This window comes from Sorex araneus, chromosome 6, assembly GCF_027595985.1.
Source record: "Sorex araneus isolate mSorAra2 chromosome 6, mSorAra2.pri, whole genome shotgun sequence".
Lineage (NCBI taxonomy): Eukaryota > Metazoa > Chordata > Mammalia > Eulipotyphla > Soricidae > Sorex > Sorex araneus.
The window spans coordinates 60,083,761-60,335,301 of NC_073307.1; the positions used below are offsets into that span (position 1 = coordinate 60,083,761).

Sequence of the window (251,541 nt, forward strand, 5' to 3'; positions counted from 1 at the left end):
GCATCGTGGGTTAGACTGGACTGAAGTATCCTGGGCCACCAGGGGCTCTTGGTCACCCCACACAAGGACAACTAAGGGTCCAGAGAGATGTGTCTTTCTAGAAATCTGAGCAGGAAGCTCCTTCAGTGTTACCATTAAGAGCCGGTTCTAGGTGCCCTGATTTTCTGGGGGCAAGTTCCAGAGACGCTGGTGCTGGACTGTCGAGGTGGGCGCGTGGGCCTGCGGTGGATGTACTTGAGCTCTTTGAACCCATGTGGTGTTCAGGACCCTGGATTCCTGGGGCCAGGAAGCCCAGGGAGCTGGGTCCCTCCTGGAGACATCCTGGGGCCTCCCGGGCCTGCTGTTCCCGCCCCAGGGACACTGATGCTCTTTCTGGGTTCCCTGGCGCGCGCGAGGTCGCCACTGTGGGAGGCCTTTCCCGGCCCTTCCTTTCCCCAAACCTCACGGGGGATGACGTTGTCGCCAGTGGGCTGGGCGACGTCGCCCCAAGGCCCCAAGGACGCCAGCGGTGGCGGCGACGCCGCACCACCGCATCCCGCATCCCGGCATCCCTGCATCCCCCCGCGGTTCGTTGTGCCCGCTCCCGCCGCTCGGGGGCACCCCGTGGCCCTCGGTCTCACGCAACAATGCGGCGCGCGGGCGCTCGGGCGACCTTATTTGCATCGCACCGCGCCGAACCAATGGGCTTCGCCGGTCTCGCGCGCCGGGCCAATGGGCTTCGCCGACCGCACCGAGCCGGGCCAATTGGCTTCGCTGGCAGCGCGCGCCTGGTCCTCTGCGTGCGCGGGTGCGCGGTGACAGCGGCGCTGGGAGGCCGGCGCGGAGCCCAGCGGCGCGCGGGGACCGGCCGCGGCGGGCCCGGCCCCGGCCCAGCCCAGCAGCCCAGCGCGGGCGGGCGGCGGCTCCGCGATGTCGGTGGCGGGGCTGAAGAAGCAGTTTCACAAAGCCAGCCAGGTGCGCGCGGGCGCGGCGGGGGCAGCGGGCCTGGGCAGGGCGCCCATCCACCCACGCACCCGCCCGCCTGTCCCTCCCTCCATCCGTCCGTCGGTCCCTCCATTCACCCGCCCGTCCCTCCGTCCTCCTGCCTGTCCCTCCATCCATCCATCCGTCTCTCCATCCATCCACCCCGCCCCCAGGACGGGTTCCCGCATAGGTACGCGGCTCCCTGCGCGCCCCCCCCCCCGGAATGGACCCGGCGGGTTCGTGCCCTGCGCACCCACCCTGGGCTCGGCTGCTTAGCACCCAGGGCTGCGGGTCTGCAGTAGAGCTGCAGACTGAGGCGTAAACAAGCTGTGCCTGGCTTGCCTCTGGCGCACCGAGGGTCCTGGGTCGCGGGTCTTCAGGCGGGGGCGTCCTGGAAAGCTTCCTGGAGAAAGGAGTACACCTGGGAAGGTTGTAGTGTGAGGAGGGGGAAGGAGGTTTGGGAGGTGAGAGGATTGGGGCCCAGAAAACAGGAAAAGAGGAAGACATGAAGCACGTATAAAGCATGAAGTGTATATATGTGCGTGCGCATGTGTGTGGAAAGCATAAGACATGCATTATCTGTGTGCCTGTGTGTGCACGCATGTGTGTGGAAAGCATGAAACGTGTGCATGTCTGTGTGTGAAATTCCAGGATTGCTTCCAGTCCTGCAGAGCCACCCCACGCCCACACCAATGTCTCCCTCCCTCCCTTCCTCCCCAGCACCCCCACTTTTGCCAGAATCAAAGTAGCTCAATTTTGGATGTCTCCACCCCCACCCCCGCTTTGAGTGCAACTGGGACATGAGACTTCCCTTGGTCCCTCGACAAGGATGATGGACTTTGGGATCCTTCTCACCCCTCTTCCCAGAGGAAATGGGATAGAAGGTGGGCAGAGGTGCTGTTCCTGGTGGCAGAGAGCCAGGAGGTGGTGGCTGCTGCTGTGACAGTCTGGTCTGTGGAAGGTCAGGTGCAATTGGCCCCAGTCAGACCCCAGGGGCTCAGGGTGTCAGATGTGCTCTGAATGTTTGGGATGTCCAGCCTAAATACAGGTTTGGGAGTAGAAGAGCAAAGTGGGGGTGGGGGATACCCTGGGCTTAATATGGACTTCTGTGGGGGAGGGATGACATATTGAGGGACAGTCTTTTTGGGAAGGTTCTCAACAAAGGTTCTCAGGACTTAAGAACTGTGTGGAAGGCAAGCACATTGCCCAGTGGTTGTGTTTAACCTGCTGTTTTAAAATGTCAAGAAGTGGAACTTGGGGGGATCCCAGGTGGGAAGAAGAGGGATGGGAGTTCAGGAGAGAGTTGTGGAAGCCCCAGGGGGAGCAGCTGTCAGCTAAGAATGGGGGCACCTCTGCCCTCCCGCTGGGTCAGGAGTGCTGAGCATAGCCTGTGTTTGGTGACAGAGATCACAGACGCACATTTCACTGGTGCACCTGCTGAGGAATGTAGTCCCCTACTTCCCACATGGATCACAGCTGGTGTCAGCCTTGGGGAACCTGCCTGGTCAGTCTTGCCAGAGCATCCTGGCATTTCTGCTCCCTGCAAAGCTTGTATCTGTGCCCTCTCGAGCTGTGCCCACTCAGCTTCTTAGAAACTTCACGCGGCATTATGTGAACCAGATGGTACCCTTTGGCGTTGCTAGACATGCATATTTTAAAGAAATAGGGTGTGTTCACTCTCCTTGTGGAACTTGGGAGGGTCCTGGGGAAGGGAACATTAGCAGAAATTTCTACCCCCCATCCCCCACTCATGCAAACCCTTTTGGAGCCAGACTTCCGGTGTGGAGTGTGACATCAGAGATGCACAGCAAAGGTGCTAGCACTGCTGGGTTTATTTCATTTAGTCCCCGCAATGTAAAAAGCCCCAAAGACTCGAGTGGGTAAAATTAAACCCTCAAGAGACCTATTCTTTGATGAGGAAATGGGTTTGCTGGCTTTGGAAGCCCTATGGGGCTTGAGAGTGGGAGGGTGGTCCTCGGGTGGGGTTTCTTGGCTAGAGGCGGGACAGGGAGGGACCTGTAGTTCCCTGTATGCCATGGGATTGGCCCAGTCTCTGCATGAGGCAAAACTGCCTCCCCAGGCCCAGTGCTTAGGAAACTGACAGCTCTGGGGTCTCTGGCCTGCAGTGAGGTAGGAGGAGGAGAAATGAGACCCCAACAGGTCAGCAGGTATAGTCACAGCCATATAGCTAGAAGGCCTGGTCATGAAGCCACAGCTCATCAGGTCCACACCTGGCTCAGGGGGTGTGGTCATACAGCCATGGCTCAGTGAGATCGGGTGTTGTCTCGGGTCTGAGAAGCCTGTCCTGTCAGCCTTAGTCTCCCCAGGGCTAGGTGAGGGGGGCCAGGGCTTCAGAGAGGGGAGCTGGAGTGGCAGGGCAGTGGGGGTGCTTGTGCCTGTTCATGTGTGTGCTGTCACCCCCATCTCCAGCTCAGTACAGCCATTCCGTCAGGCGGCTGCGCCTGGAGCTGAAGGCCTCCTTCCATATAGAAGTGCAGAATAGTTTCACATATGAATAAAACGGCTTTGTTTATGGAGGAGAGAAGCGCCTCCTTGTTCTTTGGCCATGTGAATTTTAAATTAAGCGGTGGCCCGAGAGGGTGCATCTCTCAGGGAGAAACTTTGCTGTCTGGCCAATGGTTTGAGCTGCTGCTGATCTGCTGGCCAGCACCGCCAGGGCCCTACCGCTCGGTGATGAAGCAAGAGACGCCTGGGGGTACCAATACCAGCGCCACACAGCCTGTCATACAGTTCTTACCATACTCATTTTCCTTTTTGGATAGGTTACATGCGGCGGTGCTCAGGGCTTACTCCTGACTCTGTGCTCAGGTGCCAGGGATCAAACCCAGATCGGCCACATGCGTGGCAAGCACTTTACCTGTGATACCATTTCTCCAGCCCTGGTTTTATGAGTTCTGATTGTTTAGATTCTTCTGTCCCTTCTAGGGCTTGAAACTGTTTACAAGAAATTTTTGAAACTAGAATGTCAACCAGACACATGGGTCGTGATCAGGGATGATAGAAATAGGTCATAAAGTGAAGGCTGGAGGTCTGTGAGGGTTTTTGTACATGAGAATATATGTGGCAGCTGCAGAAGCTGCAGAGCTGCCGGGCCCTTGAGAGTCAGTAACCTTCTGGCTGACTTGAGGCTGGAGTCAGTCAGCCTTGGGACCCGAGTCATGCTCACCACCCATGGAATCTGTGTTTGTCTCTGCTTGTCTCTGCAGCTGTTCAGTGAGAAGATAACCGGCATCGAAGGAACCAAGCTAGATGATGAATTTCTTGATATGGAAAGGGTAAGAGCATGTTTCTGTGTCAGTTTTCATGGCAAAGCTGTGAAACTCTGGGGAGCAAATATGGGCTCCTGGAGGGTTCCCATCTCCAGCCCTCACCCAGATCCCGGGCTGTAGCACCGCCATGGTCCAGTTGAACCTTCACCCCGCCCCTAGATAGATGACTTTTTATTGCATAAAATATTATTGACACTCTTGACTAGATTGCATTCCTCAAATTGAGAATCTGGTTCTGGATGTTTTGTAGTTAAAGAATATATAAAAATAAATCTTAGACGAAGAAATTCAAAGGAAAGCTTATATATCACTTAGGCATAAGAGAATTTCCTCTGTCTAAACCTGTGAGATGGGGCTGGATCTCAAATACATTTAGTGAAAGAATAATTCTGGTGGAAAAGGAAGAACTTCTTCAAGTGAGGAAGCTGGGAAAAGAGCGAGTGAAATCCCAAGGTAGAAATAGGGAATCAATACAGATGAGGGTAGGTTTAATAAAATAGAATATAATGAAAAGCAGAATGAAATAAAACCAATAGAATTGTTTCTTTGTAAAGCTCCCCTCTACCACAGTTAACAGAGAGAAAGAGGGAGACAGAGACAGAAAGAGACAGTGAGACACATAGAGAGATACACAGAAAGAGAAAGAGAGAAAGGGTGAGGCAGGTGGCAGCTGAGCCACCAGGTTCTTTGTGTCAGTGTGAAAGAGCCACATGTGACTTTTGGTTGCTGTTATAGGGGCTCAGGCTTTGGGGGCTCAGGGGCATGTGCCAGCATTAGGGGAAGCAGTTTCATCAGTGAAACAGCAGTCTTGTAATAAGTTGACTACACAACAGCTTTCCCTCCTCTTTCTCCTTTGCTCTGATGGTTTGCTGAGAAGTGTGCATTGCATTTATTGACAGAAACACTCATACACCCCCCACACATGCACACACCCACATTCCCTCACACACACATATGCACCGACCCACACACATACTCACACGCACACACATATATACACACATACTTACATATACACTCACCTATACACACTAATACTCATACATGCACATACACTCACATTCATTCATGTAGATACATTCACACTAGTATACATAACTTACCCCACACACTCATACATGTACACACACATTCATACATGCACACACACGTTCACACTTATATACATAACTTGCCCCCTCACACTCACTCATATTCATACATGTGCGTACACATCCTCTCACATCCACTTATAAATGCACAGCAGGAATGGCAAGTTTTGGGTTTGAACCACAAAAGTTGTGTAGTCTGCCATATACTAAAACTGCCTGCCTGGGGCCTGTGCGTCCACTTTAATTTGGAAAGGGGATCCTGAGCTGTCACAGGGCCTGGGAGGTTGTGAATGTCCCTCTCTTGGACGTTTTACCCTCCAGAGATCTAGAAGGGTCTAAAGCAGCCAGCAGCCTCCCCTGGTCCTCAACCTTCAGAGGTGACTCTGAGCAGGAGAGGCCAAGACTGGTCCAGGATTTGTGTGGTCCAGTGGTCCAGCAGCTTGGAATGAGGTGTCTGGGTTCACTGAATAGCACCTTCATGCATATCTTGATGGGGAAATCAGTCGAGTCCTACTTGGGTAGGGGGTGATGCTCCCAAATAAAAAAAGTGGTAAGGATGCTTCCCCCATGTGGGGAAATTCCTTCACGTTAACACCATTCCAGCAGTGCTAGCAGTCCACAATTAGGAATACTATTTCTGCAAATTCACAGCATTTGTGACTGCTCGACATTTCTGTGTGTTTCTCTTTAAGAAAATAGATGTCACCAATAAAGCTGTCACAGAACTGATTTCAAAAGCCACAGAATATCTCCAGCCAAATCCAGGTAAAGTCACAGAATGTCCCTCAAAACCATGCTCACTGTCTACCAGAGACCCGACACCCTAAGTTTACGTGGCTGGGCTCTGCTCCATTTAGAGACTGCAACCTCGGGGACCCAGATTCGGAAATTTCCTTGTCCTTGCCTGGGGCTTCTGACCTGGCGGAGGAACTGCCGAGGTTCCTTGCTCAGCCCCGCCCTCTCTCTCTGCTTACTGTCAAGTTTTTGCTCCTTGTGTGAGCCTGGAAGGGCTTTCACCCAGCCCAAGCGGTGCTGAGGATATGAAGGGAAGGGAAGTCAAACAAAGCAGAGGCCTGTTCCAACCCCTTAACCAGGGTCCCCCATGAGTGGTCCTGCCTTGTACGATGATTAGCACCAGGGGGCGCCCAAGCCTGAAGCTGGTTGGCGTCAGAGTCTGCCTTTGCTCTCAGAATTTTTGGTCTGCCTATTGTCACTGTCACCCTGCAAATGTCCAGAGCAAAAACCCCAAACTGAGACTCTCCTGAGAGAGTACAAGCAGGGAGGTTTGGGTGAGAGCACTGTAGAGTAGGGCAGAAGAGTCAGAAGAAATAAAGAGCTCTGGGGGCTGGAAATAGCATAGCGGGTAGGGCGTTTGCCTTGCACACGGCCGACCGGGTTCGATTCCCAGCATCCCACATGGTCCCCCAAGCTAGGCCAGGAGTAATTCCTGAGTGCAGAGTCAGGAGTAACCCCTGTGCATCGCCAGGTGTGACCCCACCCCCACCAAAAAAAAAAGAAATAAAGAGCTCTGGCTCACTCTTCAAGCCCACGGTCTCCCTCCGGCACAGATCTCACTGCTTGTCTGCTTTGCTTTGCATGTTTATCTCCACACTGAGAAGCCTGTGTTCTCTCTTGAACATGGGCTTCTTCCTTCACATCTTTTGAATAAGTCTCAATAAAAACTTTTTTAAAAAGAGAGTTTGGGGCCTGGAGAGTTTTGGGCTGGTGTGCCTCCCCCCCAATACAGTTCTGTGTCTTTTGTTGTTCACTTGGTTTGGGGAGACCTCACCTGGCAGTGTTCAGGGGTCACTCCTGGGATCCATATAGGATGCTGGGGATCGAACCTGGGTCGGCCATGTGCATTGGATCTTAGATAGTCCAATAGGGAAAGCACTTGTCTGCTCCAGGGGCCCAGGGAGGCAGCTCTGATCTCCTGCGGATCCCCAGACTGGGTGAACTTGGAGAATGGGGGTAGCTTCCCTTCTGGGAGTGGGGGGGGGGGGTCCTGCAGTCCTGAAGCTAATGACTATTTTTTCCCGGCCTCTTGTCCTGCCCCACTGGGCCACTGGACAGTTTCCCTTGGTCCTGACACCCTGTCTGCGGTTCTGGTGCTAGGCCTGGGCAAGAGGAAGCCCAAGTGTGCCATCCTGTCCATTCCATCATGACACCCCAGTGCCTGGCTGGCACCACCCTGAGAAAGGGTCTGGAACCTGGGACTAGCACTCATGGTGGAGCCCAGGTTGGCATGAGCAACACCCTGACTTTGATCCTAGCACCACATGTGTGACCTGGGAGGCTCCCTGACACTGGCAGGGCCCCGGGCCCCAAACTGTCATGTCTGTGCACTGTCCGGCTGTGTCACAGGAGGGGCCCCTGTGGGAGTCCAGGGCCAGAGACAGTGCGGGGATGAAGGTGGCACCTCACACATGTAGCCCAGGTTCAATACCTGGCACCGCCTGGCGGGGAGGAGCCACATTTGCGGGCGTGCAGGCTTCTGAGTGTCCGTGTCCTTAGCTTACAGAGCGAAGCTGGGCATGCTCAGCACCGTGTCGAAGTTCCGGGGGCAGGTGAAGAGCACCGGCTACCCGCAGACCGAGGGACTCCTGGGCGACTGTATGCTCAAGTACGGCCATGAGCTTGGGGACGACTCCTCCTTTGGTGAGTGCCAGGGATGGAAGCGGAAGTGAGGCGTCCCTTCTGGAGGAAGTTCAAGTGACTCCCCCTATACTAGTGTTACCCCCAGATTCCACCCTTCATGGAGGGCCCTGCAGGAGGCCTAGGTGTAGGGGGTGGGAGGCTATCCCCAGAGGTTTGTGTGAACCACCAGAATAGAACGGCCCATGGCCTGTTTCACAGAACTGGTCCCTCTGTGATGTGGGGCCTTGTGGCCTCTCCATGACACATGGCCCTCTGTGACACATAGCTGTGTTGCCCCACTGTGGCATATGGCTGTGTGACCCCTTCATACTCGTGGTTGTGTGGCCACTCAATGACTCGTGGCTGTGTGGCCCCTTCCCTACACATGGCTTCAAGACCCCTTTATGACCCATGGCCATGTGGGCCCTCGATGACTCATGGCTAGGTGACCACGCATCAGGAAATGGCTTGTTCAGCCCTGCAGGAATGACTCTGTCAGCCCATGGGGGTGACAGTGTGGTCTTTGGGGTACCTTGAGGAACCAGAGTAGGAATGTCTCTGCCAGGATTCCATTTACTGGCCCCCTGGAGTGCAGGCCGAGCTGGCCACAGGAGTAGCCTGCTCTTACTGGTGCTTTTCTCTGGCCACTCTGCCAGGCTCCCTTTGACGCCTGCAGGGAGGGAGCTGAGGGCCAGCTAAGGGGTTTGGGCGTGGCCTGCACAGATGTGGTGGCTGCTCGCTGAGAAGAGGTTTTGTTCCTTTGCTGCAGTCCTCACTGTTACTGCTCAGCTCCTGGCACATGTCCTTCTGTTGTTTACGCTGTTGTTTACAAACAACAGGGTTCTTCTGTTTACAAGAAGGCGTGTTGTTTTCCCCTCTCCAAGAGGCTCCGTGCCTGGCCCCATTTCTGGAAAAGAGCTTTACCTCCATCTGGTAGTAGCTTGGGCCACTGTGTACCCTGACTGCTTTTTCTTTGAGTCCGAAAGTGCAGAACCCGGAGGTGCAGGTGAAGCCGACATTCCTCTAGGCTTTTGAAAAATGGAGTGAGGAGTTGAAGGTTTTGGAGTGAGGGCCTGCCTTCTTCCACTCTCCACTGAATACAACATTTTGGAAAAGAATCCAGTAATGATTTTTGTTAACCTAGCGCTCTTAGGCCAAGAACCCATTTCATTAACATTTTCTGTTTAAGGCAACGCCTTGATAGATGTTGGGGAATCTCTGAAGCTCATGGCTGATGTGAAGGACTCTCTAGATATCACCGTAAAGCAAACGTTTATTGATCCACTTCAGTTACTGCAGGACAAAGATTTAAAAGAGATTGGGGTAAGCCCTTACCTCTGCCTGCCTCTCCTTATGGTGATGTCAGTACTTAAGACCACTGGATTGTGTCATGCAGATGTGGGGAAAGCTGGGGCCCCACAGGACCCAGTGAGGACCCCAGCTCACTGGAAAGGAGACACGGGAGCAGTTCTTCTGATATATTATTAGTTATGCATTCAGTTCTGTTCTCACTGAAGCCAGCTAGAATCCAAACGTGCACTTGACCTGGCCAGTGGAGTAGCTAGCGACAAAAACAAATGTGGATACTGGTGATGAATGTGAGAAATGTATGAAATCCCTCCACTCTTTATGCACATGCATTTATTTCCTGTATATCATTGTGCCTCAGTTGCTGTTGCGCACAGGCTACCAGCCTATATATGTAAACTGTGTCTGCATGCAGCTTAGTAAATCCATCTCTGCCACCCACCCACTAGCCACTCGTCTGTCCATCTACCTCTGTTATCATTGATCATCTCATTCATCATCTACTTGGATGTCCAGGCACCAACACACCCACCTGCTTATCCATTCATCTGCAACCCATCCATACACATCTACATGTGTATCCAGATACCTGCCACCCGTGCACTTTTATACCTCAGCATTCATCATCCATCCATCTACCCATTCATCCATCCACACATTCATCTATTCATCCATCCTTCCACCCATTTATCAATCCATCCATACACCCATCCATCTATACATACACCCATCCATCCACCCCCCATACACATATCCATCAATCCATCCATCCATGTACCCACACATCTATTCATCTACCCATCCATTCACCCACCCAGACACCATCCACCCATACATCCATCCATCAATCCATTCATCCATGTACCCACACATCTATTCATCTACCCATCCATTCACCCACCCAGACACCATCCACCCATCCATCCATCCATCAATCCATTCATCCATCTACCCACACATATATCTATCCACCCATCCATTCACCCACCCAGATACCCATCCATCCATCCATCCATCCATCCATCCATCCATCCATCCATCCATCCATCCATCCACCCATTCATCTACTCACCCATATACCCATCTATCTACCCATCCATCCATCCAACCACCTATTCGTTCTCCCACCCAGACATCCATCTATCAATCCATCCATCCATTCACCCACCTATACACCCATCCATCTATCCACCCATCTGTCCACCCACCCTTCCACCCGTCCATCTGTTCATCTACCTGTCCATCATCTACCAATCCATCCATCCATTCTTCCATCTACCCACCCTTCCACCTGTCCATACATCATTCACTTGTCTACCATCTACCAGTCCACCCACCCATACACCCATCTATCCATCTATCCTGTAACCATCCATCCACCCACCCTCCCACCCATCCCATGATATTCCTTGAGGATTGGCAGAGAAGGGAACTTGTAACAAATGTTAAGATACCAAAGCCATGTAAAATGGACACCTGTCCACTGGATTTAAACTGTGAGGAAGCATTGGTTGTTTGTATGGTGACTACAGGATTCTTGGTGTTTTTCCAATGTGACACTCTGTCATTTTTTAGCACCACCTGAGAAAGCTGGAAGGCCGCCGCCTGGATTATGATTATAAAAAGAAGCGGGTAGGTAAGATACCAGATGAAGAAATCAGACAAGCAGTAGAAAAATTTGAAGAGTCAAAGGAGTTGGCTGAAAGAAGCATGTTTAATTTTTTAGAAAACGATGTAAGTATTTTGACCTTACAGAGATTTTAATGTGAATAAAAAATTTGACTTCCTTCCTAGAAATAGCTTGTTGGGAAGCTCTTGAGCCACAGTCATGACTGGAGTTTCCAGAACTTTCTGTACTCAATGTCTCCTGTCTAGGGATGGCCTCATGCTAGGCAGATTCTGGGAATGGCAGCAGGACCCAGGGGGTTCTTCAGAGCTGCTCGTGTCGGGGTGCTTGGGGGAAAGGGGAAGGGGAGGAGTCTTAGGGAAATGATGGCAGCTGAGGCCTTGGAGTAGGAAGTCAATGTCCATGATGTAGAAGACGGAAGACCTGTGGCCATTTGTGTTTCCATCAGGAGTGTGGAAAATGCTCAACCAGAAGCCTCTGTCTTGGTGTTTGAGCCTCCTGCCTTGGCTGCAAGGCCTCCCTCCGACGAGGAAGCGTGGGGCTCGGACACGACCTCAGAAAGGCCAGTTGTGCTGGGGTCTCTGCTACTAGCCTGTGTTTTCTTTGTCCGAGGGGAATCAGATTCTGAGGTGCTGCAGCAGGGATGGAGACTCCCTTTGGGTCCTGGGAAGGCTGAAGGAGTCTCTTCTGTTTCAGGAATGAGCAGCCTTAGGCCTATCCCACAGCCCGTGTGTAAGAGCCGAACACTCTGAGGCACCCTCCCTGCCCCCTCTTCCCTGGTGCTGCTGCCAGCACTGACACGACTCTGCCCTTGCTCTGACCCCATGATGGACCCGTTTCCATCTGTGCCCCAGGTAGAACAAGTCAGCCAGCTGGCCGTGTTCATCGAGGCTGCACTCGACTACCATAGGCAGACGTCAGAGGTGCTGCAGGAGCTCCAGGATAAGCTGCAGCTCCGGTGAGCCCCACCTCAGCCTTTGCCTCACCCCTGCCACCCCTGCATCGCCCCCTTCTCTTCTGGAATTTCTCAAGCTGGCTCTCTCGACTGGGTGGGATTGCACTGTAAGAGTAAAGACATGGCTTTGGTCGATGGAGCAGATCCGGGATCTGGCAGTGTCTCCTTCGCTGTGATTGGTCTTCAGCGTTCCCCGGTGGAGATGCTCCCTCCCTGGAGAAGCAGCTGGACTTCTCATTTGCAGACTTGGGCTGATAATGGGTTGTGCCTGCCATGGGTTTAAACTGTGAGGAAGGGCGCAAGGATGATCAGGAAGTGAGCCGGGATCTAGACGTGTTGGGGGGGCTGGGTTCCTCCTCCTCGGCAGAGCCCATCCTGCTGTGGCCTCAGATTCTGCCTGAGGAGGGGAGGAGGGAGATGCTCACATGCCTGAGACCTGGCGCCCTCCTGCCTTGTGCTGGTGACTAGGAGAGGCCCCAGTTGTCAGAGAGCAGGAGCCCCCAAGTTCCCTGCTCCCTCCCTGCCCAGACAGCTCCTCCTGCATGCAGGGCCGCTGGTGCTGGACCATCTCCCTGTCCTGACCATTTCCCTCTCCTGCAGGATACTGGCTGCCTCGAACGTCCCCCGTCGGGAGTACAAGCCCCAGCCCATCAAGAGGACATTGAGTGAGCTCAACGGGCTTCCCATGTCATCTTCTACCAAGACCACAGGTGAGACAGAGCCCCTCTTGCCCTCTGGCCCTGGGCTGCGCCTCCCCCGCCCCCGCCAGTGCCCCCTTCCCTGAGGCCTGCTTTATGCACCCGTGGCCCATGCTGGAAATGGAATTGAAAGAATCCCCCACCGCTCCTCGGCCATTCCTGCCGCTCGTGTGCAAAACCGTATGGGACAAAGCGGGAAATCTGCCGAGATTTGGCTCTATCAGAAGGTCTCACCATCTCCCCCACGGTTTCCCAGTGGTGGCATCCTGAGTTCCTTTGTTGGGATCTGCCCCCTCTGGCTGGTCTAGCCCCAGGGGGTAGCTGCTTGCAGGACAGTCATCAGAGGTACAGGATCTACATACAGTGCTCGGGACAGTGGCTCTGGCCTCATACTCAACTCCACATGACTGTGAGCCCTGTGGGGCCTTCCCTGTTTCTGGGGCCCCATCCGTAGACAGGGCCTCTGGGTGTGGGTGAGGAAGTGTGGGTTCTGGGTTGATGCCCTGTGAATCCATGGCCCAGTCTCAGTCCTTTCAAGCCGGCATTCAGGGGAAACGACGCCCCAGTGGGTGTGAATGGCTCGCACAGCTTGTTTAAAAAGTCCAGGAAAAATGTCAAGCATTTCACTAACAATTTAAAGCAAAGATCTCTGGTCGCTGCCAGCAACAGATTCCAAGAACATTTTCCTCATCATTTCTTGTCCCGAAAGGAAGCAAACAGGGGAGATGAGGGAGGTGGGAAGAGCTGGAACATGAACAGCCGGCCTCCTTGGTCCTGGATGGGACGCCAGGGACCGGGGCCAGGGCTGGGGTGTCGTGCCTTGAAATGATGGCTGCACACAGCTCTGAGGGTCAGTCCTGGCTGGAACCGTGGCCACCTGGCCAAGTGCCGAGTGGGGGCTGCCTTGCCTGAGCCCATGTCCCTGGAGAGCAAAGGCAGCCAGGAACGTCCTTGGACCAAGAGCCTGCCTGGGCAGTTCCCAGAAGAAAGAGTAGAGCAGTTTGTGGTCCACGAGCGCAGACCTTCCGGTGAGTCCGACACTGGCAGAAAGCAGACACTGCCTGGTTCACAAAGCCTGGCATTAGCAGACCTGTTCCCCCTGGGCATCTCAGGGAGGACGCCTCTTTGTATTATCCCTGCCAAGAGCAGCTTTGCAGGGTGAGGCTGAGGTCAGTGGCTGAAGCCGTGTGGCCCCCGGATGTGGTCAGGCTGTAGGCTTCGCCCTGGACTCCACCACCCCTTCTGTGCAAGAGGTTTACGCTGCCTCCCGCCGCTGTGGTGTCTGAGCCGACTGTTTCGGCTGACTCACGCATATGCCTTTACCTGGATGGAGTGCGGCATTTGGAGTGGATGAGCACAGGGCAAGCAGAAACCCACACATTAGAGCCTGCGTTTCCAGCGGGCATGCAGCTGTGATGGGCGCGAGGGGGGCTCTCTCGGCAGGCTGCTACCTCCTTCCTTCCTGCTCCTTGGCACCCAGTCCGCCTCACCTCCACTCTTTCGAAAGAGGAAACTCTAGGACTGGAGACTCCCAGTGGCCCTTGATGCCGGCACCTGTGTGCGGAGTGGCCCAGTCCAGGCTGTGTTTCCGAACCCTCTGGACTGACTGGACTCGGTGCTGAAATGAAGTGATTGGATGTGGCCCATGGCAGGTTGTGTCCCAGCCACTGTGGCCCACTCATCCCTCAGAGACACAGGCACAGGTGGTATGTTTCCGATCTCCTGCATATAGAACTATTGTTTTCTGAGAAGGGCTCTGAAGCCTGCATGCAGATGGTGGGTGGGGGATGGGCAGAAAAGGGTCCCTCTCAACTTCCCAGTGGAGGGAGCTTTCAAGGGTACAGGGGGTGGACTCCAGTCACTGCCCTGAAAAGCTGCCAGAGGGGACTTTTTGGTTGGTGACAGTGTGGCTAGAGCACTCAGATCTCAGCCCTGCAGTGGGGAATGTTGACACACACTCCACCCTGGAGGTGTTGTCTTGGCGCCGACTGCGTTGTGCCTCATTGCTGCTGAACCATTGCATATTCCAGGACAGAGACCTGAGTCCTTATTTCCGAGGATAATGCCTGGGACATCCCACAATTGTTCACGGGGTGTGTCCTCAGGTGCCCCGGCAGGAAGCCCAGAGGGAGTGTTGGGGCAGACCAGGGCTGGTGCTGAAAGCCTCGAGTGAGCATGAATGAGCTCACACCCAACAGGAGTCACCAGAGATGGGATTAATTCCAGTGCGAGTTACCTGGAGGTGGGGGTCACCTGCAGCCTTCCTCTCGGGGCACCCCTGGATCTCAGGCTCCTCCCCAGGAGGGAGCCCTGGGGCCGGTCCTTGGCCCCCGTGGCCTTGTGGCCCCTTGGCAGGGCCTGGTTAACGCTGCCCCTTGGTTGATCCCCAGCCTACAGCAGACTACAGGCCTCAGACTAGGAGGCCAGGAGCCGGCCTTGCCCGCAGGGAGGCAGAATCGAGCTAGACAGCAGGAGCGAACGCACGGGCGCAGCTGGGGAGTGTAGGGAGACGAGACCGTCCGCAGGTTAGTGCCCCCGGGACTCAGAGCTGGGACCCCAAGATGCGTGGACGCAGCCCCCTGTCCCACAGGTGCCTCTCCAGCTCCTTCCGCCCCCAGGACTTAGTGTGTGTATTGCTCGGGGGGGATTTCCGAAGGATGCTCTGATCGAGTGCTTCCAGGGACTGAGATACCCATGTTGGAGCCTGCAGAGAGGGAGGCTCCCTGGGGGCTTAGGATCAGCTTGTCTGCCCTGCTGTGCTCTGGGGCTACCCCACTGACCACATCCCCCCAGGATTGGACACACACCCTCTCCTGCTCCCCTCCCCCATTCCCCGCCCCCCAAACCCACTCTGGGCTCCAGCACCTGCACGTCACCCATTTGTTTTATTTATTAATTTTTTTAATTTATTCTTTTATTGAATCACCATGTGGAAAGTTACAAAGCTTTCAGGTTTAAGTCTCAGTTATACAATGCTTGAACACCCATCCCTTCACCAGTGCACATATTTCACCACCAAGAATCACAGTATACCTCCCCTCTCCCCCTCACCCATTTGTTTTAGATATTTAATATTTTTGTTGTTGTTGAGCTTTGAAGCGGGAGCTCAGGGCAGCGAGGCCTGGGGTTCGGGCATGGTAAAGGGAACTCAGGATCGGGGATTAGCCCCCAGAGGGAGTCGTGTCCGGTGCGGGCTCTCAACCCTGTATCACCCTACCCCTTGACTGACACTAGCTCAAAAATTAGGGGCCTCCACCCTGAGCTGGCAGGCTTTAGGGCATGCACAGGCTCAACTAGATGGACTGTGAGTCTTGGCATTGTTGCTTGATTGCTCTGAACCATGTCCCCTGCCATCAGGAAGAAACATTTAGCCACTCCCCTGAAGATGGCAGAAGGGAGGGGATGCAGACTTGGGGCGGGGGGATGTTCATCGTAGAAGGAGCCTCCCAGAGGCTTGACTCTCAAGCGGGTGCTGAGATGTGGGTACAGGGTCTGGGCTGGTTCGGAAATGATGTTTCCTTTTGCTGGTGCCGCAAGTGGCCAGGGATTGGAAGCTGCGTGGAAAGTGTCTAGTATTATGGTACAGGAAGATGCGTTCCTAAGAGGGTGGCCTCGACCCCTGGGGAAATTCCCTTGGGACACCTGGAAATGGACCTTTTTTAAGGGAGATATAGGAAGTTCCCAGCCCCTTTCCACTTGACCCTGAGGCAGCTGCTGCTGAGCTGGATCCTTGTAGCGCCCTCCTCCCACCCCAGGGGTAAACTCCAATTTAGGGAGCACTGAGAAAAATCAGCCTCAGTTTCCCCATGCGCCAGCCTATGACAACTGTAGTGTCACGAGTTCTCTGGGTCCCTACCTCCTGCCACCCTGCTCATCTTTCCCGTTCATTGTCTCAGTGTCACTGTGAAAAACAGCAATTTAGAAATGTTATCCTGACACCCTCCTGGTCCAGTAGGTCCCGCAGGGCCTTCCAAGGGTCACTCACCTGGAAAGGCACCCCTACCCACAGGACTGCAGTGTCCACATGGTGCCCACCTGCTCACCGCTCACCTGACCCCCTTCTCAATGTGCCAGCACTGTGTCTGTGGGCACAAACAGGGCCGGGATTGAGCTCATGACTCCTCATTTGGGGGCTCCGGGCAGAGTTGAGTAGGGACAGGGTGGGGAGGGCAGAGCCCCCATGCAGGCAGCTGCCCTATGCTGTCTCCCCTCAACCCCCACCGCTCATGTCTCTGCTCCTTGGCTCACTATCTCTATGGTCTCTGTCTCCATGTGACCTGGCAGGTTTGAGCGCTGCCCCGGACCAACCCTGCTGTCGGGGCCTCTATGACTTCGAGCCCGAGAACCAAGGCGAGTTGGGCTTCAAGGAAGGGGATGTGATCACCTTGACCAGTCAGATTGATGAGAATTGGTATGAGGGTGTCATCCGAGGGGAGTCCGGCTTCTTCCCCATTAACTATGTGCAAGTGATTGTGCCTTTACCTCAGTAAACAAACCTGTGACTCAGCCCACGCCTCCCGATGCCGTGAGTCCCTTTGCTCTGTCCCATACCCCTGTGCCCCCGCACCTCTGCTCTCCGCCCGCCGTGACTTTTTGTACGTGCTCTCTCTCTCTTTATAACGGATTTTGTATCCACTTACTTTGTATACACGATCTTCCTGTCATAGCCACCTCAAAGTAGTTTTCTGTGTTTTGCTGGCTGTTCAGCACATCCTCGATGGAGTGCCTGCAGTGGCCAGGTGGGACGCACTGGGCCTGCTCCTGGACCTTGCCGTGGGCCTCTGCTCCATGTTATTTCTTGAGCTTCTGCCAGCCCGAGAGCGCTTAATAAACGTGAGCACTGTGTTGGCAAGAGGTCATTGTGGTTCTTTCTGTCCATATGACTCTCAGGTTGCACCCCTCTCCCATGGCTGTGACCCCATGGGAACTTGTCTGTGGTGCCTCAGACCTGTGCTGGCTTCCCTCCTGTCCAGCGTCAAACCCCCTCCCCCGCACTTGGAGGTACCCCAGGGGGACCCAGTTCTGCTGCTACCTGTGTGCTGGGTCTTTCTAGCAGACCCTGCTGTGGGCTCTGGACAGGGCATGTGGGGGAGCTAGGGAAACTGCCCGCCCTGGAACGGGGTTGGCAGGTTTGCTGCCCCCTCTGGGTCACTCATGTGTACCTTTCTGCACTGGGCAGCCCAGAACATCCTGATGGGGTGGCGGGACATGGCACTTTGGGCTCCCCGTGCCCCTGCCAGCCCCCACTGTCAGCTCATGTGGGCCTTGTGCTGCCCGCTCCCACGGGACATGGCCCACGGTCCAGAGGCTGATGGGAGCGTTTGATTCTGGGCAACGGAGGTAGCTGAGCTGCGTCCTCATGTGCCCACTGGGCCTCTCTGAAGCTGATGCTTCTGCTCCCATCTCTCACCACTGGCCCCGCGGCTAAGCGGCTTGTTCATTGGTCTCCTTGGACACCTTCTTGGCACTCATGCATGGGAACTTGGTGTGAGCTGCAACCTCACCGGAAAGGCCCTGGAGTTGGTGCGGGAGGGGCAGCTGGAGGCTCAGAGCTCTTTGTCCTCCCTCACATACACATATCCAGTCCTCACCGGGACTTCCTGCTCCCCAAAGCTGTGTCTGAGCTGCCCCTAACGCCCCCTCCCACTGGCCACTGCCTGCACTCGCTCTTCCTAGTTCCAGTCTTTCCTCCTCAGGCCATGGCACATGATTTCTCTGGTGACATCTGGGCCGTGAGAGGAAGTCCCACTCTGAAGGCAGAGGGACAGCCTGCAAGCTCATGCTGCCTGGGATCTGTCCCTGTCTTTCTCCAGAGGCTCTGTTGGCTTTGCAGACGTCCCAGACACATTCACTGCACACAGCTATGTCTTCTCCCTGACATGCTAGACCCTTGGCCTCTTCTATGGCTCCATTGTGGGACTGGCTCCTTCCCCGGCTCCAGCACTGATACTGAGTTTCCTATCCTCACCACTGGCCATGTTCCATGGGGATGGGCATTTTCAGTAAAATATCACCTTCTGGAATGAGATGGGTCTTATCTGGCCTGAGTTTTCATATCAGTAAGTTGGGTTTACTTCTTTGTAAGTTCCTTTTCCAGCTTCATTATTTTTCTTTTTTCTTTTTCTTTTTTTTTTTTTTTTTTTTTTTTGCTTTTTGGGTCACACCCCGGCAATGCACAGGGGTTACCTCCTGGCTTTGCACTCAGGAGTTACTCCTGGCGGTGCTCAGGGGACCATATGGGATGCTGGGAATCGAACCCGGGTCTGCCACGTGCAAGGCAAACGCCCTACCCACTGTGCTATCGCTCCAGCCCTCCAGCTTCATTATTTTTGCTTTGCAGAACATTGAACATTTTGTTCTCAAATCCCGGCCCCTAACCCAATCCATGAATTTGGGGCTCTTTGCTGCCTGGAGTTTTTCAGTTTCCCTTTTAGTTTCAACATCAAGAAGACACAGCCTAGCTCCAGGACAAGGAAGTGGTATCCACGTCGCCCCTGCTCTACTCTGTGGGTAAACTGAGCTTGGGCTTCAACTGAGGTGGTACTGACCTGGCCCACCTGGAGAGGCACTCAAGGGACATTGAAAATGGCTCCTGGCAGGTGCCAGTTTTGTTGTGACTTTTCCACGTGTGGGGAACAGGGCAAGGAGCTTATGCCGATAATATGCCTTGGTCACGTCAGGCTGGGCTGTCTGTGTGGATGGTGGGTGAGGAGGCCATGTTCCCCCTGGCTGTCAACTCACGTGGCCTCGAGCGCTGACCACAGGCCAAGATGTCCTGGTCCCAGCTTGACTTATCTTCTTCCTTGAGGTAACCCCTCTCTGTAGGGGGACACTCCAAGCTCTCCCGCCTCTCCTCACCCCTGATCTCCATACCCTGACACCTGTGTCCTGACCACCTGTTTGCTTAGTCCCTCATTCCCCCAAGCTGTCTCTCTCCTTGTGCCTGGAATCTCCCCAACCAGGGGCTCAGCGTGGCAGAGGGGGCTTTCCCAGGCCACTGATCTGTCCAGGGCTCCGGGAGGCACTCAGTGTGCCTTGGAGGAGTGCAGCCCCCCAGCCTGGCTGCCTGCACCCCTCCCCACAGCCACTTCCATGTCTCACCATGCTCCAGACATATCAGCCGTTCAGTTGAAGTAGTGAAGTCAAGTTCAGGACGAATAACAGATGCCTGCTGTCCAGAAAGCAGAACTTGGGGAGGCTGTGGTTCTGACAGCAGGAAGGTTCTGATTGGGGTTCCATCTGGCAATCCATAAGAGTCCCACCAAGAGTGATCCCCAAACACAGAGCCAGAAGTAAGCTCTAAGCTCCAGTGTGGACCCAAAACAAAAGAAAGCAGGGCTTGGAGGAGTCTCCAGGTCCTGGGCGGGGGATGGGGTGAGGAAAGGAGGCACTAAAATCCTCTGGTGTTCACATATAGCTCTAGGAGCTGCTTGGGGCAGAGGGAGAAGGGGCAGCCCCTATGTCATCAGCTGGAGGGGGCTGATGAGAAGGTGGGTGAAGCAGCCCCCCAAGGACCCACAGGAGGCAGAGTCAAAGTTTGGCAGAGGTGGTGCTGTCTGCTGGATGCTGAAAGATGTGGGTTGCTGAATTGGAACCTTCATCTCTGGCCTTCACACGTTTTCCGCTTTGTCTGGAATGCTGACTTCACACCCAGACCTGCTCATGAATAATTCCTGCCCAGAACTATTTCTGTGGAGGAATGTGTGGGAATGCCAGGCTAGATAGAATCTCTTCCTCAGGGTTATGAAAGCTGGAGTGATCCCCAGAAATTGCCTTTTCCACTGTCACCTATGAGTGAGAGGTAATTTGTGTTGTCCTAGATCTGATTTTCCGTTATAAGACAGACATGTTTACATACACAGAGTGTCACATCTGTCTGTGGGAAGCCAACATGTTCAGATGGTTCTTAATTTCTGAAACTGAACTGTTTTCCAACCTATTTCTCACAGTGAGAGCATTCTGGGAAAGATAAAGATCTGGACAAGAAACAGATGACCTATCAGTTAGTGCTTTTCTGTAGAAGTCACACTTTTCATTGTCTCATCACATAACAACCAGTGACTCAGGGCCAGACATGACACCTGCTGGCTGTCTCATGGTCCAAAAATGGCTGACCAGTACCCTCCACTTTAGGGCTTTCTTGGGAGGGGCCCAAGTCAGGTGGGGCTATTGGGGAGGGGGTCTCTGTGCAAGCTCATGTGGTCATTGGTGAATACCAGCTCTTGCTGGTTGCCAGATAGCCCCCAAGCCACGCGACACAGCCTCTCTGACTTCAGCCTGCAAGGGACAGACCCAAAACTGCTGCCATCTCAGGGAGTTACAGCCATACATACAGCCACACATATCCACATATTCATCCCTATACTTACACGTTACATTCACACTCATATACATAATATTTTTGTACATGTACATGCATATATACATACACTCACATAGAACATGCATATGCACACTTATGTCTACACTTGCACACACACATGTATACATATACACACACGTGAACATGATAGTGTAATCAGATAGCATGTTCTTGAATTTGTGATGAATTTACTCTTTCCTAACTCCCGTTGCTCCCCCATTTTCTTTCACAGCTGTGCTCATATCTGAGCTAATTTTCCCTGGGATTCCACTGCTCCCTGACATCCCAGGCAGCCCCGGGACTGCTTTGCTGCCTCTGTAGTCACTACTCTGCGACCATCACCAGCTCCTCAGAGGAAAGAGCTCTGAGCTCCCCTCATGTCTTGACCCCCTCCCCACAAACACACACACACACACACACACACACAGTAGGTTGTCAGTTACAGTGCATTTCACTTTGTTGACCTGAGTGGCTCTTTCTTTGGACCCTACTTTGGCCAGAAGAGGAAGGAGGGATTGGAAGGAAACAAACTGGTTCTTCCCGCTCACCACAGGATGTTCTTGCTTCATGTCTGGGTGAAGACGGGACATGTGTGCATAATTGCTTATCAAAAACTCCCCAAGTGCAGTGTTCTTTACAGAGCGTAATACATGAAAATGTTTTTATTGAACTTATATTTGCGAAGGGACTTTAAAGCATTTCTTTGTGGGGCTTCCAACCCAAATACTGACAGCCAGGAGGATAAGGTACTCACAGGAGGCAGACTAAACAGGCGGGGCTGGGGTGGGAGTAGTGTGGGGAGGGGGAACCAGGATACACAGTCCCCCCAAAAAAAACACCCCAATCTACTGTATGGACTGCAGAGAACTGGTTGTTAACAAGAGAGTGGCTGGAGCTGGAGAGTCCCCCACTCTCTACTGGGCCAGTTTTGCTGATTCTCACCTCAGAACCATGATTATCTGGTCAGGGGGCTGCGAGAGTACAACTACACAGCAGATGTTTCTGGACTTTGTCCTCTCCTTTCGTCACTGCCTGTGAGCGACAGTTTCTGAATGGCTGCATATCCTGCTATCTCTGGGAATTCCCGCACACTTCCCCCCACACCCCCTGGGACCCCATGTGCTTGGCTGTCCAGGTCAGCAGGCACTGCTGGAGTTGGGGAGGGACCTCAGAAACTCATACAGGCAAGAAACAGCAACTCGTTCTGCCAGCAAAGGAGCACCTGAAGACCTTGGACTCCTGAAAGAGTGCAGGGGGCAGGAGACTCGCCTTGCCCATAGCCAAACCCAGTTCCATCCTGGCACACCCCCATTTGATCCCCCAAGCACCAGCAGGAGTGACCCCTAAGCCACTTAGAGTCTGGGAACTAGAGGTACAGGAGAGAATGAGTCCCCCAATCGATCTGGGTCATGCTGGTGACTAGACGTGTCCACCTTGGGGGTTCAGGCCCCTCCCAGCTAACTCTGGACACCCTGTCCCAGGCGAACCTCAGTATCTGGGATCTAGGATGGAGCTGGAGCTGGAGAGATCTGAGAACTGAACACTGAGATGGGGGAGGGTGGCAGGGAACCTTCCCCATCTTCTCTGGGCTAAGAATAACACCTCCCAGTCGGCTAACAGTGTGTGAGGATGCTACCAGGCAGTGCGGGTACTTCCCCATGGCCTTCCTGCAGCTCCCCCAAAGCGGGGCACTCAGAAGTCATCTTGCACTGTGTCTGCCTCCTGATCACCTTGAGGGTCACACCCTTGGCCCTGCTTGCAGCAGTCCAGAGAGGCTGCCTAGCTCACCTGTCACCTGTCCCCTGTCCCTAGCCAGCCTTACTGACAAGGTGAGACTCTCCTGGGCGAGTAGCTTCCGCCTGCGAACACGTGTCAAAGCCCATCAGGCCACGCCCCTCTCCCACCAATCCATTGGCTGAGGAACCACAAGTGCTTCCTGCTGCTTTAGGTGCGGCTGTGCAGGCGCACGCGGTCGGACACGTGTTTCCGCTCATCAAGGGCCATTAGAGGGTTCTGTCAAAGCAACTAAGCCTTGAAGCCTCGAAGCCTCACAGGAAGCTACAGTTTGGAGAACTGGGCGGTTGTGCCGGCTCCTCAGAAATGGGGGACTTGGCCGGGCGTAGCCTGAGAAACCCTGGGTGGGGTGAGGAGAGGGTGGGACGAGGAGAGATCCCCGCGGGCCTTCCAGGCTGCTGCGCTGTCGGGCCCCGTGCCCGCGGCACGCGTGTGGGGGCGCGTGTGGGACGACACATGGGTGGCGGTGCGTGTGGGGGCAGCGCGTGGGGGACGACGTGTGTGGGGCGGCGCGTGTGAGAGTGCGTGTCGGGGTGGCGCGTGTGGGGCGGCGCGTGGAAGGACGACGCGTGTCGGGGGGAGCGTGTGGGGGGAGGTCCGTGTGGGGCTGCGCCTGGAGGGACTACGCGTGGGGGGCGGCGCGCGTGGCGGCGGCGCGTGGAGGGGCGACGCGTGGCGGGCGGCGCGTGTGGGGCCGGCGCGCGCGTGGGGGCGGCAGGGCTCCGGGCTGCGGCGAGGCGGCGGCGGGCGCGGGGCCGACTTGGCGGCGCGGCGGGCGGGGCGGGGCGGTGGGGGGGCCCGCACCCCAGCCGGGCGGGCGGGGGCGGGGCGCCGGGCTGGCTTCCCCAGCGCGGGGCGGCGGCGGTGGCGGCGCGGCAGCCCCGGCTCGTAGCCCGGCGCCTGGCGCCGCCCGCCCGGACCCCGCCCGGCCCCGCGCCCGCCGCCCGGACCCCGCCCCGCGCCCGCCGCCCCGACCGCGTTGCACTTGCCGGCAGCGGGGCAGGTGGAGGCGCGGCGCGCGGGGCTACGGGCGGCTCCCCGCCAGGTGGGTGCCTGGGTGCGTGCGCGCGTGCGTGTCTGCGAGCTGGCGCGCGACCCTGGGGCTCCGCAGACGGCCCCGGCCGGCGGAGGGGCAGAGCAGGGGCGGGGGCGCCTTGGCCGACGCGACGCGCGCCTTTGGAAGGCTCGGAGAAACTTCCAAGGACCTCCACCCCGGGGGCGCGTGTGACGGGATCAGCGCCCCGGCGGCGGCCGCTGTTTGGCGGGGAGGGCTCCTGGGGGTCGCGGGTCGCGGTGGGGGCGGTAGGGCCGTGTGGGCGGCGCGGGGTCCCCTCCGGCCCTCCCGCCCTGGCCGGCGGTCGCGGGTGGGAAGCGGCACATTTGCGGATCGCATTAGGCGGTAATGCCTTCTCCAGATGGACCCGAGCCCGGCCGCCCGGACCCCGCCCGCCCGGCGCCCGCCAGGCGGCCCCGACCTGGGCTTTTCCAGCTCCTGGGTGCGTGCGTGCGGGGGGCCTCCGGGCCAGGCACAGTGCGCCGAGCAGCTAAGGCCTAGCGGCTTCCCCCTCTGCCCTTGGGGAAGGAAAACGCTGCCCTATAGCCTGCTGCGCGTCTCCAGCCCAGCACTCCGTCCAGCCCTCAGACCTGGTGCCATGGCCTTGGGATGGGCTGGTCCTGCTGTGTGACCTGAGGCGTCTCCTCTTCCCCTTGGGGCCAGCCCAACAGCACTGAGACTTGGTGCAGAGTAGCAGAAGCTGGCAGGACCGCCCCTTGGGAGCAGATGCCAGCAGCTCCCAGTTGCTGACACAAGGCTGGGTGCCCCCAGGCAGCGGGGCCGGGAGGCTTTTAGCTCCAGGGGGCTGAGGTGCTGGAGGCTGGGCCTGCCCTCCCCAGGGGGTTATCTTCCAGAGAGCACCAGATAGCCCCATCTCGATCTGGGTGGGATTTCGGCACAGCCCCCCAGCCAGAGCTGGCTGGACAACAGCACATCCTCTTGCAGGCCGGTGTCCCTGGAGCAGCCCCATGGCAGCCTGGAGGAACCCCCAGTGTCTGCGGGTGTGGATGGTCTTTCTGCACACGGCATTCCTGCAGGTATGGAATATGGGGTTGGCGTGGTAAGTGCCCTCAGACCCCTGCAGGCTGGGGTGCCGTTTGTGTTCATCTCACTGCAAAGAGAGTCTGTCTCACCTCAGAAAACTGGGTTTTCTGGCTGAGCTGTGGGAGGGATCCAGGGTCCTGGTTTGATTGCCCACTGGGTACAGGACCCAGCAGGGATTGGGAGGAGATGGAGGCAGGACTGCATGGGGCTGAGCTCTGGGCCTTAGTTCTGCTGGCAGTCCTGGGCCAGATTGGACCTACCTGGCCAGGGAAGACCCCCTGAAGCACAGCATCTTCATACTCAGGCTGGAGTGACAACAGGCATGGCGGGTGGTCCACACACCCTTTGCCCGACTCTAGATGATGTTGCCAACAGGAACCAAATCCAGGAGGGATGGAGATTGCCCAATTCTACAGCATGGACACTGTCACACAACTTGTGGTGGTTTCTGTTCAGCCAGACAGTTGGAGCCCCACACCCAAAGGGCTGCATCCTGGGGGCCTGTTGGCTCAGATGGTAGAACAAGGATAGAGCAGTTTGTCAGGAACATGCATGCTGGAGAGAGCATTCTGGAGCATGCCGTGCCTAGGTAGATCAAATTGTGTGGGCTGCACAGCATCCAATGTGGACAGCACATGCTGGTCTGCTCAACCTGAGTGAATTAGAACACACTGGACATGCCCTTAGGATGGGCATGCACTGTTTAACGTACCCATGTATGTTGGCCCACATGGGTCCACATGTTTGGGTACGTGAGCACACATCAGGTTCATGTACTTGAGTACATGGGCATATGTTGGTATATGTGTCCAGGTACATGGATGCGCGTGGACCCATGTGCCTGGATAAGTGGATGCATATGGATCCACATGCCCAGGTATGTGGATGCACTTGGGTTCGTGTGCCTGGTACTTGGATGCATTCCTCTGCAGAGGCACATGCTGATCTCCTCACCATAATTTCCACTCATGAGAACCAGACAGCCTTTCTTTGTGGATATCTCTTCTAGGCACAAGAGTCGTACCTGTGGCCCCTCAGTCTGGCCAAGGGCCTGTTCTTACTGGGAGCAGCTCTCCAATTGTTGGGGTGTGCCCTTACCCTTGATATTGGCCAACTGCTCCCTGGCAGTTGAGCAGTGGACCTTCTGAGTAAGGCCTCCTTATTGGTCCCCACTGAAACCAAGCCCATGACAGCCTGTCCCCTTCCCATAAAGGGGTATCTCTTGCTCAGTGAGGTGTGGTATCAATGGGGTGCAGTTGTAACCCTGTGGGGAAGCTCCCCAGGCATGATGTGATCATCTTCTCTGCCCTGGACAGGGGAACATGCTTGCAGACCTGCTTTGGACATTGAGCCAAGGATAGGCTCCTCCAGCTGGAATCCCCCTCGACCTCTTTTGGCTTTTTCCACACAACACCTCTGGCCATCTTGTCCATGTAGGGGGAGGGAGTGAGGAGCTTGTAAAAGCTGGATGTTGTGGACCACATTGCCCCATGCTCCTGGCCCGTGCTGGGAGCTCCAGCCAGAGGCCTCTCCCGATGCCCATCACACTATCACCTGTATCAGCCTGGTCCGGGAGCACTATGGGGAGAATTAGCCAGAAGGTAGGCTGGTCACTGGGCCTCCTAGTCAGGAGTGAGTTGTGCTTCTTGCTGTGGCCTATGAGGAGCACTCAGGGAGTACCCCCAGCACTGATGCTGTGTAGCTCTGGTGATTCCTGCTGGTGTGTCCAGATGGGCTTAGCAGAATACTGTAGTGAAGGGAAGAATCTGGGGCCACCCTCCAGCCCATCCCTGAGCTTGGACCGGGTGGGAGTCACAGCTGCCTGGTGAGTGTGAGGGATGTTGGGGATTTGTCTTTGGAAACTTGTCCTGGCCCCCAGGGCTGGAGAAAACTGAATTTGCATTCAGGGCCTGAGCTCAGGCATATTGGAGCACCTTTGATCAGAGGGACTCGGGCCAGACTGTTCGCCCAGAGACCTGGAATCCAGGGGCACCTGGGTAGAGATGTGGGTGCAAACAAAGCACATAAGCACGGAAACACTTGTAGAAGCCAGGAGATAGTGCCTGAGGAGCGAGTCTGGGGTTGGGAACAAGGGGGAGACAGAAGTTTCCTTAGGTTTGGGGATGCATGGAGATGCCACTTGCTGGGCTTATTCCCTCTGAGGCATCAGACACATAAGCACCAAATGCAGGAGATTGGGTGTGCTCCCACAGAAAGATGGAAGTAAGGGTGAGCAACAATGTAGGCACAGGAGAGGAAAATCAATTCCATATAATCATTTCACAGCAGACAAAGGACTATGTACCCCTGCTTTTGCCCATGGAGGCGCAGTACTGGGGCACTCACAGCTTATAGAAACCACATTTCCCCACTTCAGGGCTCATGATTGTGATTGCTCTTAGTTTATTTTTACAAGATGCTCATTTCCATAAATAGCAGGGAAGTATAAATCCAGCTCCTCTCCAAGTATTTTATGCACTTACCTTCTGGGATTTGTCAGTGCTGAACCACCCAGACCCATGTGAGAAATTATCATCGTCAAACTCTTAGAAATGTGTTTCTTCTCCAAGGCTTTGCTTATATGCTAAATGCACTTTTGTTCAAAAATCACGGAAGAACTAGGCTGAATAGCACTCATTTTATTAGTAAAAGCTCATTTGCAATATGATGGGACCCTTTATATTCTCTTCACTTTCCTGAAATTAGGGCTGCTTTTTTCTTTTCCTTCCTTATTACAACACATAAAACATCAGTATAGAAATGTGGAAGACCCAGAAAAACGCAAAGATGGACAGTGGCATTTTGAGTGCATCCACAGTGAGGCCTTTGCTTGTGTATTTCTGTCCCCCCCCCCGTAGAAGGATGTGCATCCTATGGGAGCTGCTTTAGGTTCCTTGGGCCGAGTTCTGGGGTGAGACCCATGCCCCACCACCAGCATACTGTGTAACTGATAGAAGTTGGTATTGTCTCCTGAGAGGTCAAGCTGAGACCCTGGTAGCCAGGGACAGGGCTGTGGAGTGGAAGGGGTTGATGGTGATGTCCATCACCCAGGAATCCAGCCTGGGGAGGCCCCCCACACTTCTCCCACATTGTGTCTCTGGTCTCAGAGGTCATTAGGGTCGAGGGTGCCCTTCTGCTCCAAGGCAGCTGTCCGGGTCAGTGGTGCCCTCCTACTCTGGAACAGCCATTGGGATCAGAAGTGCCTCGCCTGCTTAAAGATAGAGTAGGCTCTATAGGGATGTCCCTAGCCCTTGGAGTATTCAAGTGTACACCTTCCAGGACATGTGTGCATGCTGATGTTTGCACATGTCTGTACATACACATGCATACACAGATGACTGTGGACACATACCTATGTCATGTACATGTGTATACGTGTGCCTGATTGTATGTGTGCACATGTACCTGTGTGTATGCCAGTATATGTTTAAATGTATGCCTATGCACGTGTGTGCATTCCTGTACACGTGTGATTATATGCATACATGAGCATGTCCGTGTGTGCACTTGTATGCTTGTGTGATTGCCTGTGTGTCTGCATGTATGCATGCACATGAGTGTGTGCATGCACATGAGTGCATGCCTGTGTGTGCATATATTAGTGTGCATGTGTGTATACATGAGTGTACTTTTGTGCCTGTGCATACAGAAGCATGTCTGCATGCACATGCCTCTGTGCCATGTGTACCCATGCCTGTGCACCTGTGTTTGTGTGTATGCATGTGCAAATGCAGCAGTGTGTGTTGTTTTGGAATAATTATCTAATCTTTCCTGCTGGGCAAAGCCAGGCTTTTCTTAAGATCAGATGGCCACAACAGCGCCTGGAGTGACTGTCACTGTGGTCATCTTTAGTCGGCCTCTGAGTTTGGGGGGAGCAGGGAGGGGCACAGTGGAGGAGAGTTACCCCTGTGGAGGGGCAGTTCTGCATCCTGAAATAGATGTTTGTATGGGGTGGGAAGCCTGTGACCCCCCACACACCTTACCTGTACCCAAGGCCCATGTTTATAGTGAGCCTAAATGCAGACAGTGGTCATTCTCACCTGCTGGATTAGTGGCACTTAGACACTCCACTCTGGCATGGAGACCCCACGCCTCCCACCTTCCATGCATCCATGTGGTGGGGACCACAGCTTCTCTTTCCTGCAAGTGTGTCATGTCTGTTTGTTTTAGAAAACAAGCCACTCCTTTGCAGTTGCTTCTGTTTTCAAAGGGCCCTGAGGAAGTCAGTTTACTACTGGGCCCGTGAATGGGCTGTTGGTAATTTGAGGCTGTTCTCTGCCTGCTTCTGGGGAAGCTGGTCACACACTCAGTACGGCTCCCAACCAGGTAACCATGCTCACCTCTATCACCCTTACTTTTGCCTGTTGTGAGCCCCAAATTGTCTACCACTATCATTTCTCTAGTTTGGAGCCTGTACTTTGTAATTCCACAAAGCCAGCTTGTTAATCAGACTGGCCAGACAGTCATGTTCTTCTCTTCCTGCCTTGACATGACAAATCACATTAATAGTTTTCTTAAATCTGAATCATCCTGGTGTTCCTGGCAAAAACTGCTTGGTGACAATCTACAGTCTTTTTTAATATTTAGCTGTATTTGGTTTGCAAATGTTTTGCCAAAAAGTTCTTCAGCTGCACCCATAAGTCATATTCATTAGTACTATCATTTTCAGGTTTTTATATCAAGCTTTTTGTTATCTTCCTAAAAGGGACTGGAACATCTCCAGTCACTTCTTTTCTGGCTCTGTTCAAATGGCTCAGGAATAGATATTCCTAGAAGGTTTCAAAGAAAACAATGGTAGAGTAAACAGGACCTTGGAGCCATGTGGGGGATAAACACTTTCTTTATCTGGTGATTGGATTATTCTGCTTTCCTCCTACTCGGTTGATTTTGGTCATTTGTCCTTCACGGAAAACTTGCATTTTGTCAAAAGTTTAAGATGTAAGGGAGGGGCCAGAGCAATAGTACAGTGGGTAGGGCATTTGCCTTGCACGCAGCTGACTGGTTTGATTCCCGGCATCCCTCGAGCACCACCAGTAATAATTCTTGAGTGAAGAGCCAGGAGTAATCCTTTAGCATTGCAGGTGTGGCCCAAAAACAAACCAAAGAATAAAAAGAATAAAAATGCTGTAGGACAGCAAATGGAAGTGTCTTGTAAATATAGATAGATAGATAGATAGATAGATAGATAGCACTTATGTATATATTAAATATATGTAAATGTAAATATAAATATATATATTGTGTAAATAAGATTTTTTGCCCATCTCTGAAATTTTTTCCTCGGAGACTGAAGCTGGAAGCAGTTAAGTTCTCAGCAAAGGCTCAATTTGACAGGCTTGGTCTCAGGCCATGGGGCCATGGGCTGTAACAGAGACTGTTACTGTCACCAGGAAATGTGCCGTGGTCCTTGGGGTCTGGCCTTTGGGGTCTGGCCTTTCTCCTTTGCCCTTTTCTTCCCACTCACACCCCCCATGTTTGCCTCCCCCATTAGCGCTAACCTGTCCTTGGGGGTCTTCTGTTCTTGGCCCCAGGAGTGGTTTCAGGGTCACAGAGTGACCCTTCCCTCATGAGGCAGTGCTACAGGGGCAGATCTGTGCCCCAGGGACTACCTGCTATGAAAGCCTCTTCCACTTTCCTACCCAGTGCCAGGGAGGGGTCCTTTCTCCCTGTTCTCTCCTGCTGTGGCCTGGAAACATCCTCTGGCCTTTGCCACAGGTCCTTTGGGCAATCCCTTGCAGTCCACATCTGTAACTGCCCTTTTTGTTGTTTGTGCTCTGGCTGAACAGCTCTCTGGGCCAAGGGGTGCAGGGTGAGGAAGTATTTGCCACATAGGGGTGAGCACTGGTGTTTCCAGGCAGGGACTCCAAGCTTGTTCATTGAGGACACTGTAGTGCACACCCACCAAGACAGGACTTGGTGGCCTTTCCCAGGCTCAGCCGCATTGCTTTTTCCAGAACTTTCCGTGAACAAGTGGTTATTGCCTGCTGGCCGGTAGGCACATGCTGCCTTGTTGGGCCTGAGCTGTGTTTCTTTTACCAACTACAAGAATATGTTGTTTATAATTTGGGAAGAAATAGGAATTGTGGGTTCTTATTTGCTTCCCTTCCATTTTGCTCCCTCTGCTTCCCAGATGATTTTTAGTTATGGGGTCCCAGGTGAGTGCACACCTGGGGTAGAGGTACTCTAGCAGGCCTCTTGCTAGACCAGTCAGCAAACCTGGGCCAAGGAGAGAAAGTGGGGAGTAGGGGTCCTTGGTCAGGCCAGGGTGGGAAGAGGTCATGATGGGCCTCTATGATCTCATGCTGCATTCCTGGGGGCTCTGCTGGGGTCTGCGTCCACCCCATGCCAGCTGGGCCATGCTGCTCTGGTCTCCTCCCTCTCCACCCCTCCTTTCTCCTAGCACTACTAGCCCCGTTCTGCCTTGGAGTGGAGTAACTTCTTGAGAAATTTTTAAAATGTGGATTTTTGGCAGGGACTTTGTTTCATCAGTCAGTACGAGCATCATTCCCACCGCCCAAGTTCTGGGCCTCCCAGCCCAATCCCTCATACCACACCACCACTACCACCACCACCACCACCACCATTAGTGCTGAGGGTCTAGAAGTATGGGCGTAGGACTGCACATGTTGGCGCCTGTGATTCCTGCTCCTTTTTGAGGGAGGCTGTCAGGACCTTGTCTCTCAACTCCTGGCTAATTCCACCATCGGACTCCACCCCAGTTCCACCCATTTGACCCTCAGGGCATTAGAGAAGGGGACTCTGTGCTATCTCTTTGGGGTCCACCAGATCCTTCCCCCTCAACCCTGAGTTTGGCCACCTTCCCTTGGGCCCACTCCCTGGACAGCTAAGGGCTCCTGAGTATACCTGCTCTTGGCCAGGAGCATGGACAGGGCCCTCCAGCGTGGGAGGAAAGTGAGCACCTCTCAGGAGAAGAAAGAAGGCATGAGATGGAATCAGGGATAGGACCCAGAGTCTTTGCTCTGCAAGACAGGTGCTCTGATCACTTAGCCTCCTTCCCAGTGCCCCTCCTGGGATCTTGTGCCAATGGGCTATAGCACCTGTGGAAAATTGGCCCCTTTCTCACATTCATGTCTATCCCCAACTGTGTCCAGGGTATGGGATCCCTGAGTGTCTTTAGTGTGTGAACCAAGCAACCAAGCCAAGTCCTTCCCTGGAGGGCATGGGGGTCACAGCTGTGTCCAGGATCTCAGACCTGAGGTTCCTAACTGTTGGATAACATTGAGTTGTCTTTGCTTCCAATGAGCTTTCCATAGGAAGTTTAAAGTTTATTGAGCCACTCCCACAACAGTGCAGTTGAGGCACATCCAATTCTATCAGGAACTAATAATTCTATATTGCTTTTCTCTTTTATGTCATTTGCGTGGTTTATTTAGCTATGTCCTTTTTGTAAGACACAGGAAGACAGCTCATGCTAAGCTTTGTAACATGGGAGTTAATTGCCTCCAAAATAATATTTATTCCTTGGCATCCATATTTATTTGACTTAAGCCTCAGTTGCCCTTTGTTCCTAGCACTCTAAGAGGAGGGTCCCGATGAGGGACTGGATGGACCAGGGCAAGCTGTGAGCTACCCTGGCATCAAAATGGGCCAGGCCAAGTGCCATAATACTTAACTGTAAGTTAAGAGCACGGTCATGGACAAACTCTGTCATGACCCAAAAATAAGTAACTGAGTAAGGACCCTGCTGGGGTTAGGAAAGACTAACCTGGCCTAAGGACTGTGGTCCAGAATATATAGCGAGATGTCCCCAGGAAGAGCCAACCTTTAAGCTTAACATATCTCTTACTGTGTTCATACAAAATGACATTGCTAGAAATATTATAAGAAGTAAATTTACATGACTGTTTAAATGGATTACAAGCTGAGGAAAAGAAAAAGCAATATACCCTGGATGGAATCCCGCCCTTGAGTGGATCTCCTAATAATCTGGAATGCTGAAGCCTCGGATGAGATTTTGTCCTTGAGTTAATCTCCTGAAGGAGAGGCTTTACATCTCTTTGTTGTTATGATAATGTTCAACCCCACCTTTGTATCCCCACCCTTCATGGTTTCTATATAACTATGCTGTAAGGGGTAAGAAGGAAGGAGATGTTGAAGATGTTGGGGATAAGATATTGAAGACTAGATGTTGAAAACTAGATGCCAAAGACTAGACATTGGGGACTAGAAAGTTGACAAGACTTTGAAGACGAGGAGAACTGAGACTTTGGGACCTTTGAGGTGTTCGAGGACTAGAAGGAGAACCAGATGATGATGATGACTGGACGTAGAGGACTATGAGACTATGATGCAACAAGGAAGAGATATAATGAAGGAAAGGACCTTGAGGTCTATGAGGAGACTAGGATGATAGAACTCTGATAACCGGGACTACGACCAAAATGACGACTAAGACTGCATCGAAAGGGAGAGATTGGACTATGCTGGGGAGGAGAGAGAAATAAATCAGCTACGGACCAGCCTGGGGCCCCGTTTCTGTTTCTCCGTTCCCCTGATCCTCACTCGTCGTCCAACTTGGGGAGGTGGGTCTCGGCCACCAAACGCTAGAGTCCCCTGCGTGGGACCACTGCAACCCTTGTCTTTGGAAACTTAGACCTAATGAGCTGTCTGGATTCAGCCCCCTGACTGGGCAGCTGCAGACCAAAGCCGGTGGATTCATGTTCTGGCAGCTTCTCTCCTGGCCCTGGCCCTGGGCCCTGGGAAGATTACACTTTCTGGTCTGCCTTTCTCTTCCTCTACTCCTTCCACTCTGTCTCAGGCTGGGGACAGGCATCCCGGGGTCATAATGGGCATCTCAGGACCATGGTCTTCGATGGGAATAGAAGGGATCATGAATATACATCTCAGGGTCATGGATGGGCATCTCGGGGTCATGGGGGGATCTTAGGCCATAGATCTTGGGGTCAAGGATGGCTGTCTCGGGGCTTTGGTGGGTGTCTCACAGCTGTGATGGCCATCTCAGGGTTGTGATGGGTGTCTCATGGATATGATGGGTGTCGTGGGGCCATGGATGAGCATCTTAGGGCCCTGGATAGCTTTGAGGACGTGGCTTTCTGACCTGGAGCATCAGCTTGTTGACGCCCCATGCCTCAGTAGTGGGAAGGCTAGGTGGGGGTGGGGAGGCAAGATTCGTGCACCTGAGGGACCAGCATGGCTTCTGGCTTGCCCAACTCAGGGCACCTGTGTGGCTCAACTTGGCTCTGCACTGATGCTCTGCTCTTTGGGGTCTAGCCGGGTGGAATTCCTGGCTTGTATCTAATGGGCCCTTTTCTTGCAGACCACAGCAGAGAAATCCCCTGGAGCATACTTCCTGCCTGAGTTTGCACTCTCCCCACAGGGGAGTTTTCTGGAAGATACCACAGGGGAGGAGTTCCTCACTTACCGCTATGACGACCAGGTAAGCAGCTTCGAGAGCATTGGCTGTGCCTCTATTGGGCTGAGAATACACACCAGCATTTCATGGAGTTCTTCCAACCCTTCCACTTCCTGCACACATCTGGTGCAGTAGGCCTGACCAGAGGCTCTTGGACTTCCAGGCAGCCCTGCCTCTCCCAATACTCCTGCCAGGCTGGGGCGCCGGCCTGATTCCCCTTTCTCTGCCCCATCAGGATTTATGACTCATGTTCATTTTAGCCGCCACCCGCCTTAGACTTGATTCTAGAATTACCAGAAAGCTCTTTTCTGAGTAAGCATTGCTTTCTTGGCTCTGTTAGCTTTTAGTTTGCTGCATTTACCCGCTCTGCAAATCCTGCCCAAGCCCATTTTCCAGAAAGGTACATGTGTGAGCCTGTGTAGGCATATATGTGTGTGTATGGGTGGGTGCTGATCCCTATATGGTACACTAGCATGCATAAATGCAGTTCATGTGTCTCTCCATGTGTGCATGCATGGCCAAGTAAGAGTGCACCTGACTGTCCCTGCATATGTGCATGTGGTCTGTGCAACTTATGTATTTGCCCCATGTGTGTACACACATGTGGGGTGTGTACATATCTCTGTGTGTGGGTATGTGCACACATCTATGTTTGTACATATCTTTATGTGTGGGTGTGTGCACACATCTGTGTGTATGTACATATTTCTGTGGGCGTGTGTACACATCTGTGCATGCATGTACATTGTTCTGGGTGTATGCACAAATTTGTATGTTTGCATATCTTTGTGTCTGGGTGTGTGTACACATTTGTGTGTGTACATATCACTATGGGTGTGTGAACACATCTTTGTGTGCACATATCGTTTGTGGTGTGTGTACACACATGTGTGTACATATCTGCATCTGGGATGTGCACACTTCTGTATGTACATCTCTTTGTGAGCATGTGTGTGTCAGTCCCTGTAGAACTGTTAACTAGGGAACAAGGCCAGCTGAGCTGAGAGCCAGAGATGAGCTTTCGAGCATGACATCCTTCTATCCTTAATTCCCATTGATGTCTTTAATGGTTTGAAATCATGATGGACTTCTGTGAAATAGAAAGTGGGAAGTTGACCTGAGCTGATGGGGGTCCAGGTGGGGAGGACCTCAATGGATTGGCTGGCCTTGGCACCTGTAGGCCAGGACAAGCTCAAGTGGGTCACTCTGGTCAAAGGCCCTTACCCTGGGAGCCGAGTTTGCCAACATGGATGCCAGATGGGAGAGGAGGAGAGGGTATGGAACATCCCCTGTGTATCATTGATAGTGTCATAGTTGACATTACCCACGGTGTCATTACTGATATTCCCAGTGGCATCATGGTCACAGCCTGGTTGATGGGACACCTGTGATCACTGACTTCACTGAAGGCCTTATAACTGACTCTCCTTTTCCCTCCTCGGGTGCACTCTGTTCATATGATTGCTCCTCTAAAATGTCTTTTCTGTCAGTCTGCCCACTGCCACTGCCACTGCATGTCACCCAGTGCACATGACCCCAGAGTGGCAAAGCCACGTGCCTGTCTTTGTCTTAAATCTGATCTGTGGTAAGGAAAAGTATGAGAGAAAAGTTTGAATGGATTTTTGGTCATAGCCGAACAAGAATGCATTCAGTGACAAGAATACAAATTTATCGTTAGATCAACTTTTTCGTGTCTGTCTGGCACTAGCTGACAGACTCCATCCCCCTGCAGCTACTGATGTGTGCCACCTTCCAGAAGGAGGCCACGTCTGCTGAGCTTGGTGCTCTCCAAAGGAGCTTCCTCAGGACTTTCCACAACTGGTTTGGTGGGGAGCTTGGTTGTGGTTGGAGTGCTGGCAGCCTCACAAGGAGCTTTGCATGTCTTCAAGTCATTTATGATATAGCTTGTACCTGGGGGCGCAGAGACTGCTTCTAACATTTGGGGGGGGTTGGCGGGAAGGTGGCCATGCCCTTGGGGCTGTGACACTTTGTCTACCCAGATGGGAACAAGCCAGTCTTGCATCTTCATGTGGCGTCCCAGACAGAATGGCAGCGTGTGGTCTGGCACAGCTACTTCTTTGTCAGGTAGCATTCATGTTTGGGTGCCAGTAACCTTCTTGGCTCTCCCAGGGGTTCAGAGACCAGGTGCTGCACATGTTGCTCTCAAAACAGTAGAGAGAAACTACATTTAAGAATGTAGGAAAGGTGGGGGGACATGAGACAGAGAAGCCAAAATAGTCCACAGTCTCTGAGACTCAGTAATCTAAATAAAAACTAAGAAATAAATGTCTTAAGGAAGACACTGGAAATGAAAATTATAACTGCACAGTTGTAAATAACAAAAGGTATAATAGGTATACATACATGTTATCAAAAGGTGTAGTGCATAATACGTAGCTGCATCAGTATATAGGTATGTAAAGTCCTATCTCCATTGAGAGGTAGACCTATAATCCTAAATATTTTTAGTAAGTTTAAACATTGAATGCAATCAACAAGTGGTATTGGAACAATTGGTTGGATATTTAGAATAAGGCAACTTAAATTTTACCATATGCTAAAATGAATTACAGATGTTTGAAGAGTTAAAATGAAACCCCCCCAAATACGAAAAGACTATAAAATTAGATATTTCTCAAATTTCTAATGGAGATGCTTACAACAAAGAGAAAGTGAAACGTACTAATAGACTAAGCTATTTAGAAAATTTGAAATGTTTATATATTGAGAAACATTCATGTTGGTTCCCAGTGCACAAGGCTTCCCCAGATAGTGCTCACTCATGGCAGGCTCCCTGAGATAGTACTCACCCACTGAAGGCTCCCCAAGACAGTCCTTACCCACTGGATGCAAGTTCCCAGGGACAGTGCTCATCCCCTATCGAACATCAACTTCTTTGACAACATGTGCAACAAAGTCCATTTATAACCAGTTGCTGCCCACAGAGAGCCCTGTGAGCTGCTGCTGGGGGCTGGTTAGAGGTGTGGGACAGTGGAGATGAGGGTATGTGGGGTGAGAAGCCTCCATTTGGTGTCTTCATGCTGGGCTCTGACCCATAAGGCCCAGCATGGATGTGTCATTGAAACCCTGGAGCTGGGGCTCCATTCCCCTTTGTGTGGCATTCCTGTGGGCTGGAGTGAACAATGTTCTGTTCACCACCATAACGAGCTTGTGGGTGGAGGGGCTGGGAAGGGCCTCCCCCTGTGGTGCACTGTGTCTGATGGGGACCTTCCCAATATCGGGCCTTACTCATTAAGCCTCATCTGGTGGAAGCAGTCTCACTGTCTGGAGAAAACAGTGCTGATAAAATGAACAGGGGCGTCTTTATAGAAAATGCTCGAGCATGCCCACACTGATCAGACTTCATAAAGTAGGGGGTGCCATCCTGACTCTCGTGCAAGTGAAAGCTTATTTTGACATCAATTGTAATACTTTCGATCATTGATTTGGCTTGGTGCTGGGGAAAAGCAGGAAGGTGACTTGGACATAACCACAAGCCAGCCCTGGGACCCTCCACCCCCCCTCCACTGGAATTAGCATCTAGAATGTTCCACAGGGATGAGACAGGCAGGTGGGTGTTTGCAGACCTGAGAACATGTGCTGCCGCTCCCCTTCGAGTGAATTGTAGATCTCTGGGAGAGAAATGGTTGATCTGTTGTGTAATAACTTTGACACTGTCTCATGAGAAAATAGACTGTGAATTCCTAACAATGTCACATCCCAGAAGTGACTTTGATGATGGCAACTTCTAAAACTTCTGTGTGAGTTCTTTGAAGCAGAGTGACTCATTCACTTGTAGTTTGCAGTTTGTCTGCAGAGAAAGTTGTCCTATGTTGTAGAGATCTAAGCAAGTTCATTGATGTTGATGGCAGGGGTCTCTCTGAGTCATCTGTTATGCCAATCTGGACTTGTAGACATTATTTCAGATTCACAACATTGGCAAGAGCCATGAGCTAAAACATTAACATTCCGCCAGTTTAAGAAAATATTTGTCCTCAGGCCTTTGAGTTGTATGGGCACAGACTGGGCACTGCCAGGGAAGCAGTGATCACAGTCCGGGTTTCTCTTTCTGGGCTGAAGCCCAAAGATTTCAGAACTATTTTGGAGTAAAGAACATTGCAGAAATGAAGGAGACAGGATCCCCCTCTTCAGAGCCAGCAGCAAGGTCTTGGGCATGAGCTTGGTGTGCTGGCGTCAGCAGTGGTGGTAGTGGTGGTGGTATCTGTTCTCAGCTCATCTTTTGTGGGCCACGAGTAGGACAGGTCCCCTCTTTGGGCTGCATCTCTGGGAGGTGGCCCTCCTGCTGTGGCATCTCGAGGTGGGGGGCCCAGAGTGGGGTTAGGGTCCCACAGAACCGTTTCCCTAACCACCTCTTCCTGGGTAGAGGGACCTCTTTGGGCAAATGTCCCAGAATAAGGAACTTTTAAAAAAAAAGTTTGAATCTAGTTTTAAATGTTCAGATGTGCAGAGATGAACAAACCAATACAAAATAAACCCCAAAGGAGAAGCAAGAAAAGGTAAGAATGGAGGCAGAGGATGAACCAGGAATAAGAGTACAATGCAGGTGAGCACCAAGGATTCTGCTGGATGCGAGAACATGCAGCATTGATGCGGGGCCTCCTTACTCACCCACTCACCCACTCTCTGCACACCTGTTCCCTGCTCACCCACTCACCTGCTCCCTGATTACCCACTCACCTGCTCACCCACTCACCTGCTCACCCACTCACCCACTCTGTTTGCTCGCTCGTTCATTTGCTCAGCTACTCTCAGCTTACCCGTTTCGTGTCCTGGGGCTAGGCAGCAAGGCTCTGAGTGTGGCTTTGGTGTCTCTGGAGACGAAGCATGTTGTGTAGCGGAGTCATGAGAGTTTATCAGCATGGGGGTGGGGTGTGCAGTCAGGGTCGAGGAGGCTGATTCAGCAGTAGTGTTCTGTGGCTGGGTGGCAGGGCAAAGCAGGGCAGGGCTGGACTGTGGGCATGCACCGACAGCTCTTTCCGGCCAAGGCTGGGAGAGCAGGAGGGAAGTTGGGGGCCCAGGGCAGCTCTTGGCTGACTGAGACTCACCCATCCTGGTGGGAGGGTCCCCTCATCCCTGGACCAGCTTGGCGACTTTACTTTTGGGGGTTGGGGTACTAGAGCGCAAACGCAGGGTTATATGTATGAGGCTGGCCCACATTTGTTGGCAACTGCCTGATGCCCATCTTGTGTCTACCCTCGATTTGTGCCTGCATTGTGGACCTTGGAGTTGGCTAAACATGGCCCTGGCGTCCTTGCGGCTGTGCTGACCCATGCTTCTCCACCGTGTGGGAAGCAGCATCCCCGTGGACGGGCTGTACTCTCGGTTGTTTTTGACGTGGAGCCGTTAATATCACATTTCCAGTAAGTGACCTTCTACGTGGAGTCTGGCTTTAATTACTAGCGTTTGTGCAAGCCTGGTAGAGCCGTGCTATTCATTATAAGTCACAGGTTTTAGAACTTGTCAGGAAAATATTTTATGATTTGATTTATGCCTGGGGACCCCAGAAAGGCCAGGGAGGCCTCTGGTGTGGATGAGGGTTGAGTTGACGGTTCCTGCAGGATCCTTGGCGCAGGCCAGCCCCATTATTTAATAAGGAAACAATATCTTTTTTGAGTTTTTCATCCAAAATATTCCCCAGCTAAAACTTTTACTTAGGAAACTATGATTTCCTAAGAGCTCTTCCAGCTCGATCATCTTAAGCAAACAGGACAAGGCCCAGTTTGCTGCTTGGGATGTGTTCTCATGGTGTCCATCCAGGCTTTCATAGTCACCTTCTGGAAAAGAACCTTTGGGGTTTTTTGTTTTGTTTTGTTTTGTTCTGTTTTTGCTTTTTGGGTCACACCTGGCTATGCACAGGGGTTACTCCTGGCTCTGCACTCAGGAATTACTCCTGGTAGTCCTTGGGGAACCATATGGGATGCTGGGAATCGAACCCGAGTCAGCCATGTGCAAGGCAAATGCCCTACCCGCTATGTTATTTCTCTAGCCCCCGGAAAAGAACCTTTTTATTGGGTGTTTTATTGCATCAACTATACACAGTCATTTTCCTCTATGGGGAAGTGGAGGTGAGCAAAAAGGAGGAAGTGCAAAAGGCGGAAAAGACATGCAGTAGGCAGTCTGCTCCTGGAGAGGCAACAGGTTCCCCCTACTCGGGAAGGAGGTGGAATTTCCATTCAGGGGTCTTGGGGTCCCAGCGCTGAGCCCCTGCCCTACCCTGCCTCTGGTTTAGATCCGGGTGAGAAAACCTGAATAAAGTGTCCTCGTGGATGGCTTGGGTACAGAACAGGGATTTCTCCCACATCTGCCCACATCACCATACTTCACAGGGATGGAATGTAGAGAAGCACTAGGTAGGGAAGGGTGGATAGGCTGGGGGCAGCAGCAGGCCCGGCTTCCTGGTACATGAAGTCTGGGCCAGGGACACGGACTTGGCCTTGGTACTCTGCCACGCTTTTGAGCATGTGCTCCCTGAGGCCACAGTCATTTCCTTTCTCGGTGGGATCCCACCTCCAAGCAGCCCATACGTGTGTCAGGCTCTGCTGTTGGCCCAGGATAGTGTGGCTGTGAGCTCCTCCTGTCATGGCCCTAGACAGTACCACTGAGCAGGAGGGAGGGAGCCGAAGCAGGTTCCATGAGCGAAGAGGGTGGTGGGGCTATGAGGGGAAGCCATGTGGTGCTGGAGCAGGAGGTGCCTCCAAGAGATGGCACCTCAGATGCAAGTACCAGCCACCACTTTCCTCTGCTCCATGGAGCATCTATCTGCAGATGTGGTTTCACCACATGCTGGGCTTTGACCCTGGAGAGGATAGGTGAGCTGCGATCCAGGTGTGTCATTGCTGCTCTGGGGACAGAGGCGACACTAGGAGAAGACAGCTGAGCTGGGGGTGGGAGACATTTATTTCTAGGAAGATGCAACAGTAGGACCCTTTGCAGGTGCCACTTTACCATTTTCGTAGGGGGCAAGGCCTGCCTTACACAGCTAGAGGAAATGAGTGTTCTGGCTATGAGCAGTCCCATTTAGTCATATCAGAATTGAGGGCTCTAGTTTTCTTTCTTTTCCTAAGTAAAGGTGGAAAAGTTATGGATAGAATCCTCTGTCCCAGTCAAAAACAAACATGTAATCTGGGAGTGAAGACAAATGAAAGCAGTACCGTGAAGAATGCTTAGTTTTTATTTCAAAATACATATAATGATGTGTATCAACTTTCCATAGTCAGCCTGTTCACATATTGGATGACAAAAGGGAAAATTGGTTTTGTTCATGTGTATCTCCCAAAGTTGGCTTCTGTTACCCATCACCCAGGCTTAGAGTGTGGGGGGATGAATCTGGCTCACGTAGCATGCAGGAGAACGAATCTAGCATACAGGGAGTGTGGGAATGAATCCGTGAGATGAATCCGGCTGCGCCTGTGAGCCACGTATGGCCAAAACCAGGTCAGTCACAGCCTGGGAGTTCCTACCTGGGGGCAGAGCCGATGCAGTCTCATCAGTGCTTTGCCACATAACAGGATCTCATGTTTCCCTAGTCTTCTGTGGCTCAGTGCTCTTGTATTCACCTCTAACATGCCAGAGTCCATGTGGCTGTGCTTGGTGGCTAAGTCATTGGTGATTAGAAAAGCAACATTCTGTGCCGGCCGACATTTAAGCACAGAGCCATGTGGGGACGCTCCTTTCCAGCCCCTCGCGAGATCGACCCCGGAGGCAACTGAACCACTTTGGACACGAGTGGCGCCCCCAAAATGCCTCCACATTGTGTGCTCGGAGCTACTGGCCCAGGCGCTGCCAGTGAGTGATGCAACTACCAAAAGAATTTTCCCTGGACTTCATATAGAAATCCAAAACCGCGCGGCTGCGATAGCAGCCGTGCAACCTAATATCTCTTGATTGTCAGCAACGTGTAAATGTTCCTTTTTGGCAGGGCTTACCATTGGGGGGAAACTCCAAACAATAGTACTGAGTACTATTGAAGTAGTATATTGAAGGCTACCAAAGTAGCCATCTCTATAGACTTAACTAAGCCATATCCCCACGCCGGCTGAGAAGAAATATCCTTCTTTCTCGGGAAGAAACGCGGCGTGGCATTAACCATAGTATGATGTCCATTAAGCTGACACGGACCTGGTGGCGTGGGAATGGGATACAAGGGAATAAATTATTATGTACTTGGAACAGCGGGACGCTGGTGGAATCTCGAGCCGGGGCCGATACCAGCGTATTACTTTTGGTTCCAGAAACTGCTTGCAGACATTCTACCAGACTATCAACTAAGCCAGAGCCCCACGCCGGCTGATGACAGGAAATAACCATCTTTTTTGGTTTGTTTTCCCTTTGTCAGGCAGCGTGGTGACTACTAAACAGGCGTGAACTCGGTGGCGCGGGACGAGGGGAGAAAAAAATAGAAAAGTTATATAACAAACAGGGGGACTTAACATCTCTACATTCTCAGCAATGGAGAGCCATCAAATGCTTCCTTGACAGTGGGACTGTCTTTTCTTTTTTGGGGGGAAACCCTAGCAACAATAGTGAGTTATGTGTTGAAACATGGACTGTAACCAAGATAAAGCGTAAACGAAGTGAAACTTATCACTTACAAGGGCGGGGACTGGGGGGGCGGGAGGGGGTGGGAGGTATAATGGGGTGGTTGATGATGGAATATGGGCACAGGTGAAGGGAAGGGTGTTTGAGTATTGTATAACTGACATAATCCTGAGAACTATGTAACCCTCCACATGGTGATTCAATAAAATTTAAATTAAAAAAAAAAAGAAAGAAAAGCAACATTCATGGCACTGGTGAGTGGCCCCATGTGCATCCTAGTGCTTGATGCTGGCTCTGGATGTGTCTTGTTTGGAATTTGATGGGCCCACCTGCATCTTCCAGTGCCAGGTTTGTGCTTTTCCAGTTGAGGCCTTTTTGAAACCGCTCACTTCCCTCCTTCTGCAGCTTTTCCCCTGACTCTTGGCAGAGCTCACCCCACCAGTTGGACTTTAGAACCATTTGGACAAGTGCCAGAATAGTTTCCTCTGGAGTTCTGATTAGGTTCTGGAGAAAATGAACATTTTACAGGGTCGAGTCTGTAGACTCAGGAGGGCTGCTGCATTTATTCAAGATGCATCTGCTTTGCTTGGGCAGCCACTTCCCTGTCCTGAGTCACCCTGGCTCAAGGCAGGGATGGCAGGCTGAGATGAGTGACACCAAGCTGCACAGACCATAGGCACTCTTTTCTTTTCTCAGATCCCAGAGCTTATCTGCTATGTTTCCTTCAGATAGAGCCACTCTGAGGAGGCTCTTTCCGGCCCTACGTAGACAGCTCCTTGCCATGATGGGAGTTCCTCGGCTTTGGGCAGAGCTGCTGCTCAGGAGAGTCACAGAGCTGCCCCGCTGTGTAGCTGAACCCCTGGGGAGCTGAGTCACTGTCAGATAAGACAGCTTCACATTCCCAAGTCAACTTCAGAGTCGTCTGAACAAAACTTTAGGGAGGTGGAAATACATTTGCCACCACCTCTAAGCCCATCATGTGCATGGTGTGTGTACTTGTGTACATGCAAGCAAGTGTAGTCATGTTGGTATATGTGTATACATGTGTGTAGTGCTCAGTACTTGTGTCTTCATATGTATATGCAGGTGTCTAGACATGTTGGTATGCACATATATATAGATGTGTAATGTGAATTACTTTCTATGTACATGCAAGTGTGTAGGTGTGCATCTATATACATGTGTGTAGTACTTGTATGTACATGTGTATATTCAGGTGTGTGTTATGTGTAGGCATGTTGTTATATGTATATATGTGGCTGTGTCAGTGTACCTGGTGTTGGTGCAGAGGAAGTCCTTGTGCATGGGTGAGTTTGTCCGTGTGTGCATGCTCTATTTTAACCATTCCCAGTCACAGCACTTCTAGGCAACTTGGATCTCTCTGAACAACTTCGGGTAAACTCTGGAGAAGGTGGGGCTGCTTTGGGGATATTCCTGCCACATTTTTCTCTGGTTTATGCGTTCCCTTCCTTTTAGACCTCCAGAAATGCTCATTCTGAAGAAGACACAGATGGCAGCTGGGATGCCTGGGGGGACTGGAGCGACTGTTCCCGCACCTGTGGGGGAGGGGCCTCGTACTCACTACGCAGGTGTTTGACCGGGAGGTGAGTGGTGTCCCAACTTCTTGGTTTGGAATGTGCTGAAACGTGGGGTTCCACTGTTCAGCACAGGAGCTAGCACCACACTCCCAGATTTGGTAGTGATGCTATTTCCAAGGTGTGACTGTGGCCTCCACAGGAAGTCCCCCATAGCCAGTGTGCTATGGGATGCAGGTAAGGCAGGTTCTAGGCTCTGCTGGGCATGGTGATCTGGTTCATGTCCCCTTCTGTGTCCTGAGTGTCTCTGCGTGGGAAGCGGGGGTGCTGTGGACATGTGCGTGGCTCCGTTCATTAGCCTAGAGAGCACTGTAGTGCACATGTTTCAGCAGCCTCTTGCAGAAGCTGCTGGTGAACCTGCCCTTCCTGTGCATCTGGGACTCCTGAAGGGGCTTGCAGCTGCTGCCAGCTGGTATGAGGAACCATTGCATCATTCAGGGGAGAGTTTAGGGACAAGCGAGCTTCAATACTGCATTTATTATTAAAAGTTTTTCATGATGGTTGCAACCTGAATCTCTGCAGAAGATAAATGAATTGGCGTCAGATGTGCAGTGATTCCGTGGTGAAATGTGGGAGCCCTTGAATGGGTGTGTGGACCACTGGAGAGGAGATGCATTGAAAGCTGGGTGTTGGTGGCTTGCTTTTATTTGGAGATGACTTTGCACTTCACCTGTTTCACCCTTTCAAAATTGTTCAGCCTTACAGCCACTGAGGATTTCCCAAGGACCCCCACTAGGATTGTTGTGCTGCATCCAGGGTTTGGGGTCAGTGATAAAATTGCTTCTTTGGGTGTCTCCCACAGCCCAGGAATGCCTCTGTTAGTTTCATTATTCCCGACCACCACCCCTTGTGGGGTTAGCTGCTGGAATTCTGGGTTTTATATCTTCTCTTAATTTTGTTGCTTTTGTCATCCTGTGTCAGGTCACCATGTGTATGTCGCTTCAGGCTTCGAACCTCCCTCTCTCCTTTGGAAGCACCATTGGGAGAGGGAGCTTCTGGGGGCTCAGCACCCAGCACCCGTTTAAGGTAGAACTTGGGTCTGATTGTGGGGGCAGCAGCTTTTGCTCCTCACAGATTCCCTGGGACAGTTTCTAGGGGATTGGGCTGGTGGGGGCAGTTTCACAGACAGACTTGTGGCCCCAAGAGCCCCAGGAAACTCCTTTTCCAGCAGCAGCTTCTTTGACTTTATACAGACTTCTGTGGTCCTTCTGTTCACCTACTTCCTTGTGGCTAATGTCATTGCAGAACTGAGTTCCACTTAAATCCATGGGCAGTGTGGTAGTGCCACATCCCAGCGCCTGCCCAGCACCTCTCTCTATTGCAAAAAACTGGCAACTCGATACTGCCGGCAGGTGCCAGTCATGGGAAACACAGGTCTGAGTTAGCTCCTATTTTAAAAAAATCAATATATTTTTATTCCTCAAAACACATGTCTCTCAGTCTTTCAGACCCCAGTATTTGAGTCAATATATCACCAAATGAAGGTAATAAATTACAGAACTGCACACTCCAGGGAAACTTTATTAATGTTTTTCATGTACCCTTATGTGCAGTCAACATATGTTTTTTATATATTTCTAAATTTATGGCTTCAAAACCCTTCCACTTCAGGGTGTTATGAATGTTGTAATGGCTAGAAAATACATAATTGTGAAATGATGTTCTTGAATTTTCCTGTGCTCTTGCATATCACCAATTAATGAAAGTTTTATTTCTGTGGTTCAGTTGCTTCAGGCCAAAGAACCCATTTCCAGAACAAACAGGCAGGTTCCTACTCAGAGAAGCACAACTCCAGCATCCTCAGCACATTGGATTAACTTGCCTCTCTGCTCCCTGCGAAGCCTCCTCCCACTCAGCCTAGCTCAGAGCCTTAGAGGCCTCGTTTTGGTGGAGCCCCCAGGTTGAATCTGCTCTTGCCTTTGAGCCTCTTTGTTCCATTCAAGCCCACCAGTTGGTCCCCTCATCTCAGGCCGTGACCCTCACTGAAACCATTTTTAACTGTGGCCCCTTGGAATATGCTGGACCCATGGGGAGGGGCTCAGATGACCCCTGATTGAGGAACTGTAAGGCCAGTATGAGTTTAGATCCAGACCGCCAGTGTGCTCAGGGGTTGAGTCACTTGTACCTTTTGGCTGACATCCTGGCACAGTGGCAGCCACGGTGGGGAAAATCTGGAGAAGGAAAGAGGACAGGGAGCAGCTGTGTCTTGGGAGAATTCACAAAAGCCGACACTTTCAATTGCAACTGTCAGGGGCTTCCTCCTGGAGAAAGACGAGGTTTAGGCTGAGGTTTTCAGGCTCAGTACTCAGGAGGAAGACACAGCCAGTAGTGCAGGGGTGTAGACAGGTTATACTGCAGGCTTATGACACAACCATAACTGGGTTTCTTCTCATTTTAAATCTGAGTTTCTTCTTACAAAAGTGGTTTTGTTTTCTCATTTGACTCACAGAAATTAAACAGTGATCAGAAGAAAGCATCTGAAAAAAGTTGTTTGACGTTCTTGTCCGCTTAAAAATGTCATTCTCTGAACTCGCACTGGTTTGGGGGTTCCCAATATTTATACTAATTCAAGCACTCTCTCAACACCCCTGGAAATTGGAATCAAAGCTTTCCCAGGTCCTGGACCAGCATGACTCGATGTGGGCATTATTGCTATTAGCCTCCCTGGAGAGCAGGCAAGGGCTAAGCACTGTTCCTCCCACTCGTGTCCCCGTGTTTGACTGACCCTCCCGTTCTCCCCACTCTTCCCATAAGCCTCTGTTGTACGTCTTTAATATTTGCAGCACGGTAGGCCTTAGGACATCTCAGGGCTTTCACATGGGGCACAGTGCTCAGGCCTGCGTGCGCCTCCTGGGAAGGGACTCCATTCTCACAGGCCATCACTTCTGTGAAATCTTCATTTTCATTCCTCCTTCAGGAACTGTGAAGGGCAGAATATTCGGTACAAGACATGCAGCAATCAGGTAAGCTCTGCCACAGAAACACTCACTCTGGAGGAGACATTTTCTGTTGTCATGCAATGGCCTGTGGGAACAGAGACTTTTGGTTTAAGTGACAGTGGCCAATTCCTTCCATCTCCACCCCCTTTTCAAGCCATTTTGCATTTGTTCATCAATTGGCAAATATTTGCTCACATCTCTATTTACGGGAACAGTTGGTCCGAGGAAGTTGGGAGTCCCTGCAGAATGCCAGGTGCCACAGTCGTACCTCTCTGCTGTCTGTCTCTGGGCTTAGGGCTCCACAGACCTTGGGCAGGGCCAGAGAATTGAAGGCAGGGAAAATAAGCCAGTGTTGGCATTTCTATGTGCACAATTAAGTTACATGGGGAAGAAACACCTGGATGGAGAGGGAGTGCACCAGTGCGGCAACTCCCAGGTGGAGATTATTGTGGGGGGTCCTGTAAGGTCCTTCTGCTGTGGACAGGGCCAAGTGGCCTAGGCTTGCTCAGCTCCCCAATCCCCAGCTGTCTGGACTGTAACCTTCTTCCTGTCAGGACTGTCCTGCTGACGCTGAAGACTTCCGAGCCCAGCAGTGCTCAGCCTACAACGATGTCCAGTATCAGGGTCACTACCACGAGTGGCTGCCCCGGTACCATGACCCTACTGCCCCCTGTGCTCTCAAGTGCCAGGCACGGGGCAGGAGCCTGGTGGTGGAGTTGGCACCCAAAGTGCTGGATGGGACCCGCTGCAACACAGACTCTCTGGATATGTGCATCAGCGGGACCTGCCAGGTGAGTCACACCTGGCCTCCTCATGGCACCTCCCAGACAAGACACCCCTCGTAGGTGAGGGGCCAGCCTCACTAGTGTCAACCTGGGTGTGGTCCCCTGAGCTTTGCCATCTGCAGCCTTGAAGGCTCCCTGACCCTCCACAGTGGCCCAGGCCTCCCCAGCACCGCAGGGCCTGAGCAGCACCATATCCTTTGGCCTGGGCACTGAACCCATGGTCCAGCACGCACACACACACACACACACACACACACACACACACACACACACTGAAAGGGTGGCCATGTCTTACATGAGTCCTCTCTGTACAGTCAAGCTTGTGTTCACACAGCTCCAAGGCCCTAGTAGCCAGTTTGTGGAAAGAGAGGGACAGACCGAGAGGATAGGAATGTCTGTGCCGATGAGAGTGAAGCGCCCTCTGAGCCATGGGAATGTGGGGGAGGATGAGCAGGGAGAGCCAGCGCCATCTGCCTGGTCCCTGGAGGGAGGCAGGGGAAGACATACACTGGGCTCTGTGTCAGAGCATCCAGGAGCTGAGCCGTGGCCCCAAGGCTGCGTGGGGGCCAGTGGTGACTCACAGTGGGATCCAGCTCAGTCCACTCTAAGTGGTCCTTTCTGTCTGCAGGTGGTGGGCTGCGATCATCAGCTGGGAAGCCGGGCCAAGGAGGACAGCTGTGGCGTGTGCGCTGGGGATGGCTCTACCTGCAGACTCGTGCGGGGCCAATCCCATGTCTCACCAGAAAAGAGTAGGTTTGAGTCTTTACTGTTCCTTCCCCGGCACAGCCGAATCACCCTGAGGTCCTGTTGTGATCAGGGATGGTGTGAGAACTTTGGAGGTGGGTGGGCAGCGAGGGCTGTCCCAGGTCTGGTGGGTGATAAGGGCTGTCCCAAGTCTAGGTGGGTGACAAATTTGCCTCACAGCTGGACAGACAGCAGGCCAGCAGAGTGAAAGGCTCTGTCCCTGCTCCCCACTGTGCCCTCTATGCCTGGATCTTTTGTAAACCTTCTGCACTGGTCCAGTTCCCCTCAAATTCACGACTAGCACCGTGAGATGAGAGTACTCCAGTCCCCAGAGTCCTGATCGTGCCCTTGGTCAGACCTCTCTGCGACCTCTGATGGTTCCTCTGCCCTTAGGTTCTTCACTGAGAGTCCCTTGTAGTGCAGGTGCACCGCCAGGAGAAAAGCAAGGTGACTCCATGTGTCTGTACAAGCCCCCAGAGACAGGCGAGTTGCAGGAGGAAGGGGAAGGAGTGTCAGTGCTTTTCAAACAGGCTGTCAGCCAGGAGCAAGCAGGAGGGCCTGGGCTTGGGCCAGGAAGGGCCACAAAACTTCTGTTTTGTCTCAGTGCTCTGGCCTGGGGGACACATGTCACCCTGCTGTGGGTGGGGGACACTGTCCCCCTGATTCTGCTGGCTCTCAGGGCCTTTCCCTTCACAGTCGCTAGTTTATCCTATGGCACATTTTGGGGTGGTACATTCTGAATCCCTTTATCCATTGCAGAGGCAGAGGGCAAAAGGTCACTTCCTGTCTGGCAGGCTTCAGGATGTTTGGTGCTGAGCACAGAACAGGATGTAGGAGTGCTGGGGATGACAATATCGTGTGTGTCCCCTCAGTCCCACACACACTGCTCACAGTCTGCCCGGGGTCGGTGGGGAGTGGGGGATGTACCCAGCCAGCCTCTAAGGGGAGAGGTCACGGTGGAGATGGGAATAGGTGTATGTACGTGGACCCCAGCTGCTACAGAGGACACCCCTTGGCAGGGTTGGGGCAGGAGGTTCATCCAAGGGTGCTGGCACATGGTGTCTCCCCTTGACCTGGAGAGCTGCCAGCACACCTCTGTGCTCCAGCATGTCCCCACAGTGTTCAGGGGCAGAAGCTCCTAGCCGGTGTGGCTGGTTGTGACTGATTTGGGGGTTATGGCAGCGGTCATGTGTGTATATGTGAGAAGTGTGTATGTGTGAGTGTGGTGTGACAGTGTGTGAGTGTGGCATGACCGTGTGAGTGTATGGTGTGACGATGTGTGTAAATGTGTGTGTGGTACCTGTGAGTGTATGTATGTGTGAAATGTGACTGAGCATGTGTGTTGTGTATTGGTGTGACTATGTATGGTGTCTGTGAGAGTGTGTGTGTGTGAGTGTGAGCAAGTGTGTGCGTGCCCATGCATCTCATTGCATCTCTCCTGCCTCCTGTCTAGGAGAGGAGAATGTCATTGCTGTTCCTCTGGGGAGCCGGAGTGTGAGAATCACAGTGAAGGGGCCTGCACATCTCTGTGAGTAAATGTCACCCAATTTGTATGGGTGAATATTTCTGACTGAATATTTCTGACAAAGAGAAATGTCTTTGTTCTGTGAGCACAGTATGGTGGACTCACCTCTCTCAGGTTGGTCCATGTCTCTGCATTGGCTCTCAGTGGGGAAAGATTTGCTCGGGGTCCTTCTCTCCTCAGCCTGTGCCAGGTACACCAGCATGGCAATCAACTGCTCCCGGGAGAAGAAACCGAGTTCTGTGTGAACTAAACTGTGTGGAATTAACCAGGATTTGAGGGTGCAGAGTCTTCCTGATGTGTTGCTATTTGGAACAAAACTAAAGAAAGATGTCAAACCCAGCTATCAAAAGAGATAGCCCCTCTGCTGCAATGTGTGCTGCGTGGTTTGTCTATGTCTCTGTTTGTTTATCTGTCTCTGTCTCTGTGTTTCTGTGTCTGTCTCTCAGTTTGTCTGTGTCTAAGCCTGTGTCTCTGTGTATGTCTGTGATATGTCTGTGTGTTTCTGTGTTTCTGTCAGTATTCATTGGTATATGAGTCTATGTCTCTATGTCTATGTGTGTCTGTGTTGTGTCTGTGTGTGTGAATCTGTGTATCTGTGTGTCTGTGTTTGTGTCTATGTACCTGTGTCTCAGTCTGTGTGTGTCTTTATGGGTTTGTGTGTGTGTGCATGCGTACACACATGCACAGGGAGCATGTGTGGCGTGGTGTGGTGTGTCTGACCCTACTTAAGCCTGTGGATGCTTGCTTTCCCGGAATACCAAGGGAGCAGGGAGGGTCGCAGCTGGATCATTTTCTTGGCCAAAGTCCCATGTCATCTCCTCCGTGATCATTTTTTTGGCCTCTCAGGACCTACAGGAACTGGAAAAAACAAAGTTTTCCTCTTTTTTTCCTGAGTTTCCTAAGCCAAAATGAGTCTCTGCCAAGACTGGCCCCTCAGCCTTGACGAGGCTTCCTGTGTTCAGCGTGCTCTTTCCAGAAACAGTGCAAAATGCTATTAGAACAATTTTAAAGCCACACAAATTAACGCCTGCTGGATCAAAGTGCTACATTTTTTGGCAAAGGTTTTTTTTTCTTTTTTTGGTAAGCCACCATCAGATTTTTAAGTCATTACAATTTCTCAGGGTTAGAACTATTTTATGTTTTTGGTAGCTTTTGAATATGTGTGTTTGTATATTTTGGATGCAAAACTAATATTCCAGACAGTAATGTCCTCTGAGAAAAGCTTCTATCAAGATGTTTCAATAAAAATGTTTAAGGTCACTAGTAATACAGACTGAAATCTTGAGGGAAGGAAGAAATTTTCAAGCGCAGGGACTGAGCAGGACGCTGCAGAATGCCTTTCTGACAGTGTGGAGGAATTGTAACTGCTGGCCCTCCTCTGCCATGAATTACAGCTGAAAGAATGTGGCTGGTTCTATCCAACCCAGATGCAGAAGCATGTGCAGCCAAGTCAGGATCATTCATTCTGAGGTTTGAAAACACTGTGACACAGACCCTCCTTGGGCACTGCTACCCAATAAAGCCTCCTCCTGCCTATACCTTCAGATTCTAAGGCTCTTATGTGCCAGGATGTTGAGGAAGCTCCTTTGTAAAGGGCACAAGTCCCTATTACTTGACAAGAGTAATCTTCATCCCATGGGCCTTCCAGACAGGTCCTCATTACTCAGTTCTGAACTGCGCCTCTCTTCTTCACCTTTAAAAGGCCGCTTTGGGCCGCTCTGCTGCTGATCGACCACGATGCGGAGGCCAGCTAGACTACTTTTGGTCCCAGCAACTGCTTGGAGCCATGTCTCTAGACTGTGAACTAAGACATAGCCCCACACTGGTCGAGGAGGGGAAAGATCCTTCTTTCTCTTTTTTTTCCCTTTCGGGGAGAAGTGGCGTAGCGTCCACCATATTATGAGGACTCTTAAGCAGGTACGAACTTGGTGGCGAGGGAAGGAGGAAAAAAAAAAAGAGTTATGAACTTGAAACAGCGGGACATGTGGGCAGTCTCGGGCCGGGGGCGATACTGGTGCACGCTCTGCCGAGATTCGACCCAAGTGGCCACACTTTTGTGCCGCCGCTCTGCTGCTGATCGACCACGATCCCGAGGCCAGCTAGACTACTTTTGGTCCCAGCAACTGCTTGGAGCCATGTCTCTAGACTGTGAACTAAGCTATTGCCCCATGCTGCCCAGGAAGGGAAATGATGCAATTTCTAACATAAATCTCCCTGGACTTAATTACTAAAATACTAAAATACAGAAATCCTAAACCGCAGTAGCACTGCGTGACTTCATATCTCTTCATTCTCAGCAATGGAAAACTAATTATTAAATGCTTCCTTGTCAGTAGGGCTGTTTTTTGGAGGGGAAACTCCAACAACAATAGTGAGTTTTGTGTTGAAATATGGAATGTAATCAAGGTAAAGAGAAAATGAAGTGAAATTTATCAGCTACGCAGGCGGGGTGGGGGGTGGGAGGTATACTGGGGTTTTTGGTGGTGGAATATGGGCACTGGTGAAGGGACAGGTGTTCGAGCTGAGACATAAGCCTGAGAACTTTATAACTTTCCACATGGTGATTCAATAAAATAAATAATTTTTTAAAAATAAATAAATAAAAGGCCGCTTTTGGACTCAGATAGAAAGCACCGAGGCTTGCTAGTAATCTGAGGCATCTATGGTAATAGTGGGGAAGGCGGCAGCCATGTGCCCATCAGCTAATGTCTATGCAGTCTCACATGCTCATGCTCATGGTCCCTGCAGTGCCTGAGAGCCAGGCACCCAAATACAGTGGTGCACCTAGAACACCCTAAGCACAAGGGGACAGCCACCCCTCACACTGTCTCACTGCATCCTCCACATCCAAAGGAGACACTCCCTTGGGGACAGATGGCAGATTGTGGGGATTTGATTTTGGGGAGCCTGGGGAAGAATGGGCCTGTGCTTCTTTGAGGGCTGACATAAATGTCCAAAAGGTCGAGCTTAGAGACCTTTCACAAACTCTGACTATACTGAAGATGTACAGCTTTTGAAACTGGCAGATTTTATGATTGACCACAAAGATGTTTCCAGAACACTTCAGTGATTTGGGCCTGATTTTCTCATTATACAAAAGGCCATTCCCCCAGTTTCAGCTTCCAAAATAGTTCCTTAAGTTCTGAAAATGGAGCAGGGTGGACCTGAACAGATGGGGCGCTGGGAGGTGTGTGCAGACTTCATGCCTTCCATGGCAGGCTGTGGCTAAAAGTGACTAGCTCTGCACTCTCTACCCAGTGCAGCATGTCTGGTGGCCACAAGGTCCCAGGTCCCACCCCTGAGACCTGCTAATTCCTGGGTCTGATCAAGCTTTCCTCTTGTGCACTGGAAGCTGGCGTTTGGGTTTTGTTGTGATGTTGGCTCAGGATGATGGAAGAGCCAGGGCGGTGCTTGGGAACCAAGACATGGGCACCCAACCTGTCTCCAGTCCTGGTCTCCAGCTTTAGACCAGGCTTATGCAGGCCAGGACAAAGGGAGGGAAGGAAAGGAAAGGGGGAAATCACATTCTTCTTGAATCAGTGACAGTTTTAAGGAGAGATCTGAATGCCCTTGGGTTTCTGTACAGGCAGATTGGCCCCAGGGCTAGGTGTGTAGGGCCCCAACTGAGTTAGCAGTCTGTTCTTATGGGGCTGAGAAACTGTCATCCTTAAAGGCCCCCAACTTAAGGTATTCACACGGGGCTTGGGAGGCAGCTTAGAGGGCAGGGGCATAGACTCATTTGAGAATCCCTGTGTGCTCCGCACCGCAGTGTCCCTGAGCACTGAACCAGAAGTCAAACCCACACTGCCGATTGTAGCCCAAACTAAGCAAAAACAAGATGTTTGAGCAGGCAATAAGGCCCAGAGCAGGGCTTTCCATGGGGGGTGAACTGCATCATGGAAAAAAACAAAGATGCCTCTGTCCTTCCCCATCGGGTAGACCTGTGCCTCCCCCCTTTAGTGTTTGTGGGCAGCAATGCTGCTTCTGTGTGCTTCCTTTGCTGGTGGTGGCCTGAGCCAAAGAGCATTAGAAATAAGATGCTCTCCCAAGGTTGTGGTCTCACTGATTCTTTCTCCTTAAATCCTAGTCATTGAGTCCAAAACCCTGCATGGCAGTCGTGGCGAGTACAGCTTCCCTCGCGCCGGAACGTTTATGGTGGAGAACAGCACAGTGGAGTTCCAGCGCGGCCCCGAGAGGCAGACGTTCAGGGTTCCAGGACCACTCAATGCTGACTTCATCTTTAAGGCAGGGCATGCGCCTAAGTGAAACATGTTGGGAGTTCCACAGGCCACCTCCATGTTCAGCACTGCTCCCTCGGTCCCTGCTGTAAAGGTGGTGCCTGACATGTCCTTCTCACTCACCCCCTGCTGAGAAGGGGCTTGGTCCTTCCAGCAGGCCCATGGTGGCTATGACTGGGGCCCTTCCCGCTCTCCACTGGCATCTCTCCCACACTTCCTTGGTCTTCTGCTCCCTTCCCAGAAAAAGCTTTTCAACACCCCTTGAAATGACCATTCTTTATTTATTTTTTTTTTGCTTTTTGAGTCACACCTGGCAATGCACAGGAGTTACTCCTGGCTCTGCACTCAGGAATTAACCCTGGCGGTGCTCAGGGGACCATATGGGATACTGGGAATCGAACCTGGGTCGGTCACGTGCAAGGCAAATGCCCTACCTGCTGTGCTATCGCTCCAGTCCCCAGAAATTACCATTCTTTAAGAGGACTAAAGATGAAAGACTAAAGCCCCTTGCCCCTAATCACAACCAGGGTGCCACTGCCCCGGGTTCCCCTAAAGGGCCATGTGTCAGGAGAGTGTCTGGACACAGACATCAGGGTCAAATATTGTGTGTCCTGTAACAGTCCCAGCAGTACCCAGGAGAATAGCAGCCACCTACTCCTCAGGGCCTTACCGTCCAGGGATGATGTAGCACTGCCTTGTAGGGCAGGGGTGATGCAGATGGGTAAAATGACAAATACCTGAGAAAAGAAAAACGGTTTTTCACTGGGTGATTTTGTGCTGTTTTTTTTTTTTGTTTTTTTTTTTGCTTTTTTTGGGTCACACCCAGCGATGCTCAGGGGTTACTCCTGGCTTTGCACTCAGGAATTACTCCTGGCGGTGCTTGGGGGATCATATGGGATGCCGAGGATCGAACCCGGGTCGGCCACGTGCAAGGCAAACGCCCTACCCGCTGTGCTATCGCTCCGGCCCCATTTTTGTGCTGTTTCTGTTTAGAGATACTCCATTTCAGGTTTGCTTTTTGAAAGTGTGTCATTCCTCCCCTCCCCATACTACTAACCTGTGTTGATTTGCCATCAGTGTATGAATTTCAGGAGTTTCCTGTCTCTTTGTGTGTCTGTGACATGTGTTCCCCAGAACCCCCTCAAGACCTCTGATGATTCCCAGCCCTCCCCCATCTTTCCTGCAGCCTTGAGTTTTCACAGGGTGCAGGAATTTCTTGCTTTTGCTAGTTTGTGTGTCAGTTGTTTGCATTCTGCATGTGATTGGGACTGTGAGAAACTGTCTTTCATGCCTTGAGTCATTCATTTAGCATGGGCACTGTCCCATGTCCAGAGAACATCTCTGCATACCCTGTTGGGCTCTACCCCATGCGTGACCCAGCTGCTCTGCTTCTGTGGACAGAAGGTGCAGGCTGACGCCTGACTCAGAGTTTCCCGTCCAGATAGTTGTTTATAATGGGGTTTTCTGTATATTTCTGTATAATATGGAATTCCACTTTTCAGACTTTCACAAATTTATCTCTTATTTTGGGGCCCACACCTGGTGGTATTCAGGGGCTACTCCTGCAGGGCTTTATGCTAAGTGAAATAAGTCACTGAGAAAGACAAAAACTCTTGGACTCGTGTCTGTGTAAGTCAGAATAAGTCCAAAACACTGGCTTATAGGGACAGGACAAGTGGTGCTGCCTATGTGTGGGAAGGAAGGGGAAGGTTCTGAGCCCATAGCTGACCAGTCTCCTGATTGGCTGTCCCATCCAGGTCCACTATTGTCCTTGTCTGTTGACTGGGACCTCTGAGGTCTGCAGATAGGGGTTCGGGGACTGCGCGGAGATCAACACTGGTTGTCCTGTGAAGCTCTGTCCTGGCTCACCCTCTGCAGGCCCGACACGTGGCAGCCCGGGACAGCGTTGTCCAGTTCTTCTTCTACCAGCCTATCAGCCATCAGTGGCGGCAGACCGACTTCTTCCCCTGCACAGCCACATGTGGTGGAGGTAAGTGGGTATGGAAGCGACATGGACAGGAAGCACTGTACTGCTGGGGGACAGCAGGGCAGGTGCTGGCCCAGAACATCTTAGCATTGTATGGTGCACAGGGTGCTGGCCAAAGGCCACTTCCCTTCCTTCTTGAAATTTCACTGGAGACTTAGAAAGTGCTGGCCTGCCACAGGTGGATGTGCAGGGGGTGGGTGGGGTGTTTGGTGGCAGAAAGTGGGTATGGGGGGGGGGGCTCAAGAATGCTGCATAGGGGAATAGACACAGAAGGATCAAGAGCTGCAGCCAGGAGATTGGGGACAGAAGGGGACTCAAGACTCTGAGGACAGACAGCGGGGGCTAGAACTGGGCATGAAGGAGGGAGGGAGGGTTTAGGACCCTGAGGATGGGCAGCAAGGGTTGGGGGTGGAGATATGGGCGCACCAGACAGTGACCCTTGAGAGGGTGGGTCAGAGTCAGGACAAACCCAGCCAGGCTTCGACCTCGTGGCATCTTGCAGGTCTCAGAGAAGGCATTTCTGGAGTGGGCAGAGTTGAAAGAGGGGTAAGGCTGGGAACCTGGCAGGGCTGTACTGCAGGGAAGCATGGCAGGTGGCCTCTGCAGGGGGACAGTACACAGCTGCATTCACCGTCTGTGATTGTACCCCAGGCTACCAGCTCAACTCCGCAGAGTGCGTGGACATGCGCCTGGGACGGGTGGTCCCCGATCACTACTGCCACTACTATCCGGAGAATGTGAAGCCCAAGCCCAAGCTGAGGGAGTGCAGCATGGAGCCATGCCCATCCAGGTGGGGGGCCTGGGTGGAGGTGGTGGCTATGGGGCCCCTCCACCCTCTGCAATGCCCAGCAGCAGGGGGCAGCGCTGCCTGGAGCTCACTTCCTGCCTCCTTCCCCGACAGTGACGGCTTTAAAGAGATCAGGCCTTATGACCACTTTCAGCCCCTGCCCCGGTGAGTCTTGGCACCCCCTTAGCTCTGCTGTGGGCCAGGAGACTGGTGTAAGAGCTTGCAGGAGGGTCCGGCCACTGAAGCCACAGGACCCCTCTCTACCTGGGGTAGATTTGGCACCTGCCAATCACACAGCATTCCTGGAGATCCCAGAGTCTCACAGTGAGGGCTGGGGAATGCCATGAACCCTGGCTGAGAGGAGGTCCCCAGCAAGCAGTGATGCCCTCTCCATGTCCTCTCAAGCTGGGAGCACAACCCCTGGACCGCGTGCTCGGTCTCCTGTGGCGGCGGCATCCAGAGGCGCAGCTTCGTGTGCGTGGAGGAGTCGGTGCAGGGCACTGTCCTGCAGGTGGAGGAGTGGAAGTGCATGTACGCACCCCGGCCCCATGTGCTGCAGACCTGCAACCTCTTCCACTGTCCCCGATGGGCTGCCATGGACTGGTCACAGGTGAGGTGAGCCACCATACAGCCCAATGGTCCGGAGCAGCAGGTGTGGCTAAGAACCTCTTCCTGGCCCCAAACTTGGGCAGGCAGCAGGGGATAAGGGGGAACCCTGGCATCGACACACATGGGGTGCTTAGGGTCAGGGAACACCATGAGGCCAAGATTAGCCAGAAGTTTCTCCACTTTTGTTTCCTCTATAGCTGTTTCTTGGCAGGGGGCTACCATATGGTACTCAGGGGGTTTTGGGGACCACTCCTGGTGGCACTGAGACAACCTGGCTATAGAGTTGGTGGCTCAATCCCAACAGTTTAGGGATCAGGGACCATGCAGTGCGAGGGATGGAACTTGGGGCCTTGAGCTGCAAGGCAAGTGCTTCAGCCCACTGAGTGTCCCCACCCCATGACCCTTTTCTGCTCCCGTTGATTTTCTAGAATGGTATAAGCCAGGACCACAGGGCACATTCCTGTAGGTAACCAGGCAGAGATACCAAGCAGGGAGTTGTGCTGTTCCCTAGACAGGGGTCACAGGGGCAGGGGCTTGTTCATCTGAAGGGATCAGGGAAGAGCAGATGGAGCTCTGAAGGGGGATTTGTGTAAGCCCTAAGGGAACTACTGTCTGCCTCATATCTCCTATGCTGGGAAGTGTGGGAGACAACATATCCCTGAAGGGCCTTTGGCCCATTGCTACCTTTCCTTTTATATGTATGCTGGAACATTTAAATTTTCTAATCAGAAGTTTAAATGAGTGGTATCAAAAGATGTTATTCCTAACAAGTGGTGAACACTGACGATTCTTCTGAATCACAGGGTTGGAGCCTTTTATAGAACGTGTCTAAGGGAGTGGAAGTATCACTGTGACTTGTGTCCTTTGCCTTGGTTCCTTTATTTTAATTTATCTTTTGGGGGGGGAACTCACTTGTCAGTGCCTTACTCCTGGTTCTGTGCTCAGGGATTACTCCTGGCTGCGCTTGGGGAACCATATGGTGCCAGAGATTGAACCCAGACCAGCTGTATACAGGACCAGATACCTGCCCACTATCTCTCCAGTTCCTGCTGTTTTTCCTTTAAAAAAAAGAGCTCACAAACAAGGTCTTCTGAAGCATTGTTCAATTTTTTTTCTCTCTCATTTTGTTTTGAGCCACATCCAGCAGTGCTCAGGGTTTGCTCCTGGATATATACTCAGGGGTCAGTTGTGGAGGTACCCAAGTTGAGTACCCAAGTCAGCTGCATGCAATACTACCTGCTGTATAGTTCAACCTCTTCTCCCCATAAACATAGTTTGTGGGCCCTGCATAGTTCAACCTCTTCTCCCTACAAACATTCATCCTTCAAGATAATGCAGTTTCTATGTCCTAACATCTTTTATAGAATTATAGAATTCTATAGAATTCTATAGATTTTTTTATATATTATAGAATTCTACCTTTCTCCAAAAAATACCTAAAGTATTGAAATGAATATGTAATTCCCTGTGGCCACAAGGCTCTAATCATGAAAAATGCTCCTTGATATGGTTGTGATTAAATTTCTCAGTACACAATCAAAACAACCCAAATATTTTTTCAGATTTCAGTGGCTTATTATTACCTGTGAGAGGTCAATGTTTGTTTAAACCAGTTTTTCTAGAAGCTGACTGAATGCTTCCTTGTGTGGTGAGTCTCGGGGGTCTCCAGCACCCTTATCTTCTTTTCCTACTAACACCTTGGCCAGCACATCCAGGCTGGCAGAGCTGGCTCCCACAGCGATAGACAGGAGGGTTTGTCCAAGTGAGGCCTCTTGGTTCTGTGAACTCTAAACAACTCACAGGATCCAATCCCACTGCCAGACCCAGTGCTGGAGTTGAGCCTGGGACATGGGACCTTTCCCATTTGTCTCTGCCCACTTGGTCACCACAGTCACCGAGATGTTTCATGCATGTCTTTGTAATAAGTCATTTGAACCACGTTCATATTGGGACGGGAACATTGTAATGAACAACATCCTTGCCTCATCAGCATCTCACATTCATTGTCATGGTGGTAAGTAGTTTGTCTACTTTATGATGTCACAGTCCCATCATTACTCTTGTCATTGCATAGCTCAGCCACTCACCACACTGTTCAGACCATCTCCCGAACTGCGTCTGCCTGGCCTCTGACATTGCCCATCTCTGGGGATGAATAGGATTGTTTGGCGTGGCTGCGCCCAGAAGTGCTTAGGGCTGTTCACAGGCTCTTTCCTAGGGGTGCTTGGGGAATGTGCTAAGCATGGAACCTGGGGCCTGCCATGTTCCAGGCAGATGCTCTTCCCTGAGCCCCCAGAACATCAGCCTGGTCCTCGTCTGATGACAGAGTGACTGTGTGTTCTCCTCCGCAGGGATAGTGATGCCTAAGCAGGGTGCAGGGATACACTCACAGGTCTCCTTCCCTCCCACTAGTGCACGGTGACCTGCGGCCGTGGGCTCCGCTACAGAGTGGTCCTGTGCCTTGACCACCGGGGCGAGCATGTGGGCGGCTGCAATCCACAACTGAAGTTGCACATCAAGGAGGAGTGTGTGGTCCCTGTTCCGTGCCACAAGCCCAGAGGTACGTGCCTGAGGTCCAGTCCCTCCTGTCATATGACCATTCCCCAGCTGAACCCGCCTTCTGAGCCCCTTTCTCCATAGAGAAAGGCCCGGTGGAAGCGAGCTTGCCGTGGCTGAAACAGGCTCATGAGCTGGAGGAGAGGGGACGAGTGTCTGAGGAACCCACGTGAGTCATTCTGAGCACCTGGTCGAGGTTGGTCTTGTCCTCCTCAGGGTCCAGCAGTGCCTTTCACATCCAGATTACTTGCTAGCTCATGTCTTTATGGCAGAGTCCCTGGTCCCTGGTCCTGCATGGACAGAACCCATGAGAAGCACGGGAAGGAAGGAGGCTGTTAGTATGGGGAAATGGGGGGGGGGGGGTCCTAGGTCCTGATTGACATGGGGCATAATCTCACATGTTCCTTGAAGCCTGTTCACCTGAGACCTGCTAGGGTGGGGAGCCAGCCAGAGGGCAGCTGCAGTCCAGGGATAGAGAGACAGGGTCACTGGGACCCAGAGCCACTGCCTGAGTGCAGAAGACTTTCAGTTCTGAGCCTTGGGGCTGAAGCCTTCAGCAAGGACAGCACTTGCCTTGTATCCATCCGACTGGCACTGCATAGGGTCCCTCAAGGACAGAGCTGGGAGTGATCCTAGAGCACAGAGCCAGGAGTAATCCCTGAGCACAAAGCCACTAGTGAGCCCTGAGCACTGAGCTAGGAGGGATCCCTGAGCACAGAGCCAGTAGTGAGCCCTGAGCACAGAGCCAGTAGTGAGCCCTGAGCATTGCTGGTTGTGGCCCACAAACCAGAGCAGAACCCCAGTGTCTGTGCCTTGCTCCAGTGGTCACGTGCATCCACCCTGCCCCGCAGGCTCATCGCCGAGCCCTGGTCCCCTTGCAGCACCACGTGTGGGCCAGGCATCCAGCTCCGGGAGGTGCGGTGCCTCGTGTTCCTTACCTTCACACAGACAGAGACGGAGCTGCCTGCCAATGAGTGCCAGGGCCCCACGCTACCCACCCAGCGGTCCTGCCTCCTTCGAGCCTGTGCGCAGAGCCCCATCGCCCACCAGCCACCCTCGCCGCTCATCCCTGATGGCCAGACAGCCTACGACTGGGAGTACGCCGGCTTCACCCCCTGCACCGCCACCTGTTGGGGAGGTAGCTGACCATGTGGAGGGCTGGCAGGGTTGCCCACATGAGCATGAGTGTCTCAAGGGCCTCATTCTGCCGAAGCGAGTGGTAACACTGTGGCTTCTTTCCCGGGTGGCCGCCCAGGCCCGGTGCTTGTGCTTGCCCTTCCCACAGTGCACAGCTCTCAGTCCCTGGGGTGTTCTCCCCACCCACCCCCAGGCCACCAGGAAGCCATCGCCGTGTGCCTGCATGTCCAGACGCAGAGGGTTGTCAACGAGTCCCTGTGTGACAGAACCCACCGGCCCCCAGCCATGAGCCAGACGTGCAACACTAAGCCCTGTCCACCCAGGTGGGTGCTCACTCATGCCAGCACATGCACGCTGGGGAGCCTGCTGGGAAGGGCATTTGTGCAAGACACGCCCTAGAAGAGACCTGTCTGGGGTCAGGCCAGGAGGAGCCATATGTTGTTCTCAGCAGCCTCATTGTTCCTTCCTCCCCTTTTCCCTTCCCCTCCCCTCTTATCCTCTTCCCTCCTCTCCCTATTCCTCCCTTCCCATCCCTTCCCTACCCCTCCTCACCCAACACCTCCTTACTTCTCCCCTCCTGTCCTCACCCCTCTTCTCCCCTCCTCTCCTCTTCCGGTCCCTCCTCTTCCCCTTCTCTCCACCCTTCCTCTCCTGTCCCCTCCTTGCCTCTACTTTCCTCTCCTCTTCCCATCCCTCTTCTCATCTCCTCTCCTCTTCCTGTTCCTCCTCTCCTTTCCTCTTCCCACCCCTCTTGTCCCCTCCTCTCCCCACCCCTCCTCTCCTTTCCTCTTCCCACCCCTCTTGTCCCTTCCTCTCCCCACCCCTCCTCTCCTTTCCTCTTCCCAACCCTCCCCTTCTTTCCTCTTCTTTCTTCTCTTTCCGTCCCTCCCCTCCCTACCTCTTCTCTTTCCTTCTCCCTCCTCCCCTCCCCTACTCTCTCTGTCACAGGTGGCAGACAGGCCCATGGGGACCCTGCTCAGCTAGCTGTGGGGTGGGCATCCAGACCCGAGAGGTTCAGTGCCTGCACCCTGGGGAGTCCTCAGCCCCACTCCAGGACTGCCCTGAGGAGAAGCCTCATGGCTTGCAAGCCTGCAGCCAGTTCCCCTGCCCCCCCACCTGGCATGTCGAGGACTGGCAGCAGGTAGGCCAGCCAACACCCCACACAGCAGACGGTGGCAGGGCCCGCACCCCTGCGGCCTCACCGTGGCCTTGCCCCTCTCAGTGCTCTAGGACATGCGGGGGTGGCACCCAGTGGCGGAGGGTCACCTGCAGGCAGCTGCTCACAGACGGTAGCTTCCGGAGTCTCTCAGATGAGCTGTGCCCAGTGCCCAAGGCCTCGTCCCACAAGTCCTGTGCCAGAATTGACTGTCCGCCTCAGCTCACCACAGGCCACTGGTCACAGGTGAGGCCCTTGCAGCAGCTGCTCCTTCAGGTCAGCCTCTGAAGCCTGCCTGCAGAGGGCAGGGGCACAGGAGGACTGTAGGGTTCCTCACTTGTTCTGGGAAGGGTAGGAAAGTGGACCACAGCCCACTCTCTCCTGATTCCATGGGACCCCTCTTGGCTCGTGCACCCCAGACTCATCCACTGCAGCCCTGGCTGCTGCCCTTCTGAGGCACCCCCTTTGCAGTGCTCTGTGAGCTGTGGCCGGGGGACTCAACGCAGGAAGCAGGTGTGCCACAGGCTGACAGCTGGGGGCCGGCGTGTGCCTGCCAGCAAGCAGATGTGTGAGCCCAATGCAGAACTCCCACTTGTGCGGACCTGCTGGATGCCAGCCTGCCCTGGTAAGCACCCCCACGTACCACCTGTCCACACACCCCCAGGTGACACCCAGAGCAGATCATGTGGGATCCAGGATGACGACGTTGATTGGGTGTGGAGGGAACCCATGCATGTTCTGTCCTGGGGGTGTTGTGTTGTAACCTCACGGGGTTCAGCTGCCAGGGTGCCTGAGAGCTGGGCCATGTCCAAGCTAGGGGCCCTGGTTTGTGCAGGACCCCGTGTAATGCCCGAGCACTGAGCATGCTCTGTCTCCGCGTTTCCACAGCGGACGGAGCCCAGAAGCACGTGGTGGCTCGGCCTCGGAAGCTGCCACCCGCTGCGCCGGTCACTGACCTCCTCCTCCCTCCTCCCCGCAGCGGTGCAGGCGGAGCTCGGGGGGCAGCGCCCTGAGATCCTCGGCGTGCGCAGGGTTTACATTCAGACCCGGGCACAGCTGCGCGTCACCCTGACGGTGGGCAGCAGAGCCTACCTGTGGCCCAACACTTCCGTGGTCATCCGGTGCCCCGTGCGCCACTTCCAGAGACTGCAGGTCCGGTGGGAGAAGGACGGCCACTGTCTGCACAGCTCCCCACGCCTGGCCATCACCAAGTCAGGTGCCCTGAAACTGCGCCGCCTCGCCGCTCCCGATATCGGCACCTACCACTGCATCGCAGGCTCTGCTCGGGACTCTGTCCTCCTCAAGCTCATTGGGACAGACAACCGGCTCCTCCTGCCCCCAGCAGTCAGAGAGCAGAGTGGAGTCTCTCCCACTCTGGAGAGCCTGGACCATCAGGCCGACCCCCTCGGAGCCACACGCCATAAAATGAGAGCCAGCCAGAAGGTGCTTCAGTCAGTCAAGGGCCAGGCTGCCCAGCAGCCTTCCTGGGACGCACTGTTGGGCCCCTGTGGGGGCACTGGCAGCTTCTGGGAGCTGCAGCAGCTGGAAGGGGCTGCACAACTCGGAGCATACAGTATGGACGTGGGCCAGTTCGAGGAGCTAATTCGGAACATGAGCCAGCTGGTGGGCACAGGGGAAGCGGGTGATGACCTGGCATCTCAGCTCATCTACCAGCTGGTGGCCAGCCTTGCAGCTGTGCCCCAGCAGAGAGAGGTACCCCCATACCCAGACATGGAAGGCACAGGCAAACCCACCCTCCAACCTCAGGGACCCACTCTTGTGCGTTCCAACCAGGCACCCTCTGTGTCACTGAACCAGACAGTCAACATCAGGATTGGAGACACAGCATATGTGACACCCAGGACCACAGTTGTCAACATCTTGTGTGAGCTGCTCACCCCCATGGAGGCCACATTCATGTGGACCAAGAATGGGGCTCCTGTCCAGCCCTCTGACAGGTGAGCAGGCCCCCATGCGCCCTGGAACACCTCCAGCAAGTGGAATTTTGTACGTTCTGGAACACCTTCCACTGCCTCTCAGGCTCCCCACAGCATCTTCCGCTGCTCCAGGGAAGGTGGCGCAGAAACATGGGACAGTCTTCTCCCCTCACTGCATACCCATGGGCCCAAGGTGGGCACAGCCCTCAGAAGTCCTTCCTACAGGGCATGTAGCATTTAGAAATGAAATCAGTGACAGGCCATTCATGACAGAATCAGCTGCAGTGACCCCACAGGGATACTCAGCAGGGTGAGCGGGGGCACAGCTGTGGGGTGGAGTTGTGCAGTCACAAGATACAGGGACACATTCCCTGAGTCCACTGTTAGTGGCCCTGGAAGAAGCAGATATGTTATGTGAATGTGTTTTCTGACTGTTCTAGAATAATCTGGGATGGAATGGGGAAAATGCAGATACGGAACCCAACGAAGAAAGAAGAAGGGCTTTATGGATGCTTGGTGTCCAGCCATCTGGGTTCCGACACAGAACGTTCTCTGGTGTTGTTCGCAGGTACCCCGGAGTGATGCAGAAAGCCTGCTGGGTGTGGGGTTCCACATGCAGCTTGGGGGCCACAGTTCCTCAACTGCAGCAGCTTCAGTCACCCAATGCCACCTTAGTGGCATTTGGAAACAGCCTTATTTGTTATCTTTGTTACTTGCCCATTCAGTCATCATGTAGTCAGCCCTCCACTTACACATATGCTTCCCCCATCCATCTGCCTATCCCTCCATCTTTCAATTTGTTTATCCATCCATCCATTTATCCATCCATTCATTCTTCCATCCCTCTATCCTGTCCATCCCTCCATCCATCTGTCCATCCATCTATCCTTCCATCCATTCATGTCTGTCCATATATTTATCATCCATCCCTCTACCCACCTGTCCATCCCTCCATCCATTTATCCATACATCTATTCATTCTTCCACCCCTCTCTCCATCCCTTCCCTTATCTATCCATCCCTCTCTCCCTGCATCTTTGCCTCCAGCTGCCAACCATTCATTTATTCACCATATGTTTGTTCTTCTGTCCACCAGTTGTGTCTTCAGGTAGTGTCCTGTGAACTTACAGGTGCTCTGATGGACACTGAGAGATCCAGGACAGTGTCCTCTGCTCTCAAAAGAGAACTGTCTCCAGAATCATCCTCAGAGTCTTTATCAAGGGGCAGAAGTGAAGATAGAATCATTCCCAGAGCTTTGTCCAGGGGCAGAAGCAGGAATGTAATGCAGTTTCCTGTCCCCTTTGCTTCTAGAGGCCCCTGCCATCCTATCTGTGGAAAGAGTGGTCACTGTGCCCAAGCATAGCCACCTGTCAGTCGTAGTTGGGGGTGTCATCGAAGCCGCTTTGGGAGCCAACGTGATGATCCACTGTCCTACAGATGGTGAGTGTGGTCTCCTTCAGGTTGCCACATGGCTCTGGCAGTGGCAGAGATGACAGCTAGCATTTGGCTCACCAACCTTTTGCCTGGAAGGCTTCTCTTCTGCTTCCAGTGTGCTCGAGAGCAGAGCCACGGGCTGAACCCATTGCAGCATCTTGGTTCCCATGAGGCTGAGCTGCACATTCATGCAGGTGTAGAAAGGTTCCAGGCTGCTGGTCTAGTAGACAGTGGAGGGGCTGCGCCATGCTGTAAATATACTAACTAGCCATTGCAGTGGGTGAATTTTATGATGTGTGAATTACATTTCAGTAAGCCCTTATAAAAATATCAATAAATTTCTCTGTGTTAAATGGTTTGGCAATTCCCCCCAAAGTTAAAGAAATGACCCCCATTCCAGTGATAGGTATCCATGAGATGATTGAAAACACATGTTCACATAGAAACTCGTTTGAATGCTCCAAACTGTCGTTCACAAAGGCCCAAGTGCGGGAATGATACAGAGGTCCCCCATCTAATGAAGAGGTAGACAAAGCGTGTTCTCTGCACACTTGGGTATTTTTTTCAGCAATAGATAGAACCAGGGGCCTTATATAGATGTGGTCAGGGCCGAGTGCAGAACCTGGAGCCAGTACCACTGAGGGAATGGATCAGGGACCCGAAAACTCAAGAGACAGGGCAACAGTGGCCAGGAGAAGGTGAGTGGAAAGCAGTCTGGTCCAGGTTGGCCATGTGCACAGCAACTGCCTTTCTCACTGTCCTTTAGCTCTTGTCCTGGAATTGGCCACTTGTCCAAACAATCTTCATAAACTAGTCCTGCCTCTGGGGCTCATGGACACCCTGCAGAGGAGGGTATGGCTGGGGGTGCACAGGACTTTGGGGGCTTGTTTCCAAAGTCCCTTTGAGCCGGTGACCAGTGGGAGGGATTTTCTCCCCTTGGATCTGCCATTCTCTGGCTCTTGGGCAACCTGCTGGCTGGCATCTATCATGTGAGTCTCTGGCCTGTTCCCAAGGCACTTACCTTTGTTGTGTGCACTTTTATCCCATAGGTGTCCCTGCACCCCATGTGACTTGGGCAAAGGCAGGAGGAGGGCATCTGAGTGATGGTGACTCTTCGCTTCTCAGTGCGTCCCTGCGACTGTACAGTGTCGGCCTCCGCGATGAGGGCACCTATGTCTGCACAGCCACCAATGCCCTGGGGGAGGCAACGGCCCACACTGAACTACGCCTGCAGGGTGAGTGTGAGCAGATCTGCAGCAAAGGGACAGTGTCAGCCTGACCTGAGCACTGCCCACAACCCCATGAGCTGGCTCTGGGTCTCTCTTTCTGGGTCCTATGTCCTCTCTGCCTGGGAACCCACCCTGGGCCTGTTCATCTCTCGGAGTCCAGGTGCCTCTGCTTCCACCTCCATACCTGCCAATCCTCTTCCCTCCACCCCTCCCGCTGTGAGTGCCCAGTTACTCCCTGCAGCCCAGCACATGTGTGCACGTATTCCTGTATGCTCCTGCACAGGCATGCTTTCACACAAGTATGCCACACAAATGCATGTTTGTGTGATACACATGGACACAAGTACATGCTTGCATATGCATGCTTATATATGCCATACATAGCTTAGTGCACATACATGAACACACATGCTTATGCACATCACATGTAAGTTTGTGTACATGCATGTGTGTGCTTAATGCATGCACACCCACATATATGGACAAGTTTGCATGCACACTCATGTGTGCCACACATCATTTTGTGCACATACATGGATACATGTGCATATTTATGTACATGTCGTGTTGCACACAGATGTACACATATAGCATACATGCTTATGCACATGCATGAACATGAACACCTGTACACATGCAAACCATATGTAAGATTCACATAAGCATGCATAATGTGTTTATGCATATGACATGTATAAGCATGTTCATAAACACATATAAGAACCACTGTAAGCAACACACATAAGCACATATGAGTACAGTTATACACAGGAACCCAACACATGACATGTATAAGCATGTATATGTATACACAGGCACCCAGCATGTGACACATATGAGCATGTATGTGTACGTGTATATACATGTGCACCCCAGCACATAACATATATAGGTATATGCATTGTATATGGATACCCAGCACATGACACATATAAGCATATACATGTGTACATGGATGCCTTAGCACATCGCATATAAGTGTGCTAAGTGTATAAGTGTGGGCATGTACATGGATACCCCAGCTTGTGGCACATCTAAGCATATACATATACACAGGCACCTCAATTCGTGAGTTATATAAGCATGGTCATGTACATGGGCACTGCAGCTTGTGACTTGTTTAAGTGTGCACATGTACATGGGTACCCTTAGTTTTTGACATGTACAAGCATGTGCATATACATGGACACCCCAACTCATGACTTGTTTAAGCATTGCATGTACATGAGCACCCCAGCTTTTGACATGTATAAGCATGTGCATATACGTTGGCACCCCAGCTTGTGACTTGTTTAAGCATGTGTATGTACATGGGTTCTCCCTGTTTTTCTCAGCCTGCATAGGGAGAAGTGACCACAGCCCCACTGTTCCCACTCCTCTCATGCAGGCCCTGTGCAACTGTCCAGCCAGATTCTCCACCACCACCACCACACACACACACACACACACACACACACACACACACCACCCATGACCCTTCTGCCCCTCTAGCCCTGTCTGGAGTCTGCTCGATGCACTTTCCATCTTGATTGTCAGGAGGCTTTGAGCCCAGGGATGGCAGGGACACCCAATGTTGACACGGGGACTGACAGATTCCGCCCTAGAACACCCCACCCCACATGTACCCCAAACCAGGGCCTACTGTGTGGCTGGCACAGGTTTGCTCTCCTGTGACTCCTCTGTAAGACCCTGGGGCCACGATGAGCACCACGTGGTTTCTCACTGGCCAGCCAGTGACCTTCTCTCCCTTCCTCAGAACAAACACAGCCCAGCAGCCACTTTTCATTCCGCAAGAACCACAGGAAGCCCGAGGTCCACGATGCTGATCCAACAAGCGAAGCCCCCCCTCCAGGTCTGTGGTGTGGACGCTGGGAGGGGGGATCTCCTGGGCGGGAGGTGTGTGCAAGAAAATGAATTTAGCCAGCGGGCCCTCCAGGCTGTGTTTGCAATAAGTGAAATGGCACCAGGCACTGGGCCAGCTTCCTTCCTGTCCCTTTGCAGCCAGTGGTCCGCCATTCCTTTTGTACTGAGACATTTCTGGAAACCCACAGAGCTCCTCCCTCATAGGTACTAGCATTGTGGTGTTGAAGCTGCCGTCTTGGCAGCATGGTCTCCATTCTCTGCACACAGCACAAGATCTCACTTCCCCTGGTCTCAGAAGTTCCCCATGGCCACCACAGCCAGGTGGGGAAGACACTGGGTGCCAGGACATAGTGACCTCGACCTTACAGCTCTGCCAGGGAAAACACAGGGGAGCACGGGGGCCACTGGCCATGGTCCCCAATTCTTGAGGCTGTACAAACTGACCCCCATACCAAGCATCTCTTCTGTGAATGCCAGTTCAGCTGAGGAGCCTCTGGGCCCTTGACACAAGTCTCCTGGGACCAGTGTGGGGTGGAAGGGTAATACACATTACTCAGGGTCAAGGCTGACCCTTTCCTGACAGATCTGGAAGATCACTTGGTCCCTTTCCAGCCCTGTGAGTGGGAGCTGCTGTCCACTGGGTACACTAAAGGTCAAAAGATGCCTGGATCTCAAAGTGTCTGACAGTGCTGCCCACCTGGGACATTCTCCACAGATGTAGACCAATATTATGTAGGGCTGGGACATCATATAGGGGAAAGCGCTTGGCCTGCACATGGTTAACCAAGGTCTAACTTCAGGACTGTGTAAGGTTCCTGAGCCCGCCAGGAGTGAGTCTCAAGCACAGAGCCAGGAGTGAACCCCCGAACACAGAAATAGGAGTGAGCCCTGAACACAGTCAGAAGTGAACCCCAAGCATGAAGCCAGAAATGAGCCCCACTTCTAACACAGTGCTAGTATTATCCCCGAGCACAGAGCCAGGAGTGAATCCCTGAACACCAATAGTGTGTCCCTAAAACAAATGACATGGAAGGCTGAAGAGCTCTTGGGGACGGAGCATAGGCCTTGCAGGAGTCTGGTTTCATCCCCAGCACTCAGGGTGCCCTAGACACCTCAGGGATGAGCCGCAAGCATCACTCAGGGGTCCCCTACCCAAGAAAACTCAGATAAAAGTAAAAACAACAATGGGAAAGTGAGTGGAGCTGTGCCTTTGTCTGTTGTTCCGGGACCTGGAGCCAGCACCCTTTCCCACGAGAGCCCTTCTCATCCTCCTGACTCTGCTTGGACCTGCTGGGTAGCACAGGGAGGACTGTCCCCTCTCTTGGCTCCCCAATCCTATGGGACCCTCACCCAGCCTGTGGTCTTAGGACTTGTGGCCTGTGACAGGAGTGATGTGGGCAGTCAGGACTCAGGGCCCTCCTGTGCCACAGGGTCTCCAGAATTCAGGGCCCTCCTGTGCCACAGGGTCTCCAGAATTCAGGGCCCTCCTGTGCCACAGGGTCTCCAGAATTCAGGGCCCTCCTGTGCCACAGTCTCCAGGACTCAGGGCCCTCCTGTGCCACAGGGTCCCTGGGGCTGCTGAGTGCCAGTGGCAGCAGCGGATGTCCTCTCACACCTCTACCCTAACCCTTCACTCCTCTCCACAGAACTCTCCTGGAAACTGGGGCACTGGACGCCGTGCTCAGCCTCCTGTGGCCCCTTGGGGACCCGTGTTCAGAAAGCCCAGTGTGTAACAGCCACTGGGCAGCACGTGGTTGAGGCCCTGTGTGCCCACCTGAAGAAGCCACGGGCATCTTGGCAGCCATGCCACCCCCGGGACTGCCCCCCCAGGTACGGGGCCCCACCTGTCCCAAGGGTCCTGAGGCATCTGAGATGGGATCAGCTGCAGGTTCCTGAGAGAGGGTTCTGCTGACAGAACGGTCCAGGCCAAAAGCTTCCAAGATCACAGGGTTAAAAGGACCCCAGGTCACATGGTGATAAAGGTCCAAGCTATAGGGCCTGGGTAATAGGTAACAGGGCCCAGGTCACAGGTCACAGGTAACAGGACCTGGCTCACAGGTTACCAGGCCCAGGTCATAGGTCATAGGGCCTATATCGTTGGTTATAGAGGTCACAGGTTGCATGGCTCCAGCCCCTGGATTCGGGTTCGCAGGGTCCCTGTGCTGAGTCCCTGACTCACCTCCTGTCCACTTGCTATGCCCCTTGTGCCTAAAGCTTTCAGTCCACCCAGGGCCCCCAGCTTCTCCTGGACCCCACTGCTCTGTCTCTGGAAATTGAGGCACAGCTTGAACTTCCTGGGGCCCATTTCACTGCAGCTGCCTATCCCACTTCCTGTAGCATCCCGAAACTTCTCAGTGCTGTTCCCCATCACTGTTCAAATGTGAGCACTACCTCTGGCAGGCTCATCTCCAGCCTCACGCCTCATGCCTGCCTAAAGGGTCCCCTGGGCGGGCTTGGACTCGGACAGGGACAAGTCCCCCATTCCCCCAGCCACTGGAACTGCAGGGACAGGCCCCAGCATCTCTGCTGCCTCAGTTCAAGTCCCCACTCAGAGGCCTTGGGCAACAGCTCCAACAGTGCCACATCCTTCTGTAGGCAGGCACCCCACAAAGACCCCTGAGAACCAAAAGCATGGAATTGTGACATGCCATGCCCATCTTTTAGTTTGGGGTGGGAAGTGCTGCTGGAAGGCCCCTGGCATGCTCCTGCTCTGTATGTGTGTATGTGTATTTAGGTCTGAGTGTATGTGTATAAGTGTACTTGTGAGCATGTATGTGTCTCTGTGTGTATGTGTGAATGCACATGTGTGTGGTGTCTGTGTAAATGCACGTGTTAGTCTGCGTATGTGTCCGTGAATGAGTATATGTGTAAGTGTATGTGTGTGTGAATTTCTTTGTGTCTGAGGGTGTACGTATAAATGAGTGTATATGTGTGAATATGTGTCTGAGTCTAAATTTCTGAGTATGTGTGTATGTATGTGTATGTGTGTCTGCATGTGTGTGAGTATAAATGTGTGTGTGAGTTCATGTATGTATGGGTGTGGGTATCCATGAGCACATGTGTTCCTCAGTCAGCGTGAGCAGGCCACTCCATCCTGCTCAGTGTCATTTCACCTGTTCACATATCTGTTTCCAGGTGGGTCACAGGGGCCTGGTCCTCATGCTCTGTGTCGTGCGGCAAAGGGTTTCGCCATCGGCAGGTGATGTGCTACCGCACCAGAGCCTCAGGAGGGGTGCAGCTGCTGGCTCCCCCTGCCTGCGCCCCCAGGGACCGTCCCCTGGGCAAAAGAGCCTGCACCCAGCCCCCATGTGACCAGTGGGACATCAAGCTAGGGAGCCAGGTAAGGCCAACCGCAGCAGCCACCTAGCGTAGCATGCTAGTCTGAAACTCATGATGGCCTGGGGTGAGATGGGATGTGCTGTCCCAGCTGCAGCCCCTGGGTGACTCACCGAGGATCAAGGGTGTCACTGTCAGACATGACTCATGGAAGGCCCAGAGTAGATCAGAACCTTTGAGGTCTGGCTGCTGATGACCCTGGGGGAGGGGGACTGTCTTCATGGTGACAGTGCTCTGGGTGACAATTCTCTGAACTGGCTCCTGTTGATGTCACTCAGCAATGAGAACCCCTGACATGCTTCGTGATGCTGCTGTATCCAATATGGAAGCTGCAGCTCCATGAGGCTGTGGGAACTGGGCAGTGGGTGAAGGCTGGACCATCAGGCCAAGGACAGACCCCATAGCCCTGAGCGTACTTAGAAGTCCCCCAGAAAGGGAAAACAGTGCGATGATCGCACACAGATGGAAGACCTCAGAGTTAAACTTTTCCCTCCAACTGAATTCACTCTCGGGCTGGGGAGGCAAAGGGAGACCTCTGTCTCTTGGTCATTGCAGACAGGTGCATCATCTGAGTCCTGTCCCCCCCTCCCCCAGATTCCTGGGGTACCTGGGACCTGAATCCTTTGTCCAGGTCCTGCTGTCTCCGCAGGTCAGATTCCAGGGGCTAACCTGGCCTTTGCTTTGTTCCAGTGTCCTGAGCGTTGCCTGGGTCATGCTGGAAGCTCACAGCCACTGTGGGGACTATGTCCCCACCACAATGACTCCAGCTGTGAGGACAGCAGGTACCCACTGCCATGTTCCCCTCCCACCCCTGTCCTTCTCAGCCTTTTCTGTCTAATCACTGGTGGTGCTGTCCGCAGTGCCTGGCATTCCAGAATGTTCTCTGAAAGTAGGGTTCCATTGTCTAATGGTTAGCACTCTGGACTCTGATACACACATACAGGTAACCGTCAGTCTGCATGTTGAGCTTGTGACAAGAGCCCTAAAGAGAGTAAGATGAGCAGCTGTGAGAGTGCCTCCTCCATGGCTCAGGGCTGCATGTCGACGTGTGTTACCAGTAATGCTGTAGCAGGTTAGAAACCATCCCAGTTAAGATATGGTCCTGCAGAGAATTGAGCATGTGTGTTCAGGAGCTCTGCGGTGCCCAATCTGCAGGTAACATGCCCTCGAGACCCTAGCCAGGGGGGCGTGAGCATGAGATTGTTCAGGGATGGGCAAGGATCCGGTGCTGCCTCTGCTTTCACCTTCGTATCCATCCATCACCTTGGCTGCAGGACCCCAACTGGCCACGGGTTAAGGTGTCTCCCCAAGAAGTCCCATGCAGTGAGTGTCTGGTCCCCTAAGATTCACAAGTAGGATTTCTCCGATCAGCCCTTGGGGGTGGCTCCCTCTGCTGGCTGATGGGAGTATTGCCCCACCCGCCCTCGAGTCACCAGTAACACTCCTTTGGCACCCAGGTTCCTCAGTCCTCTCCGGGCCGTTCCCTCCAGAGGGCCTTCAGATGGCAGGCGTGGGGGCCTTCTGACAGAGGTCATGGAGGTGCCCTTGTAGAGAAGGGCTCAGGTTTTGTCTGCTTCCTTTCCTGCCCTTGCTGCGGTTCATCCCCCTTCTCCGGCCTATGTGCTCCAGTCCCCTGCGGACTGCAGGGAAGGAGTGACAGGACTGGTCAGGAGGGGACTCCGCCCCAGGTTTCTGCCCCCCACACCCCAGGTGATGTCTTTCTGAAACCTGAACATGGTGACTCTGCCCCCTCCTCTCCTGACAGTCCCTGCAGCTGCAGGTTAGCCCCTCCTGTCCCCAACAACCCCCAGACTTCCAGCAGAGGGGCTGGTGCTTCTGGGGCTGGTCATGTGTGTGGGGGGGGGGGGACTTGCAGGGACCTCTGTGTGCACTCGCCAGGGTCCTGATGCACATGTCTGCATCGCCCTGTTGACTTGGTTAGAAGTGTCGGGACTAAATCTCCCTTTTTGCTGGCATGGGACTGTCTGCTATTTCAGAGGCCACCCCGGGAGGAGCTGCTCGCCGCGGGACTGTATGGGCTGTTGGCTCCTGCACCCCTGGGGGTCTTGCTCAGCCCCCTGTGGTGGGGGCTTCCAGGTCCGAAGGGTGCGTTGCTTGCACCCCCACACCTGCCTGCCCCTGGCCGAGGGACGTTGTGTGCAGAGACATAAGCCTGCAGCCCGGAGACCCTGTCTGGGCCCCCCGTGTGAGCGTATGTACCCCCCACTTCTGCATGCTCCCCCAGCAGGCCAAGGCAGGCCCCAGTTCCCTGTGCTAGAGCCCTCAAACCTGCCAGAGCACCTGCTGCATGCCTATACACCCAGGGACCAGGTGGGGACCCAGCCCCCATCCCATCCCTTCCTTCATGGCATAGGACCAGATGCTGCTTTCCTAGAAGCACACAGTTTTGTTGGCGGAGGGGGAGTGGAGAGATGCTCCAGAGCAGAACTCAGGGCCTCAGGCCACCCCAGTGATGCTTAAGACTGGACCAGTCTGTTCAGTGTCTGGTTGGATGGTTGTTGGGGCCCCATGTGGCAGGGCAGGGGCCCTGTGACATCAACAGATACAAGCCCCCAAGGAAGCTCAACCCGGGCCTCGGGCGAGCTGTGGCATCTCCTCCCGCCTGCCCACAGGGGACTGACTGACCGGAGTCCACCCGCAGCTGCCACTGCTTCTGAGACACTGCCGCGCAGCGCCCCGAACACCTGCTCCTTGCCTGGCAGGCATGGGTGGTGCCAGGCCTATGGTGAGGCTGAGCTGTGGCCGCCCAAATGCTGCTGGGAAGAGTGAGGAAGACGGTTCCTCTCCCAGGACTGCTGCTGACAGAGACTTGAGAACCTGTTCAGGGGTTGAGTGAGGATGGCACTGCACAAGCCGGCCAGCAAGGGGGCACCCTTCAGAGGCCTACCAGGAGGCCCTTCATCTCGCCAAGCCAGACAACTTTGCCAGGAGACACAGATGGGCGGAGTCCAGTAGCTGATGCCCAATTACCCACAGGGGACGAGCAACTAGCACTCCCTGGAGCGGCCCAGATGGAGTGGTCTGAGCACTGTTCACAGAGCGTTCTCCTTTCCTGCCCACACTGACCGGGACTTCTGTGGAGTGTTCTGGAAGCCTTAGAAGGAAGTGACCTAAATATGGATTGTGGCAGCCAAGGGGACTGTAGGTAGGGTTCTTCCAAGAGAAGGGCCAGTTGGGCCCTGCAGCATCAGGGCTGGGGGTCAGGCGGGCCATGCAGGTGGGATTTGGGAAGGATGAAGGAGGTGCTGTCTCAGGAGTTTGGTGGGAGTTGCTGGAGGATGTTAGGTTAGAGTGGTGACGTCAGGTGCATTGAATTCTGTGGGGTGTGCTGGCAATGGTCAGGGCAGATGCCACGTTGGGTGCTGTGGTAGCTGTCCAGAGGGCTGGGTCTGGGGTTGGATTGTACATTCTGATGCTGACTGGGCTTCGCACTCCATCCCTCATACATCCCTGGCTCCTGCTCGGCACTGGGACACCATCTACAGGGCCCATGGGTGACGGTCTGGGAGAGCACCCAGGAGAGAATGCGCCGCTCTCCCAGGATTGGTGTGGCTGCCTGACACACAGGTTTGGGGGACAGAGTGGTCAAGGAGTGGTCATGAGCAGATAGGAGCCTGTGGCTTGTGAGTCACTCACTCTTGGCCATTAAAGGTTTCTTAGTTAAGAGGAATGTGGCCTGTAAAATGCTCTGTACATAGCCATTATGGGACGCTAAGGTGTAATATTTGATTCTGTACAGACCAATAAAGACGCAGGACATCTGTTTATCTTAGGAGTAGCATTTTTAAGAATGTGCCTCAGATGGAGAAGATTTGGGTTGTCACTTGGTGCCCAGATGCCGTTCCAGAGTGAACGGGCCTGTCCCAGCATGCGCAGCTGCCAGAGGGCTGAGGAAGCTGGCCAGTGCATTGGCCCTCTGGGGTGTACCTGTGTGTCCACACTCCTGGTGCTGTGCCTGTGGTGGGCATGGGGGGGAGTGCAGGGGGCTGTGCCTGGGGCATCCTTGGGGACGGTGAGGGGACTTGTCTGGGGCCATCCTTGTGGGGGAGACTATGCCTGGGCCATCTTTGGGGGTGGAAACTGTGCCTGGGGCCATCTTTATGTGTTGGGGGAAAGGGACTTGCCTGGGGCCATCCTTACGTGTGTATTGCAGAGCAGGAACTGTCCCTGGGGCCCTCCTTGCTGGGGGGGGGTGTCAGGTGCAGAATAGCTCCCCCACCCCCCCCAGCATCACACAGGCAGTGTCGCAGTGTCGGGGGCATGGGGTGACCCCTCTTATCACTGCCTTCCTAGGGCATACTACTGGCTATTGGGGGTGGAAGGGTGGGTGCTTTGGGGGTTGTGGAAGGTGCTGAGTGGGGTGCTATGTGGTGTTAGGGGTGGGAGGGTGAGGTGCAGAGTGGGGGGTGGCCTGTGTGAGAAGGAGCCCTGGAGCAGCCCCTGCCAGGTCACCCAGAACCTTGCAGAGCTGGAGTTGAGGGAACAGTGAGTATTCCTGACAACACTCGAGAATTCCCCTGCCTGCCTTCACCAAGAGCCTTGGCATTTCCAGGGTCACCTGTTGAAGGCCAAAGTCATTTTATTATAATGCGCGATGATGTTAACCTCAGGGATCAACAGTGGAACCCTAAGTAACAACGCTACCCCTAGGTAACAGTGGGACCCCCGGGTAACAGTGATACTCCCCCAGGTAACAATAGGGTCCTCAAGTAACAATGGGACCCCCAGTAACAATGGAACTGGCTTCAGGTAACAGTGGGGTCCCTATGTAACAATGGGACCCCCAGGTAACAATAATACTCCCCCAGGTAACAATGGTCCCCCAGTAACAATGGAACCCCAGGAACCCCAGGTAATAATGGAACTGGTCTCTCAGGTAACAGTAGGGCCCCCAAGTAACAGTAGGACCCCCCCCAGGTAACAATGGGATTTCCCAGGTAACAGTGATACTCCCCCAGGCAACAATGGGACCCCCATGTAATAATGATACTATCCCAGGTAACAATGGGATCGCCAGTAACAATGGAATCCACAGGTAACAATGGAACTGGCCTGCCAGGTAACAGTGGGACCCCCCCCTACATAACAATGATACTCCCCCAGATTAACAATGGGATCCCCAGATAACAATGTAACCAGCCCCTCAGGTAACAGTGGGGCCCCCAGGTAACAATGGGGCACTCAGCACAGTGGGACCCCACAAATGCTGCAGTGTGCTTTTTGTTTATTTGGGGGTGGCCACGTCTGGCAGTGCAAGGGGGTCACATCTGGTGGGCTCAGGGGATGGCATGGGGTGCCAGGGATTGAATTCCTCACTGTCCTGTTGCTCTGGCCTCCTGTGTGGTGCTTTTGTTTCTTCCTTCCTGCTAAGGCACAGAGGGGTTCTTGGCTCAGCTGGGAAGGTCAGTGCCTGCATTCTGGGGCCTCATCGGATAGTCCCTTCTCAGAACCGACTCAAGTGCTTTTGGGAGGCTGGGGACTTGCAGGCTGGGTAAATGCCCAAGCATTTCCTCCATGGCACTCAGCCAAACTGAGGGGCAGAAGAAGTTCTGCTCAGGAGGTACAGATAACCGACAGGGTGCTATCAAGCCCTCGCTTGCTTTTCCAGGGAAGAGCCATTGGAGAAATGAGTTTGTTTCACTGATGCTTTATTCAAGTTGCAGAGATGTGAGATGGCAGATGTCATTGCCATGAATGTGAAACAGCAAACCACTTGCAGATATTCCAGGATGCTTGCACCACGTGTTGCTGGGCTCTCAGGTAGGCACATCATTTGGAACATTACAAAGCTCCAGAAGAAAGTCGTGAGGCATGCTGTGCCATCCTGCAGTCAAGGGAACTGCAGCCGGCCCCTGCCTGGCCCCTTATAGATTCACGGTCACTCCAAGGCAGCCATCCTCCTGCAAACTCTCCCCTGTGCCTGTTTTCCTTTTCATCACTTCTCTTGGAGAAAATAGGCCACTGACCACCCGATTCCTGCCCGGGGGAAGCGGGCACAGACCCAGAGGGTCTCGTCTGCATGGGTCTTGCTGCTCACCAGTCCCCAGGGTCAGGAGCGGCAGCAGCAGCGGCAGCGACGGCAGGGGAGGTTGGACAGACTCGAGGCCCAGAGGCCTGCATCCTCTGCCCCACAAGACTTGTACTCTCCACCTCACCCAGCTTTGTGTGGCCCTGACCCCTGTGAGGAGCCGAGAGACCAAGTTGGTTTCTAGACTTTTCTTTGCACTCGAGAAATGACAGCCAGTGTACGGCTGCCTCTGTTCTCGCCACACTCACAAATGGAGCCGTGGGAGGATGCTGGCCGGCCACAGGCCTGTCAGGGATGCAGAGGTTAGTGAGGCTGGAGAGTAACAGAGATCAGGTTGACTTGCCTGAGGTCGACCCTGGTTGGATCCCCAGCAGCATTTATGCGCATCCGAGCACTACCAGGAGTGATCCCTAAGTGCAGAGCCAGGAGTAAGCCCTGAGCACCGCTGGTATGGCGGCCCCAACCCCCCTTGAGACCCCTCCAACAAAAGAAGGGAAAACCTAGATTAAAGGAGCTACAGCACCTTTCACAAGAGCCTCTTAAAGAACAGTGTGGGTACCAGACGTGTCTGAGGTACTGACTTCCTGTGAGGACAGCCTATTTGCTTGTCTAAACGTCAAAAGGTACTTTAGGCTTTCATTACCGCTCACCTGGAACCGGGTTTGCTCCAGAGAGCTGCCCACTCCCTTCTGTGGGTGGCTGCTGGCCCTCAGTAGGCCTCCACTGTAGGGGGCAGCCTGTGGAAAAAACGGTGGCCCCGGGAGTCTACGTTAGCAAAAAGGTAGCCTGGAGGAGAGGGAAAGCTAGCTGGGCACACCACCTGCTGCTTGGGCACAAATTCAGTGGAGTACATGGTCACCGCGTGGAAGGGTGCCTTACTGTGTGCGGGGGCCTGTGCGGGCCTGCAGCTCAGAGTGGGGACCAGGGCATGTGGCACATAGTGGGACCTGAATGTGCTCAGGCCCTCGAACTTCCCAGACAGGCCCGGGAGCGGCTGCTGCGGCCGCACAGGTCCCTGGCGGCTGACCTGCCAGGCAGGGAAGTGGTCGTGGGTGGTGCTTATCCCCTGGAAGGGCCCGGGGCTGCTGCTGTGGTGAGGCACAGGCTTGGCAGGGAGCACACGTGTGGCTTGGTGGGGGATGTAGTCTACGTGGCTGGTGCTGGCCAGTTGCATGGTGCCCAAAGGGGGCACGTACTCTGACACCACCCTGTTCTTGGGGGGCACCATCTCCCAGGGAGGGAAACTCTCCCGGAACTCCGTGGTTCCTGCAAAGCGGGCCTTGGGGCTGGCCCTGGGCTCTGCAGGTCTGCAGAGCCTGGCTGCCTGGCCTGTGAGGCCCTGGAAGGCCCCGCGGTGAGTGGTGAGGCTCTCCATAGGCTGGCTGGCTGCCTTGTACTCGCCCTTGGGCCTCACAAACCGCGGGGGCAGCTCGTGGGGTACGTAGTCCCGGCGATGGCTGGTGTCACCACTGAAAGGGGCAGTGGGGCACAGCAGCCCCTCATGGGGTCTGCAGCTCTGCTGCAGCACAATCTCGTGGGGGATGAAATCATCCTGGGAGGTGGTAGGGTTCCCAAACTGCACCATCGGGGGCTGGTACACGTGCTCCAGTTTGTGCAGCTCACGCCTCGGAACGGCCCAGACCCGGTAGTCGTCTTGGGGCAAATAGAAACAACAAATAGCCCATGAGTCTGCAGCCAGGCACCACCTCACAGTCTGGTAAGGGCCAGACACCCTCGGCTCCTGCTCCCGAGAGGGCTCGGACATGCAAGCTCTCTGGTTCCCAGCGGATCTTCATCCTGGCTTCTACCTTCCTCTTCCTGTGACTGTGTCCCATGATGCGAACTCTTACTTAGCTCAGCCCATCCCGACAGTGGAGCACAGTCCACCCTATTGTGATGATGGCTTACACATCGGGAAGGTGAGGCAATGCTCCCTGGAGCACCAAGAAAGCTGTAGTGTCTTTCCTTGGGCCGGGAGCCCAGCACCACATTGCACTGAGCAAAGCCAGAAATGCCTCTGCCTGCCTACTGGCCCACTGGACAAGGGCTCGGCTCCCAACACCTGGTGTGCTGGGAGGCTCAAAGACCCACAGGGATGCTCCACTTCAAGGTTGTGTCACCCGGAAAGGGCAAGTTACCTTTATAGGTGGGGACAGTGTCTAGCTTCCCTTGCTTTTCTGGTGGCCTCTCCGTGGGCCACACAATCACCATGGGCTGCACCTGGTGGGGATTAAAATCCCGCTTGTAGGTGGTGTCATGATCCACACTCCCTGCTTTTGGTTGATACTCTTCTGGCATGTGTCGAGGTGGCCTGGTGATTTCATAAGGGCGGTAGTCTGACCTGGAATAGAGACATGGGCAGAAAGCCTTGGGGAGGCGCTGTGGGCCCCTGGTGATTCTCAGAGTGGGGCTGAAGTTGATGCCCTTTCTTTGGGTTTTCTTTTAAACTTGAGAAGAGTACAGTGATGGCTGATGAACTATGTGCAAGAACAAATGGGGTTTCTGAGGCTCCGTGCAGTGTTGAGACAGGACTCACTGCTGCTGAGGAGTCCCTTGGAGCATCCCTGAGAAGTCCATGAGGAGCTGTCCTGGCTCTGCCATCTCTGCCATCACCGTCATCACAAGGTCAGCCTACTAGTGCTCAGAGGCTCACAAGTGCCCAGCTCCCTGCACTGCATGCCCCACACTCATCGTTGCTCTTGTGGTTTCGTTTGGGCCGCCCAGCGATACTCAGAGCTGACTCTGCACTCAGGGATCACTTCTGATGGAGCTCAGGGGGCCCTTTGAGGTGCCGGAAGCATCCTACCTGCTGTGCTCTCTCTCCGGCTTGTGGTTCATAAGGCCCAAGGTGAGGCCTTGAGGAGGGGTTGAGCATGAACAGCTTCAAAACAGCCTCCTGTCATGCTGACAGGCACAGGCCAGGTCCTGGTGAATATCCGAACCCAGTGCTGTGACCTCTGCTCGGACCCAGGGGGCAGGGGGCAGGGGGCAGCAGAGCCTGGACACAGGTGCAGCCCTGAGTACTCTGAAGCCACTTGAGTGAGGAGGGCCAGGGTGGCTCCTTGAGCCTCTCTGGTAACCTGGCTCAGGCTGCTTTGGGGCCTTCAAATAGGGTTTCTGAGATGAGGTGACTGGAACCGGAGGGTGGGTGAGGAGGGACATGCGGGGGAGGGGGAGGGGGAGGGAAACCTGGAACCTCAAGAACAGTGTCCAGTGTATGTGGTGTGGATGGATATGCTTGGGCTGGGGGCACACACGCTGTAGACTGTGGGCACGTGTGCTGTAGAGTATGAGCGTGTGTGCTATAGAATGTGGACACTTGTGCTATAGGGTGTGGGCACCCATGCTTGGGCTTCGGGCATGCGTACACAGGGTACTACAGTGTAAACAAATGAAAGAAGCCAGCAGGGCCCACCATGTTGGGATCTGGTAAGAACTGTGGTGTAGCTTACACCAGAGAGTGAGAGTGGAGTTGAGTCTTGTCTTGCATGCAGATGAGGCTGCTTGATGCCAGGGTCTGCATGTCCCCCAAGCACTACTAGGGAGTCACTCCTGAGCAGAGCCAGAAGTAGCCCCTGGGTGCCCCCAGGTGCTGCTGAAACCTCCCCTCCTGGCAAAAAAAAAAAAATAAATACACACATCTACCTATCTATATCTATATAAATATAGATATAAATATAGATATAGATAGATAGATTAGAGTATCCTCACACAGTGGTAGGGGTGAGCTTTTTCCTGGAAAGATGACGGGCTTAGACGTGTAGTCTGAAAGCTGAATTTGGCAGGTGCAGGCACAGTCAGGTCCGAAATGCAACTTGAGCCCAGGCAGAGCCCCGAGAAGTGAGCCAGTGTGGGTGCTCAGAGCCATGGCACCAGTGGCTGCTGCACTGCCCTCCCCCTATTCCTGCGGAATCAGCCTCGTTCCGCTTCCCTCAGTCCCTCACTCCTCACCACCTACTCACAGAGTTTGCTTCCTGGATCCAGCTAATTAGTTCTGTTGAAAGGTGGGAAATATCAAGAGCAGAGGAGTGGGGAAAGAAAGCCATTGTTTCTCATATTTACTTAAAGGTGGTGATGTCTTCCACTCGGCCTCGGTCCACAGCCTGCACTGCTGACCTGGGTTTGAGACTCTGGGGTGGGGCCACAGTGCCGTAGGAGGGGTACTTTTCCAAGTACTCTGTCATGGGACAGAACTTGCCGGTGTTTTCATAGATTTTTGTGGTTCCATGTGGGCAGTGATGGCGCCTGTGCAGAAATAAACTCACAGGTAACTTTCACCTTCAGAAACACCAAGTGAAGGTGGCATACTGACCAGAACTTAATAGGCGGAATCTTGATCTTTCAGAGCTGCTTCACCCAAGAAAGAAAAACCTACTTGTTGGGCCAGGAGAGCTGAGTTCTGTTCTTAGCGCCGTGACTCCCAGGGACCCCAACACCAGCAGCCCCAGCAGTTCTGTCACCAGGCAGAAGCACAAGACTACAGCCCGCCTGACCAGCTATCACTGGAAGGGCCCTGGGGTCCCAAAACACTGCTTGGAAGGGCCCTCACAAGAAAATTTTATTTTTAAATAAGCCAGTCCACTGTCTGTAGCTTAAGTGAAAGCACAGCAGAGCGAGGGCTGGCCTTGCATCGGTGGACTCCGGCTCGGTTGGTCACCATCCGGAGTGGGTATCCCTAAACGCGGAGCCAGGACTAAGCGCTGAACACCGCTCAGAAGTCTCCCCCAGATGCTCCCACAACTGCTGCTTCCCCACACTCATGGGGACCCCGTGTCCCCCTCCTGGGAGGAGCACTGTGAGTTCTGTGGGTAGGTGGGGAGCTGCAGAAGCTGACACCTGGAGGAAGGAGGGCCTGGTTCTGGGGGCTTTGGGCTGGTCTGGGCTATGGAGGAGGCTGCTTGGTGTGCAGACTGGCAGCGCCCCTTTACTGCCCATGGCTGCAGCTCTCCGTGCCGAGGTCTTTGGGAATCTTCCTGAAAGCCTGTTCAGGAAACAGCTGCTTCTCTTCTATTCTGTTAGCTGCTTGGCCTCTCTCATGTCTGCAGTAACCAGAGCAGGTGGTAGCACCAGCAACCGGCCAGTGTGGCAAAGAAACTTCGAGCAGCAGGGGCTGCCCTTAGCATGGCCATGAGGGCAGCACTGCCCAGTGAGTGTGTCTGGCCGCCTCAAGACTTAAGCTCAGAGGGGATTTTGTGGTTTGGGGGCCACACCCGGTGGTGCTGGAGGTTATCCTGGCTCTGTGCTCAAGGGTCAACTCCTGGCAGTGTTTGGGAAAGCAGGTGGTGCCGGGTTTTGGACCAGGATCAGCCTCATGCAGGCAAGTACCTTACCCCTGTGCTTGCTCCCAGCCAGCCTCCATGTGAAAGTGCTACCTTTGCATAGGGCTTGGGATCTCAATACAGGTACGGTCTTACTTATGTATTTATGTACATTTATTCCATTGTTTAAAAAATGTGACAGGATTGGGCTAGAGTGATAGCACAGCGGGTAGAGCGTTTGCCTTGCATGCGATTGACCTGGGTTCGATTCCCATATGGTCCCCGGAGCACCGCCAGGAGTAATTCCTGAGTGCATGAGCCAGGAGTAACCCCTGTGCATCGCTGGGTGTGACCCAAAAAAAGGAAAAAAAGAAAAAGTGACAGGATTAACAGCAAACCCAAGAAAACACAGAAACAGGAATTTCAAGTCCCACCATTTTGAAACATCTTTCTGGGAGGAGGCTATGTGGAAAGGCTGACAGTGCCAAGCCAGGGACAGCAGGGGCTGAAGGAGATGCAGGTGGTCTGTGGACAGGAATAGCAGAGGAAGCAGTTCCTGAGCTCAGAGGAAGCAAGTGTCAGAGGAAATGCCTTGGGGCAGAGGGACCAGGGAGTCTGGTGGTAACACAGGCACACAGGAGAAGCCAGTAGGGGCAGTCAGGCCTGAAGGCTGACTCAGGTGACAAGAAAGAAAAAGCCACAATTCCTGCTCCCATCCATGACTCAACACCCGCTGTAGGCTGGAGCAGGGATCTGATGAAGAGGCGGGACGGGCCTTGTGTCTTGCTAACATTGGGATATTTAGATATGAAACTTTTCGCTCCATCTTCAAGGATTTTCTGAAGTCATTTGTTGGGAAGTTCTTTCCTCTGCTTCACCTACTTTGCAGAGACTGGGGAATAACATTGGACAAATTATTGTTTTTCAACTTTCTGCCCATTTACCTCTTTATTGTATGTTGCAAGTTTGCTGTTGTCGTTCAGCAGCATGAGGGCACAGGGCTCGAGTCTAGGTCCTCTCGGACACCGTGGGCCCTGTCCACTCATCGCCAAGACGCCTCTGAAGGAGGACCCTTTCAGAACACCGGCTCTCACATTCCCATGTCCTATGTTTCAGGTCTATGAACCCAGGGGCACTCAGACTATGGCTTTCTACCCTCAAAGTGGGGTCACTAGACTTTTCTCACATGCAACCCATGACCTGTCCTTAAAGATCACCCAAGGTGCTGAGAGTAAGCTTTGGGGTAGCAGGCACAGGAGCCCTCGGTCCTCTCTACTGCCGAGTCCCCCTAACAAAGAAAAAAAATAGATTTTCCTATAGGAGGTGGGGTCATTCCCTGCTCAGGGACTGTGCATGGGTCCACGAGGGTTACTGTCACCTGTCTGTCATAACTGATGAGGACAGACTATAGGATACAAGGACAAAGCACCAGAGGCCTGACAGTGCTCTTGGGCTCCTAAGATACCACACATTTACTGTATAGTTTTTTCCCACTGAAGCTACAAGTGTCTTTGGAGTCAAAGACTCAGATTCTTGGCCTGTCACCTCAGAGAATTTTGGCCTCTCTTGTTTCTGGGGTCCACTTTTGTGGTGGGTTTCACTACTAGAGTCTTTACTTTCCTCAGACAAGCAATTCCCCCCCACACACACATACACTATTGAGGGTCACTGTCACCCATTAGTCATGTCCAGAGATCAGATATGTCACCATTAGACTATAGGAGACAAGGACATAGCAACAGAGGCCATTTGGTCCTAGACCTCACCAGACCTCCCCACCCTTCTGAAGCTGGCTCAGTCACTCCCTGCGCACTGAACAGGCTCCACTACTGTCTTCAGAGTCCTCAGCTTACCTGCTGGTGCATACAGACCCGTGGCAGCCTCTGACAGCTTGTCGAGGAGGTGGAGAGATGTTCAAAGGGCTGAGTGCAGCTTTGCATGCTGGCCCCCAAATTTGAGCTCCATTACAGCCACAGTGATGCCCCGAAGCACCACCAGGTATGGTCACAAAACAGAAAACAACACAGCACTGCAATGTCCTGGGTTTAGAGCTGCTCTGGGGTTTGTTTCTCCTGGGGCTGGGGAATCCTTTCCTCAGCTGGGTTCCTTCGAGAATAGCAAGCAGGAACTCTTTTTTTCAGCCCAGGGTATAATAGCAGTTGGGGGCCATAGGACACCGGCAGATGAGAAGCGGATGTGTGTCCCACCACGTGCCCAGGCCAGACCCCTGGACCTGTTGTTCCTATGTGGTGGGCCGGGCACTTCCCACCATGCTAGAGGGAGATCATGGGGGGGGGGTGGGATTCAGCATTTCCACAGAGATGAAAGGCAACTGGCTGCCTGGTAGGATTAGAAAAAAAAAAAGGGCTTTCATGAAAGGACAGGAAAGTAAGAGAAGGGCCATGAAAAAAGTGATAGGCCAGGGAAAGGAGGGGGAAAGAGAGGGGCAGAGGAGAGAGGACAGTGGACACTGCCCTAGTCTCAATCAAGCTCCACTGTTCTCAGCAGTCCACAAGTGTGACTGCTCCAGTTTTTCGAGAGGTCTGCACCTGAGAGAGGCACCCTCTTGCTGAGAAGGTGTGAGCTGCTCTGAGCTTCACGGTGGCTATCCACAGGAGGGCCCAGTTACCACAGCTGGGTGGAACCTGACTGTAACTAGGAGACTGCAGGCAACAAAAATTCACCATTTTCTTGCACACCAGAATTAATAGATTCAAACCCCTTCTCTAACCTACTCTTGTTAATAGAAACGATGGCAGCCATGAAACTGGCTTTGCATAAACTTGCAAGAAAGAATGTCTTCTCGGAGGGGAGTGGCAAGACAGAGGACCCTAGAGCTCCCTAGTATTTACTGAGCCAACAATGATCTGAGGGTTGGCAGTGGGGCAAGAAGGTCTAGGCTGCGTTCACGGGAGGAGGTAAGTGCCCCGGCAGGGAATGCTTGGGGGCTGGAGTGGGAGGAAACCGGCAAGGCTCCGAGGAAGCTGGAGGGGATAAGCTCCGAGGAAGCACGGTCGCGGTTTTGCCCAGGGGCGCTGGCTTTCCCTGCGGCTTTTGCTCACTCGGCCTCTCCATCCTCACCTGCCTCCCACTCCTTCGCCTCCTTCCATCCCCCCTCCGCCTTTCCAGCACGTCTCGTAGCCTCCCATCACGGCGCGAACGCCCCCCGCGCTGCTACCGCCCTGGGTCCCGCGCCCGCCTCCTCACCCGCAGGTGCAGATCTGACACAGACACTGCGTCCTCATGGCTGCACCGCCGCTCCTTTCCGCTGCCCCCACGCGTCGTCAGGGCAACCGCGGCGCCCGGGACGCACACCCGCAGCGGACTTCCGGCTTCCGGCCGGCCGGGCCGCTTCCGATTGCGCAGGCGCGCGGGTCAGAGGTCAACGCGTGGCCCCGCCCGCAGGACGCGACTAGTCGGGCTCCGGCAGTCTCTAAGGCGGCGGCACCTGTGGGGTCCGGGCGGCGGCGAGCGTGAGTGTTGCGAGGCGAGGAGAGGGCGGCTGCCCGCGAGCCCCCGTGCCGGGGTCTTGCAGCCAGCCCGCCGCGGGCCGGGCCGGGGGGTCGGGCCGGGGGTGGGCGCGACCCCGGACGGGACGGAGCCGCCGGAGCTGACGCTCGTGCCCGTCGCCCGCAGGACATGGCGCTGGGCAGTGTGGACCGGGTGATCCGGCTGCAGCGGGACCCGGCGCGGATCCGCAACATCTGCGTGCTGGCGCACGTGGACCACGGTAGGGCTGCGGGGCGCGCGTCACGGCGAGGGCGGGGGGGTGTGTGGCCGCGCACACGCATGTCTCGGAACTTCCGCATCACGGCGAGGGCTGTGTCAGTGTGAGTGTCAGTGTCCGCGCACACGCATGTCTCGGAACTTCCGCGAGGGCTGGGCGTGTGTGTGTGTGTTTACACGCTCATGACTCAGAACATCCGTGTGCTGGCACACGTCAGTCACGGCGAGGGCAGGTGTGTGTGTGTGTGTGTGTGTGTGTGTGTGTGTGTGTGTGTGTGTGTGTACGCCCATGTCTCAGAACATCCACGTGCTGGCACACGTCAGTCACGGCGAGGGCAGGGTGTGTGTGTGTGTGTGTGTGTACGCCCATGTCTCAGAACATCCACGTGCTGGCACACGTCAGTCAGGGGGAGGGCTGGGAGTATGTGTGTGTGTGTACGTGCATGCCTCAGAACAACCGCGTGCTGGCAAACGTCTGTCACGGCAAGGGCTGGGTGTGTGTGTATGTGTGCGCATGTCCCAGAACATCTGCATGCTGGCACATGTCAGTCATGGCCAGGGCTTGGTGTTTGCATGTGTTTGCATGTGTGTGTCCCGAAACATCTGCGTGCTGATGCTCGTGAACACAGTGAGAGAAATGTACTTGTGTGTGTGAGAGAGAGGGGACCTGGAACATTTATGAGCTGGCACATGTAGACCCTGGTGAGAGCCAGTTTGTGGAGGGAGGGCTATGAGTGCATGAGTGCACACACACGTTTAGGAGCACACAGAGGGGCAGGTGTGTATTTTAGAAGTCAGTTGCTTCTAAACTTGCTCTTTGAAATTATGTTACTAGGACTGACCTTGAAGACCTTGATATGGTTATTAGGAGCATGTTTATTGGCATTGCTTAATTGCCTAATATTGTTGCCTCCTAGTGGTACAGCTATGAGTGAAAGAGTATGGACCTTCTTGGTACTAAGGTACTAGGGGATGGAGGTTTGCCACATCTGCCATGGTGATGCCCTGTGTTTCTACAGCATAGTGCATACATGGCAAACAAATGCCAGTATTAGTAGTCTTGAGCTGCCACAGATGTCATTCCTTAAAGTCACCATTTGAAGTTGTGTGCGATATTGTGACTTTCTGGTTGGATACTAGGTTACATTTATGCCTGCATGAAACTGATGCTCCATAGGCTCCTTGCACTGGAGGAGATGACAGGCTGAGTTTCTTTCCCAAACAAGTATTTTCTAGGGGTAGGAAATTTTGTTGGAAAATTCCAGTCAAGGTCATGGGTAGAAATACATGGCCTAGTTTAAATTCTAATGTTGCATGGTAATGCTTTCCCCAGCATATCTCTCACAGGTAGATTTATTGCCACATAGTCACTCATCTCTCATTCTGAGCAGTGAAGATATCAGTTTATAGATGTCAGCACTGTTAAGGATAGTGGGTGATTGATGTGGTTATGATAAATTCCATTATGTTTTGTAAGAGTTTATGTCAGGTGCAAATGTTTTGATTGACACAAGTGTGCATTGGGGCTGGAGCGATAGCATTGCCAGCATCCCATATGGTCCCCTGAGCACCGCCAGGAGTAATTCCTGAGTGCAGAGCCAGGAGGAAGCCCTGTGCATCACCGGATGTGACCCAAAAAAAAAAAAAAAAACAGACACAAGTCTGCATTTTATTTATTTATTTAGTTTTGCTTTTTGGGTCATGCCTGGCAGTGCACAGGGGTTACTCCTGGCTTTCCACTCAGGAATTACTCTAGGCAGTGCTTGGGGGGCCATATGGGATGCTGGGAATCAACCAGGGTCTGCCATGTGCAAGGCAAATGCTCTCCCTGCTATACTATCGCTAAAATGCAGACTACACTAAAATGCAGACCAGCTCCAAGTCTGCATTTTAATCTGTAAATTATGTTCCAACTAAAATAGTTCTACACGTAGAAGGTTGCTTGCGGGGGCCGAAACGATAGTACACTGGGGAGGGCATTTGCCTTGCATGTGGCCAACCTGAATTCAATTCCCGACATCCCATATGGTCCCCTGAGCACCTCCAGGAGTAATTCCTGAGTGCAGAGTCAGGAGTAAGTCCTGAGCATCACCGGTGTAACCCAAAAAACTAATTAATAATAAGACGCTGTGATTTTTTTTTCAAAGGTTGCTTGCTCACTTTTCTGGTGATACTTTATATGATGTTTTTCATTTGCCAGTCCATGGACCAGTGTTGGACTGTGGTTGTAGGAAGGTTGAAAATCACTGCCCTGTGGCACCATACAGTGCTGGAGTCAGTGTCCCTCCTGATGGTGATAAAAGCCTAATGAAACTTGTTAAATTGTCTCTTAGATCTTTCTGCACTCTGTCTAATAGGAAGTCTTTACTGAATCAATTCTTCGTCTCAGATACTAAATTTGTAGGTACACCCCATCCTCTCCTCTCCTCCCCTCTGAAAAAAAATTAATAGAATTTAATTAACATTGTTGTTTTAATAGGAAAAACTACTCTGGCTGACTGTCTTATATCTAGCAATGGAATCATTTCCAGCCGCTTGGCAGGCAAGGTATGTTATCAGTTTGACTAAAACCTTTCAGTAGAGTAATCATCTGCGATGTGATAAAGAGCTGCTAGTTATACTCAACGATTAAAACTCTATAAAGAATAATTTATATATCTAAGAACTCTTACCAAGGTTAAATTGATGCTGAGAAAAAGTTAATTGTATATTATTTTATTGGTTTTATTTCTTTACATTATTATTCTCTCTCTCTCTCTCTCTCTCTCTCTCTCTCTCCCCCCCTCTCTCCCCTCCTCCCTCCCCCCACCTCTTCCCTTCCTTCCCTCCCTCCCTTCGCCCCTCTCTCCTGTGCTTAACCTGGCTCTGTGCCCAGGGATCACTCCTGGCCATACTCAGAGGACCAGATGGGGTGCTGGGAATTTACCCAGATTAGCCATGTGCAAGGCAAACACCTAGTCACTGTTCTGTCTCATGGGCTCATACATTATTATTTTCTAAATGCAAATAGGAGTCTTTGTTACAACTCAGGTGATAACAGCAGGATGGTGGAAGTTTTCACTGAGAGGGAGAGTTCTCACAGGTGGATGAACTAGGTGGTTTAAGGAGAGCTGGGCTGATCTGAGTTTAGTCCCTGGCACCCCATTTTGCCCTCTGAGCACTGCCAGGAGTGATTCAGAACACAGACCCTGGACTAAGCCCTGAACACAGCTGGGCGTGGCCCCAAAACAAACAAACAAAAATCAAATATGATAAATTGGAACCTCTGTTCAGATTTGAGGGTATGTGTGTGTGCTCCTGAAAAGGGTGACCTCTTCCACCCACCTACTGAACCTTCTCTACTTTCCCCTTGATTTTTGTTTTGTTTTGTTTTGTTTTGGGGTCATACCCAGTGGTGCTCAGGGATCACTCCTGGGGCGGTCTAGAGGGCACATATGTGGTGCCAGAGTCAGCCGTATGCAAGACAAGCGCCTTCCCTGCTATATTGTCTCCCTTCCCCTTTAACTCGATAGGCTTTTTAGGTCTGCTTTTGTGAGATCAGGCTGCTTTTGTGTCACTCGAATTCATGGGACTGGGTGCACCTCTTGCCTTCCAGTTGCGGTACATGGACAGCAGAGAGGATGAGCAGATCCGAGGCATCACTATGAAAGCCAGCGCCATCTCCCTGCATTATGCAGCAGGTCAGTCAGTGTGAGTTCCAAAGAAAGTGCATGGGTACACGGGACTTGAGCATTTTGTGGTTCCTCTGGCTGGCCCATGGCGATGGATGGACGAAGGACCAGGGGAACAGAGAAACAGGGCCTGAGCCCCAGGCTGATCGGTTTATTTCTCTCTCCTCCCCAGTATAGTCTGATCTCTCCCCTTACAGCACAGTCTTAGTCATAGTTTTAGTTGTAGTCCCAGTCATCAGAGTTCCGTCATCCTAGTCTCCTCGTAGACCTCAAAGTCCTCTACTTGTTCTTATCTCCATCATAGTCCCCACTCTTATAACATAGTTATATAGAAATTGTGAAGGGTGGGGGTACACATAGGTGGGCTTGAACATTGTCATGACAACAATAACAGAAGTAAAGCCACTCCTTCAGGAAGATCTAGATTAACTCAAGGACAAAATCTCATCTGAGGGTTCAGCACTCTACATTAGTAGGAGGTCTGCTCAAGAGCTGGATTCCATCTAGGGTGTATTGCTTTCTTCTTTCCTTGGCTAGTAATCCATTTAAACAATCATACTGAATTTCTTATATTTCTAGTCATTTTATATAAACATAGTAAGAGATATATTAAGCTTAAAGGTTGGCTCTTTCTGGGGACATCTCGCTATATATCCCAGACCACAGTCCTCAGGCCAGGTTAGTCTTTCCTAACCCCAACAGGGTTCTTATTTAGTTACTCCTTTTTGGGTCATGACAGTTTGTTCCATGACCATGCTCTTAACTTTATTATACTTATGATGCTTAGCTTGTCCCCTTTCGATGCCAGGGTAGCTTACAGCTTGCCCTAGGTCCATCCAGTCCCTTCATCGGACCCTGCTTTTGGAGTGCTAGTAAGGGCAACTGAGGCTTAAGTCAAGTAACTATGGATGGATGTCCAGAAGTAAATATTATTTGGAGTCAATTAACTTTCATGTTACAAAAGCATAGCACCAACTGTTTTCCTGTGTCTATACAAAAAGGACATTGCTAAACCATGCAAATGACATACAGGAAAGAGAAAAGCAATACAAGGATTATCAGTGCTTGGTGGGATTGAGTGTGCCTCAAGGGCAGTGTCATGGGAGTAACTCGATAAACCTTAAGCTCCCTGAGGGAGGAGTAAGGACAACCCAAGTTATCCAACAAGTCAGTGTGACTCCTCAACCCCCCCCACGCATCCCCCCTCAGTGCAGCGACACACCAATCACCCCTCCTTTCCCTGAGTTCATTATACACCCCAGTTTCTCTTCTTTGTTTCCTGCAGTGCAAATTCCCAAGTCAGTGGTGACTGTGCACTGAATTTCGTAGTTCTTTAGCTTATGCAGGCATTTCTCTGAGGTGTTCTCGTGCAAGAAAAGTGGCATGTCACTGCACCATTGAGACCATATCTTAAACTTGCTTTCCAGGCAGTGAGGAATACCTAATTAACCTGATAGACTCCCCAGGACATGTGGATTTCTCCTCAGAAGTATCCACTGCCGTGCGAATTTGCGATGGATGCATCATCGTGGTAGATGCTGTGGAAGGAGTCTGTCCACAGGTAGTAGACAGAAAGGAAACTGTCCGTCTGATGGGTTGGTGGGTGGGGGAAAGGAGGAACCAGCTATTGAAATCAACTGACTGTGCCACCTCAGGCATTGCACTGGAATCAGAAAGTTGTTTTTACACTTCACATCCAGTATGATCATGAAAGTGTCCCAGAAGATGGGAGAGGGAGAGGCGCTTCTGGGAGAATGTTCTGGTTTTGACCTGTTGGTGGTGATGATGGTGTGAAAGGATAGAGAGAAGGAACTGCCCTTTGGAAACAGATTAAGGCAGTTTCTTATATGTAGTTCTGTGTCCTATGAGTGCCTAGTGAACTCCTATGTCTGATGTATAGAGATAAGCCTGATTATGGAAATGAGTTCATTATTAATCCAAAATTCTGTGACACTGTTTAAAATTATGTCTTTATTTTCCCTTTTGTTTTAACCAGACACAGGCAGTTCTGCGACAAGCCTGGCTTGAAAACATCCGTCCGGTCTTAGTGATTAATAAGATAGATCGCTTGATAGTAGAACTGAAGTTCACCCCACAGGAGGCCTATTCTCACCTCAAGAATATTTTAGGACAGGTACTTTAAAGTCTCTTTGGTATTTCCCAAATAAGCCCAGAGAACAGTGGTGTGGCAGTTCCTGGGTAGAGTAGAGTAAGACGTTACTATAGAAAGTTCTCTTAGCCTTTTCCACATGAGATTCTGGCATGTGGAAGTTTTCCTGCTGCTATGGAAATGGGCAGGGCAGGAGCCTTCGAGCAGCCTGGACGACAAGCTGCAACAGTCGGTCTGATGATCTCTGGCTAGTATTTTGTTTGTTTGTTTTTTGGCATTTCAGGTCACAACTGGTGGTGCTCAGGGTTACTCCTGGTGGTGCTTGGGGGGTGATATGGGCTACTGGGGATCAAACCCAGGTCAGATGCTTGCAAGGCAAACACCTTACCTGCTATACTACTGCTCTGGCCCTAGTCGAGTGTTTTGTTAAGTAATTCCAAAGTGAAGTAATGTGGGGGACTATATCTGCAGATGAAATTGTATCTAAGTATGCATTTGTTTATTCAGCAAACACTTGTATAGATATATGTCAAACCAGTGAATGCTAGGTGTGCATTGTGAATATAGAGATAAAAGGTTAGAATTTGCAGAGTACATTGTGTAGTTGGAGACCAGCAATTACAGAAATAGTTGGAGAACAATAAGAAGTTCTGAGCATGATTGGAGAGTAAAGGGTGCACCAACTTGAAATTATTTTCCAAAGGGAGGAAATGATAATGATAGAACAGTGACAAGCGGCCTTGGTGGCCTCGTACCCTGCCCAGATAGGCTGGGAGGTGATGTTGTCATACACCTGCCATGCCACACAGAGAAGACCAGCAGTATTTGTCCATGGGAATGAGCTTATTGCTAATAGTGTGAGGCATTGACAGGCCTTCTGAATAGTTGGTTTTGTTTCTCCTTGAGGTGAAAATTTAGATCATTTATTGGGAGTAGAAAGAGTTGAGGGTAGAGGTTGAGAAATACATTTGAAGAGAGGCAAATGTTTGAAACAACTGATGGGAGAAATGGACCCAGGTTGAGTGAGTTTTCAGACTCAGATTGTAGTGCAGGTGGAAGTCACGAGTACCTGGTGACACCAGGCCTGGTTTGAGAAACAAGTTGAAGATGTGATGCGTTTGTGTTTGCATAAACTAACGAAAGCCACAGGAGCTCTGTGTGAAAGGCCTCACAGTTCTGTTGAAGGTTGGGAGATGGGGGCGGGGGAGAGCGGAATGGCTTCTGACACGGAATTCAGTCATCTAGAATAGACGTCACCTCCACAGCTGGCGGCCTTAATCAGGGTGAGGCATGTCCCCCAACATAACCAAGCGAAGCTTCAGAAGGACTGACTCTGCCATTTCACGTCTCTCCTAGATAAATGCACTCACAGGAACTCTTTTTACTTCTAAAGTCCTAGAAGAAAGAGCAGAGAGAGAGACTGAGTCCCAGGTGAATGCACACTCGGAGCAAGGAGAGCAGGTGTACGACTGGAGCAGCGGCTTGGAGGACACGGATGACTCACACCTCTACTTTTCTCCCGATCAGGGCAATGTGGTATTTGCCAGCGCCATAGATGGATGGGGCTTTGGGTAAGCCCACTGGAAGCCAGTTGATGGGGTATATGGATGCATTTTTTTTGTTGTTCCTGGTTTTTGTTTGGTGGAATCAAGAATCACTCCTGGCAGGCTTGGAAGACCATATGGGGTGCTGGGGATTGAACTGGGAGTTGCTGTGTACAAGGTAAACACCTTACTTGCTGAACCATTGCTCCAGCTCCTTTACTGAGCTTTTTCTTTTCTTTTCTTTTCTTTTTTTTTTTTTTTTTTTTTTTTGCTTTTTGGGTCACACCCGACGATGCTCAGGGGTTACTGCTGGCTCTGCACTCAGAAATCACCCCTGGCGGTGCTCGGGGGACCATATGGGATGCTGGGAATCGAACCCGGGTCGGCCACGTGCAAGGCAAACGCCCTACCCGCTGTGCTGTCGCTCCAGCCCCAGAGCTTTTTATTTTCAAATCATCATAGAGTCTTGTGTGAGAGAGGAAAAGTTATCTTGTACCCTTTACTAGTCAGTATTTCCCCAGTGGTGACTTGTGGTAAAACTAGCTCATTGTCACAGCAGGGTGTCAGCATTGCCCTGCCTGTCCCTCCTGCATGGCCACTTTCCTTTCCTTAGTAGTCACTGCTGAATGCTTGCTTCTCTTTCAGAATCGAGCATTTTGCAGAAATCTACAGTAAAAAAATTGGCATCAAAAAGGAAGTTCTCTTGAAAACCTTGTGGGGAGATTATTATATAAATATGAAGGCCAAGAAGATCATGAAGGCGGATCAGGTAACGGGCTTATGTCCATTCCATTGTGACCACACCCTCACTTTGTGAAAACCACATTTAGGGTTTAAGTTGGTTTTGGTTCACGTGGGCCACTTCAGGAGGGACTTTGACTGTGCATTTTTCATCAGAACTCATGAGTAATGCCTAGAATTGCTTTAAAAAGTTTGGCTTTAAGTTATAGTGAACTGCCTTTATTTTTATCCCGTAAGAGAAGTAGAAAGCTTAAATCCATTGCTTCCATTATTATTTATTTGATTACCATAGACATCAATACACATTGGTTTTGGGGCCACATCTGGCACTGCTCAAGGCTTAACTCCTGGCTCTGTGCTCGGGGATCACTACTGGCAGGGCTTGAGGGAACAGCTGATTGTCGGCCTCCTGCAGAGTCTGCCCCCTCCCCGCCCAGCTTTAGGTCATCATTCTGCACAAACTGGGCATATGGTTTCCTTCTGTGTTTTCAGTGTTTTGATGCTTTGAGTAAAGTTCTAGCAGGCATGTTTGTACATTAATTTTTATGTCTCAGGGAGTTTAAATGAATTTAAATAATATTCAGAGCAATCGCTTGAATTCCTGTTATTTATTGGCAGTTGGGGTTTCAGCTTATACTCCATTGTCAGAGCAAGAGATGGAGTGTCATCCTGGGGCACTTCCCTTACTCTTGGCCCTGGCATAGTTTGGTAAGAGAAATGGGACCATAAAAGTATGTCCTTTTCTTTGAAATTGGACTTTACTCATGTTTACAGTGGTTCTCCAGAAGGAAGGCTTTGGACCAGGACCTGTACATTCAGTGGGTGGCCTGAGAGGGTGGCGGTGGGGTGATGGTGAGGATACCCCCATGGTGTCTGTCAGTGCCATCTGTGGTCCCCACAGGAGCAGCACCATGGGTTCTCCTGACAGCAGGTTAGTGGCTGCTGAGCACTTTCTTCAAAGCATCCATGCTTCTACAACTTGACTAGCTAATAAAGAGTTTTGAGTGGAAATGAGACAGTAATGTTAAAATAACATGAGTGAATGAATTAGGTCCGTATTAAGGATTCAGAAACTTAGGCACGTGTATTCTTTTTTTGCAGGCAAAAGGAAAGAAACCTTTGTTTGTGCAGTTGATCCTGGAAAATATATGGAGTTTGTATGAGGCTGTCTTAAAAAAGTAAGACTATTGGGCAGTCGCTCGTCTCTGGATGTCAGTGTGCCTCCTCCTGTAGGCTGAGAAGCCCATTTAAATACAGATAAGCAAAGATGAGACACTGCAGTGAGCTGAATGCAGGGCCCGAGACCATCGGAGGAGCACGTCGCCCCAGTGCCAGGAGGAGGAGGAGGGCAGAGCTGCACTGGGGCACGCTGAGGGAAGGGCAGAGACCATCAGTGGGCTTTTCCAGTTAGAGAAATTGTGAGAGAGGTTAGGGTAGGTACTGCTTGCCTTGCATTTGGTCATCCCTGGTTTGATTCTCAGCACAGCAATGTGGTATCCTGGCATAGTCATGATCCCTAAGCACAGAGTCAGGAGTAAGCCCTGAGCACAAGCATGTGTGGCCCAAAAACTAAAAAAGAATTGTGGAGCTGGAGAAGTAATACAATGAGCACCTCGCATGTGGCTGATCCCCAGTAGCCTATGTGGTCCCCCTGAGCACTGCCAAGAGTAACCCCTGAGCATCGCATGTCTCCCAGGTGTGCTCCACCACCACCCCACTCTCCTCCCTTCTCCCCGAAAAGTAAGAAAGAACTGTGGTAGGAAGCACACTGGATCCTGGGAGTTTTCCTGAGGGTTACAGGAGGGAACTGCCTGATTGAAGTAGAAGAGATAGTTTGTGTCCATGACTTTACTACCTTGAGTGATGACTTTTAAATGCATTTGTAACCCCCACCCTTTGCTGTTTTACAGTGTATAAGGGATAGAAGGGATAGTGCCTCGGGGAAAACAAGGAAAGGGGCAGTTGGATTTGTTTGGGGTTTTTTTGCTTTGTTTGTTTGTTTCGGGTATTTGGTTTTTGGGGCCACACTCTGCAGTGCTCAGGGCTTACTTCTGGCTCTGCACTCAGGGATCACTCCTGGTAGGACTTGGGGACCATATGGGGTGCAGGACAGGAAGAAGCAGCATCAGTTTGAAGGTGTAGAGTAGAAACTGGACTATCCTTGAGTGTGGAAAAGCCCCAGTCAATCAGATTTAGATTTTCTACAGAAAAAGTCTTACGTTAGGAATAAATGTATTAAATTATGTTGACTTCCTTCTTCCTGGTTCACAGCTCTGTGACTTTCGACCTTGTTTACTTACAGAGACAAAGAGAAGATAGATAAAATCGTAACTTCCTTAGGATTGAAAATGGGCGCTCGGGAGGCACGCCATTCAGACCCTCGAGTACAGATCAATGCCATTTGCAGCCAGTGGCTCCCTGTCTCCCAGGCTGTGCTGGGTATCCTTTCAAACAAGCTTCTAGGGGTTCAGAGCTTTCACCAAACAAGATAGATAGGTGTTATCAATCACTAGGAACCCTCCAGAAAGAACACATTGTAAACCAAAGTGAGTCTTCCAGGATCACTTAGCGTTCTCCGAAGAAACCAGTTTTATTCCTTACAAATGACGTTACTAACACATACTAAAACTGTTTTGTTTTTTATCCTATGAATAGTAACCAGAATGACTATTTTCTTTAAGGGCCTTTTCAGTTTTTCTTTAATAGTCTGTGAAAATAGAAATAGTACAGGTGTTTGTCTTGTGCCATTTGTTCTTTAAATTGTTGCTATTTCCTGTTTCTTGAGGGCTTTGCAAAGGGTCTGAGTTTGAGTGGTTTTGTGGGTGAATTCAAACTGGCTTCTTTCGGGTGATCTCTCTGTGCCGGGCAGACCCTTGGGAGCTGCTGAGATGGGGTGACCCAGTAGAGCTGTAGTGGACACATGCCCTATCAGTGATGTAGGGTCTGTCCTTGGGGACCTTGTATCATAGCTAGTGACTTTTACTGTCTTTATAACAGATAACGTGGGCAGAAACTCGGAGCAGTTTTGAGGTTCATAGGTAGCAGAGTGACTAAACTCTGTTGTCCTTATCCAGTCAGGACCTGCAGGAGGGTCTTCTGGGCTTTGAATCAATATCTTGACTTTTTTTTGTTTTCTTTTTGGGGTCACACCTGGTGATGCACAGGGGTTACTCCTGGTTCATACACTCAGGAATTACTCCTGGTGGTGCTCGGGGGACCATATGGGATGCTGGGAATTGAACCCAGGTCGGCTGCATGCAAGGCAAACGCCGTACCCGCTGTGCTATCGCTCCAGCCCCTTATTCTGAATTTTTGATGTGAGATAAGTAGCAGGTTTCCCTGATGGTTCAGCATTTCCTGCCTAGACAGACATGATATCCTTAGCAGTAGTGCCTTGGTGGAGAGTGTCCCATGCTCTGAATCCTTAACAGCACTCTTCAGCGATGGTGTGCCAGAAGCTCCCCAGTCCCCTTGAGATCACAGCCGAGCGAGTGGAGAAACTGATGTGCACAGGCTCCCAAACCTTCGACTCGCTGCCCCCGGAAACCCAGGCGCTGAGAGCAGGTGAGCACAGACACCAGCGCACTGAGTGGCATTTCTCACATGCCTTTGGCCCCTTGTTTCTTTTTCGTTTGTCCTGTTTTGGGCTACTTCAGCGAAGCCAGAACTTCCTCGTACAGAACCTGTGCTCGGCTGGTGCAGCTCTCTCCAGCCCTATCCACACTTGCTGCAGTGCTTGCCCTCCTGCTGCCCTGGTCTCATTTCACCGCTGTGTCCCATGGAACCTTGGACAGGGCTTCCTCATAATGGGAGCATCCCGCTTCTCGCCCCAGGCTCGGAGGACTTCCTCAATTTATCATATCATCCTTGCTCCCCTTTCTGTTGAACTTAGAATTTTCCCTCAACTCCACCCTATCACTCTGCTAGGCCCTTTGTGAATTAATCCCATGCACAGTTGGGGGCACCCTACCCAGGAGGTCACTCCCTCCTGGACACTCCAGCCCTTCCACTTCCTGCTTTTCTCCTTGACTGCTTAGTCACCATCTCTTCTTGTCTGACTTTTATTGGTGGATTCTTTATGTACAGATTATTTTGATGTGGGTAAATTTGAGGCGGGGTGATGGGGGGTGTGGGTAACCTCCTGCACTTATTTAGATCTCCTTTGTAAGTTAAGAAAAACGTCGGGAAGTTATGAAGTTGCGCAAAGATTTACAAATTTGGAAAAACTGGCATCCTGAGAGTGCTCAGTCTTAGAATTCATTGTTTTCTATTGCTGTCAAACATTTGTCAGCTTTCTTTGTAAGTGAAGTAAAATAGTTTTGTTTAAAGCTTTTTATTTAGAGAAACATGAGGGGAAAGGCAGAGAGACATCTATGTTCAAGAGAGAACAGGGCCTTTTCCAGAGGGGGGAAGGCCCATTTTATTTTCTGACTTGTGTTGTAAGGCCTTGGGAAAGCTGCTTCTTTAATGCTGTCTGTCTCTCTGTCACTTGTTAAAGTGGTCTTGCTGGCTCGAGGGCTGTAGTGACATTCATCTTCACCCTCTTTCTTCTTCCTCCAACTGGAGGGACTGTCTGGCAGAACTGACAGTGGGACTGATGGCAGAAGCTTCCATGTCTTCTTGCAGGACTGATGGCAGAGGCTTGCTTCCCTTCTTTCTCCAGTTCTAGGGCACTCTTTGACTTTCTTCCCTTGTCCACTTTGCTTTGCTTTCCTCACTTCTGCCCATTCTGCTCACTCTAACTCTACTGTATCTTTTGTAGGAGCCTTCCACCTTTCTAAGGAGTTGTGAAAAACTCTTGCATCTGTATTTAGATGATGCCACATTAGCATCTGTCTGTTTCACTGACATATCTGGAGTATTAATAATGGGAAAAATGGTGTCTTTCTCCTTGTCTCTTTAGCTTTTCTGAAATGTGGAAGTGAAGATACTGATCCAGTTATTATCTTTGTGTCCAAAATGTTTGCAGTCGATGCTAAAGCGCTGCCTCAGAATAAGCCCAGGTAAGTGGAGGGAGTCAGGCAGAAGCAGGGAGATGTGGGGTGTTTGGGGAGGAGAGCACCCAGCAGTGCTCGGTCCGCTTTCCCTGGAATTCCCTGTGAACAAGTCTGGCAGTAACATGGAAATACACAGCGTCTGCAGGAGACAGTGGTGGGTGTTAGCTCTGCGACTGCGCAGAGGTCTGGGCAGAATAGGCTTAGCCATAGGTGACTTCAGTGAATATCGGGCACTTCCTGGGTGAATGCCTGTCCACTTCAGGGCATGTTTAGGAGCACGGGGATATTTCTGCCAGTCTGAGAGTGGTAGTGGGAAGGGGTATGGTGAGAGATGGACCTGTTCTTCATCTTCTGGGGTTCTCTTCGCTATCCCCTGCTTCCCCTCACATTTAGCTCCTGGCCCTCTCTGGACATCCCCACAGTAACCTCTGACTGGTACCAGCTGTCTCAGGCTCTGCCAGTCCTTTGCCTGCCCTTCTACCATCAGCATGATCTTTGTTCGGGACAGCTGGGATGGTGTTCATCTCTCTCTTGTTTTATAACCCTTGATTCTTGTAGCCTTGAGTTGTTTGTTCCTAGATTAAAATGTTTATAGTGATGATTTCTGTGGTACTTCCTCCCAAGTCCCCCCTCCCAACAAGTATTAATTTGATACCACACTTCTTGTAATATGCATGTGTGTAGATTTCACGTTTGTGTCAGGTGGCACAGCTTTTCTTTTGATAATAATGACAGTTATAACACCTTGACACGAGTATGTACCACTGGTAGCTCACACTTGAATGCGGCTTAACACAAATTGCCATACTGGTGTCAACATATTAAAAGCACCCATTTAAATAAATACTGAATATATAATAGGCAGCTGTAACAGAAACAAAGATATGTGAAAAAGTGAAGTTTGGGGATCATTGAACTGTTCAGTACACTTGGACTACTTTAGTGGTCCCAGAGATCCAGCCCAGCCTGACCACAGGCTGTTTCTAAGTTTCGTGGTTTTTTTGAACTTCTTGTACCCTGCACTGTTCCTTAACTAACAGGGACGCACTCTCCATCTTTGGAAGATTCCGTTTCTTCCAGAAACAGTCTTATCCTTCAAGAGAAAAGCCATATTTTATTCAGTACTTTCCTCATTATTATTAATTACTTACTCATTTTTATTCTGAGGATATTCCAGAAGAAATGGTTGAATGAATGACTGGGAAGGTGAGTAGCTGAGTGGGCAGGTGAATGAGTGTCTGTGTAAGCAGCTCTAAGCTACGCCCAGTTGGCATTTTGGTGCTACATAGCCCTTTGGCACCCAAAGGGCATAGTCCAGAAATATAGTTGAATCCAAGAAGTAGTGCAGAGTTGAAAACCTGATCTTGGATTTTCAACACAGCATGTATTTATGTCATTTTAAGTTTCTTTTTGAATCCATCTTTCATTTCTTTGGTGATGATTAATGCTCTTATGCTTCTACTGTCAATTTCAGGTTCTGTGACCATTCTTCTTCGACATCATGTCCTTTCATGATTTTAATCTATTTCTGGTGATGCTGCTCTGTTCTGTTAAGATTGTTGTACTGAACTTAGTTCCCATGGCCATTGTGCATTATTACGGTGTTCTCAGTTACTGCTTGGGAAGATCATCATTACCTGCTGTTTTACATCTGTTTCTTGATGGTTGTATGGTTTTTGTTTTATCAATCAACCAAATTGATTCATGTCAATTTTTTTTAATATGGGGAAATGCATAAAGATAGAGAGTATCTTGCCCGCACGGCAGAGACTGGCAGGCTACCCATGGCGTATTCAATATGCCAAAAACAATAACAAGTCTCACAATGGAGACGTTACTGGTGCCCACTCGAACAAATCAATGATCAACGGGATGACAGTGATACAGTGAATAATGGAGAAATACTCTCTTGGTGGTTGGTTCACTTGCATTTCCCCTCTGTGGCACTGAATATGCCAGGCTAGGAATAGCACAGTGTTCTTTTCTCTCCATATAAATTAGAACATGGTAAGTGGGCTACATGCCAAGGAGAAGAACAGAGGAGGGAGGATGGGTGCTCACCAAGCTAAAGCTTTGTAGGTGTTGCCCCTTAGAGCAGCACCTCCAACCTTCTCTCCCCTCTGACCCATACCTGTATTGCATCTGTCTACAGAGTAGCAGGAGACCCCTGATTATTCATCCATCCATAGCTGTGGGGTTTCGCACATCGTGCTGTTCTCTGCAAGATGGGCTCCTGTCAGTCTCTCAGGCAGAAGTACAGCAGATCCCGCCTTCTGAGGGCTCACAGGCTTGATGAGTGCCGCTCTGGAGAAGCCCTCCTGGAAGGGACTTGGGCACCATTGCCTCTGCAGCTCCTTGCATACCTGCCCTGTGAAGTGCCAAGTGCTAACACCACTGTGATGTTTCATAGGCCCCTCACTCAAGAAGAAATGGCAGAGCGGCGAGAACGTGCCAGGAGGCGGCACGCAGAAAAGCTAGCAGCTGCACAGGGGAAGGCCACCTCGGAGGTCACTCAGGATGGGAACAGCCCTGAAGATGGTCCCCGGGGAGCAGAGCCAGAAGGTAGAAGGAACTTCTCTGGAGAGAATGTGGCTGACTCGGTACTCCTCTGGCTTCCGAGCCTTGAGCTTCTGTCATAGCTTTTGGTAGCTTTTGTCAGTGTGCCAGTGTTCTCCTTTTTATTTATTTTTATTTTTTTGGTGGTGCTACCAGAGATCAAGCCCAGGTCTCCCGCATGCCAGGCATATCCTTTCCCTCTGCATCACAGTCCTGGCCCTGTATTCTTTCCTTCCTGGTGTTTCTTTCTCGAACCTGGGACAAACATGTGCTTCAGTATCCTCCCCTTTGTTTCTAGAGGCTCTGGGTTAGAGAAAATGTTCTGGCACTCATCCTCCTCTTGTTTCTGGCAGGTAATGAGCCGCAGGTGGAGAGTCTTCCCCTCAAAGCTGTGGTCCAAGAAGGAGACAGCCCAGAGTTTTTCATTGCCTTTGCTCGAGTCTTCAGTGGTGTGGCTCGAAAAGGGAAGAAAATTTTTGTCTTGGGACCTAAGTACAGTCCTGTTGAGTTTTTGCGGAGGGTAAGACCTGGGACTCGAATGTTAGGGTTCCCCGTCTTTCCAGGTTGGGGCTGGTGGTTCTCTCATCGGCAGGTCTGTCTTGCTCTAGAAAGCACGCGTGGACTCGTCCGGGTTCCTTTTCCCTTAAGCAGTGGAAACCAGTTTCAGGAGTGTTTAGGAAACTAAGCCTAAAGTACGTGAACCAAGTTTTTAGGACCTAACTTTCCCTCGGGGAAAGAGCTGGTGAGAGTAGATGTCATTCTGGATCCAGGGCAGATCTTCAGGAAATGGGGAGATCCCAACGTAGGTGGGTCTCTTCAGGGTCTCGGGCGGTGAGAGAGAGGACAGCTGGAAAATGGACCAGGGGTGTCTTAGCAATCCAGCAGCTGGGAACTAAACCATGCTTGAGCCAAAGAAACCCTCCACAGTACAGACTCAGAAATCCTGGGACATAGTCAAGGGGTACGTGGAGTGAATAAAGAAGTACGTACTAAGGCATGGGATGATGAAGAGGCCTACTGTGCAAGGAAACTGGATATCGGCGGGCAGGACCCGGCTGGAAACCTGTGGCAGAGAGCGTGTGCTCTTCTTCAAGAAGCTCAGGGGAGGGGGCTGGAGCAATAGCACAGCCGGTAGGGCATTTGCCTTGCACGCGGCCGACCCAGGTTCGATTCCCAGCATCCCATATGGTCCCCTGAGCACTGCCAGGAGTGATTCCTGAGTGCAGAGCCAGGAGTAACCCCTGAGCATCGCCGGGTGTGACCCAAAAAAAAAGAAGAAGAAGCTCGGGAGCAGCTGCCCTTCTGGAGTGAAGGGTGGGGGGGCGGAAAAGGACATCTGGAAATCTCTGCTTTCACCCTTGATTGCTATACTTTCTATACCTCAGTATGGGAGTCTGCATGGCAGTTGAGCTGTCTTTGGGGCATGTTGTCATTTAGTATGAGGTGGCCCAGCAGCCACCGCAGGAGCATGCAGCCTCGGGGAGAGACCAGGAGAGCTGTCAGCCAGGGGTGAAGACCCATTTGGGATTAGCTTCATGTCTCTGTTTAGACATCATCGGTGACTTGTCATTGGTTGGTAAAGGTCAAGTGTCAGTTCACTGTTTTCTCTAAAGTTTCCTGAGTGAACTGCTGATCTGGGCATCATGCTTTCCGTGAGCACAGCAGTCTCTCTCCTCTGTGTAGCAGAACTTTGCTCATGGGCAAGCGGGTGAACTTGAGCACTTATGGCTCAGGATTGTAAGATGAATTGACAGCCCAAATTACTCCCAATTTCAGTGGTCAAGCACCAGAAAATCTAAGCCAAACCTTTAAGATTAAAAAAAAGAAAGAAATTTCTCAGACATTGTTTAGAGGTATACAAACCAGTTTCTAAGTGGAAATTTGTGTCTACCCTTGTATTATTTTTCTGTGGCCGAGTCTTACAGATTGTCACCAAATTGTCAATTAAAGCAGTCAGTACACTATCATGTCACAGTATAGGTGTCTACCAGGGCTTAGTCGGAGCTTAGCTTTGTATTACATTGTAGCTTAGCTTTGCCTTACAAAGCTGTTCTGGATGACCTGACAGTGCTTACTAGCTACTCCCAGCTCTCTGCGTGGTGGTCACTGGTGACCACCAGGCACCACTGGTCACTCCCAGTGGTGCTCAAAGAACCTTCAGAACTGTCTGTGTTAATTGCTGTCTTCACCTCAGGTCTTTGAGTTCCATTTCTGCCTCTTCTTTGTGAGTGTTTTGTTCATTTCTAACCCCTCTTGTCTAAAGTTTATGTTCATTTTTTTTGTCAGGTTCCATAAAAAAATTGTTGGCTGTTTTTGTTGCTTAGTAGTCCCTTATACGTGACAGTGTGCGCCCTCTGGATAAATAATAGCAGCTCTGAACTGCTGTTTGATTGGGTTGGTTTTTTTGGGTTTTTTTTTTTGGGGGGGGTGTCACACCAGGCAATGCTCAGGGGTTACTCCTGGCTCATGCACTCAGGAATTACTGCTGGCAGTGCTCGGGGACCATATGGGATGCTGGGAATCGAACCCGGGTTGGCCACATGCATGGCAAATGCCCTACCGGCTGTGCTATTGCTCCAGCCTCTGTTTGATTGTTTTTAGGGCATTTTTATTTCCTGTGATCACTCCTAATTGCCCTGTGCCTAATCAGCATTGGCTTCAGCCCCGTTAAGTGCCTGAAAGGCCATTAGATACAATTAGAAGGACTTTAAATAAGAAGAGTAATGGTACATATGAAGAGTAAAGAGTAAAAAACAATGCTGAGTAATAAGAGTAATGGTGAGTGTGAAGAGTAGTGGTGTCATCCCCTGCTCATGCGTAGAGGGGATTAACATTATCAAAATGGCAATACTCTGGGGAATATTGTCTTCCATAGAGGCGGGGGGGGGGGGGGGGGAAGGGGGGGTATGCCCAGGATATTGGTGGTGGGGAATGTGCACTGGTGGAGGGATGGGTGTTTGATCATTGTGAAATTGTAACCCAAACATGAAAGCTTGTAACTATCTCACGGTGACTCAATAATTTTTTTTTATTAATTAGTGAGTCACCATGAGGGTATAGTAACAGATTTACACATTTTCATACTTGTGTTTCCCTCATACAGTGTTCGAGCACCCCTTCCTCTACCAGTGTCCAACCTCCACCATTAGTGAACCCAGTATTCCTCCCACCTCCCAATGCCTTCCCCCCTCCCCTCCTCTGTGGCAGGGCATTCCCTTTTCTCTCTCTCTCTCTCTCTCTCTCTCTCTCTCTCTCTCTCTCTCTCTCTCTCTCTCCTTTTGGGTGTTGTGGTCCGCAATACGGGTATTGAGTGGCCATCGTGTTCAATCTATAGTCTACTTTCAGCACACATCTCTCCCCCCTCCCCCCCCATGAGCGGGTCCTCCAACCAGAGCTTACTTTTTGTTCCCTTCTCTATCTGAACTGCCTTTTCCCCCAGCATGTGAGGCCAGCTTCCAAACCATGGAGCCAACCTCCTGGTACTTTCAATAATTTTTTTTAAAAAATTAAAAAAAAAATGGCAATACTCCCCAAAGCACTATACAGATTTAATGTGGTCCCTATCAGGATAACCCATGACATTTCTCAAAGAAATAGACAAAACACTTCTGAAATTCATATGGAACAATAAACCCCCACGAAAAAGCAATCCTTGGGAAAAAGAAGATGGGTGGCATCACCTTCCCCAACTTCAAACTGTATTACAAAGCAGTAGTAATTAAAACAGCATGGTATTGGGCTAGAAACAGACCCTCAGACAATGGAAGAGTTGAATATTCTGTCACAGACTGTCAAATATATGACCACTTAATCTTTGACAAAGGAGCAAGAAATGTGAAGTGGGACAAGAAAAGCCTCTTCAAGTGGTACTAAGTAAACTGGATAGCTCCCTGCACAAAAATGAACTCTGACCTCTCTCTAATGCCAGGCACAAAAGTCAGATCAAAGTAGATTAAAGACCTCAATATCAGACATGAATTCATAAGGTGCAAGGAGGGAAATGTAGGCAGAGCCCTCCATGACATTGAAGCTAAAAGCATCTTTAAGGATGAAACAGCACTGACCAAGCAAGAGGAAGCAAACATAAACAAATGGGACTACATCAAACTAAGAAGCTTCTGCACTTCAAAAAAAAACAGTGACTAAAATACAGAGCCCACAGAACAGGAAAGGATATTTACCCAATACCCATCTGATAAGGGATTAATATCCCGGATATACAAGATACTGGTAAATTTGTACAAGAAAAAAATCTCCAACCCCATCAAAAAATGGGGAGAAGGGGGCCGGAGCAATAGCACAGCGGGTAGGGCGTTTGCCTTGCACGCGGCCGACCCAGGTTCGATCCCCGGCATCCCATATGGTCCCCCAAGCACCGCCAGGAGTAATTCCTGAGTGCAGAACCAGGAGTAACCCCTGAGCATCGCTGGGTGTGACCCAAAAAGCAAAAAAAAAAAAAAAAATGGGGAGAAGAAATGAACAGAAGCTTCCTCAAAAAAGAAATACAAATACCAAGAAGCACATGAAGAAATGCTCCACATCGCTAATCATCAGGGAGATGCAAATCAAAACAACAGTGAGATATCATCTCACACCAGAGTGACTGGCACACATTCAAAAGAACTAAAACAACCAGTGCTGGCGTGGATGTGGGGAAAAAAGAGATGCTCTTTCACTGTTGGTGGGAATGCCGATTGATCCAGCCTTTCCGGAAAACAATATGAACATTCCTTCAGAAGCTAGAAATTGAGCTTCCAAATGACCCTGCAATACCACTTTTGGAAGTATATCCTGAGGGTGCAGAAAAGCACAATAGAAATGACGTCTGTACTTATATGTTCATTGCAGCACTGTTCACAATAGCCAAAATCTGGAAACAACCCAAGTGCCTGAGAACAGACAACTGGCTAAAGACACTACATCTACACGGTGGAATACTATGCTGCTGTCAGAAGAGATGAAGTCATGAAATTTGCTTATAAGTAGGTAGACATTGAGAATATCATGCTAAGTGGAATGAGTCAGAGAGGGACAGACATAGAAGGACTGCACTCATTTATGTAGTATAAAATAACATGAGACTGATATCCAAGGGCAGTAGACATAAAGGCCAGTTAGATTGCTCCATAGTTGAAAGCCTACCTCATGAGCAGGGGGAGAAGGCAGCTATTTGGAATAATAGAGAAATGACCACTAAGAAAATGATGGTTGGAGGGATCGGTCGGGATGGGAGATGTGTGCTGAAAGTAGATAAAGGACCAAACATAATAACCTCTCAGTATCTGTATTGCTAACCAAAATTCCCAAGAGTAGAGAGAAAGTATGGGGGAAGTTGCCTGCCATGGAGGCAGAGGGAGGATGGGAAAGGGGGGTATACTGAGGAGATTGGTGGTGGGAAATGTACATTGGTGGAGGGATGGGTGTTTGATCATTGTATAATTGTAACTCAAACATGAAAACTTGTAACTGTATCTCACGGTGATTCAATAAAATAAATTTAACAAAAAGAAGACAAGTAGGGGCCGGAGCGATAGCACAGCGGGTAGGGTGTTTGCCTTGCACGCGGCCGACCTGGGTTCGATCCCCGGCATCCCATATGGTCCCCCAAGCACCGCCAGGAGTAATTCCTGAGTGCAAAGCCAGGAGTAACCCCTGAGCATCGCTGGGTGTGACCCAAAAAGCAAAAAAAAAAAAAAAAAGAAGACAAGTAATGCTGAGAGAGAAGAGTAGTGATAAGTATTGCATCGTAGCACAGTGATAACCAGAACTGGCATGTGATGTGCTTCACAGAAATGTCGGCAAGGGCCCGTGGTGATCGCTGTTCATTTGCGAATGTGGTGCCCCTGAGACATGATAGGCAGTGTTCAAAAATTAGTTATTTCTACATCACACCCTTCTGAGTTGGTATTTTTGAGATGTCCACAAAACATTTAACTGCATCATCTTCTTAATAAAAATGACTTGATGGGTACTCATGAGCATCTTCATGTAGTGCCTTCTAACTGGTCTACCCTTGTTCTTCACCAGGCGCCATTAGGCTTCTCCACGTCCCCTGAGGACCTGCCTGCTGTCCCCCACATGGCCTGCTGCTCTCTGGAGAACCTGTATCTTCTGATGGGGCGTGAGCTGGAGGACCTGGAAGAGGTGCCTCCAGGAAACGTGCTCGGTAGGCTGTTGCTGCGCGGACAGATTGGCTTCCCGTGCAGGCAGACTGAGTGTGAAAGTCTCTGCACTTCGTGGGTCTCAGAAGCTCGGCAGGAAATGACCGATGTCTTTTTTTTAGTTTGGTTATTTTCCCAGAGTCCCTAGATGCTAATGTGGTACATCTGAGTAGTTAGTTTGGAGGTCAAGGGGACCAGGGAGACAGCTCAAGAGTTGGAGCACACACCTGACATTTGGAGACCCCTAGTTTGAGCCCAGGTACCATGGCCTCCTGAGCACTGCCAGGAATAACCTTGATGGCCCCCAAGAATAAGCACTATAGGGGGGTTGTGGCAGGGGTGGGGCATGTTGTCCCAGTGCGGCAGAGCCCGAGCAGTTCCATGTCACCAGACAGGATGTAGCCGCTGGGTCTACAGAGTGCTGCTTAGGGGATCTTCACCCGATGGAAACCACACAACTCAGTAACCTGCTGTGAATTAGGTGCTGTTGTCTTTAACTGTACTCTTCATAATCATATATTTAGTTTCATGTCTTTAAAATAAATGTGCCTGGGTCAGGTAGTACTGCAGGGAGGGCATTTGCCTTGCACGCTGCCAGCCCATGTTCAATCCCCGGCATCCCATATGATCCCCTGAGCACCTCCAGAAGTAATTCCAGAGTGCAGAGCCAGGTGTGACCTGAGCACTGCCAGGTGACCCAAAATGCCAAAAATGAATATAAGTAAATAAAATGTTTCCAGACAGGTTTTAGTGGATTTTGTGGGCTCTCATACAAGAAATTTGCAGCTCCCTCACAAAGTTACTTCCCTCTCCCAGTTTTGTTAAGAAAATGTTTGACAGGGGCTGGAGTGATAGCACAGCGGGTAGGGTGTTTGCCTTGCACACAGCCGACCCGGGTTCGATTCCCAGCATCCCATATGGTCCCCTGAGCACCGCCAGGGGTAATTCCTGAGTGCAGAGCCAGGAGTAACCCCTGTGTATCGCCAGGTGTGACCCAAAAAGCAAAAAAAAAAAAAAAAGAAAAGAAAATGTTTGACATGAAATTAGTAATTGCTCTTTTTCAGCTCTTGGGAAAATGCCATTGAACTGTAATAGGTGATAGAAGTTAATGTGGTCGGCAGCCCTTTATCAGGAAGGACCTGGCTGAGAGCTGGACAGCACCCAACATTTGTTCTCAGCCTTCTTTGATTTTTTTTTTTTTTAAGGGGTAGGGGCTTTTGGCCCACACCCAGTGGACTCAAGGGCTGTTCCTGGCTCTGCTCAGGGATCACTCTTCCCAGTGGTCAGGGGACCTCAGGAGGTGCCAGGGTTTGAACCCGAGTCAGCTGCTGTACTATCTTTCTGGCCCTGGTTCTCAGCCTTTTGAGTATTTCTCATGACCCATTTTGTCCCTTATTGAACTAGACGCTTCAGTGGTGGGAAGTGGTGTGTGTGGAGAATGGTGTTCGGAACACCCACCTCTGGTGAGCCAGCACTGTGCTTGAGCTCCCTCCCCAGCCCCAGACCCCCAGGGCAAGGGGGCGTCCTCCGGCAGAATCTGGGGGCTTGTTTTGACATGACACACTGCTAATTGCAGATCATTTCTTTGGTTTCCTTTTATGCTTTTTATTTATTTTTGCTTTTTTTGTTGTTTTGTTTTTTTTTCCTTTTGGGTCATACCAGGCAGTGCTCAGGGATTGCTCTGACTCTGCACTCAGGGAACTGTATGGGATGCTGGGGATCGACCCCAGGTCAGCAAGGCAAATGCCCTAGCCGATGTGCTTTTGCTCTGGCGCCATGATTTCCCTTTATGCTTTAGCAGGCCTATGGCAGGATGCAGTTCATAAAATAAGATGCAGTAATGTTCCTAGAATTAGGGAAGGCCTCTAAACTCCATCTTTTCTTCTCTATAACTTGGAGAAAAGGTTGTGCTTCCTACTAATAAGGAAATGGCAGTGAATGATAATAATAGATCCCCATATGTTTTTCATCAGAAATGACACCAAATCAGATTTATCAAGTGCAGATAAAACGTTAGTTGGGAAAGAAATGGCATTTTGAGCAAGCTGGGTGCATGTGGCCAGTCTTAAGTTTTTTGATTGGCACCTAAGGAATGTAACTTTTGCATTTGAACTCATTCAGGTCTCACTTAAAGAACTTAGGCTGATAAATTTGATAAGACTAATGAATGTAAAATAGATAATGTGGCCTGGAAATAGTTGATTTAAAGTTGAAAATCATTTAATTTCAACCTGATGTTAGGAAAGTTGGTATAGATTGGACCAGAGAGACCTCACCATATTTCACACACAATAAACAACCTTTTGTTCAATTTCCTCCCAAGTAGATCTCTAAAAATAAACCTTTGCTACAGGCTTCTATTAAAATGTGAGGGGAAATTGAATTAGAATTCCAAGTCTTTTCCTTGAATTAAGTCTTTGAATTAGGATTCCAAGCCTTTTCTTATGCTTTCAGATCTCTTCCATATGGGTAAATCTTTAAAATTTCAAGGGCATGTTCTGAGAGAAAGAATGACGTTCTTTTCACAACATGAAGAAGAAAAGGCTAAATGTTAATAACAAAACTTTTTCTGAACCAGTTGTAGTTTTGTTATGGCAGTTTGCTGGGATGACTGGAAGTCATTGTGAATTGGATAAAAAATATGTGTGTGTGTGTGTGTGTGCACGTGCACACATGCGAGTATGCACACACGTGCAAATATACCTGTGCTTGCTTGTGGCTCCCTAGTTACGGGTTAATTGATTTTGTAAAACTAACAAGAGCTTTACTAGCAACTTTTATTTCAGTTAAATGCCAGGATTTTGTGTTTCTTTCCTTGTGTTTCTTTATATTCACTTTTGAGTGAATTTCTTTTATATATGCTTATCAGCATTTTTACTTGGAAATTTTTACTTGGAAATAATCTGTTTTAATGGTAAATAGCCTGCAGCCTTACTACTCATTTCTTAATTTTAGTAGTTTCAACTGCTTTTAGTTTAGTGGATAATAATGATGTTATTCTTTTTTTTTTCTTAATAGTTAATATGTCTACTTTTGTCATGGCCATACCTCCATATGGCCATAGAACGCGCCTGTTCTTGTTCTAATATGTCTTCTTTATTTTTCTCTGTTTTCCTATTGCCTATAAAAACATAGTAGATAGTAACAGTTGCTGGGATGCCCTGATTACTTCCTGACATGAATGAAAATGTCTCCCATGCTTTAGTTTCAGGTTTGCTGGTCCCTACTGATTCGTATCTCCTATTTGTCATGCTAGAGAAATGTTCTTTTTTTTTTTTTAAATCAGAAGCAGATACAGAATTTTATTCATGGACTCAGCATCTGAGGACAATTTAGAACCTTCTTGCTCTAGTTGACATAGTGAGTTGTATTTGTTTTCTGATACAGAGGTCCTCACAGTCCTCGAGAACAAAGGTGACTCTTGGACACTGCATTCTCTTTGCACACTGGGAGATAAAGATACTCACATTTTACCCAGAATTTCTTTGTAATTAAGTAAAATTGGCCATAAGTTTCTTAGTGTCCCACTGATTTGGGAGGAACTGTTTTCATTTTTTTGTCCTCCCCAGGCACACTTTCACCTGGATCTACACACACTAGCAGTAGTTAAGCTGGAATGATCGAGATCCAGTAACACAAATTACTAGAGTACATGTGCAAGTCACATTCCATAGCTCTGGCAGCTTTTCAGCAAAGCAACTCGAGCGAAGTTTCAGGCATATATGATCGTTTTCCTTGAAGTAGTCTTTTTTTTATAAAATCAACTTGGCTATCTACAACAAGTGTTTGATTCTATTAGTCTAGTTTATTGTCTCTCTACTGATTCTGAGGGGCTGGAGCAATAATCTAGCAGAGAGGGCATTTGCCTTGTATTCAGCTGACCAGGTTCTATTCCCAGCATCTCATCTGGTCCCCAAGCATCACCAGGAGTAATTCCTGAGCATTGCCAGCTTTGGCCCCAGAACAAAACAAAATTAATTCAGTGTCAATCCTATCATTTTTCTTTGTTTTACTCTACATTTCTATGCACAGCCTATTTTTATTTTTATGTTCATAGGTGTGAGTTCCAAACATTATATTTTTAAGTTCTTTTTAAATGCAATTTTCAATAGTGGAAACTAAGATACAGGTTCATTTGAAAAATGTGGGTAACTAAGTAGCTAAGTAAGAGTTATCTCTTTCTGTAGGATGGCTAACTTAGGGAAAGTTATATCCGTATTTGCATTTTGTTTTGTTTTGTTCTGGGGCTGTGCTCAGGGCTTACTCCAGAGTATTTTCCAGAACTCCTAACAAGTTTCGTACTTCTTGATTAAGCTATTTAATAAGTCAGTAGAGCAATAAATTTAACAGGGTGTTTTTGTTGTTGTTGTTTGGGGATGGGGGGGTGTAGGTTTTTTTTGCAATTTTCTTGACTATTTTGAGTTCGTCACCCTGTAGAACATAATGCAGTGTTGGGGGTTGAACTCAGGACTTCACATATGTAAGATATGCCCTCAAAAATGTAAGTCATGCCTTCACACATGGAAGGCATGCCCTCACACATGTAAGACATGCCCTCACATATGTAAGGCATGCCCTCACATATGTAAGACATGCCCTCATACATGTAAGGCGTGCCCTCACACATGTAAGATGAGCCTTCTACCATTTGAACCATATCCTCAGCTCTTGCTGACCTCTTTAATCTTTGCTATGTTTGTATTTATGAATTTGCTGATTTTTAGTTTTGGTATCTGTTATTTGCAGAGTCTAGGTATCAGCCTTGTCCTTGGTTATCAGCATTATAAGTTATTATTATCCCTTTCAGGTTCTTCAACTGTTTTACTTGGTTTACTACCCTTATGTTGGTTTTGATGCTTCATGCTCATAGATCATGTAGTTTGGTTATCTAGATTGGTTATCCAGTTCATTTGTTTGGAGTCTAGTTTAATACTGTAATCCCCAAAATTAACATGTACCAAGGATTACTGTGTGCCAGAAACTTTCTAATGTATGTAGGAGTTATATTTATTTACTCCCTGACAAATAAGAGAAGTAACATTTACAGATGGGAAAATAGAGGCTTAAAAAGATGAAGTAGATTTCCTTGTATTATGTCATATAATAATATATATTAATGAAGCTGGGACTTTAATCTGCTGTGCCTTTTTATATAATTTTTTTATACTGCAATGTGGGTGGGGTTTTTCTTCTTTTTCTTGATCAATCTTGGTGGTTTGTTGTATCTCTTTTGCCCCCATTAACAGCTCATTTCCTCACAAAGTCTCTTCAGTAATGAATTTAGCATTTTTATAAAGCCTTTCCTTCTGCTTATCTTTTATTACCATATATCTTCTTTTTTATGTCAAGAGGGAACACTTGACTATTCCCTCTCTCTCTGTTGAGCTGGAAGTGTCGGTGCCCGGCATGGGTGCGGCTGAGAGCTCTCTGAAGGCCAGGTAGTGCTCTGCTGGCCAGCGTGGCGCTTGTGCGTCTCATCCCAAGCTAGATGCTCCACTGCTTTCCAGACAGGTGAGCTGGGGGCTCTGCAGCCCCCAAGCAGTGAGCAGCTCTTGTGGGGTGGCAGGGTCCTTCTCATCCCTGGCCGTGATGGGCTGTACCTCCTGGCTGCTTCCAAGTGGGCTGCTTCCAAGTACAGCTTACCTCAGAAGTAGTGGTCAGTGCTACCGGGCTGTACATGACGTGGAAACGAGGGCAGGGATTCTCTGTTCATCTAGCTCCAAGTTGTGTACAGTCCCTCTTTCATGCCCCAAGTGGCACACTCAAGTGGCACTTTCCATAGTGTGACCAGACCATCAGAGGAAATGATGGAGGCTATCACAATCGCCTTTGCCAACCTGTATCAGCTGTAAGAAGGCTGAGAGTATGAAAAAAAAAAGTGCTGGCAGGGGAAGGTTTAGGTATTTGATAAGTTTTTCACAGTGAACAGGCAGGAGAGAAAAGGGAAGATCGGGCGGGGATGCAGTGAAAAACCAAAATCTTTCCTGGCGTTAGGTATGTAGCCTCTTCCAGCTGATTGGAAAGTGGAAGGAAGGCAGAGGGCCAGAGTGCCCTGACAGCATGCGTGAATGTGTCAGTAACTAGAATCACATTTAAGTAAATGGCTTAAATTAGAAGTATCCTTTTTTTTTTTTTTTAATTTTTTATTGAGTCACCATATGGGAAGTTACAAAGTTTTCAGGTTTAAATCTCAGTTATACAATGCTCGAATACCCATCCCTTCACCAGGGCTCATATTCCACCACCAAGAATCCCAGTATAGCTCCACCCCGCCCCCCCACACCCCTAACCCCCCCACACCCCTAGCCCCCCCACCCTTAGCCCCCCCCCCCCCCCGCCTGTGTAACTAATAAATTTCACTTTACTTTCACTTTGATTGCATACAATATTTCAACAAAACTCTCCTGTTTGGAGAGTCTCTCCCCTAAAGTCAGACCTGCTGAAAAGGAAGCATTAGATAATTTGTTTTCCATTGCTGAGGATGAAGAGGTATGAGGTCGAGTGACCATACTTAGCGGCCTCTCAGTTTTGGGTTTCTGTAATTTAGTATTTTAGTAACTAAGTCCAGAGAGATATCTGCCAGAAGTTGCATCTCGCCAACTTGTACTTCTCAGTTACATTATATTCCACATATGAGTGCAATCTTTCTATGTCTGTCTCTTTCTTTCTGACTCATTTCACTCAACATGATACTTTCCATGTTGATCCATTTATATGCAAATTTCATGACTTCATGTTTTCTGACAGCTACATAGTATTCCATTGTGTAGATGTACCAGAGTTTCTTTAACCAGTCATCTGTTTTGGGGCACTCTGTTTTTTTCCAGATTCTGGCTATTGTAAACAGTCCTGCAATGAACATAGAAATACATATGCCATCTCTACTATACCGTTTTGCCTCTCCCAGGAGTGGTATTGCTGGGTCAAATGGAAGCTCAATTTCTAATTTTTTGAGAATCGTCCATATTGTTTTCCAAAAGGGCTGAACCAGTCGGCATTCCCACCAGCAGTGAAGAAGAGTCCCTTTCTCCCCGCATCCACGCCAACACCGGTTGCTTTTGTTTTTTGGGATGTGGGCCAGTCTCTGTGGTGTGAGATGATATCTCATGGTTGTTTTGATCTGCATTTCCCTGATGATTAGTGATGTGGAACATTTTCTCATGTGCCTCTGAGCCATTTGGATTTCTTCTTTAGGAAAGCTTCTGTTCATTTCATCACCCCATTTTTTGATCGGGTTGGCAGTTTTCTTCTTGTGGAGTTCAGCCAGTGCATTGTATATCCTTGTTATCAACCCTTTATCGGATGGGTACTGCATAAATATCCTTTCCCATTCTGTAGATTGTCTTTGTACTTTGGTCACTGTTTCTCTTGAGGTGCAGAAGCTTCTTAGTTTGAGATAATCCCATTCATTTATCTCTGTTTTCACTTGCTTGGCCAGTGGCGTGTCAGCTTTGAAGATACCTTGGGCTTCAATGTCATGGAGGGTTTTGCCAACCTTGTCTTCAATGTACCTTAGGGATTCTGGTCTGATGTTGAGGTCCTTAATCCATTTTGATCTGACTTTTGTACATGGTGATAGATGGAGGTCTAAGCCCATTTTTTTGCATGTAGCTGTCCAGTTTTGCCAGCACAATTTGTTAAACATGCTTTCCTTGCTCCACTTCGCCTTTTTTGCTCCCTTATCAAAGATTAGATGGTCATATATTTGGGGGGATGTGTCAGAGTATTCAACCCTGTTCCATTGGTCTGCGGCTCTGCCTTTGTTCCAGTACCATGCTGTTTTAATGACTACCGCTTTGTAGTAGAGTTGGAAGTTGGGGAGGTTGATTCCTCCCATTTTCTTTTTCCCAAGAATTGCTTTAGCTATTCGTGGGGGCTTATTGTTCCATATGAATTTCAGGAGCGCTTGCTCCATTTCTTTGAAGAATGACAAGGGTATCCCTATAGGGATTGCATTGAATTTGTACAATACTTTGGGGAGAATTGCCATTTTGACAATATTAATTCTTCCAATCCATGAGCAGGGGATATTTTTCCATTTCCTCATGTCTTCTTTTATTTCCTGAAGTAGCGTTTTGTAGTTTTCATTATACAAGTCCTTTACCTCCTTAGTTAAGCTGATTCCGAGGTATTTGATTTTTTGAGGCACAATTGTGAACGGGATAGCTTTTATCATGTCGCTTTCTTCTCTCTCACTATTTGCATATAAGAAAGCCATGGATTTTTGGGTATTGATTTTATAGCCTGCAACTTTACTATATGAGTCTATTGTTTCTAGGAGTTTCTTGGTAGATGTTTTAGGGTTTTCTAAGTATAATATCATATCATCAGCGAATAGTGAGAGCTTGATTTCTTCCTTTCCTACCTGAATGCCCTTAATATCTTTTTCTTGCCTAATTGCTATTGCAAGTACTTCCAGTACTATATTGAACAGAAGAGGAGAGAGTGGGCATCCTTGTCTTGTCCCTGTTCTCAGAGGGAAGGGTAGAAGTATTCTTTATGCTTTTGTAATTACTGATTCAGTCAGGATTTATTTCTTTATATCTTTTGACACGGGGCACAGAGGGTAGGGCGTTTGCCTTGCACACGGCCGACCCGAGTTCGATTCCTCTGTCCCTCTCAGAGAGCCTAGCAAGCTACTGAGAGTATGCCACCTGCACGGCAGAGCCTGGCAAGCTCCCCATGGCATATTCGATAGTGCCAAAAACAGTAACAAGTCTCACAATGGAGACATTACTGGTGCCCGCTCAAGCAAATTGATGAACAATGGGATGACAGTGCATATCATTTGACAGTCAGTTGATGTCATTACTTTCCACAGAAACCCGTGGTAGTGACCTGAGTGCTGAATCCCAGGGCCTGCCCCTCTCCAGCCACGAGTCCGGCTCAGAGGCAGCCCTCCATCATCATAGGTGCTGGTGTCAGAGTCCTCCACAGAGAACTCAGGAGAGCGGGGCTTGTCTAAGTGCCTGCAGGCTCATCCTGACACATCATGAATGGCTTGATGGTCATTCTCCTGCCCACTTAAGCATCATTTCAGTATACCTTCCTCCTCATTGGTTCCTTCTCATTTTAGACATTGAATTATGATTCCTGGGATTGTTTCTATATGAAAAAAAATTCTTTATTAAAATCCACAGGCTGGAGTGATAGCACAGCGGGTAGGGCGTTAGCCTTGCATGTGACTGACCCGGGTTCATTTTCTCCGTTCCTCTTGGAGAGTCCAGCAAGCTACCCGTGGCATATTCGGTATGTCAAAAACAGTAACAACAAGTCTCACGGTGGAGATGTTACTGGTGCCCGCTCGATCAAATCAAATCGATGAACAACAGGATGACATGATACAGTGATTAAACTCCACGGTGTTTAATTGGCAGTGCAGCAGGATGTGAGATGGCACAAATGTCCCCATCTCCCGTGCTATTAGAAGCACACTGTCACTAGCTGTGTTTTATGTTTCCCAGATGACTGCTGGTTCATTTGCACCACTTCAGTGCATAACTATTTCAATGATCGTATTTCCCAGGATTGGGGCTATTGTCCCCACTGAGGAGCTGCAGTAAGAGTTGGTGTGCTTTCACTATCAGGTTTAAGTCTGTCTCATTGTGTCTCTGAAATGGCTGGAAGAAATTAGATATGCTTTGAAAAATCAAAGGCAAAGCCCCTCTCCCCGGGGTGGGCGTAGGGCAGGGTGAGGCACATTCTCTCAGGTCTCTGCAGAAGCAGCAATTAGTAGATTTATTGTATAATGGTTATTTTTCTTCAAAGCAGTAAGCCTCCAATTTTCTAAAATGACAATTGTAAAATTTCATTTTCTAAGCAGCTTCCATGGTAGATTCCATCACGTTTCAGTGTCTTTTGGAAGGACTCAGAGGCCACATCGATCAGTCAAGAATTGGAGGAAAATCAGAGTAGACTTCCCCAATATGATGGGGCCCCTGCTTGTGCACCCCTTCAGTATTCCACCCTGCACACCGACAGCAGTCATAAGTGGGACACCGTCTTCACCTGGCAGCTGAGAACACTGAGCTGAGACAGTTTGGACTTACGTGTTTCGCAGCTCATGATGCAGACCCCGTAGTGCTTGGGAAGCTGACATCAGGGTTGGGGAGGTGGCCGTGAGGATTCCCTCAGAGACCTGGCTTCTGTCCGTGACCCTGTGTGGTCTCCTGAGCACTACCAGTATGTCCCAAAATTTAAAATACAATAGTGGGGAGGGAAAACCCAAATAGACAGCAGTCGCAATTCTCCTGTGTTCCGTGATTATTTGAATGAGAGGTGCTGTGTTCATTTGCCACAGCCTCTCCAAATCCCCGAGGAATACAGTCCCCTATTCGAGACCAAGAGAACCAGAGGCTGGGGCAGGGAGACAGACCCTTCAGGACTCCCCCTTTAAAGGGAAGGCAGGGGAAAGGTCCGTGGGCTCCGCTCTTGAGGTGATGCGGGCAGCAGTGGGTCTGACATCATAGGGAAGCCTCCACTTACAGGGCATCAGCACTGTGAAGTTGATCACAGAGTGGCGAGCAGTGACCAACTTCACGGCCAGCAGTCATAGGCTGTGGACGTGGGGCCGCCAGAGTCGCAGCCAGTAGGCATGCTGGCTGTATCAGCTCCTTGTCCGACCACAGATCAGCATGGATCTGTCCACAGTTCATCTTTTTTTCAGCAAGGGGCATATGTGCCTATGTGCAGAGGTATACAGACACACATGGTTTGACCTCATTTTTTTGAAATTGAATATATTCTTGGCCTGCTATTGCTAGCTGCCCTCACTCAGCATTGCAGGAAACCGGGGTCTACTCCACTCTCATTAGTGTCTGCTTGCAGGTACATTTGTAGGTTCCTGACTGATGTTCCTGTCTTTATCTGTTCACCAGGACTTGCCCCCTCCTGTGTCGTGAAATCAGGTGAAGTCTGTCTATTAAAGCTCTCATTTGAGAAGCTGGAGCGAAGTAAGGTTCGATTCTGGCATCCCATGTGCTCCTCTGAGCATTGCCAGGTATGGAATGCTCTCAGTTGAGCATTAAGCAGTAATATATGACCACTTTGTAATGAAGTTATTTATTTATAAATCACAGCTTTGTAATTCCTAAAGCACGAATGGGTTCAGCTGCTCTGCTAATATCTCAGTTATTTCAGTAGATTATGCATCTCCACATCTGGTTTTACTGACTGTGTTTGTTACTTTCAGAGGAGACTTTGCTGGGCAGATGTTAATAGAAACAGGCCCCTGTGCATTGTCTCCTACGCTGTCCTCTTAGAATGAGCTGTATCGTCCTGGGTGGTGAGAGCCACTAGGAATGTTCTTTCAGGTAACAAACTTGTAGTAGAGTCTGTTTCTTCGGGTCTGTAGTCCATGTTCTTCATCCTTACGAGTATTTTATCACTGACTGATTAGAGCCAGAGATTTTAAACTGAGCCACAGATAGAGAGCTCTTCTTTTTCAGACAGACCACACACAACTCTCGAAGTTTCTTACTAATTTGATGGCTTAATTTCTGTGTGTCCTCCTGGGAAGTGAGCTGCCAGCTTTGCATGAAAGCCTGTGGTGTTGACCGAAGCCTCTCAGTTGGTTTCTGATTATGAAGAGATGGGGTGTAATTTGATTAAGGTCGACTGACCTAAAGTGATCCCAGTAAAATGCAGAACTGGATCTGGATTAAAGTTCCTATTTTCTGCCTTCTTCCAAGATTTTTAAAGAGTCATTGAAATGAATGAGTTTGGGATTTCATGTCCAAATCCATTTTTAATACTACTACCTTACGTTTTTATAACGTTGTATGCTTTTCAAATGCTTTTATCTATTGCATTTGATCTATCCAGTCTGCTCTTAGCTTCTATATTTCAAAGGCTAGTAATGGTTAGGTTGGAAGTAATACCTATTAGGATGGTGACTTTGAAAACTTTGAAATCATTTCCAGGTGTTTTTAGATAGACTACGTTTGAATCATGAAACTTGAAACTTTTTCTGTAAAGGGAAACTTTACTGCTTAAAGTAATTGTAGAAATTAGTAGCCTCCAAGATTTTGGTTATTTTGTTGTCCTTTATCTTCTAAAAACAAATGTCTTACTAAGTTGTGGATGGTGAATAATATGTGTGTGGGAAGAGCTGTGGGTGCAGCCAAGGAAGAGGGTGGGCTCAAGAAAACTCAATTTTCCTTAAATACCTGAGGTGGTAGGTATTTTAAAATTAATTCTATGACAGAAAAGTCTCATTCTTTCTTGCAGTTGGCATACAAACTAAGAAGGAAGAGGTTTTGGAGATTCAGAGAATTAAATAGTTGCTGGGCTTTGCATATTTGGGGGACTTTGAGATTTTACCAAGAGTATCCATCTAGTTTTGAAATATGTTACAGGATTAAGGATAATCCAGGTGCACATATATATCCACATTAAATCGGTAGGATTGTGTATGGGAGATGAGGCATGAAAAGGATCTTATTTGAGACCCAAGCAAGCCCCGTTTTATCGCCCCTCCCTGGCCCTACCTTAAGCCACATAGATGATTGTAAGTCTAAGATGACAAAGAAATTTACATTTAATCTAAAGTCTTTTTTCTTATGAAGACTGAAAATCTGAGCAGAACTTGTGGGCCACCCCTAGAGCAAATGGGACCACCCTACCCTCTGTTGGAATGAACACAGAAGCAGTGGATATATAGAAAAATAATGGTATTTTTTCAAAAGGTCAGTGGGACCAGTAAGAACAGACAGGACTGCTTCAAGTGGACTATAGGACATGGACAAAACCAGTAACAACTAGTTTGGGACAGGTTGGGGCTGCAGGGGGCGCAGAGAAGTAGTACGGGGGTAAGGTACTTACCTCACATGTGGCTGACCTGGGTTTGATCCCCAGCATCCAGGGTCCCCTAAACCCAGAACCAAGAGTAATTTCCAAAAACTGCCCGTTGTGGGCCCCCAGAAAAGTTGAGTGCCCTCCTAGCCAAAGGTTCCCTTCTGTTAGACAGAACGCAGCCTCTTGGGGGGGAAGCACCCAAGTGCTGCTTCCTCTGTCTAAAGGCAAAAGGGCTGTGCAGCCCTCCACTTTGGGGTCAAGGAAACAGGAAAGGTTCTAGAAGTGAGAGAAATCTCTCTAGGTCAAGGCTTCGGTGAGGGACCCAAGCAAACCTAGAGTTAGCAGAATTAGTCAGACGGTATCCCTAAGCGTCAGTGGAGCAGAGTGAGCCTGGCTTGGGAGAGAAGACAGAGGTGAAGGTTGGAAGCAGTTTCTGGAGGGACAGGGGTAGCCCGCCACAAGCTGGACTGGAACTTGAGAGGTCAGACTAGAACTAGGGTCAGACTAGAACTGTGCCCGTGGCACACGCCAGCTCAGAAGAGCCCCCTGTTCTCGGGGATGCCACTAACAGCTGCAGAGCCCAGCCTTATTAAAGATTATATAACAGCCAATTGTTTCAAAAATTAAGATACTAAATGCCCCCAATGGATCCCCAAATAGGCAAATTGTGCTCTGGCTGGCAGTAGCTAAAGGCAGGGAAGCTGGCCAGCCTGCTACTCGGAGTTTGAGAGCCCACAGGAGCACGCAGCTGCGGGCCACGAGCTTTGCTCCAGAGCCCTTGTTTGGGCCAGCAGGCTCTGCACGGCCTTCCTGCAGGGCCTTGCACACCAATCTCTGCTGCCACATCAGGGTGCCGCCTGACATGGAAACAGGGGCACTGAGGTGTGTTTCGAGATGAACAGATACAGATGCTTCGCATAGGAAAGCCTTGAGGTGTACTTCCAGACCGGAGTAAAGAAGCCTAAACTAAGTTTGACTGGGATTATTTAGGAGAAAAGTCATCATTCCACTGGGGCGGGGGTTGGCGGGGGCAGTCGGGGGGGGGGGGGGGGCGGCGCTGCAGGTTTCTGCGTTGGCTCAGTTGTGGTGGTTTTCTTTCCTTGTGAATGAACACTCACAGCTCGCATACAGACTTCGAGAACAGTCACCCCCACCCCAGGAGGAACAGTCACAGGTGTGGCTTCAGCAATGTTTTAAAGCCCTGAAAATGCTGTCTGGGACTCTCTGTGAACTGTGGGAATAGAAATAAACTCACCTTGTTGGTCTCAGGGGATTGTTTCCTTCCAGACCCAGGTCAGGACGTGGTCCTAGGGATGTCTGAGATGGCACTCTGTGACGCAGGAGGGCCCCCTCTGTAGGAGAGCTCCCCCCCCCCCCGCCGTGAGTATAGGGGGGCTCCTGTGAGGACGGGGCCCTGGAGGTGTGCTATGTGCTGGCTCTGTGCCCTGGAGGCACTCCAGGAGTCTGACTGCCTGACGTCCACACCCCCAACCTCCCACCCAGGGCCCAGCATAGACCACATGGGGCTGCTTGAGAGTGGAGACCTGTTAATGATGCTATGGAACTCGGTTTTTATGCAGTGATGGATCTCGGAAGTTTTATTAGTACTCTATCATAGGAGATGTTCTCTCATACAGATTTCTTATCTTTCTCTTAACCTGATAGTTTTTATGAACATGCATGTGTTTAAAACTGTCCCCTCCCTAATTAAGAGTCAGTTTTGTTTTCCTGATTCATACAGATTCTGATGGCTCTCATTGTGATTGTGTGTGTTTACTGGCTTGTCAGCAGCCCCTCTGGTCCCCTCGCCAGTTTGATCAGTCCTGGCTTGCTTTCAGTCATCATTAAACACAAAGTTCATTCATTCGACAGGTATCTTGTGAGGGTCTGCATGGTCCTGGCAGTGGAAAGAAGAGCCAGTGAGAAGTGGGGAGGGAGGGGGCGCTGGAGGGAAGCCTAATGTGGAAGCACCAGCTGGCCTCCCCCAGCAAGGCACTGTCCCCTCTCCAGTCCCTCACTATAATAACATGGAACACCAAAACTAATCTCATATTTGTAATGTGATTCAATGTGTGGTGGTGGTGGTGGTGGTGGTGGTGGTGTATATTTTTGGGTGGGAGGTGTTGCTTGCCAACCCCCATGCAGGATGCCTTGTTCTTTGTGGCATTGAGGATTATTCACAGTCCATGATTGACCCCTTGTCTCTTTTCCTTGCAGGGATAGGAGGCCTTCAGGACTTCGTGCTGAAATCAGCGACCCTCTGTAGTTCACCCTGCTGCCCTCCATTCATCCCACTCAGCTTTGAGGCCACCCCCATCGTCAGGGTCGCCGTCGAGCCCAAGCACCCAAGTAAGAAGCCCGGGCCTGGGTCCGTGAAGGCTTCAGTATCCTTGGCTGCCCAGGGTGGCTGGACTCCTGAATGCTAATATTCCTTTTGGGCTGCGGAGTGCTGCCTTACCCCAGCAGCGCTCAGAGATTCTTCTCTCAAGATTCTTTGCTTGAGACTCATCATGGTCACATGCGGAGGCCACTCATGAGGCAGCAGCCACACTGCCCAGGCTCAGGGCGGGTGCCTTGTCACCTCGTCCTGGACGTCCTGTGCTTCCCCGGCCACAGGGGACAGTGTCAGGGGCAAGGAGGGGCTGCACCCCTGCGGCAAGTCTACTCAGAGGAAAAGCCACTCAGAGCTCTGTCACCCAGGGTCTCGATGGCATCTAACAGGAACTGCAGCCTGGCCTCAATCACTAAGCCCTGCGGTGACCTTCACGCAGGGCCAGCTACCCAGCAGCAGGGCGCTTGACAGTCGCCCAGTCTCCCATTCTGCCGGCATTCTCTGTGCAAAGATGGACCTTTTTACCCACCCAGGTTGGGAAAATCAGCTTCCATATGTGTGTGAATGTTTTTTTTCCTTATTTTGGTGGGGTGCAGGCAGTCCCCAAGCAGTGCTTGGTGCGTGAGGCGCCATTCTGATGACACTTGGTCAACAGGCCTGTTCAGGGCTCAGGCCAGCGATTCTGTGCTGCCCATGCCACACGTGGCAGTGTTTGAGGGCCTCCAGGCCTGCACCCCAACGTGCTTGGAGGGTCTCCACTGTCATGGACATCGTCTTCAGGCTGGATGGGCCTTCTGTATTCAGTAGGGTTGCCTGTTTCTGTCTGACCTAGGTGACATGCCTCAGCTTGTCAAAGGAATGAAGTTGCTGAACCAAGCTGACCCCTGCGTCCAGATTCTCATTCAGGAGACGGGTGAGCACGTCCTGGTCACAGCCGGGGAGGTGCACCTCCAGCGATGCCTGGATGACTTGAAAGAACGGTGAGCTCGATAATTGGGGCAGGCAGGCCGGCCAAGTACGGTATCTGAGTGAGCGCTAGGCTGGCTGACCTGAGAGAGAAAAAGGAAATGCCCTTAACCCAGATAGGAGTTGCTATTGTTACTGAGCCATCGATTTCATTTATTCATGAATAAAAGGCAAATAACATCTGCTTCCTACACTTGAATAGTTTTGCAGTTTTGAACTTGAGTCATAAAATATTTTCGTACATGTATATTTTATTTTAACACAAAACTGGCTACAAAATCTTATTGTGAATTTAGGAAAACTTCTTAGTTCTGTGTGAAGATGGTAGGTATAAAATAGGCATTTTAAGTCACCACTTATAAATGACATCTTTCTTCTTTTTTCTAAAGGTATATATGGCATGCTTATTGCAGCAGTTAGGAGAATACATACTGAGAGTCATTCTGTAACCGCAGAGAAAGCTCCCTCCCGCTCGGGGTGCTTTTGGCACCCCTGCGTCATCTCTGTGCACTTATCACAAAGCTGCTCAGATGTACACCAAGATTATTCTTAACAACAGCAATTTTAATAACCACAAACTAGACACAACTCAGTTGATGGATAAATCAATGAATCCTGCTCTATTCCTATGAAATTCTGTAGAATAATCGTAGTGAACAAGCTACGACTGGCTGCCGAGAATTCCTAGTAGAGATTATCTCTCCAGACTTGAAATAAAGGTGGTCTCTGAATTCTGATCATTTAGAATCACCTGTCTTGCATAATTAAATGTGTTTCTTTGTTTTCGCAGAAGCTCTGTTGTATTTTATATTTATATGGGAGTTTTGATGACATTTTGATCATAACCTTTTATATTTTTCTGCAATTTGTAGGTTTGCAAAGATTGAAATCAGTGTATCTGAACCCATTATTCCATTCAGAGAAACAGTCACAAAACCTCCTAAAGTCGACATGGTCAATGAAGAAATAGGCAGACAGCAGAAGATCGCCGTCATTCACCAAGCGAAAGAAGACCAGAGCAAAGTCCCCGACGGGGTCCACGTTGATGCCGATGGACTCATCACCATCACGACCCCCAACAAGCTTGCTGAGCTCAGTGTTCGAGCCATGCCCCTTCCAGAAGAAGTCACCCAGCTTCTTGAAGAAAATAGTGACTTGATTCGTTCTATGGAGCAGTGGACATCCTCTTTGAATGAGGGCAAAAACTCCCAGCAGATTGACCAGAAGACCCAGGAGAAAATTCAGGAATTCAAAGGAAAACTAGAGCAGCATCTCACGGGGAGAAAGTGGAGGAACACTGTTGACCAAATCTGGTCGTTTGGCCCAAGAAAATGTGGACCCAACATGCTGGTGAACAGGAGCGAGGACTTCGAGGGCTCGGTGTGGGCCGGCCTGGCGGGCGCCTGTCCCCGAGAAGCCCGGCAGTACCGAGACCTGGGCAACAGCATCGTGAGCGGCTTCCAGCTGGCCACCCTTGCCGGCCCCATGTGCGAGGAGCCGCTCATGGGGGTCTGCTTTGTTCTGGAAAAGTGGGATCTCAGCCAGTTCAAGGAACAAGCAGCCAGGGAGGCGCAGAACCCAGAAGACCATCCTGGGGGAGAGGGACCCAGAGAGAGGAGGCCGGCCCCAAGAGGAGACCCCCCGCTCCCAGACTGCTACGGGCCCTTCTCGGGGCAGCTCATCGCCACCATGAAGGAGGCCTGTCGCCATGCCCTGCAGGCCAAGCCGCAGCGGCTGATGGCAGCCATGTACACTTGTGACATCATGGCCACAGGCGACGTGCTGGGTAAGGGGGATGGAGTGTGAAGGCTGAGACTCCTGCTGGCTGTACTTGCTTCCTCTTCCTCCTCCTCTTCCTCTTATGGTGCTTTGAGGTCCACCAAGGCCACCCCCTGCAGTGCCTGGAGGCCTGGCAGTGCCTGGGTGAGGGGTACTTGTGGTACTGGGATCCAACTCAGGTCTCTGCATACTAGGCATGCCCCCCGACTGCCGAGCTGTCTCAGCTCTCCACCTTCGTGTCATTTACCACAGAGCTGAGCCTTTGAAGGCCAGCGGCCTGGAGTGGGCGGAGAATACCACTCGCTGATCTCGGTTCTTTTCTTTGGCACCAAATAGACATTTCTCCTTTTGAAATGAAAACTGCTGCGTCAGTTACCTGCGACCCTCTGCAACAGTTTTTCATGAATTTCTGTATCAGCCTCAGTAACCAAAGTTGTTCTGGAAATGACCAAAGAGTAGAATTCTTGTGCTCTAAGACAAAGGGTTTCTGTGGATTCTAAGTTCCTTCTGAGGAGGAAGCTTCTGGCTTGATCCTCTGCTAACCTTGTAGCAAAGCTTCCCCCTAGCTTGCCTCTAGGGAATTTTGGAGTTGGGGGTGGGGGGGTCCCCAGCCTTTAGTTACTCTTGTTACTTGTGACTTGGGCTCGGGATGATTTCCATGGGTGCCTTGAAGGTTTAGGAACCAAGGTACAGGGCCTGCATGGTGGGGGCCCCCTGGGGTGGGAGAGAGGAGCCCACTAGACAGGGCTGGGCCTCCCAGGCCCTCCAGACGTGTGTTCTTGTGTGCCTTCTTTCTTGGAAGGTTCTTTGGTCAGTTGTGAGTTCAAAATGTGGGCACATGGCACATGCATTTGGCAGTCGAGAACTGTTCTGCTGGCTGGCCAGTGATGGTGGAGGATGGAACTGGAAGGAAGGAATGGGGCCACCGGCTGGTTGGTAATGAGTGGCCCTTTATTTCCTCCCTCAGCATAGTCCTATAGGACACCGTGAAGGGTGGACGTACACATAGGTGGAGTTGAACATTATCAGACCATAAACAGATGTAAAGCCACTCCTTTAGGGGAAGTTCTTCTGGGAGACTAACTCAAGGACAAAATCTCATCTGGGGGTTCAGCACTCTAGAATACTAGGAGGTCCACTCAAGGGTGGGATCCCATCAAAGGGCATATTGCTTTCTCCTTTCCTTCGCTAGTAATCCATAATATTAAATTTCCTTCTAATATTTCTAGTCATTTTGTATGAACACACTGAGATATATTAAGCTTAAAGGTTGCTCTTATATCCCAGACTACAATCCTCATGCCAGGTTAGTCTTTGCTAACCCCAGCAGGGTCCATCAGTTACCTCTTTTTGGATCATGACAGAGTTTGTTCCATGACTATGCTTGTAACCCATTATATTTTTTTTTTTTTTTGCTTTTTGGGTCACACCCGGCAATGCACAGGGGTCACTCCTGGCTCATGCACTCAGGAATTACTCCTGGCGGTGCTCGGGGGACCATATGTGATGCTGGGATTCGAACCCGGGTCAGCCGTTTGCAAGGCAAATGCCCTACCCGCTGTGCTATCAGTCCAGCCCCCCCCCCCCCATTATATTTCTTATGGCACGTAGCTTGTCCCTTTTCGATGCCTGTGTAGCTTACAGCTTGCCCTGGGTCCATCCAAGTCCCTTGCCAGGACCCTCCTTTTGGGAGTGTTGGGAAGTAAAGGCAACTGAGGCTTAAATCAGGTAAAATGATGGATGTCCATGAGTAAATATTATTTGGAGTCAATTAACTCCCATGTTACAAAAGCATAGCATCAACTATCTTCCTGTGTCTATGCAAAAAGGACATTGCTAAACCATGCAAAGGACATAAAGATAAAAGCAATATAGGATTATTAGTGCCTGATGGAATTGGATGTGCCTTGGCAGCACTGTGGTGGGAATAACTCGATAAACCTAAGCTCCCTGCAGGAGGAGCAAGGACAAACCAATGTTATCCCAACAGTCAGTAACGCCTAAGTGCCAAAATGCAGCAATTTTTCACCAGAAGAAATTTAGGTTTGCCTAGTGGTGAGTTTCCATGAAACAAAGTGTGTGCCGGGGGCTGCTCTCTGGAATGCTGGTGACACCCTGATTCTTGGACGTATTTGTGTTTAATTGAGATGGCACCACAAGCTTTACCAACAAGAACAGGTGCCAAAGAAAACCCTCCATTCATGGGAATCCGCTGTATCTATTTGCCTTTACAATCCCTCCTTAGTGACGCAATTTATATCCCTGCAGATCTAGGGGGTCTAACGCTCTCCTTTCACTTTTATATAGAAGCTTCCATTTGGCTGCTTAAGTCGCTGTCATGACTGCCCCATGTCAGCTCTGGCTCCTCGGGCTGAAAGGAGGGAATGTTTGCCCTGCCCAGTCTCCCTCAGCTTTGGCCTCTCACTGGAGGCCACCTAGAGTGGCACTGCGGGAGCAGATCCTTTAAAACACTTGCTACTTATGCTGTGTTCACTGGGGAACACAGTCTGGCCTTACTCAGACTGGCTGGCAGGGTCCCCCCACAGCGGTGCACCCCAGGCCTCTGAGCCGTGGCTTCCAAGTTCTAGTTTTGGTCCAATTGTCCTCCTTTCTCTTGCTCACACCTCCCTTGGGGTGTGCGACTTGGTGTGACTGGTCGGTGCCGTGACCAAGTTGTGCTTGCAGGCCGGGTCTATGCTGTCCTGTCCAAGAGAGAGGGGCGCGTGCTGCAGGAGGAGATGAAGGAGGGCACAGACATGTTCATCATCAAGGCCGTGCTGCCCGTCGCTGAGAGCTTTGGCTTCGCAGACGAGATCCGCAAGAGGACCAGCGGGCTGGCGAGCCCACAGCTGGTGTTCAGCCATTGGGAGGTAAGCCAGGATCCAGTGCCCACTGCTCCCTGCCCCTCTGCTACCCGTGGACAGCAGAAACCAGAGTGACCCTCAGCAACACACATGCCCATTCCTTTCTTTCTTGAAGACCTGGAACTTTTCCCTTTTTTCCCCTCGAAGGGCACAGTTGGTGTTTTCAAAGAAAGGATCAGACATTTGGAAGTAGGACTTGCTGCACCTTTCCTTCAGGTCAGAGTGCTCCGGCCTGCCGAGGGTCACTCGTGCGTCAGCTCATCGTGTGGGGCCCGTCCTTAGGCCTGGCAGACATGGAGGTGCTCAGGCGGGCCTTGGGAATAGAGGGAAAGGCCGCCGCACACACACAAACAGCTGGAGCGAGGTCTGGGAAGGGGAGGACAGATGGAGGACATGTGTTCCAGATCAGAGGGCTTGGGGGTCCAGCAGAGGGCCAGGAAGGGCAGAGCGATGTCCCTGAGCAGATGCCACTGCCGGGCCCCAACCTGCAGGCACTCCCCGTGACATGTCCCTCTGCCTCACCCAGGGTGTGACTGGAGTTTTGTCTTCAGAGGTGGCTCCAGTCACTGGACAGTGGTTCTGAGTGACTTCCTGTCTCCCAGACCAGGAGGACAGCATTGGTAGATGGCACATGGCCTTTGGTGGGGTCAGATACTGCTGCGGTGCTGGCACGATGGCGCGTGTCTGATACTGAGCTGCCCATGGCCCTGCCCTCGGCCTTGCAGGCACTATCTGAGGCCATGTGACTTCATTCAGGTTTGCAAGAGCATCTGCAGACTGTTTTCTGTCAGGCCAAGTCCTTGCTTCCCACTCGTGGGTGAGGTAGTTCCCTCCTAGGATACTTTTGATGGATGATGTACATTGAGAACTTAATGGGGAACAAGGATGACTGGGAGGAACTTCACATTTGAGCAGCTCTTGAGGGCTGTCGACTCCAGCCAGAGTGAGTCTAGGGGTCAGCACCTGTCGTCTGAACAGACACAAACATGGTGGCACACAGCCCTGCTGAGTCTGGGGGGCAGGTGCTGGGGCCACACCTGGCAGAACTTGGGCTCAGGCCACATGCACGGCAGGGCCTTCCCTGTGCTGTCTCTCCGGCTGAGGGGTTCTGCCTCAGATCTCATTTTACTGGTCCGTACTTACATTTTTCTTGAATTTTGATCTTTGTCCAGAAACAGCGTTTGATGTCAGTCCATTGGTTAGGTGATGGCTTGTTCTTTTTCAGTCCCGCCTAACCAAACTTGGTCCACTGGGCGTGTAGCTTTACCATCTGGGTACTGGGTAGTCCAGCGTCACTGGTGTGTCCACACAGCAGTAGGAAGTAGAAAGGGAGGCTTGGAGGAGGCGACCTGAAGAGGAAGAGCCTGTCTGTGGCAGGGCCCCTGCTGCAACCCTCCAGGTGGGGTGCGCAGCTGTGTGGGTCTGTAGAGCCAGGAGAGGCCGCACAGTCAGGGAGTGCCCTGTGCCCTGTGGCGTAGGTCAGCGGGCAGTCTGCAGACACAGGCCTGGAGCAGGTGGCCGTTCTGTGGACAGCAGGTCTGAGTCCGCCTCTTCTCTTCTGCCTCGTCACTACCTAGCCAGCCGTCTGGAGCGGGGTCTCGGGATGTGCATTTTGAGGCAGAGAAGCTGAGCCCGTCTTCTCTGGGCCCACCCGAGAGTGCGCTAGGTTGGGAGGGTCAGGCTGCATAATCTGGCGGCCCCGGAGAGATGTGCACTGCCCTCTGGGGGAGACATCAGGTGCCCCCACCCTGGGCCTACTGCCCTCCTCAGCCAGGAGAAAGCAGGGGTGGAGTCACTCCCTCCCCTCCTCTCCTCTCCCCCAGCTTCGACCCTGTGCAGCCATTACTGCCAGCGCTGGACACAGGGTGCACTTCAGGAGGTGCTCAGCCGACCTGGGGCTGTGTCCCTGCTGCTCCGCCCGGGACAGGCATGTGGGCTTGTGTCCACTCCAGAGGAGTGTGCACCCCTACCCCTGACCCTGGGCACCTGTTTGACAACCTGAATAGCCCTTTCAGAGGGAAACAGGAAATGCAGATTCAGGAGCGATCAATGTGAAAAATACAGATTTCTACCAGCAGATAAGTTCTGCTGATGTGAGGACCACAGTGGTTTCTCAGGCTCATTTTCGCTCATAATCGAAAGGGAAGGGAGCCTTGACATCATCTCATGTCCTTAATAATTGTGTGGTTTGTTTGGGAGGCCACACCCAGCAGTGTTCAGAGCTTCCTGGGATCACTCCTGGCAGGCTCGGGGGACCTGGTCGGCCATGTGCAAAGCAAGTGCCTGCCCCGCTGTACTTCAGTCCCTTAATATCTTTTGTCGGAAGGCGCCAGTTTCTGTCCCCGTCGAACGTTGCTGTGGAAAGTCAGTGTCCTACTAACTTCCAGAGAGATGGTGGCTGAGCACTGCTCCCACGTTCCCCTCGCCACCTGCCACAGCCCGTTCCCTGGAGCGGCGCATCTTCTGGAGGCTGGAGAACTACGTTATAATTAAATGTCATTGATCGGATCATTTGGGGCTGTCTCAGTCTCTCCCCCCCTCCCCGCCCCCCATTAGGTTTAGAAATAACACACTTGCTGAGATCTGGCTTCTCCCGCCACAGTCCTGTTTCCCATTTGTGCTCTACCACACCATATAATTTACAATCAAGAGCTTTTGAGAGAAAGTGCTTCAAAAAATAGAGAAAATAAAATTACAGGCATTTTCCATGAGGAAACCTTTGAAGTCAGCAATCTCGTAATTTCTCTTTCTATGTTTTTCCCTTCCGCGAACAAGGGGAAAGCAGCTAGTAACAGACAGAGGGGCACATAGCCCTGCCCCGAGCTGCCGGCCCAGTCCTCTGGCCCAGCTCTGCTTGCAGGAGGGCCCTGGCATGGGCTCGTGCTGGAGTTCATGGCAGGTGAGGCGTAATGGCGGGGGCCATGGGCTCGCTGTGGACATGGACGCCTACAGGGCAGCAGCTCCTGTTCAGGGGCCCCCGCTGTGCGCCAGAATGAGGCCTCCCCCTTCTACACTGCTGGTGGGAATGTCAGCTAGTTCAGCCCTTCTGGAAAACAATATGGACGATTCTCAAAAAACTAGAGGTTGAGCTCCCATTTGACCCAGCAATACCACTGCTGGGAATATATCCCAGAAAAGCCAAAAAGTATAGTCGAAATGACATCTGCACTTATATGTTCATCGCAGCACTGTTTACAATAGCCAGAATCTGGAAAAAACCCGAGTGCCCTAGAACAGATGACTGGTTGAAGAAACTCTGGTACATCTATACAACGGAATACTATGCAGCTGTTAGAAAAAATGAGGTCATGACGTTTGCATATAAGTGGATCAGCATGGAAAGTATTATGCTAAGTGAAATGAGTCAGAAAGAGAGAGACAGACATAGGAAGATTGCACTCATCTGTGGAATATAGAATAATAGACTATAAGACTAACCCCCAAGATTAGTAGAAATAAGTACCAGGAGGTTGTCTCCATGGCTTGGAGACTGGTCTCTCATTCTGGGCAACTCAGAGAAGGGAACACCAAGTAAAATGTGATTGGAGGTCATGTGGGGGAAAGATGATGCGGGCCCAATATAGACTAGAGACTGAACACAATGGCCACTCAACACCTTTATTGCAAACCACAACACCTAATCAGAAAGAGAGAACAAAAGGGAATACCCTGCCATAGTGGCAGTGTGGGGTGGGGGGAGACAGGACTGGGGAGCGGGGGGAGGGATGTTGGGTTTACTGGTGGTGGAGAATGGGCACTGGTGAAGGGATGGGTTATCAAACTTCGTAAGGGAGAAACATGAGCACAAAAATGTATAAATCTGTAACTGTACCCTCACGTTGACTCACTAATTAAAAATAAACTATTAAATTTAAAAAAAAAAAAAAAAAAGAATGAGGCCTCCCTCCAGGCTAGGGGGCTGAGGCACCAAAGCTCCAGGCTGGACCCGCTGGGAATGTGGAGGCCCCAGCCAGCCATGCGGGCAGCTTCTGCCCAGGTCTCGGAGCTGTTCTCTGACCCCACCTGCCCCAGCCCACGTAGCCTCTGCACTCCTGCACGGCATGTGTCAGGGACTCTGGAAGGGGGTCCAGGCTGAGCCCTGGGCCCAGGTGGAGCATCCTCCTGGATCACACTGGGTTGCCCTTTCTCCAGAGTGTCCTGTTCCAGGTCACAGGAAGTTCCCTCATAGCAGGGATGACTGAAAATACATGTTTTACTTCTGCTTTAGTTGAGAAGTTTGAGGTTCTGAACCGGCCCCCGCCCTCCCACCCCCGCTCAGTGAGTACCCCCTTAGCTCCAGCCCCGCCAGACACAAGCCCTGCTTCACGCCAGGTGCAGCTCCGAGCCCGACCCTGCCCGTCCCCACTCTGAGCAGGGCTTGTGTGGTCAGCGTCCACCTCTGACAGCTGCAGCCTGGCGGAGGGCTCAGAGGCGGGCCAGCCACGTCTCTCTCTCCTGCCACCCTCCTTCAAGGGCTGTAGGCCCTGACCGAGCAATCGGGGAGATGTCCCGAGGGGGGCAAGTGGGCCCTGTCTGCCTCTGCTGTCGGCCACCTGAGCAGGGCTGGCCTTCCCTTCTATCCCTCCCAGAAGCCACCTCTGTGAAAACTGTCCCCAGACTAGGACCAACTGGCTCTGGGCCCAACAGAGGCCAGGAGTCTACCAGGCAGGCACCGGCCCAGGGCAGAGTCCAGTCCTACAGCTCCCTCTCCTGTTTGATGCCCAGTGCAGAGTAACCAAGAACATGCTCGAGGTGCTGGCCAGGCCCGAGGCAGATGCTGATCCCACCGTGTCTGGGACAACGGGGGCTTTTCCCAAGGGTCTCTCTCCTTCAGACTCGCTGCCGAGGGTGTGCTCTGGGGCCCGTGGCCTGCGTGCTCCTCCCCCTACCCCATGATAGCCTGGTGTCCGTGTGCCCCCCCATGATGGCCCATGGTCCATGTGCCTCCCATGATGGTCATGGCCCATGTTCCCCACTGTGCCCCCCCCCGTGACTACCCGTGGTTCGCGTGTCCCCCCAATGATGGCCCAGTGTCTGTGTTGATCCCCCCATGACGGCCTGTGTGTTCAGTGGCATCCCTCAGGCAGGTGCCACGGTCACTTCACTACCTCGGCCGACGGGTCTGAACTAAAGCAAAGGTCTAAACTTAAGCCTAACAGTGCATTCTCCGCCTTTTCTTACAAGATCATCCCCAGTGACCCCTTCTGGGTGCCGACCACCGAGGAGGAGTATTTGCACTTTGGGGAGAAGGCGGACTCTGAGAACCAGGCCCGGAAGTACATGAATGCTGTGCGGAAGCGGAAGGGGCTGTACGTGGAGGAGAAGATTGTGGAGCACGCGGAGAAGCAGAGGACCCTCAGCAAGAACAAGTAGCAGCCGCTTCGGGCCGGCTCCTGCCTCCCCCAGCACGTGGCCTCACTGAGCTTTCCCGTGCTGTCATGTGCATTGTCAATAAAAGTCCTGGCAGTTCCTTTGGACGGAACATTCCCCCAGTGTCTTGGTGCTTGATTCCGGTCTGCAGCAGGAAGTGTGTAAATAAAAATGGGGAGTGGTCAGGGGACCTGGCAGGCTGGGCGCTGTCCCCTGCTGTCACCCTCAGCGTGTTTCAGGTTCTTGGGCTCTCGGCATTTCTAGCATCGAGAGACCAGCACCAGGCAGAAGTTGAGCTCCAGCCCTCTGCCAGCCTTGCGTTGGTCGTGGGTGGCCCCTCCACTAAGTCAGTGACGTTTCAGACAGGCGCAAGCTGAGGACCACCCTGCACCTCCTTTAGAGAAGCAGATTCGGCTGGAGCAATGTAACAGCGGGGAGGGCGCTTGCCTTGCACGTCACTAACCTGTGTTCGATCCCCAGCACCCCAAATTGCCTCCAGAGCCTGCCAGGAGCGATCCCTGACCACAGCCAGGAGAACTACTCAGCATTGCTGGGTGTGGCAAAAAAAAAAAAAATAGTCTATAGCTCTGGCCGGCTGTCATGGTCATTTTCTCTGCGATATTTGAATTCCTGCATGCTGCCACATGTGGCCAACCCAGACGAGGGCCATAGTGTGGCTTGGCTGTTTTTAACTTGTGGTCATCTCTGAAGCAGTGGATTTTGGTTGGGTCTCAGTGTGAGCAGTGACATGGGCTGCACCCGCATTCTGTTCTCAACATCACCCGGTGGCTGGAGAGGGCGTGCGAAGCTCACCCTCAGGTGCTGTGCCGTGAGTGGGCACTGCTTAGTCGGCAACTTAGGAGAGCGGTGGAAAGCTCCCTGGCCTCTATTTCACAGAAACAGGTACTGAGTTGTTCTACATCGTTCTCTAGGAGCTCGAGCCACTGGCACCCCATGTCTGAGGTCATAGTCACGGAACACATGTTCCAGAAGCAGGCAGCAGGATCAGATGGAAGGAGGGAGCCACAGCTGGTCCCACGTCTTGCCGCGACCTGGGAGCAAGTGTAGCCCTTGCTCTCCTGTGTGCCATGTCCATGGGGGAGTGCCTAAGGCCAGGCTTGATCCAGAGACAGAAATGGGATTTTCTGGCTTCACAGTAACTCAGCAAGAATTCAAAGAAGCTTCTGGGAAAGTGCTGCTTCAAATTGTGGAGTCTCTTGCTGTAGATGAAAATTCATAGCTCAAGATGTAATTATTACTCTAGCCATCTTGTAAGGGAATTGTTTTCCTGGAAGGCAGAGCATGGCCTCGGATCCTGGGCCCCCACGGGCCTGTAGAGGGACTGGCCTAGAGCCCTCTGTCCCCAGTGGGTTCTCTGGACAGGGAGCAGTAGCCCTGCAGGGCCAGAGGGGTCTCTCCACACTGAGCGCAGACTCTGCAGCAGGTGCCCCAGTTCCATTCCCAGCACTGCCCGGTCCCCCGAGCTTCGCCGGCTGGACTCAGGACCCCAACCCACCTGTCAGATAAAAGGGTGGGAAGCAGCACGCACTGTGTCTTTGTGTCTATCACTTGCCTTGAACGTGTCTTTGTGTATTGTGTGTCTGTGACTTGAGTGCCTTTGTGTATTCTGTGCGTCTTTGTGTCTGTGTGCATGTAGCCGGTCCTGTGGTGCCCTGGAGGCTGCCCTGCTGGCCATGGCCCAGAGAGGCAGGTGGGATGAAGATTTCAGTGACATCTAGGGAAGGACATGCCCCGCCTTTTAAGGGCAGCTTGGCTGGCCCCTGTGCAGATGGGCTGTGGGATAACAGAGGCCCCTGTGCCTGGGGTCCAGCACGTGATGGGCAGGCAGCTGTCAGCCACAGCCACAGACGCACTCCTACAGACACAGAGGCCTGCAGTTGGGGACAGCAGGACAGTGGTGTCTGTATGCCACTGACGGGTCAGTGAGCATGGTCAGTCACCTCCATCTGCTCCACCCTGCGCTCTAAACACAGGAACCAAGGCTGCTCTGCTGCCCCCTGCTGCCAGGGCTTCATGTCATGTTTGCCCACATGGCACTGCCCATTGCGGCCCCCACAGGCCCTCCAGACAGGCATGGACACACTGAAACTGGACCAGAGAGAGACAGGCAGACTCTTCCCTAACACGCCTGTGCCTCCTGGCAGGCTGCAGGAAGGGGTGCTGAGGAGACACCCCACTTTCAGATTTCCAGGGGGGGCTGCAGGAAGGGGTGCAAGGAAACACCCTACTTTTGGGGCACATGTGACACCTAAGAGGTCAGGATTGCTGACAATGAGAGATGTTGAGATATTGAGATGATGTCGAGTGATGGTGAGAGTCATGGCAGTAACCTTGGGGAAGAGGGAGGTATCGGGGCTGGTGTCTACACTGCAGTGGTGGGGTTGATGGGGCCGTGGAGGGTCGGAGTTGGCATCTACACCACAGTGGCGGTAGTGATGGGGCTATTGAGGGTCGGGTTGGCATCTGTGGTGGCATCAATGAAGATGGTGGTGAGTTAGAGGTTACTGCCTGGGCTCCCAGGAACTTCTCTGGGACTTTGCTTTCTCCCCTCAGCCACACTCCCGCTTGGCACGAAGGGGTGTGTAGCACTGGCCAGCTTGCCAGGGCAGAGTCCCAGGGGAAGGTGGCTCCCTCCTTGCCCACTCCCTGCTCATCTTGGCTCCCATCCTCAAGCGGGCTGTTGCTCCCAGAGAGTAAGGAAAGCATGGGCGCGGCTTCCCGGCCCCCAGAGGAAACACTTCCGAAATGGTTCCCCGAGCACAGCAACCTTCAGCAGGCTGCAGAGCCCCCGCTCACAGCAGTCACAGCTCACCACTCACCCACCGCCAGGCACTGTGTCCTGCCCGGAGGGAAGTACCGGGAAGCGTGTGTGCACAGGATGTATGTGCATGCATATGTACATTGTGTGTGTGCTAAAGCAGTATACAGTTACACTTTCCTCACTGCCCGGCACACACTCACATGCACAGACACCTGCACACACAGTCACATACAGGCCCATCTGCAGGCACACATCCATCCACGCAGTCACAGCTGCATGTGCACATTCACATATGTGCTGGCATCACAGCTGCACAACCCATTCGTGTGCACACTTGCATACACACATGTTCTGGTAAGATCTTTTCTGTTTATGAGGCACCTTTCACCATAGTGGGTCATCGTCTAAATATTCCCCACCCTGAGGTGGGAGGGAAATTGGTGGCCGCCGAGGATTCCTGTCCAGACTTCTGTTTTTTCTCCATTCTTTCAGCCCTGGCTGGATTCCCTGCTTCCTGGCAACCGGTCAGCTGGTGTGTGCACCTCTAAGATAGCATATGCACAGCCCCACTTTGTTCACCATCCAGTGTCGTTTCCAGTTGTTCAGGCCCCCCAGCTTCCTCCCTTCTGGTGCCCTGGGCTCTGCTCTTTGACCCACCACTCTCATTCTGGCTTCCATTCGCTCCTTCATTGATTCTTTGTCTGTACTTAGGAGGGGTGTCTTGCCGTATATCTGACTTGCTGTGTCCATCCCTCCCTGCTCACAGCTGACAGGTAGCTATGCTGGTGTTGGGCCATTTTGGTTCCTAAGCCACTTATCTATCCAGATTTAGGGGTGCTATTTCCCAGAGGGAGACCCCGCCTGAGCATGAGCCCATCAGGACTTGGCCTTGACTTTCGGGGTGCAGGGGGGAAATGCTGCTTGACTGGTCTGGGCTTGGCTGGGGTGTCAGGTGTCTGTGGGAGACTGGGCCCCCGGGACCAGCTGGGCGGGCCCTATAAATCCCGTGGCCAGGGGCTGAGCTGTTGGCCCGTAGCAAACCTGACAGGTCCTGCCCCCCTGGGCGAGGAAGGACACTGACAGATGTGCTGATGCCCCAGTGTTGCCTCCGCTGGGAGACCACAGAAGCCTGGGCATCCACGCTGGTGCGGGGACAGGTGTGTCTTGGGCTCGGGCTCGCAACCCCTGGGAGCACGAGCGACTTTCTTTACCTGGGACATGCCTCAGCAAGGGCACCAGGCCCGAATTTGCCTCATCTGGTGTCTCTGAAGAAAAGGCCCCTGGTGGCCCCATCTGGAGGTAGCTCAGCCTCTGGGGATGGAACGGTTTTGGGGCAGGAACTCAGTCTGTCCTGTGGGCAAAGTGCAAACGTGGAGCCTTCGGGTGCCTTTCCCCCGCCTCTGTGGCCTCCTTTGGGCAGCCTCTCCTGCTCCTCAGAGGTCACACTCGAGTCCCGAAACCAGGTGGAGAGAAAAGGGCTCTGGCAGCGGCTCCTCTTGGGAGAGGGCGAGGCGAGGGGCGCAGGGAGGCGCGATTTCCCCCGGGAACAATCAGCACCCCGGGCCCAGACAGCTCCAGGTGAGCCGCCGCGCCCGCGCTCACCGGTTCTCCTGGTCCCCGCCCATCCTCGGGGCTGCGCGCGCCCGGGGCGAGGAGTGTCCCTCCCCGCGCTGGGCGCTGGTCCGCTGCCCACGGGGTCGCGCAGGGAACACCGGGGACCCCGCCCCCAACCCCGGGATCGCCTGTCTCCGGGCCTGCGGGTCTGAGCCGGCGGCCACATGGTTCCATTGTGCCCCGCAGACGTCCCGCTGCGCGGCCCGCCGCCCAGCCCCGGCGCCGCGAACAAAGGAAGCGCAGCGCGCGCGGCCCGAGCGGGCAGCCCGGGCCGGCCTCGCCGCCTCCCTCCGGCTCGCGGGCGGCTGGGGACGGCCGGGTAAGGGCCGCAGCTCGCCGGCCGGCCGCCACCCCCACCCGCCGCCGCGGGAGCCTCACAAAGAGCGGCGGGGCGGGGCCGCGCGCGCCTTAAAGGGCCGGCGCGCCGCGCTCATTGCGCATGTCGAGGGGCGCGGGCGGGGTCGCGGGCGTCCCCGGGGCGTGTGCGGGGCGCGGACCGAGTGTCGCCGCGGGGGCCGCGCCCGCCCGTGTGTCCCGCGCTCTCGGCGCGGACAATAGACGGTCCGAGAACGCTAACGGGCCCGCCCGGGGGCCGGGCGCGCGCGCTTCGCTCCGGGCACGGGCAGCGGGTCCTGAGCCGGCCGGCCGCAGCGACAACAAAGAGCGGCGCCCGCGCGCGGGAGGGGCGGAGGGCGCGCTGTGCCCGCGGCCTCCGCCCGCCCCCGCCGGCGCGCGCCAATCGCCGCCCCCCGCCCGGGTGTCAGCAGCATTGTAGTGTCAGCTCCCGCCGTGACGTTGCGCCGCCGGTCCCCCTCCGGCGCGTCTGGCTGCGGACGCTCAGTCCAGAGGCGGGGAGGAGCGGCGGGGAGGGGCCCGAGCAGCAACGCGCTGTCGCCGCCGCTCGCTCGGCGCTCGGCATTGTGGCCAGCGAGCCGGCGCGGGGGCCACGCGCGGCCGCAGCTCCCGCTCGCCCCCACCGCGCCCGCTGCCGCGCCCGGGGCGGGAACCCCGGCGGGGGCGCCTGCAGCCGCTGCCCCGCGCCGTGGCCGAGGCCACGGAGCCCTCGGCCGCCCGCCGGCCTCCCCGCCCCTGACCACTCGCTTCCCGGCTGCCTTTGTGGCCGCAGCGCCTCGCCGCCGAGCCCGGGCCGGCGGGGGCGCGGCGCACGGCCGAGCCATGCCCAGCTCGTTGTTCGCAGACCTGGAGCGCAACGGCGGCGGCGGGGGCGGCGGCGGGGGCGGCGGCGGGGGCGAGACCCTGGACGACCAGCGTGCTCTGCAGCTCGCGCTGGACCAGCTCTCGCTGCTCGGGCTGGACAGTGACGAGGGCGCCGCGCTCTATGAAAGCGAGCCGCGCAAGAAGAGCGTGAACATGACCGAGTGCGTCCCGGTGCCCAGCTCCGAGCACGTCGCCGAGATCGTGGGGCGGCAAGGTGGGTCTGGGCAGGGACCGGGGCGCTGGCCGCCGCCCGCGGGGAGGTGCGGGGGCCGGAGAGCCGGGAGCAGCAGCGGCAGCAGCAAGAGGAGGAGGAGGAGGAGGAGGAGGAAGAACCGCGCGAGGGGCCAGCGCCCCAGACAAAGAAAGTGCAGGCGGGCTGGCTCGGGGCGCCGCGCCTGGGCCGGGGCGGGCCGCCCTGGCTCCTGCTAAAACCACCGCCTGCTCCCCCGGCGCCCCCCACCGCACCCACCCCGGGAAAGGGGATTTAAATGCTGGTGCTGGGGGGAGGGGCCCGCTCGTTCCTCGGGAGGGGGAGGAGGAGTGCGGCGCCCCAGGAGGAGGCTGCTAGGTTTCTGCACAGCGGAATGGAGCCGAGGAACAATGGGGTCCCGGGGCCAGGACATCGCCACCTCGGCCGCCTGTGCCCCAGCGCCCGTGTCGCGTCCCCAGGGCGGGCGGCGCGCCCCGCGGGGTCCCGGGGGGCACCTCCGCGGCACTTTTTCGGGGCGACTGCGGGCGAGCAGGCGAGCGCCTCGCGGGAGGAACCCGCTTCGAGGCTCGGAGCGAGACTGGGCTCCGGGGTCCGCGAGGGCGCCGCCCCCTTTCCGCCCATCGTGCGTCCCGCGGCCCCCGCCGCCCTGGTCCCCACGGTGGCCCCGGGATAATGGGCGTGTCTGTCTCTCTCTCCAACTCCCTCTCCTGCACCCGCCCCCCACCCAGGTTGTAAAATCAAAGCGCTGCGCGCGAAAACCAACACTTACATCAAGACCCCAGTCCGCGGGGAGGAGCCCGTCTTTGTTGTGACGGGCAGGAAGGAGGATGTGGCCATGGCCCGGAGGGAGATCATCTCAGCCGCAGAGCACTTCTCCATGATTCGTGCCTCCCGGAACAAGAGCACGGCCCTCAACGGCGCGGTGCCCGGCCCCCCAAACCTGCCGGGCCAGACCACCATCCAGGTGCGCGTGCCCTACCGCGTGGTGGGACTGGTGGTGGGGCCCAAGGGTGCCACGATCAAGCGCATCCAGCAGCAGACGCACACGTACATTGTGACGCCCAGCCGCGACAAGGAGCCCGTGTTCGAGGTGACAGGCATGCCCGAGAACGTGGATCGCGCCCGCGAGGAGATTGAGGCGCACATCGCGCTGCGCACGGGCGGCATCGTGGAGCTCACGGAGGAGAACGACTTCCACGCCAACGGCACGGACGTGGGCTTCGAGCTGCACCACGGCGCCGGCGGGGCCGGCCCGGGCAGCCTGTGGAGCAAGCCCACGCCCACCCCGAGCCGCAAGGCCTTTTCCAGCTACCGCAACGACAGCTCCAGCTCGCTGGGCAGCGCCTCCACTGACTCCTACTTTGGCGGGGGCACAGGCGGCAGTGCCGCTGCCACCCCGCGCCTGGCAGACTACAGCCCCCCTAGCCCCGCGCTCAGCTTCGCGCAGGGCGACGGCCACAACGGGCACGGCTACGCCTACCCAGCCGGGGACGCCCCAGCACCCTCGCCTGACGCTGGCACCGAGCTTCAGCCCGCCTTCGACCCGGCTCCCGCGCCGCCTGCTGGGGCGCCGCTGCTCTGGGCCCAGTTCGAGAGGTCTCCAGGGGGCGGCCCCGCCGCGCCAGTGGCCTCGTCCTGCTCCTCTTCCGCTTCTTCGTCTGCGTCCTCCTCCTCCGTGGTCTTCCCCGGGGGCGGTGCCGGTGCCCCCACCAATGCCAATCTGGGGCTGCTGGTGCACCGCCGGCTGCACCCGGGCGCCAGCTGCCCGCGCCTGTCCCCACCGCTGCACATGGCCCCCGGGGCCGGCGAGCACCACCTGGCGCGCCGCGTGCGCAGCGACCCGGGAGGCGGGGGCCTGACCTACGCCGCCTATGCCAACGGGCTAGGGGCGCAGCAGCCCGACACATCGGGCTCATCCTCGTCGTCCAGCTCCTCCTCCAGCTCGTCGTCCTCGTCCTCGGGGCTGCGCCGCAAGGGCAGCCGCGACTGCTCCGTGTGCTTCGAGAGCGAGGTGATCGCCGCGCTGGTGCCCTGCGGCCACAACCTCTTCTGCATGGAGTGCGCCAACCGCATCTGCGAGAAGAGCCAGCCCGAGTGCCCCGCGTGCCACGCCGCCGTCACGCAGGCCATCCGCATCTTCTCCTGAAGCCACGTGTGGCGCCCGGCCCGCCCCGCCCCCCCCCCCCGCACGCTCCGCCCCGGCACCGGCACCGCAGCACCAGCTCAGAGCAGGCTGTGTCCCCGCCGATGGCGAGGGCGATGGCGAGGACTTTCCCCGGCGGGAAGCGTCCCTAGAAGAGAGCCCCGAGAGTTTCCCAGCTTCTCCTAGAAGGAGGACCGAGCGCGCTGCGGGCTGTGGGCGCTGCGGGTCTCCGGGGCCGGCCCCTGACACCTGAACAAAGCGGATCCTGTTGGAATGTTCGTGTGAGGCCCACGAGTTCCTGTGAAGCCAGGGTACTGCAGCTTTATTAACGGGAAAGAAACTGTAACATATCTCTTATATATTAAAAAAAAAAGAAAAGAAAAGAAAAAAAACATTTCAAAGTTTTAAAGAGAAATTGCATTAATACAGATTGAAGTATTTTATTCTTTTTTGACTTGAAAAATTATATTTCATATTGCAAAGATGTTTACAAGTATTTTAATTTAAGTTCAGTGAACTTTTTTGTAGCTGGGTTAAATCTTTTTATTTTAATATGGCCTTATGGCAAAGAACACTGTATTATTTTAATAATCACACAATTGTGACGGATTTACAAACCATAAAATGTGTAATGTTTTGAACAGGATTCTGTTGGGATGGAGATTTTATAGGTGCAGACATATCTAGCTCTGATTCACCTGGCATATTTTCTATTTGGTGATACAAGCATATTTTATTCTATATTATTACAAAAACACGGAAACGTATAACCATGTCAAAAGGAACTCTTGAGCTTTCTAACATTTGTATAAATAGAATTCAGTGCAAGTTAGCAGAATTCTGTTGCACCACATTCTAGTTTTAGTATTTCTATTTTAATACATTTGTTTATCACTCGTTTCTGTATATGTAGTTGATGTTACTTGAGCTTAAATGTACTTTACTGAGCAAAGTTTAAAAAACAAAGTATATTTTATTTTATGATAAAGGGTCTTTAACCTCATGGTCAAATACTAATATTATATTTGCTGAGACAAGATTTGAAATTGTATCAAGAGTTTTATTTTTCTGACATTTAAAGTTCTACATAATAAAGGTAAAACTTAAGTAATGGTGCTACTTCATTTTTTAAGTATTTCTATATAAATAAAATATTGGAGAAAATCTAATCTGTGTGCTGGCTCGATTTCTTGCTTCGGCCTCTTAATCAAGCCTTGAGCCTGGGGACTGGGTGCTGGGGTATTTGGGCAGGACTGTGACTTGTGACAGACTTGTTTGCTGGGGCGTCCAGGTGGTGCCTACAAGACTTAGGGACTTGCTAGTATCTGCTTCGCAGTGTTTTCTTGGCCAGAGCAGGCCAGAGCTGTGAGCCTGGCACTCTCTTGGGAGCTCAGGAAAATGTTTGCTTTCTGCTAAATGAGAAGACAGCTCCCAAAGCAATGGGGTTAAAAAAAAAAAAAAAAAACCCAAAACACACTCAATGCCTTACTTAATGTTCAGGCCCAATCTATCACTTTTGCCTAAAACATCCAATAAGCTACAGCAAAAATAAATGGAAGCACAGATGTTCCAGAGGTTGGTTCCCACCCAGGGTCCGGTGTCCAAGGGTCCCAGCTGGGCTCCAGGGCTGTGTGGACCTGGCCAGGCCAGTCTTAATAGGCTTCTGCTTGTCTGTGGGCTAATTGGTGTTGACGGCGGTGTTAACTGTTTGTTGTTTGAGAGTTTTTGTTCGCTCTTGGCAGCTACACCTGTTCCCCGGATGGGCGCTTTGTGGAGCCCTGGAGCCTGGCCTGGGATTGATGGGCATCTGCCTTGTACACGGCCCCAAAGGGGCAGACCCTGCACCAGTGGCCAGTGAGGGCCCAGCCCTTCATCCCAGAGGGCTGCGAGGGCTGAGTCCCCCTGACACGCCTCATGCCTCAGGAGTCTCCTTTTCCCCAATGCAGGGCAGAGGGGGAGCCTCTGGCCCCCCAGGGGCCCCACTTTTTGGTCTTTGTGATGCCAGGGGAAGCAGGGGATGGGCCTTTGGGGTGGGGCAGAAACGGGCGCTGCCTGGAGAAGGTTCCCAGGCAGTGCAGGGCTGGAGGGGAGCCGGGGGCACAGTCAGCCACCAGCCCCAACCTCCCTGCACTGTCTGGAGAAGCCTCGAGGAAGCGCCTCAGCACCACGTGGCTCTGCTTTGCTGCTCAGGGTGATGGAGAAGCCCGGGGCAGGATAGGGATGGGGACAGGATGAGGATGGGACAGGGACAGAACAGGGATAGGACGGGATGGGAACAGAACGGGGATGGGGACAGAACCAGAACAGGGATGGGAACAGAATGGGGATGGGGACAGGACAGACACAGGACGGGGACAGGATGAGGATGGGGATAGGACAGGGACAGGGACAGGACAGGGATGGGGACGGGACGGGGACAGGACAGGGATGGGGACAGGACAGGGATGGGGACAGGACGGGGACAGACACACCATGGGGACGGGAACAAGACGGGGCCAGGACGGGGACAGGCTGGGTTGGGACAGGTGTGCAGCTGCTTTCCTGGGCTCTTCCTGCTGTGCTCAGTCCACAGCTGCTCGAGGGGGCAGAGATGCGGGCAGCAGGTGTGGACCACAGAGAGCCACGTCCAGTGGCCTCCCTCGGAGCCCCAGGCACAACCTTTGTCCCCATAAGTGACGGCGGTGCAGGTGGCCTCTTCTCAGTCCCTGACCCTGAGAGGCCCTTGTAAGCCTCATAGGGTCGGCCCCGCCCCATGACCCCGAGTGACCCCGCATGGCTAGAGCTGCCTGACGCCCCCCAAAGCCTGGCTCCCCCTGGGCCTGAGCAGCCTAGGCGTGGGGGCATCCCTGGAGCCTCGGGACCCCAAGAGATACGGCCACCCACCTCCCGGCCGAGGTGAGTAAGCGTGAGCAGGGCCAGGGTCCCATCCAGTGTCGGGGGTGTCGGGGCCCCGCCTGGTGTCCCGGCCAGTGTCGGGCGTGTCGGGAGTGCCGCCCGGTGTCCCATCACAGCCACCAGGGCCCATGGCGCTTCCAGCCAGGGAAGGGCTGTCCCTGGCCCCTGGTCACACCCAACGGGTCGGGAACACTGGCCACCATGGGGTGCCCAGGCCTGCGTCGGCATGATCACATGGTCCTCTGGGTCTGAGTCTGGATACTGTGCAGCCCCAATGTCCTCAACAGTGGCCCCAGGGTGGGTCCCTGAAGCCTGGTCATCCCTCTTGTCAGCTGACATGGCCCTCAGTTTACCCTCCCAGCATCCCACCTCCTGCCCCCAGAGTGAGAAACACAGAGAGAGGGGCTGGTGTTGGAGTGACCGTGGCCAAGAACCCCGATTGCCCTGCACCCGGCAATCAGACCTTACTCACCAGGGTCCCCGGACAGAGGTGGGGGCATCGGCATTCTGGGTGGCCACCAGGCTTGGTTCCAACTCACCATCTGACTTCTGAGGTATTTCTGCCCCCAAAGCAGCCCCTTTCCCATGAAGGCCCTGACACTCGCCACCTCCTGTCCCTGTGTCCAGAGCTGTCCAGGGTGTGGCTTTGTAGAATTTTTGCTCCCTCAGAGCAGGAGTGATGGTCCTGGGTCGCCTGTCCCTGTTTGCAAGGGTAAATACAAGCAGGAGGAAACGGCAGCGCTGGTTGTCCGTCACGGCTGGCCCAGAGGGAGAGTAGGTTGGGGACAAAGGACTAAACTGGGGCAGTGCAGGAACCAGTGGTTGTGCTTTGCAGTGACTCCCATCTCCACTCCAGCATATTTGTTCTGTGTTGTGGGGGCGGGGTCCCCCCAGCCCTGGTGTGGTGGTCCTTCAGGGCCACATGATGATGAGACAGCGCAGGCTTCCTTCTGTGCCAACACCGTGGACTCGGAAAGCGGGTCCTGGGCCTTTCTCTGCAGTCGCTTTTGAATCAGAGACGTTTGAGAGCAGGATACAGAAATAGTGTGTAATCAGAAAGCCCATTAGCCAACACAGGGGATCATGTGTGTCCCCAGTCGTCAGTGTCCCCATGGGGCTGGAAGCAGCTCGGAGGCAGGTTGGGGGGTCGGGGGCTGATGGCCCTTGTGCTTCCATGGGTGGTCTTTGTACTGTGTGTGTGTGCTGTGCATGTGCTGTGTATATACTGTGTGACGAGCTGTATGTGCAATGTGTGTATTGCGTGTGCTCTGTGCTGTGTCTATGCCCTCAGTATGCATGCATGGCATGTGTGGTATGTGTGTTCATGTGTGTGCATGTGGCATGTGTTGATGTGTGGTGTGTGCAGTGCATGTACCTGCTCTGTGTGTGTGTCTGTGTGTGTGTGTCATGTCCCCGTGCATGGACTGGAGGTGTGTCCCGCATGCACACAGGAGCAGCTCTGGCCCAACCCCTCGCAGGCTTCCCACCGGGCTAGCCGCCCGGCAGCCAGGGCCGCTGGCGAGCAGATTGAGTGATAATTTTAGGTTCTAAAAGAGTCTGGGCTCCTTGTCACGTGGTGCTGGGAGCAGCTGGTGTTGCCTTGGCAACTTCAGACTCCAAGTGCTGCTTTGGGTACAACTTGGGGCCATGTGATGAGCTCTGTAACCAGGAAGAAGGCAGGATTCTTCCTTCCTGCCCCAGAACAGACTCAGACCCCCAGGAAGAGCCGGCTGCGGAGGTCCCAGCACCCAACCCCTCCTGATTAGAGCAGAGTTGGGTCGATGTGCAAGAAACTCATGGTTTGCCCCATCCCTGCTCTGAGGGGACTCTGGGGAGCAGCGTCCACTCTTCCTCACGCACCCCCCCACCCCTGGCCTCACCCCAACCAGCTTTGCGGGTGTTAAAGTGAGGATCCACTTGGTGTTTGCTCGAATATAAATGCCAGCCCTGAAAAGAATATTTAAAAAACAGACAAAAATCTAAAAGATCAAAATTACATAAGCCTGATCAGAGCTGCAGGAAACTTCCTTCTGGGTTAAAGATCATCTGTGTTCATAGATTCTGTACACACACACACACACACACACACACACACACACACACGTGCCCACTTCACCTGACAGCCATTCCCCACTGTCCCTGCCTCCCCTCCTGCCCGTACCCCTCGTCCCTAACGTGCTGAGGGCTTGTGGATATCGCACCCTGGAGAGCCATGGACGTTGGGAATGGCTTGGCTGGTTTGGGGACCATTGACACAGTCCCAGTCTGAGGTGTGGCCTGTCACTTGTCTGTGGTCCTTGAAAGCTGCTCTCCGTGTGTCTCCACGTCCCCTCCATGCATGGCTTTCTCAGTGCACATCCCTACCCCCACGTGTTCCAGTCTCAGCTCTGGGGACTTGACAAGGTTCCATGGGTTCTAGTTTTCCAGTTTCCTCCTTGGTCAGTGCAACACTGCCCCGTCCTTATCCCCCTTCTGGGCTCGGCTGCACTGAAGGAGGTCTCCAGCCAGCACCTGCCTCCCCGGTGCCTCCCCTGCACACTGCTGGGGCTCACTGCACCCCTGAAGAAATGCTTTCCTGAGGGGCCCTGCCCCCTGCTCACAGGCTCTGGCTCCCAGGCGAGTGCGCCCACATAGGGTCTGTGCTCGCTCTGGTGGCTGCACCCCACTTTTCTTCATCACCCCTGGTTCCCCACCTTTCAGGCAGCCCAGGGGCTTCTGTGCACCAGATCCACCGCGATCGCCCCCACCGCCAGCTTGAAGCCTGGTCCGGTGCACGAACCAGCCTCACTGCATCCTCTGGGGCGACTCTGCTGCCTCCTGACATAGGTCCCACACACACGTGCGAGCATTTTCTTATGCTAAAGTTGGCGTTTCAGGAGCCGTATCTGAGCCAAGAGGGCTCAGAGCAGCGTGTGGATGTGTAGGGGCCCCGCAGCACCCTCGGCACCACCCGGTCCTTCACACCCCGGGGAGAAGCCCCTGCACACTCTCACAGACCACATAAAACAATGAGCTGGTGATGTTTGTTGGTCTCACATGTGCCAGCAGCTCTGTCTGAGGCATCTCCAGTGTAATATGGAGTGTGGGGGGAATAAGAAACAAAGTTTCAGGCTGGAGCGCTAGTACAGTGTGGAGGGCATTTGCCTTGCACATTGTCTAGCACTGCAGACAGTCCCCTGCCCCCCACCCCCCGCCCCGAGCTTGCCAGAAGTGATCCCTGAGAACAGACCCAGGAATAAGCCCTGAGCATTGCTGAAATGCCCCGCCACCAAAAAATAGTGTTCGTCAGTAATGTTCTTTATCTCACTGAGAATGTGACTCACATGTTTTTCGATATCAGGGATGCATTTTATTTTTTATCTTAATTCCATTTTCATTTGCTTTTCGGAAGACTAAGAGATTGCTTTTCCTTATGAACTATTGCTACTCCAGGTTCTGTGAAGAGATTTTCTCATATATAAGCCATTCATGATCTCTTATCTTAGTGATACCTTGATATTAATTCTTTTTATAAGCCACTAAATCAAAATTTCCCCCTTTCTGAAATTAATTTTTAATGGCGTGGAAGCTTAATATGCAAACCTGAACCACATAATTTCTGCTGCTTGAGATTTATTGAATTTATTTCTCTGGGCAATTATATGATCAATGTTATGTTTCATGAATTTTAGATGAGTCACAGTCTGAAGCAACTACTCTTTCTCTGTGTACACTCAAACGTGCATTCGAGTACCTTCTTCCTCAGGACTTCTTACCTTCCTCACTGGCCCTACCTCCTGCATGCTTGTCACTCATTTGTCTCTTCATTCTGTTTTTGCTTTGTTGTTCTTCCGGTTTGGGGGGCCACACCCACAGTGCTCAGGGCTTACTCCTAGCTGAGCACTCAGGGATCACTCCTGGCAGGGCTCATACACTGTGCTGGGAATTGAACCGGGATAGGCTGCGAGCAAGGTAAGTGTCCTCCTTGCTGTACCCTCACTCTAGCACCCCTGCCTTTGCTTTATACGTTTCTTTTCCATGTAGAGGAAACCCTGGGTTTCTGTGCTCACACCCCTGTAGGTGTGATGACCTTACATAGGTACCACTGTTCAGTGCCACCAGAAGGGTATCGACCTTTCTAGTTAACTGTGGCTGTTGATTCCTGTGTAGTGTGGGTCTCGCACAGTATAAGTGGAGAGATTTTCGGAAGCTGACGGCACAGCTGAAGTATACCTTCTAATCAGGTAGATCTAGGTACAGAACAGCACTGTGTACCCCCGGTATTGTGGCCTGTTCCTGCAGCTCAAGGGCTGTGAGTTCTCAGGCCCAGAGCCGGGCTCCTGCCGTGCAGACCAAGCCCTTCGTCTGAGTCAGGCTGTGTGCTCTTCTCTTTTTGCACTTTATGCATGTTGTCATCTTGGTTGTTCTGTGTTAGCCCGGACTTGGCAGTGTTGCTGGTTGAGCCTCCCAGCCTGGTGAGTCCCCAGAGCCCTAGGTCCATCTGTCTGTCCATCCATCCACAGAGGCTGCTTCTGTCAGTCAGTCGACAGAGCTGTGAGTAAATGATTGGGTGCAAAGAATCAGGGGTTTATTTTTTTGGAGGGAGGGGCACACCTGTCAGTGCTCGGGGGTCATTCCTGGTTCTGCACCCAGAAGTCACAGCACCCTACCCACTGTACTATTATCCGGCCCAGGAGCAGAGCATTTAAATGGTTGTTTTAAAAGCACAGCAAGTTGCTAGCACCTCCTGGTCTGGCAAATAAAATCTAAAAGGCGCGCTATTTATGATATGAGTTTTCTAACTTTGAATCCTCTTTTTGTGTCCTTTATGAAGCCTTCTACATGGAGAACTCAAATACTGAAATGGAAATAAGCTGTTTAAGAGGGTTCTAGCTGTAGGCAGTGTCGTCACTCCCACGATCTCTTTTAAGCAGCACCCATAGGAACGGAGAGAGCACGGGTCAGGGTGGACCATAGCTGGCATATGACCCCACACTGCCTCCTCCTCTCCAGCTTCCCTGTCAGCTCTAGAGGTGTCACTCAACACCCACGCAGCACACGGAAGACAAGGCTGAGTGTGCGGAGAAGAAAATGCCAGGCCCAGGTACTGGAGGGCGCACACCAGGGCTCGTCGGTGGACTTCTGATTGGCCTCTTCACCCATCCTTCATCTGCATTGCATTCTAATACAGCCCATCCCTTCATCATCCATCTGCCATCCATCCATAGTCCGTTCATCACCCATCACTCATCCATCATCCATCGTCCATCAATAATAATCCATTTATCCACTATCCATCCACATGTCCATCACCCATTCACCCACCCATTACCCATCCGTCCTTCCATCTCTTCTCCATCCCTCCTTCCATCCCATCGTGACATGGGTCAATTATTTACAGGGTTGAGTGGTGAATAAGAGTTCAGTATCGAACAAAACAGTGGTACAGGTGAGAGGGCTCTTGCAGAATTTGTGAGGGCAGGAAGGAGGGAGCCCCTTCCTAAACCCTCCAAACAGTTGTCTACTTCCACCTCCCCCCACCGGCACTCTTGGGTGCTCCCTGAGACCTGCTGCCCTCTGTGTGGTCATTCAGCACAGACTCCACCTCCTACACCTGTCTCTGTGTCCCATATTCTGCCCATTCACTCAGCATGATCATGGGACTATGCATTGACCATGGGTCCCCAGATCCCCCACCTCTTATCTTGGGAAATTAACCACTCCCTGCCCGCAGTGACCCCCAGGTGGGGAGAGTGTCAGGGGCAGAAGGAACGAAGAACAGGCTTCCTGCTGTCCCCTGGACTCCATGGGGCTGTGAGAGCTGGTGTTGCCATCGGGACTCAGGGACTGGGGAGCTCCTCGCCTTTGTGCACTCTCAGCTCCTCCTCTGCATTGGGAAACGGCCTCTCCTGCACACCCATGAAACCTCCCAGCTGTGTCCTTCCTGCCTGACATCATCCCCTGAAGCACGAGGAGTCCACAAGTCTGGATCACCCCCAAACATTGGGGAAAGTTTGGGACGGGATCCATGAAACCGGTTCTTTCTTGCTGAAGGTCTAAAAATAGACTCACCCACAAACACTGGTCGAAGGCCCCAGTGCCCTGCAGGGGTGTGGGGTGGGCTGAGGCATGAGACGAGCAGTGGGAGGGAGAGGGGCTTCCGCCTGGCCCTGGAGGTCTGGCATGGAAGCTCCCAGCTCTGGGCTTTCTGCCTTACCTACTCAAGGTCCGGGGGCACCCTCAAGACCCCGTCCCCTGGGCCCCTGGGATATGGCTGGAAACCTGGTGTCAGCCCAGGCCAGCTCCACACTGCTCTTTCCCCACACGGGTAGAAGTGAGACGCTGCCTGTGGTAAGTGGTGTCCCGTGATGAGGTCGAGTGCAGGAGGTGGGGGTGTCCGAGGGAGCATGTTCATGGCCCCGTGATTCAGATCACAGATGAGATGGCTCGATGGAATGTGACCCCTTTCCATAAATAATGGGGGAAGAAAAAGTGGGTGCTGGAGGGGGCGGGGTCGACTCTGCGGGGTTCTCAGCACTGTGGACCTGACCCTGCAATTAGGGCAGGCTACCACCAGGTGGCAGCGGTTTCTCAGTCTTGCCCAGAGGACTCTGGAGGGCTGTTTCTCCACACCAACCCCAGCACCGGTCCGCGAGTGACCTGTGAACACAGCGTATGGGGCTGGGCCACACAGCAGGGCCTTGGGAGCCTTTGGCTTCTGTTTGGTGATTGCTGTCGTGGGGCCACACCTGCCCTGCTGGGGGAGGCTGCTCCCATGGGACCCAGACCTCTGCCCCAGCCCCGCCCACCTGCAGATCAGTCAGTGAAGATCATCACTGACCTGGACGTTACCAGATGGGACATGCTGTTTTACCTTCACCCCCAAATGCCTGACATGGATTCGTGTCAGCTGGCACTCGGAGTCCAGGGTCAGGGCACCGAGTGCATCCTCACATGCTCACTCCTGTGTGGCCCCTGGGCTCCCCACACTGTCACAGTTTGCTCACAAGTAAACGAAAGGTCTTGTTTGTCCTGTGTTTGATCCAGGGCTGTCTAGGAGATGGAGGTGCGGTGCTCAGCGTTGACTCGGGGCCAGGAGTGGGTATGCATGTGGTTCTCGGGGGTTCACACCCAAGGGCCTGTGGGTCTGCACAGAGCAGAGCGTGAGCACTGCCAGCAAGCCCATCAGACGAAGAGCATGTCATGCATTCTCAGACAGACACTAATTCACCTTCTCTAAGTTCCTTGGGCATGTTCTTGAGGGTCCCTGACGTAGTCTCTGTATAATATTCTGATTTTTTGTTTTTGTTTTTTCTCACTGTGCTCGGGAGAGTGGCCCACATCCCTTCCCTTCTGTGTAACTTTTTTTTAGGCCTTGTGATCACAGAGTGCTGAGTAAAGGCTGGCGGGTTTCTCTCTCTGGCAGGTGTGTGTGATGGAGTGTTCCCACTCAGTGTTTCCAGGTGCCCCTGCAAAGGCGCTGGCTTCTGTTCCCTACACAGACTGTGTCCGTTCTCCTTTTCCATCTCGGTTGGGGAAATTGCATCCTTGAGCAAATGGGCAGCTTCTCCCGGTTGTGGAGTGGGCCCAAGCTGCTCCTCCCAGCCCCTGGGTTCCTCTGCCCTCCACCTGCCATTGAAGTGGCACCTTTGCTAGGACCCTTTGCCTGTGGACTGACGACATCCCAAAGGGAGTGCGGTGAGTGGTGGCCAGCTGGGGGACCCTTAACTGCCTGATTGCTAAGCCCTTGAGGAGCTGCTTTGAGCTCCTTAAGCAATGAGAGAAAGTTGGGGTACAGGCCCTCCCGTCCTGCATCTGGGAGCAATTGGCGCCCCCCAGAGGCCCAGGAGGCCCCAGATGTGAGAGAGGTCTGGAGCAGGAGGGGGGAGGGGCTCTGGCCTCTGCTGGCCACTGTCCAGAACCCCAGAGCCTGCACCTTGCTCCCCTACAGAGATGCACAGCCCCTGGCAGGTTGCTCTGGAGCTCTGGGGTCCTTGGTTAGTTCTGGAGGGCCTGAAGGGCAGAGACTGGGCCCAAGGCGTGGCTGAGCTAGTTCTGGGGGGCCTGGAGTTTCAGTGACATGAGCCTCACTGAGGAGCAGGGACTCAAGAGACAGACAGACCAGCTCTCGCTGCCTGAATCACACAGAAAGTGGGGGGGGGGGCAGTCATTCTCATACACACACACACACTCTTATATACCACACATGTCACACACACACTCTCCCACATACCACACGCCCCCCATTCCCAGGTACCATGAATGACACATACATACTACATGTGCTCCCCATGCACTCACGCACACACCCCGCATGTCAGATTTACACTCCCACACACCACACATGCCACACTCAGACACCACAAATGCTCCCCACTGACTCACACACACATGCCACATACATTCTTACACACCACACATGCCACACACAAACATATCATGTGTGCTTCATACATACCAACACACACATGCTTATACTTACACATGCCACACTCACTCAGATCACACACTCAGACATATGCACCACAGCAACACATACGTGCATCACATCACACACACTCATGCTCACACACCCCATGCACATGTACACACACTCAGATACATATGCACTAATGTACACACCATATATGCTTACACTGTACACATCTGTGCACTCATGCACACACACGCGCGTACTCACACCATAGTCACGCGCGCTCCCACAGGCAGGCGCACTACACTCTGAGCAGCCTCTTGCTCCATGCGGGTTAGGCAGCAGCGATGAACTGTGGCCCGGGCAAGCAGAGGCCTCCAGACCTTCCCACTCATGTGATCCTGAAAATGTAGAAGGGCTCAAATTTCCAGCCACACCGGAAACCAGAAATATGGCTCTGTGGCTTCAGGGCAGCAGGAGGCAGTTCTGTTTCACTGAATGAGTAGAGCCAGCCAGGCCCCTGGCGGGAAGCCATAAGAATCCTGTCCCCTAGTGCCATCCCCTGGAGCCCAGGCTCGTGCGACACTCAGACAGCATCCTGGCTGAAAGGGGAGCACGGACCCTCTTTTGGGGAACCCCGTTGCAAGTTCTGCAGAGGGGCTGGGCGGGCCGGGTGGGGCAGCAGGAGGCCAGCGGGTGCAGCCCCATCAAGCGCGGGAGCATTCTCGGGGCAGCGCCACCTGAGGGGTGGGCCCGCTCAGGAGCCCCAGCTGTGGGGGAGCATGTGACACTGAGCACAGGGGCAGTGTGCCGTGACACAGTGACTCAGGCAGAGACAGGACCACACAGGGCTGGTGTGGGCTGTAACACAGTGTGGACCAGCCCAGCGGGGCACCGGACAGTGTGTGTGTAACCTGCGTGGTGGAACCTGGTGCGGGCAGGCAGTGGGCACTGACTGTGCTCCGGACAGCTGTGCTTCCGTGCATGACGCATGGTATGGCAGAGTGTGGGAGGGCACAGTAGAGCACAGCATCCTGGGGCCTGGCACACAGCTCAGGACCAGAGTGTGGCTTATTTCCTGACACACGGCTCAGTATGACACGGTGTGGCTTGGTGTCCTGGCGCACAGCTCAGTACCATACAGTGTCTTTAGTGTCTTAGCCTGATGTACCGTGTGGGTTGGTCTCTGGCACAGACAGCACAGGAAGATGGAGCGAGTGCCCTCACAGTCAGCGGTGGAGCATGTGGCCCTCCCCTGAGCACTGAGCTGCAGTTAGGGTCGTTATTCATCACACCACCTCTCGCTCCTTGTGCCTGTCCGGCACTGGGTTCCCAGCAGTGCCTATGGGGGTGTCCTGGCCAGTGTCTGTGGCCCCCCAGGCCTGTTCTCTGCCCTCACCTTCCCTCCTGCCAGGCCTATGGACATGGTTTCAGGGGTCCTCAGCGCATGCCCGGGCCTCACCCACAGTGTCCACCTCCATCCGTCTCTGGGTCTGAAGCTCCAGTACAGTTTCCCTTCCTCATCGTGCCTCTCGGCCTCACCAGAGCCCCCGTCCTCTCCTGCCGAGCTGTGCCCTCCTGGACAATGGTGCTGCTTGCTTCACACACCCCCTGACTGCAGGACCCCATCACCTGCCTCCCACCTGCGGGGATCTGACAAAGCCTGAATCACAGGACTCGACTGCTGTGTGACTTTTCCTTTGGCAGGGAACCCTGCTCTCCTGCTCCCCTCAAGCCTGGCGACTTGTGTTGTTGAAAACTGGACATGTGAATCCAATAATGTGCTGACACTGGCAGCCAGATCTGCTGCCACCCCCAAGTGTGCCGGGATTCACTTCTGTTGTGTTGGGGTTTGTCTGTGATTGCCTTGGCCTGCCGTGGCCTTCTGCAGCGGCAAGCGGCAGCTCACATGTTAGTTCGGGTTTTCTGAGGTCACTTCCTGGGGCCACGCTGGCCCATCGGCTGCTATTTCGGCTGTGCCTTTGCATCCAACCCAGACAGAGAAAGACCGAGCAAGAGAAGGTGCTGGCGCAGAACGTCCCCTGGAAGGTGCCTCAGCGGGAAGACGGGGCGCCAGCCAGCAGGATGGCACTGGAAAGGGGCAGGGGCAGCTTCTTGCTGCCATGTCTGTTTGCTCACCCATACGGCTCTGAGCTCTGGGGTTCAGAGTTGCCAACCCCAACTTCCCACAAGCTTCAGACTGCCCAGGAATGGCGCAGGCTCTGCCAGCGCATCTGGGGAGAAGGGGAAGGGGGCTTGGATGTGAAATGGGCCCAGACCGACCATGGCTGCCCTCAGATCCTGGACAGCAGAGTCTCCAGTGCTCGGTGTCCATGAAATGGGCTGCACGGGCAGCAGCTGGGGGCCGCCCTGGGACCAGCATGTGAGATGGGCTACGCTGTCATGCATGCTGCAAGGAGGATCATGGCGGCAGGTGCGAGGCGTGGGAACATGCCTCCTGCCTCACTGAAACCGTCCCTGTGCGCTGCTCTTCTCTGCGCCTGTCCTGCTCTGTGGAGGGTCACCACGGGCCTGTCCCCTGCCAGAATCCTCTCCCTTCTCCGCCTTCTGGTTCTGTGAACACCCGGGCCGGAGCGACAGAACAGTGGCATGTACTTGCCTGGCACGCAGCCAACCTCAGTCCTGTACCCAGCAGCTGGCGAGTTCCTGTTGTTGTCCGTTTGCTCGTGTCGCTCACGACCACACAATGGACCCCTTGGCCCATGTGCTGGCAAAGGGGGGGCAGGGGTACTGTTCCACTCAGCCAGGAGTTGAGGTGCAGGGGGGCAGAGGGGAGACCCAGCTCTGTCTGCCCATCCCGAGGGCCCCGGGGAGCCTGCCTGTTGCCCCGCCTGTCGTCCTGAAATTCCCAGCTCCTCCCTGGAGGAAGGCAGGCGGGAGAACATGTTGTAAGTGGTAGATGTAATTCTACGATAATGTGCTTTATAGTATAAATTATATATCATCTGGTTGATTTCCACAAACCATATTAAACCCTCTGCCTGACTGATCCACATTGTCTACATCAACTCCTCCCTCTGCTGGGTTTGTGGATGCTGAGAAGCTGGGGGACCCCACCCCAGGTTCTAGCTTCTCCTGCAGTGCCCCCTGCTGGAGGCGCCATCCCAATGCAGGTTTCTGTCCACCACCCCCACCCCAGCTCCGCTCCAGTTGCCCCCACTCTGAAAGCCTTTCCGGGGTACCAGCTTCTGCCTCATCCCCTCAGTTTGTTCTGGGTGACCCTTCTCTGTCCTATGGGTCCTGGGACTTTTCAGCAAGGCCGGGAGCCCCAGTGGACACATCCTGGGCACCCTCCCCCCAATTCGGCACAACGTCCATCCGAGCTGATGTTCTGGGGGGGTCTCTCCTGTGTATCCAATGGCAGAGAGGAGCTCCTGGTAGGGAACCGCACCGAACCCCGCCGGCACCCACACTCCGGGTGGAAAAGAGGTCCCTGTAACTGTCCCCCCTAAGGTTCTAGGGCGGCCCTCAGCCACCATCTGGAGTCCCCTTGCCTCCCCAACCTGCTTGCTCTCCCTGATTGCGGGCACCTGTTGGCATACATGTGCGCACACCCGTCCGTGATTGCGCACACACTTATACACACACACATTTGCACACACACGTGCGCATACACGCACGCACACAGGTCCACACGCGCGCACATCCACGTGCATACACGTGCACGCACACACATATATGTATACACACACGTGCACATATACTTTAAGGGCACACACACGTGCACATACTCGTGCTACGAGGCCCGCCAGTGCACAGGCGCGGACCGTGTGGGTCCGTGTGGGTCCAGTCCTCGTGCAGGCTCCTGACCTCTGGGGACACACCCAGCCCCCTACCCGGGTCTGAATTTGGGTGTCCAACCCTGGATTGCGCCCTTGCACCAGCGGCTGGGAGGCCTGGACTGCCCGCTGGCCATGCTGGGGTCAGTGGACAGCTGCGGGGTGAATGATCGCGTGGGGAGAGCGCGCTGAGCTCTGCCCACCAGGGCTCCTGGCTTCCTCCCGGGGATGGAGTCCTTGCAGCTGTGGTCACGCCCGGGGCTTGGACGGGCCAGGTGATACGCTGGGGGTCGGCATCTCTCTCAGGGATGTGGTGGCCGGTTTTGCCACAGCTGCTCTTCCACTCTTGCTCCTGGTCATGAATCCTCCACCGGGTTTCCTTTGGAGAATTCCTCACTGCATTGCTTTCACCAGGTTTTCTGCGGGCCCAGAGAGCAGGTCAGGTGCCTCAGAGTGACAGAGTGACAGGACAGGGACGAGCCTTCCTCACTTCTGGTACCTTCGGCTGGTGGATGGCTGTGGTTTTCTTCAGAGGAATGAGAGGCGACCCTGCCTTCCCCCATCTTCTTCCTCTGTACCCTGAGCTCTAACCCCTCCTCTCCACCGCCAGCCTCCCCCCCCTCTCTCCCTTCCTCCTCTCTCTCTTCCTTCCTCACTCTTCCTTTCTCACCCTCCTTCCCTCTCTCTCCCTCTCTCCCTCCTCCTCTCCCTCCCTCCCTCTCCCTCTCTTTCTCTCCCTCTCTTCCTCTCTCTCCCTCTCTCCCTCCCTCTCTTCCTCCTTCTCCTTCACTCTCTCCCTCCCCTCCCTCCCTCTCTTCTCTCTCCCTCTCCATCTCTCTCCCTTCATCCCTCTCCCTTCTCTCTCCCTCCCTCTCTATATCTCTCCCTTCCTCCCTCTCTCTCCCTCCCCACTTTCTCTCTCTCTCCTCTCTCTCTCTCTCTCCCTCTCCCTCCATCCTTCCACCCCTCATCTCTGACCCTCATATTGCCACCCCCTTAGGCCTGCTCAGACACAAAGCATCCCTAAGCTCGGACCCTGGACTCCGGAGTCTGAGTTTCCCTGCAGGAGAAGGCAGGGTGGCATTTGTGGGCTCTCTCCTCCTCCCTGCCTCCCACCAGCCTGCTCTTTTTTTATGGATGTGCTTAGATTATTTTTATTATGAGACATCTTGAATACATAAAAATGTACAGAGTCTTATTTGACAGACCCTCTGCATTCACAGTCAGATGGAACAGATGTTCATTTATTTCTTTCTATTTGCTCTTGCTCTTTTTTTTTTTTTTTTTAATCCAAGTCCCAGAAAGCCAATCATGAAGTAGCTCAGGAGAACTGGCCTCTCAGGCACGCGGCGTCTGGGGGAGTCAGAGCTGCCTCATGAGCCACTGCCAGCCCAGGAAAGCTGAGAGGGGCCAGGCCTGACACCAGGATGCACTGGCAAGGGGTGGGACCCAGACCCCCAGGGCCACAGTTGGGGGACGAACACAAGGGCTGACAGAGATCCAGGGACCCCCCAGAGAACAGCAGGTGCTGGGCGGTGCCCCACTAACGGGGTTGTGCATATATGCTAGGCGTGGTGCAGCCACTGAGACCAGACCCCAAGTGTCCGCAGTTCTGTGAGATGGATCAAGGTTCCAATGTGGGCCCATCACTCATGTCTGTGCTCTGGCTTTATCCCGAGGAACCCCAGATCACAGCATGAAAATGGGCAGGCGCTGCCCAGATGCCACTCAAGCAAGTTCCAGGCTGGAGACAGCTCAGGGACTGGACACACCCTTCACTCCTGCCACCACCCCGTCCACCGGGTGTGGGCTCCGGTAACCCCCAAACCACTAGGCCCGAGCAATGATCTGCTCCCAAACTCTGCTTGGGACCCCCACCCTGCCCCCCTCCAAAGGAAAGGAGCCCTTTCCAGTACCCTGAGGCTTAGGGTGAGGCAAATGGGCAGACGGAGGCCTCCTTGTTTTTGGGGGGGAGCAGCAGACCCCCAGAATCCTGGTGCTGCAGACCCATGGCACTGCCAGCCAGCTCTGTCCCAGACCCAGGAGCAGAACTGCGGTGGTCTCTGCTGCCTGGACGATCGTCTGGAGCACAGGTGGCTCTGCGGCCTCCCAGGCCTGAGGAGGCTCCCTGTGACCCCACATGCCCTTTCCATGTTGATTCACTTTGTTTTCTTCAGCTCCAATCTCCTGATCTTCGAGGAGAGCCAAGTGGCTTTTTTTCTGCTACAGTAGAAATGATCTTTTTTTACCCGCGGAAACATGACTCATTCCGCCCCCTCCTTCGAAAACTTCCTTCTCTTGAGAAGGTGCAGGGACGGGGGGAGACACGCGGCCCCCCCCAAGGTCTGAGGCTGCCAGATGCTCGCGTCCAGCAGGGGTGGGGGTGTCCCCAGGACTGGGGTCACACAGCGGCTGTGAGCAGCCCGGGCAGGCCTGTCGCTCTCAGGCTCTTCTCTCAGAGCACTGAGCTGACATAGAACTTGAGCTCTGGCCCGTGTTCCAGTAAGTGTGTCAGTCTTGACAGGGAGGGAAGGAGGCTTGGTCAGGCATAGCCCAGTCCCCCAGTCCTCCCCCGCCCCCTGCCAGCCCCCGCCCGTCCTTCCAGAGCCAGGGCCTGGGACAGTCCGTGGACATAGAGGGCACCCATGGTTATCGAGATGGGCAGGCAGCATTAGGGTGGGGGCCCTTGGCCATGGCAGAGGCCACCTCTCCATGTGCCTTTCACGATTGCCAGCAGGGTGGAAAGTGACCTTCCCTGAGTTCCCCTTTGGGCCCCAGAGAAGAGGTCCTGTGGGATCCAGAGGTGCAGGAGCTGGTGCGTGTGGGATCCAGAGGGGTGGGGTCTGTGAGGAGTGTGGGGATTGCGCGCAGACTCCGAAGGTGTGTGGGATTCAGGGCTGCAGGGTCCTTGAGGCCCAGGTGTAGGATCAAGGTGTGCAGCCTCGACCAGGTGTGAGGGGATCAGGTGTAGGGGCAACTCTGAGCCTCAGGGAAAAGGCTGCTGTTTGTTCCCCCCTCCCCATGAGTTCTGAGAAACCCATAGGAAATATTAGAAGAGCAGCATTTGGGGGGGGGGGGTGATGGATTTCAGCCCTGAGTCAAGGATTTGGTGCAGACAGGGGAGCTGTGAACTGAAGTCGCCACAGAAGAAGATCCCAGGGTGTCACTGGTGACCCCACGGTAGAGCAGACTGCAGGTCTGGTGGCCTCCACAGAGTCGGGGAACTGGGCAGGAGGAGTGGCCCCGTGCCCTCACCCAGGACAGATTCCTGCGGGGACGGGAGGACTTGGGCTATGCCTTCAGGGCTGTGCAGCGCCCGTGCCCCCAGCCTGCCAGGGTTCAGGGTCGGAGGAGTGAGGGACACTTGGGACCTCCGTGTCACCCCCCCTACACCCAGTCCTTGGCCATCAAGCAACTGCCCCTCCCCCTTAGCCTCTGTGTCTCACTGTCTCTGTTTCTCATTTGTCTCTGTCACCATCTCCTATCTGTTGCTCTGTCACTGTCACTGTGTCACTCTGTTTTCCCCTCCTTGGTCCCTGACTCTCTCTGTGCCCATGTCATCTCCTGGCTTCTCCCCACACCCCTTCCCCACCGTGGGTTGGCTGAGGAGAGAGGGGAAGGTCCAGAGGGCCTGATGCCACCACACCCTGAATCTGTGAGCACAGAGCAGAAGCAGCCCCTGAGCACTGCCTGGCGTTCCCCAGAAGCCCAGGGAGGGAAGGTGCTTGTTTGCTTAATAAAGGAATCCATTCACCAGCTGCTTGCTGTGTTGTAATGATAGACTCGGAGAACAAATAGTTGTTAAGATCCTAAACGCCAAGCGATCTGAACAAAGACGGTCCAGGAACCTGTGGAGTCGATTCCGCTCAAGTGGGAACAGCCTAGGACATTTAAGTGGTATGAATTCTGACTGGAGCCTTGAAACTGGTTCGTTTTATAGAATTATCTATTTTTTTCCTAATGTAAAGCAGTTGGTGATTTTTTGAATCAATATTTCATTTATGATTCATGTTTTGCTAAGTGGATAATGCAGTGCCTTAATGGAGGGAAATGGGCCGAGGTGAGGGGTCGGAAAGCTCTTCTGCTATTAATGATGCACAGCCCTCGGGGTCGTCCCCAGACGGGGCCTGGGTAGATGTCTCAGGGGGCAGGGGACCCGGGTGCACGGCTGCCAGTTTCCAGAGCACACATACCCGAAAGGCCACGTGCTCGCCACCCCTGTGTCGTCTGCTTTGCCAGACACCTGCATGGCTGCCTCTCACCCATTCTGCCGCTCTTCCCAGCGGTGACTATGCTGTCACCCTGCTCCAAGGGCGTGTTCCTCAGCCCTGAGGGGAAGGCGGGCCCACCCACTGCACGGCACCCAGGCTCAGAATCTGTGTGACATGACTTCCTGTCTGCAGTGATGTAGTCACTGTAAGTGCCAGGGAGGAGAGACAGAGAGTGAGGTGCCACTCACCGTTCTCAGCCGTGGGGGGATGAGACAGCCCCACTGCTGCCCAGTGCAGCCCACGGACTGTTAGGCTGGGGCACAGCAGAGGCTCCCATGGAGGCCAAGAGGGCACCTCCCGCCCTTGTGTCCCTCAGATGGGGTGCTGGTCCTGGGGAGCATGGGAATGGGGGACAGTGTCACACAGGAGGGCGCTGGAGTGATAGTACAGCAGGGAGGGCATTTGCCTGCACACAGCCAACAGAGGTTTGATCCTCGTCACTCCATATGGTGTCCCCGTGCCCATCCAGGAGTGGTCCCTGAGTGCTGTGTTGGGCAGAAGGGCCACGGGGACAGCGGTGAAAGAGGCCACCTGCTCCGTGAAGGGTTGGCTGCGGTCACACAGATAGTCTGGCTGGAGCTCTTGGGCTTGTCACACGCTCACCCATGGGTGTGTGTTTGGGTTTGATCTTCAGGAGACCACTCACCCCCGGCTCTCAGGGGACCCTGTAGGGCTGAGATTGAACCCAGGGACGCCCAGTGAACTAGTTCTTAGCTGGGTAGGAAAGTGGACCCCAGCCCTGGAGGGAGCCCAGGAAGAAGCAAAGGATGCGTGTCTGCCCTTGGCCCCCGGTTGCTCGGCTTCTTGGTCTCAGACTGTGCTGGGAGGGGCTGTTTGAGGGGAGCCCCAGGCATGTTCCCTGCACTTGTTTCCACCCTCACTTTCATGATAGCTGCGTGAGCTACACTTTGTCCGCCTTCCTCCAAGGTCAGCAACATCCCTAAGACAGGTGAAATGAGAAGCGTGTTTTCAGAAATTCATTAGTGCTTCCACCTTATTTTGGCCCCCTCCCCATTCTTTGCCTTCCCAACCCTTTTAGAAGCAGTGAAGGGACACGAGACTCCAGGAGAACAGAGGTGAGCCCAAGAAAGAGGAATACAACCTCCCCGCGATGCAGGAACAGGCACTTGAGGCCGAATTGTGTCCATTGCAGTTGTTCTTGTGAGCGTTTGGTTTCCACCTCCTCCCTGACTTGCCTGGGTCGCAGGCAGTGTCTCGTGAGATGAGGTCTGTGCTCGTGAGCCCGGGGTGTGGCAGACGCTGTCGGGCCTGCGCCGTGTGACAATGCTCAGAGCTCTCAGGTTAGTAGCTCGGGCTGTTATTCTGCAATGGTAACTCAGTACTTTCTCATTTAAAGTACTTTTGTGTGGCCCAGAGCGACAGGACAGGGATGACAACGCTCACCCTGCACCTGTGACCAATCCCAGTTAGAATCCCCAGCACCACAGGACCACCAGGTGCACCCCCCAAAGCAAGAAAATACCTTTAGTATCTATTCACATTAGTAATTTCTACTCACAAATAGAATTTGTCATCTCTGAATGAAGCCATTTTGGAAATAACAATAGCAACACGATTGAATTAAAACAAATGCCAGAGCTGAAGTCATTGAAAAATTTAGGGCGGTAACAAGAGCAAGCGGCCTAGAGAGAGGATGTCTGGGCAGGGAACAATGAATTGATTGAAAAACTAATTGGCGCTTTTTTTTTTCGAGGCCTGCGCTGGAGGAACAAGGTCGTCGGGGCGGGAGGCGTCTGTGTGCCGCCGCCATTTGTCCGTGGTTCGCCGCGCTTCCGATCGCGCCACGTGGGCCCAGAGCGGCCGCAGGTTCACCACCTCGGTGGTCCGCCGGAGCCACTATGAGGAGGGCCCGGGGAAGAATTTGCCTTTTTCAGTGGAAAACAAGTGGCGGTTGCTTGCCATGATGACTGTGTACTTCGGGTCCGGATTTGCAGCGCCCTTCTTCATAGTAAGACACCAGCTGCTTAAGAAATAAGCACGGGCTGATTCGTCTGTGGAACAGATAATGAAGTGGAACATTCTAAGAAGTGCAATCTTGCCCCCAAGAAAATTGAGCACGGAATGCTAGTTATATTTGTAAATAAACCTATGGCATAAATAAAAAAAAAAAAACTAATTGGCAACTTGGAGAAACAGTTACAAAGTGAAGTTTTAGCAAGCAGTAACTTCCTTACAAAAACATAAGCTATTAGAATATAAGGGGGACTGTTTCAAATAATGCCGAAATACAACATTTCTGCTAACAGCCCCTGTATTTTTAATCATAATTTTGTTTCCTGATTTTGATGGTAAATTTGTTGTTGGAGTTGTGACAGGAATTCTGTTGCCTGGATTTTTATGGGAACTTTGCTGCTGGAGCTTTGACCATAACTCTGTTGCTTGGATTTGGGTGGTAATCTTGTTACAGTTGTAGATGGATTCCTGGGTGGGGGTGCCAGGAGCCGTGAAGGGAGAAAGCAGATCTCTGCCCTGGAGCATCCTATGCTGAGGTGCAGGCAGGTGAGTTGGGGCAGAGCGAAGCCTCAGTGGTGGGGAGTGCCTTTCTGGTCAAACAGTGGACAGGAGAGAATGTGCCCATCTAAAGTGTCACTAGTGGTTAAAATAGAAACCTAGGCACCTGCGGGTTCTGTACTCGGGCTTATAGGAGGAACCCAAGAGGACATGGGCCCAATGAACTCACTTTCTGGGGTAGAACCAGGCACAGTGAGAGCCTGGCCTGAGCGGGACGGGGCCAGTTCACATGAGGGAATGTCCAGGGTGGCCCCCTCCCCCCGCCCCGTCCATGGCAACCGCCCCCCAGAGATGGAGCCTGAGGATGTGGCTGGCAGGGGGCAGTAGACACGGGGCATGGGCGCCAGCTCACTCTCAGGGGCTCTCCAGGAGGGACTTCTGCTGTTGTTGTTTTGGGGCCACACCCAGCGATGCTCAGGGGCGACTCTGCTCTGCACTCAGGAATTACTCTTGGTAGTGCTCCAGATGCTGTGATTGATAGCACAGCGGGTAGGGTGTTTGCCTTGCACGCGGCCGACCCGGGTTCGATTCCTCCATCTCTCTCGGAGAGCCCGGCAAGCTACCGAGAGTATCCCGCCTGCACGGCAGAGCCTGGCAAGATACCCGTGGCGTATTCAATGTGCCAAAAACAATAACAACAAGTCTCACAATGGAGACGTTACTGGTGCCCGCTTGAGCAAATCGACAAACGATGAACAGTGCTCCAGAGATTATATGGGGTGCCGGAGATCAAAGCGAGGTTGGCTGCCTTTAAGGCAAACGCCCTCCCACTGTACTCTTGCACTGGCCCCTGAAGGAGGGGTTTAAACAGTCCCAACTGACTTCACCTTGACACGGCCTGGAAACTCTTCCTCCTTGCCCACAGTGGGAAAGTTCCATGAAGTTGGACCTGGGGCATGAAAGCAAGCCCCAGGCAGAGATGATGGGCTTGAGGGTCCTGGTGGAAGCACCTCTGCAGGCCTCTGTGTCCCCGAGGGGGGCATGGGGCTGGGCCCTGCGGTCCACAGCAGCTCCCCCACTGAACCACATCACATGGGGTGGGTCCAGCCGTCGCTGCCGTTGTCCATGCTAAGGAGTGAGACGCACTTGGTGGGGCCGCTCGTGCCTGGAGCCTTCAGGGGTGGTAGGGAGGGGCCCTCTTCGCCCCCAGCAGGCACAAGTCTTCAAGCTTTGATTCCTGCTGTACTGCCCATGGGACCGGGCCCCACTCGCAAATGGGAGAGAGTTGAAAGCGAAAAGAGAGGCTGGAGAAACGGCCGGAATAAACTGGAGCCAGACCCTTCTCCCTGCCTCGCACTGCGTGTCCTGAAATAGAGAATCGCCTTTGGGCTGAGGTTTCTCAGGCTGCATAGAATAGAACTCTATTTCTGATCGCGGGTGGGTTTTACTGAAACAACTTCTTCTTGCCAATTGCAGTTTTTCTCTGTTGCACTGCTGAGATTGAGTCGGTTAATGGATTTTTGACATTGAGTTAACCTTGCCTTCCTGGAAGAAACTCTGCCGGGACTTTCTTTTCATATACTTTTCTGCTGTAACTAAAAATACCACGTTGCTGAGGATACAAACCAAGATAATAGATAAAAAATAAATTAATTGCGACATTATGAATACAGATCATGGGAGTTATGTACCTGAAAAGTCACCACCCCCCAAATAGAATTAATTGCACTGGAAAGCAAATTAAATTAGTTCTTAAAAAGAAAAAGATAATAAAGGTCACCTGGTAAAATACTTAATGAAGAATCAGTTCCACTCTCCCTCTCTCCCCCTCCTTCCCTCCCTCCCTCTCTCCCTCTAACCGGTCTTCCTCAACCTCTCTCTCCTCCTCCTTCCAAACCCTCTCTCTGACTGGAGACTGTTGGGTCGCCACAAAGATCAGATGACTCAGATGTAGTGTCAAATGGAACTATAAATGAAAAGAAATTATGAAGCTGGGTTTATAAGAAGGCTCTCTGACATTAACACCAAGAGACTTTTCAGAAAAAAGCCAGATTGATTTGATTAGCCAACCCCATCCCCCTACCCCCATCCAAATCGCATCCATGTAAAAGTGTAATATTTACAACCCGAAGGCAAGCAGAAATGAAAGGGGAATATCAAAATATATTAAACAAGTGACTGGTTTCTTAAACACGTGAGAGACTATTTAAAAACTCACTGAAAACATCCACCTCCTTTTGTGAGAAGTCACACGTGTGAGGCTCAGAGTGGGGACCAGGAAGGCGAGCGTGCCAGGCATCGGGCATCCGAGATGCTTCTTGGCTTCTGCAGGTGACCCTCTGCTGAGCTGGCCACGGGCTGCCCTGCATTCCACTGCCAGGTGTCATAGACAGGACTCATGTGCACTGGCCACCTTGTCGCAGTCGATGGGAATGGGGCAGGCAGGCCCCGAGAGGGGCTGTCGGAGTGGGTATATGTGCTGCTGGGGTCTGGCCGGGCCGCCTCATGTTCTCTCCTTCATGGGCCTTTGTCCTTGTGGGCTCCAGTTCAGGTGTGTGTGTGGACGGGCTCATGACCTCAGTGGGCAAACAGTGCTGATGGGTTTGTGAAGCCACCAGGGCCCCGGGCCATTGACAGACCTGGGATGAGAATTGGAGGGACCACAGGGGGTTGGAGTTGGCATCTTGTGCCTCAGGCCATGCCCAGAAAAGGGAAGCGCCGCGGGGCAGGTAGATGGAGGAGCTGACAGCTGAGAGGGGGCAGGCGGGACTCCCAGTGGTCGAGCAAGGGGGAGACGACGCTGGACATGAAGGTTTGAGGAGAGACCCCCCGGGCAGTGAGGGCTGAGTCGGAACCCTCTGGGTTGGACCACAGGCCCTGATGCTGAGGTCTGCTGAGAGAAGCCCCCGCCCAGTGCCTCTGCCCTGTGGAGAAGGGGGCAGGGGGCGAGCTGAGTCTGGCACCGAAGCTTCATCTGCTCCCGCTGGGGGGTCACCCACCCCTCTGCTCACGAGACCCCAGAGGGTCACAGGCCGCTCTCCTGAAGCTTATCCAAATGGGGGTCTTCAAACCCTGGCCCCACTCTCCCTCCTGTCCCTGAGTTCTGGGACCCACTCTGTGAATATATGAAGTTACATTTAAGAGAATGCTCTGAGGCAGGAAGGCACTTGGGTGATTTGCTATTAAGCTTATTTTAATTCCCCCCAAATGTTATATCTTAAATGCGTTCTTGGTACAGTGTCTGTCACACGGGTGGCCATAAAAACATATTAAAATCAATATATGCAGTAGATACATGCTCTGATTACAGCCACACAAAGTGCTCAAATTTTTCAAAGTTCATTTTTAAGTCTTGGAAGTAAATATAGTCACAGCTCAGTGGCAACTCTGGGTTTAGCCCTGCGGGGGGGTTGTTTTCATCTCCCAGGTTTTTTTTTTTTTCCCTCTATTTCCCAGGTGTCTCTGATGAGTGCATGATATTTTCATAGTGGGAAATAAGCCAGTGATAATGTGAGATCCCGAGGGCCTGCAGGCCTAGCAGCACCGGGAATTCCTGACCCGCCCTTGTCTGTCTGTGCCCCAGGGCTGGGTGTGCCCGCCTCCTGCTCCTGCCTGCACCGTGTGTGGAGGTGTCCACTCAGCCTGGGGCCCTGAGGGCATGGGCACAAGGGGGAGAGGCGGGCGCCTGTGTGCTGGGGGCTCCTGGAGAGATGTCTGTCCCCCCACTGTCAGTTTCTCGCTGAGGCGTGCAGGTTTTCACTTGAGGGTTACAGCTAAGGCTCGGGGGTGAGTTCTGTGGCGGCCTCTCGCTGCACTCAGCTGCACAGCACCACACCTGAGGCCAGTGGAACCCCCCGGGGCCTTGAGCCCCCTCCGTGAGCACCACTCCCACAGGGGAGCCAGGCTTGCTGCACAGGATGTGGGGGCAGGGACTGGGCTTTGCTGGGTGCCATGAATCCTCTGTGCTACGTGCTAGGGGGGCTCATTCTGGGATGCTAGGGGCCCTCTATTCTGGGGTGCTCGGGTTTCTAATTGCTGGGGTACTAAGGACCCTCTTTACTAGAGTGCTAGGGGCCACTCTGTTCTAGGATATAAGAACCATCTTACAGATGTGCTGGGACCCGCCTCACTGGGGTGCTCGGGGCTTCCTTACTGGGTGCTAGGGGTTCTCTATTCTAGGGTGCTAGGGACCATATTGAGATGCTAGGGGCCTCCTCGCTAGGGTGCTAGGGGCCCTCTATTTTAGGGTGCTAGGGGCCCTTTTAACTGAGGTGTAGGGGGCCATCGTCATTGGGGTGTTAGGGATCCTCTTACTAAGGTGTTAGGGGCCTTCTTACTGGGGTGCTAGGGGTCCTCCTCACTGGGGTGCTAGGGGCCCTAGTTACTGGGGTGCTCTCCTCACTGGATGGTCGACCCCTGTTCTGGGGAATGGCGGCCCTCTCTGCCCTGTGGACAGGCCCTTGGCCAGCGTGATCTCAGCCCAGTTTGGGAGGCAGCGGTGCGGGGAGCCGCCCAGAGGCCCATCTGCATATACTTTACTTTTCTTCAGCCAGAAAGGACTGCCCAGCCTGGCGCTGCCCGCCAGGGTCCGCCTTCCAAGTGCCTTGAAGGGTGGGTGTAGGGAGGCCCTGCCCCTGGGGAAGGTATGCGTGGTCCAGGAAGGTGCAGGGGAGGCCCAGGCTTGGAGACGCGGGGAGATCTCGCACACGAGGCACCCAGGCCCTGGATGCAGAGGGAGCACCGGAACCTGGTCAGCGACAGGTCTGGGGTGAACCAGGGCCATGCACGGGCTCTCCCTGCCCCCCTCCTCAGTGCTTGGTGTCCAGACAGGTGGCTTAGGCGACACCAAATGCCTTCAGGCATGCAGGAAGTGTCCTGCCAGAAACTAGCATTCCCTCAGTGGGGTGAGTGGGTGACTGAGGGTGGGGGTGTTGGGTAAAGGCCTTGATTGCTTTCCAAACCCCACCACCACCCTCCCCCCACAAACGCATCTCCTCAAGCCCAGGAAGGAAGGAAGGAAGGAAGGAAGGAAGGAAGGAAGGAAGGAAGGAAGGAAGGAAGGAAGGAAGGAAGGAAGGAAGGAAGGAAGGAAGGAAGGAAGGAAGGAAGGAAGGAAGGAAGGAAGGAAGGAAGGAAGGAAGGAAGGAAGGAAGGGAAGAAGCTCGGGAGCTTCCCTTGCCGCATCAAACCAGCCCTGGTGACAAGCACCGAGTTTTCCTTCACAGCTGTGAGGACAGGGTGGGCGCTGGGCGTGTAGCACCCATGGCTATGCCAGGCCTGCAGGGGGCGCTGCTCTGCCCGTGCATGCTGCTGAAGTCAGGGTCGCACACACTCCCCCAAGACTCCAAAAGTCCATCTCGCATCAGGCAGCTTGAACCGAATTGCCTCTTCACCACTCTTTGATCCTCCTCTCGGGGGGGAAGTGCTGGGGGAGCATTTACCTTTTAGTCATCGTGATTTATGGCAGCGGGGCGGGGGCGGGGGGACGGGGTTGGGGGGGGCGTGAAGCCCCAGGAATTGGCTCTGAGAGGAGCCGTGTCTTGTAATCCGAAACACGTGTGAGGGCTGTGCTATTCTGTCTAGACTCAGCTCTTTCCCGAGAGAGCACCCAGGTGTTGATCGAAGCGGACCAGACATCTAGAAGCTGGGCAGGGGCTATGGCGCCTGCAAACCTGGAGGCCGGGGAGAGGCCGAGTGAGGGGCTCAGGTAGGGGGACCACTGCTCTCTGCTTCTTCTGCCCCGAGCCATGTCTCAGTGTCCCCCGAGCGGGCCCTTGTGTGGCCGTGTCTGTAGAAGGGCCCCCAGCCACACCCAGGCATTGGGTCTGCGGCCTCGGGAGCCCCTGATCGAGGTGGCGGGCCTGGGTGGGGGTGGGGTGGGGGGCGGAATTGAATGACCAGTGACGGTCGTGGTCAGGGTTAGCAGCCAGAAAAGGGGAAAACAATGCAGAAAGTTCAGGAGAGAAACCTGAGAGCCCAGAGCCCAGGAACCAGATCAGACCCGAACCTCTTTCCTGCTCCACCTCCTTCCAGTGTAGCTCTTGGGGGGGGCTGCTCCTCATCAGGGGGTGCCAGGGGGCAGGAGGGATGGTTTGGTGCCCAGAGCCACTTCACCCGCTTTGCACGGTTGTGTGGGAAGAGGGAGGGGGGCCCCAGACCCCAGACCCCGACTGGGCTTTTGCTGTGGGTTGCTCCCTGGGATGAGGAGGAGCAGGAAAGACAATGACCAGGCCCCACAGTGCTCCCTCAGCAGCGTGGCCCTGAGCACAGGAAGTGCCATACAGGGTTGGGGCGGGGGGGCGGGGAGGGGGCAGACAGGCATGGTCCGGGGAGAAAAGCTGCAGAAATGGAAGCCCCCCTCCCCCATCAAAGCCCCTTCAGGCCCCATCGTCTTCCTGGGTCTCGGGGAGTTAAAGCCCCGGCTGTGCTCTCTCAGAGCCGCCTCGGGAAAGCTGCCATGCCCGGCCCTGCGTGCTCTTTGCGACTGCAGAGACAGAAACCCGTGTTCTCCCCCACCCGGAAAGGCTGCACTTCGCAGCCACGGGCCTCGGAGCGCCTGTCTGATGTGGCCAGCCAGCCTCCTGGCTGCAGGACAGCTTGGGGCCGTGGTGAGGCTTCTGCGGGGGGTGGGGCCCACTCCCCCCACTGCTCACATGCTTCCCTGCTGAGATCAGGCCACGGTCTGGACGCACATGGAGCCAGACTGAGGAGGCAGGCAGTCTGTGGCGAGGCCCCGGGCAGCTTCCCACCACTGTCAGGATGGACAGCAGGGCGGCCAGGCCACTCAGTCACGGGCCACAGCCGGGACCGCACTCCGGGATGGGGGTCTCGTCTGTGTGCCTCCCCTCAGAGAGCCTTAGCTAGGCCGGAACAAGGTGGCCTGCAGAAGTCCCACGTGGTCTGCTGTCTGCAGGAGGAGCAGTAGGAACAGAGGCCACCCCACAATGGGGACCGCCCTCCGTGCTGTGTGTGGCTCTCCCGGGGTGCGTGTGGCACTATCTGTGGAGCGCGCCCCAGGGTGCCTTCATGGTGATGTGGTTCCCATCCCCAGGAGCCTCCCTGCCCTCTCTGGCCATCTGCCTTCCGTCATGTCATGCTGTGTGTCCACGCCCTCCCCGCAGCCGACCTCAGCCTCTATCAGTGGCCATGAGATGGTTGTTCTAGGGCCCCCAGGTCCAGTCCCTCCCTGGGGCTCCAGCAGACATAAGGCAGGACATAAGACATAAGGCTCCAGCAGACATAAGACATATGGGGGGTCCCAACTCCATTGGGGCACTGGAGCATTATCTGAAGCCCCCCTGCGGAGCCCCCAGGTTGACAGAGAGTCTCGGGCCTCAGGAATGTGACAGGCTGGCCTTGGGGCGGGGAGGTCTCGGGTAGGGACCTGTAGGACTACCCTCCTTGTGAGGGTGTGGGTGGACACTGACTAGCACCCCTGGGAGCTGGCCTTGGCCTGAGGCACTCAACGCTTGGACCAGGACAGCTCCAGGTGCTATGTGGATGCTGCCCCTTAGTGGGCATTTGTTGCAGTGCAGCAAACCTCCGGCTCCCCTTGCTTTCTTCTTTTGAAAGCCATTGAAAGCAACGCAATAGTAGTTATAAACTTCATTTATTTATTTACTTATTTTTCTTTTGCAGTCACATCCGGTGATGCACAGGGGTTACTCCTGGCTCATGCACTCAGGAATTACTCCTGGCAGTGCTCAGGGGACCATATGGGATGCTGGGAATCGAACCCGGGTTGGCCGGTACAAAGCAAATGCCCTACCTGCTGTGCTATTGCTCCAGCCCCTCCCCTTGCTTTCTGCCTGGGGTCCCTAAGTCCAAATTCCTCACCCCATTGTCCACAGAACCCAGACTGGGAAAAGGGACCACCAAGTTTATGCTTTCAGTGGCAAATTTGGGGTCCACCTGGGGCCACCCACCATTAGTGCCATGTTTCCAGGGTCACGTTTCCTGAGCTCTGGAACAGGTCCCACAGGGAGGCTGTGCCCGTGCCTCACTTGCTCTCTATAGGGAAACTGGAGGCGAGACCTGCTCAGGGTTCAAGCCACATTCACTAGTTTGGCTTTCCTCAATGGTTCTCGTTCCACAACCGCCAGGAGCAGCTCAGGTGGAGGAGCCCCAGCCTGGCCTGGCCAGGGCTCGGGTCAGTTCTCTCAGCTGGAGAAGCTGATTGGTGACACACGGCTTGACGGCCCCTGCACTACCTTTATAGCAGTGTCCACCCAGTTTCCCTCTCCAGAAGGTTTTCTGAGTCGACGCCCCTGGCCTGCCCTCACCTCCTCCCTTCTCCACCCGCAGGCCCTGTTGGCTTCAGCTTTGCTGGTCATCAGATCCAATTCTGGCAAGGGCCCCATCAGAGGCATTTGGAGGGTTTCCCGTTGTTCTGTCTAAATGCACATGCTGACTTAATTTAAACCATCTAGCTCTCGATGCCTCTAATCAAATTGTCGGAGGAAGTCCAGTGACTCACCCCAGGCTGCACAGGGGAACAGCCCCTCCTTGGTGCTTCTAACCTTGCCCTGGATCCCCAGGGGGCTTGGGGTAGGTTTCTGGGTGCCCCTGAAACAGTGAGGGGGATGGAAGTACTGACCCCCACCCCCTGGAAATCGCCATCAGCACCAGGCCCCAGAGGGAAACTTGATCGTCAGAGCCGGGCCGACGGGAGACACAGGCAGGTCTGATCACATTAAAATCTCATTTCTCCGGTAATAACGGAAGCACATGAAGTCTGTCTGTGAGCTTGGAGCCCAACCATCCTTCCTTCCATGGCTCCCTCTGACCTGGCCATTGCTCTCTGCAAAGCAAATTCCAGAGAAATGATGCCGAGGGACAGGACAGCAAGGGCCCGGTGGGGGACAGGCATCAGCAGGCACAGTGTCCAGTGGCGAGCAGGTCAAGCAGCTTCCACACATGTCCTGACCCAAGCTCACCCTCAGCAGCTCACATGGTCACGCTGGAAGGAACTCGGGGCACTTGCCTGGCAAGTGTGAGGTCCAGGAGTTGATCCCTGGCCTGCGGGGTCCCCTCAGCAGTGGTGGGTCTGGCCCCAACACCACACCCAAGATTTATGCATGTAGTTCAATTGAGTACATTATCAGTGCAAAGAGAAGCACGTGCTGTGATTAAGAGCGGAGAAAGCTGGATTCTGATGGGCATTTTAGGGCTATTTCCTCTGCTTTTCTGACCACTTACATTTTTTTTTATGTGTAAGTATTCATTGATCTCATAGTGGACATGCTTAGGAATCTGTTTTGCTTTTGGTTTTTTTTTAAATAGGCAAAAGTTGGGATGACAAATTTATCTAAAAAGGAGTGAGAATAGAAGGCTGGAGCAATAACACAGCGGGTAGGGCATTTGCCTTGCACGCGGCCAACCCGGGTTCAATTCCCAGCATCCCATATGGTCCCCTGAGCACGGCCAGGAGTAATTCCTGAGTGCAGAGCCAGGAGTAACCCCTGAGCATTGCCAGGTGTGACCCCCCCCCAAAAAATGTGGGAGTAAATGCAGTAAGGGGGTTATTGTACAATAATGGAGACACTCAACTTCTGTTGGTGATCATGAAGTATATACAGATGTCAAATCATAATATGGTGTGCTGAAAACACATAATTTTATAAACAAATATTATGTCAATAAATGTTTTTAATCACCTGGAAAAATAAAATTAGTTATTATTCTTACTTATCTTCACTAGTTTATGTGCTGTATATTAAAAGTGGCTGTATCTTGACATAAATGGTCAGAGAATCACGTAAATCAATTTAAAGAGAAAATATTTGTTTGCACTGCTTTACTGACTCCCTAGAAATACCTCAGAATTTGTTCCTGATGAGGGCCATAGATGACTCTGTGAAGAGGCAAAATACCCACACTAGAAACTGCCTAAGAGGATGAGTTCAGGCAGGGCTGAAGCGCCCTAACAGAGGAGGGATTATACGGGTAGACGCCCAGACCTTAGGTGCATTGTGAACCCCATGGCCTGCTGGACCTGGGGTCCCAGTGTCCAGCTCCCCCAGGCCCTAGTCTTGCCTCCTCCCTGCACACATCAGCCAATCAGCTGCAGTGCCTGATGCATATGCATGAGCCCCCTCCCTGCTCCCTGCTCGGGCAGCTGCCATCCGGTGCCAGAGAACCTGGAGGAAGGACTCTGCTTGCTGGCCCCTGCCCACCCCAGTCTCCCTGGCCCCCATGAAGCACTCCAAGGGGTCCCAGCGCTGCTGCAGCACCCGCAAAAATGCCAGCCAGCGCCACCTCTGCCCGGATTCCCTGCTGCTCAGGTGAGCAACCAATCCCCAGCTCGGGCGTGGGTCACCCAGACGGCCTTCGTCTGGCCAGGAACAAGCTCCCTGTCTGGTGGCCTGTCCCCACAGTGAGCACTGGGTGCCTCTCTGGGCCCACGGGAGGAGGTGCTGCCACCCACTCACCCGCTCTTCACGGGGCCCTGATGCCAGGGGTGAGGCTGCAGGAGTGGGGCAGCTGCGCTGGGCATGGGGGCAGCAGACACAGGCTGGCAGACTCGGGGGCCCTGGGAAACTTCCCACCGAGCATCAGAGATGCCAAAAGCTCACCTGCCTCTTTCGTGTGGGTGTCCCCGAACTGCCACCAGCTCCTGCTGCCCCTGTTCCCCCACAGCCAGCTCCTCCTGGGGTGTGCTCCCCACAGACGCTGCTTCTGGAGTCCTGGTGATGTTGCTTCCCTCCTGCAACTCACCTCGGAGATGAGTTTTTCTCACTGAGCCTGACGGGGGTGGGGGGTCCTGTACCCTCAGACACGGCAGCCCCGTGGCCTCTTCTGGGTGTCCCTTCTCTGCAAAAGGGCCATCCCTGACCCCTTGATAAGGCTCTCCCTGAGCCCAAGACAGGACCATCCCCGACCCCTCAGACAGGACCATCCCCAACCCCCTGGACAGGGCCAACACTGACCCCCTGAAGGGCCAACTCTGACTCCTGGACAGAGCCGACCCCAAAGCCCCAGACAGGGTTGACCCCAACCCCCAGACAGGACCGTTCCCGATCCCCAGAGAGATCCCCAGACATGGGTCACACAAGTGACAGTGCCCAGCTGCTGTGTTGGGCCAAGGAGCAGCTTCACAGATCACCTCCTTTATCCCTCCCTGCAGCCACCTGGACGATGGCAACAGTGTGGACGCAGAAGATGGCAGTGACCCAGAGCGAATCTTCCAGAACCTCCAGCTGCAGAAGGACCTGGTGGCCAACATCCGCTGCCGGCCCTGGACCATGACACAGAAGCTGCAGGCCCTGAGGTGGGGGCAGTGGGGCCCCTCAGGTGGAGGATCTGAGGTGGAAGTTCTGAGGTGGGGCGCCCTGAGGTCGGGGCTTTAGCGGGGGCCTGAGGTAGTTGCCCTGAGGTGGAGGGGATCCTGAGGTGGGGATGATTGGGGGGACTTTGCTTTGATCACCTGAGGAAAAGCCAGTTCCTCCACACATACATGTGTGTGTATGTGTGCATGTGTTGCCCCTGCACAGAAGTGCCCTTAGAGACTCCACGGGGACAGTATTCCACATCCGCCTGCACAGGGTTTTCAGTCGCAGCTGTGTGGGGAGTAGGCATAGGATGTGAGCATAGGATCTGCCAGCCTCATGCCTCTCCCCCCCTCACCCTCACTTACTGCTGTGTCTCCCAGTCTCGTTGTCCCGTTGTCCCATTGGTGAATGGCCTGGCCCCATGGCCTGGCCTTGTGTACCCCATGTTCCAACTTGTGACCTCAGATGGGTGGAAACTAGCATTAGGGACCCTGAGAGTCCCAGCCTCTGAGAAAGCACAGGTGTGCAGGCCCCCCTTTCTGCCCCCACCCCATCTGGAACCACACGGGTGACCCAGCCCTGCAGGGCCTCCAGGGTTGGGTGACAGAAGCTCCCGGTGTGGAACCAGCCGTGACGGTAACCACTGCTAGTCACCCTTGCCGGGGCTGGGGCTGGCAGCATCCCCTGTGTGGCCATCACCTCCAGGGTCCCCAGGGGCCTTGGAACTGCATTTTCTGTGGGCTGGGTCTCAAGGCCACGATCTCATCTGGCGACCCCCTTGAAAGTATTCCTCTCACCTGTTCAGCCTGGCCCACACTCACAGGCGCCCCCTCATCCCCCTAGACGTGCCAAGGAGACGGTGCTCAGGTTTGAGGGCAGACTCACCAGGACCCGAGGCTACCAGGCAGCGGGCAGCGAGGTAAGGGGGACACCAGGTCAGAGAAGCACCTGCCCCACCCCTGCTGCTCTGGCCAGAGTTTAGCCTGCCCATGGACAGAGCCGGCGCGTTGCCCTCAGGAGACCAGTGTTTGGGTGCCAGCCCAGCGGGGTCCTGGCGCGAGGCCAGGGAGCGGGTACGGGGCAGTGCTGTGACTCGGGGTCTCAGGGCCCACCCAGCTCTCCTGTCCCCTCCAGCTCTGGAGGAAGCTCGTACGTCTCGCCTCAAACTTTGCCGTCCTCTTCATCCCCTGGGAAACTCGGATAAAGAAGATTGAGAGTGAGTGACGTGGGAAAGGGGGTCCGGGTGTGACCACTGAGGGGGACAGCCCTCTACCCCTGAGTCCATCGGGGGCCCCTCGGACCCAGGCTGCAGCTGACACCATCTGTACCAGGCCCTGGGGAGAAGGACCTTCCCCTTTGGGGCCATCAGCTGAACCCCCTTCTCAGGCTTTGCCTTGGGAGCACAGGCGGGGCTGCCTGGACAGACCAGGGGACCCTCGCTGGGAGCCGTGGCGTGTTTCTGGGAGAGAGGCTGTCAGCCCGTGGCCTGGCCTGCAGGGACTGATTCCCGGCCCGGTCTCTGGGAGCCCCCAGCAGTGCTCAGAGACCGGGAGATCCCCAGTGCCGGAGTGGAGGGCACCAGAGTGGAGGCTTCCTGCAGGACTCGCTCCAGCCACACAGAGGTCGTGCTCCCGTGACGCCCTGAGGTTTTCTTCTCAGAGGACCTGTGCGCTCAGCAATGGCTCCTCTGAAATAAGGCCTAGAGCTGCGCTCCCACTTCTCAGCGTGTCTGATCTGGGATACAAGCTGACCGAGAAAAGCTCTCCTGCTCCGTCCCAGAGGGGTCAGCGAGGGACCCTCCCAGGCTGTGGCGTGGATTCTGCATAGGTCCCGCCAGGGCCAACACTGGAACTTGGAACAGATGCGGGGTCCTGAGGCTACAACCACGGGGTCACTGGAACTCTTGGACAGAAAGGAGCAGAGTCTAGGGGCGCAGGGGATGGGGGGTGGGGAGAGGAGGAGGAAGGAGGGCCAGGGGATAGGCAGGCAGGGAGCAGGGAGGGATCCTTGGCATCCTTGTCGAATGTGGGGGCCCACCCTGCAGGTAGACAGAGCCGTCGGCCCACCCCAGAGGCCCTTTTGGGGATGCTCAGGAGCTTCTCTGCCTGCCTGCCCCCCACCCCCACCCCTCTGCAGGTCACTTTGGCTCCGGGGTCGCCTCCTACTTCATCTTCCTGCGGTGGCTGTTCGGGGTCAATGTTGTGCTCTCTGTGATGACCGGCGCCTTTGTCGTCATCCCTGAGGTGAGGGGGCAGGGGTGTGATGGCGCCCCACCCTGACACTAAACCAGGTGTGAGGACACTTCTGAGATGGGTCTGTGAGTGCTGCATACTGAGATGCACTTTGTCCTGCCCCCCAAGGGCCTCCATCTCGCCCACCCGCCAGAACCCGCTCCCGGGCCTCTCCATAGAGAGGCCGCTGGCTCCGAGCTCTAGGTCAGACCCTGGAACCATGACCACTTCCTCTCTCTGGGGGCACCAAGGGGACCTTCCAGGCGGGCCTAGTTGGGGCTCCGGTGATGGTCGGACCGTCTGCTGGAGACCCCACTGGGGCACTGTAGCCTTCAGCCCCTGACCACTGGGTCCTGCTCCCCCAGCTTATCGCAGGGCAGCCCTTTGGGAGCACCACCAGCAAGAGCATCCCCCAGGAGCACGTTGCGTCAGCCCAAGACCTAGACACCGTGTGGTCCCTAGGGGTGAGGCTGGGGACACACCCTGGGGACTGGGCTCGGTCAGCAATCCCCCAGGCTCCCTGCAGTACTCCTTCCCCTACCCACAGTACTACCCCCCCACCTGCAGTACTCCCTCCCTTAGCCACAATGCTCCCCCTGCCCACAGTGCTCCCCCCTTAGCCACAGTGCTCCCTCCTACCCACAGTGCTTACCCACAGTTCCTCCCCACTTACCCGCAGTGCTCCCCCTTACCCACAGTGCTCCCCCTTACCCACAGTTCCTCTCCCCTTGTCCGCAGTACCTCCCCGTTTACCCATAGTGCTCCCCCCTTACCCGTAGTGCTCCCTCTTCCTGGCCTCCCTCAGGGCTACCTGCAGTACTCCGCACTCTTCTATGGCTACTACGGCCGGGAACGGCGCATTGGCAGAGCCGGCTACAGGCTGCCCCTGGCCTACTTCCTGGTGGGCATGGCTGTGTTTGCCTACAGCTTCGTGGTGCTCCTGAAGAAGTAGGCACCTGGGCCCCAGCCGGTTGTGGTTTTGGGGGCTGGGAGGCCCTGGTGTGTGGGTCCGGGGGACTTTGATACCCAGTAGTGTGTACAGAGGGGCCTGGGGGCTTGTCCTCATCCGCGCCCCTTCCCAGGATGGCCAAGAACTCCCGCAGCAGCCTGGCCGGCGCCTCGGACGAGAGCTATGCCTTCTGCTGGCGTGTGTTCTGTGCCTGGGACTACCTCATCGGGAACCCCGAGGCTGCCGAGAGCAAGACAGCCGCCATCGTCAACAGCATCCGGGCGAGTGGGGCGCGGGTGCTGAAGGCGGGGCTGTCCGAAGGGGTGTGAGCAGACCTGTCCATGGCAGGACCCTGTGTGTCCTGAGGCTTCCACTGCTGTGCTTCCCTGCATCAGAGCCTGTAGCCCCCACTTTCTCCATTGAGTTAGGGTCACCTGTCCCCATTAAAGTCTCAAGGGAGACCCCTTGTCCAGGGGTCCTGTGAGGGCGACCCCAGGGGTCTGTGAGAGGAACCTCCATACGGGCCCCAGGTCCTTTCTGAATGCTGTATCTGTCTCTTAGGAGGCCATCCTGGAGGAGCAGGAAAAGAAAAGAAGCAAGAACCTGTGAGTACTGACCCCTGCCAAGGACCTGAGCACAGACCCCCCCACACAGGACCTGAGCAAAGACGCCCCAGGACCTGAGCACTGACCCCCTACTCGGTCTGGAAGAGCAGGGCCCTTGGGTCTAACTTGCACTCGGGGTGGGAGACTCACCCCCAGGCTGCACCTCCCCCCAGGATGCGTCCCTGAGAGCCCAGAGCACAGCCAGCCCTGTCACCTGCTTCCTGTCCTGGCACTCTGTGGGTGGGGAACAGAGACCTGGACCCCCTCCCGGTGCCAAGCCCCGGGCCCGCCCCAGCTGCATGGCTCCCTGTGTGCCAAGATGAACCCGGGGGATGCTGGGGGTGCCCCACTGGGCACCCTATCCTGTGCTGCCTATAGGGCCGTGACCGTGTGCCTGAGGCTTGTGGCCAATGTGCTGGTGCTGCTCTCACTGGCCGGAAGCATCTTCCTCATCTACTTTGTGGTGGGCCGTGCCCAGCGGCTGGAGCGGGCACAGCGTGAGCTCACACTCTGGGAGAAGAATGAGGTACACTCCTGCACCCCTTGTGTCCCCACTGGACACCCTGGCTGCCCCTCCCCCTCCTCCTTCTCCCTCCCTCCCTCCCTCCCTCAGGTGAGTGTGGTGGTCTCCCTGGTGACCATGCTGGCCCCATCCGCCTTTGACCTGATCGCAGCCCTGGAGCGCTACCACCCCCGGACGACACTGCGCTTCCAGCTGGCAAGGTGGGCCTGGGGGGCAGGGGACAGGTGGGACCCAGCTGTTCCAGTGCACTGGCAGGGGGGCCTTGAAGCTCATCAAGGGACCTTGTCACCCCACACAGGGGGCCGGGACAGCATGGCAGGCAACAGGGAGACCCCGCAGGTCCTGGGCCAGAACATGAGGCCCTCAGCCTGTGCTTCTGCCACTCCTGGGGTGACACGCAGGGCGGAGCCAGGGGTTCAGGGTACAGCCAGACCCTGGGGTCTCCGCAGGAGCCCCCAGAAGAAGGCAGGAACGGGGGGCCTCTCTGTGGGACTGCTTTGCTCCTGGAGGCAGGATGCAGGCAGCCCCCCAGCTACCTGCAAAACCACAGATTCTAGAATGTACTGCCTGCCCTTCCCCCGCGAAAGGTCTAGGGAAAGCTGGTGCCCCCACATCAGCCCCTCACGTGGCATCTCCCACCCGGCCTGCAGGGTGCTGGTGCTGTACCTGGGGAACTTGTACAGCCTCATCATCGCCCTCCTGGACAAGGTGAACAGCATGAGCACGGAGGTGAGGCCGCCCGCACCTGCGGCACACATGCAGCTCCAGCATCTGCACAGAGACACGCATGGCCATGCACACGGTCAGATACACACATGCTTATGCACATGCCCTTACATGTCAGGGCACACATGCACAGATCTAGTACACATCTGCCCTCACATGCTAGCACATGCATTCTCATAGCACGTGCACACATGCTCACTTGCACGCTAGCACACGCACATGTGCAGATGGCAGAATGGCCCTCACTGCTGACGTGTCTGCCTCCACTTGCTCCCCTTCACCATGCTCAGATCTCAGCCCACCTGGGCTCTTTGCAGTGGAGAAAACAGCGATTGGGGCTGGGGGCCAGGGAGCGCCTGTGTGGATTCCCCTGCTTGCTCAGAGGAGGGCGAGAAGGGACCAGGCTGGCTCCCGGCTCCTGGAGATAATGTTCCTACCAGCAGCCTCCACTGAGTCCCCACACTCACGTCCCCACAGGGCTGCCTGCCGCCTCTTTCTCACAGGGACCTTCCTCCCTTCCTGCCCCAGGCTTCGACCTTGAGGAACGCCACGGCTCCCTGGGAAGATGCGACTGTGGCCTTGGCCACTGGCACAGCCCCTGCAGGAGAGAAGTGGCTGCAGCTCCTGGGAAACAGCTCAGGGACCCCCCGCCTGGCCCTCCCAGAAGCCAACAGCACCACCATGCTTCCCCAGAGCCCCCCAGGCCCCTGCTGGGAGACCTACGTCGGGCAGGTGCGCAGCCCCTCACTTAGCCCTGAGCCCACCCTATTTGCGGGAGATCCAGGGAGGCTCTCTCAGAGGGCACAGGAGACCCAGGCCCCAGAGAAGCTACAGGGAATACAGAGACCTCGCCTGTCACGTCCTGTGTGGTGTGTCCCCGCCACCCCTCCTTGGGCAGAGATGGGGACAGTGCAGCACAGCTGGGGCACAGGGAGAGCAGTGAGGGGGCTCAAGACTCAACCCAGGGTATTTGCTGTGAGCACCCCCTCCCCGCTCCCCTCACTGAGTCCAGTCTTGGGGCTCCAAGTCCCTGTTGGATCAGCCAGAATTGACCCGACACCCACTGGGGGCTAGAAGAGAAGGTTCCCAGAGGACCAGCATGATGGGTCCTGCATGATGGAGGAGGGGACCCTGAGGGGCGGAGCGCCACCAGGATGGCCTTGCAGGAGATGCTGAAGCTGTCCATCGTCGACATGCTCTTCACCGTGGCCAGCGTGCTGCTCATCGACTTCCTCCGTGGGCTTGCCGTGCGGTACCTGAGTGACTACTGGTGCTGGGACCTGGAGAGCAAGTTCGTGAGTGAGGTGACCCTCCTGGAGCCCCGGGGTGGGAGAGGCGAGGCGGGCAGAGCTGCAGGCCCTGCCTCTTCTCCCACAGCCCGAGTACGGAGAGTTCAAGATCGCAGAGAATGTCCTGCATCTGGTCTACAACCAGGGCATGATCTGGTCGGTGGCCCCTGGAAAGGAGGAGGGAGGCAGTGGCCCATTTGAGGCCCAGATGGAATCTGTCGGAGTGATGGGAGCTCCCAGGAGGACTCTGCTGACTTGGGGCCTCCTGGGAAGGGCGGTGGGACTGTGCCTCTGTCCTCGCTCCACAAACTCCCATGGGGCCTGGGCTCAACCTCACCTCACCTCTGGCCTCCAGGATGGGTGCTTTCTTCTCCCCATGTCTCCCTGCTGTCAACGTCCTCAAACTCACTGGGCTCATGTACCTGCGGAGCTGGGCGGTGCTCACCTGCAATGTGCCCCACCAGCAAGTGTTCCGGGCTTCCAGGTGAGCAAGGAGAGGGAGGCCACAGCACAGTCCACCATAGGAACCCCCATTTGTGACCTCTTGCCCATCCCTCAGGTCTCGGCCTCCCCTTGCACACTGGGCAGGGTGGAGGGGATCTGTAGACCTCCCGAGTGTAGGTGACCCTGGAGGGGGGACCACAGATAGAGGCGCCTGGGCCACAGCACCACGGAGATGACAGGGTCAAGGGTCGGGGGTCAGGGGCTCTGGCTTCATGTGCCTGCTCATCCCCAGTGTGGCCAGGAGTGGCCCCCAGAAGCTCTTGGGACGCTCTGGGGTCCCCGTGCTCTGGCTTTGAGGGGCTCAGCCAGTCCTCAGAGGAGGCTGGGTGGGATGAGCTGATGGGGTACCCAGTCTAGGAGGGCTGACTGCAAAACCAGGTCACCCCTAGTCTGGCCATCCCCTGTCCACAGGTCCAACAACTTCTACTTGGCCACGCTCCTGTTCATGCTCTTCCTGTGTGTGCTGCCCACCATCTTCGCCATCGTCCGCTACAAGCCATCGCCGCACTGCGGCCCCTTCAGGTGCCTGCTCTCTCCTGGCCCCCACTTCCGACTTCCAGCTCCCCACTTCCTGCTTCCTGCTCCCCACTTCCTGCTCCTGTTCCCTGCTTTCTGCTCCTCACTTTCTGCTTTTCATTCCCCACTTTCTGCTCCCTGCTTCCGGCTCCCCACTTGCTGCTTCCCATGTCCTGTTCCCTGCTTCCTGCTCTTTGCTTCCTGCTCCCTACCTCCAATTCCTGCTCCCCATTTCCTGCTCTCTGCTTCCTGCTCCCCATTTCCTGCTTCCTGCTCCCCACTTTCTGCTTCCTGCTCTCCATTTCCTGCTCCCTTCTTCCCACTTCCTGCTCCCTGCTTTCTAATCCTTGCTTCCAGCTTCCGGTGCCCCATTCTGTTTTCTGCTCCCCACTTCCCACTTGCTATTCCCTACTTACTTCCTGCTCCCTGGTTTCTGCTCTTTGCGCCCTGCTTCCTGCTCCTTGATTCCTGGCCCACACTTCCTGCTTCCTCCTCCCTGCCCCATACTTTGTGCTCACTCAACATTTCCTGCCTCTGCCCCACCAGAGGAGTTTCTCAGCCTTCTTACTGCTTTGTTTCCTCCCTACGGTCCCCAGCCCTCTGGCTGCCCCCTGAATCTCATACCATGCCCCCACTGACCGGGTTTTCACCTGGAGACTCCCGAGAAGCTCTGACCTGAGGTGTCCAGTGTGGGCCGTGTCCCCTGACCTCGGTCTTGCCCACAGTGGCCAGGAGAAGATGTACGATGTGGTGACTGAGACGGTGGCAGAGGACTTCCCCATCTGGGTTGGCTCTGTGCTGGGCTACGCCGCCAGCCCCGTGGTGATCCTGCCTGCCGTGCTGCTGCTCCTGTGAGCCTGACCCTCAGCTCCCTTCCTTGGTTCTAAGTCCCCGCGCAGAGGCCATTCCCCCACAGCTGCCCCTTGCCCGGTTGGACGGTTGGACGTGATGCAAATTCCAGGGAGCTCACAAGACAGCCGAGGCTCAGAGGGTGGCAAGCCCTGGCGCCCCCTTCAGGCCTAAGGGTGCACTGCAGCGCTTGTCCTGGGCCAGGGTGGGATGCCCCTCTGGCAGGGAGCAGGTGCTGAACCATGCGCTTGCCCCCAGCATGCTCATCTACTACCTGCAAAGCATTGCGCGCTCCTTGCAGCTCAGCAACCAGCAGCTCCGGGCACAGATGCAGGATGTAAGTGCCCCGGGGCCCCTCCTGCCCCCACCCACCGACCTTGGAGCCGAGTCTTTCTGTGAACCCACCAACACCCCCTTTCAGCTCCCACAGGGTGTGTTTCAGGGGGCTGGGGTCCCCTTCTACACGTGGGGGCCCACGGGGTCCAGGCAGCCAGAATGAAGTGGCACCATGCAGAGCCTTGGCACCATTAGGCTAATGACCCCCAGAGCTGGGTCTTACTGCCGTCACTGGGGAGGACATTTGGGGGGACCAAGGGACACTGAGAAAGTGGGTTCCCCTCTCGCTGTTGTGTCTGAGCAAAATGACTACTCTGTCTGCCCCCCATCCACTCACTGTCACTGCATTCCAGGCACGGTCAGAGGACAAGAAGAAGCTGGCACAGCTGGTGGGAGGTAGGAGTGGGCAGCGGGCATGATGGACACAGGGGCAACAGGCACCGCAGGCTGGGCCCCGCCTCAGACTGTGGGCCCAGTGGTGCCAGGGAAAGGACTGGGATCCTACAGGCAAAGTCCGGGCTCACTCCTGAGCCTGCGCTGGGGTGTCGCCCTCTTCCCCCCACCCCCCACTTTCAGCTGCAGCTTGGGGTGAAGGCACCATCGGGGCTCTGTCCTCATCCCTCTCCTCACAGCCCGGACCCACAGCCAGGAAGGGAGTGTCCAGCAGCTGCCGAGGGACGGCAGGCTTGGCTGCCAGCAGGGCCCCCCCGAGACACACCAGAACCACAGCCACAGGCTGGGTGCCCGCGCCCCCGGCCCTCCGCCAGCGCACAGCCACTGCAGCTCACCCCTCCCCAGCAGCCTGGAGTCCCGGGGGTCCTGGAGGGAGTGTGACAGCAGGTGAGTGGGGCGGGGGCGGGTCCTCAGGCCAGAGGCCGTGCTCAGACTGTGCCAATGGGGTCCCAGGCCAGCCCCACCATTCAGGACCTGCGTGAGGGGATGTTTCTGTGACAATTACCACCTGGGAAGAGATGTCCTGGCAGGAATATCCCCGCACTTAGCCTCGCCAGGGGCCTCTGGCTGTGCCTGCTGGCTCCCTGTGCCCGGACCCTGCTGGCTCCAGTGGAAGGAATATGGTCCCTGGGTCCCCGCGTCCCCATGTCTTGGGTTCTCAGCAGAGGTTGGCCGTGCTCAGAGCCTGCCCATCCCGGCTCTGTCTGTGTCACAGGTGCTCACGTGGTCCCTGCGCTAGCACCGGGGACCTTCCCAGCCCCGAGACACTGACTCAGCCCTGCACCTCAGCACGGTCCGAACCTCTCTCCAGGAAAGGCTGCCGGCGCCACCCCAGGGCCCATGGCACTTTCTGGCCTCAAAGAAGTTTCAGGGTCAACACCGTAAGGGACATCCTGGTGCTATATCCCAGCACCATGAAGCCAGGTGTGCCTTGGGCCCCCCGGTGGGTGGGCTCCCCAGCCCCCAGCGAAGAGGAGGAGGAGGAGGAAGAGGAGGAGGCCCTGAGGGCAGTGTCCAGCCCTTGGCTTCTCCGCCCCGGCTCCCTGAAGAATCTCCCTGGGGGGGCACCCCAATTCTCTGCTGGGGAGAGGTTGGCTGGTCCTCGATGCCGGGGAAAGGTGTTCTCCAGCTCCTGGAATGGTGGCTCCAGGGGACCACCCGGTGGGCCAAGGTCTCAGCACAGGAAGCCACGCAGCAGGCACGCCCCCCACCTTCGGAAGCCTCGGGCTGCACCTTTCCTCACAGAGTCCGACTCTCCATCCAGCAGCGACCCGCAGCCTGGGCTCCCTGGCCCGCAGGTCAGGGCCCGGCCTCAGCCCTTGTGCCCCTGGATGCAAGATCCTGCAGGTCCCCACGACCTGGTGTGCTCCCGTGTCTAGGTGTCTAGGCCCCGGGGTCCTCTTCTCCGGCCAAAGCCTGCTACAAAGCTGGGTGGGCTCCGCGGGTGGCAGAGGCGCCCTGAGAGCTGCTCATGGCCCCGCCACCCCCAGCAGCCACCCCCACAGGCTAGCATCAGGGTGCACAGGGTGGCTGTTTGCTTACCGTAGCCACAGTGGGGACTGGGTTAGAAGCCTAAGACCAGAGTGGAGGGGACGGGTGGTGGACACCTTGGGACTGGGGGTTGAGGGGGCATCGAGTGGGAGCCCCCTTGTGGAGGGATCAAACCCTGAATCGACCTGCCTCTCATTGCCCCAGGCAGCACCCAGATGTGGTAAGCCTCCCAGGCAGATTGTCTGCTCCGAGTCTGGCACTGCTGACCTGCACTGGGGTTTGGGCAGGTGCTGGCAGCGCCTGCTGGTTCCCATATACCCCTGCGTGCAGAGCCCCTGAGGTGTGTCTGTAATGCAGAGGGCAAATACGTGACGCCTGCGTGCACCCGCCTCCCCAGTCTCTTGTTGCGACAGTTTCTGTGGAGTTACGAAACCTAGAGGAGGCCTGGCAGCTCACACATGCTGGCTCGTGCGTGGGCATGTGGCAGGTGTCCACGGCCTTGCTTTGCTGACTCAGTGAGAGCGTGTGTTGTGTCAGCTTCTGTGAGCCGCAGCCCGCCACCCCCTCTTGTCAGGGGGGAATAAATTCATCTCTAGAGTCTTCTCTGTGACTGTGATGTCATTTCCACCTGTCCTCAGCCCCCAACCCTGGAAGAAGGGCATTTCCTGCTGACAGGAGCTGGCTAAGGGGATGCTGAACCCGAGAGCCACTGGCTCACAGTTCATAGGAGAGGAACAAGTGCCAGACCCCCAGCACGCCATGCCACAGAGCATGAAGAAGACTGGTCTTGTCTGGTCTGGTCTTGCTGTCTGGTTGTTGGCCACTGGTGGAGACATCATTGGTTTTCCTCATGGATTGGCCATTGTCTCTCTCTGGTGCAGTGCCACTGCTCATAGCTCACATCTGTATCCAGCCTGAGCTGTGGGGACAGCGAGGGGCCCAGGTGCATGCCTGTGTCTTCACAGTGCCCCTGGCTCTTTGTGCGATCTCTGCAGGGGGTTCAGGGAATGGGTCAGTTGTTCCCTGACACACCAGCTTCAATGTGCCTGTGCCCCAAATTTGTGCGGGACACAAGCACCCCCCAGAGATGCAAAGAATTTCCTCAAGACCAGAACTGTGCTGGAGTAGAGGGGGCCAGGGAGGGGCACCTGGAATAGCCACCTTCCCTGGTGGCCCTGGTGTTTCATGTATCAATAACTCAGCCTAAGTGGGGAGAGGCTGTCAAGGATTCCCTAGTCTGAGTGGGTGCCTTCTCTTCAGTTGTGCACACATGTGTGAGTGTGTGTATGTGTGTGTGTGTGTGTGTGAGAGAGAGAGAGAGAGAGAGAGAGACAGACAGACAGAGAGAGAGAGAGACAGAGAGAGAGAGAGAGAGAGATTGTGTGTGTGTATGCTCTTTTCAGGACTTGGCATTTGCTGAACTTATTTTCCTCTTTGTCCTATCTGTGGTAATGGGGCCATTCTTGGTTGGTTGAGAGGGCCAGGGAGCAGAGGAGTGAACTGGAGAGCTCTAGAGAGGGTCATGAGTGCCCCAGGTCCTTGGGGACCTGTATCCTATTCAGTAAGATAGAGACTGAACAGGGGGGCTGGTGAGGGACTAGAGAGTGGGCCTAGGAGAGGGCCAGTCAGCTGCTGCCCCCTGAAGAGGGCCTGAGCGTGGGCACAGATAGTGTAACAGCAGCCTTGACCCCCTCTGCTGGGGCTGACAGTCCCCCCAAGTTTCTAGGTCAGAGCAAGCCCATTCAGGAGCTTTTCTGTGGGAGATTTGGGCCCCTGTCTTTGCCCTTTCAGCTCTGGAGGTGAACCCAACTCTCCTACTGCAATTTTCTTTCCTTTTTCTTTCTTTCTTTTTTTTTTTTTTTTTGCTTTTCCGGTCACACCCGGCGATGCTAAGGGGTTACTCTTGACTCTGCAGTCAGGAATTACTCTTGGTGATGCTCGGGGGACCATATGGGATGCTGGGACTCGAACCCGGGTTGGCTGCGTGCAAGGCAAACACCCTCCCTGCTGTGCTATCGCTCCAGCCCCCTCCTACTGCAATTTGAAACTCTTCTGGAAGTTACTACCTTAAGGTCTACTTTGAACATGGGGATTGGGTGCCCCAGTGTGAGAGACTTTGTCCAGGGGGTGCCTCTGAGCTCAGGTATCCCACTCCCTCCAGCTCCCGCAGATGGCAGGAGACCCCTCCTGACCCTCCTTCATGGGACATAGAGATCTGTCCACCCCTGTCCTGCCCCTGACCTGCTGCTCTGGCCTGGACAGGCCTCAGGCCAGGCCAGCTGCTGCCCCAGGTGTGGAAGCAAGGAATGAAGGTTCTCTTTGTAGTAAGCAGTTTTTCAGGCTCACATTCTGCGCTCCATTTTGACCCATGTGACATTCTGTGAATTATTCAGTGTGTGGGGAGAGGCCCTAGGCCTTCCCTTGGTGGGTATTCCTGGCCTGTACTCCCCAGTTCTAGAGGCGCCGGGCCTGATGTGGGCTCCTGAGACAGTTCTGGAGAATGACCCCACACTGGAGTGTTGAATGCTGCCTTTTAACTGCGCAGAGTAACTGCAGATTATTCAAATAAAGAGAAGGTGTGTGAGGAGACAGGAGAAGGAAACATTCTGGGGCTTTGTGCACGCGCGTGCACGAACATGCGCGCGCACACACAGCCTCTGCCTTTCCGGCGGTGGAAATCCAAACCTGCCTCATGACACGCCCCCGTCACGCGTCCACAAGCACAAAGCCCATCTCTGGCTTCGGGCCCTCGGGTGGACGCCTGAGCTGGTCTGCGTGGGAGTTACACGAGTTGGCGCCGCGATTCTCTGGGGAGGGCGCGGGGTCCAGCCGTGCCCACACCCTGAGGTGAAGTGAAGCCCCCTGCAGGACCGTGAGCCTCCAGGGGCCCCAGTGCCCAGGCCGCCCGGATCCCGCCTGCTCCCAGGACAAAGTTCACTCTCTGCGAGCCAACCAGATGCCACCGCGTCACGACGCCCCTGGTGGGCGCTGCGCCGGGCGGGCGGGGAAGAACTGGCCTGTCAGAGGGGCGGGATGGGCCGAGCAACTGGCCAATAGGGAGGAGGCGTGGCCGGGCGGGGCGACCCCGCCCCCGGGCACCCCGGCCAATCTAGGCATGGGGAGGGGCCGGGCCAGAGTGGAGCGGGATCGGCCTGCGCGGCCCGGGCCAATTGTGGAGGGGGGCGGAGCCAGGCCCAACCCGGGCCAATCCGGGAGCGGGATCCCCAGCCCCGCCCAGGGCCCGGGCTTTCCGGCTCGGGCTGGCAAGCGCCGCCGCCCAGTCGCCCTGTGTTGTGCACGCAATTCCGTGTCATGGAACCCGCCGAGGCCGTGCAGCGGGCCGGGGAGGTGGCGGATAAGGTACTCCAGTACCGGCGAGACTCGTCAGGCTGGAAGGTCTGCCGGCAGAGCGTGAGTGAGGCCCTGGGCGGGCCGACGGGTCCCGAACCGGTGCATGTGGACACAACCTCCCAAGGGGAGCCTTTCCCCCTCACAGCCTCCTCTGCACTCGGAATGTGAACAAAGAGCTGTATGTAGGTGGCTGGCCAGCGGGGTGCCTGGTGGTGCCCCCTACTGCCCCACACTTGGCCACCCTGGGGCGCGAGTCTCCCCTGGGCTGCTCCCAGCCTCGCGGGCGCTCAGGTCTGCGATTCTGTGCCTTTTGACAGAACGGAGTGTCCGTTTCCTGGCGGCCTTCTGTGGAGTTCCCAGGGCACCTGTAAGTCACGCCTTGTTCCGGGCTGGTGAGGCGCTCCCCGGGTTCCAGACCGCTGCACTGCCTCAGTTCTTAACAGAGTCGCTTCCAGCACACCGTGTTCTTGCCAGCTCAGGCCCAGGGTGCAGGGCTGGGAGGGGTCCCGGTGGTCAGAGCCCTTCCCACCCCCAGGTACCGTGGCGAAGGTGTGGTGGACGCTCCGCCTGCCCGGGTGTGGGACTACATCAAGCCCGAGGCGGGGGGCCGTCGGCAGCAGTGGGACGAGAACGTAACCAACTTTGAGATCGTCCAGACCATCAGCGATGTAAGTCTCGCGAGTCGGATGCTGTGCCCAAGCTGGCCCCCTCCCTGCTCTGGGGAAAGTCCTTCCTGGGGAGCTGCTGCCAGGGCAGGATAATCCTAGAGCTCCAGGGAGGAACCGCCTGGGCGCGGACCTTTTGAGAGGGTGAGTGGGATTTGCCGTCTCTGGATTCTCATGTGAGTGGGGCGCTGGCAGGAGGGTTGCAGAAACCAGGAACACTTTCCCCCAGAGCTAGTGGGATGCCAGTGTGGCTGAGGCGTGGTTTTGGAATCCACGCTGCAGTGTCTACACTGCCTGTTGTGAAACTGGCTTCAGGGGCCAGGTCAGGCTGGACATGATCCCCATGTGGCAGGTACAAAGGTTTGGCATCCATCAGAGGTGAGGCCGAGTCACTGGGGTGAGCTGGCCCCACGTCAGGCCTTCACTCAGCCTCACAATGAGGGGGAGGCAACCCCCACCCTCAGCCTGATGCCTGTTTACCTGCGGCCGCTCATTCCTGTGCACACAGGCACATATGCGTGCGCCGCTCTGGAAAGGACAGAGCAAGTCACAGGAACTGCTACATGGTGTGGTCCGTTTCACAGCACATCTTTGTTAGAAATTTCGTGTTCCTTTCCTGTGATGTTATGTCTGTGGGAGGCAGGCTGGGCTGCAGGAAATGGAACATGCCAGAAAGGGCCCTGTCCTGATTTCCACCAGGAGCCCCATCTCCCCCAATCCATGCCTCAGGGTCTCTCTCCCTTTCCTCCAAGTCCCCCCTGCAGGGCAGTGGGGAGCAACACTAGGTAAGATGCCGCCTTCCTATCAGAGCTCAGGGCCCCGTAGGCAGAGTTCTCGGAGTTTCTGCTGCTTGTGCTGGAGACAGCAGAGGCCTGGCATTGCCACCTCTGGGCATGCATTTGGGAAAGAATCTAGAAGCTGGCGTGTGTAGACAAAAGGTGTAGCCCATTTCCAGCAGGTTGCTGAGATGGGAGAAGCAGGTGGGGTCAGGTTATATAGCCCTGAAAGGGAGAAGCCCCATCCTGAGCTCTTGCATGGTGCCCCCCTGTGGCCTGGCCTCAGGCCACCGCAGGCAGGACCCCAAGGGCAGTGTAGGAAGGCTGTGGGGAGCCCAGGCCAGGCTCAACCCTCCTCTGCATGCGGTGCACTGGGTGTCAGCCCCTACTCCCATCGCCCCGCAGACCCTCTGCGTCAGCAGGACCACCACCCCTTCTGCCGCCATGAAGCTCATCTCACCCCGGGACTTTGTGGACTTGGTGTTGGTGCGGACGTACGAGGATGGCACCATCAGCTCTAACGGTGAGTCCTGGAGCCCGACTCCTCCAGCCCACACCTCCAGCCAAGCTTTGGGGGAGCCAGCTTGGCTCTGTGAGGTTCCTGTTGGTGCCTAGACGGGACTCCGGGCCTTCACAGCCCAGGGACTATGGGTGGAGGTGAGATCCAGGAGGCTTCTCCATTCCCATGGCTGAGGTCTGAGGGTTGTGGGTGTGAGCAGGGCACTGTACCCTAAACTTGGGGCTCACGGCCCCCTCTTCACCCTGCAGCTACCAATGTGGAACATCCGTCCTGCCCCCCACAGCCGGGCTACGTGCGTGGGTTCAACCATGCCTGCGGCTGCCTCTGTGAGCCCCTGCCAGGGTGAGGATGGCGGGGGGACAGGGGACGGAGGGATGGGGAGCCTACTACCCCTGGCCCAGGAGAACTCCGGAACTCCCATCCCCACTGTCACAGTATGGCCATGGAACCCTTCAGCAGATGAGGAAACCACCTTCTGCCCACTGAGCTCCTTGCCTGGCCAGCCAGCAGCCTTGCTCACTTGTTACGAGGCCCAAAATGGGGGTGTCTGTCCTGGGCCCCTTGGAGACACCCACCAGAGGCTGAAGTTGAGTCTTTCCTTGGGGCGCCCTTGACCCTCACAGCTGTGTCCCCACTGGCACAGGGACCCTGGCAGGACAAAGTTGGTGACGTTTTTCCAGACTGACCTGAGTGGCCTGCTGCCCCGGAGCGCAGTGGACTCCTTCTTCCCTCGCAGCATGGCCAGCTTCTATGCCAACCTGGAACAAGCCCTGCGAGGCTGATGCTGCACTTCCTCGGGGGCCCTGCACCCTGCCCCCAGCACATGGCATGACTCTGCCACCTCGTCCATCCTGACCCGGTTCTGCTCTGGGAGCAGCTATGAATTGGAGGGTGGGTTCTAGAAAGAAGCTCCGCATTCCTTCCGGAAAGGTACTTTTATTTGTGTCTGTTCACACTGGCATTTTCTCATGCCTACCCAGCCAGCAGCTTCAGAACCGTCCATAAAAGCCGTCCTGGACGGAGAAGCTGCTTGGGATCTGTTCCACCATCATGGGCCGTGGCCGGAACACCCAGTGCTGTGCTCTTCATCCGTCTTCACCTGGGGCAGCCCCGGGCTTGTGGGGGGCCCCTTAGAAGGTGTGGCCGAGGTTGGCCAGGGAAGCACCAGTGATGAATCCCTGAGTGTGGTGGGGCTGCAGATTCAGTGCGGGTCCCCTGCTGTGGGAGCCCCTTGGGCCCCACAGCCCCTCCTCCGGATGACGATAGTGACGGGGCCGTCAGGCAGCGCCTTGATGACCTTCCAGGCCTCGAATCGAGTGAGTCCCTGCATGGTGGTGCTGCCCAGGGCCAGGATCTCGTCTCCCGGCTGCAGACTCTCCCCGGCGCTCCCCACTGCTGCCCCTGAGCCGGGCGGAGGAGAGCATGGAGGAGCAGCCCCCAGCCCTCAGGGCACCCGTTCCTGCCTCCCCCCACGCTGGCAAGTGACCCACGTGCCGTGTTGCGCTGGCTTACTCCCAGTACAGGCAGGGCAAAACACAGGAGATTCTGGAAAGGTGGGAGAAGGATCCTCGCCCCCCAGATCTAGGAGTGAGGGGGGGAGCCAGAGCACCCACCTTGGAAGATCCTGTTGACTGTTATAGGCCGGTCCCCATGTAGGGACCCCTGACCGCCGTCCAGGCTGAAACCCACACTGCCTGCCGCCTTGGCCAGCGTGACAGTTAACACCGCACTCTCCGCTGCTGAGACACAGGCCTGGTGAGGGGTCGCAGCACCACAGACAGACCCCGCTGCCCTGGCAGTACTGGCACTTACCAGGCTCCATGGGCAGGGCCGGTGCCATGGGGGGCTGGGGCTCCAGCTTCCTGGTGACCACCACAGCCTGCTGGGGGCCCCGTGCCTGCCGGAGCACGGCCAGCGCTTCTTGGTGTGTGGCACCCTTGAGGGACTTGCCGTTGATGGACAGGACCTCGCTGCCCTTCTCAATGGTGCCCTCCTGGGCCGCCAGCCCATCGGGGAAGACTCTGTGCACCTGTGGGCATGGTGGGGACAGGTGGGCCACAAGTCCCCAGAGCCTGGTGAGAAGGGGGGCTTTCAGAGGACTGGCCAGTCTTTGTCACGCCCCAGCTCTAAACTTACCCACGCCCTCATGTGTTTCCAAACCAAGTCCCCATGTCAAGTACCACTGCTTGGAACAAACTTTCCCCGGGTTGGGGGACATAAAGTACCTCTGTGCGCTGCCGCCCGGGCCCTTGAGCAGTGGGCTGCTTGGGTCTGTGCCTCTGGGAAGCGTGTGAGTGTGGGGGTCAGCAGTGAGACGGGTGGTGGCACTCACCGTGACGAGCTTGTTCTCTAGCTCAGCCCCTCCGGCCAGGCTGAAGCCCAGGCCTGCCCCCGCCGCCTTGTGCAGGACTGTGACACGCACGCACTCCAGCTGCTGCAGGAGAACAGGCATGTGAGCCCCGCACCACAACAATGACTCCATGGGGGAACTGAGATTGAGTGAGTCCCCCAAATACACCATGTGTGGACAGGCTAATGAACCCACCCACAACACACACACTGTACGTACAAGATGGGTATGCACACCACACCACACACACAAACCATTAGCAGGCTGAATGAGCCCACCCAGCTCACACGCACACTCTCTAGTTATACTGAGTGTCCCACAAGACATACCCCTGTACAGAGAAGCTGAGTAAGCCCCGTATAATAGTCACACAAACACACCCTATACAGACAGCCCCCCACGACATATTCCCTATGCAGACAGGCTGAGCGAGCGTCCCCTAACACCCCGGATACAAAGAGTCTGAGTGAGCTCCCAACAATATATACACAAATACACACCTACACAAGTCAGGCTGAGTGAGCAGCCACCACACACCCTGTAGAGAGGCTGGGTGAGCCCTCAACACACAGACAGCTGGTCCCAACAGGCTGAGAATCCCACAACACACACAAACACCCTATAGAGACAGACTGAACCCCACCCCCAACATACCACCTACACATCCTCTACAAAAAATAGACAAGCATTCCATACAGACAGGTACACCAGAGAGGGGGAGTGACACAACTGCAGACAGGCTGAATGAGCACCCCACAACACACAATATGCACCGTGTATAGAGACGGATTCCCCCACCACACAGACACCAGTACCAACAGACTGAGCCCCCACTACACATCACACAGAGGCTGTGTGATCCTCCACATCAGCAGATAAGCAAGTAAGCCTGTGAAGCCCACCATCAGCACCATCCGCATCTGTTGCTGCCTTTTCTCCGCCCTCCTCCCCCTCCTTTCTTCTTCCTTTCTCCTCCTCCTTCCTCCTTTCTTCTTCCTTTCTCCTCCTTCTTCCTCCTTTCTTCTTCCTTTCTCCTCCTCCTTCCTCCTTTGTTCCCTTGAGCTCTAAGTGCATATCAAACATCTGACCCTTACAGGGCTTATTAATGCTCATGTTGCCCCTCCCCCTCTACCCCCACTTGTATAGCCTGAACACACAAATACATCCTGGACAGACAGCCTGAGCGAGCCCCCCACAACACACAACCTGTACAAAGAGGCTAAGAGAGGGGCTGGAGCGATGGCACAGCAGGTAGGGCGTTTGCCTTGCATGCGGCCGACCCGGGTTCAATTCCCAGAATCCCATATGGTCCCCTGAGCACCACCAGGGGTGATTCCTGAGTGCAGAGCCAGGAGTAACCCCAGTGCATCGCCGGGTGTGACCCAAAAAGAAAAAAAAATGGCTAAGAGAGTCCCCCCACAACACATATACATAAATGTACCCATACAGATAGGCTTAGTGTCCCAAAACACATCCCGTATAGAGACTGAGTAAGCCCCCCACAATACACACACACACACACACACACACACACACACACACCCTGTACAGAGGCTGAGTGACCACCCACAACATACATACAACTGTATAGACAGGCTAAGAGAGCCCCGCCGCAACACAGACATATGCCCTGTATAGAAAGAGCCCCCTACATCACACACAGTCACCCCATACAGACAGGCTGAGTGATCCCCCTACAACACACCCTGTACAGACAGGCCGTGTGACCCTCCCTTCCCCACTGCACACACCAATTACAGATGGGGTGAGTGAGCTGCCAACAATATACATACACAGACACCAAGTACAGACGGGCTAAGCAACCCCCTACAACACAAAACACACCCTGAACAGGTGGGCTGTGCACCTCACACACACCAGCCTTCTCAGTACAGAAAGGCATTCGGAATGACCTCCCAACACACACACACACACACACACACACACACACAGTACCCCTGCAGCAATGTTCCTACCTTGAGTGTGGCTTTGTCCAGGCCCTTTACCTCCTCCAGCAGAGTCTGCAGCTCCTCCGTGCTCAGCAGGGTCAGCACCGACTGGCCTGGCTTCGGGGAGCCGGGTGCGTGCTCCTCAGCTTCAGGCGTCCTTGCCAGCCCCTCCTGGAAATCCCTCAGCTCCGAGAGGCTGCCAGAGGCACGAGCAGGAATCAGCCATGAAGTTCGGAGCCCAAGCTACAACCAGAGGCTCCAGTACCCTCTGAGCACCCCCCGCATCCCAGCCAGCACCCCAGAAGTGCACGGATGTTCTAGCTATAGCTCGTTAACATTGATGCTAGTGGGGAGAACAAGGAGGAGAGGGACCTAGACATCCCATCTTTCACTTGCAGAGGGCCAGGGGGTCCCTGGGGGGACAGAGCCTATCCTGCACCCAGCTGGTCTGAGTATGGCAGGTCATGTCCCACAGGGTTTCACCTGTGACCACCTGTCAAGAGTGCTGGGAAAACCCTTTCCACAGCGTGGGTCCCTCACACAGACTCAGTCATGTACTCACAGGCATATACCACAAGCACACAGACACACATACGCTCTTGGGTACACACATTCGCACACATTCTGAGGTGCCAACAGGATAAGAGGGAGAGAAGGGAAGGGACGAGCAGGCACCTCACTCACTTGAGTGAGAAGCCTGTGTCACCGGTGGCAGGCAGCTCGGCAGGGTCTCCGCTGGGCGGTGAGCTGGGCGTGGCTGGGAGGCGGCGGCTGAGCAGGGAGCGAAGGACGGCAGAGGACACTTGGGAGCTGAGGCCATACAGCCTACTAGGGGCTTCCTCCCTGGGCACGGGGCTGGCCAGGGGGAAGCTATGGGCCCGCTGGGTGGGCCGCTTGGTCCCGGGTCCCAGAGAGTCCCCAGCCAGCGGGGATAGACACCCCCTGGGGGTGTCCGGCTTGGGTAAGGGGGCTGGCTGACTGCAGGGGTGCCCGGGGGAGGGGGGCGCAGACATCCCAGGAGTGCTGGCATCAGAGACTTCTGGGGGACGTGGGGGCAGCTGCTGCAGTTTGGTAGGGCCCTGTGCCCCTGCGGGACTGGGCGTCTGCAGCTCAAATTTCTGGGCCTCCCTCTTGGGCAGTTTCCAGGAGCCAAAGGTCTCAAAGGAGCTGATTCTTTGCCTGATGGAGGTACTGGTCTGAGCGGGGATGCCCTGGCGCTCCAGGTGTGCTGGTGGCTCCAGGGACCCCCCATCAGGCAGTGGCTGATGGTCTAGGGCTCGGCCCTTTAAGCCCTTCAGACTCTGGCGAAACCAGGCTGGCTTAGGGGCCACAGGTGGACCCTTCTTCCCGGTGCTGCTGTCGGCCGGTGAGGTGGCAGCGGGAGGCTTGGGCAGGGCCCCCTGCACCCCATCTTCCCCACGTCCAGGGCACTCGCTCATGGCAGGGCTGAAAAGAGTCTTGATGCAGCCAGAGATGCGCACCCAGGGGTCGTCAGAGGGTGTGGGACCTCCGCAGTCCACATGTGCCTGCCTCCGGAGCAGTGAGGGCTTTGTGTGGGACACCGGGGCTCCTGAGGGCAGAAAGGTCCCGCTGCAGCCCCAGCAGGGCGCCCCTCCCTCCTGGACCCTGGCGGTGGGCAGGTGCATTGCCCAGGCCCTGTAACCCGTGTCACACCTCCACAGCCCCCTCCTTGTCATAGGGCCCGTAAGGGTCCCACCTAGCATCACCCCTGCACCCCCCACCGAGCCCCAGGCACCCACCTGCACAGCCACTTGTCCCCACTGGTACGGGCCCCCCGGCTGCAGACCCCGCACAGCAGGACAAGGCCAAGGTGCTGACGACTGTCCCCGCCACCCCTTCCTGTGCTGGTGGCGGTGGCTGTGGCCCACTGGCTTCCTGGGGTGTAAACAGGAAACGAGACAGTATGAAGTCAGAGTCGGGGCTTCCTGTCAGCCGGCACCTGGGCTCTTGTGGCACCCTGTCCTAGGAGACCCCCCTTTCCTGCAGTACCCCCATCCTGTGCTCCTGCGGATGAACTGCTCCTACAACTGCCTCTCCTTAGCAGTTTCCTGAGGTCAGAGTTCATTCTCTTGAAGGGAAGTAGATGGAAGATAGGGTGGGAAGCCACTGATAGCATGCAGGGAAGTCTGGGTGCCCAGGAAGACTGTAGAGTGGGGGTGAGAGAAGGAGGCGGGGGCCAGAAAGCTGCAGCAAAGGGTTCTGTGTCCTCGTCACCCCATCCTGACACTTGGGGTGTAGCAGTCTGCGCTGCACTGTGGGTGGCAGGTGCCCCTTCCTTAGCGACCTGGCACCCTGAACCCTAGACTCTGCTCCCAGCATTCTGACACAGCAAAGCGTTGTGAGCTTCCCTTTGGGGTGTGCCCAGAACTAGGAGAACCAGGTCTCTCTTACCTGGTAGTTATTGTGCTCTGCCTTGGGGGTGCCCGGCAGTGGGGGACTGGTGCCCCGGAAGTACTTCCGCGGTGGAGGCACCGGTTTGCAGCTCGTGGGCTTCCGCACCAGGATCTCACAGGACTTGCGCAGTCGCAGGGGCGGGTGGTTGGTCTGGTCAGTGGGGAGTGCCCAGTTCTCCCGGGGAGGGCTAGAGGTGCCAACCTCGGGGTCCAAAGCAGAGGGCTTGTGGGCACTGCAGGGGCTGCCCCCCGGGGATGCAGCGGCATAGCTGCTGGAACGTGCCATGGTCTGTGGCCTACGGCGAGCAGGTGGCCCACTCTCGCCCCTCTCCAGGGCTGGCCGCCCATGCCAGCTACTCTCCAGCCGCTTGGCACCTGCTGGGAGACACAGGGGCACCCAGGTGAGTGTGGGGCACCCCCAGGTCCATCTCAGGGGACCTGGCCAGGGCTGGTCCCTGTGGGTACTGAGGCTTTCAGGGGAATCATTTGGCTTTTGGAGTCTCAGGGTCACAGGGATGGAGAGAGGGCCCCAGCTTGCTCAAGTAGGGGTGGGCAGACAGTGGGGCAGATGCAGGCAGCATGGGTTACTCCAAATAGGGAGTCTCTGCCCCCCCCGCCACACACACACCCCTATCTGTCCCCCACCCCCACCCAGCAAACTTCTGGGTGGACACCCCGCCTTGCCAGCCGGGGATCCCGACCTTCCTCTACCCTTTTTGCATATGTGAGACAGAGCGCCCAACCCACCATTCTGTTTTTCAGACCTGGAGTCTGATGGTGCAAGGGGGGTATTTCTCCCCGTGGATGAGGCAGGCCAGGACACCCCTGATTTGCCCCAGGCCCCATCCAGACTCGCAGTGCAGGCAGCAGGATTGGGGGACCCCGGCACCTCTCCCCGCCCCCCCCACCCAGGACCTACTCCTCACCGTCCAGCCCACATGCCGGCTTCTCCCTCGCAAAGCGAACAGTCTCCGCACTCTGTGCCACGGCCACTTTCAGCTGCTGCTCGGACACCTGGGGGCGGGGGACCACACACACAGAGTATCTCCCTTCCCCCTCCCAGGAACCCTGCGAGCTGCAGGTGACACCCTGGGCACCCAGGCAGGCTCAGAGTGTGCCAGGAAGGAGCCTTCCTGGCCCTGAGCCCACAGCCTGCTCCCCTAACTCATCCCAGAGACCTGGACAGGGTCACGGGGAGGGAGGCGCGCACCTGTGCATCGGGGTGGCGGCTGACGACCATGGGGACAGGGCCAGGCTCACAGTGGCTCAGCAGAGCATAGACATCACTCAGTGTCATGCAGCGCACGGGGCACTCACTGACCTCCACCAGCTCATCACCACACCTGCAGGAGGTGGGAGACCCCTGAGGCCCCGATCACAGCCCAGATGGTCCACGCCCCCCACCCCATGCTCCTGCCCAGGCTTGTAGGTGTCCCTCAGAGAACCTAAGTGATTGGGAGCCCCAGTGCCCCCCATGGGGACAGAAAGCCGGGCAGGTGGAGAGACCCGCGGGAGACACAGTGGGACTCCCTATCCCCGAGAAGGGCCAGGGGGTGCTCAGGGCACTGGGCACATGTTTTTGGCCGGCCTCTCCCTCTTCTGCCAGCCATGGCCCCGCAGAGCACCCCTTCCTGCACACCAGTGGGGGGGCTCCCCACAAAGCACTGAACAGGCAGGTGCTGGGATTGGTTCTTGTGAGGGCGATACACGACCCCAGTAGTTGCAGTAGGAGGAAACAGGCCCGCAGTGCTCCCCACAGGCTCACCACACCCCACTGGGACCGACCTGAGCCGCCCGTCCAGGTGCGCCACCGAGCCGGGCGACAGGGCGAGCACGAAGATGCCGGAGACACTCTGCAGGCTGGGGACACTGCACAGGCCCACGCCCAGACCCACGCCGGCCTCTGCAGACAGACATGAGTCAACAGCAGCCCCCACCACTACCCCCGTCAGAAGAGGCCTCTGGGCTGGGGGTGGGCCGCTTTGTCCTGATCTCCCCATAGCTAGGTGGCACCTTGTGGGATTTGGATGCGCTGACAGGCGGGTGGGGGCTGCTAAGCTGGTGCCCGACACCCCGTGTGTTGGGGAGACAGCATGTGCACAGCCCACCTTTGTGCAAGGAAACCTCCACCAGGACCCGGTAGCTGGGCCGGACGCTGCTTCCCAGGGCCCAGGTACTGTCCACAGAGGCGCAGGTGCCTGAGCTCAGTGAGCGGCAAAGCGGTGGCGACAGGGCGCTGCTCAGGGCGGGAGGCGCCGTGAGGCGTGTTCTCACCGTCAGGGTCAGCAGCCCCTTCTTGGCTTGCTGAAGGCAGAGACACAGAGACACAGGAAAGGGAGTCAGAGGGAGAGGGAGAACATTGTGAGAGCATTTAGAGTGAGCAGAGCAAACCGGACCCCTGGAGAAGCAGGCAGTCATTCTGCAAGGAAATGCCACTGTGCGAGTGGAGTGTAAGTGCACTAGCAGCTGTGCATACGAGTGGCCGAGAGACAGGCCAGGCCAGACCCACAGGGGCAGGGAGAGTGGAGGGTGCTGAGCTACCCCCCTCACCCATCCCCCCTCACCTTGAACCTGTGCAGCGCCTCCTGGTGGGTGAGTCCAGCCATGGGCTCCCCGTTAAGCTCCAGAATCTCATCTCCTGAGGCGAGAGGGAAGGAAACCCCAGCCTGGGCCTCCAGCAGCGCCCTTGGATGGTGGAGACCCTGGCCACCTTCCCACCCCATTCCCATGTGGCCCAGTGTCCAACCCCACCCAGCTCCTGGCTGCCTCCTGCCGCCTGTCCTAGGAGCCCTGCAGAGGCCAGGGGAGTCTGGCACTGAAACTCCCCTCCACACTCCCCCAGAAAGGGGACCTGGGCAACACAGGTGCGGGGGGAGAGCTCCGAGAGGCAGCAGAGGTACCCCACCACGTTTCAGCCATCGGCACCTCCCAAGAGGAAGGTACATGTGGGTGAGAGGCTCCCAGACTTGGAAATCCACCTGCAGGTTCCGGGGGTCAGGATGCACATGCTCGCCTCCCCGCGCCCCCCCCACCCCACTGCCCTTGTAGAGCCCAGTGATCGCTGTACCTTCCTGCAGGCGCCCAGTGGCAGCAGCTGCACCTCCTGGGAAGATGGTCCTAACGTAGATGCCCATGGGGCCATAGGCGCTGTCCTGCCCCCCCACAATGCTGAAGCCAAGGCCCTGCCAGAGGGGGACAAGCTGGCCTCACCCTCAGTCCCCAGCATAGCCCACCTCAGGGTTTTGCATGGAACAAACATCGGCCCTGGCCACCAGGACAGACCTGTGAACTCCTCAGCACCAACCCTCAGACCGCGGGGCGCTGCAGTGAGTGGGTATGTGCAGGCACTGGAGGCTTAATGTATACGACCACAGGAATCTCAGCTGAAAGTCACTGCCTTTGCCCTCTTGCTCCTTCTGAGCTTCACAAACCTCCCCCAGCAGCCCCCTGAAAGTTCTTTCTTTCAGGGGTGCTCAGCTGTGCAGAGCCCAGCAGGACCCACAGCTGTGGCCTGTCCCTGTGGGGGAAATGCAGAGGGGACATGGGGCCAGAGAGGGCACTAGACCACCTGAGCTGTGTCCACCCCAGGATCCCCTTCCCCAGTGCCAGCCCAGGTGTGGAACACTGAGGGAAAGATTATGGGAGCACCTTACTCTGTGCCCCTTTTTTATCTTCCTGTGGGACTGAAGGTTTGTGCCCCCCAAATGCATGCAATGGCCCCTGGAATAGAGGCAGTGCCTCTATGAAGGCCCCCGAGAACCCCACCCCCTCCTCCAGGTGAGGCCCCAAGTTCCGCCCCAGCCCAGTACTGGGGGTGGCTGGTGGTACAGAAACAGCCGCCCCAGCAGAAGAGCCTCTGAGAATATGACTGAGATCAATGATCGGGTTGAAGAAACTTCCAGAAAGTATTGCAGGAGCCCCTGGGGCACAGCTCCCTCCATGAGCTCCGTGCAGAGGCTTAGTGGTCTTTGCGCGGTGCCCATGCTCACCTTGGCCTGGCCCTTCATCAGCACCACGCTGGAGATGACCCAGGCTGGTGGGACCCCGGAGGGCTGCCCCAGCTGGGCGCTGCTCAGCGACCGTGCAGCTCTCCAGGGGCCCTGCAGTGGGAACAGGCCAGCGGGAGGCCCCATGTCCCATGTCCCCTGCCCACGTCCCTGCCACACCCCCGTAGCAGTAAGAAACACCCTCAAGTCCTGCTCAGGGCCTCAAACCAGGCAGGATGGGCCCTGGGTTTGCCCCTCATGGCCTGGCCGCTGCCCCCGTCTCCTTACTTACCCCAGCCTGGACTGCCGACCCGTCCAGCTGCTGTGACAACGACTTGCGGCCACTGCTCAATGAGGGGGGCTGCTGGCTGGGGGAAGCAGCACTCGGGCTGCTCCTGAGGAAGTGTTCCACATCCCCCGAACGGCAGGCGCTCACACCTGGACCAGGAGATGGGTGACTCAGCCCGGGGCTTCCCTCTCTCCCAGCAGAGACCCAAAGGGCAGAAACTCCCGCCTTCAGCCTGAGGTGTGATACCTGAGAACTCCTGGGGGTGTGGACCTCCCCAGCAGGGGGCACCTGGTTCTGAAGGTTCATGAGTGGGGTCACTAACCATGTTCACCGAGGGGACACTCACTGGTGGAGCTGCTGCGTGCCCTCGGAGGGCTAATCTGGGCGGGCAGGAAACAGGCCGCCGTCTGCAGCTCCGGCTGCCCCGGCTTCTCCCGAGAGAACGTGCTGGAGGGCTCCTGCACGACAACAGTGACAAGTGCAGACCCCGTGGGCCCAGACACAGGTCACCAAGTGAGAGAACAGGGGTGGGGGGAGCAGGGGCAGGGCGGGCACGGGGCAGCGTGCGGACCTGGGCTCAGATCTGACATAGCCTGGAGCACAGAACAAAATCACTTCCTATTTTTCTTGAAAAATTTGAGCCGTGGTTTGCAATTGAGTTTCAGACATAGAATATTCCAACGCCGAGCCCACCACCGGAGCTCCCGCATTCTCTGCCCTGGACAGGCACCTTACAAGGCTCCCGTGGCAGTTTAGACATCACGTTTTTGGTGTTGAGTCTGTGTTGGGTAAATGGCTACACCACCTCCCACATCACCAGGATAACTGAAAGCTGATCCGTTTGCTGTAGCATTTGGTTTTACAATGCATTACTGATGTGCTTTCTGCCAAGTAGGTAATTCACCTTGGTTTGCTCTGTCAAAACTATAATTACAACAGAACATTAGTAAATGTCTCTTGTAGAAAAAAAAAAACACCTTCAGTCCCATTACTTCCCTTTCTTCTCTCTTTCTTCCCTCTGTGATTTCTTTCCTTCTCTGTCCTTCCTCTACCCAGTCTCTGGGTCAAAAGGGTGATCTAGGCAGCCTCCTTTACTACACCTCCTCATCCGGTTATTCTGTGTACCACAGATAAGTGAGATCATCCTGTGACGGGACAAAAAGTCACTGCTGACCATTTGCCTCGGTGGAGGGCACCGGGCCTGTCCGTGTGGCTTTCTAGGAGTTCACAATGTGTGTATATGGGGGACCCACAGTGTTGGGGTTCATAGTGCTTCCCACATGCAAAGCTTGTGCTCAGCCCTTCCTGCTATCACCCCCAAACCTCACACAAGACTTTGGGTCTCACCCCTGCTTCTTCCCCCGCCCCACTCTCTCCCTATCTCCGTCTCCCTTAGCAGTGTGTGAAGGCAGCAGCATGGCCATCCCTGCCACCAGAAAACAGCCATGCACTGAGACCTCAGTCCCTCTTGCCCCTCGGCTGTGGGCCAAGACTGGGGAACAGAGGTGCTGAGAAGACGTGGGGTCCCACTTGCCCTGCTCGTCTAAACTGCTGTCACTGTGGTCTGCTGTTTTGTGACTTCACTGGCCTCCGTGGCCTTGCTCCCTCCCCATTGCCACTGCCTCAGTGTCCCCCTGGTGTATCTACATGTGCAGCTGTGTGTGTGTGCACTACTTTGGGAAAGCTGAGCCAGTGAAGCTCTGTGTGTGTGTGTGTGTGTGTGTGTGTGTGTGTGTGTGTGTGTGTGTGTGTGAGAGAGAGAGAGAGAGAGAAAGAGAGAGAGAGAGAGAGAGAGAGAGAGAGAGAGAGAGAGAGAGAGAGAGTGGTGGCATGTGGCTGCTGGCTATCACCTGGCAACGCCTACTAGGTACAACCCTCGGGCATCTGGCTCGGCACTGCCCAGGGCCTCCTTCACAGCAGAGATGGGGAGGCATCTGCATCCCTGCTCTGGATGCCTGGGGGATTCGGGACCAGGGGGAAGCCCTTAGCACTTAGCATTTACGGTCAGAGTAGGCAGAGGACAGGTGATGTGTCCTGCTGGACAGTGACCAGCCCCAGGCTGGCTGCACCCCAACTACCCATTTCTACCCTGTGAAGCCCTGGAGGCAAACGGCCCCAAGCAAGGGTCCCTGCCCCCTGCTCCCGCATGTGTGCTCCCTGCTAGCTTCTGTGTTAATTTTGGTGTTTCGTGGGTGAAACAAAATAGTCGTTGCTGAAAGAAATTTAGGGCCAGAGTGGGCAAGGCACTTGTCTTGCATGTATCCAACCCGGGTCCAATCCCCAGCACTCCCTACGGCCTCCTGAGCCCTGCCAGGAGTCACCCCTGAGCACAGTACCAGGAGTCAGCCCTGAGCACTGCCAGGTGTGGTCCAAAAATCAATCAAAGAGAGAATGAAAAGAAAAAAAAAGTTCAGGAGGCTGCAAAGTTGGTGAGCGGCACTCACATGGGAACCCCATGGCCAGGCGCTTCCACTCAGCACCAGCAGGTGGCGCTCAGTCACGCGCACATGCAGGACCCCTCCCCCGCCACACACACACCTTCCTGGGTTCCTGAGGGTCTGCAGCCACCAGGCCACCAGGTCACAGCGGAGCTGACACCCCCCACCAGCCCCATGCTCATAGCACCACAGGAGGGGACGGACGGCAAAGGCTGGAAATTTCTTCAGGGCAACCCTGAGCCACCACTTTGTCAGTGGGGCTGAGAGCAGCCCGAAGTGGTGGCTAGACACAGTCTGACCAGGGTGGCCGCACCCCTACTCTGGGGCAGCAGGGCCCTGGGGGAATGGGTCAGAGGGCTCCAGCAGCTGCTCCTGATAGAAGTCCCAAGTGGGCCCTGGTTCCGACAAGCTGTTCTGAGCCAATGGTAAGAGCAGAGCTGCCCCCAGACATCTGTCCTGACTCTTCCCCCGTCATCCCTGGTCACTCTGTGCTGGGGTCCTCAGGCCAGACTGGAGGAAGGACAGGACAGAAGCCAGCCGCACCCCAGCCTCCTCCATTGGCTGGCCCTGAGGCAGCCTCACATCCATGGTCCCCTGCTGGCCTTGGGGGCATGGGGTGCTTCCATGCCAGGGCCTGGAGGGTTTGGGAAGTACTGGGGGGGCTCAGTCAAGGTCAGGCTCCCACACCTTCTCCTCTTCATCAAATTCCAGAACATTCTGTCAGTGATGAGAACAGCCCTCGAGGACAGCAAGCACCAGCCAGCCCCTCTGCTGACATCTGGTCCCAGGGGGACTGACCCTGCAGTGTCAGGGACACGGTAGATGAGATCAGAACTCAGGGCCTGCCAGGCACCACTCAAGGTCCTGCAGGGTGTTGGGGGCTGTATGGGAACACAGTCCTTTCACCCAGCAGGGATCTAGCAGACTCGGCAGGGTGGCCCCTTGATCCCAGAAACAGCCCTTCTCTGGGAGGCCCGTGGAGCAGAGCCAGTGGGCACCCATATTTGTTCTACAAACTTGGGTGAGGATAGCGCTCCCAAGAGGGCACAGCAGATACCCTGGAATGAGGCTGAGGGTGCCTCTGGCTGGTGGGGGGAGCATGAGTGGGGAAAAGAGAAAGGGGGAGAGAGGAGAAAACAGAGAGGAATGAAAGAGGAGAGAGGGAGGAGGAAGCTGAGAGAGAGCAAGGAGAGAGGGAAGGGGTGGAGAGTGGGGAGAGAAGGAGGGAGAGAAAGGGAGGGAGAGAGGGAAGAGAGAGGAAAGGGAGTGAGACTAGGAGGAGGAGAGGGAGGGGAGGGAGAGACAGGAGCGGGAGGGAAGGGAGAGAATGAGGAGACAGGATAGAAGAGAGACTGTGGGGAGAGGTGAGGAGGGGACAGCCAGGGAAGAGAATGAGGAGAGAGACGTGGGAAGAGAGTCAAGAGAACAGAGAGGAGAGGAGAGACAGGGCAGCTAGGAAAGAGAGATCAGAGAGGGGAGAGAGGGAGAGGAGAAAGAAGGGGGAGGAAAGAGAGAGGGATAGAGAGGGAGAGAGGGAGAGGGAAGGAGAGACAAGGAGAGAGGGGGAGAGAGAAAGATGACCAGAGAGAGCAAGCAGAGAGAGGGGCTGGCTCACTGACCCTCTCACTCCTGCTCCTGCTCCGGGACCTGAGCCAGCAGCTCAGCCCAGGTTGTCTGAGTGGCAGATGGTTCCAAGGTGGCTTGAGGAAGCCGAAGCAGAGCCCCCATCTCCAAGTGGGCAGAACCCGGAGACCACCACAGACTCTGAAATCTGGCATGGGATGGAGGTTCCCGCTGAAATGGAGGCTGTGCTCTGAGCAGGGCACTCCAGGAACGTACAGGTACCCACCATTCAGCCAGTCAGGTCTGACAGGGTGGCGTTGCAATGCCAGCTGTGCCCATCACAGGAAGGTCCGGGTCTCTTGTACATCCTCCCCAAAGGAGGAAAGTCAAAACCAGCTGCCCAGGGGGCCTGAGAGTTAGTACAGTGGGTAGGATGTTGGCCTTACATGCATCTGATTCGGGCTCAATCCCTGATACCCCATTTGATCCCCTAAGTCCTCCAGGAGTAACCCCTGAGCACCGGGAGAGGCCCCAAACCCAAAATCAGACAAACAGAAAGAGTGGCCCCGAAGCAGGGGTCCCTCAGAGAAGCAAATGGGGCTTTCGGCAAATGAGGCCACAAAGACAAGGCAGCAGCTGTGCAGACACCAGCCCACTCACGGTCCATCTCTGGCACCATCCGTGCTCAGAGTGACCCCAGAGCATTGCCGGGTATGGTCAATCTCCTCCCACCCCAAAAAGAAGAAAGATAAACTCAAAACATCAACCAGGCACCTGGGAACAAAAGACAAAAACGTCCTTAGAAATCAGGGAAGCCCAGTCTCTGGCGACCCAGACCCAGGGGACATGCCCATAAGCCACCTCCTGCTGGTGCCAGATAATCTCCTCATCGGCCACCATCCAGATCACAGGGCCTTTTCTCCCAGAAGGGAGCAACTTAACGCCAGCCATAGCCATGCCACAGGACTCCACACCAGGCTGTTTCACTCTGGGCGTCCCAGAGGGCGGCAGGTGAGAAACTCCCCGCCCCAAGGGACCCAGCCCCAACAGCCGAAAACCTCCAGAACCCAACCACTGCCACGCTCAAGGCTGTTCCCCACACTTTCGGGCCAAGCCTCTTGTATTCCTGGACCGCCCGGCCGCATTCGCAAGACACATCATAAGACACTCCCTACCCATTCTCCATAAGTGCCACACCACATTGATGGGGTTCAAATAGTAGGCAACAAATCATAGAGGGAAATATATTTATATGAATATATACATAGTTTCAGATATACATACGAAAGCTCATATCACTCAACCTTTAACAACATGTTAGTGATATTCTAAGGAATGTCTTAATGGCCCCTGCCGAAATAGAACAATCTTCACACTGTCTCCTCTATGGATACGTTTTTGTAGCATTTTCAGCAGTTTTCCATAGCAGACAATACAAAATATATCATTTCAGTTGTGCTTTGGGACAGGGATTGGGGCTTGGGATGGAAACATCCCAAATTTGGTGGTGGGAAGGTGTAATGGTGGTGGGATTGGTGTTTGAATATTAACTGTAATCAAATATTGTGAATCACCTAATAAATTAAAAATATATTTAAAAAATTTAAAAAATAAATCAGGGAGGAGACATGCAACGAGAGAGCAACCCGCTCACCTGTGTGAAATTTCGGGGTCCTCGGAGGGGCCATGTGCCAGCACTGGAAAACACTGAGAACTGCACATTTGCCCACCCTGCCCCCCTGCACCCAGCTCAGAGAATCAGAGCCCCTAAGAATAACTCCAGGAGGTCCCGAGAAGGAAACCCAGCAGTGGGGGCACCCCCAGAAAGAAAGGGGTGGAGCAGGAAGCCAAGGTAAGCTTCAGAGTTGAGACCTTACACCTGCCTTCTGCCAAAGCAGGGGTAACCTTCCCACCCTTCCGGGGTCCTGGCTGTCACGCCCATTGACTGCCTCCAGCTGCTACTTAATTGCAGTAACGGCCATGATCCAGAGATTCCCAAATGCTCGCTGCAGCGATGGCTCTGGACCCCAATTATTTAAATTTTTATGATCCCAGAAGCATGGCCGCAAAAGCGACCTCGCGGTATCTCATACTTTTTTTTTTGTCCTTTTTTGTTGGATCACTGTGAGATAGACCCTTACAGACATCTTGTACTATTCATAACAAGCAATACAGACTAAATTATCCAGCATCTGCCCATGGAACAGGCTTGAGTGGTGGTGGGAAACTTTGAAATACTGGTGGTGGGTAGGTGTAATGGTGGTGGGATTAGTGTTGAAATATTGAACGTAATCAGTTACTGTGAACAACTTTATGAAAATAAAATTTTAAAAATTTAAAAACTCAAAGCAGAGGTGATGCCAAGGACGCCCCCAGCCTGCAGGCCATGCCACCCACTGGCTATGGGGAGGCTCACCATGCCCCAGGGAGGGGCCGGAACACAGAGATGGCCACAGAGAGAGGCCTAAACTGTCAGGGGGGACCCAAGCCCAGGAGTCAGTACCCCCATTGCCAATGCCAGCCACAAGTGTCCCTCCACCCAGTCACCTCATCAACATCAGCCATGAAAGAGGGGTGGGGGCAGCAAAACCGATAGCAGAGAGCCACACCAACAAGCACAGGGTGACAGGAATGGAGACCCCCACCAGAGCCCCAATAGCCCCACACACCTGAGCACCAGAACCATCCTCACACAGGCCATAGTCGGGGACACTCCAGGCGCCTCCACGACACTCTTCCGTGCACAGGTGCATAAGGAACCAGCTCACACAGGCCCTAAGACAGGGACACTGCGGGCCCACTACAACACACTCCTTGGTTGCCGAGAGCATAAGGAATGAGGCTCACACGGATCCTAGGGTGGGGGGCACTCCTTCCTGCATGACGGCTGGTGGCAGAGAGTGGAAGCCCATGGCACAGTTGGGCCAGCTTCCTGCTGCCGGGGCCTGACAGGCAGGAAAAGGCTGACAGTCCTGAGGCTCCATCCCGCTCACCCACCACCGGGCCTGTATGCATGTGCCAGAAGGTGGATTTCCAGTGGACCCGGAAAGGCTCTTTAACCTCTGCAGACAGACAAACCACTCCCTCTCAAGTGGAGACTCAGGGCTTTGTCAGTAACAGACAACTAGAACCTGCCAAGATACCAGCAGACAGAACACTGATGACCCTACCAAACCTGAGAGAACACTGACAGCTACTGGGTGTCTGCGCATTAGCATCTCTGGAAAACAGTTCCACATACTCTGTCTGTGTGTGTTAGCCTCTGGGATAAAGGTCCACATACTGAGTCTGTGTGCGCTAGCACCTCCGGGAAACAGCTCCACATACTGTGTCTATGTGTGTTAGCCTCTGGGAAATAGCTTCACGTACAGTGCGTCTGTGTGTGTGTTAGCACCTCTGGGAAGGAGTTACAAGTACAGTGTGTCTCTGTGTGTATTCTATACCTCCAGAAAATATATCATCTTAACACATCTCCAAGTTGCTCGTGATACACAAATGATGCATCTAGAAATCTAGAAAGCAGAGAGACAGAGTAGCTAGCATCTCCTCACCCCTGAACCTTCTGGGGCTAAATAACCATGTGCCACCCAAGACCCTAAAGCTGTATCATGGAGAAAAAAAATACAAGGAATAAAAAACACAAACATCCCTCCATCTCCAAAACATACACATATAGGGGCTGGAGAGATAGCACAGCGGGGAAGTCTTTTGCCTTGCACGCGGCCTACCCAGGTTCGATTCCCAGCATCCCATATGGTCCCCTGAGCACCACCAGGAGTGATTCCTGAGTGCATGAGCCAGGAGTAACCCCTGTGGATCACCAGGTGTGACCCAAAAAGAAAAAAAAAAAGAACATCAAAATTTTCAAATGAAGCTACTAGTCATGGATAAATTTATAGCTTTAAATGCATTAATTATAAAGGAACAAACGCTGAAAATCAGTTATCCAGAGTCCGTCCCCAAAAGCCGGAAGAATACAAAATTATATCTAAAGAATGTATAAGAAAGGAATAAGATCAGATATTAAGTAGAAAATAAGAGGGGGCGGGGGTGGCGCTATAATATCACGGGGAGGATGTTTGCCGTGCACGAGGTGGACCCCGTTTCAATTCCCCCGCATCCCACATGCTCCCCCATGCACTGCTAGGAGTTATTTCTGAGTGCAGAGCCAAGAGTAAGTCCTGGGTGTGTCCAAAAAAAACCACCCCCCAAAATAAATATATGTAAAACAAGAAAAGTCTTGATAAGGTCAAAGCTGGCTGTGTGAGGAGACAAGATGGAGACCAATGCATTCCTGGAAGCAAAGTGGGGAGTAGAGAAATATCAGCATCAGGAGTTCATGAAGGGGGGCATGCCTCTGCCTCCCAACCCTACAGGAACGCACACATGCACATATCTGGGGAACACTGACCAAGTGGCTGCAGTAATATTTGCCCCATGAAACCTCTGCAGGGACCGAGGGAGGGTCCAGGGGATTCCGTGCTGCAAATCTACTGTTGGCTTAGTGGAACTGCCATCAAACATCGAAGCTTTTCAAAATGATTTCATGCTAAAAATTCAGAAAATCAGATGGGGGGAAAAATACAGTCCCTGGAGAATGCATCTTACCAAAAAAACAAAAACTAATACCAGAAGAAATGGAAAGAATTAAAAAAAAAGTTCTTAATATTTCTGTATCCAATGAATAGATTAAACGGTCATTTAAAATTTCCCCCCAAGAAACAGCCAGGCACGATGACTCATAAGTGAATTCTTCCAACCGTTTTACAAAGTACAGCACCAGTATTTGCCAAACTCTTCCAGAGCATGGAAAGAGGAAACATCAACACATTTCATTAGGCCAACACGCCCATAAACAGGGAAAGAAGACAAAGAATGTTGACCCCCTCTGTGCCGGCCTGAGGCACCAACTATGTCCAGAGGAAGAAGAAGAAGAAGAGTTGGAGTGATAATATAGTGGAAAGGGTGTTTGCCTTGCATGCAGCCAACCTGGGTTTGATCCCAGGCACCCCATATGGTCCTAGTCTGCCAGGAGTGATCCCTGAGCACAAAGCCAGGAGTCAGCCCTGAGCACTGCCCTGGAACTCTACGTTTCAATATTCAGAAAAGTCTGTGGAACTTACCACATTAGCAAGAATCCAGCAGAAAATCTGTGTGACCACATCGGTGAAGGCAGAAAGAAGCATTTGGGGAGTAAAGGCATAGCCACACCCCACCCCAGCAAACACAGGGAACCTTAATTTAGCAAAGTGTGTCTACAATGTAACACAGCAAATGTTCTGGCCTGAGAGACAGGGAGGTTCCCCTGGATAAGTGCAGTGAGAGGGATTGAGGAACCCACAAGTACACGGGATGTTACTCCGACTTTTTTGGCCGGGACACATCTGGCTCTGCACTCAGGAATCACTCCTGGCAGTACTTAAGATGCTGGGGATCGAACCCCAGTTGGTCACACTCGAAAAAGAAACCACCTTACCTGCTGCACTATAGCTCCAGCCCCTCTACTCTGACTCCCCCAACACCGCCACCCACCACTGTCACCGGAAGGAAAGAGCTAGACTATTTGCATAGCAACTATCAAGAATCCTCTTTAAAAGCTCCGTAATCACAGGCCCCAATAGCCCCAACCAGCCCGCTTATGCAGCACTATTCACAGAGGCCAAGAGCTGGGCCCACTCGGCTGGGCTAGGCCTCCATGCTCTGCTGCCTGCACTGACCAGGTCTTGCCGCCTGAGACCGTCCATGGGAATAAGCAGCACACAGTCAGGCCAGACAGAATAGGATGAACTCAGGAGAATCAGCCTCTGACTGCAGGGCCACTGGGTGCAGAGGATGGCCGTAGGCCCACCAGAGGAGCTGGCCACAAGATGGGTGACAGCCAGCACCAGAACTCAGGCTGCAGGAGGGGAGGGGAGGGGAGGGTGGCGGGCAATGCCAGCACCAGAAAAGCAGACTCAATAAAGAGGCAGCTGGGGAGACGAATGTGTGTATGGGGGGGGCAGGAGCGGAAATGCCAGCAGGTGCCCAAGCCCTGGCCCGCTGTGGCTTACGGGCCCCAATGTGGGAGGTAACTGGCAAAGCTTCTAGTGGAAATAAGGGGAAAGGGTGAGGGGGGGCTTGGGCAACAGCCATTTCTTTCAAAGGCGCTTCTGTAAGTGTATGTTGCATGGGGGGCTCCAAGATTCCACCCCTCCCCACTCTGCAGGGAAGAGCCACCTGTGAGCTTTGGGGAGACTCAACCAAGACACCCTCACACACATGTGTGCACAGAAGGGCGGCTCTGAGCTGGTTCCTTCTTGTGAGATCTGCCTCAATTTAGGAGTTCAACCCTAACTCACCTGTGAGCAGTGCCCCAAAGGCAGCTGTGGATAGATGAGGCTGAAAGCTCTGGGGGGGAAAGGGATTCTGGAACTTCTTTGGGAAATCAATCCTGACACCATCATCCTCTGAGGGGCTATTTCCCTTGGAAAATGATGAGGGAGGGGGACACATGCAAGAGCAAGTGTACAGGGTGAGGGTGGCAGGCAGGGTAGAGTCAGGGCTGCAGGTCTTGAAGGCACTGGATTGTATAGGGGCACAGTGTTCAGGGCAGGATGTAAAGGGGCAGGGTGTGAAGGGGCAGGGTTGCAGGCCTGGGTGTACAGAGGGAGATATGCAGGGGCAGGGTGTACAGAGATGGGGTGTACAGGGGCAGTATTACAGGGCAGAGTGTGCAGAGGTGGGGTGTAGTGAGGTGGGGTGCACAGGGCAGGGTGTGCAAGGGCGGAGTTACAGAGATGGGGTGTGAAGGGGCAGGATTCCAGGGGCAGAGTGTGCAGGTGTGGGGTATAATGGGAAGGAGTAAGCAGGGGTGGAGTTTGCAGGGATGGGGGGCAGAGGGGTGGGGTGTGCAGGGCCTGGTTGTACAGGGGTGGGAGTACTGGGTGGGGTATGCTGGGGTGGGAGTACAGGGGTGGGGTATGCAGGGACAGGGTATGCAGAGGTGGAGTGTGCAGGGGCAGGTGTACAGGGATGGGGTGTAGAGGGGTGGGGTGTGCAGGGCCTTGGTGTGCAGGGGTGGATGTACAGGGTAGGGTGTGCAGGGTCTGGGTGTGCAGGGGCGGGAGTACAGGGGTGGAGTGTGCAAGGGCAGGTGTAGAGGGGTGGGGTGTGCAGGGTCTCGGTGTGCAAGGGTGGGTGTGCAGGGTGGGGTGTGCAGGGCCTGGGTGTGCAGAGGCGGAGTACAGGGGTGGAGTGTGCAGGGGCAGGTGTAGAGGGGTGGGGTGTGCAGGGCCTCGGTGTGCAGGGGTGGGTTTGCAAGGTGGGGTGTGCAGGACCTGGGTGTGCAGGGGCGGGAGCACAGGGGTGGAGTGTGCAGGGGCAGGTGTAGAGGGGTGGGGTGTAGAGGGGTGGGGTGTGCAGGGGTGGGTGTACAGGGTGGGGTGTGCAGGGCCTGAGTGTGCAGGTGCGGGAGTACAGGGGTGGGGTGTGCAGGGGCAGGTGTAGAGGGGTGGGGTGTAGAGGGGTGGGGTGTGCAGGGCCTGGGTGTATAGGGGTGGGGTGTGCAGGGCCCGAATGTGCAGGGCTGGGGTCGGGGCTGCAGGGCCTGCAGGAGCGGGTGTGCACAGAATATGGGGGCTATTGCAGAGCTCACTCCAGCCCCTTACTCAGCCTGTGGGGGCATGAACTGGCTCTAAATCCCAGGGGGCAGCTCGTTGAGCACTGTGCCCTGTGAAGGAAGGGCAGAAGGAGGAAAGCGGCCCCCTCCTGTGGCCTTGGCACCCTGGAAACACTGTTCCCTGGGATATCAGCCCCTTGTCAGGCCTTTCTAAGAGGTGGCATGGCTCCCCGAGGACCCCAGTGCCGACATCCCTCGAGCGAATTCCTCCCAGGCTGCCCCCCGGAGCACCACCTTGGCACATGGGTCAGCGCGCTGGGAGGGGGTCTGCCTGCTGCGCCCACTGCCAGGAGCTGCTCAGCGGGTTTTGAAGTTGCTGCCCTAAGACTTCCCCTTCTCCAATTCTCTCCGGGCGTTTCCAGACCCTGCTGACGTCAGGCCACCACCAGATGTTGTTTTGGAATCTGGTCACCATGGCCCTACAGGCAGGCAGCTGGGCCAACTGAGTCAGACCCAGAAGCAGGGACGTCTTCCAGGTCAGTGAAGGGAGCTGCGTCCTGAGAACCCTGGGGTGGTTACCCCACTTCTCCGGAGAAGAAACTGGGCTCAGAGATGGGGTCTGTCTGGGATCCCAGCCCCAGCGCCAGGACAAATGAACACGGGCTGCGGAGGCTGCAGCTCTGGGGCTCTCCTGGCAGGGTTTATCGAACCCCCGAATTTCTGTGATTCACAAGAGCTGGGAAAGGCGCAGACATGCCCCCCTCACACACACAGTGACCAGACCCCACAGACATCCCCCCGGGGCAGCACACGCACAACTCCAGAAGCTTCCTCCTCACAACTCCTCCAGGCCCTTCCTCCTGGCCTGCCAAGTCCCCCAGACCCCACCTTAAGACGTGACAACCCCTGGGACCAGAGCGAGGCAGGGCATTTGCATCCCATATTACCCCAAGTACTGTCAGGGGTAATTCCTGATTGTAGAGCCACGAGTAACTCCTGAGCATTGCCGGATGTGCCCCCACAAAAAAAAAAAAAAACTAAAAAATACATGACACCCCTAAGTGGCAGGTCAAAGCCCCCCACAACCCGGTTCATCAGGACTCAGGACCCACATGTGACTGGGGGAGGGGTCTGAAGGGAGTCCACCCTCTGGGGCTCCATGTCACATCCATGTTCCATCACAGGTGTGTGGAGGAAAGGGGCACCATCAGTGGCTGAAAGGCAGGCAGTCTGGGGGTCCAAGCGTTTGGGAAACGCCCTTTTGCTGAAAGGCTGAAGTTCGGGAACGATCAGACAGGCCAGCCCTGGAATCAGCCCATGTTTCCACCCCCCCCCCCCGCCCCCACAGAGCCTGACAAGCTCCAGGTAGCTCCAGCCCCCTGGTTTGTGGCCAGTCCCCCTCCACTCAGTGAGCAGGGCTGTGATGACCACCAGGTGCCTTCCTAGAGGGGCTGCCCATGGCTGGCACGAGGCCAACTCCTACCCCACCCCCATCCCAGCCCAAGCCTGTAGGTACCTCTTGGCATTGGGCCCCCCAAGGGAGATGAGACCTGGGTCTCACCTTTGAGAACAGCCACCTGCAATTCCTGCCCCAGTCACTCCCGCCGGCCGGGGGCTCGGCCGCCTCTGCTGTGTCCGCCAGCTGCTCTGAGCCAGGGCCCTTCTCCTCAGGGCTGTGGCCATCTTCACTGGCCCGGGCACTGCACAGGATCAGCGAACGGGAGATGGAGCGCAGTGTGGCAGCTGGCCTGCTCCGGCGTGGCCGGCCGTGCGGTTCCATCCGCAGAGCAGAAATGGAGCCGCGCTTCTTCCTGTCCGGGTCCCTGGCACGGGGCGCACAGGGGGAAGCCACCAGCTCCTGGCGCCCTGCAGTGGAGAGGACACAGGAAGGCGCCTTGTGGCTTGGTGCCTTGTGACATGCAGGGCCAGGCTGGGCCGTGCCCAGTGAAAGGGCAGGAATGGGCGGTCACCCCTCAGAGCCACTAGGCCTTCTAGCCCCACTGCCATGCAAGGCTACTGCTACCCAGACCTTCAACCACATTCAGAGAAACTGAGGCACAAAGCAGGGATGTGCCCAGTGCAAGACCACAATGGGCCCTGCAGGGCATAGCTGACAAAAGTGGGAGTCCCAGGAGACAGACCCTCCCCCTCCCCCAGATCTGTGTGAAGGAACTCCCAGCCACAGAGCGGGTCCAGACTGCATGGCCCCTGACGTCCCCACCCTTCCCCCATTCACTGCCCTGTCTGGCCTCTGCTCAGAGGAGGAAGCCTGTCCCAGGTGGGCCTCTGACCCCCCCAGTGCCAGTGTGTGGACAGTGATGTGGGGGAGGCCCCATCGCACTGCCACATCCCGGCCACGAGCCCGCTCCTGCTTACCGGGCAGCAGTGCCAGCAGCCTGACCAGAGCCCAGAGGCCCTCAGGCCCAGCTTCTGTGCGGCACGCCTCGGAGGGCCGAGGGTCCCCTGGGGACATACTGAGCTGGAGCCAACAGCACTTGGGGCTGGGGACACTGCCCCGAGGGTCAGAGAAGGAAGGGGGCCTCCAGGTCCCCCTCATGGGAATCCACCCCCACCATGTCAGCTCCTGGGGGCTCCCCAGCACTGGCCATCAGTGCCATGCAGTCCAGGGGGGAAGGGACATGCCACTCCCCCCAATGTCCTAACAGACACTGGTCTCAGGTGGTCACTGTGTACCCCCGCGAGATACCTGCCCCCTCCAGCTGCCCAAACGCACTTGCAATCAGAGCAGGCTCCAGATCTCCACCCACGGCTCCAGAACCTTCCCTGCAACCCTGTGCCTGCCTGGGGGAGGTGCCTTTCATGAGGCCAGCCCTGGCCACTAAAGGCCTCTCCTCAGAAGCCCACTCCTCAGGGAACTTTGTTCCTCAGAAACCTAGCTCCTCGCGGTGACCCCTCTCCTCAGGGGACCCCGCTCCTCAGAAACCCCCTTCCTCGGGGGACCCCCACTCCTCAGAAACCCCACTCCCTGGGGACCCTGCTCCGTGGAGACCATGACCCTTGTGGATGCCACCACCAGCCCTGGAGTCACAGGAACCAGACGGGCTGCAACACCTTGGAGCTGATGAGAACCAGGCCGGGTCCTGAGGTCCGTAAAGGCACAGAGAAGTTAAGTAGCTGGCTAAGGTCACACAGCAAGGACTCCCCAGCTCCCCTCCTACCACCCCCTTCCTTCCCACTCCCCAAATGTCTGCACCCCCTTTCCTAGTAGTCTGCTTGCCTCCACCTCCCTGCCCCACTTCGTTTGGGCTCAAACCCAAGGGGAGAGCTTTGTGTCCTCATTGTCTGAACACCAGGGGTGCTGCCTGGACCCTGCACGCATAACAGGGGTTCCCAGGTCATATCCTCTTCCTTGACCTCCATCCACAGTGTCACTTCCCCGCCCCTCCCACTCCCAAACACATTCTATCACTTCTGCAAAATCAGAGTCCACACCCACTGGGCAGCAGAGGGGACAATAGAGGGCATCAGGGTGAGGGGGTTGTGTCATGACCTTAATGGTCCTTCCCCCTGCCAAACTGCCTGAGCTCCTGTGCACCCCACTCCCACATTCTACTCACACACACTGAGACCTGACACTGTCCTGTCCTGTCCCTGTTGGCCCCTTGGGGACTCGCCCAGTGCACCTGATCAGTGGAGAAATGCAACTGTGTGGTGTGTGCCTGTGTGTCCATATCTGTGTGATATATGTGTATGTTATTATGTGTTGGTGTGACTGTATGTGTCTGCATATGTGTGTCTGTGATTGGTGTGTCTGTGATTGTGTGTGTATGTCTGCGTGTTATGGAAGGGAGGCATTTTTGTGCGTCTGCTTCTGCTGCCGCCAGCACAGGTCCAAGAGGCATTGGAACAACAGGACTGGCTGGCATTACACAGGGTTTGCAGCTGGTGGGGCAAAGGGTGGTAGAACTGCTAGAGAGGGTGTAGGGGGGGGAACGCAGTGGACACTGTGGCTGGGAGGGTCGGAAAGGGGCAGAGTGATGGGGGGGGCACAGCTGCAGGTGAGCGGGTGAGAAGAGTGACGCAACCAGCTGCTCAGCACGAAGCTCCAGGTGCAGCCCAGAATCCTGTGCCCCTGTGGGGGGTGTGGGAGCATCTGTGCGAGGCACAGGGAGCTGACAGCCCAGGGCCCGAGGCTTCTGGAACTTGACTTTTCTCCCTGAGCTTTGGACCAGGCCAAGTCTCCCATGTAGGCCCAAGCGCCCTCCCCCAGCCTCCTTTCTGGCACCCCAAAGTCTGCTCCCACCCACCTCTGTGGGCCCCTGCCCTGGCCAAGCCCACTCACTCTTGGGCTATTCTCCTGGACACAGCCATGGGGACCAAGCTCCCCGAGGCAGCAGGGAACGGGGAGACTGGGTGAAGGTGTGTGAGATGGGGCTGGTGATGGGGTGGGGAGGCTGCGAGCTGTGCTGCCCAGAAACTGGGTGGGGGGAAAGATGCAAAAGGTGAGGAGGGCTGTGGGGGACAGGCAGTAATTGGGAACAGTAGGTTGCATGGCCCCATTTAGCTCCGGTCCTGGTGCCCAGGACTTTGGAAGCAGCAGCACAGCACTGGGGGCTACGCTCTCCAGTTCCGACCCACATGTCAGCACAGCAGAACACACACAGGTGCTCTCCCTCTGCCTGCCCCCTCAGTCCCACCCGGCCTCCAGGGAGCTGCCTGTGAGCTCCAGCAGGGATGTCACTGGACTCCCAGCAGTTGGGGGAGGGGCGCCCAGGAACCCTCCCTGGCTGGGCCCTGAGCTACAGCTGTTCCTTCCCAAGACGGGGGGCCAGAAGGGTCCCTAGTGCACACACACTGTGTCTGGCTGGTCTGAGAGCCACAGGCATGTGCGTGTCCACCCCAGACTAATCACAGACTCCTCCAGAATCATTTCTTTGCACGTTTCAGTGCCACTATGGGTGCACATGTTTTCCAGTTTCAACGCTCTGTGTACCTTTTGGGGTGACAGCAGGGGGAGCTCAGGGAGCCTGGGTCTATCCAGCCATTGGGCCTGAAGACAGGAATCCCGCAGTGCTCAAGGGCCTCTGGGCTGCTCCCAGCAGCGCTAGGGGTAGGTGATGCTGGGAGAAGCATCACCTACCCCTAGGTGATGGGTGGGCACAGTGCTGGGCGGGGGTAGGGCAGCGGTGCTGGGGAAGAAGGCGGGACAGGGGGGAAGGCCGTGAAGGGGTGCAGTTGGTGCCAGAGAGCAGGTGGGTCTAGGGCTCAACCTCAGGCTCTGGCTGTAGTGCATCGCCCTGTCCCAGCCCAGCCTCCCTGTTTATGACTGTGTCTAGACAGGTCAGAAGGGGCCCCCACTCTCTCAACCCCCAGGCCCCTCAATGGCTGAGCCCCTGAGCTCAGCCACAGCAGCTGGCATTCTCAGTGCCTCCACCAGTCCTTCCCTCTGCGAGCCAGCGGAGTGTCAGCAGGAGGCAGAGCTGCCCTTTTCTGTTATTTTGCTGAACCCATGCAATCCTGTGTCCCCTCTGCGCGGCCTCACAGTTGGGGAAGGGTGTCTGTCCCAGGTGTGTGCTGCTAAGAACCCTCCCCCATGCACCTGCCTCCTCCCCTCCTGCGCTGCTTTGAGGTGCCGCCCCTCCTCTCTCCCTCCTCCCAGCCTGGCCCTCTCCAAGCAGCAAGAACCCCCAAGTCTCTTTTTTTATTCGTTGTATTGCAGGGACAACTAAATTAGTTTCAAAAAGAAAAAGCCAAGGGGCTGAGCAGCAGTGCAGTGGGTATTGGACACGGCAGATCCGGGCTGGATACCTGGCATCCCATATGGTTCCCCCCAAGTACCGCCACAAGTAATTCTGGAGTGAACAGCAAGAAGAGAGCCCTGAGCACATTCAGCGATGGTTGAAAGCAAAAAAGTCAGTGCTGGGCTGACCCGGGTTCAATCCCCGGCACCCCACATGGTCCCCCGAGCACCACCAAGAGTGATCCCTGAGTGCAGAGCCAGGAGTAATCTCTGAGCACCCTGGGTATGGCAAAAAAAAAAAAAAACAGGGGAAAAAAAAGAGAAAAGCCAAGTGTCAAAATTGAAAGGGAACTAAGCCAAGTTCAGACCAGCAGTCTGAAGGAAGAAATGCTCAGGCCCTGCAGGGCACCCCCTTCTCCCCGGACCCCTTAGCCCTGTGTAGCCACCAGGTCTGACCTGGAGGTCACACCCACCACTAGCGGTGCAGTCCATCCCAAGAGAGCAAGACATGGATATGTCCCCCACCCTGCACACAGGGCCCCTCAATTCCTGACCCCCCAAAATGTGAATACCGCTGTTCCTCCCCTGCGGTCCAGCACTCCACCTGGCCCTGCACTCACCTGGGCACAGCCACCTCCACTGCCACCTTCACGTATGGTGTGGACTGCGTTCCTGACAGGTCAGCTGGGACCCGGTCTGAAAAGAGCCACAAAATGTGCCTCTTCCCAGAGACCAGTCCGAGTCAGACCTGGAGGCTCACCAGGGGGAGGTGAAGCCAGACGCTGTGCCACCACCTGCTTGGACAGGTGACCCCAGAAAATGTGTCCGGCTTGGCACGGGTGCCAGGAGACTCCGGTCTGAGCCATCTGACAGCTCTGCATGAGCGACAGGTTGGGCACAGTGGGGCTGCCAGCATTGGATGGGCCTGGTAGTGCTGCCTCCATCTGGCCAGGCAAGGGTCCTTGCTGCGTCCCCTTCCTGAGACCCCTTTGTACATTCAGTATATCCTTATGTCTTCCATGCAGTCCTGTGTGTTCCCACACACCCCTCTCATGTGTTCCCCTGCTCACGTGCATCCCCCTGTGCCTGCCCTCTGCCCCACACACCCTGGCGTCCCTGTGCATCCCGTGCATTCCCATATGCACCCTTCTTGTGTCCCTGTGCATTCCATGCGCCTTTGTGTATCCCCATGTGCCCCTGTACCCCTGCATTCCCCTGTGCACCCCCATACATCCATGACTCTGCATGAATACATGTGCCCACATGTACCCGTATGTCCCCCTGCACTCCTGCATGTCCCTGTGTGCTCCTGTGTCACCTCATACCATGTGTTCTATGTCCCCCACATTCCATGTGTCCCTGTGCACCCCTGTATGACCCCAGGTACCCTCATGTGTCCCCTTGTGCACCATACTGTATCCCAGTCATGTGTCTCTGTGCATTCCCATGTCCCTGTGTCCCCAAGACTGCTCAGGTGCCTCGTGTCCACGTGTATCTCCATGTCCTCCCATGCATCCCCATGTGTTCCCATGTACCCCCACATGCCCCCATGTGTCTCTATGTCCTCCCATACATGTCCTCCCAGTCCCTGTGCATTCCCATGTCCTCCCATGTATACCCATGTGTCTCCATGTGCCCCCATATGTCCCTGTGTGTCTCCATGCACCCCCACATGTTCCCGTGTAGGTCTGCAGCAGGCCCCTACTCTGCAGGTTCTGGGGCTGTGATCATATGTGTGTGGGATGGGGTGGGGCCAGCATACTGGTAGGGTCACAACATGCACTCAGCTTGGGGACAGGATGTGACCTCTGGGATGTGGTGAACTGGCTCCTGCTCCCACCCATCCCCAAGGTCCACAGCTGTGAGACTTTGTCCACTTCAGAAGCCGCCTGCCCCACACCCCCACCCCGTGCTCCCTGGGCTCTCGATTAAAAGGCTGCAAGCTTTACACTTTCCTGTTTCAGGCCAGTTTTAGGTTTACAGGTTCCCAATAACCCCCCACATTCTCCTATTCAGCACCCCCAAACTGGTTGGGTCCCCAGCCCAGTCCCCCAGAGGGCACCTGCCCACACAGTTATCTGAGGAATGCCGCTTCCTGCTGACACCAGGAGCCACACTGCTTGCCATGGAGCAAAACCCTGACTTTCCTTTCTTCCACTGTTACTATGACTTGGTTGTTCGCGGGTGAGGCTGGGTCCCTGCAGAGACTGCGGGCTTGTCATTCCTCCTCCCACGAGCTCCTTGAGGGGAGGGGGGTGCTCACATGTGCCCTTTCCAGCTCCAGACCCGCTGCCGCCAACGCCTAGGTTATTCAGGCTCATCCTAGAAGTCCTCAGGGATGCCGTCCCACTGACTGCCAGAGGAACTGCCCCTCCAGAGGCCCCACTGTGCCACCCCCTCTCACAGGGCACACCCAGGAGCTGAGGGTACCTGCACTGTGCTCTGTGTGTCTATGCAACCTCCACAGTCCCCGCGGCAAACTGCATGTCGAGAGGCCAGAGAGAGCACAGCAGGTAGTGCACTCGCCTTGCCTGTGGCCGACTGGATTCAGCCTCCAGCACCACATAGCCCCTCAACACCTCCAGGAATAATTTCTGAACGCAGAGCCAGGAGTAACCCTTGAGCACCTCTGGGTGTGCCCCTGCCCCCATACACAAACCCAAAGAGGGTGCTGACTAGCAGTCTGTGGGTGAGGGAGGAAGGAAGGGCATGGGGGAGAGTCAGGGCATCCCTCCGGCATGGGGACACAGCAACCTCCCTCTCCATGCTGACGGCTGTGCAGGGAAGGTCCTCAGCACCTCTCCCACCCTCCCTCAGTCTGGGCAGCCACCCACCTTCCCAGACTCAGGAAGTGGAAGCCGAAGCCCTCGGAGCACAGACACCTCCCCCGAGTACAGCAGCTCCGAGAAAGAGAACCACAGGGCCTGCGTGTTTGCTGCTGAGAGCTCCTGAGGGGTGAGCACCCCCTCCACTGCAGTCAGGCCCCCACCGGCAGTGCCCCACCCGCCTGCAGCAACATCTGCCCTCAGATGCTCTGGGCGCTGGATAGCTCCCCAAACAGTCCTAGGACCTCAATACCCAGATCCCCTGCTCAGTGACCAGGAGCCTGGGCAGAGTTGGCAGCGCACAGCCTGGGACAGGAAGTGGGGACCCTCACCCCTATAGGCTGGTCCTGCACGACTGAGTGGTTAGAGAACCTCAGTGAGCCCTAGGGTTCACCTCCTCCTCCCACCCTGTGCCAGGCTGTCAGAGACCAGATCACAGCAGGAAGGAGGAGCTTGAGGTGGAGACGGTCTCTGAGGACACACAAAACTAGAAAGGAACTAGGGTACATGATTCTCGGGGAAGGATGAGCACTATCCACAGAGTCCACCAGCCTGTCCACCTGACGACACCCAGGCTCCACCCTGGAAGCTGGACCCCTACACGCTCCACCCCCGTGGCATGCAGCCAACCTGGGGCCCCCCATCTCTGGTGCCCAGGGTCTTTGGCTGCAGACCCATACAGGGGGTGGCAAATGGCCCACGCTGGGCTCTGTGGGGTCTCTGTGCCCCCGTCTGGCCTCAGCAGGCCTGCCCTGCTCTCCCTGCACACAGTGAGGCCTCACAGTGCCTCTTCCACTCCTTTAAGTCCAGACAACACATCTCCCGTGGGGCGGCTCCCACTCCAGCACGGTCAGTCACACAGCGACGGGGCACAGTGCACTCCCTGGCCAGGGGGCACATCATCCCTCGTGGGGTCTTTCGGACACACACATATGCACATGTTCACATGTGTGTGCTCCAGTGTGCCCACACTCCATGCTCCACCCTGTTCACATACCTGTGCAAAGCTCCCCCGCACACTCACGTGCACACTTCCCTTCCCAGGCACCAGCACCTCCAAACTGCACAAAGGAGCCGCCCCACTCACCGCTCTCCCTCCAGGAAAAGATTCTCTTCTGCAGGCTCATGAGGCTCAGGGGTGAGGGCACCCGCCAAGTGCCTGCAGCGTGGAGGGAATCTCAGGCCCTGGGAGTGACCGGGAATGTTTGAAAGGAGTTGAAAGTACAAAGTCACTCCTCGCTCTGACTGTTTTTCCTCAATGGGGCGGGAGCCCTCTCCTCAGCCAGCCAATCTGCAGCGCCTGCCACCGCCCCAGCCCCTGCCCACCCTGAGGCCATGTGCAGAGGGGCGAGGTCTGCCCGGAACCGCTGGGATGCTGTCGCCACACAAACGCACAACCTCAGACTTTCCTTTGGACTGGGAGCGAGGGGGCGGGACCCCGCACTTCCTGAGGGTTGCTGTCTGGGGAAGGGCTGCACACACAGACCGTCCCAACACCCAGCGCGGCAGCCCCACCCCTGTGCCCCCCAGCCGAGGACCAGCAGCCAGCGCAGCACCTCCAGCACGGCCAGACTCGGTGATTCACCCCCACACGCAACACAGACCCTGGGCTGTTCGGGCCCAGTGAAGACTCCTTTCACAGCGCCTGCCAGGGCCTGGCCCGGCTGAAAGCCGCCTGTGTCCAAAGGGGCCGCTGGGCTGGGAAGGTGGAGGCTGGCCCAGTCCCACCCACAGGAGAGAGGCAGCCTGGCCGCCAGGGGCATCATCGGGTGTGGCCACAGCCCTGCCCTCACTGTCCCACTCGACCAGACTTTATTTTTGGACTTGGACAAGGCACACTCTTTTCAGTGACCAGTTTAACTGGGGGAATCAGGTCCTTGGATGTCCCCCTACAGAGGACAGAGAACAAGAGAGGTTGCCCAGGCAGCAAGGGGTGAGAGCGGGAGAGTGGGCCCCAGGGAAAGCCATAGATTCCCCCTCTCCCCAGACAGGCCTGGGTCTCACCTGCAGCCACAGGCAGACTCAGGAAGCCGAAGGAAGTCCTGAGTTAAGAGCTGGGAAGTGTGAGGAGGTTGGAAGGCAGCTCCCCTCTCAGCCCCTAGAAGGCAGGTGGCACCTTAAGTGCACCTCTGACCCCAGCACCCTGTGACTCTGACCCCCAGTGCCTGTGTACCTCTGACCTCCCATACCTCATGACCCTGAGTGCACCTCTGACCCCCGTACCCCATGAACCCAGTGCACCTTTGACTCCCTGGTATCCCATGACCCTGAGTACACCTCTGATCTCAGCACCCCGTGACTACGAATACATCTCTGATCCCCCACGACCTTGAGTGCACCTCTGACCCCCAGTACCTATTGAACCCGATGCATCTCTGACTCCCCGCTACCCCATAACCCTGAGATGCACCTCTGACCCTGGAAACCTATGACTCCAAATGCACCTCTGACCCCCCCCCTTACTTAATGACAATGCACCTCTCACGAACCCAGTGCACTTCTGACCATGATAATCCAGGAGTCCTGGTTAACAGGAAAGAGGGTGGGCTATACCCGTGAGCAGGGTTGAGGCTCACTGACTCCTGACAGGACCCCAGCCCACACACTGTGCAACACAGCTGCACACCGGGAGGAAGAGGGGAGGCCCCAGGGATTGGTCCAGTGTTGTGGACAGCTGCAAAGCTGTCCCCACCACCAAGGCCCCCCTCCTGCACTGCCCCCCTTCCTTGGCTCTGCTTGGCCCACTGGGAGGGGTGTCCCCAGGCTATTCCTTTATGAAGGGGTGGGTATCAAGGATCCATGGATGCTTGACCCCAATGTCTTCCCTGCCTGACTGCATAGTGCCCACCCTTCTCTGTCTGCCTGTCCACACTGCCTGCCTCCTCCCAGGAGGAGGAGGGTCCTGGGATTGGCATCTGTCACAGCTGTGTCCCTTGTAACAGTGCCAGGAGGCCAACCCCCCTCTCAAACCCAGCCTGTCCCCCACCCGCAGTTCTTCCTCTCCTTTGGAGTGGCCTTTGTGCTGCAAATCATGCTGTGTTGACCCAGTAACCTCGACATGAGAAACCAGGAGCTGACACCAGCTCCCCTCACAGCTGGACCCCTCAGTGCTGTAGTATCAGGGTGCTCATTCAAGGAGCAGAGATGCATTCCTTCCGTGCATGTGCAAGACCCTGAGTTTGATCCCCGACCAGCACTGGGTGTGGTCTCAGCATTGAGCCATCTGGCCTAGTGCACAGTCTCATCAGGAGCAGCCCCTAGACACTGTTTGGGAGGCCCCAAAAGAGAAAGTCCTCTGGGACTAGAACGAGTACAGCAAGAAGGCCCTAGTTTTGCATGTAGCCCATCCAGATTCAATCCCCAGCATCATCCCCTATGGTCCCCATCTCAACAAGCATCTCCAGAGACAATTCCTGAGTGCAGAGCCAGGAGTAACCCCTGAGCATCGCAGGGTGTTTCCCCCAGCCCCCGCAAAAAAAGGGGAAATGTACTCCAACCCCTTGGAAATGCCCAGCACTGTGCCCACTCTGGAGTGTGCTTGCTAGACCCCTATCTTCTCAGGACAGGGCTGAGGCTTCCCACCCCTGCCGAGTCTGGGCTGGCCGGGCAACGGGAGTAGGGAGCCAAGAGGCCTGTGCTGCTTGCCAAACCCCTTCCTGCCCCCAGAGAGTCAGACTGCCAGCCAGCCCTGGCCAGAACAGCCCTGCCAGGCTGACAGACCCGCCACGCCATGATAGCCCGAATCAAGCCTCTCCGACCCGCGACAGCCCCGTGATAGCCCCGCCCAGACCCTTCCAGCACCAGCACCCCCCATCCCTGTGATAGCCCCGCCCAGACCCTTCCAGGCCCCGCCCCCGTGCTAGCCCCGCCCACACCCTGCCAGGCCCCATGACAACCCCCCCTCCCGCCAGCACAGAACCACCCAGGCCCCGTGATAGCCCCAGGTCCCCTGACTTGACTTCCCCCAGGTCCCCTGGTAGCCCCGCCCAGGCCCCACCCCACACGCCTGCTCTTCCTCTGCGGGATGGGTTGGCGCCTGAGGGCCAGCTGGCAGATGTTTGACGCCTTTCTACCTCACGGCCAAGGGCCACGACACACGCAGGAGGAAGGCGGACAGGGACCTGGTTCTTACAGCTGGGGCTGCTCCTTCGGGCTAGAGTCTTAGGGGTCGCCTGGTCCACGCGGATCTTAGCTGAGGCGCACGGCCAGCAGGAACTGACGCTCAGGCCCCTGACTTGACTTCCCCTGCCCCTCCGAGGCGCAGGCGTTACCTGAGGGCCTCAGCTGTGGGCACCGGACAGCACCTGCAGCCTCCAGGGGGGACTCCTGTCCAAAACGTACGAGCCAGAGGGCCCCCCATAGTGGTGAGCCCGGTCCCCACCTCGTCTTCCCAGGCGAGCAGGTTCTCACGTAAGACAAGGACAGGGGCTGGAGCGATAGCACAGCGGGTAGGGTGTTTGCCTTGCACGCGGCCGACCCGGGTTCGATTCCCAGCATCCCATATGGTCCCCTGAGCACCGCCAGGAGTGATTCCTGAGGGCAGAGCCAGGAGTAACCCCTGTGCATTGCCGGGTGTGACCCAAAAAGCAAAAGAAGAAAGACGAGGACGTCGCCACCACAGCGCTGCCAAGCAGACAGGCAGCAGGCAGGTTGCACATGCTCACGACGCACACGAACACACGAACGAGGTGCAACGCACAGCGCGCATGCGCACGGCACGCACAAGCCACACACACAGGCTACAGACCCGGCGTGGGAAATAGCACAGCGAGGAGGGCATTTGCCTTACATGTGGCGGACCTGGGCTTAATCCCCACCATCCCATACGGTACTCTGAGCACCCCCAGGAGTGATTCCTGAATGCAGAGCCAGGAATATGCCAAGCGTAGCCTACACACCCCTCCCCCCACCAAAATAAAAAAGAAAAGCCACAACAGGCTGATAACCCTGCAGGGATATGCTGCTCTCTCAAGTCCCTGTGATGACCCGGGGAAGGCACAAGAACACCTCGTGTGAACAGCAGAGCAGCGGCCCAGAGCTGCAGGGTCCTCTCACCTGCACAGCAACCAGCCCCCCACTCCCAAGCTTTATTTTTTTCTTTTTTCGGTTTTGGGGCCACAACCCGTCGGTGCTCAGGGTTTACCCCTGGCTGCACTCAGGAATCAGCCCTGGCGGTGATCAGGGGACCCTGGGATGCCGGGGTTAGAACTCGCGTCGGCCGTGTGCAAGACAAACGCCCTTCCTGTTGTACTATCATCGCTCATGAGTTTCTGATCCTGAATTGGCCCCTGTCCCAGAGACAGTCCCTGAAACGCCCACAGGGAGCGAGGGGTAGTGAGGAACAGGGAGCTGCGGAGGTGTCTCCAGGCTGAGATGGGGACCCTGCGTCATGCCGCTGCCCCGGGGCGGGGCAGGCCAGAAAGTGGACCTCTACAAGTGACCACGGGGTCACGGGGCGGCTGTGGCTCTTCAGCGGCACCTCCACACTGACACCTTGTGGCCGCTTTGGGGAACTGTGAGCCACGCGAACAACTAGGGAGCCGAATTTGGCTGGAGCGATAGGACAGCAGGAAAGCAGCTTGCCTTGCACCCCATTTGGTCCCCCGTGCCCCACCAGGAGTGATCCCTGAGCATTGAGCCAGGAGTAAGCTCTGAGTACAGCCGGGTGTGGCCCCCCCAGATGAGGGTTCTATCTTCCCAGGAATATTAACCTGGGAGTGGAGTACCCTAACCAGGCACACCGCTCTGCTGTGCTGTCACCTAGACACGCTCCTCTGGTCTCTGAGTGTCCCATCCCCAGTGGGTCCTCTTACTCACATCTAACATGTCCAGGTGAGACCCAACCTTGGGTTCCAGTTGCTGCCATCTGGATGTGGGAAGAAAACAGCCATGAGGACTGTCCTGTCCCGAGCTCAGGGGAACATGATGGTGTTCCCAGACCCCTGTGCAGAGACCAGCCCCCTTAGTGGCTCTCAGGCAGGGTAGCACAGAGTATTTTTTAAAGTTTTTTATTGGGATAGACTGTGATAGACCTTTACAAAGCTGTTCATAATTGGATTTCAGTCATGAAGTGTTCCAACACCCATCCCTCCCTCTGTACATTTCCCAGCACCAGTGTCCCCAGGTTCCCTCCCATTACCCGCCCCCACCCCATGCCTGTCTATGTCAGGCACTTCTCTCTCTTTTTCTCTCTCTTTCTGTATATATCTCTATATCTCTATCTCTATCTATCTATCTACCTATCTATCTCTCTATCTCCTTTTGGGCATTACGGTTTGCAATATTGATACTTAAAGGTTATCAAGAATTTCCCTTATAATTCTCAGATCTTGTCCAGCATCATCATTCCCAGCTAGTATTGTCACACTTGTCTTTATTCTATCTCACCTACCCTCAGGCCCCACACACTTGTGGTTGATTCCAACCACTGACCAGTCCTTCTAATCCCTATTTTCCCTGGCCATGGATATTAGTCTTCTACTATATATATTTTTATATACCACAAATGAATGCAGTTATTCTATATCTGTCCCTCTCCTTCTGACTCATTTCACTCAGCATGATACTCTCCATGTTCATCCATTTATAGGCAAATTTCATGACTTAATTTTTCCTAACAGCTGTGTGGTATTCCATTGTAGATGCGCCATTTTTTCTTTATGAAGTTTTTTCTTCTCAGGCACTCAGGTTATTTCCAGATTCTGGCTATGGTGAATAGTGCTACAATGAACATGGGCGTGTGGATGGTGTTTCTGCTGTACCACAGAGTCTTTATTCCTGTACCAGGGAGGGCAGAAACATGGGGAGGGGGATACGGGTGGGGTGGGGGATTACGTTGTCTCTGGCACCTGGGCTGGTGGTGGGGACAGGTCTAGCATGGTGGAGCCGGCATCCCGGGGGTTTCCGGTCACCAGCAGCCAGTGGTTCCGTGGCTTCTCCACCTTGTGGGTGTCCAGGTGTGTGTGAGCAGCCACCTCAGCCTCCTTTCCAAAGTAGGTCCTGGGGGGATAGGGGGTTCTGGGTGGGGTTCTGCAGGGCAACTGTGTAGGCCCCCCAACACACATATCCAGCCCAGGGAGGCTCTGTGGGGTGTCCCCCAGGTGGGGCTCCTCAGGGACTCCAGGAAGAAAAAGGGGCATCTAGCACCGGGTAGGGGGCGTGGATGTGACCCTAGTTGTCTATACTGCTGGCCAGTGCGGGGGTGGTGGGGACATGTGACAGCCGTGGCTGTCCATACTGCAGTCGGCCTACCTGAGAGGGAGGTGCCGGTGCACGGCCAGTGCACGGTTGGTGTGCCGGTGGCTGAGCACCAGCCTGGTGTTGGCCTGGGCAGGTGGAGAGGGGGCACACACATCAGCTAGCTGGGACTCCAGCTACCCCAGACACCACCTGGGGGACCCTCTGCGAATCACAGGAGGTGGCTCAGTGGCTGAGGCCTGGCTCTGTAGGCAGGAGCCCCAGCGTACTGCCCAGGCCATATGGCTCCCCAGAGCCACCTAGAGCCACCCCCAAACCAATCAGCACTCTGGGGGAGAAGCACCTTCCCAGTAGAGTTCAGGGACCACCCCCGTGGGACCTGCCAAATTCCCTTCACTAGACAGGAGATGCTGCCCAGCACAGCGGGAGGTCTCCACCTGGTGGCAGGTGGGGAGGTGGGAGGTGCTGCCTGGGAGTTCCAGCTGATTCCAGCAGCAGCCAGGTCACTCACCAGCACTGGGGTGCCCTCATACTCCAGCCGCATGTTGGGGTCGGGCCAGGTGGCCTGCCACCAGCTTAGGAAGGACGGCTGTTTCTCCAGGGACACAGCCTGCAGCCATGAGCGCGGAGTTGACTGTTGCAGCGTCCGATGGTCACTGGACAGGAACAGCTGTAAGGACACCACAGGTGCTGAGCCCCCTTCTGTGCCCACTTGCCCTGCCTTAAATGAGAAGCCCAAGACCTTGGATGGTCTGGGGAGCTTTAGGGCTGTGTTCCCCTGGAAAAAGTCCCCTGACTCATCGGGAAGGAAAGCCCTAGGGACCACCCGGGGATGACTGGGGAGTGTGGGGGTATCTGTGCTTCCTGGGGGGTGGCACTCACCATCCTGCCTTCGCAGCCCCCTGTGGTGCCCAGGCAGAAATCCTGCCCATACCTGAGCACGTTCCCGGGCATGGGGGCATCTTCGTCAGTGCTGGAGACAGAGGCAGAAGGTCAGGACGTAGAGGCAATCACCAGGCACAGTGCCACTCCCCCCCACCCCGACCCCCACTGACAGCTAGCAGCCTCTAATGCCAACAGTGCTCTCCCTGGGCTGGAAGTGGATTCCCTGACCCTTACCCAGTGCCACTCACTGAGGAAACCTTTCAAATTGGCCCATGGATGGAGGGTGACGAGGGTGGGTGAGAAACCCTTGGGAGAGAAGGCAAGGGGGCAACAGGAAGGAAGCTCCTGGGCCGGGCTTCAGGGAAACCCCCCTCACCTCAGCACGCAGAAGGTGTTCCGGCCCAGTGGGGTTCTCGTCTGCGCCACGCTCAGGCCACAGGGCACCTCCAAGCCGTGGGCCAGGTATGCCTGGATCTCATCTGGGGTCATGCACAGGCTCAGGTCCCCTCTCAGAAACAGATCGGCTTCCTTCTCCTCATAGCTGGGGTTCACCAGCAGTACCTGGTCGCCAAAGTGAATGTACCCGTCCGCCGACACTGACAGCCTTGTCTGCACAGAGAGGGGGCGTCCCAAGAACATGTATGAGGGACCCAGCTGGACCCCAAATCCTTCCTCCCCCCTCCCCATCACCACCAACCCCAGAATGCCAAGTGGAGGCCCCATTAACTGCACATGATGGAGCATCAAGTGTGTGGAAGTCACTGGGAATCATTTCGGCTTCCCTGAAAGCCACCAGCAGTGACCTGGCTACCCCCACCTCTCCTGCTCTCATTGGGAAACGGAGACCACCAGGCGTGGGCATGCTCAGGCTGAGAACAGCACCTATGACCTCAAGGAGGGTGGTGTTTCATGGTGGGTTTCACCGTTTATTTTTCTGGTGGGGGCCCTATGAGGCGTGTCCCTAGAACTTACCATGTTGGGGATCGACCATCAAGCACCCTACCCCACAAACTATCTCTCCAGCCTTCACTCTGTTTCAGCAGCAAAGACAAACCTGGCGTTTCCCATGTGGTAACTCATTCACGAAGTATTTGCTTTGCTCAGCAAACAGCTCACACTTAGCTTGATGGGATTTAGAGGTGATGTTTGGGTTATTTTGTTTGTTTGTTTTTTGCTTTTTGGGTCACACCTGGCAATGCACAGGGGTTACTCCTGGCTCTGCACTCAGGAATTACCCCTGGCCGTGCTCAGGGGACCATATGGGATGCTGGGATTTGAACCCGGGTCGGCCGCGTGCAAGGCAAACGCCCTACCCGCTGTGCTATCGCTCCAGCCCCAGATGTTTGGGTTTTAAATGACCCATCACTGGGCCTGGGAGTTGGCTCAAAGGGCCACAGCCCAGGCTTTGCATGTGGGAGCCCCAGGTTCAATCCTCGCCAGCACTATGGTCCCCATGTCCCCCACCTGCTGAATCAAGCCCTGAGCGCAGAGCCAACACCACCAGCCAGGTGTGGCCTCAGAACCAAAATAAAATGAAATTACCGGCCTCAAAAGGGTCTCCTTTAGTCTCCGGCTTCTCTGAATGAGCAGCTGGCCCTTGTCTCTCTTCTCCAAGAAATCTTTCAGGAGGTCCTGATTTGAAAGAAACGAGTCACACCTGGGGCTCAAACCAGGGTCTGAACGGAGATGGGGAGGGGGTGGAGTGTAAGGCAAGTGTTGCGAAGGCCTGAGTCCTGTAGGAAACAAATGGGGAGAACCCAGACCCTGCAGAGACAGGTAGAGTCACCTTAGGGAACCCCCGTGCCCCCTGGTGCCCCCAGACCATGTAACTGACAGACGCCTGGGGCCCACGGTCCCTCGTGGGATACCTGCAACCACCTGGAAAGGGGGAGAAACCGGTGGGTGGTAGAAGACTGGAGAAGCGGGGCGGGAGGTCGAGGCTCGCGGCAGACCTGAGGCTCTGCGGGCGAGCAGTGCGTTTAAGGATGCTGAGGGGCGCTGGGCAGAACTGGGGGTGGTCTGGAGGTCCCTACACCCCTACCTCCTCCAGGAACAAATCCTCGTTCCAGTTGCCCAACAGAACCCGCGGATTATACAGGTTCTGCGCCATGACTGCACCCCCTCCAGCGTCCCGCCGGCCGCCGGGTTGTTGGCTTGTCCGTTTCCATGACGACGCCCACCGCCCCGCCCACTCAGGGCGCGCCGGCCAATCGGTGAGCGTGGCCACCGCCCGGACACCGAGAGGAGGGTCGAATTGCAAAACTGGCGGAGGGGACGGTAAGCAGCCTCAGTCTCTTCGGCTCAGACCTGGGCGCGCGGTTCATTTCTAGCTGTCCCCCAACGGGGTGCAGCCTTAGGTGCCCCGAGAGCGCTCAGATTCCCCAGGGAAGTCACCCAAGACGCCCCTTGTTTGGGTCTCGGAGAGACACCTCGCTGTTGCAGGGTCCTGGCCACGTCCAACCCCTCACTGGGGAGCTGTCATCCTCAGGAGCCTGGGAGTCACTCTGGCCCAGAAAGGGTGGCTAGGGAAGCTCGGGGCCAGGTCTGGGCAACAGCGCCCTCGTGTGACCAGATGTGGAACGCCCCACCCCTTGGCAGGGACCAGGACCCAGACAAGGGTGCTTGGGGTGGGGATGGCACAGTGCCTCTCACAGGGAGCGCCTGTCCCGGAACAGAACTCTTCTCCCCTCCCAACAGAAAAGGGGCTGAGAGCCGCTCAAACGTGAGCCGTGAAACCAGGGCCATTTCCCGCAGGTCATCGACTACAGGCCTCCTTTCCTTCCTCCTGTCCTGCTCAGCACCAGCCCTGGGTGGGGGCTTGGGGGTCAGGGAGATGCTGCCTGCGGCCTCGCTGCCCTCTGGACACGTGACGCACCTGGGCCCTGGAGTCCCTGAAGCAGTGGGTCTGCAGATTGCACTGGCTGGGTGGCAGGAGGAACTGGTCAAATGCTCGAAGCGCATTCCTGGAGCCCACCAGCTGCGCCAGACCCCAAACCCTGGGCAATGAGGGGCTGGGGCATCTGCAGGCAACTTCATCATGGGGCAGACCCCAGGCCACAGGAGGCCAGAGGCGGGAGTGGGAGTCCAAGTGAGTAAAACAATAAGGAGGGTGAGCAATAGTGCAACAGGGAGGGTGCTTGCCTTGCACATGGCCCACCCAGGCTCAATCTGATCCCCAGCATCCATATGGTCCCCTAAGCACTGCCAGGAGTAATTCCTGAGTGCAGAGCTAGGAGTAACCCCTAAAAATCACAAGGTGTAGCTCAAAAAACAAACAAAAAACATGGGGGAAGAGCCAGAGAAATAGTACAGCAGGCACGGTGCAGGCATGGTGCAGGCCTTGCATGTTGCTGACCCGGGTTCAATCCCTGGCACCACAGTATGGTTCCCCAAGCACAAGACCAGGAGTGAGTCCTGGGAACTGCTAGGTGTGCTTCCCCATCTAAAAAAATCTGTAAATGAAAAAAAATTGGAGTATCATTTCATGTTGAGGACCAAAGAAGGGGCCCAGTGGCCAAACCACCCACCTTGCAAGCTTGAGGTCACGAGTTTGACTCACAGCACTGGCCCACATGCACTGCATACAATCCCACCAGCACTGACTTTGGGGATCCCAGAGTGCAACTGGGTATGTGGCCAGGGGCACTGTGAGCAAGGGTGCAACCTCAGATCAGCACCCAAGTCTAGAGTCCAAACCCGCCATCCTCTTGGCAGGCTGGTCTCCACCTGAGGTCTCAGGGCACCCAGGAATTTTAAGGCACAACTGTGCCCCTCACTAAGGCACCCTGGTGATGGCCCTGAACATGAAGACACCCAAGGCCCCCACAGTCGGGTGGCCGGGAAATGTGGGACTGAGCAGATGCGCTGATCTAGGGAGCCAGTGCCACACCCCAGTGGACCCGACCCAGTTCCACACTGGAACCAGCTCTGGAGAGTCTTCCTGGCCCACAGGTGCAGTCCAGGTGCCCACTTGGGGTCCAGCAGGGAGGAGAGCCCTCCCGCACCCCAATAACACGAAGAGAAAGGTCAGACGAGGAGGGGGGTAGAGGGATGCGTCTGGGTCTCTGGTTTCTGACCAAGAAGCTCTGGATGGAGCTTGGAGCTGAGGTCAGAACAGGCACTCACGAGCGCTCCCCGCCGGGGTGGGACTTCCTTCCTGCCGGAATGTTCTGGGCCTGGAGAGGGGCTTCCTCTGGAAGAGCTGCAGGTCGCAGAGCTAGGTGCCCCCACCCTGTCTCCTATCAGGCAGCCAGGGGTCCCAGTAAGGAGACCGCAACCCCACCCCCACTGATCGGCCAGTATCCCCCCACTCTGTGGCCTAGTGAGGGGGCAGGGGATGGGACAGAGTCCCTTGGTCACCTGCCCCTGAAGATAAGTCCTGCTTCCCCTTTGGGAGTTAAAGTTCCAATGGAGGAGGAAGTCACAGCCCCTCTCATCCACACAACGCCGGGGAGTGGTGGGAAGTGTGCACCCCACTCCTCCCAGCCTGGAGCAGCAGCAGTGACACCCCCCCACCCCCCGCGACCCTGCCGCATGACCCCTCCTTCCCTCTGCTCTGCAGAACAGAAACATGGCAGAGAAGCAACTTGGCAGCAGGCTCCACACAGGGGCCTCCTCCTTGACTTCCTTACCGGAACCCCATACCCCTACCCAAAAAGCCCTATCTGTGCTAGCCCCCAGGGCCCCACCAGCCTGAACCTCCACTATCCAGCGCTGGATGGCGCACAGCTGCATAGGAACTGGTCTAGACTGGTTTGCAGCTGATTGGAACTTGTCAGGACTGGCTGAAACTGATCTGGACTGCTCTGGGGCTGGCCTGGACTGGTTGGAACTAATCTGTGTCAAGTTTGGGCTGGTCAGAGTCAGCTGAAACTGGGTGGGGCTGGTCAATGGCTGGGTTGCTTTGCTTTTTCTAGGGAAGGCTGGAGAGCTCCACTGACGATCCTGACCCAGGAGAGGGAATGATGTCTGGCCACCTCCAGGCTAGAGAACAAAACCCTGAGGGTCAGTGTAGTTGGTCCCTAACCTCATGTGACTAGTCCCAAACCCCACACGACTGGCCACTAGCTTCACAGAGATGGTCCCTAACCTCACATGGCTGGTCCCAAACCCCAGACGGATGGTCACGAGCTTCACAGGGATAGACCCTCACCTCACATGGATGGTCACAAGCTTCACATGGAGGGTCTCTAACTTCATATGCCTGGTACCTAACCTCATGAATGGTCCCAAACTTCACATGGATGGTCACTAGCTGCATATGGATGGTCCCTAACCTTATGGCTGGTCCCAAACTCCACATGGATGGTCACTAGCTTCATATGGATGATTTCTAATCTCACAGGCTGGTCCCTAACTTTATGAAGCTGGACTCAACATTTGTGAGACAGACTTGGATTCTTATAGGCTCTTCACACAGAGGTTCCATTCCACCTGTCCAGGTCCTTCCTGGGCTGTGTGGGAAGGAACCTGCCCCGGTGGACTGGGTTGGGGCTCAGTGCCTCAGTTCTCTGGCCCAGAGACAAGCTGTCCACTAGACTCCAGCATTCTCGCAGACCCTGGCCTCCTCCCTTACTCCTTTCCCAGGAAACAGAGAGGATTCGGTGCCTGCCACGGTGGAATCATCTCAACTAGCACAGACCCAGCTTCCTGTTGTACGTGGAGCATCCTGTGCTGGCCCAGCCTGGACAGGAAGGGAGTGGGTGGCTGCCCATGCTACACGTGGTCCTTAGCTCTGGATGAGGCCCAAACCACTTAACCCTGACCAAAGATTCCCACCTGGGCCTGTGCAGGCCTGGTCGGTCTCATCCCCAATCAACCCCAGGAAAACTAAAATTGACCAAGACAAATGTCCTAGGGTTGTGTCTATAAAGCAGCACCTAAGATGTTGTCCTCCCGGCCATCCTCCCATCTGTCCACACCCACATATGCCCTACACCTGCCAGACCACAGCCTCCAGACTCCAGACAAGAGCCAGCTTCTTGGGCCTTCGCCATGTGGCCTGTCCCCATGCAGCAGCCCCTGGGGCCATGGACATGCCCCTCTGAGCCACACCAGAACCTCTGACTCCATGGCCGTGGCTAGTGGTCCTTTCTGCCGGTCACTCCTGTGATTTCTTGGATGATCCCACAGTACCGAGCCCTGGACTCCACCCACAGAAACTGCCCCAGATTCCTCCTTCCACTAGACACCAGAAAAGGAAAGCCACCCATGACCTTCGACTACCTGAGGGGGCACAGTGGCGCCCTGAAAAGCTGCCTTCTGCAATGACCTCATTTAAGCGTCCAGAGAAAGCAGGGCAGGAGGCGGCACTGGGGAATACTGCATGCCTTGCAGGGCGCTGGGCTCCAGCACTGCCAAAATGGACAATAAACCAGAGGGGCCAAAGAGCTAAGAAAGAGGGCAAGGAGCTTGCTTTGCAGCCAAGTGGGTTCAACTCCCAGCACCACATACTGATCCCCCGATTCCTACCAGGAGTCATCCCTGAGCTCAGAGCCAAGAGTTAACTCTGAGATTGCTGGGTGTGGGCGCCCCCTCCCGCCAAAAAAGGCAAAAGAAAATGGGGGGAGGGGTGTTGAATTAGATGGTAAGCCAGCCAAAGCTCCCTTCCCCACTAATGTTAACCATTAGAGAACATGTACAGAGAAGGTTCTGGAAGGAGAGAGGCCAGGTCTCAGGTCCCCTAAGCACCACCAGGCAATCGGGTGAAAGACCCCGTCTCTGGTCCTTCGTGGGGGTAAGCTCCCAGGAAGCCCTCTCTGAGTGGACTTAACAGGGTCCTTAGGGCTGAGTTTTGCTGGATTTTAGAGCCAATTCCAGAGACCTCTTTGGGGACAGGTCACATCTGCCCAATGCCCTCAGAGCCCAGGCTACACTATGGGGAGGTCACTGTGGAAAGGGAACTGGGGGATCACTGCAGGCTCGGGTCCCCACAGGCTCTTTCTCAGGCCACAGTGAGACCCAAAAGAGTTTCAGCGAGAACTGAGACGGGAGGATGCGCAAGGCACACCCAGATGCTCAGAAGCGGTGGGGAAAATATTTACCCAGTGGCTGTGGCCTGAGGATGCCTTGGAGCTCGTCCATCCATCCCGGGAGAGGAAACCAACGCCATCAGAGAAAGAAAAGCTGAAGCTGGGGCTGGAGTGATAGCACAGCGGGTAGGGAGTTTGCCTTGCACGCGGCTGACCCGGGTTCAATTCCCAGCATCCCATATGGTCCCCTGAGCACCGCCAGGGGTAGTTCCTGAGTGCAGAGCCAGGAGTGACCCCTGTGCATTGCCAGGTGTGACCCAAAAAGCAAAAAAAAAAAAAAAAAAAAAAGCTGAAGCTATTGCCCCCAGCCCTGCTGACCGGGGACCAGTGATGAACCATGGGCCAGGACCCTAGCAGGACATACAGCTGCAGCCATGCAGTGCTCTCCAGGGCAGTGTCCACTTAGCCTTCGAGGCCAACATGCCCACATCCCTCCCTGACCTACCCTGCACCCTCCCCATGTGGATTCAGAGGCTTCTCCCCTGCAGTGCTCAGGGCCCAGGGCTCAGTTAGGCTGTCATGCCTGAGAGGGGCCCAGTGGGCACACTTAGCAATTCTCAGGGCCATATGGTGCCAGGGATCAGGGCCCACTCCACCCCTTGGAGGCTGATTTTTATCAGCTGTCTGCTAGCTCAGGTGTACTGGACAACACCAAGAAAGCTTGCTGTCCCTGTGTGCATAACTTCCACTTCCCGAAGTGGCAGGTGTGTAATGATTCTATGCACATAAACACACATGCCAGACGCATCTGTACATGCACACAGACCAAAGAAAACAGCAGTACTGGAAAGGGTTCCAAGCAGCAGGCAAGCAGGGATCCACAGAGGTGACAGCCGCCTGGGCTCAGGGACAGGAAGTAACAAGAAGTCTGCAGGCCTGGCACCTGCCCAGCCCCAGCTCTGGCTCCAGCACCAGCCTTGCACCATCTTTAGCACCAGCTCCAGCTCCAACACTGGCTCCTGCACCAGTACCAGCTCCAGTACGGGCTCCTGTACCAGCTCAAGATGCACCATCTCTAGCTCCAGCCCTGCACCAGCTCCAGCTCCAGCACCACCTACATCACCTCCAGCTCTGGCACCAGCACCTGCTCCAGCACCAACGCCTACATCATCTCCAGCTCCTGCACCAGCTCCAGCTCCTGCACCAGCTCTAGCAACAGGCTCCTGCACCAATACCAGCTCTCCTGGGAACACCGCTGACTGACACTGCTCCTCCCGGGGCTTCTGGCTGAAGAACTGAGAGTGAGCTGACCCAGCAGTGCAGGCCAGGCCAGGGTGGGCCAGGCACCTCTCTTCAGGGGAGCAGCAGGTCCGCCATGCCATGCTCCGTGCAGGCACACATGGCCCTGACCCACAACTAAGTGGACATCTACTCTCCTTCCTTTCCAGAAACAACTCTCTTGCCCACCTCTCCTCTTGGCAGCCAGCTCTGGCAGGTGTGGTCTCGCCTCCCCCTCAGGCCCAGGGTGCCCCAGCCCAGGGTCCTTTCCTATCTCTGTCTGACCTGTGAGTCCTCCACACGGAAATAAAGCAGCGCCAGGTGGCTGATTCCATTCGCTCATCCTAAAAAGTTTGATTCCTAAAACCAAGATTTGCTGGAGGCACACATGGGAACCCAGAGCTGCGCTGGCAATGGTCTGGTGGTGGCTGGCAGCAGAGGGCAGGTTGGGCAAGGTGAGCCCCTCCAGCCCCTCCTAAGCCCACAGCCCCAAGTGCACACTTCTGCTGGAACAACAGGTGCTCACAACTCTAGGCTGGCTCTCCAGGACAGGGAGGGGCAAGTGAGGTGGGGGGCACGGTGGTTCAATCCCCTGGACTCCACAGGTTCTCCTGAGACCTGCCAGGATTGATCCCTGAGAGCAGAGCCAGGACTAAGTCCTGAGCACTGTTGGGTGTGGCTCAGCCCTTACCCCTGCAAAAAATGTGGAAATTTGGATAGGGTTAGACAGAAACATACATACATACACACCAACACGCACAGACATGTCTGTACATATATACACACAGACACCCACAGACACCTACACTCACACACACATGTACACATATACACATGTACACTTACAGAGATGCAGATATGCCCATATGTACGCACTTCTACGCATACAGAAATGCAGAGACACAAGCAGGACACACAGACGCCACCACACTCTCCTGGATGTCCCCATGCTCCCTGGCGAGAGCCCAGCAGGCAGGGTTATCTGAGGAGAGACTGAAGAGGCGGAGCTGCTGTTCTCAGGGGGGAACCCTGCTTCCCCCCATTACTCCCATTACTCCCAGGCTGCCTAACAGCCCCTCTGTCCCCACCACACTCAGGGTCTGGGCTCCCAGCACCAAGCCATGCTGTGTGTGTGTGTGTGTGTGTGTGTGTGTGTGTGTTGGGGTGGGGGTGGGGCGACCTGGGCAGGGAGGAACCTGAGTGAATGCTCCAGTGAGCACAGGATGTCCACTGGCCTCACCAAGACCTTGGTCCAGCCCAGGGGCCTTTGTACCCTCGGCAGGAGATGGGTGTCCAGAACCAGCTCCAGGGCACAGGAGCACTGGCTGATGCCTCCTGGAAGGAGGTGCCTAGACAGTACCTGACCCTCCCCTTCCCTCCCCCATCACTTGATCCATCACCCCCTCCTCCCTTCCCTCACATGCTCCTCCCCTTCCACCTGTTCCTCCCACATTTATCTGCTCCTCCCCCCTCATCCCTTCCCTTAAATGCCCCTCCCTCTGCTCCTCTCCTCCCCTCCCTCACCTGATCCTCCCCCTTCTCTTCCCTCACTTGATCCACCACTCCCCCCTCCCTTCCCTCACCTGCTCCTCTCCTCCCACTTGCTCCTCCCACACACCTGCTCCTCCCCCCTCCTCCCATTCCTCACATGCTCCTCCCACTCCCTCCTCCCTTCCCTTTCTCCTCCTCTACTCCCACCTGCTCCTTCCCCACACACCTGCTCCACACACCTGCTCCCTTCCCACCCTCCCCTTCCCTTCCATGCTCCTCCCACACACCTCTTCCCCCTCTCCCCCTCCTCCCTTCCCTCACACTTTCCCCTCCCACCTGCTTCTCCAGCATACCTGCTCCCCCCTCCCTCTTCTCACAGGCTCCTCCCTTTGCTCCTCCCCTCCCTCCTCCCTTCCCTCACATTCTCCTCCTTCAGTTCCCACCTGCTCCTTCCCTACAATGTAACTGTGCCCACCTGAACAGCCTGGGCCAGGTTGGCTGCCCCAGATGAAGAGGCAGTACTAAGGGCCACAGATGGCCCCTCTAAGGCAGAGCTGAGAATGAGAATGAGGACCTGGTGGCCAGCTAGTGATACTGAGGTCCACAGGGAAAGTGGGGAAAGTGACCATTTTTTTTTTTTTTGCCTCGCTACTTTCCTGTAAATTACTTCTTGCTTCTACTGAAGCTGAGACCAGGAGTGAGTGGCAGTCCTTGTTTTCCTCCCCACAAATCAGGCCACTACTTGCTGTGACTCGGGCAGCGCTCAGCAGTGTCTCAGGGGCAGGGTCCTGGTGCAAAAGTTCAGCATGGAAAGAGGACGCTTAAGGGGCCAGAGCAATAGTGCAGAGAAGGAGGGCACTCGCCTTCCACGTGGCCAACTCAGGTTTGATCCCCAGCATCCCGTATGGTCCCTCGAGTCCCACCAGGAGCAAGCCCTGAGATCACTGGGTATGGCAGAAAAAAATAAAAAAATAAAGGTGATGCTAAAGCTTAAGCCCAGGGCTGGAGTGATAGTACAGCAGGGAAGGTGTGTGCCATGTATGGGGCCGACATGGGTTCGATTCCTAGCATCCCATGTGGTCCCCCGAGCATCACTGGGTGTGACCCTAAGCCCAGGGGAGTGGCGGGTCTAGAGCTGAGAGGATGTTCCTGCTGCGCAGCCTCCCTTCTCTCCCACGCACCCAGGCAAAGAGCGCTTCTCCTTGGTCCTCGGGGAACCTCTGAGATGATGTGAGAGTGAGCGGAAAGCAGGCCAGCATTCTGCCCTTGGGAAGGGGTCAGGTGGGGCGGGTGGTTAATCTGGGCTCTCTGCCAAGTATGGACCCAATCGGGTCCAGCTGCGTGAGCAAAGTCCCCACAGGACCAGGCGCGACCAGAAACCCCTGCCCCCCAAAGCTGTCTGATACCTGCAGAAAGCACCGACCTTCAAGCGACTCCAAATCCCCTTTATCAAAGCAATCTGCACCTAGGCACCATCCCAGAACGCACCCCACCCGGCAGCAGAGACCCCCTCTGCTTCCCCTGAAGTCCATGTGCCTGGCCCAGGTCCAGTCGCAGGACGCCGGGCACACAAGCCACTTGGCTGGAGCAGTGCCCACAAGCCAAAGACGCAGAGACAAAGGGGGAGAGAAGACAGACAGACCCCGGTGGGGAGCGGTCCCTGTCTCTCGCTGCCTCTCCCTCCGGTATCAGAGCTCAGACCCACTCCCCAGGACACAGTGGGAAATGGGGAGGCCCAGCAGCACCGCCCAAGAGGACGATTACTGAAAAGCAGCAATGACTGCCAAAAGCCATCTGAGAAACATAACATTTTAATAGATGAAATAAATACTCCAGTACATGCAAGGTAAAAACTTGACATTGGGTGGGGCGGGAGGGAAATCACTCGATAATGTAAATTAAAAAATAGGACACACACTCACAGCCGCCTCCCCTCTCCGTTTGCTAACTAGATGGCTAAGCAGATTCTCTCCACACCAAGGTACTCCTGACCCAACTCCACTGCTGGAAAAGTTAAGACAATAAAGGTAGCTACATCCATGTCTAGGGAGAATTGAGGTAACCTTTTCTTTTCATCAGAAAACAAAGACCAAAAAAAAAAAAAAAAGCCAAAACTAAACAAGCCAACCCAAAATGAACCCACGACCTCCTTCCTGCCCGAGATTCATCAGAAGGTTTAGTTTGAGGAATTCTGGAGGGGAAGCCAGGGCGGGGTCGGAGGCACAGCCACCAGATGTCCCATCGGCCATCTCCGGGGTCCACAGGCACATGCCAAGGTGGGCCCGGGCCCCCCAGGTGCGTGGTCCCTGCCTTCTGGAAGATTCTTCAGGAGAGCTTAACAAGGAATGGGGGTGGGGCGGCGCATGGGGGCGTGGAGGGGGGCGCTTCACCTGTGATTTCTTTGGTATACATGGAGGGGGTGGGGGGCAGGAACTTCCTTCAGTCCGGGGCTAATTCACAGAATTGGAATTCACTGGCGGTAAAGTCCTGGGCGAAGACCTCTCGCGTAAAGCCTGAGATAGCAGGGTGCAACCTTCCGACACGGCGCAGGCCGAGCTCCGCAGCCTGTCCCTGTGGTCCGCCATCCTGGCACCGCCGTCCGGGTGCAGAGCCAGGTCCCTGAGGCACTGGGTCAGCAGGACACAGGCCGACACCACGCTCATGGCGCCACCCAGGATGGCCGTCTGCACCGCCTTGCCCTCGGCGCTCACGGCGGCCGCGCGGCCCAGGAACTGCGGTTCGGTGGCGAAGCCCACCAGCGCACTCACAGCCTGCACCAGGGGCCCGCTGAAGAGCGCGCAGCGGCCCCGCGCCAGCTCGCTGGGCGCCGCCTTGACCTCGCGCACGCAGGCCAGCAACGCCGACGCGCTGGTGCTCATGCACTTGACGCCCAGCTTGAACTGCTCCCGCGCAAAGCGGTCCCGAGACTTGTCACTGGCCAGGGCGCAGGCGTCCGTCAGGAACTTGAGGTTGCGGGACAGGCCCTGGGACACCTCCAGCAGCAGCTGCGGGGTCATGTCGGCCAGCGGCGTGGCGCGCAGCACGGCGCAGCCCTGCTCCACCTCGTGGCGGCAGCGCGTCACGCGGTAGCGGTCCACCAGCCCCGGCTGCGCGGGCTGCGCGCCCGGCATGGCCACGGCCGCCAGGTAGGCGGCGTGCGCCGAGCACTCGGTCAGCGACACGACCAGGTCGCCCAGCTCCACCAGGCTGTCCCCGGCCTCGCCAAAGCGGCCCATGTTGAGCTGGCTCTGCACGTCGTGCGTGAGGATGGAGAGCCCCTTGGTGCGCGCGATGATGGTGTCCCGGCACTGCTCGAAGGACTCGGCGCCGGCCGCCGCAGGACCCTCGAAGAGCACCGGCCGCGCCTCGCTCGACAGCAGCAGCAGATCGGCCACCAGCTGCATCTTGCCCTTGCAGTGGTCGCACACGGCCACCAGTCTCTTCCGCGGCTGCGAGCTGGCCCCGCCGCCGGCGCTCGCGGGGGGAGCCGGGGAAGCCGCCTCGCCGGTGGGCTGCCCAGCGCTGCCGCTAGCCATCGCGCCCGGGGGGCACTGGCATGCCGCTGGGGAGCCCGCTACCACCGCCGCGAGTCAGCTGGTCCGGGACGCGGCGCCCCCGCCGCACCATCATGCCATGCAGCGCGGCGGGCAGGGCGCGCGGGGCGGCGGCGGGCGGCGGGCGGCGGGCGGCTGCGGGGCGCGCGGGGTGGGCAGGCGGCGTCGGGCCTCTGGGCCGGCCGGCAGGAACCATGAACCGGGCGAGCGCGCTCACAGTCCGCGCGGCTAGGAAAGTCCCTTGTGCCGGGCCGCCGCCGCCGCCTTCCTGGGCATGGCCGGCCGCGCGGCGGGCGGGAGGGGGAAACTGGGAGTTGTCCTTCCTTCCTTCCTTCCTTTCTTTGAAATCCGCAGCCTTTCCTCGGGGAGGGGCGCGGGCTGCAGCTCCACCGACCCCGCTGTCAGCGCCGCACGTGGGCTCGGCGCGGAGCGACCCCGCCTGGCGCCCCCAGCCCGGGGCGCATCTCGTCCTCCCGCCGGGAGAAGCCGAGGGTGTGGCCGCGCCGAGTCAGAGGCGGGCGGGCGGCGGCCCGGCTGCGCTCGCGCCCGGCCCGGATCACTGGGCGCCGCCCGCCCCGCGCGCCCCGGGGCCCGGCGCTGGCGGCGGGCGCGAGTCCATGCCCGGGGCCTCCCCGGCTCGGGCCCGCGGCGGCTGCGCTCCCCGGCGCCCCCGCGCGCTGCGCATCGGAGGCCGCGCGCGTCTCCCGGGCCGGCCCGACTCACAGGGGCCCCGCGGCACGGCGCTGGCCCGCCCGGGCCCCGGCTCCTGCCATTTTTCTCAGCCTCCAACTTCCGAGCGCGCCGGCCGCAACTGGGAGGAAGGGCGGGGCGCGGGCCGGGCTCGCCGCCTCCGCCGCGCGCCGCCCCGGGGGCGCCCTCGCCCCGCCGCCGCCGGCCCCGCACCGCCCGCCCGCCCTCGCCTCCCCGAGCCTATCGCAGCCTTCGGGGCGGCGTCTCCGCGCCCCCGCTCCCTGCCCGCTTCCTCCTCCCTCGCGCCGCCCGCCCCAGCCTCCCGGATGCTGGCGCGGGGCGCGGCTCCTCCCCGGGAAGCCGAAGGGGGGGAAGGGGGGCGGCGCGGGGCGCTAGGGCGCCACCGCCCCGGCCTTACGTCAGCGCCCGGCCAGACCCGGGGTTCCCCTTCTCCCGCCCCGCGGCGCGGACCCCCAAGGCCACCCGTTCTCCGCCGCAAGAGATGCGGGTGCCTTCCCGCGGGACCTAGCCGGTTCCCTGCCCGGGCCGCCGTCCTGGGAGGCAAGATGCTGCCTGAGCTGACCACACCCGCTGCCTTCCTAGAGGCTCGCGGGACTGCCACCGCACTTCTAAGTGCGGCCCCCAACCATCCTGGGCCGTGGGTTACCCGCTGTCCCCCACTGCTGGACAACTGGCTCCTGAGTGCCCATAAGGACTCATCTGGCTGAGGTCGCCGGCGCAGCAGAGACAGGCCGGGTGACAGTCCACAGAAAGACCTGTGTGTGACTCAAAAATTGTTGGAATATAGCTCTAAATATGTTAGGCCTGACTTTGGTTCGTCCTTGCTCCCCTTGCCCAAGGAGCTTAGGTTTATCAGTCACACCCATCAAAGTGCTCCCGAGTCACTCCCATTCCTTTGTTTATCTGTAACCACTTCTACCAGTTTATCTGCTCTTCCTCTAATCAAACTGTTAATTGGTAAGGTCAGAACTTCCTAGGACACTGAATATTAACATTGCCTTTCTCTCCTCTTTATGCCTTTTGAATAATTTACTTTAAAGCTATATCTTTTTTGTATAGACACAAGAAGACAATATTATGTTTTTATAACTTAGGACTTAATTGGCCTCGAATATTATTCCCTCCCAGGCATCTGCTTTCTCCACTTAAGCCTCAGTTGCCCTCAGTTCCTAGCACCCCAAAAGCAGGGTCCCAACGAGGGACAGGACGGATCCAGGGCAAGTAGTGAGTTATGTGCTACCCTGGCATCGAGATGGGCCTGGCCAAAGTGCCTAATTCTTAACTATAAGTTAAGAGCTTGATCATAGACAAATGCTGTCATGATCCAAAAGTAATGATGAGACTAGGACCCTGCTAGGGATAGGAAAGACTGTTCTGGCCTGAGCACTGTAGTCTGAGATTGAGATGGCCCCAGGAGAGCAATTCTATAAGCTTTAATGCATCTCTTATTGTGTCCATACAAAATGATTAATATTATGAATTCTTGGGGCCGGAGCGATAGCACAGCGGGTAGGGTGTTTGCCTTGCACGCGGCCAACCCGGATTCGATCCCCGGCATCCCATATGGTCCCCCAAGCACAAAGGTGGGGAAACTGAGGACCTGCAGAGGGTGGGCACAGCGCCAGGAAGTGGCTCAAGCCAGGAGTTCTGGGGAACAGCACACCCCAGTCCTGAAACCAGCCCTGCCCGCACTGGGAAAGGGTCAGCCTCCATCCACTCTGGAGACACAGGGTCACTTTTCTTTGAGGACAACAGTGCTTGCTGCGTTGGGGCTGAAGTGGCCCTCTGCAGATCCAGGTTCTATCCCCAGCACTGTATGGTCCCTGAGCACCCCAGCAATAATCCCTGAATACCTCAGGGTGTAAACCCCCAAACCAAACAAAAATCAGGGTGAGTCCGGAGCAATAGGATGGCAGGTAGGGTGTTTGCCTTGCACTCAGTCAACCCAGGTTCTAGCCCATGGTAGATATGGTCCCTGAGCCCTGCCAGGAGTGATCCCTGAGTGCAGAGCCAACGGTGGTCCCTGAGCACCACTGGGTATGTCCCCATCTGCCCAAAAAGCATCAGAGTGACCACACAGTGACTCCTCCAAACCCACTAGGTTTGAGAAAGGGCCATGAGTCCCTTCATGAACACAACCTGCAACAAGCACAAAGGCAAAAAGGAGAGGTCCTCTGCCGGCCTGCACCTTAGGGGCCTTCTGAAATCTAGAAGACTCCCCACATGAGGGACTTGGTGAACTCCCAGCCCTCGTTTAGGGCATGTCCCCAGAGGAGCGAGGAGCAGCTGATGCTTCGCACACACTCTCTCTCTCCATGGTAACCCAGGAATAGCACCTTGTCCTATTTAGTTCCCAAGTTTATTATGAGCAAGAAGGCGGGTTTCAGCGCGGGCCTCATTCACAGAGCTGCTTTGGGACAGGGCCTTGGGTCCCAGTCCCCTCCCACCTACCCCTGTCCCCCACTCCTCTGCTTCCTGGCCTGCCTCACCTTAGGCCACCTGCACCATCCTTCTACCCTCCAACATGTGCAGGCCTGGACCCTGGGGACAGGTCTGAGCACACCAGCGACAGTGGGGAGGCCCTGAGTCTCCTCTGACCCAGACCTAGAGAGGGCAGTGCCCTAGCTCTAAGCGGGTACACTTTTCCAGGAAGGGGCACCCAGAGCCCACCCAGTCTCTACCCCTGCTCCCTAGCCCTGCCCAGAATGCAAAACACTTTTCTCTGGGGCTGGAGCATATGCCTGGCCTGGTTCAATCTCAGCAGGGCACAGTGTCCCTAACGTCCCCAACAACACAGAACAAGAGGAAGACAGGCTGGCTTTCACTATTCGGTGGGCAAACAGAGGGCGGGGTCAGCATGGAACAACCAGGGGAGGTGCCTGCTGCAGTTGGGGTCTCCAACTCCCTGGGGGCAGGGGAAAGGAATCTGTGTCAGTGCCTCTGGACCTGGGCTTCCTGCCACCCTTGCAGGATGAAAAGGAAGGCCAGGGAGAGGCCCTGGGCTGGATCCCAGCATGCCCCCTCTGCCCACCACGCAAAACAATTTCAAATACAATATGAGCCGAAGGTGACATGCTGAGTCCTGCTTGCAGAAATGGAAACTAGGGAGGGAGGGCGGGAAGCTCAAGTAGTGCTGAAGCTGGACTGGAGGTGAAGGGGCACCAGGCAGCCCCACACCCCCTGCGCCTATCAATGGAAGTGAGGAGGCTGAGGGGGTGGGGTGGAGAGATGGGACTGACTGAAAGGAGGCAGGACAAGCAGCTGTGGGAAGTGCTCTGGAAGCTGCACACTGTTACAGGTGAAGGAGAGTCATTTTTGTCTGCGTCCTGGCCCCCGTGGTGGACCCTCCCCACCTCCAGCTCCGAAATCTGTGCTCTTCCCAGCAACACTGTCCTAACTCTGCAGACCTCCTTCACTGGCCCCAGATCTGCCTGTACTTTCTGGGGACCTCAGGGGTGGCTGCCTGAATCCGGCCCACTCCCTGACTGTGCCTGTGACTGGATTTCCTTCCTGCCAGCTCTGCCAGGTTGAGGAAGGCCGTGGGGCAGGGCTCTGGCTCTGATGCTGCCCAGACATGTGTGTGGTATGCCAGGCCTCCTTCAGACCATCCTCCAAGAGGTCCTTCCACACCCTGTCCATCCCTCCAATACTAGCTGACAGTGGCTGACCACTGCCTATGTGGTGAGTGGCTACCCGCTGGGACGGTGTATCCTGCTCTCTGGCCCATTGGTAGGAATAGCTGGGCCGGCCTCACCCCACTTTCCAGCCTCTGCGCCTGCTCACCTGGAGTCCGTGTACAGGACCAGCAGCACTGGCTACGTGGATCTGAGCAGAGCCCACGATCTGGGAGACTAGGAGGTTTCTCCAGTACAGTGGACCAGCATGCTGCGTGGATGTGCAGGTGCTGACCCAGGGCAATTCTCACCCCCTCTCCCCAGTAGGCTGGTGAATTGGGGTGTATTTTCCAGCATCCTGCAGGGAGGAAAAGGTAAGAGCTGCTCAGCACCTCCACCTGTCCCACACAGCTGGGTACCTGCAGTGACAGGAGCATCCTAGCTGCCACTCCTGGGAGCCTCCTGGCCTGGACAGGGCAGATGGAGGAATGTGAACCCCTGGCACCTCTGTGCTGTGTGCTCAGCTGCAGTGTGTTCGAGAGGTAAGGACACAACCGCTATAACCTGCCTGTTCCCAAGGGGGGTGGGGGGGTGTGTCTATCCAGCTCCTCCCTGACCTCTTGGGGGGCTGTCAATCACCTCCCCCCCTTCTGATCTGGGGCTGTCAATCACCTCCCCCTTCTATTCTGGGCAGCTGTCAGTCACCTCCCCCCCTCAGCTCTTGGCGGTTGCCTTTTGCCTCCCCCACCTCTATGCTGGGGGCTGTCATAGTCATTTTTCAGCCAGAAAAAAATGTCCTTTTCTTACTTAACTATAGGGTCTGTTTGTACACAGCAGGTTGAGGTTTTCCTCCCACTGTGGCCCCGGGGGACCACTCCAAGTGATACCTGGCCAACCAGGTTCAGCGTGAGGGTCTGAGATGTGGTACAGCCTAGGTCATCCAGCAGTGCTGAGTCTCCAGGGGGACCATGTGGTGGTTCTGGGGATTCAACAAGGATTGGCTGCACGCAAGGGCCCATGCCTTATGCCCTGTGCTTCGTGTGGGCCCCTACACACCTAATTTTTGTGGTTTCTTTATAATTTTTGTAGTGCTGAGGTGGAAACAGGCTTCAGCGTCAGGCATGTGCTCTACTAATGAGTCATGGCCCCCCCAATTTATCTACCACTTTAAAAGCCCAGCTCCAAGTACAGTCCCATTCACAGGTCCTGGGGGTCCTGCTTTAGCAAATGAAGTTTGGGCACTACAATACAGCCCATAATACAAGGTAGGAATAAGGAGGTTAAAGGCAGTTCTTGTGTGACAGGGGGAGACTGGTAATAAGCAGATATCGGTCATGGGGAAATGAACTGATGGCACATGATACCAGCAGAGGGTGCAGCTTTCTAGATTCCAGGACAAGCCTTGGCACTTTTACCTGACCCCTTCCAAGAGGATTTAGTGTCATAATGTTAATTAGAAATACTTTACAACTACAGTAAAAGAACGTTGAGTCTTTCTGATGTAACTCAACTTTTTTTTTTTTTTTTTTGCTTTTTGGGTCACACCTGGCGATGCGATGCACAGGGTTTACTCCTGACTCTGCACTCAGGAATCACCCCTGGCAGTGCTCAGGGGACCATATGGGATGCTGGGAATCGAACCCGGGTCAGCCGCGTGCAAGGCAAATGCCCTACCCGCTGTGCTATCGCTCCAGCCCCTGTAACTCAACATTTTTAAGAAAGCGGCGAACCTCCATTTAAAACGGAAGAATCTGGGTTTGGGTTTTGTTTGTAGACCACACCCTAGCGGGGCTCAGGGCTTTCTCTTGGCTCAGGGACGGTTGCTGGCGGGGCTGGGGGACCACATCTGGGTCGGCTAGTGCAAGGCAGGCTCCTCTGTGCTATCTCTCGGGCCCCAAACCGGAGGGTTTCACAGTAAGCACCAGATTTAACGATTCAGCCTCGGGTAAAAAGACAAGAAACGCCGGCCCAGGCGAGGCGCACTGCTCAGATCTGACGGCCGGCAGGAGGGCCCCGAGCTCAGCAGCCCTCGACTCCCTACCTGACGCGCCTCCACCTGACGTCACAGGACCAAGGGCCGGCGAGGGCTCAGGGCGGGCTGGACCCCGCCGGAATTTCAGGGCAGGAAATGGGCCGCCGGCGCACGACCCGTAGGCGGAGCTTCCGGGAACCGGGGCATGTCGCGGGCGGGGCCTCGGCAGCCGAAGGACGGAACTGCGGCGGCGGGCCCAGACCCGCGACGCGGCGGGCGCTGGTTGGCTAGCAGGACCTAGAGGGCGGGGCCACAGGCACTGAGGGGCTGGGCCTCGTTGGGCTCCGACAGG

General features: G+C 54.7%; 10 protein-coding genes across 26 annotated transcripts; 7 read left to right on the forward strand and 3 right to left on the reverse strand.

Annotated features, from left to right (window-relative positions):
* The first annotated feature begins 794 nt into the window (after positions 1 to 794).
* SH3GL3 (SH3 domain containing GRB2 like 3, endophilin A3) lies at positions 795 to 17,423 on the forward strand. 2 transcript variants are annotated; one of them, XM_055142581.1, is made up of 9 exons: positions 795 to 954; positions 4,191 to 4,259; positions 6,037 to 6,109; positions 7,859 to 8,002; positions 9,171 to 9,304; positions 10,865 to 11,023; positions 11,771 to 11,874; positions 12,472 to 12,581; positions 16,854 to 17,423. In XM_055142581.1, exons 1-9 carry the CDS (start codon positions 910 to 912, stop codon positions 17,057 to 17,059), a joined length of 1,044 nt encoding a protein of 347 aa, XP_054998556.1. In that variant the 5' UTR covers positions 795 to 909; the 3' UTR covers positions 17,060 to 17,423. The 2 variants fall into 2 exon arrangements, with proteins under 2 accessions (XP_054998556.1, XP_054998557.1); XM_055142582.1 differs by lacking the exon at positions 6,037 to 6,109 and having other exon boundaries at positions 896 to 954.
* A 6,224-nt stretch (positions 17,424 to 23,647) lies between these two features.
* Positions 23,648 to 76,421, forward strand: ADAMTSL3 (ADAMTS like 3). Of its 8 annotated transcripts, none has more exons than XM_055143042.1 (31): positions 23,648 to 23,770; positions 24,725 to 24,816; positions 34,122 to 34,241; positions 34,558 to 34,617; positions 44,253 to 44,380; positions 47,289 to 47,334; positions 47,865 to 48,101; positions 48,724 to 48,844; positions 50,293 to 50,367; positions 54,452 to 54,609; positions 56,481 to 56,592; positions 57,241 to 57,379; positions 57,491 to 57,541; positions 57,782 to 57,986; positions 60,398 to 60,545; positions 60,626 to 60,710; positions 61,393 to 61,679; positions 61,797 to 62,001; positions 62,627 to 62,819; positions 62,901 to 63,080; positions 63,306 to 63,459; positions 63,814 to 64,792; positions 65,212 to 65,339; positions 66,083 to 66,211; positions 67,255 to 67,440; positions 69,191 to 69,286; positions 70,944 to 71,127; positions 72,433 to 72,637; positions 73,324 to 73,415; positions 74,631 to 74,845; positions 75,267 to 76,421. In XM_055143042.1, exons 2-31 carry the CDS (start codon positions 24,748 to 24,750, stop codon positions 75,272 to 75,274), a joined length of 4,995 nt encoding a protein of 1,664 aa, XP_054999017.1. In that variant the 5' UTR covers positions 23,648 to 23,770; positions 24,725 to 24,747; the 3' UTR covers positions 75,275 to 76,421. The 8 variants fall into 8 exon arrangements, with proteins under 8 accessions (XP_054999017.1, XP_054999020.1, XP_054999018.1 ...); XM_055143045.1 differs by having other exon boundaries at positions 61,872 to 62,001; XM_055143043.1 differs by lacking the exon at positions 57,491 to 57,541.
* A 1,889-nt stretch (positions 76,422 to 78,310) lies between these two features.
* On the reverse strand, positions 78,311 to 87,312 carry SAXO2 (stabilizer of axonemal microtubules 2). Of its 5 annotated transcripts, none has more exons than XM_055142006.1 (4): positions 87,148 to 87,312; positions 82,799 to 82,927; positions 80,821 to 81,023; positions 78,311 to 80,335 (listed from the first exon to the last, which is right to left on the reverse strand). In XM_055142006.1, the coding sequence occupies exons 1-4, from the start codon at positions 87,183 to 87,185 to the stop codon at positions 79,392 to 79,394; spliced, it is 1,314 nt and encodes a 437-aa protein (XP_054997981.1). In that variant the 5' UTR covers positions 87,186 to 87,312; the 3' UTR covers positions 78,311 to 79,391. The 5 variants fall into 5 exon arrangements, with proteins under 5 accessions (XP_054997981.1, XP_054997984.1, XP_054997983.1 ...); XM_055142009.1 differs by having other exon boundaries at positions 82,745 to 82,927; XM_055142008.1 differs by having other exon boundaries at positions 82,799 to 84,832; positions 87,148 to 87,208.
* EFL1 (elongation factor like GTPase 1) lies at positions 87,283 to 135,668 on the forward strand. Its single transcript, XM_004617540.2, has 20 exons — positions 87,283 to 87,413; positions 87,577 to 87,670; positions 90,146 to 90,213; positions 91,262 to 91,346; positions 92,765 to 92,898; positions 93,334 to 93,471; positions 94,804 to 95,018; positions 95,637 to 95,760; positions 96,834 to 96,910; positions 98,035 to 98,171; positions 99,174 to 99,296; positions 100,636 to 100,735; positions 103,140 to 103,291; positions 103,639 to 103,805; positions 109,313 to 109,451; positions 124,459 to 124,590; positions 125,406 to 125,553; positions 126,412 to 127,325; positions 130,004 to 130,188; positions 135,367 to 135,668. Exons 2-20 carry the CDS (start codon positions 87,580 to 87,582, stop codon positions 135,553 to 135,555), a joined length of 3,318 nt encoding a protein of 1,105 aa, XP_004617597.1. The 5' UTR covers positions 87,283 to 87,413; positions 87,577 to 87,579; the 3' UTR covers positions 135,556 to 135,668.
* Positions 135,669 to 140,422: 4,754 nt separating this feature from the next.
* MEX3B (mex-3 RNA binding family member B) lies at positions 140,423 to 144,689 on the forward strand. Its single transcript, XM_004617610.3, has 2 exons — positions 140,423 to 141,380; positions 142,106 to 144,689. Exons 1-2 carry the CDS (start codon positions 141,125 to 141,127, stop codon positions 143,521 to 143,523), a joined length of 1,674 nt encoding a protein of 557 aa, XP_004617667.3. The 5' UTR covers positions 140,423 to 141,124; the 3' UTR covers positions 143,524 to 144,689.
* A 19,897-nt stretch (positions 144,690 to 164,586) lies between these two features.
* Positions 164,587 to 165,011, forward strand: LOC129405882 (cytochrome c oxidase subunit 7C, mitochondrial-like; the record flags this gene model as incomplete). The annotated part of the gene is made up of 1 exon (XM_055143570.1): positions 164,587 to 165,011. A coding segment is annotated over one exon (288 nt), but the record flags the coding sequence as incomplete, so codon positions are not given.
* A 10,533-nt stretch (positions 165,012 to 175,544) lies between these two features.
* Positions 175,545 to 187,603, forward strand: TMC3 (transmembrane channel like 3). The gene is made up of 21 exons (XM_004617542.1): positions 175,545 to 175,633; positions 176,476 to 176,619; positions 177,464 to 177,539; positions 177,755 to 177,836; positions 178,757 to 178,863; positions 179,217 to 179,315; positions 179,657 to 179,799; positions 179,934 to 180,081; positions 180,362 to 180,405; positions 180,784 to 180,931; positions 181,019 to 181,128; positions 181,579 to 181,657; positions 182,183 to 182,386; positions 182,821 to 182,949; positions 183,032 to 183,099; positions 183,299 to 183,427; positions 183,859 to 183,969; positions 184,689 to 184,814; positions 185,071 to 185,149; positions 185,502 to 185,544; positions 187,506 to 187,603. The coding sequence occupies exons 1-21, from the start codon at positions 175,545 to 175,547 to the stop codon at positions 187,601 to 187,603; spliced, it is 2,256 nt and encodes a 751-aa protein (XP_004617599.1).
* Positions 187,604 to 190,331: 2,728 nt separating this feature from the next.
* Positions 190,332 to 193,333, forward strand: STARD5 (StAR related lipid transfer domain containing 5). Its single transcript, XM_004617543.2, has 6 exons — positions 190,332 to 190,503; positions 190,761 to 190,810; positions 190,979 to 191,111; positions 192,290 to 192,407; positions 192,653 to 192,746; positions 193,048 to 193,333. The coding sequence occupies exons 1-6, from the start codon at positions 190,405 to 190,407 to the stop codon at positions 193,184 to 193,186; spliced, it is 633 nt and encodes a 210-aa protein (XP_004617600.1). The 5' UTR covers positions 190,332 to 190,404; the 3' UTR covers positions 193,187 to 193,333.
* Positions 193,334 to 193,477: 144 nt separating this feature from the next.
* Positions 193,478 to 233,731, reverse strand: LOC101554607 (cilia- and flagella-associated protein 161). Of its 5 annotated transcripts, XM_055141202.1 has the most exons (19): positions 231,975 to 232,110; positions 231,225 to 231,383; positions 216,552 to 216,856; positions 203,739 to 203,850; positions 203,396 to 203,541; positions 203,107 to 203,217; positions 201,682 to 202,299; positions 201,226 to 201,421; positions 200,903 to 201,020; positions 200,328 to 200,460; positions 200,044 to 200,131; positions 199,116 to 199,495; positions 198,464 to 198,599; positions 197,388 to 198,273; positions 196,731 to 196,899; positions 194,737 to 194,838; positions 194,217 to 194,433; positions 194,018 to 194,140; positions 193,478 to 193,805 (listed from the first exon to the last, which is right to left on the reverse strand). In XM_055141202.1, exons 3-19 carry the CDS (start codon positions 216,768 to 216,770, stop codon positions 193,606 to 193,608), a joined length of 3,954 nt encoding a protein of 1,317 aa, XP_054997177.1. In that variant the 5' UTR covers positions 216,771 to 216,856; positions 231,225 to 231,383; positions 231,975 to 232,110; the 3' UTR covers positions 193,478 to 193,605. The 5 variants fall into 5 exon arrangements, 4 of the variants coding, with proteins under 4 accessions (XP_054997177.1, XP_054997178.1, XP_004617602.2 ...); XM_055141203.1 differs by lacking the exons at positions 203,739 to 203,850; positions 231,225 to 231,383; positions 231,975 to 232,110 and having other exon boundaries at positions 193,665 to 194,433; positions 203,107 to 203,541; positions 216,552 to 216,634; XR_008630630.1 differs by lacking the exons at positions 193,478 to 193,805; positions 194,018 to 194,140; positions 194,217 to 194,433; ... (10 more) ...; positions 203,107 to 203,217; positions 203,739 to 203,850 and adding exons at positions 231,596 to 231,686; positions 233,141 to 233,230; positions 233,640 to 233,731 and having other exon boundaries at positions 203,255 to 203,541; positions 231,975 to 232,207.
* Positions 233,732 to 243,131: 9,400 nt separating this feature from the next.
* Positions 243,132 to 244,875, reverse strand: TLNRD1 (talin rod domain containing 1). Its single transcript, XM_004617546.2, has one exon. It carries the CDS (start codon positions 244,872 to 244,874, stop codon positions 243,789 to 243,791), a length of 1,086 nt encoding a protein of 361 aa, XP_004617603.2. The 5' UTR covers position 244,875; the 3' UTR covers positions 243,132 to 243,788.
* Positions 244,876 to 251,541: the final 6,666 nt, after the last annotated feature.

What these genes read in the sequence shown, in the direction of transcription:
- SH3GL3 (XM_055142581.1), top strand. Translation starts at nt 910, where the DNA reads ATGTCGGTGGCGGGGCTGAAGAAGCAGTTTCACAAAGCCAGCCAG. An exon ending in AATTTCTTGATATGGAAAGG is followed by an intron (nt 4,260 to 6,036) that starts GTAAGAGCATGT and finishes TTTCTCTTTAAG; the next exon opens with AAAATAGATGTCACCAATAA. An exon ending in TTAATTTTTTAGAAAACGAT is followed by an intron (nt 11,024 to 11,770) that starts GTAAGTATTTTG and finishes TCTGTGCCCCAG; the next exon opens with GTAGAACAAGTCAGCCAGCT.
- ADAMTSL3 (XM_055143042.1), top strand. Translation starts at nt 24,748, where the DNA reads ATGGCAGCCTGGAGGAACCCCCAGTGTCTGCGGGTGTGGATGGTCTTT. An exon ending in CGCAGGTGTTTGACCGGGAG is followed by an intron (nt 44,381 to 47,288) that starts GTGAGTGGTGTC and finishes TTCCTCCTTCAG; the next exon opens with GAACTGTGAAGGGCAGAATA. An exon ending in ATGCTGACTTCATCTTTAAG is followed by an intron (nt 54,610 to 56,480) that starts GCAGGGCATGCG and finishes CACCCTCTGCAG; the next exon opens with GCCCGACACGTGGCAGCCCG.
- SAXO2 (XM_055142009.1), bottom strand. Translation starts at nt 87,185, where the DNA reads ATGAGGACGCAGTGTCTGTGTCAGATCTGCACCTGCGG. An exon ending in GAAGACATCACCACCTTTAA is followed by an intron (nt 81,024 to 82,744) that starts GTAAATATGAGA and finishes TCTCTATTCCAG; the next exon opens with GTCAGACTACCGCCCTTATG. An exon ending in CACTGTCCCCACCTATAAAG is followed by an intron (nt 80,336 to 80,820) that starts GTAACTTGCCCT and finishes ATTTGCCCCAAG; the next exon opens with ACGACTACCGGGTCTGGGCC.
- EFL1 (XM_004617540.2), top strand. Translation starts at nt 87,580, where the DNA reads ATGGCGCTGGGCAGTGTGGACCGGGTGATCCGGCTGCAGCGGGACCCG. An exon ending in CCAGCCGCTTGGCAGGCAAG is followed by an intron (nt 90,214 to 91,261) that starts GTATGTTATCAG and finishes CTTGCCTTCCAG; the next exon opens with TTGCGGTACATGGACAGCAG. An exon ending in CGTCGAGCCCAAGCACCCAA is followed by an intron (nt 124,591 to 125,405) that starts GTAAGAAGCCCG and finishes TGTCTGACCTAG; the next exon opens with GTGACATGCCTCAGCTTGTC.
- MEX3B (XM_004617610.3), top strand. Translation starts at nt 141,125, where the DNA reads ATGCCCAGCTCGTTGTTCGCAGACCTGGAGCGCAACGGCGGCGGCGGG. An exon ending in CGAGATCGTGGGGCGGCAAG is followed by an intron (nt 141,381 to 142,105) that starts GTGGGTCTGGGC and finishes CCCCCCACCCAG; the next exon opens with GTTGTAAAATCAAAGCGCTG.
- TMC3 (XM_004617542.1), top strand. Translation starts at nt 175,545, where the DNA reads ATGAAGCACTCCAAGGGGTCCCAGCGCTGCTGCAGCACCCGCAAAAAT. An exon ending in CCTTTGTCGTCATCCCTGAG is followed by an intron (nt 178,864 to 179,216) that starts GTGAGGGGGCAG and finishes CTGCTCCCCCAG; the next exon opens with CTTATCGCAGGGCAGCCCTT. An exon ending in TTCGTGGTGCTCCTGAAGAA is followed by an intron (nt 179,800 to 179,933) that starts GTAGGCACCTGG and finishes GCCCCTTCCCAG; the next exon opens with GATGGCCAAGAACTCCCGCA.
- STARD5 (XM_004617543.2), top strand. Translation starts at nt 190,405, where the DNA reads ATGGAACCCGCCGAGGCCGTGCAGCGGGCCGGGGAGGTGGCGGATAAG. An exon ending in TCGTCCAGACCATCAGCGAT is followed by an intron (nt 191,112 to 192,289) that starts GTAAGTCTCGCG and finishes ATCGCCCCGCAG; the next exon opens with ACCCTCTGCGTCAGCAGGAC. An exon ending in TGGCACCATCAGCTCTAACG is followed by an intron (nt 192,408 to 192,652) that starts GTGAGTCCTGGA and finishes TTCACCCTGCAG; the next exon opens with CTACCAATGTGGAACATCCG.
- LOC101554607 (XM_055141202.1), bottom strand. Translation starts at nt 216,770, where the DNA reads ATGGAACCGCACGGCCGGCCACGCCGGAGCAGGCCAGCTGCCACACTG. An exon ending in GGAGGTTTCCTTGCACAAAG is followed by an intron (nt 201,021 to 201,225) that starts GTGGGCTGTGCA and finishes GTCTGTCTGCAG; the next exon opens with AGGCCGGCGTGGGTCTGGGC. An exon ending in GACACAGGCTTCTCACTCAA is followed by an intron (nt 196,900 to 197,387) that starts GTGAGTGAGGTG and finishes TGCCTCTGGCAG; the next exon opens with CCTCTCGGAGCTGAGGGATT.
- TLNRD1 (XM_004617546.2), bottom strand. Translation starts at nt 244,874, where the DNA reads ATGGCTAGCGGCAGCGCTGGGCAGCCCACCGGCGAGGCGGCTTCCCCG.